The 288,358-nt window shown below is 40.3% G+C and overlaps 3 protein-coding genes across 5 annotated transcripts in view; 2 read left to right on the top strand and 1 right to left on the bottom strand.

The window, feature by feature from the left end:
- igdcc3 (immunoglobulin superfamily, DCC subclass, member 3) overlaps positions 1-49,213 on the bottom strand; it is a 290,154-nt gene extending 240,941 nt beyond the window's left edge. Inside the window, exons 1-2 of the mRNA XM_062030995.1 lie at positions 48,950-49,213; positions 5,103-5,408 (exon numbers count right to left, since the gene is read on the bottom strand). Coding sequence (XP_061886979.1) covers positions 5,103-5,408; positions 48,950-49,016 — 373 coding nt within the window. The 5' untranslated portion in view covers positions 49,017-49,213. The remainder of the gene's footprint in view (positions 1-5,102; positions 5,409-48,949) is intronic.
- Positions 49,214-88,361: 39,148 nt separating this feature from the next.
- On the top strand, positions 88,362-206,204 carry ano5b (anoctamin 5b). Of its 2 annotated transcripts, XM_062030939.1 has the most exons (21): positions 88,362-88,781; positions 126,672-126,716; positions 150,405-150,469; positions 173,190-173,297; positions 177,406-177,474; positions 177,663-177,947; positions 179,641-179,760; positions 186,543-186,658; positions 186,750-186,884; positions 189,440-189,545; positions 189,689-189,749; positions 191,135-191,286; positions 192,838-192,912; positions 192,990-193,215; positions 193,293-193,471; positions 195,394-195,491; positions 198,641-198,771; positions 198,866-199,071; positions 199,171-199,358; positions 203,481-203,586; positions 205,349-206,204. In XM_062030939.1, exons 1-21 carry the CDS (start codon positions 88,706-88,708, stop codon positions 205,571-205,573), a joined length of 2,772 nt encoding a protein of 923 aa, XP_061886923.1. In that variant the 5' UTR covers positions 88,362-88,705; the 3' UTR covers positions 205,574-206,204. The 2 variants fall into 2 exon arrangements, with proteins under 2 accessions (XP_061886923.1, XP_061886930.1); XM_062030946.1 differs by lacking the exon at positions 126,672-126,716 and having other exon boundaries at positions 88,364-88,781.
- A 6,238-nt stretch (positions 206,205-212,442) lies between these two features.
- slc17a6b (solute carrier family 17 member 6b) lies at positions 212,443-244,060 on the top strand. 2 transcript variants are annotated; one of them, XM_062030969.1, is made up of 13 exons: positions 212,443-212,781; positions 212,835-212,928; positions 213,516-213,771; positions 215,107-215,225; positions 217,186-217,300; positions 221,731-221,818; positions 221,914-222,000; positions 226,409-226,551; positions 226,700-226,849; positions 230,806-230,938; positions 231,210-231,320; positions 234,975-235,102; positions 239,160-244,060. In XM_062030969.1, the coding sequence occupies exons 2-13, from the start codon at positions 212,855-212,857 to the stop codon at positions 239,499-239,501; spliced, it is 1,746 nt and encodes a 581-aa protein (XP_061886953.1). In that variant the 5' UTR covers positions 212,443-212,781; positions 212,835-212,854; the 3' UTR covers positions 239,502-244,060. The 2 variants fall into 2 exon arrangements, with proteins under 2 accessions (XP_061886953.1, XP_061886944.1); XM_062030960.1 differs by having other exon boundaries at positions 212,443-212,928.
- The last annotated feature ends 44,298 nt before the right edge of the window (positions 244,061-288,358 follow it).

The raw sequence follows: 288,358 nt of genomic DNA, 5'->3' as shown, positions 1-288,358 counted from the left end.
AAAACGATTCTCTATTCATTCAATACATAGGATTTCAGCAGGATCTACCCCAGTCTGCTGACATGCAAGCAGAGTAGTAGATTTTTGTAAAAAGCTTTTATAATTGTAAAGGACAATGTTTTATCAACTGATTGCAATAATGCAAATTTGTTTTAACTATTAAATTAACCAAAAATATTACTTATTTTATCTTTGTGAAAATATTGGACACAGTGTGCTGTCAAGCTTTATAAATGTCTAATGATAATGTCAATGAGGGATTTTTAATCACTGCTTTGTTAAAATTATAACTAATATTGATACTGTTGTTGATAATATTCATTTTTGTTTCACTACTTTTGGTTTGCTCTGTGTCGTGTTTGTGTCTCCTCTCAATTGCTCTGTTTATTGCAGTTCTGAGTGTTGCTGGGTCGGGTTTGGTTTTGGAATTGGATTGCATTGTTATGGTATTGCTGTGCATTGTTTTTTTGGATTGATAAAAAAGATTAAAAATTAAAATAAAATAAAATAAATCACATTTTTAAAAATGAGAATCCATTCTGAATCGCACAACGTGAGAATCGCGATTCGAATTTGAATCGATTTTTTCCCACACCCCTATTGCACACCAGTTTTGGATGCCCCTGAATGCTGTGTGTACCATGTGACATCACAGTGAGGAGGATGAGGATGTACATATAAGGTCATTCTTGGATATGCTTTATCGGCAAGGTTCCTTCCCTTTTGCTGAGCAAGACCGCTGCAGCTGGAACTTCTGTACATTGTCTCTTGTTTCTTCCACTTCCGCATAATGTTTAAAACACATTTAATTAAAGTAAATTAATTGTCTGTTCATTGGGTTGAAACTTGAAAATGAGGCGTCGTGGGAACGCTTATTAATGATGAAAATTTGTATCTATATGTGATAATCGCTATTAATTTTGAGTTAATGAACAATACGATTAATCGCAATTTCATATTTTAATTGTAATATATACATATATACATTTATATATATATATATATATACACATTTATATATATATATATATACACATTTATATATATATATACACTACCGTTCAAAAGTTTGGGGTCACATTAAAATGTCCTTATTTTTCAATGAAGATAATTTTAAACTAGTCTTAACTTTAAAGAAGTACACTCTATGCATTGCTAATGTGGTAAATGACTATTCTAGCTGCAAATGTCTGGTTTTTGGTGCAATATCTACATAGGTGTTTAGAGGCCCATTTCCAGAAACTATCACTCCAGTGTTCTAATGGTACAATGTGTTTGCTCATTGGCTCAGAAGGCTAATTGATCATTAGAAAACCCTTGTGCAATCATGTTCACACATCTGAAAACAGTTTAGCTCGTTACAGAAGGTACAAAACTGACCTTCCTTTGAGCAGATTGGGTTTCTGGAGCATCACATTTGTGGGGTCAATTAAACGCTCAAAATGGCCAGAAAAAGAGAACTTTCATCTGAAACGCGACCCCAAACTTTTGAACGGTAGTATATATATATATATATGTATATATATATATATATATATATATATATATATATATATATATATATATATATATATATATATATATATATATATATATATATATATATAAAAATTAACACAACCATACGAATTGGGGGTTAAATCACCAAAAATGATTCCCGGGCGCGGCCACTGCTGCTGCTCACTGCTGCTGCTCACTGCTCCCCTCACCTCCCAGGGGGTGATCAAGGGTGATGGGTCAAATGCAGAGAATAATTTCGCCACACCTAGTGTGTGTGTGACAATCATGGGTACTTTAACTTAAATCAATTATATATATATATATATATATATATATATATATATATATATATATATATATATATATATATATATATATATATACACATGTGTGTGTGTGTGTGTGTGTGTGTGTGTGTGTGTGTGTGTGTGTGTGTGTGTGTGTGTGTGTGTGTGTGTGTGTGTGTGTGTGTAAATATGTCAGGTTTTAACCAAAGACTAATTTCCGCCTTTAGTCCCTAGACAGATTGGTGTACACATACATTCAAACAACAATATCATTGCCAATAAAAAAGGGCAGGATTTGACGGTGACTGGAAAAAAATGGTGTTACTCTTCAGTTTACATTTTTAAAAGTTAAATTCTGATATTTTGGGGGGGGTGTTGTCTTGGACTGTTCCAATCATAATGTGGGAACGTCTCCATAAGCAAAGATATTGCATGCAGATTCAAGATACAGCTTATAAATGTGACTGTGGACCAAATTCAAGCAAAACCAAAGCATACCCTATACCAGGGGTCGGCAACCTTTACCACTCAAAGAGCCATTTTGGCAAGTTTCACAAATTAAAGAAAATAATGGGAGCCACAAAAAAAAATTTAAAATGAAAAACACCGCATACAAAGCTTAATGCTTTGTGCTATGTTAACCAGGGGTCTCAGACACACGCACCGGCACGCACTTTAATGTGGAAATTTGATGTAGTGCGGCCCGCGAGTTTTGAATGAATGGCGCTTGATCGCGTCATATTTGCCAATCCTCTCATTTTTTCCGGGAGACTCCCGAATATCAGGGCGTGATGGCACTGATTTTGAGCCCTGTACCTGCTCGACCACATGTAGAATGCAGTTTCAGCTTGCTCGCATAAGTGACAGCAAGGCGTACTAGGTCAGCAGCCACACAGCTTACACTGACGGTATAGCTGTATAAAACAACTTTAACACTGTTATGTTACAAATATGCGCCACACTTTGAACCCACACCAAAAAATAATGACAAACACATTTCTGGAGAACATCTGCACTGTAACACAACATAAACACAACACAACCAATACCCAGAATCCCATGCAGCCGTAACTCTTCCGCTAAACCAACGCGCGGAGGGGGGGGGAGGGGGCTGTTGTGTTGGGGGATTTGGTGGTAGCGGGGGTGTATAATATAGACCGGAAGAGTTAGGGCTGCATGGGATTCTGGGTATTGGTTGTGTTGTGTCTATGTTGTGTTACGGTGGGATGTTCTCCAGAAATGTGTTTTTCATTCTTTTTTGGTGTGGGTTCACAGTGTGGCGCATATTTGTAACGTAACAGTGTTAAAGTTGTTTGATACGGCTACCGTCAGTGTAAGCTGTGTGGCTGATGACTAAGTATGCTTTGCTGTCTCCTATGTGTGCATATAAAATCTACATTCAACATGTGGCCGGGCTGGCACGCTGTTTGCAAATGCTGTAGAGAACAATTACTACAGTGCAATCAGGGCACTCCCTTTATTTAGTAATTAGAGTGAAAATAGGATTATATTATCCCTGGGAGTTATCTAGAAGAGGCACTGAGATCCATAAATCTCCTGGGAAAATCGGGGGGGTCGGTAAGTATACAGCTGAGCCGCATCAGAGTGGTCAAAGAGCCGCATGCGGCTCCGGAGCCGCGGGTTGCCGACCCCTGCCCTATACAAAGTATCTAGACCACAAGGAAGTGTGTTAAATGTAGATCAAAATCATGGTTGGTCCCCTTTCATGACAAACAGCGAAAACTAAATATTGTTCTATAATCTTCACGCTTATAGTTGACAGGTAAAAAAAATAATAATTTAAAAAAAATTTCAATGACAAAAAGTTATATATTGCAAACATCTGGTACATGTTCTAATCAAAACAATAACTGTAAAAACGTTATGAGCCTTTAATTGGTCTCTTTGTCTTAATTAAACTCCTGGAATCAAATTACTTTTTTTTACAATAGTCTAATTGATTGAGATGCGTGAGAAAGAACAGGTTGAAAACAACGACTCGCAAGTGTGAATTGTTTTTCAGTGTTCTTGTTCACAAACATCTTATCTCTACCAGGCAAAAAAAACAACATATCTCAAGCTTATCTTCAGGGGTTGCCGCAGGGAGGGGGAGGAAAACAAGATTCATATTTATTTGCGCTTAAAGGTCATTTGAGGTCCTTATACATGTAGGCATATTGAATTATTTAATTTAAAAGAATACTAAAGACTTCACTTTTACCAGTGATTCTGAACTGGACAGTCTGTCCACTATTTTAGTGTAAAAAATGAGCTGATACATTCCAATGCAAAAAAAAATTACCATGGTTGTTCCACCTTATTCAGTCATTAATTGACAAGTTTAAAACTTGATGTGAATATTGCAAGCTTTTGAGCTGCAGTGTTGCTTCAAGCAGAACATTGAGGCAAACAAAGCAGCATTGAGACACTCAGCATGAGAGCTTGGTAATATAATGCTGAAAGGAAGCAGCAGTACAGTAGGTGAGCATCAACAGATAACCCATTACACCCATATTGAAATATGTAAATTACTTCAGAGCTTGTGCATTTTTATGCACCACGATACCACAAAGCCTGGAATTAGGCTAGAATGTGATCAAAGCAGTATTTGAATGAAAATGTACTCTATGTATAGTATTTGACAGGTACATAGACCTGTAAATCCCACCTAAACTGATGATTGCACTGTGTGTACTTTATGCACTTACACTTATTCATATGGCCCCATTCCTAGATGGGTCTCACGTGAGAGGAAGAGGGGCAGGGACTAACCATTTTGCAATGCAGTCTGCTGAAAATTATGAAAAGTGCCACGCGACAGAGCAACTGACGCCGTGGTCAAAGTCGGAAATGCCACAAAACACATTTGAAGATATTCAACACTACTGCCATCTGGCGGCTAGAGTAGAGAGTGCACTCCCTCCAATTTGTGATGTTTCATGTGTCAGGTAAGCCGCAATAAATGAGGCCTGTACATTAAAATGTGTTCTGTTTAAATGTTCCTCAATAGATATTCAAATGTTATATTTTGGGTCTGTTAGTGCTCGAGTTGATCACTCAATTTCTTTGTCAGAATCTTAAATTAATTATATTGTCAAAATAGTGCTGTTATGAAAAAAACAAAAACATCCACTGTAGAAGACTCTCAAGAGGATATATCACAAAATACAAAAATGTAATTAAGGACACAAAAAATCAGACAATTGAGCAGCCTCTTGGACTAGCTCGTTCAACTTCTCAGAGTTCTATATGTATATGGATAAGGCAAACCAAAACAAACACTTGAGTAATAAGTAATAAGACAAAAAGACTTACTGGCTGCTTGTACCCGCGCCTTTCTGCTCACTACTAACCCAAAAGAATTCTGGGCCACACACTCGTAGTCGCCTTCATCAGACGAGTTGTCAGACTTGGTCTTCAGGAAGTGGCCAATTAGGAGGGAGCCGTTGATGAAGGTGGTGTGATACTGGTCCTGAGTTAAAAGCACGCCGTTGTGCCTCCATTGTGTTGTGATAGGGGGGATGCCGTTCACCTGGCAGTGGAGCATGAGGGGCTGCTGCTGCACCGCAATGATGTCACTGGGCTCCAGGGTGAAGGAGAGCTCCGCATCGGATGACACACCTGCAAGAACACACATGGATCACAATGTAGGCTTTTGAGTAGCCTGACTAAAAGAGACCAACTGCAATAGCTCGAGGTGAAACTTTCTTCTTTTTTTAACAAGCCTAAAATGAATCACTGCAATGTTTCCGATATGTGCATTTACTTGTGGCAGCACGAGTAAAAAAAAGTAAATAATATATATATATATATATATATATATATATATATATATATATATATATATATATATATATATATATATATATATATATATATATATATATATATATATATATATATATATATTTATATATATATATATACATACACACATTTATATATATATATATATATATATATACATACACACACATATATACATACACACACATATATACTGTATACATACAATATATACATATATATACATACATACGTATATACACATATATATAGATATATATTACATACATATATACACAAATATACAGTATATACACATAAACAGTGTTGGGACTAACGCGTTACAAAGTACTGTTACTGTAACGCCGTTAGTTTCGGCGGTAACTAGTAATCTAACGCGTTATTTTTTATATTCAGTAACTCAGTTACCGTTACTACATGATGCGTTACTGCGTTATTTTACATTATTTTTTATGTAGTATCGGCTAGAAACAGAAGATCTGAGTGTGTTTTATTGCAGCGCTGCGGTGTCGTTCTTCTGAATCTCTTGTGTCACACGGAGGAGGCGCGCTGTGTGTGTGTCTGGGTGTCTGGGTGTGGGGAGGGAAGGAGGGGATTTCCTTATCTCTAAACTAAAACTGGGGAAATGTGTAGAGTGTTCTGGGCTTCAGACATGATTTTATTTCAGAATTCCTTGAGAGAAAAAACGCCTGGTTAGGCTTTGGTATGTAAAAATAAAGTTAAAGTACTTATTTGGTTTACAGCTATGTTGTTATTATGCTGTTTGTTACTTATGTATGTTATGTTGCAGCTATTTAAAATAGTTTTGTCAATTTGTTCTGGCCTGAAATAAGTTGGCCCTTTGAAACATATCTTTGTCTTTGTGTGTTGTATGTAGACTTTATTGCTTAGCAGAGTTCAGTGATGCAAATGCATGTCAAGTTGATCAACAGATTGTATTGTTCTCCAGTGCAATAACAGTACTGAAATGAAGGCTAAAAGGGCATTAATGGGAGCTTTAAAAAAAAAAAAGAAAAAAAGAAGCAACTAAATAGTTACTTTTCACAGTAACGCATTACTTTTTGGTGTAAGTAACTGAGTTAGTAACAGAGTTACTTTTGAAATAAAGTAACTAGTAACTGTAACTAGTTACTGGTTTTCAGTAACTAACCCAACACTGCACATAAATATATTCACACATATATATACACATACATACACATATTTTATACATATATATATATATATATATATATATACACAACCGTTCAAAAGTTTGGGGTCACATTGACATGTCCTTATTTGTGAAGGAAAAGCACTGTACTTTTCAATGTAGATAACTTTAAACTAGTCTTAACTTTAAAGAAATACACTCTATACATTGCTAATGTGGTAAATGACTATTCTAGCTGCAAATGTCTAGTTTTTGGTGCAATATCTACATAGGTGTATAGAGGCCCGTTTCCAGCAACTATCACTCCAGTGTTCTAATGGTACAATGTGTTTGCTCATTGGCTCAGAAGGCTAATTGATGATTAGAAAACCCTTGTGCAATCATGTTCACACATCTGAAAACAGTTTAGCTCGTTACAGAAGCTACAAAACTGACCTTCCTTTGAGCAGATTGAGTTTCTGGAGCATCACATTTGTGGGGTCAATTAAACGCTCAAAATGGCCAGAAAAAGAGAACTTTCCTCTGAAACTCGACAGTCTATTCTTGTTCTTAGAAATGAAGGCTATTCCACAAAATTGTTTGGGTGACCCCAAACTTTTGAACGGTAGTGTATACACATACATACATATATATGGGCATATGTATATACACATATATAAATAATGAAATAACTAAGACTTAATTTAGAGTTATTTGGACACTAGGGAAACATATAAGGGTTAGGGTTATGTTTAGGGTTAGGGTTAGGGTTACTAATAAGCAATAATTCTGAGGTTATTGAGGGAACACTCTTAGTTAATGGCTTACTGGTTGTATAATAAGGCCATGCTGATTAAGGTATTAATAAGTACTTAATAATGACTATTTAAGAGCCAAATTGTTACTAATTTGCATGTTAATAAGCAACTAATTAATGGTGAATATGTGTTCCCCATACTAAAGTGTTACCATATATATATATATCAGTGTTTCCCACACATTCATTTATTTGTGGCGGCACGCCACGAAATAATTACGTCCGCCACAAATTTAAAAAAAAAAAAAAAAAAAAAAAAAAAATATTTTTTTTATTATTATTTTTTTTTTGGTCATGTCCAGCTTCTCAGGCAAATCATATAGTTGATGTAGATGCCCATTTAGTCTGTTCAGATTTACTTTACAAAAGAGAAGTGTAGGATACTTCTCTTGTTGCCTTATTTGTATTTGACCACTACTGTTTTCTGTTTATTTGTTACTGACTGCGGCAGGACACCTCTGCCTCTGTTTCACTTTATGTTGCTGGTAAATAATATGGTTGTAGTAGTAGGCTAAAGTTGAATTATTTAGTATGCACTAATTAAAGGGGCAGAGCTTTAAGAGACATTTTAGCTTTTATATTTTATAAGATATATTTTTTGTAAGAACCACAATTAATAAATATATTTCAGTGAATAACTTATTGTTCAAATCTGTATATAAATATGTACATAAAGCGTTATAATTATATTGTAAAATGGATGGATGGATGGATGGATGGACGTTTAAAACAAAACTGTTATTATTAATTAGTAAGTATACATTTTCTGAGCCTTTTTAGAGAAAATCATATCATTGTAGTATATTATGCAGTTTACTCGATGATGTCATGGTGACCACGCCCATAGCCACGCCCCCACCGCCACAGGTATCTTGGCAGTTTATGGGAAACACTGTATATATATATATATATATATATATATATATATATATATATATGACACCGGCATAAACACAAGTATGGCTTCATGTAACAATTGCATATATGTATATATAATATATATAATTCACGATTGACTTCTCTAGAGAGGTTGTCCCTTCTAGAGTGAGATGTCCACTTGTTAAAACAGAATAACAAGATACATTTAGACAGCGTGGACATGCCAGTTAGCGCAGGCTACAATAGGCCTACTGTGTGGCTTTGACTCTAAGCAGCCAGCTAGCCACGGTGCGCCAGAGAGCAGCCGAGTTTTATACGGAAATCTATTAAAAAATGCCACTTTCGGTAGAAAAATAGCGGAATTCTGCTAAATAGCGAACATCTAGGATGCCTGATATATTTGGCAAACTACATTTCAACATTCAGGGAGGATGAAATAATATATTTCAATAAACCAGAAGTGTACAAAGTGCAGCCTGGGTTACATTGTAGTCGTAAAAAAACAAGTAAGAATTGAAAAATGGAGCAGAACGATATAATATAAAACATATATTAAAACTACAGTAACAACCAATAACATATTTGTTCTTAAATATATGTATAATAATTGTTTAACCTTTTTTAAAGAAAATGTATGCATCATCGCCAATTATGCAAATTATATGATGACATTAGATCAACATCACCCGGGTTACACTCCCGCCACCTCTTAGCCACGCCCCTACAGACACATGTAAACAGACACATGTGGCCTCTAACTGACCACAGGTCTAGTAGTTTAGTTATATATACTTTGCCATGAATGTATTTATCTGTGACCCACCAGGAATACATTTGGACCACCACAAATATAATAGGTAATGGCAGGCTTCGTAATTCAGCTAATAAGCAACAGTCTCATTTATAAAGATTGCTGCGCACAAAAAAGTTGCGTCAACAGGGGATAAAAACATAACTTTTACCATTGGTATTCATAGAAACAATTCAAAAGGCTGCGTGTGATCAGAGGCAAACTTAAATAAAGCCCAAACCTGTTACGGGGAGGTCGCATGATAATGCGCGGATCGTTTCCCCAAGATGCAGACAGAAGTCCGGAGGCAGCGTGGAGGTAGGACAATGATTTATTTTCCATAATTCATGCAAATATACAGGAAAGCGTGCCGATAGCGCGGGTAGCTATGGCAAAGCTACGGAGAGCCTTAGCATCGAAGACAAGCACACGAATGCAAAAATCACCAAACGTAAATGTTGCCTGAAGCAAACAAATAGCGAAGCTTAGCTCAGGAACCGGAATCAAAAAGGTATACCAACGTAACTTGTTGCATGGAGCAAACGAAACAGCCAGATCGAGTGTGGCGAAAGGCGGGAATAAATAGCTCTCTGATTAGACTTAGACTTCCTTTTTATTTTCATTCAAATTTGAACTTTACAGCACAGATAAGAACGAAATTTTGTTACATAAGCTCATGGTAGTGCAGGATAAAAAAGCAATATGGTGCATATATAAATAAATAAATATATATAAATAATATATAAATATATATATAAAATAAATAAATATATATAAATATATATATAAATAAATAAATAGATTACTGTACAGATAAATAAATTGCACTTTTTCACATGCGTCCACGTTTATGGATGTATGTTATATTGTCTTTTTTATTCCAGCGAGTTAATCCATTTTGGGGGAGTTGAGGGGATCATTTAATTATGATGCGTTCAAGAGTCTTACGGCCTGAGGGAAGAAGCTGTTACAGAAATTAGTGCCCGAGAGCAGGGGACCGTACCAAACACTAATCAGAGGCAGGTGAAAATAATCAGCACCCATGGCAAACAAGAAAACACAAACTCAGGGGTGCTGAAACAAAACTAAGGGAGTCTTTAAACTAAAACAAAACATGATCCGGACAACGGATCATCACAAAGCTCACATGAAAAAACACATAAAATACATAACAAAACATATATTTCACGACGTAAAAGCATTCCTCTAATTTTGTTTGTACTGTATTTTTTTATTTTTTTTACCTACATATGAAAATATAGAGCTGTGTTAATTTGGTTATATTGTACATGCAGTTATAATGTGGTGGGCCATATTTGTTTATTTTGATAATTTGTAATTTGAATGATAAAAATGTATAAATAGGTTATGTCCAGCAACAGAGTATTTTTTTTAAAAATTGAAGACCACAAAATAAGGACCGTAGCACAATTTTTTGTTGTGTAATGTTATGAATCTATGAAATTATTAAATTATTTTTAAATACCGTTAGACTTTGGGATTTTACACATGGGAGTGCAAATGTTTGGATGTCACACAGCCATGCTGCATAAACACAACCACTATGTAACCTCACTATTACTTTTCCACACAAGTATTTTTTGTTAAGATAAATAATCGTACAAAAACAAATGTTTTGTGCCAATAATTTATGGAAACCATCATGGTTGCGTGCCAAGAGCCCACAACAGCTAAATTTTGCTTGTCATGATGACTACTTGTGTCATGCAACAGAATATCTGTTTTGCATTACTTGACAACTTTAAGAAATATAAATACATTATTTGGGCAACGATTTAGCAAACAGAAGGTTCAAACGTGAACATGTTTTTCTTAATCTCAGTAACATTTCTCAGTCACGGTGGAGCTGACACTCTGATTGATCAAATATTGGCATTCCATTGTTATTTTTAATAGATATGACATTATTTAGCCCTCCAAAAATATTTTAGTTATGATGCTTGACGCAATGAACACCAATCTGAAAGTATAGTCTTCTTCTTTGGAGTCGCTGACTAGGTCTTCCATCATTGACAGTCCAACAGGTTATCCTTTATACTTTAGACCAGAGGTCTTCAACAGGGATTACGCAAACCCCCAGGGGGTCAGCAGAGGTACTTCAGGGGGCTCCTGAAATTTTATGTTGATTCAGACATTTTCCAAAATATATTTTTTGTATTCTCACTGCAATTTTCCCACAAAATGTACAGTAAATGCCTTTAAATACGCATTCAAACGGAGAAGACCCCTGCTTTAGACCATCACCATATTTTTGATCTACAAAACCCTGCGATGAAGTGGCGACTTGTCCAGCGTGTACCCCGCCTTCCGCCCGAATGCAGCTGAGATAGGCTCTATCACCCCCCGCGACCCCGAAAGGGACAAGCGGTAGAAAAATGGATGGATGGATGGAAAACGCAAAACCAATAAAGTTGGCACGTTGTGTAAATCGTAAATAAAAACAGAATACAATGATTTGCAAATCCTTTTCAACGCATATTCAATTGAATAGACTGCAAAGACAAGATATTTAATGTTCGAACTGAGAAACGTCTTTTTTTTTGCAAATAATCATTAACTTAGAATTTAATGGCAGCAACACATTGCAAAATAGTTGGCACAGGGGCATTTTTACCACTGTGTTACTTTCCTTTTAACAACACTCAGTAAACGTTTGGGAACTGAGGAGACCAATTTTTCAAGCTTTTCAGGTGGAATTCTTTCCCATTCTTGCTTGATGTACAGCTTAAGTTATTCAACAGTCCGGGGTCTCCGTTGTGGAATTTTCGGCTTCATATTGCGCCACACATTTTCAATGGGAGACAGGTCTGGACTACAGGCAGGCCAGTCTAGTTCCCGCACTATTTTACTACGAAGCCACGCTGTTGTAGCACGTGCAGAATGGGGCATGGCATTGTCTTGCTGAAATAAGCAGGGGCGTCCATGAAAAAGACGTTGCTTGAATGGCAACATATGTTGCTCCAAAACCTGTATGTACCTTTCAGCATTAATGCTGCCTTCACAGATGTGTAAATTACCCATACCTTGGGCACTAAAACACCCCATACCATCACAGATGCTGGCTTTTGAACTTTGCGCCTATAACAGTCCGGATGGTTCTTTTCCTCTTTAGTCCGGAGGACACGACGTCCACAGTTTTCAAAAACAATTGGACATGTGGACACGTCAGACCAGAGAACACTTTTCCACTTTGCGTCAGTCCATCTTAGATGAGATCGGGCCCACCAAAGCCGGCAGCGTTTCTGGGTGTTGTTGATAAATGGCTTTCGCGTTGCATAGTAGAGTTTTAACTTGCACTTACAGATGTAGCGACAAACTGTAGTTACTGACAGTGGTTTTCTGAAGTGTTCCTGAGCACATTTGGTGATATCCTTTACACACTGATGTCGCTTTTTGATGATATAATATTTTGGCAACTGTAAGATTACACACAGTTTGAACAGTAACACTTTGTCTGAATATTTAATCAAGTGATTCTTTGGTTTACCACTACATGGAGCCCACGTACCACTAGTAGTACACGCACCACAGTTTGAGAATCCCTGGCTTTAGACCACACGTCTTTAACCTGCAACCGCCACAAATAAATGTCAGTTCTTTGTTAAACATCAAGATTGTTGTAAGCTAGCATGTTGGGAAGTGTTTGTAATCCGAAAGATGCGGATGACTTTGGGCAGCTTGCAGGAAAGACAGGTTTTAATATCAATCACAAGGTAAAATACAAAAAAAAAGATGTGCCGCTGGTAAACACACGTGAAACTCAAGGCAAAAAACGTGGCTCGTAGGATAGCATGAAAAGACTTAGAAGTGTAAGCCAACATCGACAGTCGCATGAAGTCAACGATTGGTCAGCGAGGAAAACTGGGTGACGCTCGCATAAAAAGCTCTCTGATTAGCGATCAGAGGCCGGCGGGTCTCGTGATCGCTAATCAGAAGCAGGTGCATACCATCAGGGCTCTTAGCAAACAAACGTAACCAAGGATTCCTGAAAACAGAAGCTAAATCACCAACATAGAACTAAACACTAACCTAAGCCATCAATACGTATCAATTTTTAATATTTACATGATTCCACTTGGCTCTGTCATCAGCCATTTTAGAAATTAAATCCTGGATGGCAGATAACTTTTTACAGCTTAACCTGAAGTTTTAGTCATTGGTCCTGAGTGATATCGAAACTACAATCATTGTCTTTAACTGCATCAGTGAAAAATCTGGACGTTGTTTTCGACTCTGACCTTAGTTTTATACCACATGTAAAAAAATGACGACAACAGGTTTTTATCATCTTAAAGGCCTACTGAAATGACATTTTTTTATTTAAACGGGGATAGCAGATCCATTTTATGTGTCATACTTGATCATTTCGCGATATTGCCATATTTTTGCTGAAAGGATTTAGTAGAGAACAACGACGATAAAGGTCGCAACTTTTGGTCGCTGATAAAAAAAAGCCTTGCCCCTACCGGAAGTAGCGTGACGTCACCGGAGGAAGGACTCCTCACATTTTCCCATTGTTTACAATGCAGCGAGAGAGATTTGGACCGAGAAAGCGACGATTACCCCATTAATTTGAGCGAGGCTGAAAGATTTGTGGATGAGGAAAGTGAGAGTGAAGGACTACAGTGCAGTGCAGGACGTATCTTTTTTTCGCTCTGACCGTAACTTAGGTACAAGGGTTCATTGGATTCCATACTTTCTCCTTTTTCTATTGTGGATCACAGATTTGTATTTTAAACCACCTCGGATACTATATCCTCTTGAAAATGAGAGTCGAGAACGCGAAATGGACATTCACAGTGACTTTTATCTCCACGACAATACATCGGCGAAGCTCTTTAGCTACTGAGCTAACGTGATAGCATCGGGCTCAAATGCAGATAGAAACAAAATGAATCAATCCCTGACTGGAAGGATAGACAGAAGATCAACAATACTATTAAACCATGGACCTGTAAATACACGGTTAATAATTCCCAGCTTGGCGAAGCTTAACAATGCTGTTGCTAACGACGCCATTGAAGCTAACTTAGCAACGGGACCTCACAGAGCTATGATAAAAACATTAGCGCTCCACCTACGCCAGCCAGCCCTCATCTGCTCATCAACACCCGTGCTCACCTGCGTTCCAGCGATCGACGGAAGGACGAAGGACTTCACCCGATCATCCGTGCGGTCGGCGGCTAGCGTCGGATAGCGCGTCTGCTATCCAAGTCTAAGTCCTCCTGGTTGTGTTGCTACAGCCAGCCGCTAATACACCGATCCCACCTACAACTTTCTTCTTTGCAGTCTTCATTGTTCATTTAACAAATTGCAAAAGATTCACCAACACAGATGTCCAGAATACTGTGGAATTTTGAGATGAAAACAGAGCTTTTTTGTATAGGATTCAATGGGGTACCAATACTTCCGTTTCAACGATTGACGTCACGCGCATACGTCATCATATATAGACGTTTTCAACCGGAAGTTTAGCGGGAAATTTAAAATTGCACTTTATAAGTTAACCCGGCCGTATTGGCATGTGTTGCAATGTTAAGATTTCATCATTGATATATAAACTATCAGACTGCGTGGTCGGTAGTAGTGGGTTTCAGTAGGCCTTTAAGAATATAGCCAGAGTTCGCCCAATTCTCTTGTAGGGCAACACAGAGATGCTAATGCATGCTTTTATTACGAGTCGTACAGATTACTGTTACGCCCTGCTTTCCGGTCTTTCTAAAAAGCTTTTTGCACCTTTACAACCACTCCAGAATTCAGCTGGTCGTGTTCTGACGAAGACAAAAAGGCAGGCCCACATTACACCAGTTTTAAAATCTCTGCGCTGGGTCCCGTGTGTTTTTAGGTTTTTCTTATGGTTTATAAATGTTTTATAATATTGGGCGTTCTTATCTTTCCGATTTTCTTCAACCCTAAGAACCCTCGAAGACACTAAGATCCTGCGGCACTCATCTCCTAATCATTCCAAAAGCCAGGACACAAAGTCACGGGATGGCATCTTTCCACTATTATGGCCCCCGTCTATGGAACAGCTTGTCGGGCTGCAGAGAACGTTCATGTTTTAAGAGCAGGCTTAAGACAAACCTTTTTGATTAGGATTTTACCTAATATTTAATAATCGTATCGAAGTCATTTGTACTTTACTTTCTATATTTTTAGTTATGCAATATTTTATTTAGATGTCTTTATTTATATACACTACCGTTCAAAAGTTTGGGGTCACATTGAAATGTCCTTATTTTTGAAGGAAAAGCACTGTACTTTTCAATGAAGATAACTTTAAACTAGTCTTAACTTTAAAGAAATACACTCTATACATTGCTAATGTGGTAAATGACTATTCTAGCTGCAAATGTCTGGTTTTTGGTGCAATATCTACATAGGTGTATAGAGGCCCATTTCCAGCAACTATCACTCCAGTGTTCTAATGGTACAATGTGTTTGCTCATTGGCTCAGAAGGCTAATTGATGATTAGAAAAGCCTTGTGCAATCATGTTCACACATCTGAAAACAGTTTAGCTCGTTACAGAAGCTACAAAACTGACCTTCCTTTGAGCAGATTGAGTTTCTGGAGCATCACATTTGTGGGGTCAATTAAACACTCAAAATGGCCAGAAAAAGAGAACTTTCATCTGAAACTCTACAGTCTATTCTTCTTCTTAGAAATGAAGGCTATTCCACAAAATTGTTTGGGTGACCCCAAACTTTTGAACGGTAGTGTATATTTATTTGTTCATCTTCATATGTTTCATTTTTATTGTATCCTTTATGTCTACTCATGTTTCTTACTATTTTACATGTTTTATTATTTTTACTTTCTAGCGTTCCTCAGAGGAAGCCCTCTGCATCAGGGGTTATCGGCCATTGCTGTGGGGGCGCTTTGTGTCAGCCTCCTGGTGGCCGTGGTCTGGTGATCTCCTGGTGCAGATTGCTCCTGTGATAGTGTTTACTCACCTGTCTCCTCTGTACTCAACCATGCACTCATTTGTTTGTGTGCGTGCGTATGCATGCCTGCGTATAAGGTATGTGTGTGAGTAGAGAAGTCCGATAATGGCTTTTTTGCCGATATCCGATATTCCGATATTGTCCAACTCTTAATTACCGATTCCGATATCAACCTATACAGATTTATACAGTCGTGGAATTAACACATTGTTATGCCTAATTTTGTTGTGATGCCCCGCTGGATGCATTAAACAATGTAAAAAAATGCAAACATGGCACTGCCATATTTGTTATTGAAGTCACAAAGTGCATTATTTTTTTTAACATGCCTCAAAACGGCAGCTTGGAATTTGGGACATGCTCTCCCTGAGAGAGCATGAGGAGGTTGAGGTGGAGGTAATATTGTAGCGTCCCGGAAGACTTAGTGCTGCAAGGGGTTCTGGGTATTTGTTCTGTCATGTTTATGTTGTGTTACGGTGCGGATGTTCTCCCGAAATGTGTTTGTCCTTCTTGTTTGGTGTGGGTTCACAGTGTGGCGCATATTTGTTACAGTGTTAAAGTTGTTTATACGTCAACCGTCAGTGTGACCTGTATGGCTGTTGACCAAGTATGCCTTGCATTCACTTGTGTGTGTGAAAAGCCGTAGATATTATGTGATTGGGCCTGCACGCAAAGGCAGTGCCTTTAAGGTTTATTGGCGCTCTGTACTTCTCCCTACGTCCGTGTACACAGCGGCGTTTTAAAAAGTCATAAATTTTACTTTTTGAAACCGATACCGATAATTTAGAAACCGATACCGATAATTTCCGATATTACATTTTAAAGCATTTATTGGACATCCCTATGTGTGAGAGTGCATGTGTGTGCGAATATGGGAGATGTGGGTCACCGGAGTATTGTCCGATAAATGCAACACTTTGTGTTGCATTATTTTATGTATGAAAAGCTCTTTATAAATACAGTTTGATTACATACAACAAAAACAAGACAGTACATGGCCAGTATTGACAGGCCATGACAGAATTTAATTTAAAATTAAGGGTATATTCTATTGTTCCTATTATCCTAGATCTGGGGTCTTCAACGTTTTCCAGGTAATGGACCCCCAAATTGATGGAGAGATGGAACGGGGACCCCCTACTTAAATATTTTGTAAAAAAAACGTGTGTTTTAAATAAAATGTATCCTATAGGTACTTTGTTATTGTACAATACTAAGATATTCCAAAAATACAGTATAGTGCCGCTATATAATAGAGTGCTAATTGCAAGCTGGCAGCTAGTACCGCCAATCACTAGCTTGCAACTTGAGCGCGAATAGCTAAATATCTTAAATGCTAAAATTATTATAACCATACACTATATTACAGTTTATATATATATACACTATATATATTTATTCATGTTGGCAAGTAGCCATTTTATAAAGCAATGTCAATGCATAGTTAATAAAATGTATTTTTTGAAAAATCCACAACCCTCCTGCAGTATCGCTGCGGATCCCTTGGGGGTCGCGAAATCTCTGGTAAAGACCTTGGTTACAGATTGATTAATTTCAGTCCAGCTTTTGAAATGGATCTACTCGCATGTCTACGAAGGTTCTCATTCATCCAGGTCATTGTAATCTCAGGGCATTTAATCGATCGCAACTTTTGGTGTATACATATTTGGGGGTTTTGCACCAGCTGCTGGACTAGATCTGACCAATATAAGTCTGAGCATGAACTGATGAAGCCTACTCGGATGAGCGGCGAAACGTCTTCCAAGACAAACCAAGCAGTCCAGTTGCGATCGATTGGATCTACTCGCATGTTTCAGTATTTTAACAAAATTGTTCATTTGATCTGAGTCATTCTTGGTTATTAATCAAGTACTGCAGTAGCATGGAGCCTCGGTAATCAAATCCATATTGACCTTTGCATGCAAACAAACAGGAAGTATGTATGTGTGGCATATAACTTATGGCAATGAAACACTTTGTGTGTGTTAGTGTACCTAAGGGCTAAAGTCATTTATAGTTTGAACCCAGCCAATGCATGTGCACTCTTGTACTACACATAGACCCAAACCTACAGATAACCTTGAATATGTGTACTAAAACAGCTGAAAGGTTCAGTCAGGAATATTTTATTTTTCCTAAAAACCATCATATCCCTGGAATATTGTTTGAGGTAAGGATTTCCTTTTCATAACACAGCTAAAATACCTTACTTGTGATATCTCAGTGGCCACAGATGGGCTGGCAACAATAAATAAGGAATGTAAACAGCCTAAACTGACTCGGTTCTATAAAAGAGGAGCTTAACCGTCTTAACGGGCTCTCTGGGTATCATGTTTCAGCTGCTGATGGACTAAGCACTACCAGTCTCTGCCCCCAGGCCCTGGAATCTGGTGGGAGGGGATAGGGCTGGTGGAGGGCAGCATAGGGGGTGGGGTTGGGGACACACGGGTCAAAACAGAGAACCTTTCAATACTTTCAATTTGTTTGAGAGAACAAAACGGACTGAGCAGCGAGCGCGATGATCACATAAAGACTTCAGGATATTATCCTTGCTCCTTTTCTCTACCCTCCTATTTCCCTCTCAAGTACAGTAAGGCGAAGGACCAGAGGATCAGAGACACTTCAGTGCTGCCACTTGTGAAAAACAAGGGGGTGGTAGTAGAAATCGTTAACCCTTAGCTGGCAGGTGCAGATTCTGCTGTGCTCTTTTAAGAAAATGATGCTCCAGACACTAAGGTGTATTTTCCTCTCCCTACTATCACAGTGGAAGCAGCCAGTGGGAACAAAAATCCACTACAGCCTGCATAAATGACACTCTGAAGGAAATCGGTACCTCAGTTTTTGATTGTAATCGTTTTGAAAGGTCGGGTGAAGACAGAATCGTATGAAAACCTAAGCATTTTTTCTCATAAAAAAGAATATACAGTAGTACCTCAACTTACGAAGTTAATTGGTTCTGTGACAGAGCTCTTAACTCAAAACACTTGGATGTAAAATCAACATCTCTCATTGAAATTAATTGAAATCAATTGGTGCAAAACTGCACCATTTTTATGTGTAACAGGCCTTTTAAAAAAGAATAAAAATTATTTTAGATAATAAATACTGTGAAAAAAAACATTACAATAGAATGTACTACTAACAGTACTAACAGTAGTTTTATGAAATCATGTAATATTAAAGTACAGTATTTACCTAGGAGAGTGAAATTCTAAAGCAGGGGCGTCGAACCCGTTTTCACTGAGGGCCACATTGCAGTTATGGCTGCCTTTTTTTTATTTATTTACAGACAGACATAGTTTTGTATTTCATTATTGTTTCTTTTGTTAATATCAGAGTTCGTTCTGCAAAAAGGTCATCCCTAGAAGCACACAGCTTATGGACAAACATGCCATAGGGCAGTGGTTCTCAAATGGGGGTACGCGTACCCCTGGGGGTACTTGAAGGTATGCCAAGGGGTATGTGAGATGTTTTTTAAATGTCTGTCAAAAAGAACTGTGAAAAGAAATGCAACAATGCAATATTCAGTGTTGACAGCTAGATTTTTTGTGGACATGTTCCATAAATATTGATGTTAAAGATTTATTTTTTTGTGAAGAAATGTTTAGAATTAAGTTCATGAATCCAGATGGATCTCTATTACAATCCCCAAAGAGGGCACTTTAAGTTGATGATTACTTCTATGTGTAGAAATCTGTATTCATAATTGAATCACTTGTTTATTTTTCAACAAGTTTTTAGTTATTTTTATATCTTTTTTTCCAAATAGTTCAAGAAAGACCACAACAAATGAACAATATTTTGCACTGTTATACAATTTAATAAATCAGAAACTGATGACATAGTGCTGTATTTTACTTCTTTATCTCTTTTTTTCAACCAAAAATGCTTTGCTCTGATTAGGGGGTACTTGAATTAAAAAAATGTTCACAGGGGGTACATCACTGAAAAAAGGTTGAGAACCACTGCTCTAGGGCCGCTGGTAACATGAACAATTTATCAATATAAAGGTAGAGTGGTTCACCCAATGTTATTATTATACAATTGCCTATACATTTGATTGTTAGGTTTTTTTGGATAAACTGTAAAAAAAAAAACTTACATTTTGCAGCTCAGTCACAATTTTACCGTAACATTTACAGTGTTTTTTAAAACATATTACTGTCAATAGAAACACGGTATTATAGTTTTTTTTACAGTAAAACTCTGGCAACTGAGCTGCCAGGTTTTTTTTTTTACCATAAAATCTATTTTCATTTTTATAGTGTGCAATTTGATGGGTAACATGCTTTGAAATCATAAATATCTATCTATTATCATTATTTCAATTATTTTAACTAAAAAAAGTGTGAAATGTATGATAGTATAATATTTGTTGCATTAATATAAAATATTAAAGTTTAAAAGATATGCAATACATGTATTTTTTCTACCAAAATGGAAAGAATGAATACATTTAGTAACAAAAGAGAAAGTACTTCATTGACGCATATTAATTTAAGGCTTTAGCGGGCCACGTTAAATGATGTGATCTGTGTCCTGAGGAAACTTTTTCTCTGTCTAATGTTTATGTCACGGTTGGGTCACATGTTAATGCACGGATAGTTTCCCCAAGATGCAGACGGACCTCCGGAAGCAGTGTCCAGGTAGGAAAATGATGTATTTTCCATAAATCAGTCAAGAATACAAACAAATAGAACAAGCTTGAAGATAGCACGGGAAGCCATGGGAAAGCTAAAGGAAAAGCTAAAGGAAAAGCTTAGTATAGAAACAAGAATCATCAAACGTAACTGTTGCGTGAAGCAAACAAAACAGCCAGACCAAGTATGGCGACAGGCTGGAATAAATAGTTTTCTGATTAGTGCCCGGGAGCAGGTGAGCATCTTGACCACTAATCAGAGGCAGGGGAAAATAATCAGCACCCGTGGCAACCAAGAAACACAAACCCGGGTACCGAAAAACAGAACTAAGGGAATCCTAAACACATAGAAAACATGATCCAGGCAGGGGATCATTACAGTACCCCCCACCTTAAAGGACAGATTCCAGTGGTCCCAAGAAAAAAAACAGATCCAGTTTAAAAGTCACGGGAGAGTGGCGGGAGGACATTGTGGTGGGTCGCCAGGCCAAGTGTCCCCGAATCCACCGGAGACGAGTCAGGTGGCGGTGGCGAGTCGAACGCCGCTGCAGCTGGCGAGGCGGGCGACCACGGAACAGGGGAGGTGGACGCGACCACTAATCAGAGGCAGGTGAAAATAATCAGCACGCATGGCAAACAAGAAACACAAACCTGGGTGCTGAAAAATAGAACTAAGGGAATCCTAAACATAAAGAAAATATGATCCGGCAGTGGATCATCACAGTTTAGATATTAATTTAACATTCTTGGCTGGCGTTAGGCTCATTATGCTTCAGTGTGGTGCAGCTGAGCAGTGATACAATCGATTTGCTTCGCCAGGTTGGCGACAGGCTCGTCATATTTTTGATGATGTCTGTCTTTAATTTAATGAATATAATTAATTTCTTCTTCTCAGCGCTGTCCTTCGCACTAAGTTCTTCCTTCTTATGGTTGGTATAGTTATGTCGATCTCTGACTATAAGCTAATGCTAACAAGTAAGATCAGATGTTTTGGCCGCAATTTACGGCGTTCACTATGACATTTGCTACGCCAACTAACTGCAGGGATGCTTGCAACTCAAATTTTTGAGGTACCACTGAAAATCGAAGTATTACCCAAAAATATTAACAATAGTTGAATAATTATACTTTCACACGCTGAAAAATGTGAAATACTCTGAACTTACGAGCTCAATTTGTTTTTTTAATTATTAACTCAAAACACCGCCAAAACACCACAATTTGAATTCGTAACATCATGCCTTTATAAGGGGAGCTTGCATAACTAGTGCCGCTCTGATGGCTGGTCGTTTATATTTCGCAGAACGCACTTCTATGGTATGTCCTTTAAACTGCTTCAGGTCAACAGCTTCTCCATATTTTCATGGATTAATGTCCGCCGTTTAGATATTGTTTTAACGTCCTCGCTAGCACAAAAGCTGTCTCTTTCTGTTTCAGCATGGTGCTGAGTCGACGAGCACCACCAAGTCAACCACAAGTTTTTCTGAATATTCCTTTCTTTAATTCAGTGAATATGATTCGCTTCTTCTGAGCATTGTCTTTCACACTCACTTTTTGTGTTGGCTCTTATGAAACAAAGTTATGTCAAGCTCTAGCTATGAGTTAATGCTAGTGAGTAAGACTGGATGTTTAGGGGCGGATCTTACGGTGTTCATTCTGGCAATCACAATGCCCTCTAGCGATGGGGAGGCTTTTAACTCAAATTTATGTTCGCAAATTAAAGCATGACAAAAAGCCGAAAGACAGCTCATATCTCAAAATATCTCAAATGTATCAAAATAAAGTACCAATGATTGTCACACACACACACACACACACACACACACACACTAGGGGTGGTGAGATTATCCTCTGCATTTGACCCATCCCCTTGTTCCACCCCCTGGGAGGTGAGGGGAGCAGTGAGCAGCAGCGGTGGCCGCGCCCGGGAAACATTTTTGGGGATTTAACTCCCAATTCCAACCCTTGATGCTGAGTGCCAAGCAGGGAGGTAAATACTTAACAAGGTGGATGTTTGAACATTTAACATCACTTTTACCTTTGTTGAAGACACTTGTCTTCTTTTTGTAATTCTTTTTTTTTTTTTTTTCAGTCTTTAAGAGTGCTGTCACCCGGAACTTTCTTTGGCCCCATTGGGGGTTATTTTGAAGTCAGTCAAATTACAAAAAAAAACAAAAAAACACAGAGACACAGTTAACAACACGTGGGATTTTTTGTTTGGGTACTGCATTCCGTGGACATTTATAATCATTATTTGAGAAGTTACAGGTGTTGTGCACTAAAGAACCACATATATTTCCCTAATGCTTCATCGTTGCGACATGCACACTTCCTTGTGTTGGACAGCAGAAAGCAACGTTGATGAATCAGTGGCAATGATGACAGAGACTGCTAATACGATGTCTTGTCTGGGAGCAAGTTTGAAAAGGTCAAGGGAACTTATTTCCAACAAAACGCGGAGTCATACAAAAGATGCAATTAGGTTGAGGTCATCAATAAGTAAAGGTCATCTGTGTAGGCAGAGAAGAGGGACAGAAAAGTGATCCAACTGTGCTAGCAGAAGCAAACGTTTAGAGATGGATAAATTATGTTCATATACAGCTGCTTATGTATATATACATATATATTATAAATTATATACATACTGACATCACATGGACAAAGATAAGACCTTCTGGAGGAAAGTTCTGTGGTCAGATGAAACAAAAATTGAGCTGTTTGGCCACAATACCCAGTAATATGTTTGGAGGAGGAAAGGTGGAGCCTTAAATCCCAGGAACACCACTCCTACCGTCATGCATGGTGGTGGTAGTAATATGCTCTGGGCCTGTTTACGCTGCCAATGGAACTGGTGCTTTACAGAGAGTAAATGGGACAATGAAAAAGGAGGATTACCTCCAAATTCTTCAGGACAAACTAAAATCATCAGCCCGGAGGTTGGGTCTTGGGCGCAGTTGGGTGTTCCAACAGGACAATGATCCCAAACAAACGTCAAAAGTGGTAAAGGAATGGCTAAATCAGGCTAGAATTAAGGTTTTAGAATGGCCTTCCCAAAGTCCTGACTTAAACGTGTGGACAATGCTGAAGAAACAAGTCCAAGTCAGAAAACCAACACATTTAGCTGAACTGCACCAATTTTGTCAAGAGGAGTGGTCAAAAACTCAACCAGAAGCTTGTGGATGGCTACCAAAAGTGCCTTATTGCAGTGAAACTTGCCAAGGGACATGTAACCAAATATTAACATTGCTGTATGTATACTTTTGACCCAGCAGATTTGGTCACATTTTCAGTAGACCCATAATAAATTCATAAAAAAGAACTTTGTGAATGTTTTTTGTGACCAACAAATATGTGCTCCAATCACTCTATCACAAAAAAATAAGAGTTGTAGAAATTATTGGAAACTCAAGACAGCCATGACAGTATGTCAGTGGTTCTTAACCTGAGTTTGATCGAACCCTCAGGGGTTCGGTGGAGCCTCCGCCGCGGAGGTCAAGACACACCCGACTCATCTTGTAAATAAAAACTTCTCCCTATCGGCGTACTATGGATACCCCCAAACAATGTTCCCTCTAATTTTCCATCTGATTTGCAGGTGTGTAATTTGTTGTGAGTTTATGCGCTGTGTTGGTTTTGTTCTTTGAACGGTTCATTTTGTGCACCAGTAAAAAAACATATAACTTTGTCTTGAATTAAAAATAAAAAACGTTTCATTTTTCACTAAAGAAGGCTTGGGTGAATGCACATATGAAACTGGTGAGGTTCGGTACCTCAAACAAGGTTAAAAACCACTACATTATGTCCTTTACAAGTGTATGTAAACTTTTGACCACGACTGTATATACACAGACACATACACAGTGTATATATAGTATATATATGTATACAGTCTGCGATGATATGGCCACTTGTCCAGGGTGTACCCGCCTTCCACCTGAATGCAGCTGGGATAGACTTCAGACCCCCGCGACCCAGAGAGGGATAACCTGTAGAAAATTGATGGATGGATATCCATGCAGTTTCAATTTGGTATCAGTTGTTTTTTTAATTATTATTTATTACAACTATCTGTGCTGTTTTAGACACACTTACACAAATACACACATAATGACAGCTTTTTTTTTTGCCACACAGCTGAGTGTTGATTCTGACGTAACAACAATCTTTTGTACCAAAATAACATGTCAGTTTGCATTGATTAAAGCAAACTATAACAGACGGAACAACAACACATTACTTCAACTACTTCAACTTTAACAACCCCCCCATCAGACCCTGATGACAATGCAATACAAAGTATAAACGATAAAACATTGAATATCAAGACTATGTGAAAGTTCGACTCCTAACTTGTTTATTCCCTGACGACCTCATTAAAGTTTTGTAATAAATCGGAAATATCAAGGAGCTAAAATGCGCCAAACATGGGAAAGTGTGGAGAGAGTGTTTTGCATGTCACCCATCATGCACTGTAATAGATGTATATATTTGTCATATCAAATGATATATATTTATACGGGCTTTATTGCGCACTAAGTTCAATAAGCAGGAGGTGTGTTATGTGCAACCGTGTGTTGACTGTGTCTGACGTTAGTTTTTCTGACGATATATACCAAAATAAGACGTCTATTTATAGTTTTATACATACTCCAGCTCATTAACTTGCAATAAATCATGCTATTATTTCGTGAAAGTATAATTTTGCGGCCGTATTTGACGCATTCTGCTGAAACCTTCCTATCCCATGTCAAAAAAAATAACTTATTACCCTCATTTTGGCAATAATCAGGGAGAACTTGTGACTTTTGTATGAAATATGTCAACTGTGGTGTCTCGAAGTGGGAATCTTTGGGCACCTCACGATTTAATTAAAATCGATCATTGAGGCATCGTTAATTTATGTATATAGATGCAGTTTTACATTTATTTTCGTTTAACTGAAAAAGCGTTTATTACTTGCAACTAAAAAAACAAACAATTCATTTGGAATAAGAAACAGTTAAATTAATTCCCACATTATTTTAATAAATGAAAATGTCTGCAAAACTGGACGATAAGTGCCCGATAGTAAAGTAGCTGGTCGGATCTTTCGGTGAGGTGGCATGCTGCAGTCAGCCAAATTTTAGAACTGTCTGCATTACTTTATTTATAATAAATAAATTGATTATCGATTATTGACATTTACTAAGCGATTCTATAATTGTCCATGTATGAATTGCGATGCATCTAAAAGTCTATTATTTCCCCCACCTCGAGTGGTGTCTGCCTCCAATGTATTTGTAATCACTGTATGATTACAAATACATCAACAGGTCTGAAAATAGGTCTGTAAAACAAAATATATGCACATGTTTTTTACCAAAGATCAACCATTACATGTATTGTAGACCACAATGAAGTGTTTTAAATGTAGCAGCAGAGTTTTTTTTACTTGATATAAAATATATAAAATAATACATCACTCATGTATTATTCTAACTGATCTTTTGTTTGTGTGTACTTTTCCCTATATTTCTTTACAATAACTCAGCTATGGTAACACTGTTAGAGGGTATTGAGTGATTTTTGGTTCAGACCATATTTTGCTTTATTCATTATTGACATATTTCTTCCCTGTTCATTTTCGCATCTATTATTACACCCAAAATGTGGTTTCTTTTACTCTTTCAATGTCTGTCTATTTGTATTTGTGTTTGACTTTCTCTTCTACTGAATTGCATTATCTTAGCTCTACTGAGATTCAAAAATAGTTGTTTTTTGTCAAACCATCTCTTAAATATATTCATTTATTCTGTTATTATTTGTATTAGCTTCTGTGTGTTTTCTCCTGAACAAAAAGCAGACATTTTCCTGGCACAAGACACTGATCGGTGGCTCTCCAGTGTAGTTTGCAAACCTTCACTTCCCATAGGTGTCTTCTTTCCGGATTTTTGATAAAGCGATGTAAAAGCTTTCCACAATTTCCAATGGGTGGAGTAGCCCTATGCTGCACAACAGGACCTTTTTACAAGTTGAAAAAGTAATGAGGAAGCGCCACAAACACATTGCATCAGCTCAAAGTTATAGCAGTCATGACGCCCTGTAATCACGTAAGTGCCTTTTGACCAATTATTGAAGAGATGGCCATATTCTCTTTATACACGACTCTGTGCGACCCTATCTTATCCTATCCTATCCTACCCTACCCTGTCCTGTCCTGTCTTATTCAACCCTATCCTAGTCTAGCCTTCCTTATGCAACCCTGGTCGAAAATTGAACCCATGCCCTCTGCTATGAAAGGCACCAGAGATATAGTGAACATTAGTCATTAAATCATCAAAAAAGCTTCCATATTAGTGTATTGACATCATGTTCGGTGCCTTAGGACACACTTGATTTAAAAAAAATACTTAAGGTCAAATCCCTTATAATATCCAATTAACTGATCAATCACGTCATAACTGAGCTTCCAATATTTTGAATGAAACAGAAACATGTCTGCGGTGTAGAGCTTCTTATGAACAAACAGGTTACTGTCAGCCTTAATCTACACCAACAAATGCACCTAAATCAGACTCCTCACTGCCCTTCACGGTGCACAAAATGCATACTAACTTGTTTTCCACCAATCAAACATCACCGTCACACCATGTCACTTCATTAACCTCCGGAAAGACCAACATGAACGACATTACTTAGCCGTAACTGTTACTGCTTACATAACTCAGACCATTACAATCTAATCTAATGCTAATGCTATTGTCAAGAACCAATGTATTTTGCTGATGAGGCATGTTTATAGGGGCCCTATTATGCAAAAACAACTTTTCCAACCTTATGGTACTTGCTTATGTGTATTTGGGATCCTCATAAATCCTGGAAATGTGAAATCAATCCTAGAGGAATTACAGAGATATTAATAAAACAATCTTGCTTTCCTTTCTACTTTCTCCAAACAGTCTGTTTGGAATTTGTCTCTCCTGTAACATTTTTTAGAGCCGTGACGTCAGCGGAAAGCTCTATATATGGTAAAGGCTTACCCAAAGGTCTTTGCGTGAATCCGCCATTTTATTTAATGTTCTAGCATTTGTAGAACGACAACATACCCATGGTAGTGTGAAGTGAAGTGAATTACATTTATATAGCGCTTTTTCTCAAAGCGCTTTACATTGTGAAAGCCAATATCTAAGTTACATTTAAACCAGTGTGGGTGGCACTGGGAGCAGGTGGGTAAAGCGTCTTGCCCAAGGACACAACGGCAGTGACTAGGATGGTGGAAGCGGGGATCGAACCTGCAACCCTCAAGTTGCTGGTACAGCCGCTCTACCAACCGAGCTATACCGCCCCTATGGTATGACAGAAAACCGAAAATGCTCTGTTGTTGTTTGTTTTAACCAGCACAAGTCACTACACAAACTTTCAGGCTAATCTGAAGTAAAAGTGCCTTACTTGTTACTTTTATGATTTGTGGCAATGCACCTACAACTCAGAAGAAGTGTCTCTGGGTGTGCAAAGCACTTCAAAGTGTCCTGCTTCAGAAACCTGCGCCAGTATAAAGACGGATTTTCCAACAAGCTACTTTTAATGGCGGGCTCGGTGACTACTATTTATGGCAATGGAGAAGATAATGAAACGGTAAGTAACAACAGTAAGTTACAAATGTGTTAAATATATTTCTGCAATGTTAGCTCGATTAGTTGTGTAGCAAGCTTAGCCTTATAATGCAAGACAACCGCATCACCGTCCTACGGCAAGATATAGAAAGATTTTCCTAAAAACGTTTTTTTAATTGGATTGGCCTACTGTGTTTGGCAATGGACGAGTAAGTTATATAATCAGTTATTACGTTCGCAGCAGATAGCCCTCAGCCTCTACTGTTTACAACTCGAAGTAGCCGTGCAGCGGAGTTTTATTTTACATGATATAAAGGAGAAAAGCCTTTTACATGTATATGTCCAGGATTTAGCATTAGAATGTTATAGACTCGATATAAGTTTAACTTTAGTCAGCGTGTATAGTTCCAGACCTGTACGTCAGCGTGGCTTTGTTCCTCACATTGTTTCCTACCATGAATTGATTAACGTGGACCCCGACTTAAACAAGTTGAAAAACTTATTTGGGTGTTACCATTTAGTGTTCAATTGTACGGAATATCAATCAATCAATCAATCAATCAATCAGCTTTATTGTCCATTCTTACATGTACAAGACACATAAGAACTGAAATTACATTTTCGGCACAATCCCGCTAAGAGCAGACATACGTTACAGGGAGACAAGACGGGACCGCCAACGGATCAGCCTCACTTAGGCGCTCCTTAAAAAGGTGGGAAAAAGGTGACATTGGGGGGAGGGGGGAAGTAAAAAAAAATATCAGTCTGAGGCTGGACCCTCAGGAATGGTCCAGACTGAGTCCGAGGAAAAAAACCTCACATAGCATGGCACACATAAACAAGGTACATTTAATCACAACAACTCGCAACAGAGTCATCCAACAGGACCTTGGAGGCCAGCAGCTGCTGTTGAGCGCTGCTCAGCCCCCACAACCCCGGAGGAATAAAGCAGTGGTGAAGGCGTTGATTTGGGGAGGGGTATGTGCGTGCATGTATGCCCAATTAAATTGGGTGAGATGTTGGATTGTCTTTATGGGCCGAGGCCGGCCCCAAGAGTTCAAGAGTTCAAGAGTCCGACCCAGGTGCTTTTGAAAAAAAGGGAAAGGTCAAAAGCGTCCATCTTTGAGGAGTCCTCGGGGGAGTGTTTTCAAACAGCCTGTTCCTCAAGGCCATTCGAGGGAGTCAAATCGTAGATTAAGATGATGTTTTTCTTCGAGCAGTCAAAACAATGACATTCCTGCTCTATATGCTGGCTCTGACAATTCCAATTTATTCTTTCTGTAACATCATCAAGATGGAATCTACCTTGCGATTCAAATCAGCAATCGCTCCAGTCTGTGATCCCACAGCACGACCCAATCCTTCCATTGCGTTGAACAGCCTGTTGGCCCCTTGAGTGGCTGCCATCGTCTTCCGAATTTGACGATACACCAGAGCAATGCCCAGCCCAATCAGCAAATGCCCTGCGATCACAGCTCCAAATAGGTAGATGTCTTCCACGTCCTCGATGGAAAGGACTGAGAGGCACATGATTCTCCAAGTGTTCCAGGAATCTCTCACGTACCCCGCAGCAATGGTTCCATCAGGGCAGCCAGGCTCCCCCGAGCCTCTTTTCCTTGTCGAAAAGACTGTGTCAATTGCGTCGAGAGTCCAGTTGATCAAATTCATTTTGATGTTTAGATTTGAGGACAGCTCAAGAAAAGAGGCTTCAAAATAGTTCAGACAAGACAAAAAACAAAGAGAGCAAGCAGGGAAGGAGGGAGCGGAGAAAGATGCGACCGCCCTCACCAGAGGCAAGACAGAAAAAAAATATGTACTGTACTGTGCAATCTACTAATAAAAGTCTCAATCAATCAATCAATCCTTCCTTGTTGCAGACAACCAAACACAGTGAGCCACTGGTCTCACTATATAATAATAATAATAATAATACCTGGGATTTATATAGCGCTTTTCTAAGTACCCAAAGTCGCTTTACATGTTAAAAATATCATCTGTGATGTAGTGTTGTGGGGAAAGTCACTCAAAACAGATGGCTTGTGGCGGTCACCGATGTCCATAGTGCACAAAAAAAGCAATAAAGCTAAAAAATGACAAAAAGTTCATGCCGGGCGGGGGCGAATGCTTACTGAGCGTGAGGGGGCGTGGTGAGGAGAGGTTAATTTACATCTAACAACTCTCAAAACGAACCGTTTTTAAAGGGAGCAAAACAATGGCTTGAAAATAGGTCTGTAAAACAAAACCTATGCATTTTTTTTTTACCAAAGAACAACCATTACATGTAATGTAGACCACAATTAAGTATTTTAAAGGCCTACTGAAACCCACAACTACCGACCACGCAGTCTGATAGTTAATATATCAATTATGAAATCTTAACGTTGCAACACATGCCAATACGGCCGGGTTAGATTACTAAAGTGCAATTTTAAATTTCCCGCGAAATATCCTGCTGAAAACGTCTTGGTTTGATGACGCCTGTGCGTGACGTCACGGATTGTAGAGGACATTTTGGGACAACATTGTGGCCAGCTATTAAGTCGTCTGTTTTCATCGCAAAATTCCACAGTATTCTGGACATCTGTGTTGGTGAATCTTTTGCAATTTGTTCAATGAACAATGGAGACAGCAAAGAAGAAAGCTGTAGGTGGGAAGTGGTGTATTTCGGCCGGCTGCAGCAACACAAACACGTATCCATCCATCCATCCATCCATCTTCAACCGCTTATCCGGAATCGGGTCGCGGGGTCAACAGCTCCAGCAGAGACCCCCAGACTTCCCTCTCCAGAGCAACATTTGCGACTTCCTCCTGGGGAATCCCGAAGCGTTCCCAGGCCAGAGAGGAGATGTAATCCCCCCATCTGGTCCTTGGCCTGCCGCGGGGCGTCCTCCCAGTGGGACGTGCAACGAGGACCTCCCTAGGGAGACGCTCGTGAGGCATCCGCACGAGATGCCTGAACCACCTAAGCTGGCTCCTTTCCAAGCGAAGGAGCAGCGGCTCTACTCCGAGTCTCTCTCGGGTGACTGAACTTCTCACCCTATCTCTAAGGGAGATGCCAGCCACCCTTCTGAGGAAACTCATTTCAGCCGCTTGTATCCGCGATCTTATTCTTTCGGTCATGACCCACACTTCATGACCATAGGTGAGAGTAGGAATGTAGATAGCTCGGTAGACCGAGAGCTTTGCTTTCTGGCTCAGCTCTCGTTTCGTCACAACAGTGCGGCAGAGAGACTGCAATACTGCCCCAGCTGCTCCGATTCTCCGGCTGATTTCCTTCTCCATCTTTCCCTCACTCGTGAACAATACCCCGAGATACTTAAACTCCTCCACCTGGGACAGAGTCCTGTCCCCTACCCGGACTGTACAAACCATCGGTTTCCTGCTGAGAACCATGGCCTCAGATTTGGAGATGCTGATCCTCATTCCAGCCGCTGAACACTCGGCTGCGAACCGATCCAGTGAGAGCTGAAGGTCACGAACCGAAGGTGCCATCAGGACCACATCATCTGCAAACAGCAGTGACGCAACCTTTAGCCCCACGAGACGTATACCCTCTCCGCCATGGCCACGACTCCGCCTAGAAATCCTGTCCATGAAAATCACAAACAGGATAGGTGACAGAGCGCAGCCCTGGTGGAGACCAACCCCCACTGGAAACGGATCCGACTTACATCCAAGCACCCGGACACAACTCTCGCTTTGGTTGTGCAGAGATTGGATGGCCCTCAGCAGGGTTCCCCTCACTCCGTGCTCCCTCAGCACCTCCCACAAGATCTCCCGGGGGACCCGGTCATACGCCTTCTCCAAATCCACAAAACACATGTAGACTGGATAGGCATACTCCCAGGCCCTCTCCAGGATTCCCGCAAGCGTAAAGAGTTGGTCAGTTGTTCCACGACCAGGACAGAATCCACATTGCTCCTCTTGAATCTGAGGTTCGACTATCGGCCGGACCCTCCTTTCCAGTACCTTGGCGTAAACTTTCCCAGGGAGGCTGAGAAGTGTGATACCCCTGTAATTAGCACACACCCTCTGGTCCCCCTTTTTGAAAAGGGGAACCACCACCCCAGTCTGCCACTCCCTCGGCACTGTCCCAGACTTCCACGCAATGTTGAAAAGGCGTATCAACCAAGACAGCCCATCAACACCCAGAGCCTTCAGCATTTCTGGACAGATCTCGTCAACCCCCGGAGCTTTGCCACTGTGGAGTTGTCTAACTACCTCAGTGACTTCACTCCGAGAGATCGACGTCGATCCCCCATCATCCTCAGGCCCTGCTCCTATCAGGGAGGGTGTGTCTGATGTATTTGGGTTCAGGAGTTCCTCAAAGTGCTCTTTCCAACGCCCTACGACTTCCTCACTTGAAGTCAGCAAAGTCCCATCCTTGCCGTACACAGCTTGGATGGTTCCCTGCTTCCCCCTCCTGAGGTGCCGTATGGTCTTCCAGAACAGCTTTGGTTCCGCCCGATAGTCCTTCTCCATGGATTCCCCGAACTGCTCCCACACCCTCTGCTTAGCCTCGTCCACAGCCACGGCCGCTGCCCTTCGGGCGCGTCGGTACCTTGCAACTGCCTCCGGAGTCCCCTGGGATAAAATACCCCGGTGGGACTCCTTCTTCAGTCGGACGGCTTCCCTGACCACCACTGTCCACCAGGGTGTTCGAGGGTTACCGCCCCTTGAGGCACCTAAGACCTTCTGGCCACAGCTCGCAGCTGCAGCTTTAGCAATAGAGGCTTTGAACATTGCCCATTCCTGTTCAATGTCCCCAGCCTCCACAGGGATGGCAGAGAAGTCCCGCCGGAGGTGGGAGTTGAAGTCCTTCCGGACAGAGGACTTCTCCAAACGTTCCCAGTTCACCCGCACTTGGGTTTGCCAGGTCTGTCCAGAGGTTTCCCCCGCCATCTAACCCAACTCACCACCAGATGGTGATCAGTTGACAGTTCAGCCCCTCTCTTCACCCGAGTGTCCAAAACATACGGCCTCAGATCAGCTGATACGATTACAAAATCGATCATTGATCTTTGGCCTAGGGTGCTCTGGTACCAGGTACACCTATGAGCATCCTTATGCTTGAACATGGTGTTTGTTATCGCAAGTCCGTGACTAGCACAGAAGTCCAATAACAATCCACCACTCGGGTTCAGATCAGGGAGACCGTTCCTCCCAATCACGCCAGTCCAAGTATCACTGTCATTGCCCACGTGCGCGTTGAAGTCCCCCAGCAAGACTATGGAATCCCCTGTCGGCGCCCCATACAGGACCCCATGCAAGGTATCCAAGAAGGCCGAATACTCTGAACTCTTGTTTGGTGCGTACGCACAAACAACAGTCAGAGTTTTCCCCCCTCCAACCCTAAGGCGAAGGGAGGCGACCCTCTTGTCCACCGGGGTGAACTCCAACGTACAGGCACTCAGCCGGGGACTCGTGAGTATCCCCACACCCGCCTGTGCCCTCACACCCTGAGCAACTCCAGAAGTGAACAAGGTCCATCCCTTGTCCAGGAGTGTGGTTTCAGAGCCCTTGCTATGCTTAGAGGTAAGCCCCACCAGATCCAACCGGTAGCGCTCCACCTCTCGCACCAGCTCAGGCTCCTTCCCCACCAGCGTAGAGACGTTCCACGTCCCGAAAGTCAGCCTCTGCTGCCCCGAATTGGTCCGTTTGGAGCCTCCACTTTCACTGCCATCCACTTGGCAGCGCACCCGACCCCACTGGGTCCGACCGCGGGTGGTGGGCCCACGTGACGGAGAAGATGGTGTGTCCACGTAGCTTCTTCGGGCTGTGCCCGGCCGGGCTCCGTGGCTAGCCCGGCCACCAGGCGCTCGCTGACGAGCCCTACCTCCGGGCCTAGCTCCGGAGGAGGGCCCCGGGCTTCCTCCGGGCCGGGTAACGCATCCTCTTTTAGTGTAGTTCATGGGGGATATTGTAACCCTGATGGGGGGGCATTCGGGTGCTACACCTTGCCCAAGGGTGACCCGGAACTATGTAAGGCAGGGGCGTTCAACTCCCTGAAGCTTAATACAAGCCCACATACCCATCACAAACACGTAGCCAATGTTTAATTGTTTACATTCCCGAAAGATGACAGTCAAGCTTTACCATTGGCCTGTGGAGAACTGGGACAACAGAGACTCTTACCAGGAGGACTTTGAGTTGGATACGCAGACGCGGTACCGTGAGTATGCATGAGCTGCGGCTTCCAAACATTTGATCGCTTGCCCGTACGTGCGTGCCGCTATGTGCATGTCACATACATAACTTTGGGGACTTTGGGGAAATATATGTGCTGTATGAACTTTGGGGAGGTGAACGGTACTTTGGGCTGTGGGATTGAGTGTGTTGTGCGGGTGTTTGATTTGTATTGGCGGGTTATATGGACGGGAGGGGGGAGGTGTTTGTTATGCGGGATTAATTTGTGGCATATTAAATGTAAGCCTGGTTGTGTTGTGGCTAATAGAGTATATATATCAATCAATCAATGTTTGTTTATATAGCCCTAAATCACAAGTGTCTCAAAGGATATGTCTTGTGTTAGTCATTCCCAGCTGAATATCAGGTCCCACCCGCCTCTCACAGCATCTTCCCTATCTGAATCGCTTCCACTGCCCTCTAGTCCTTCACTCTCACTTTCCTCATCCAAGAATCTTCATCCTCGCTCAAATTAATGGGGAAATCGTCGCTTTCTCGGTCCGAATCGCTCTCGCTGCTGGTGGCCATGAATGTAAACAATGCGCAGATGTGAGGAGCTCCACAACCTGTGACGTCACGCGCATATCGTCTGCTACTTCCGGTACAGGCAAGGCTTTTTTTATCAGCGACCAAAAGTTGCGAACTTTATTGTAAATGTTCTCTACTAAGTCCTTTCAGCAAAAATATGGCCATATTGCGAAATGATCAAGTATGACACATAGAATGGACCTGCTATCCCCGTTTAAATAAGAAAATCGCATTTCAGTAGGCCTTTAAATGTAGAAAAAAAATCATGAGATGACCCCTTTAATAGTGGTCAGCAGCACATGGATGGGAATGCCAACAATGTATTCAGTGCCATAGTGTCAGCTCCTTTTACCTTAATCCAACATGACAGAACAATAAATTTCCTCGCCTCACCTAACACACAATGTGTTTTTTTCAGCAGCGCCATTGAGAAAGCTCTCGGCAAGCCACAAATGTAGCAACATTTTCTGTTCTGTCTTGCTTGTGACTGAAACACAACACAAATAGAAGCGGCAGAAGAAATGTGTATTTCTCAACATGTTTTTTTTTCTCACTTTTTAGCTCTCCTGCAGCATCCGCAAAAAAAGCATCATGGCCAATTATGCAAATAGCATTGTGACATTATTTAGCTCCACCCCGTGCCACAGAGAGATTTTAGTCCTGGGGGAAACACTGATTTGTCCCCTGACCTCACAGATAGTATTATGCATGGGTAGACAAAAACATCCTGCAGATAAACTTAAAAAAGGGTACATTACAGTTCCCCCTCCTAACATCATGCTTCAAATATTAAAGTATCACAACCTCGCAGATTTTTTTGAGCATATTCTACAACATTTTTGGCCTAAATTAAGCATTTTCAGGCATACATATATATAAATAAATGAATTTAACATGACAACACTATAGTAGTAGTGTCCACTCGATGAGACCAAACCAATCAGAGCGAACTTTTCAGTATTGTGGCCAAATATTGGCAGATCGAACAGATTACTAAAAAAAATCACAACACATCCCTTCAAAAAGTACCACACATATTGACTGACATTAGACTCTAAAAATAAATTATGCATGGCCTTTTGTATAGGGTTTGCTGAACATGTAAAGCAAGCTATTGTAAACATTTGATTCATGATTAATTCTGAATAATGAGCTCCAGCAGAGCCGTTCATACAAACCCAAAACCAGTGGAGTTAGCATGTTGTTTAAATCGTAAATAAAAACAGAATACAATGATTTGCTAATCAACCTATGTTCAATTGAATAGACTGCAAAGACAAGATACTTAACGTTCGAACTGGAAAACATTGTTATTTTTTTCAAATATTAGCTCATTTGGAATTTGATGCCTGCAACATGTTTCAAAAAAGCTGGCACAAGTGGGAAAAAAGACAGAGAACGTTGAGGAATGCTCATCAAGCACTTATTTGGAACATCCCACAGGTGAACAGGCTAATTGGGAACAGGTGGGTGCCATGATTGGGTATAAAAGCAGCTTCCATGAAATGCTCAGTCATTCACAAACAAGGATGGGGCGAGGGTCACCACTTTGTGAACACATGCGTGACCAAATTGTCAAACAATTTAAGAACAACAATTCTCAACAAGATATTGCATAGATTTTTAGGGATTTCACCATCTACGGTCCATAATGTCATCAAAATGTTCAGAGAATCTGGAGAGGCTAAGCCCGAGACCTTTGATCCCTCAGGCGGTACTGCATCAAAAAGCGACATCAGTGTGTAAAGGATAAAGTGTAAGGTAAAGTGTGTAAAGGACGTGGTCACACTCTTGATCTTGTCCTTTCATATGGTCTACCTGTGTCTAACTTGGACATTTGTGACAATGTGCTTTCAGACCATATGCCTGTCATATTTGAGGCCAGTTTTAACCGCTTGACAGCTGGAGCGCGCGCTCCTGCGCGTCTCTGTCGAGTTTTTAACCCTTCCACTGCTGGTCAGTTTATTACTGCTTTTAACCAGGTTTTTTTACCCTCTGACTCGGTTTTTTCTAGCACAGAGTCTGTTTTTTCTGACACTGAGAAACTCAATGTATTGTTTGACTCCACCTGTGACACAGTCTTGAACTCAGTGGCTCCTTTAAAAATCAAAAAGGCCAAAACTAAATCAGAACCCTGGTTTAATGAGAGAAGCCGTGCGATCAGACGTGAGTGCCGCAAAGCTGAACGCAGGTGGAAGAAGGACAAGCTTCAGGTGTCACTCCAGATTTTAAAGGACTGTTGGCATCGATATCAGAGCACAGTAAAAGAGGCAAAAAGAGAACATTTGGCAAACATTATTGCCTCAAATAGTCTTGACCCTCGTGTTTTATTCAAAACCATTGACTCTGTTCTTAATGCCCCTCAGCCTACATGTTTGGAACCCTCCTCTGAATTGTGCAATGTCTTTTTAAAGTATTTTATTGATAAGATTGCCACAACGAGGGCTCTCATCTCTGTTCCGACCTCTGACCCTTCTGTCCCGTTTAACTACTCTGCTGTTTTTAATCAGTTTGAGCAAGTGACTCTGCGGCAGTTACAAGAGTTAACTAACCATATGAAGCCCTCAGGTTCCCCCCATGATGCTGTCCCTCCTACATTTTTTAAAGAAGTGTTTTCTTGTATAGGGCAGCCTGTTCTTAACATTTTAAATAGCAGTTTGTTTTCTGGTGTGGTTCCTACCAGTTTTAAACACGCCGTGGTTCAACCACTTTTAAAGAAACCTGGTCTGGACAGTTCAATTTTAGCCCATTTTAGACCCATTTCTAAGCTGCCTTTTCTCTCAAAAATCTTGGAGAAGATTGTTTTTACCCAGTTAAACACTTTTTTAGAGGACTCTGATATTTTAGAAGTCTTTCAGTCTGGGTTTAAACCCCTCCATAGTACCGAGTCAGCATTAGTAAGGGTTTTTAATGACATCTTTCGAGAAACAGACTTAGGTGATCATGTGATTTTAGTTTTACTCGATCTAACAGCAGCATTTGATACGGTGGACCATAATATTTTAATTAGCCGCCTACAACATCAAGTGGGCATCTGTGGTACTGCCCTGAGTTGGCTGAAGTCATATTTGACTAACAGGACCTTCTCTGTAAATGTTGCTGGTTCTGAATCTTCTGTTGCTCCCTTAACATGTGGGGTCCCACAGGGCTCAGTTTTAGGACCACTGCTCTTTTCTATTTATTTACTTCCCCTGGGCTCAATCCTAAGAAAGCATGGTATTTGTTTTCATTGTTACGCTGATGACACACAAATGTATTTTCCGTTAAAGAAAAATCATGCCTCTTCAATACAGCCATTACTTGTTTGTCTTGATGACATCAAGGCCTGGATGGCCCTAAACTTCTTAAACTTCAATGAAAAGAAGACAGAAGTAATAGTGTTTGGACCTAGTGGTACCTGTGAGCTTCCCCCTGTTGACTTTGGCCCCTTGGCTTTGTACGTTAAGCCCATGATCACCAACCTGGGTTTTCGTATTGACAGTGATTTTAAATTGGACCGTCAGATTGGCACAGTGGTGAAAGCCAGCTTTTTTTATTTACGTCAGCTGGCTAAGGTTAAAAACCTTCTTTCTAGGCAACAGTTTGAGACAGTAATCCATGCCTTTATTACATCTCGGCTGGATTACTGTAACGCTTTATATTTTGGAATTAGTCAGTCCTCCCTCTCACGTCTGCAGCTGGTCCAAAATGCAGCTGCCCGACTTTTAACAAACACAAGAAAAAGAGAGCACATTACTCCTGTTTTAGCCTCCCTCCACTGGCTGCCTGGGTCTTTTAGAGTCCATTTTAAAATGATCTTACTTGTTTTTAAATCCTTACATGGTCTTGCCCCACCTCACCTCTCTGAGCTGCTCCACCTCTATGCCCCCACCCGGTCCCTCAGGTCAGCTGATCAGCTGATCCTGGAGGTACCCAAATCCAAGCGTAAGCTCAGGGGGGACAGAGCCTTCTCTGTTGCGGGCCCCAAACTCTGGAATGATCTTCCACTTCATGTGAGACAGGCCCCTTCTTTGGCTATTTTTAAGACCCTTCTTAAAACCCATTTTTATTCACTGGCTTTTAACCCAGCATGAGACTTTAAACTGTTTTTAACTTTTAACTTTTTTAACTGCTTTTTATCTAACAAAATTGTTCTTAGGGTAATTTTGTATTTGCTTTTTAATGTGTATTTTACCTCTGTTTTAAATTTTATTTTTTAGTCTGTCCTTTGCCTTTATTTCTTTGTGGTGTACAGCCCTTTGTCTTTCAACTGTGGTTGTTTTTAAAGGGCTTTATAAATAAAGTTGGTATGGTATGGTATGGTATATCAGGGACTCAGGAACACTTCAGAAAACCACTGTCAGTAACTACAGTTGGTCGCTACATCTGTAAGTGCAAGTTAAAACTCTACTATGCAAAGCGAAAGCCATTTATCAACAACACCCAGAAACACTGCCGGCTTCGCTGGGCCTGAGCTCATCTAAGATGTACTGATGCGAAATGGACAAGTGTTCTGTGGTCTGATGAGTCCACATTTCAAATTGTTTTTGGAAACTGTGGATGTCATGTGCTCCGGAACAAAGAGGAAAATAACCATCTGGATTGTTATAGGCGCAAAGTTCAAAAGCCAGCATGTGATGGTATGGGGTTGTATTAGTGCCCAAGGCATGGGTAACTTACACATCTGTGAAGGCAGCATTAATGCTGAAAGGTACATACAGGTTTTGGAGCAACATATGTTGCCATCCAAGCAACGTTATCATGGACGCCCCTGCTTATTTCACGTGTTACAACAGCGTGGCTTCGTAGTAAAAGAGTGCAGGTACTAGACTGGCCTGCCTGTCTCCCATTGAAAATGTGTGGCGCATTTTGAAGCGTAAAATATGACAACAGAGACCCAGGACTGTTGAACAATTTAAGCTGTACATCAAGCAAGAATGGGAAAGAAAAAAAAGAAAAAAAGAAAATAATGGGAAAGAATTCCACCTGAAAAACTTCAAAAATTGGTCTCCTCAGTTCCCAAACGTTTACTGAGTGTTGCTAAAAGGAAAGGTCATGTAACACAGTGGTAAAAATGCCTGTGCCAACTTTTTTGCAACGTGTTGCTGCCATTAAATTCTAAGTTAATGATTATTTGCCAAAAAAAAATGTGTTTCTCAGTTCGAACATTAAATATCTTGTCTTTGCAGTTTATTCAATTGAATATAAGTTGAAAAGGATTTGCAAATCATTGTATTCTGTTTTTATTTACGAATTACACAACGTGCCAACTTTACTGGTTTTGGGTTTTGTAGATGTGACGCTGACTGTCATCTTTTTGCTTCTTATTCACGCTACTGAAATATATTTAAAGGATTCCTCTCCTAAACCGAATCTCATCTAAAAGGCAAAGCGCTTAATTTCTCAAATTAACAGATTGAATTTGAAACTGGGAGATGAAAAGAGCCTTATTGCTCTGATGTAGCCAAAATCCCCTGACTGAGTGTGGTGTGAACCATCCAGCCGGGTCTTTCTGTGTGGAAAATATTCAATATCCTCCGGTCTTTGAATTTTGTGTGTGTGTGTGTGGTGGGGGGGGGGAAGAAGGGGGGTGCTAAGAAAGTCTGTCAAAATGAACAAAGGACGGCCCAAAAGAGAGAATTTGCCAAAGAAAAAGACAGCCCTGGCATTTACTGTGTAGAAATTATAGATGGTTTATCAACAACTCTCACTCTACTAAAAATGGAAGCATGCATTTATGTCTTTGACAGACAAACAGAACATGAAAGTAAAATGTGGACATCTATGACAGAAAGATTGCATCCACAATTCATATTTAAACACACCTATCAACATTCATGTGCGGTATTATAAGCCAATTAATGACTCGTTAACTTTCTTATCAGCATCATTACATGATGTAATACGTTTGATGATGCTACTCCTTTGAGGGCTCAGGCAATATACTGTATGTGGTTAATCATAATCAGTGGGGGGATACATCCAAGCATCGATACCAAGGGTGGTATCAGTATCAGAGCAACACTGTTGTGGCAGAATTGATATTTTTGTTTGTTTTCACAAAAAACGTTCATGATATTGTGATATTCATAAATTGTTTCTGAACACAGGGAATAGGTTACTGGACATAGGACGTCTCTGGGGCTAAGGACAAAGCCAAAGGTTTTTTTCTATTGTGATAATATTTTGTACTATTGATTTTATTTGTGTCTAACTATAAACTTAATACAAGTAAATATTATGTTGTTGGTTTGCTGCATTGTCTTATCAAGTTAAAAAGTTAAAGTACCAATGATAGTCACACACACACACACACTAGGTGTGGTGAAATTTTCCCCTGCATTTGACCCATCCCCTTGTTCACCCCGTGAGAGGTGAGGGGAGCAGTGAGCAGCAGCGGTGGCCGCGCCCGGGAATCATTTTGGTGATTTAATCCCCAATTCCAACCCTTGATGCTGAGTGCCAAGCAGGGAGGCAATGGGTCCCATTTTTATAGTCTTTGGTATCACTCGGCCGGGGATTGAACTCACGACTTACCGATCTCAGGGCGGACACTCTAACCACAAGGCCAGCACTGAGCAGGCTATACAGTTGTATTTAGATTAGGGCTGTCAAAAATAACAAATTAACTAGGGCTGCAACTAACAACTAATTTGATAATCGATTAATCTGTCGATTATTACTTTGATTAATCGATTAATAATCGGATAAAAGAGACAAACTACATTTCTATCCTTTCCAGTATTTTATTGAAAAAAACCAGCATACTGGCACCATACTTATGTTGATTATTGTTTCTGAGCTGTTTGTAAATGTTGCAGTTTATAAATAAAGGTTTATAAAAAAATAAAAATAAAAATAAAAGTAGCCTCTGCGCATGGATCCAACGAATCGATGACTAAATTAATCACCAACTATTTTTATAATCGATTTTAATCGATCTAATCGATTAGTTGTTGCAGCCCTAGAATTAACTCATGTGATTAATCAGATAAATGATAGCAATAATCATATAATATTATATTAAATTATATCATATTATTATTCATGTCATATAAGCAGATCAATCACACAATTTATTCTGACTGAACATGCTTCTTTGCCTTAACCGCAGTTGATTACCTGAAAGGTGGCACTGGTTATGTCAGTGCAAAAATTTGAGTGAGGGGACTCCAACAGGACTTTAGATAAAACTGTTACCAGGTTTTGAACAAATAAATGACATACATTCAATTAAAACATGTTAAAACATTTCTTGGATGACATTCTGACAATGGGGACAGTTTGAGAATTGTACTTGTGTCCAAATATTTTATCAGGGTCTTATTTTAAGTTGATTTAAATTAGTATTAATCCAAATTCAAAAGTGTGATTGATTTGATTTAAATGATGTATTTTATACCACTAATATAGATAAACTGTTACATTGTTAAACAAAAATGTTTGTTGATATAAAAACTAGGGCTGTCAAAAAACAACGAGTTGACTCGTGTGATTAATCTAGAAAAAATATTGCATTAATCATGTATGCGTGTAGATTAAGCATACGATTTATTCTGACTGTACATCAGGGGTGTCAAACTCATTTTCATTGAGGGCCAAATCGCAGTAATGGCTGCGATTGTTTATATTAATTTACATTATGCATGCGGGTAATAACCTGTGATTAATCATGATTCATCCAAATGCATTTGATTATTTTATGTATAACTTGCTTTAAAATCATAAATAAAGGTGACATTTAACTATTTGTTTTTCTTTCACAAATGTAGTTTTGCAATACAGTATATAATAATATAATTGGCATGATCAGATAGTATTGAAGTTTAAAATATGCATTTTTTTTCTGTCAAAATTGAAAGAACGAATGCATTTAGTAAAAAAAAATAAAAAATAAAAAATAAGTAATCTATTGAAACCCCTTTTTTCCAGGCTTTCGCGGGCCACATAGAATGATGTGGCGGGCCAGTCCACGGGCCTTGAGTTTGACACCTGTGCTGTACATGCTCCTTTACCTTAGCCTCTATACAGGCAGTGATAAGGTTGATGCATAAATCAGTGTAAAGATAAGTGCAGAGACTGCGACTGATGTGCTTGCTGGTAAATGTCATCCAAAAATAAACCCTGATTGGAGCACTCTTGTGAAGTGAATCATAATTATATAGCGATTTTCTCTAGTGACTCAAAGCGCTTTACATTGAGAAACACATCACCTAAGTAACTTTTAAACCAGTTTTGGTGGCACTGGAAGCAGATGGGTAAAGTATCTTGCCCAAGGACACAACGGCCGTGACAAGCGGGGATCGAGCCTGGAACCCTCAAGTTGCTGGCACGGCCGCTCTACCAACCGAGCCACGCCACGCCAAGTTTTTGAGAAAATAAAGTACATACAGTATTTTAATTAAAACATTTTAAAACAATGTTCCCGGATGACATTCTGACAATACAATTAAATTTGGGTCCAAATATTAGGTTTATTTTTAAGTAAATTTAAATTAAGCAAGCCGGTAAGAAGCTGTGATTTGTCATGATAAATAATGATAAATGGGTTATACTTGTATAGCGCTTTTCTACCTTCAAGGTACTCAAAGCGCTTTGACAGTATTTCCACATTCACCCATTCACACACACATTCACACACTGATGGCGGGAGCTGCCATCCAAGGCGCTAACCAGCAGCCATCAGGAGCAAGGGTGAAGTGTCTTGCCCAAGAACACAACAGAAGAAGGTGGGGATTGAACCCCAGTAACCAGCAACTCTCCGACCCTACCAACTTCGCCACGCCGCCCCTGATTAATTCATATTCTAAAGCAGGGATGTCAAACATGCGGCCCGTGGGCCAGATCAGGCCCGTGAACAGGTTCAATCCGGCCCGCCATTCAAACTGTTTGAATGGCTAATCAAGGTTCCAATCCTCACCTGTGACCTGTTTGTTTGTAATTCATGTGTGTGTATAAAAGGTCAGTGAGTTTCTGGGCTTCTGACAGACCATTGCATCTTTCATCCAGTGCTGCACAGATGTTTCTGGATTCTGAGTCATGGGGAAGGCAAAAAAATTGTCAAAGGATCTGCGAGAAAAGGTAATCGAACTGCATAAAACAGGAAAGGGGTATAAAAAGATATCCAAGGAATTGAGAATGCCAATCAGCAGTGTTAAAACGCTGATTAAGAAGTGGAAAATGAGGGATTCAGGTAGACCAGCAAAGATTTCAGCCACATCTGCCAGGAAAATTGTTTGAGATGCAAAGAAAAATCCACAAATAACTTCAGTTGAAATACAGGACTCTCTGAAAAATTGTGGTGTGGCTGTTTCAAGATGCACAATAAGGAGGCCCTTGAAGAAAAATGTGCTGCATGGTCGAGTCGCCAGAAGAAAGCCATTTCTGCGCAAATGTCACAAAGTATCCCGCTTACATTACGCCAAACAGCACAGAGACAAGCCTCAAAACTTCTGGAACAAAGTAATTTGGAGTGATGGCTTTCTTCTGGCGACTCGACCATGCAGCCCATTTTCACTGACCTTTTATACCCACACACTAATTACAAAGAAACATGTCACAGGTGAGGATTGGAACCTTGATTAGCCATTCAAACATGTCTGTGTCAACTTTTGTGCATGTTATCAGATCAAAGTCACTGGGGTATGTAAACTTTTGATCAGGGTCATTTGGGTATTTTCTTTTGTCATTTTGATTTAAAAAGAGTAAACACAGTTGTTTGCCAATAAATAGCTTCACACAACCATTAAGCATGAGTGGAAGAAAGGTTTTTGTGTTATCATTCATATTCTCTGAAGAATGGCCAATAAATCATACATTCTCCCAGGGTATGTAAACTTATGAGCACAACAGTATGCCAAGCAAGAGGTATGCGATAAAACGACTCCTCCCACTCGACCCAATGTAAACCAAAAAGGAGTAAAATAAAAAATTGGTAACCCCACTTAAAATGCTGCATGATACACCGATATAGTTCTGTGAAAATTATTGTCTTCTGTGCAAATTCTAGGAAAGTGATCAGTGTTTTACTGCAATACTGTCTGTCTTTTTATTTTTTATTTTTGGTTTGTTGACATTTTTCACAATTGCATAGCTTTTATTTTTCTATCAATGCACAGTGATGCCTAGAAGGCAGGGAGTAACTCAACCCTCTTGAATTTCTATCTCAGTTTGTATGGTTTGTTGAGTTAGCACATAATTATTATGTGGAAATGACAAATGAGGTAGTTGATACATAAAATAGTTTTTATTTATGCTTTATTTTATGTTTTGTTCAAACCTAGATGGGCTGTGACATAGCGTTTAATGGTTTTGTAGATACACTGAGATTAAGTCTAAGTTCATTGTGTTCTTCATGGTGTTTTTGAAACTGCACCAAATTTTTCCTCAGATTTTTCAAGTAATTTAAAGTGTTTTGTCAAGAGGATTATTTGTGATACGTGCATTTTCAGAATGTGTTTGTTCTATTTTGGGCCAAAGTAAAACAAAGAAAACAATCTGAAGTTGCCGTAGTTGTATTTTTAAGTTATCATGCCATGATTTTACCCACCCAACCCACGTGGGAATAGATTTTCTTCCATGCGGCCCCTGAGCTAAAATGAGTTGGACACCCCTGTCGTAAAGTGTGATTAATCTAACATCAACGATGAATCCCTTGACAGCCCTAATTAAAATATATTGTTAATTAATATAATTGTTGAATAAGTTTATTGATGTTTTGTTTGCCTAAAATCTTTGCGTGTTTACTGGGATTGGATGTGGCAGTGTGGCTCAAATGGTAGTGTCTGGTCAGAAACTCGAAGAAAGAGTAAAAATGCATTTCTTTCAATATGCATCACAACAAAAAGGGTAATATTAAAAAAAATGGATAGATGTTGACAGTCCAACTCATACTGACTGGTTTACACAAGCTATGGAGATGATATCAGTAGAAAAAAATGCATTTAGTTTAGATAATAATGAGTCATATATTTGAATATGGGATCCATTATTTAAATGTGTTTTGCCTATTAAATGAACCTAGAATATGACTTATTTTATCCTTGTGGAAAATCTTGGACACAATGTGTTGTCAAGCTTATGAGATGCGATGCAAGTGTTTTTAAATGTATTTATTTTGTATAAATGGCTGTGATGATAATGTAAATGAGTGATTTCTAATCACTGCTATGTTGGAATTCTTATTAATATTGATACTGATGTTGATACTATTCATTTTTGTTTGACTACTTTTGTTTTGTGTCATGTTTGTGTGTCCTCTCAATTGCTCTGTCGATTGATATTCAGAATGTTGCTCGGCCGGGTTTGGTTTTGGAATTGGAATTGTATTATTATGGTATTATTGTGTATTATTTTGTTGGATTGATTAATAGAACAATAAAAAAATATATAAGGTCCTGGTTTGAATTCAGCTTCCGTTATCCTAGTCACTGTTGTTGTGTCCTTAGGCAAGACACTTTAATGTAGCTTAAAAATGGATTTCACAATTTAAAATGCTTTTGAGTTTCCAGAGAGAACGCTCGATATGATTATAATGAATAAACCAATGAAAGGCAAAATTCACAAAATTAAAAAAATGTACGAAATATCAGAATGAGCAGTAGTGGTCTTGTAGTTATTTGGTATCAGATCTACACTACAATTAGCTGTATCAAGCCCAAAAATGACATCGGAACAGTTTGAGACAATCACACAAAGAGAGCATGCTTTAAAGCAGGGGTGTCAAACGTAAGGTTCGTGGGCCTGATCCGGCCCGCGAACAGGTTTGATCCGGCCCGCGGGATGAGTTTTTTTCTGTTCTAAATGTGTCCACTAGATGTCGCAATAGCAATTATTTGTATCTTTGTAGATTATGCTACATAGCAGTGGTTCTTAACCTGGGTTCAAACGAACCCTAGGGGTTCGGTGAGTCAGCCTCAGGAGTTCGGCGGAGCCTCCGCCGCGGAGGTCAAGACACACCCGACTCATCGTGTAAATAAAAACTTCTCCCTGTCGGCGTATTATGGATATGGCAACAGCAGAAGTCACACTGATTTGCAGGTGGGTAATTTGTTGTGAGTTCATGCACTGTGTTGGTTTTGTTCCTCGAACAAGGTGATGGTCATGCACGGTTCATTTTGTGCACCAGTATCGAGAAGAGCCAGATGAGGTGGTTCGGGCATCTGGTCAGGATGCCACCCGAACGCCTCCCTAGGGAGGTGTTTTGGGCACGTCCGACCGGTAGGAGGCCACGGGGAAGACCCAGGACACGTTGGGAAGACTATCTCTCCCGGCTGGCCTGGGAACGCCTCGTGATCCCCCGGGAGGAGCTGGACGAAGTGGCTGGGGGGAGGGAAGTCTGGGCTTCCATGCTTAGGCTGCTGCCCCCGCGACCCGACCTCGGATAAGCTGAAGAAGATGGATGGATGGATGGAAAAAAAATATATAACTTTGTCTTGAAAGAAGGGTTTGGTGAATGCGCATATGAAACTGGTGGGGTTCGGAACCTCCAACAAGGTTAAGAACCATAGAAGCATTTAAGTCCCATCTTAAAACTCATTTGTATAGCCTTTAAATAGACCCCCTTTTTAGACCAGTTGATCTGCCGTTTCTTTTCTTTTTTCCTCTGCCCCCCTCTCCCTTGTGGCACAGGTCCGGTGGCCATGGATGAAGTGCTGGCTGTCCAGAGTCGGGACCCGGGGTGGACCGCTCGCCTGTGCATCGGTTGGGGACATCTCTGCGCTGCTGACCCGTCTCCGCTCGGGATGGTCTCAGGCTGGCCCCACTATGGACTGGACTCTCACTATTATGTTAGATCCAGTATGGACTGGACTCTCACTATTATGTTAGATCTACTATGGACTGGACTCTCACTATTATGTTAGATCCACTATGGACTGGACTTTCACAATATTACACTAGACCCACTCGACGTCCATTGCATCCGGTCTCCCCTAGAGGAGGTAGGGGGGGTCACCCACATCTGCGGTCCTCTCCAAGGTTTCTCATAGTCATTCACATCGACGTCCCACTGGGTTGTGAGTTTTTCCTTGCCCTTATGTGGGCTCTGAACCGAGGATGTCGTTGGGGCTTGTGCAGCCCTTTGAGACACTTGTGATTTAGGGCTATATAAATAAACATTGATTGATTGATTGAACCACTGCTACATAGGCTGCTGCGCCCGCGACCCGACCTCGGATGAGCGGAAGAAGATGGATAGATGGATGGGTGGATGGATGGATGGATGGATGGATGGATGGATGGATGGATGGATGGATGGATGATGTTAGTGCACCAGTCGAGGAAATATGTGCAAACTACATAAATAACATCCTGTAATTAGATTTGTATATTATTTTTTTTATCTTGATAGATTGAAAATTAACACCAATGAGTTGACTAATGAACATTATCACATCATTTATTCAGAAAGTATAAATAAGGACAAATAAAGGTAGAATACTAATAACCACAACATGTAAATGTAAAAATAAAAATAAAAACATTATGATTTGTGCATTTTCAGAATGTGCTTGTTCTATTTTTAAACAAAGAAAACAATCTGAAGTTGTCTTTATTTTTGAGTTATCATGCCATGATTTTACCAGTCCGGAGTAGATTTTTCTCCATGTGGCCCCCTGATCTAAAATGAGTTTGACACCCCTGCTTTAAAGTGTTCACATCAAAATAAACTTTGTCCACGCTTGCACGTAACTCACACACACACACACACACCGATAAAACTTTCATCATATTGCAAGACAATAAATCATATTCATCCACAACAACCTTGCACTTATCCCGGCTTGCAGCGTGGAGGAAGCCATGCAGACGTCCGTCCCACATCCCACACAATGATGCCACTTACCCACGAAAGCGTTCAGGAGGATCCCCAAAAAGCAAGCAGCCAGGCGACATTGCCTGGCGGAGGCCATTTAAACGCGCGAATAATCCAGCAGGTGCGGGAAACAAGGTGAAGTTAACAGGTGAGCATCCGGGTACATGTTCGGACCTGCAGGACGACTCAACACGCTTTCGCCATTTTAGCCATCTATCAGGAATCTGTCAGCATCCCGCTTCCCCTCTCCTCCTTTTCCTCTTCATCCACCCCACTCTCTCTCCCCTCTCTCTCTCTCTCCCCCCACTCTCTCTCTCTCTCTCTCTCCCTCTCCCTCTCTCCCTCTCTCTCTCTCTTCCTTACTCATGGAACAAAAGAGTCGGGTCGATTTGCAAACCTTGTGTAAAAAAAAAAAATACTGACACAAATTAAGTCATTAAACGCAATTCACGAAAACTCCACTAAATATCACTCCATTACGTCGCCTTATTGTGGCCTTTTCACCGTGACACGTGTTGACATGTGAATGCACACAAAACGCTGGCATGTTTTTGTTGTGTGCAGAAAGCGACGCACGTTTTGGCATGATGATAAATAACATAACTTAAAAATATGTTTTCAATATAAAGTTGGTCTATCCAGGCATAAAAGAGGCGAAACAAATATGTGGAAAATAATGCATTGTGTTTAAGGGTGATGGTTGAGTGAACCTGTTCGGATAAACAAGGAACTCTTCCATGAGAACAAAGCAGCGCCTCTTTAGCTGTACTGTAGCACCCTCTAGTGGGCGTTATGTATATATTTCTGCTATAATCCCTTTGTTTCATGAATGGACATCTCAAGTAGTCCAAGTCCAAGAGTTAAAATTTTTTTTCCCATTTGCTTACCCACAATTTTACTAACTGCCTGTCTTTTTTCAAAAGATATACACACTTTTCCAAACAAAACATTAAATTTTCTTAATTCCTAGATTATTTGCAAAATGACACACTTCTGTCTAAACCAGTGGTTCTTAACCTGGGTTCGATCGAACCCTAGGGGTTCGGTGAGTCGGCCTCAGGGGTTCGGCGAAGCCTCCGCCGCGGAGGTCAAGACACACCCGACTTATCGTGTAAATTATGGATATTTGAGTCCTGGGTATGACATTAAAGGCCTACTGAAATGACATTTTTTTTATTGAAACGGGGATAGCAGATCCATTCTATGTGTCATACTTGATCATTTTGCGATATTGCCATATTTTTGCTGAAAGGATTTAGTAGAGAACATCGACGATAAAGTTTGCAACTTTTGGTCGCTGATAAAAAAAAAGCCTTGCCTGTACCGGAAGTAGCGTGACGTCGCAGGTTGAAGGGCTCCTCACATTTCCCCATTGTTTACACCAGCAGCGAGAGCGATTCGGACCGAGAAAGCGACGATTACCCCATTAATTTGAGCGAGGATGAAAGATTCGTGGATGAGGAACGTGAGAGTGAAGGACTAGAGTGCAGTGCAGGACATATCTTTTTTCGCTCTGACCGTAACTTAGGTAAAAGGGCTCATTGGATTCCACACGTTCTCCTTTTTCTATTGTGGATCACGGATTTGTATTTTAAACCACCTCGGATACTATATCCTCTTGAAAATGAGAGTCGAGAAGGCGAAACGGACATTCACAGTGACTTTTATCTCCACGACAATACATCGGTGAAGCACTTTAACTAAGGAGCTAACGTGATAGCATCGTGCTTAAATGCAGATAGAAACAAAAAAATAAGCCCCTGACTGGAAGGATAGACAGAAGATCAACAATACTACTATCAGGAGACACCGAACCAAACACTGGACCTGTAACCACACGGTTAATGCTGTGCAGCCTGTCAAAGCCTAGCAATGCTGTTGCTAACGACGCCATTGAAGCTAACTTAGCTACGGGACCTCATCAGAGCTATGATAAAAACATTAGCGCTCCACCTACGCCAGCCCTCATCTGCTCATCAACACCCGTGCTCACCTGTGTTCCAGCCATCGACGGTGCGACGAAGGACTTCACCCGATCATCGATGCGGTCGCCGGCTAGCATCGGATAGCGCGTCTGCTATCCGAGTCAAAGTCCTCCTGGTTGTGTTGCTGCAGCCAGCCGCTAATACACCGATCCCACCTACAGCTTTCTTCTTTGCAGTCTCCATTGTTCATTAAACAAATTACAAAAGATTCACCAACACAGATGTCCAGAATACTGTGGAATTTTGCGATGAAAACAGAGCTGTTTGTATTGTGATACAATGTGTCCCAATACTTCCGTTTCAACCATTGACTTCACGCGCAAACGTCATCATACATAGACGTTTTCAACCGGAAGTTCCACTGGAAATTTAAAATTGCACTTTATAAGTTAACCCGGCCGTATTGGCATGTGTTGCAATGTTAAGATTTCATCATTGATATATAAACTATCAGACTGCGTGGTCGGTAGTAGTGGGTTTCAGTAGGCCTTTAAAGTGCATCCGGCAGTGGAGGCTCCTCTATGGGGTCTTGGGGCACTAGGAGGTTAATCCCTTTACTACTGTTACCCCAAGTGGCCCTTGGCAAAGGCCTAGTACCTGACTGCCCCCTAGCCAGGGATACGGTGAAGACCTCAACGGCGGAGCAGGCAGAAGACGGTAGATTTAAGAACTACCACAATGGCTGCGATGGCGAAAGAAGGCTGCAGCAGAAAAGGGTCCCCAGTCGTCTTGGACTCCATGCCACTGGACCCTGACCCGATTCTGTCAAGGATCGTGTGGTGACTGTCTGTGCACCAGTCTCCCCACGTAAAACAAAGTCACGCACAGGCATCCTCCATAAAGGGATACACCCCTACCAGGAGGATCGTCATACTCATTGGAGTGACCGCCGATGATATTATGGATTCCCCCAAAGACTGTTCCCTCTAATTTTCCATCTGATTTGCAGGTGTGTAATTTGTTGTGAGTTCATGCACTGTGTTGGTTTTGTTCTTTGAACAAGGTGCTGTTCATGCATGGTTCATTTTGTGAACCAGTAAAAAAAACTGTCTTGAATTTGAAAAAAAACAACATTTTATTTTTCACTAAAGAGTAGTTCGGTGGATGCACATATGAAACTGGTGGGGTTCGGTACCTCCAACAAGGTTAAGAACCACTGGTCTAAACATATATATATAAAGGTTTATTTGAAATAGGGACAGATACAGAAACATAGACATCTGAAACAGTTATCCAATGTATGCATCATAGTGTTTGAGGCCAAAGCTAATTTACAACACTTGTCCCCAACAACAACAACAACAACAACACAGATCCAACATCATTAAAATAGGAAAATAAAAAGAATAAGGCAAAGATGAGTCGATAATAATGATAATAGTAATAATATAGACAAAGTGCAAACTAGATAAAAGCCAATAATAATAATAACACCGACAAAGTGCAGACTAGATACAAACCAATTAGTAAAAATGAGTAAAAACTAAACATGGTAACACAATTGTTGCTGAACTATAGCCACAATTGTGTTTGTTTTTTGAACATGACAAGTACAGGTATACTTTTCAAAGTGTCAGGTAGAGAGTTCCATAGTTCTGGTCCTTTTATTGAATAGGCAGTCTGGGCAAAAGATGTTCTACGGAATGGAACGCAACAGTTGCCTTGTGACATTGCTCGGGTGGTAGATCTGGTACCACTTTGCAGTCTTGTAATTGCCTTGCAGAGCAATTGGGGAGCAGAGTTCTCCAAGCATTTAAAAACCAGTTTGACTGTGTGTAACAAAATAAAATCGGCAAAACTTAAAATATTGTATTTGGTTCAAATTTGGCAATGATGATATCAATCAATCAATCAATAAAACAATGTTTATTTATACAGCCCTTAATCACAAGTGTCTCAAAGGGCTGCACAAGCCACAACGACATCCGCGGTACAGAACCCACATAAGGGCAAGGAAAACTCACCCCAGTGGGACGTCGATGTGAATGACTATGAGAAACCTTGGAGAGGACCGCATATGTGGGTAACCCCCCCTCTAGGGGAGACCGAAAGCAATGGATGTCGAGTGGGTCTGACATAATATTGTGAATGTCCAGTCCATAGTGGATCTAACATAATAGTGAGAGTCCAGTCCATAGTGGGGCCAGCAGGAAACCATCCCGAGCGGAGACGGGTCAGCAGCGCAGAGATGTCCCCAACCGATGCACAGGCTAGCTATCCACCCCGGGTCCCGACTCTGGACAGCCAGCACTTCATCAATGGCCACCGGACCTATGTGTCTCCCCCCTCCACAAGCGAGAGGGGGGCAGAAGTGAAAAGAAAAGAAACAGCAGATCAACTGGTCTAAAAAGCGATCTATTTAAAGGCTAGAGTATACAAATTAGTCTTAAGATGGGACTTAAATGCTTCTACTGAGGAAGCATCTCTAACTGTTACCGGGAGGGCATTCCATAGTACTGGAGCCCGAATTGAAAACGCTCTATAGCCCGCAGACTTTTTTTGGGCTCTGGGAATCACCAATAAGCTGGAGTTCTTTGAACGCAGATTTCTTGCCGGGACATATGGAACAATACAATCGGCAAAATAGGCTGGAGCTAGACCGTGTAGTATTTTATACGTAAGTAGTAAAACCTTAAAGTCACATCTTAAGTGCACAGGAAGCCAGTGCAGGTGAGCCAGTATAGGCGTAATATGATCAAACTTTCTTGTTCTTGTCAAAAGTCTAGCAGGCGCATTTTGTACCAACTGTAATCTTTTAATGCTAGACATAGGGAGATATATATATATCGTATACTCTTCTTGTCTAGGACTTTAATAAAGACACTTAATGGTCTTGATTGATGACTGGTGTGCCTGGGACCATGTAGTTAAGCCATAAGATATGTGTGAAAGAATCATATGAGCCATTCATCAAAATAAAGCAAGCCTTTGTGAAAATGCAGTTTTATTTTCATCTCATTCACACATATTTCAAATGATAAGACACTATTGGAGTGAGTTACCCGAACAGTGATGAATACAAAACACATTTGTAAAAACTCCTATTTTACTATAAGAAATCACATGTTTGGGGCATTTTGCTCGACCTTTTTAGCATATGTGATAAATGATTACTGTAACTTGACGAAATATATTGGCAAATCCATAGCAATCGTCATTGTTTACTTTGAAGTGGGCCTATACGTAAGGACCTAAAGAGAAAGTAAAAATATCATATAATCTTTTCAAGAACTGCTCAACAATGATGCTGCAAACTGAAAATATGTATTTTTACCACAGTCAGGTAAAGTAACATATCACAGTAGTCAACAATGACATCCAGTAGAAATTGTAATCTGAGACAAATAAAAAGGTTTGAAAAAACATCTAGAGACAAATACAAATGACATCATAGAGTATAGGCTACATGTGCAGACTTAGGCAACAGCAACTCTATGAAAGAAAGTACTCAAAAGCCTCAGTTACTGTAGTATCTCATCCACTTCACATGTGCAAGATGGGAAGGTGTGTGTAAAGCATTGTGTGTAATATTTCGCAAAAACTGTGAAGCAGAGTCTATGCCTAATATTAGGCACATCTGCACAGTGGTTTTGTTTACTGTGTGTATACTTTTGTTAACTGTGAAAATGTAAAGTTTAGTGTGTAAGCAATTGGAAAAAACTGGAACAAATAGGACTCCGTGGAATCAATTATATGAGGAAATCTAACAGCAAAACCATAATTTCATTTTAAAAGAAGTTAAAATATATTTTTCATAGGTACAACAAAGAGGAGGAAACAAACTATTTTAAGGGTGTAACATTTATACAAACTACATTTAATGAAATAAGTGGGTTTATTATTGTGAGTCTAAGTAAATAAAATCAGATATGTATGTTATGTATCCTGTTAATATGTTGACAAATATCTAAGTAACTGATTATAGATTGAGTGCTGATGCAGGACAGTAAAGTTTTGCTTCTTCCTGCTCATTTTTGGACACACCATGTTTCTTTGTATTTTTTCCTTTGCTAACAAATATGTATATATGTATATATACACTACCGTTCAAAAGTTTGGGGTCACCCAAACAATTTTGTGGCATAGCCTTCATTTCTAAGAACAAGAATAGACAGTCGAGTTTCAGATGAAAGGTCTCTTTTTCTGGCCATTTTGAGCGTTTAATTGACCCCACAAATGTGATGCTCTAGAAACTCAATCTGCTCAAAGGAAGGTCAGTTTTGTAGCTTCTGTAACGAGCTAAACCGTTTTCAGATGTGTGAACATGATTGCACAAGGGTTTTCTAATCATCAATTAGCCTTCTGATCCAATGAGCAAACACATTGTACCATTAGAACACTGGAGTGATAGTTTCTGGAAATGGGCCTCTATACACCTATGTAGATATTGCACCAAAAACCAGACATTTGCAGCTAGAATAGTCATTTACCACATTAGCAATGTGTAGAGTGTATTTCTTTAAAGTTAAGACTAGTTTAAAGTTATCTTCATTGAAAAGTACAGTGCTTTTCCTTCAAAAATAAGGACATTTCAATGTGACCCCAAACTTTTGAACGGTAGTGTGTATATATATATATATATATATATATATATATATATATATATATATATATATATATATATATATATATATATATATATATATATATATATATATATATATATACAAACCCCGTTTCCATATGAGTTGGGAAATTGTGCTAGATGTACATATAAACGGAATACAATGATTTGCAAATCATTTTCAACCCATATTCAGTTGAATATGCTACAAAGACAACATATTTGATGTTCAAACTGATAAACGTTTTTTTTTTTGCAAATAATCATTAACTTTAGAATTTGATGCCAGCAACACGTGACAAAGAAGTTGGGAAAGGTGGCAATAAATACTGATAAAGTTGAGGAATGCTCATCAAACACTTATTTGGAACATCCCACAGGTGAACAGGCAAATTGGGAACAGGTGGGTGCCATGGTTGGGTATAAAAGTAGATTCCATGAAATGCTCAGTCATTCACAAACAAGGATGGGGCGAGGGTCACCACTTTGTCAACAAATGCGTGAGCAGATTGTTGAACAGTTTAAGAAAAACCTTTCTCAACCAGCTATTGCAAGGAATTTAGGGATTTCACCATCTACGGTCCGTAATATCATCAAAGGGTTCAGAGAATCTGGAGAAATCACTGCACGTAAGCAGCTAAGCCCGTGACCTTCGATCCCTCAGGCTGTACTGCATCAACAAGTGACATCAGTGTGTAAAGGATATCGCCACATGGGCTCAGGAACACTTCAGAAACCCACTGTCAGTAACTACAGTTGGTCGCTACATCTGTAAGTGCAAGTTAAAATTCTCCTATGCAAGGCGAAAACCATTTATCAACAACACCCAGAAACGCCGTCGGCTTCGCTGGGCCTGAGCTCATCTAAGATGGACTGATACAAAGTTGAAAAGTGTTCTGTGGTCTGACGAGTCCACATTTCAAATTGTTTTTGGAAACTGTGGACGTCGTGTCCTCCGGACCAAAGAGGAAAAGAACCATTCGGATTATTATAGGCGCAAAGTTGAAAAGCCAGCATCTGTGATGGTATGGGGGTGTATTAGTAAATGGTAAATGGTAAATGAGTCACACTTGTATAGCGCTTTTCTACCTTTTTTTAAGGAACTCAAAGCGCTTTGACACTATTTTCCACATTCACCCATTCACACACACACATTCACACACTGATGGAGGGAGCTGCCATGCACGGCGCTAACCAGACCCATCAGGAGCAAGGGTGAAGTGCCTTGCTCAAGGACACAACGGACGTGACTAGGATGGTAGAAGGTGGGAATTGAACCAGTAACCCTCAGATTGCTGGCACGGCCACCCTCCCAACTTCGCCACGCCGACCCCGTTACCCAAGACATGGCTAACTTACACATCTGTGAAGGCTTCATTAATGCTGAAAGGTACATACAGGTTTTGGAGCAACATATGTTGCCATCCAAGCAACGTTACCATGGACGCCCCTGCTTATTTCAGCAAGACAATGCCAAGCCACGTGTTACATCAACGTGGCTTCATAGTAAAAGAGTGCGGGTACTAGACTGGCCTGCCTGTAGTCCAGACCTGTCTCCCATTGAAAATGTGTGGCGCATTATGAAGCCTAAAATACCACAACGGAGACCCCCGGACTGTTGAACAACTTAAGCTGTACATCAAGCAAGAATGGGAAAGAATTCCACCTGAGAAGCTTAAAAAATGTGTCTCCTCAGTTCCCAAAGGTTTACTGAGTATTGTTAAAAGGAAAGGCCATGTAACACAGTGGTGAACATGCACTTTCCCAACTACTTTGGCACGTGTTGCAGCCATGAAATTCTAAGTTAATTATTATTTGCAAAAAAAAAAAAAGTTTATGAGTTTGAACATTAAATATCTTGTCTTTGTAGTGCATTCAATTGAATATGGGTCGAAAAGGTTTTGCAAATCATTGTATTCCGTTTATATTTACATCTAACACAATTTCCCAACTCCTATGGAAACGGGATTTATATATATATATATATATATATATATATATATATATATATATATATATATATATATATATATATATATATATATATATATATATATATATATATATATATATATATACACACACACACACACAGTACAGACCAAAAGTTTGGACACACCTTCTCATTCAATGTGTTTTCTTTATTTTCATGACTATTTACATTGTAGATTGTCCCTGAAGGCATCACAATTATGAATGAACACATGTGGAGTTATGTACTTAACAAAAAAAGGTGAAATAACTGAAAACATGTTTTATATTTCTTCAAAATAGCCACCCTTTGCTCTGATTACTGCTTTTGCACACTCTTGGTAGTCACCTGAAATGGTTTTCACTTCACAGGTATCATAGTTTTGATGCCTTCAATGTAAATAGTCATGAAAATAAAGAAAACACATTGAAAGAGAAGACTGTTTTTATATAGATGTATGTATACATACACAAATACACAGTATTGGAGTATTGGGGATGCTTAATTGTTTGATGGTTTGTTGTGTTGAATATAAATTGGTGTTTAGAAACTGTCATTTTGTTATGTGTCTCTATTTTTTTAATATTTTTAAAAATATTTTTCTAATTTTGAAATATATTATTTTATTTAGCATTGTTTTTATCCACACATGATTATAACGTGATACAGCCATGTACTGTTAACCTCTCTTAGTGATCATACTTGACTGCAGCTGTTTCTCTTTATTTACAAAAGGGATTTGCATGACAGAACAAAGGGAAAGTCTAAGGATCTCGGTAAAGACCTAAAAAGGCGAATTGTAGATTTACAGAAGTATGTGAAAGTCTTTCAGGGACGGGCAGTGATTCTGGGTCGTCCTGTACCCATCCTGTTGATGGTACAAGCCCCACTTCCTTTATTTCAGTCCTTGCTGTTGTACCCTTGGACAAAACACTTCACCCTCATTGCCTCCAAGGTGTTAAGTCCTTTGGGTGTCTGAAAAGGCACTATATACACAGTGGTACCTCGGTTTTCCTTAGCAGTCCGTTTTAAAATGACCTGTCATGATCTCAAATGTTTGGACCTAATTATTAGTTCCCTCTATTTTGCTTTTTTTCCCCAATTCCTGTTTGTCACCACTTCCCCTCTGGTCCAAGAGCTGTTTTCGTCACTCGTTTCCTGATTGGCAATCAGACGACACAGCTGTCCTTGGTTGTCAATCAAGAGGCTTCGTATGCCACATCCTTTTGCTTCGTACTTAAATTTGCTACATAGTTTTCCCTATGCTTCCTGTCCCTTGTTTCTTTGTGTGCACTTCCCTGCTACATTGTGTTTGGGGTGTTTTTCTTTATAAAAGGGAATTTTACCTACTATTTGCATGCTGTCTCTGCATCCAGGGGTCCAGATCAACACGGCCACCGAAGTATTAAACCCCCACCCACAAATAATTAATATTGCAATTTCCAAAAACATTACAACAAAACAGATTTTATCGAGAATTATTATAGTTTGGGATGCAGAAAAACTATGACTAAAATTGATAAATGAGTGTGAACAATGTCATGAAAGTGAAAGTAAGAAGACTCATAAGAATCACTGAACAAAGTCTGGAAACAGACTTCCTGTTCCGGTAGCAACAGACTTCCTGTCCCGGTAGCTGAACCGGCGCTCGCAAATTTTACTCCAAACATTTAAGTTTAATAATGTAAGGAGAAAGTTTGTAATTAATTTAACAAGTGAATGTCTGGAGTAAATAGCCGGTGCGCTGTTACAAAGACGAGATGGCGCCCAAGGCTGATTATAGCGAACTTAAAAAGTCAATCGACACTCTGATCGAGGAAGTTGCGACGATCAAGGAGCAGCAGAAAACCATCATGTCCCTTGTTGTGCAGCTGGATCAGATGAGGGCTGACAATTTGGAGAAAGACAAGAAAATCGCAATTCTGGAGAACAGAGTTGCTGATATTGAGCAGTACACAAGGATCAATGATGTGATCATCACCGGACTTAGCATCAAACCCCGGTCTTACGCACGAGCAGTAGCCCCAGCGAATGGAGGCGGGGAGCCGGCGGAGTTGGATGTTATTTCGATGGAGCGACAGGTAGCGGTCTTCATGCAGTCCAAGGACATACAACTGGACTGTAACAGCATCGAAGCATGTCACCTTTTGCCCAGGAGAGGAACAAACGACAAGCCGAGCGTAGTTCTGAGATTTGTCAACAGAAAGCACAAGATCGCGTTGCTAAAACAGGGAAGAATGTTAGGCTCGACCAGAGCTGTTGAACCAAATGTACCAGGGACCCTCAAGGACAAAGACAACGGAGGCAGTAATAAAGTATAACAGAGTTTAATGAAACTTTACGGAGGAGCGGAGGGATCCCGGGGAGGCGGCGAGGCGTGGGAGACACTGGGTTTGTGGAGGAGGGAGCCTGGAACGAAGCAGAAAGCAGAATCAGCATGGAACAAACGAGCACCAAGTTCTCCTTTAACTAACTCACAGAATACTACTAGATAACTGTAATTCTAAATGCTGTCTATACTGACCACAGGAGTCAACGTTCAAGCGTCGGGCGCCGGCTCTCAGCGGTTTATGTAGGCTGCTCTCTGATGGCTGGGATGTGGAGCAGCTGGGCTGATTGGAACCAGCCACACCTGTGCTGGCTGAAGCAGGCTGAGAGAGACGCCCGGCCCTTGCCCTTAGATGGCGTGCAGGGGAGGGACCAGGAACGTGTGACACAACAGTACCCCCCCCCTTAGGGGAGGCACCGGACGACTGTCCTAGGGCACCTGGATTGTCCCGATAGAAATCGTCCAGCAGGGAGGGGTCAGCCAGGTAGGAACGGGGCACCCAGCTACGGTCTTCAGGGCCGAAGCCCTCCCAGTCCACCAGGTACTGGAATCCTTTCCCACGGCGGCGGACGGCGAGCAGCTTCCGAACCGTCCAAACAGGATCACCACCAGCCAGGACTCGGGGGGGTGGAGGGGCGGAGGTAGGGGGAGACAAGGCACTAGTGGCCACGGCCTTAATCTGGGACACGTGGAACACCGGGTGAACCTTAAGAGCAGGAGGGAGATTCAGACGAACTGCAACGGGGTTGATAACACTGTCCACAGTGTAGGGTCCGACATAACGAGGATTCAACTTGCGGGTTGAAGTCTGGGACGTCTGCAGGGGCAGGTCCCGGGCCAATAGCCAGACCTTCTGACCAGGCTGATAGTCAGGTGCACGCACCCTCCGGCGGTTGGCACCACGCTGGGTACGTGCAGAGGCACGGAGTAACGCAGCGCGGGCAGCCTCCCAGATGCGTCGACACCGGCGGAGGTGGGCTTCGGTGGAGGGAACTGCTACCTCCACTTCCTGTTCGGGAAACAGAGGGGGTTGGTAACCCAGCGAGCATTGAAAGGGTGACATGCCGGTGGCAGAGCTCTCCATGGTGTTGAGGGAATATTCCACCCAGGGTAAGTACTTAGCCCAAGAAGAGGGGTTGCTGGAGGCAACACAGCGAAGAGTCTCCTCAACTGTCTGGTTAGCGCGCTCCGTCTGCCCATTGGATTGTGGATGGTATCCAGAGGAGAGGCTGGCCGTGGCTCCAATACCCTTGCAAAAGGCCTTCCACACCTTGGAGATGAACTGGGGACCACGGTCTGACACGATGTCAGAAGGAATGCCGTGGGGGCGGACAACATGGAGGGTTAGGAGGTCAGCCGTCTCAGCAGCAGACGGGAGTTTGGGGAGAGGGACAAAATGAACTGCTTTAGAGAATCGGTCGACCACCGTCAGAATGGTGTCACAGCCCTGGGACACAGGAAGCCCAGTAACGAAGTCCATACCTATGTGAGACCAAGGCCGACTCGGAATAGGAAGGGGTTGTAGCAGGCCTGCAGGAGGCCTGTGTGAAGCCTTACTACGGGCGCAGACGGTGCAGGCGGCCACAAATTCCCTGACATCCTTCTTGAGGGTTGGCCACCAGAACCTCTGAGCAATGAACGAAGCTGTCCTGCGCTCTCCAGGGTGACAGGCAACACGGCTGGAGTGCCCCCACTCCAATACCGGTGTACGGACGGCATCAGGAACAAACTGTCTGTTCTGAGGGCCGTTGCCAGGGTCGGGCTGGTTCTCTAAGGCCTGCCTCACCACAGCGTCGATGGCCCACGTGACTACACCTACCACCCGGGCAGGGGGCAGGATGGTGTCGGAATCCGATTCCTCCTGGACAGCAGGATCTTCGTTAGAGAACTGACGAGAGAGAGCGTCCGCTCTGACGTTCTTGGAACCTGGGCGGTAGGTGAGGGTGAAATCAAACCGGCTGAAGAATAAGGCCCAGCGGGCCTGCCTGGAGTTAAGCCTCTTCGCCGTCTTCAAGTAGGTCAGATTCTTGTGGTCTGACCACACGATGAACGGCAGCTTCGCTCCCTCCAACCAGTGTCTCCATTCCTTCAGAGCGTCGTGGACCGCCAACAGCTCCTTGTTTCCCACGTCGTAGTTCCTCTCTGCGGGGTCGTAGCTCCTGGAGAAATAGGCGCACGGATGAATCTTCTGATCCTCTTCGGACCTCTGGGAAAGGACGGCTCCGATGCCTGTGTCAGAAGCGTCCACCTCGACAATGAACTGTCTTGTCGAGTCAGGGTGGATTAGCACGGGTGCTGTGGAGAACAGACTCTTGAGCTTGGAAAAGGCTGTCTCGGCTCGAGACGTCCAGGAAAAGGGACGCGAAACGGAGGTTAGAGCATTAAGGGGGGCAGCGATCTGACTGTAACCCTTGATAAACCGGCGTAGAAAACCGGCGAAACCCAGGAATCGTCTGAGCTGAGTCCGGTTAGTAGGACGTGGCCACTCCTCCACGGCTTTGACCTTGGCAGGATCCGCACGCATCTGTCCAGCTTCCACAACGTTGCCAAGGTATGTCACAGAGTCAGAGTGGAAGACACACTTCTTAGCCTTGACGAACAGGCGGTTCTCCAACAACCGCTGGAGAACAAGGCGGACATGCTGGTGGTGTTCCTCCACAGACCTGGAGAAGATAAGGATGTCATCCAAATACACCACCACAAAGATGTTTAGCATATCTCGTAGCACATCATTCACGAGGGCTTGAAACACCGCCGGGGCATTGGAAAGCCCAAAAGGCATCACAAGGTACTCAAAATGGCCAAGGTGGGTGTTGAAGGCCGTCTTCCACTCGTCACCGTCTCTGATCCGAACTAGGTGGTAGGCATTGCGGAGATCAAGCTTAGTGAACACTCGGGCATGAGTGAGTGGCTCAAGAGTGGAACTAATAAGGGGAAGTGGATACTTATTCTTCACGGTGATGTCATTGAGACCATGATAGTCAATGCAAGGTCTCAGACCACCATCCTTCTTGTCTACAAAGAAGAAGCCTGCCCCCAGAGGCGAGGACGACGGCCTGATGATGCCAGAGAGCAGGGACTCCGCAATGTAGTTGTGCATCGACTCCTTCTCTGGTAGGGAGATGTTGTAGAGATGCGACTTAGGATAGGGAGCCCCAGGCAGGAGATCAATGCCAATATCATAGGGCCGGTGCGGAGGAAGTGAGAGTGCTTTATCCTTACTGAATACCAAGGCAAGGTCATGATAAACAGGTGGAACACCAGTGATGTCGGGGGGAGAGGACATGGGTTTGGGTCTGCTTGAAGGGGACAGGGCGGAGCGCAGACAGGTTGCATGGCATGCGGTGCTCCAGCCCAAAATACGACCAGAGGCCCAGGAGATGTGAGGTTCATGCCTCTCCAACCAAGGTCTACCCAACACCAGGGGCGCTGTTGGGGCGTGTAGAACAAAAAAGCGGATGGTTTCAGAGTGATTTCCAGACAGAGTGAGTGTGAGGGGTTCTGTGGAAAAGGATATAGTTCCCATGGAGTGTCCGTCGATCGCTTGGGGAGACAGTGTGCGATCTAAAGGAACTAAAGGAATGCCCGCCTGGTGAGCCAAAGAGATGTCCATGAGGCACTCGTCTGCACCGGAGTCAATGAGGGCACTAACAGACAGTGTCTCTTCATTCCAGGTCAAGGTTGCAGGGAAAAGTCGGTTGGAATGATTCTTGGGCTGGGGAAGAGTTGTTTGGCTCACCAGTATAGCCCCTACCGGCGAGCTGGGTCTTTTGGGCGGATCGGGCAGACCTTGATGAAATGTCCTGGCTCACCACAGTAAAGACACAGCTGGTTGGTGAGCCTTTGTTCCCTCTCAGCTAGTGTCAGCCGGGACCGGCCGATCTCCATGGGCTCGGCAGGCCCGGGTGAAGAGGGAGCAGGGGGGAGCATAAGCTGTCGAGGTTGTGGAGTGGAGCGAGGAGATGGTGAAGTGCGGGTCACTGAAGCAGAGCGACTGGACCCAGGAGGAGGAGAGCTTCGTTGGGCTCGGTCCGCATGGCGCTCCTGAAGTCGTGTTCCCATCTTAAGGGCCAGGGATATGAGCTCATTAAGAGTCTGTGGGCTGTCACGGACCAAAAGATCTTTAATAGAATCACTCAGCCCCTTGCGGTAGACACTAAGAAGGGCGTGGTCGTTCCACTGGCTTTCAGCAGCAAGGATCCGGAACTCCAAAGTATACTGAGCCACAGAACGTGACCCTTGGCGAATAACTAGCAAACGGCTGGAAGCATCTTGTCCGTCAGTAGGGTGGTTAAACACAGCTTGAAACTCACTCTTAAACTGAGAGTAGTTAGTGGCAAAGACAGGGTTGTTCTCTACTGCTGCAATAGCCCAATTAAGAGCGTCGTCGACCAGGAGGGACATGATGAGAGCAATCTTCGAACCATCAGAAGTATATTTGGATGGCTGATGAGTAAAAAGTAACTCACACTGTGCCAGGAAGCCCCTGCAATGACCAAAATCACCATTAAATGGCCTAGGACTGACTAAGCCAGGCTCAGACTGAGGCTGCTGTGTGCTGGGGAGGACGGGGTTAACAGGCTGGTTTGAAGAACTTGAAGCAGAGTTAGATTCAGCTGAAACATGTGCTGTAAGGACCTCCAGGGTCTTCTGTATGCCGAGCAAGACTCCAGAAATGTCATTCACTTGGCCAGACAGAGCAGCCACATTACCAACAGTAGTTTGTGAAGTCTTCTCAAGCACAGCAATTTGGGATTGAACAGTGGGAAAAGCTTTGTTCAATTCTTCATGCAAAGTGGACAGTTGTGTGGCCTGGCCAAACACAAGCTCTCGTAATTCAGGGTTCTTCTGTCCCTCTGTCCCTGAGGACCCGGTTTGGTTCATTTTGGCTTGAACGTTCTGTTAGGCTCGACCAGAGCTGTTGAACCAAATGTACCAGGGACCCTCAAGGACAAAGACAACGGAGGCAGTAATAAAGTATAACAGAGTTTAATGAAACTTTACGGAGGAGCGGAGGGATCCCGGGGAGGCGGCGAGGCGTGGGAGACACTGGGTTTGTGGAGGAGGGAGCCTGGAACGAAGCAGAAAGCAGAATCAGCATGGAACAAACGAGCACCAAGTTCTCCTTTAACTAACTCACAGAATACTACTAGATAACTGTAATTCTAAATGCTGTCTATACTGACCACAGGAGTCAACGTTCAAGCGTCGGGCGCCGGCTCTCAGCGGTTTATGTAGGCTGCTCTCTGATGGCTGGGATGTGGAGCAGCTGGGCTGATTGGAACCAGCCACACCTGTGCTGGCTGCAGCAGGCTGAGAGAGACGCCCGGCCCTTGCCCTTAGATGGCGTGCAGGGGAGGGACCAGGAACGTGTGACACAACAAAGAAAGCTAAAAGGAACAAACGTATACATGAACGACCATTTGACCAAACGAAATGCTGATATAGCCCGAAAAGCACGCCAAATGAGGAGAGAGAAGAAAATTCTACAAACTTGGACTGCGAACTGTAAAGTATTCATCAAATTCAACGGCACTCCGGAGAACGCCAAAGTGCTGCTGATTAGAAACATCGAAGATCTGAACGAATATGACGTATGAACTGGAATGTAAGGTAAAAGCGATTAAACACAACCATGACACACATTGACAATACGCAAGATGACACTAGCCACATAATTCAGTTGGTAAGTGAATATGACAATGTACAGTTGAAAGCATCTCAATACACTGAGCACCACCTACAAGACTTGGAACATGATATAGACCCGGACAATAATTTCCTCCTCAATATCAATGAGAACTGCTGCTACTACACCAATGAACAGTACAACCAGAATATTATTACTAAAGGCAAATTGTCCATTATCCATTTCAATAGTAGAAGCCTAAACAGGAATTTCAAGGACATCAAGGACTATTTACACACCTTTTCACAACCATTTAACATAATTGCAGTATCTGAAACTTGGATTAACAGTGACAAAGTGACAGATTTTGAACTGGATGGTTATGATTTTATTAATATGAATAGACAAAACAAGGGGGGTGGAGGGGTGGCAATCTATGTGGATAACACCTTGAGATTCAAACATCTGGATGATATGACAACTGTGGTTGATAACCTACTTGAATGTCTAACAATTGAAATTTGTATGGAAAAAAGTAGAAATGTCATTATTAGTTGTATATACAGATCGCCAGGTACAAGCACTGAACGTTTTACAGATTGGATGGTTTTCAAAGGAGAGTAACGTTAGTAAAGCTGTCTTCATTTGTGGAGACTTTAATATTGACATGTTAAATCCCAGTAAAACTAAAGATATAGATAATTTCATTGACACAATGTACAGTATGAGTCTATATCCCAAAATCACCAGACCCAGTCGAATTACGTCTCACTCTGCCACTCTAATCGACAACATATTCACTAATGATATTGAGAATAAGACCGTAAGTGGGCTATTGATCAAAGATATCACTGACCACCTCCCAGTTTTTCTGATATTTAATGGAAACTACAGGACAAAAAAACTAGAAAAGCCAACCCAATACAGAAGAACGAGATCAGAGGAATCCATTAGTTCATTTAAACATGATTTACTGGAGCAGAATTGGGATGTAATTTATGAAAATGGTGATGTTAATAGTGCTTACAATATATTCTTGAGAATATTTAGGTCATTATATGATAAAAATTGCCCAATAAAAGAATGCACCAGTAGAAGAAAATATACCAATTGTCCTTGGATCACAAAGGGATTGCAAAATGCTTGCAAAAAGAAAAACACTCTTTACAGGGAATTTATAAGATTGAAAACAAAAGAAGCAGAAAATAAATATAAAAATTATAAAAACAAATTAACTCATATTATAAGGTCAAATAAGAGAGATTATTATAAGAAATGACTAGATGATAATAAAAACAATATCAAAGGAATATGGAATTTATCAAACAGTATTATAAGAAACAGTACCTCTTCAAATAACTATCCAACGTATTTCACAAATGATGGTTAAGAAAATGATAATATTGAAGATGTGGCTAATGCCTTCAATAAATTCTTTGTAAGTATTGGACCTGAACTTGCAGAAAAAATCCTAGATCCACGGACAACTGGTAAAAATATGGAGGGATTGTTGGAGAGAAATCCCAATTCTATGTTTTTAAATGCAGTGGGTGAAGAAGAAGTGTTGGATATTGTAAACAAATGTAAGAACAAAATGTCCACTGACTCCAATGACATTAGTATGGCATTGGCGAAAAAGGTCATTACAGGGATATCAAAACCATTAACATATATCTGTAATTTGTCATTTCGAACCGGCGCATTTCCAAATGAAATGAAAATAGCTAAAGTTATACCTCTGTTTAAAACTGGGAGCAAACACCACTTCACAAACTATAGACCCGTCTCTTTACTTCCACAATTCTCTAAAATATTAGAAAAACTATTCAATAACAGGTTAGATGCATTTATAGAAAAGCATAAATTACTCTCTGACTGTCAATATGGGTTTAGATCAAACAGATCTACATCAATGGCAATAGTTGAAACAATAGAGGAAATCACAAATGCCATAGAAAAGAAACAATATGCAATGGGAATATTTATTGATCTAAAAAAAACATTTGATGTTGTGGTTTACTAGGGGAGGTGACGGCAACAGACACTAGATGGCAGTATGTGCAATTATGTATTATATATATCAATGTCAATCAATCAATCAATGTTTATTTATATAGCCCCAAATCACAAGCGTCTCAAAGGGCTGCACAAGCCACAACGACATCCTTGGTACAGAGCCCACATACGGGCAAGGAAAAACTCACCCCAGTGGGACGTCGGTGAATGACTATGAGAAACCTTGGAGAGGACCGCATATGTGGGTAACCCCTCCCCCCCCCCCCTCTAGGGGAGACCGAAAGCAATGGATGTCGAGTGGGTCTGACATAACATTGTGAAAGTCCAGTCCACAGTGGATCCAACACATCAGCGAGAGTCCAGTCCACAGCGGGGCCAACATATAGTTACATACATATATATATATAAATATATATATATAATAATGATAATTAACAATACTAATAAACTAGAATGGAGTGTGACAAAATCCAAGAGTGTATGAGAGTGACTATGTGTGTAGATTAGCTGAAGTGTGTGTTACCAAGTGTTGCACGAGAGAAGAGGAAGTCCAGGGGCAGGCAGGTGATCCGGGGAGGTAGAGAGGCGTCAGTATCCAGGGACGAGCAAGGAGTCGGGGAACGAAGCAGGCAGTCAGGGAAGCAGGGGGACGACGAGGAATGACGAGACACACAGCAACGTCAAAACACGGGAACGGAGGTCTGCGGTAGGATGACACGACAATGAAACACGGAAGGGAAAACACTGAGAGAGCAAGATACATAAAGCAGGAGATGATCGCTTACTGTACAGTAGACTATATTCCGGCGGCGGCATGCCAGGTTGTCCACGCTTATGAAGGCAGCTACTTCATTAACGGCAGGTGTGCTGATAGAGGATTGCCGCCAGCTGTGGAGGTGCGTGGCCGCGGTCTGCGCGGCGCGTGTGGGGGCGTGTCCTGCGGTGCTTGCAGCGCGCAAGGTTGAGGGCGCATTCCAATGCGCCCCGTCCGTGACAGTATCCCCCTCCTTATGGACAGCTCCCAGATGTCCTCTAGCTGGAACCAACAGAAACACGGGAACAAAAGTCAAGGGAGGGCGGAGGGGCGAATTGGAGGTGGGTCGCCGGCCCAAGTGTCCCCGAATCCACCGGGGACGAGTCTGGTGGCGGCGGCGAGAAGAACGCCGTTGAGGCGGACGACCAAGGAACGGCCACCCTCTTGGCCGTCGGGAAGGCGGACGCAAGTGGTGCCATGATGAGTCTCGCCGGAGACGAGGAGGTGACATCGGAGGCAAAGAGGATGACGTCATCGGCGGCGTGGAGGTGACAGACATCGGCGGCGAGGAAGCGGCAGATGTCATCGGCGACGTGGAAGCGGCAGACGTCATCGGCGACGTGGAAGCGGCAGACGTCATCGGCGACGTGGAAGCGGCAGACGTCATCGGCAATGCAGGCATGGAAGCAGCAGGCGTTGTCGGCGCCGGACACGAGGACGGCTGAGGATCAGGCCGAGGTGCTGAGGTCGACGCTGCAGGCCGAGGGGCAGAGGTCGAGGCCAGCCTGGAAGCTGGCGGAGACGCAGGAGTCAGCCTGGAAGCTGGTGCTAGCTCTGAGGCTAGTTCGGGGACAGGTGCTATCTCGGACGCTAGTTCGGGGACAGGTGCTAGCTCGGACGCTAGTTCGAGGTCAGGTGCTAGCTCGGACGCTAGTTCGGGGTCAGGTGCTAGCTCGGACGCTAGTTCGGGGTCAGGTGCTAGCTCGGACGCTAGCTCGGGGTCAGGTGCTAGCTCGGACGCTAGCTCGGGGTCAGGTGCTATCTCGGGGACAGGTGCTAGCTCGGGGACAGGTGCTAGCTCGGACGCTAGCTCGGGGTCAGGTGCTAGCTCGGACGCTAGCTCGGGGTCAGGTGCTAGCTTGGACGCTAGCTCGGGGACAGGGGCTAGCTCGGTGACTGGTGGCTGCGGCTGAGAAAAGCAGAAGACAGGGGGTATTTGTCTGGCAGGTGGTAGCCTGTCTGGGTGCAGCTGTGCTACCACATCAGCACAGCCACCAGTACTAAAATGGAAGAGACTAGTACTACCCCCCCCCCCCCCTCCGAACGCGGATGCCAGACGCTTCCAGCTGACTGAGGGACAGTCACTAAGGGTGGGAGGTGGGTGGCCAGGCGGCGGGTAAATTCTTCTATCCCTACAGCACTGCTAAACAGTCAAAGATTTTGCTGAGGTGGGCTACAAAAATTGTCCAGGGTGGATTGAAAAGAAAAAGACATAATGAGAGGGGCAAAAAGAAAGGAGGAAGAAAAAAAAAATGTCACTGGGGCGGAGCTAAAGTCACTGGGGGCGGGGCTAAAGTCACTGGGGGCGGGGCTAAGGAAGTGTGCCGTCAGGTCCCTAATCAATTGGCCGGAATATACTGTTATGGTTTACTAGGGGAGGTGACGGCAACAGACACTAGATGGCAGTATGTGCAATTATTTATTATATATATAGTTACATACATATATATATATATAATAATGATAATTAACAATACTAATAAACTAGAATGGAGTGTGACAAAATGACACACAGCAACGTCAAAACACGGGAACGGAGGTCTGCGGTAGGATCACACGACAATGAAACACGGAAGGGAAAACACTGAGAGAGCAAGATACATAAAGCAGGAGATGATCGCTTACTGTACAGTAGACTATATTTCCGCGGCGGCATGCCAGGTTGTCCACGCTTATGAAGGCAGCTACTTCATTAACGGCAGGTATGCTGATAGAGCAGGGGTGGGCAATTAATTTTTACCGGGGGCCGCATGAGCAACCCGGGCACTGCTGGAGGGCCACATCGACGATATTTCAATTAAATTTTGCTCAATATTATTTTTGATATATACCGTAAGATACATAATAATTATAATAATAATAATTAATAATAATAGTAATACTTCAACATAGTGTGTGTAACAGCATTCCATGACTAATATAAATAAATTAACATTAATAATAAATGACAGTAAAATAAGCACACGTATGACTGAGGAGTCATAGTGTAACTTTGTGTGGTGTTTGAGTTGTCCGACTTTTTGTTGGCCATAAACGCACCAGTGGTTTAGTGCTATGCGTGTTGGTGACAGATGACAAGTTGGTTTTGGCCTGGCTTGTACGGCAGAAAATGACTAGTTTTTCGAGATAGAAGTGTTTTACTTATGTTTTTGGTGTGGTTATGTCCGAATATAAACAGTTTTGCTCAATAAAGTGATCGATATAATTCCTGGCCTCGAAGCATCTGGATAGACGTTACAATAATTGAACGGTGTTCAATTGAACGGTGTTGACGAACACCGTTAGGGCCGCTTGTTGTCACTGTCACTCAAAGTTGCATTGCAAAATTACATAGAATAAATATGTTTATTTTGTTTAGAATTCAGATGGGATTTGATTTGGTGCGGGGCATATATTTGCTGCGCGCAGCAGACGCTTGAGCAGTGCGCAATTGCGCAGGCACGCACCTTAGAAGGAACGTTGCATGGCAGTCCATGTCTTGTTGGAAACACGCCATTCTTCATCAACTTTTCTCTTTTTAGCGTCTCGGGTGTAAACCGTGCATCACTTGTCGCTGCATGTGCACCTTCACTCGCAGGTTACACACGGACACACGCCCATAAATAATACTTTTCAAAATAAAAGCAGCACAGTTGTATTGCGCGCACGACATAGATGTTTTTTCAACTTTATTTTGTAATTAATGATTGCAGCTGTTCACATTCACTCACAATCACGCACACGCATACGTCCACACGGAAGTAATACAAATAACGATTTTCAAAACAAAAGCAGCACTGTTGTATTGCACACTTGACATAGATACTTTTTAAAATTTATTTTGTAATTTATAATTGGCCTCACGCGGGCCGGACAGGGACGCACAAAGGGCCGGATGCGGCCCGCGGGCCGCAGAATGCCCAGGTCTGTGATAGAGGATTGCCGCCAGCTGTGGAGGTGCGTGGCCGCGGTCTGCGCGGCGCGTGTGGGGGCGTGTCCTGCGGTGCTTGCAGCGCGCAAGGTTGAGGGCGCATTCCAATGCGCCCCGGCCGTGACATTTGACACAATTAACCATGATATATTAATCAATAAAATGGAAAAATATGGAATCAGGGGAGTTGTATTAGATTGGCTTAAAAGTTACTTAAATAAGAGACAACAGTTTGTGAAGTTGGGGGATTGCTGTTCATTATGTTTGGATATTGCTTGTGGTGTCCCATGGGGTCAGTGTTGGGGCCAAAACTGTTCATCCTGTATATCAATGATATATGTAAAGTGTCTACATTATTGAAATTAGTGTTATTTGCTGATGACACTGATATTTTTTGTTCAGGGGATGACTTAAAACAATTGCAGGAAGTCATTATGGAAGAAATGAGTAAACTAAAAACTTGGTTTGACTATAATAAATTGTCATTAAACCTGACTAAGACTAAGTTAATACTGTTTGGAAAGAGGACACGTGAAACAAGGGTGCAGATACAAATAGATGGGGTGGATATTGAAAGGGTTTTTTAAATAAAATTCCTTGGAGTTACAATTGACGATCAAATTAACTGGAAATCACATATAAAACATGTACAATCTAAGCTGTCAAGAAGCATCTCAGTAATAAATAAAGCAAAGCAGGTTCTGGATCACAAATCACTCCACATTCTTTACTGTTCATTAGTTTTACCATATTTAACCTACTGTGTGGAAGTCTGGGGGAATAATTATAAAAGCTCATTAAATTCAATAACTATACTTCAAAAAAGAGCTGTACGGATCATCAACAAGGTTGGATATCTGGACCATACTCACTATTCTTACAGTCAAAAATATTGAAATTTAATGATATTATTTTCTATCAAACTGCACAAATAATGTATAAAGCCAAAATAAATAAACTCCCAGGAAGCATTCAAAAATTGTTCAGCACACGAGAGGGCGGTTATAGTTTAAGGGGGAATTTAAATTTCAAAATGCTTAGTTATAGAACGACCATTAAAAGTTTTTGTATTTCAATTTGTGGAGTGAAATTATGGAATGGTTTGAATGATGAGTTAAAGCAATGTCCAAACATAAACCAGTTTAAAAAGAAGTATAAGTACATGGTATTTCAGAGGTACAGAGATGAAGAAGGGCTTTGATATTGGGTTGTTTGTGTTACAGAAGAGTGTGGGGCTGCCCATTGAGGCAGTGGTGTTGTTGTGGTGGCATCATACCATTTCCATGATCACTAGTGGTAATGATGTGGCTATGTATGTGTGTGGTGTGCATATGTATGTATATATCTATGATGTATGTACAGTATATACAAGTTCATTAAGTTTGTACATTGAGTGAATAGGTAGTTCTAGCTCAGAGTAATTTATGATTTAAAGAAAAGGGGTGGGATTAAATAAGTGTAAACTTCTTCTCACTCCTTTTGAAATATGTAAAAAAAAAGAAAGAAAAAAAAAGAAAAAGAAAGTCCAATGCTCATTTGTTTTTGTTTTTTATTCTCCATTGTTTTTCATTTTGTTATAATGGCTGTTAAGGCTATAGCACTGTATTGGATCAGGCTTGCTCTTGTTTTTGTGCATATTTGAAATAAAAATATATCAATCAATCAATCAATCAATCAGTGTGGAGGGGGGCGTGGTCTGCGGGCCTGCCGCGTAGCGGGGTGTGGAAGGACCGGCCTCGAAGCACAGCTGGCAGGTGATTGGATTACCCAGCTGGGGCTGATCATCCAATCACCTGCCATGCTTATTAGCGGCAGCCGGGCAGAGACACCAGGATTGGAGTTGGAGCGAGAGAGCAAATCAGAGACACACTAGAGAGCAAGCAGAGACATGCCGGACTGACAAGTCCTAACGATATATTGCTGAAAAGCAAACCATACTGGTGGATGAGAATAAAAGACATGATCCAACCTGAATTACGGGCTCTTGTGCCAGTGTGTGTGGTGGTCAGGAGAACCCACTAGAGGGCAACCTCTGCAATGAGCTTTCAACATCACTTATTGCAGTCCCTTGTTGGCGAATACAGCAGTGAGTAGAGTGTAAGGACGAGAGGGGACAGGCAAGCAGACGGCAACTTCGTATTTTGCTATGACTTCTTTCTTCAATTCAATTGTGTTTCTCACCGTACTTATCAAAGTGATGGCACTTGCAACTTTTTTTCGCAATATATCGCATTATTTGCAGCAGTAGCGCAGAAACTGAGCCACCAATGCGTTGGAATCTTTGTTTGGGCACTCGGTTCTGCGGAATGATACGTTAGCGAAAGGACTTGTTTGTTAAGTTCAACATGTTGGAGCAAAAACCAGGGCAAACTTTTGGTGAAGAATTTTGTCAAAACCCGAATCCTACAAGTAAAGAATTTTGTCAAAACCCGAATCCTACAAGTGGTGGCCCGCAGAAAAACTGAGGTACCACTGTCTGATAGAATCCATTATTATTGATATTACTTTGAAACTATTTCTAAACAACTAAAGTAAAGCCCAAGATCATCACATAAAACAATTGCACTTATTGAAAGTATACAGTTGACTATTAGGATGTGTCAGCACTTTGCAAAGGTCAGGAAGAGAACCCAAACTGTTACCCTTTGATGTAAGGAAATGGGTTGTAAAATGCTCAGTAACAACCTAGGGACCATTAAGGCTCAAGTCTCCCATAAACTACAGGAACAACAGTGTCAGTTTTACATTACCATGGATGACCAAGAACGAGGCCTCACACCAAAACTGTTTGGAACTGATCAAAAAAGAATAATACACAAACCATGACCATTCTGGAATGGCCACCACCTATGACCATGACCATGACCACTGATTGCATTATGGCCAATTATGCAATTAGCATGATGATGTCATTCCCACCCCCTGCCACAGAGAGATTGTAGTCCTGACCTCACAAATCTTCTTATGCATAGATGGGCAAAGATATTCTGCAGATAAATATGAACAGTCATCCCTTGCCACATCACGCTTCAAATATTGCAGCTTCACCATATATACAAAACCCAAAACCAGTGAAGTTGGCACGTTGTGTAAATCGTAAATAAAAACAGAATACAATGATTTGCAAATTTTCAACTTATATTCGATTGAATGCACTGCAAAGACAAGATATTTAATGTATGTACCTTTCAGCATTAATGGTACCTTCACAAATGTGTAAGTTACCCATGTCTTGGGCCCTAATACAGCCACATGCCATCACAGACGCTGGCTTTTGAACTTTGTGTCTTTAACTGTCCGGATGGTTCTTTTCCTCTTTGGTCCAGAGGACACAACATCCACAGTTTCCAAAAAACGATTTGAAATGTGGACTCGTCAGACCACAGAACACTTTTCCACTTTGCATCAGTCCATCTTAGATAAGCTCGGGCCCAGCGAAGCTGGCGGCGTTTCTGGGTGTTGTTGATGAATGACTTTGGCTTTGCATAGTAGAGTTTTAACTTGCACTTACAGATGTAGCGACCAGCTGTAGTTACTGACAGTGGTTTTCTGAAGTGTTCCCGAGCCCATATGGTGATATCCTTTACACACCGATGTCGCTTTTTGATGCAGTACCGCCTGAGAGATCGAAGGTCACGGGCATTCAATGTTGGTTTGCCTTTTACGTGCAGTGATTTCTCCAGATTCTCTGAACCTTTTGATGATATTATGGACCATAGATGGTGAAATCCCTAAATTCCTTGCAATAGCTCGTTGAGAAATGTTGTTGTTTAACTGTTCGACAATTTGCTCACTCATTTGTTCACAAATGAGTGAGCAAACAAAAGTTTGTGAATGAAAGAGCATTTCATGGAAGATGCTTTTATACCCAATCATGGCACCCACCTGTTCCCAATTAGCCTGTTCACCTGTGGGATTTTCCAAATAAGTGTTTGATGAGTATTCCTCAACTTTCTTAGTCTTTATTTGCCACTTGTGCCAGCTTTTTTTAAACATGTTGCAGGCATCAAATTCCAAATGAGCTAATATTTGCAAAAAAAAAAAAAAGTTTACCAGTTCGAACATTAAATATCTTGTCTTTGCAGTCTACTCAATTTAATACAAGTTGAAAAGGATTTAAAAATCATTGTATTCTGTTTTTATTTACACAACGTGCCAACTTCACTGGTTTTGGATTTTGTATACACTTTTTTAGGGATATGAATGTTGTCTGTCTATCTGTGCGACGAGGTGGCTACTTGTCCAGGTTGTTCTCCGCCTTCCGCCCGAATTGCGGCTGAGATAGGCTCCAGCTGGATGGATGGAAGTAACAAATATGACACATTGCACACATTAGATTACACCACGCATGGACAAATAAACAAAAACACCATCTTAACACCCATATACAATGTGGTGGCCCCAGGAGTGTTCCATGCCATCGTCTGCTGGGGTGGAGGCAGCACGATCAGAGACAGGACCTCAATAACGTGACCAAGAGAGCTAACTCTGTCCCAGGCTGCCCAACGTCTGGTCAGTGTGGATTAGTGAGTATTCGTCCATGAACAGGAAAAAAAATACTTTAGTTGGGTAAACTAACTTTTGGAACAACATTGTGGGGAAAAAAAGCACTTACAGTAGAGGGTATGATGTATTGCATGTACAAAGAGCAAAGGACCACATATAATATGTTCCGGAGAGGGGCATTTTTGTCCCAGAGGTACTAATTATGTTGTGCACTCGTATTGCATGCTGCAAATGCTGAATATGATTTTAAAATATGGTTATGGCATAAATATTAATGAAGCCAAAACTATCAAGCATATCACAGGGGTTGATAAAATGTCCCCACAGATTGCATAAAGGTTATTTGAAGGTTATATAATTTTTTTCCATGTCATGACGCGGAGTCGATCCCAGGTTTCCTCTGCAGCTGGAGCTGCAGGCACCTCTGCTAACCCCTCTGCTGGCAGCACGCTCAAACACACCTCTGCTCACACTGAGCACAACACACCCACACAGCAACACGTCTGCAAGCAATCACTGATCAGCACACCTGGACTTGACGAGGGGGAGCGGCATAAAGACCAGCGGACCCGAGGAACCTTTGCCAGAACGTCGCTAACCTTCCAGTAAGCATCACGTCTGGCATTCCTTTTCCCAGTGATTTCCTCGTCCTTGTTTTGCTCTATTTCTCCGTGTTTCCCCCTGGTTCATGCCCTTTTGTATTTCCACAGTGACTCCCCTGACCTCCGTGATCGTACCTTGTCACTTGACACCCATCCGGATTCCTAACTGCCCACCTCGATCCACGATCTCCCTGCTCGGACCCAGACCACGCTGCCCTGCTCTTGCCCACGACCACTTGCCTGTCCACGAACTGCCTCTTCGCCTTTGCCCCTTGGATACGACGAAAGATACAACCAACATTTACAGACAACAACCCTTGGTAACATTTACATTATTAATTTTACACATAGTCAACACTCACTCACTTTGAGTAGCATACACACGCCACGTATTCATCTAAGGTTTCCAATAAACCTTGTAAACCGCAGTCCTGCCCTGGTTGTCGCCTCCTTCCCTTCTCTGATATACAACATGTCGGAACCAGGCGACAGCAGCAAGCCCCAGGCCCAGATAGCCATATCTTCCGACCTAGCTATCCTTAGCTCCGTCGTTAGCGAACACCAGGTTCGGTTTACTGCCCTTGAGGATCATCTTAAAAGAGCTTTTACCAGACTGTATTCCAAGCTGGAAAACATGTGCCCCGGGGCCAGTTCTGGACCAGTGGTACCTCCACGTGCTTCTCCAGTTCCTGGACCCGAACACAGCATTTTGGAACGAGAGCCCAGGATTGCCAGCCCAGGATTGCCAGCCCTAAACCCTTTGAAGGGGACTTTGAACTTTGTAGAGGGTTCTTGGTACAATGTGACCTCATTTTTCGGCACCAGCCCTCCCGTTATTCCTCAGACGGCGCCAAGATTGCATTTATTTTTTCCTTTCTTTCCGGCCCGGCTCTCAAGTGGGCTACAGCTGCAGTTGACAGAACCATTGGGCTCAACTCCGACTATTCTGCGTTCCATGCAGAATTTCGGTCTGTCTTTGATCACCCCAAGGATGGGGGGGACGCGGCCGGACGTCTGCACTCCATCTCGCAGGGTTCACGTTCCGTGGCAGCCTACACCTTAGAGTTCCGGACTTTGGCGGCAGACAGCGGTTGGGATGACCGGGCACTCCAAAGCGCATTCCGTCGCGGCCTTTCCGATTAAATTAAGGACGGTCTACTGAGGGACAGACCCACGTCCTGCAAAGACCTCATTGAACTGGCCCTCCAATTTGACATTCGACTTTGTGAACGAGCAGCAGAGCGAGGTCAGAGAGGTGCCTCTAGGAACCAGACTTGGCCTACCTTCAAGACAGAGGTGGACCCATACCGGCCTACAACTACTACAATGGCAGCCCCGGAACCCATGCAGTTGGGTAGGACACGGTTACCCATTGAGGAAAGGGAGAGGAGGTACAGGCAGCGCCTCTGCCTCTACTGCGGTCTAGCAGGACACGTCCGATATAATTGTCCAGCGAGACCAAAAGATCAGGCTCACCAGCAGAGGGGATCCTGGTGAGCCATACTTTATTTCCCCGTAAAGAGGAAAACCCTGACATTCTGCTACCCGCTACTTTGGCCTGGGACAAGAGGAGCATTCAAGTGAAGGCATTTGTGGACTCGGGAGCTGACGAGAGTTTGTTGGACTACAGGTTCGCCCGGGAGATGGGCATTCCCCTGATATCCTTGGACAAGACGCTGCCTGCACAGGCTCTAGATGGACGACCATTGGGCCCCATCAAGTACCGCACGGAGCCCCTTTCCATGACCATTTCTGGAAATCACAGAGAGACCATTAGTTTATGGGTGCTAGAAGCTCCGGTAGCCCCACTGGTACTTGGAAGATCTTGGCTTCGTCACCACAACCCCCATATATCTTGGTCTTCTGGCAGAATTCTGGCTTGGAGTACACCCTGCATGGCCAACTGTCTTGGGTCAGCATCTCATCTGGTCTACCACTCCACTACCACGACTCCCCAGGCCGATCTATCTCTGGTTCCAGCTTGCTACCATGACTTAGCCGAGGTCTTCAGCAAGGTACGTGCCCTGGGACTACCCCCTCATAGACCTTATGATTGTGCCATCGAGTTACTCCCTAACGCTACCTTGCCGTCTGGTCACCTATACAACTTGTCTCTTCCAGAGAAGGAAGCTATGAGGAACTACATCACAGAGGGCCTTGCCTCGGGCATCATAACACCATCCAAGTCTCCACTGGCGGTGGGATTCTTTTTCGTGGCTAAGAAGGACGGATCCCTTCGTCCCTGCATTGAATACCGTCTCCTTAACAACATCACCATTAAGAATAAGTACCCTCTTCCTCTACTCAACTCATCTTTTGAACCTTTGGCACCTGCTACCATATTTACCAAACTGGATCTCCGTAACGCCTATCACTTGGTCCGGATCAAAGAGGGAGACGAGTGGAAGACTGCTTTCAACACTCATATGGGGCATTATGAGTACCGGGTGATGCCTTTTGGACTCACCAACGCACCTGCAGTTTTCCAAACTCTTGTCAACGACATTCTTCGGGACATGCTGGACCAATTCGTGGTAGTATACTTAGAGGATATTCTCATTTTCTCCCGTAACCTCTCTGATCACCAAAGACATGTTCGACTTGTCCTGCAACGGCTTTTGGAAAACTGTCTATTTGTTAAGGCAGAAAAGTGCTTCTTCCACTCCTCTTCGGTGGAGTTCCTCTGTTTCGTGGTCGAAAGGGGTCACATAAGGCCAGACCCGAAGAAGGTGGAGGCCGTGGTGAAGTGGCCGCAACCTACTACTAGGACGGAACTTCGGAGGTTCCTCTGCTTCGCTGGCTTCTACCGTCGCTTCATTCAAGACTTCAGTAGAGTTGCGGCACCACTACATTCGCTTACGTCTACTAACATTCCTTTTGTGTGGACTCTTTTGGCGAGGAAGGCCTTCGAGGAGTTAAAGGAGCATTTTGTTTCTGCCCCCATTCTAGTCCATCCCGACTTAGAAACTGCTTTTTTGGTGGAGGTTGACGCCTCAGACTCGGGGATTGGGTCTATTCTCTCTCAACGGTCCAAAAATGACAATTTTTGCTTTTTTCTCCAGGCGCCTGACCCCGGCCGAACAGAATTATGATGCTGGGAATAGAGAATTACTGGCAGTCCATGAGGCCCTGGTGGAATGGAGACACTGGTTGGAAGGAGCTAGACACCAGTTTCAGATCCTAACCGACCACAGTAACCTTCTACACATCCGTGCTGCCAAGAGGATCAACAACCGCCAGGCAAGGTGGCAGCAGTTTTTCTCTCGCTTCAATTACATGCTTTCTTTCAGACCTGGGTCCAAGAACACTAAGGCTGACGCACTGTCCCGGTTATTTCTGAAAGAACCTACCGGTCCGGCAGTGGCAGAACCCATCCTTCCTTCCACTCGTATCATTGGGATGGTAACTTGGAAAGTGGAGGACCTAGTTAAGGCTGCACTGCATTCCAATCCAGGACCGGGAGGTGGACCTCCCAACAAACTGTTCGTCCATCGGGAGTTACGACCCAGGGTTCTGGATTGGGGGCACTCCAGCCTGTTCTCATGCCATCCTGGCTTTCAACGAACCCTATCACTGCTGCGAAGACCTTTTTGGTGGCCATCAATGGCCAAGGACACTCGTGAGTTCATCGCTGCTTGTTTAACTTGTGCCCGTAGTAAGATGTCACACAGGCCTCCTGCTGGTCTTCTTCACCCTCTTTCCATTCCTGCCTGTCCTTGGTCACACATCGCCCTGGATTTTGTCACAGGATTTCCAGCCTCCAGAGGTAACACCACTATCCTTACTATTGTAGACCGTTTCTCCAAGGCAGCCCATTTTGTTCCACTGCGAAAGTTACCTTCTGCCTCAGAGACTTCTGACCTCCTCACACTTCACGTCGTCAAACAACATGGTATTCCGATGGATATCGTTTCTGACCGAGGCCCTCAGTTTACATCGCAAGTATGGAGAGCCTTCTGCAAGGGTATCGGGGCCTCGGTCAGCCTCACATCGGGATACCATCCCCAGAGCAACGGGCAGGCTGAAAGAACTAATCAAAGCTTGGAGACCATGCTCCGATGTGTCGCCAGTCATCAACCCACGTCCTGGAGCAAGTTTCTGCCATGGGTGGAGTTTTCTTATAACTCCTTGAAGAGCTCCGCTACCGGTATGTCCCCATTTGAGTGCTCATTAGGTTATCAACCCCCTTTATTTCCCCAACAGGAACTGGAAATCGCTGTTCCCTCTACTAGAGCTCATATTAGACGGTGTCAGAGGGTGTGGAGAGCCACTCGTGCAGCTTTGGAAAGAGCATCTGAGAAAATGTGTCGCAACGCCAACCGTCATCGTATTCCAGCCCCGTCCTATAAACCAGGACAACAAGTGATGCTTCTCACTAAGGACCTCAGTCTCCAGGTACCATCTAGAAAATTGGCTCCCCTTTATGTTGGTCCGTTCTCCATCATTTCTATCATAAACCCGGTATCTGTTAAATTGGCTCTCCCACCCTCGGTCAGGCGGCATCCTGTTGTCCATGTTTCCCAGATTAAACCGGTAGCGGAGAGCGCTGTGTCCCCTCCTGTCCCTGCCCCCCCACCCTCTAGATTTTTGCCTAATGGAGATCAGGTTTGGACGGTCAAGGAGATCCTCAGGGTCCGTCGACAAGGTAGGGGGCTCGTTTATCTGGTCGACTGGGAGGGATATGGACCTGAAGACAGATCATGGGTGCCAGCCTCCTACCTTGCCGATCCCTCACTTCTAGGGGACTTCTACCGTGTTAATCCTGATGCTCCTCGGCGCTCGTCGGGGGCATCGCATAAGGGGGGGGTACTGTCATGACGCGGAGTCGATCCCAGGTTTCCTCTGCAGCTGGAGCTGCAGGCACCTCTGCTAACCCCTCTGCTGGCAGCACGCTCAAACACACCCCTGCTCACACTGAGCACAACACAGCAACAAGTCTGCAAGCAATCACTGATCAGCACACCTGTACTTGACGAGGGGGAGCGGCATAAAGACCAGCGGACCCGAGGAACCTTTGCCAGAACGTCGCTAACCTTCCAGTAAGCATCACGTCTGGCATTCCTTTTCCCAGTGATTTCCTCGTCCTTGTTTTGCTCTATTTTTTTCCGTGTTTCCCCCTGGTTCATGCCCTTTTGTATTTCCACAGTGACTCCCCTGACCTCCGTGATCGTGCCTTGTCACTCGACACCCATCCGGATTCCTAACTGCCCACCTCGATCCACGATCTCCCTGCTCGGACCCAGACCACGCTGCCCTGCTCTTGCCCACGACCACTTGCCTGTCCACGTACTGCCTCTTCGCCTTTGCCCCTTGGATACGACGAAAGATACAACCAACATTTACAGACAACAACCCTTGGTAACATTTACATTATTAATTTTACACATAGTCAACACTCACTCACTTTGAGTAGCATACACACGCCACGTATTCATCTAAGGTTTCCAATAAACCTTGTAAACCGCAGTCCTGCCCTGGTTGTCGCCTCCTTCCCTTCTCTGATATACAACATTCCATACTGTATTTTGATTGGAACAGTTAAGGTGTCATTGCTTCACTGCTTCATTCTAAGAAATAAAATATATATTTGGTATCTGTACATCAGTAGGATTTTAACTGAGGGAATATTCATTAAGTTATGTTCAGTAAGTTGTAGCGAACAAGATCCACTTATTTAATGTTTGGACGTGTGCTAAACAGAAACATCACTTGACAGCTTTTTATCTCTAAGACCTCTTCCTGTCAGAATTGTGTTTAGTTCGGGGAACTAACACTATCCAAAATGTTCTACTTTAGCAACCTATTGGTACATTATGTAACAATGCATCTGGAAAATATGTATACAAATGATCATTAAAGTAACACAATGTTGAGACTAACATCTTCAAATAGTAGACGAGTGGTTATCACATGTTGCCTTATTTATTTATGTTTTTGTTTTACTATCAGCAGTGTAGTTCAATTGCACGATAAGCACTAAATATCAAAACCATTTCTCGGTTTGATGTAATGCAGTTCGTCACCACCGCATACTACAACCATATTATTGAACATGTTGATGTGAACTAACAGTGAACAGTGACAGTTTACAACCTTTACACAGCAGCCTTCCTGCTCTCAGCATGCAAGCGCACCCTAGGTGACAAAAACACCGGCAGAAAAAGGTGAAGAGAACCAGCAGCAACCAAATTACAACATCAGTATAGCTCAGGGGTCGGCAACCTTTACCACTCAAAGAGCCATTTTGGCAAGTTTCACAAATTAAAGAAAGTAATGGGAGCCACAAAAAAAAATTTAAAATTTAAAATGAAAAACACCGCATACAGAGCTTAAATGCTTTGTGCTATGTTACCCAGGGGTCTCCGACACACGCAGCGGCACGCACTTTAATGTGGAAATTTGATGTTAGTGCAGCCCGCGAGTTTTAAATGAATGGCACTTGATAGCGTCATACTTGCCAACCCTCTCATTTTTCCCAGGAGACTCCCGAATATCAGAGCGTGATGACACTGCTTTTGGCGCTCTCTACAGTCTGCCCTATCATTGTACCTGCTCGACCACATGTAGAATGCAGTTTCAGCTTGTTCACGTGGGTGACAGCAAGGCGTACTACCTCAGCAGTCACACATCTTACACTGACGGTACCAATACCCAGAATCCCATGCAGCCCTAACTCTTCCGCTCAACCAACGCACGGAGGGGGGGGGGGGGGGGGGGGTTGATGTGTGGGGGGATTTGGTGGTAGCGGGGGTGTATAATGTAGACCGGAAGAGTTAGGGCTGCATGGGATTCTGGGTAATGGTTGTGTTGTGTTTATGTTGTGTTACGGTGGGATGTTCTCCAGAAATGTGTTTTTCATTCTTTTTTGGTGTGGGTTCACAGTGTGGCGCATATTTGTAACGTAACAATGTTAAAGTTGTTTGATACGGCTACCGTCAGTGTAAGCTGTGTGGCTGATGAGTAAGTATGCTTTGCTGTCTCCTGTGTGTGCAAGTAATAACAACATGTGGCTGGACTGGCATGCTGTATGTAAATGCTATAGAGGACAATTACTGCAGTGCAATTAGGGCATGCCCTTTATTTAGTAACTAGAGTATAAATAGGATTATTTTTTCCCTGGGAGTTATCTAGGAGAGACACTGAGATCCATAAGTCTCCTGGGAAAATCGGGGGGGTCGGCATGTATGTAGCTGAGCCGCATCAGAGTGGTCAAGGAGCCGCATGCGGCTCCGGAGCCGCGGGTTGCCGACCCCTGGTATAGCTAGAAGGAAAAAACTAGGGGTGTCTCAATCCGATATTGACTTCGGATATCGGTCCGATATCAGCAAAAAACACACAAACAAGTAATGGATGATTTCGGCTTGCATCTAAAATCTCCGATATAAGCTCCGATGCAAGCAGTCCTGCAGTGGCACAACTCACAACCCATTGGGGTTGTGAGTTATTCCTTGCCCTTATGCGGGCTCTGTACCGCGGATGTCATTGTGGCTTGTGCAGCCCTTTGAGACACTTGTGATTTAGGGCTATATAAATAAACATTGATTGATTGATTGAGTGCGTTTATTTGTGCAAAGCTGGACAGCCAGTAACATTAAATGTCCTCCAAAAAGCACACAATATTGTTTTTTTTCTTTGTATTATAGTCAAGTCATTTACAAAAGGTAAACATGGTAGGCTATAAGCTACTAGAAGCTCGCAGCTACACAACAGCTAAGATATACATAGTAAAGATCCTTAATTGAACAATAATGCAGGATAAAACAGCACCCCCCGTGACTCCAAAAGGGACAAGCAGTAGAGAATGGATGGATGGAAGTCATACTTTGCAGAAATTAATTTACCATGGTCAGGCCTGGAACCTATTAACAGCAATAAAAAAGGGATTACTGTGTTCAAATAGTTGCATACAAATGTACTTCTGGGCCACAGTACAGTGCTAACATTAGCTGTTTTGCTCGCACAGTTACATTTTGAACACAGCTCTTTCAGAAAATAATATGTTTACTATTTATCATCCAAACAAATACACATCAGTATTTGGCAGTTATCTAGGATCGGATTGAATAGGCTAGACTTTATATATCCTATAATGGGGAAATTTGGTGGTCGCAGCGAAGAATCAAAAAGTCCACAAAAAACTATTAAAAGAAGCACAAAAGTCACAAAAGTGCCACCCCTGGCTGCGCAGTTCCAAAGGCGTTTAAACCAAAAGGTCACATGAAAACAAGCGAGAAAACATTAAAGAACACAAAGGAGGATATAAAAAAGAGCACAGAGCTGCTGCATCCAGCTGCCACTTGAGCGGCGCCATTGTTACATGCAGAAACTGAAAGAAAAATGCAATGAAAAACTACAAATGAGTAATAATTAACAAATATAACTTATTGCAGGCCTACTGAAATGATTTTTTTTTATTTAAACGGGGATAGCAGATCCATTCTATGTGTCATACTTGATCATTTCGCGATATTGCCATATTTTTGCTGAAAGGATTTAGTAGAGAACATTGACGATAAAGTTGCAACTTTTGCTCGCTGATAAAAAAAAGCCTTGCCTGTACCGGAAGTAGCGTGACGTCACCGAAAGGAAGGACTTCTCACAATTCCCCATTGTTTACAATGGAGCGAGAGAGATTCGGACAGAGAAAGCGACGATTACCCCATTAATTTGAGCGAGGATGAAAGATTCGTGGATGAGGAACGTTAGAGTGAAGGACTAGAATGCAGTGCAAGACATATATTTTTTCGCTCTGATCGTAACTTAGGTACAAGCTGGCTCATTGGATTGCACACTTTCTCCTTTTTCTATTGTGGATCACGGATTTGTATTTTAAACCACCTCTGATACTATATCCTCTTGAAAATGAGAGTCGAGAACGCGAAATGGACATTCACAGTGACTTTTATCTCCACGACAATACATCGGCGAAACACTTTAGCTACGAGCTAACATGATAGCATCGTGCTTAACTGCATATAGAAACAAAATAAATAAACCTCTGACTGGAAGGATAGATAGAAAATCAACAATACTATTAAACCATGGACAGGTAACTACACAGCTAATGCTTTCCAGGCTGGCGAAGGTTAACAATGCTGTTGCTAACGACGCCATTGAAGCAAACTTAGCAACCGGACCTCACAGAGCTATGCTAAAAACATTAGCTCTCCACCTATGCCAGCCAGCCCGCATCTGCTCATCAACACCCGTGCTCACCTGCGTTCCGGCGATCGACGGTGCGACGAAGGACTTTACCCGATCACAGATGCGGTTGGCGGCCCGGAGATGGAGGTAGTTAAGGTGAGTTCGCCGGCTAGCGCGTCTGCTATCCATCTTTCAGTCCTCCTGGCTGTGTTGCTGTAGTCCGCCGCTAATACACCGATCCCACCTACAACTTTCTTATTTGCAGTCTCCATTGTTCATTAAACAAATTGCAAAAGATTCACCAACACAGATGTCCAGAATACTGTGGAATTTTGAGATGAAAACAGAGTTTTTTGTATAGGATTCAATGGGTCCGTATACTTCCGTACCAACCCTTGACGTCATGCGCATACGTCAGCATAAAAAAACGTTTTCAACCGGAAGTGTGGTGGGAAATTTAAAATTGCACTTTATAAGTTAACCCGGCCGTATTGGCATGTGTTGCAATGTTAAGATTTCATCATTGATATATAAACTATCAGACTGCGTGGTCGGTAGTAGTGGGTTTCAGTAGGCCTTTATTGCACACATTAGATTACACCATGCATGGACAAATAAACAAAAACACCATCTTAACACCCATATACACTGTGGTGGCCTCAGGAGTGTTCCATGCCATCGTCTGCCGGGGTGGAGGCAGCACGATCAGAGGCAGGACCTGGACATACTCAATAACGTGACCAAGAGAGCTAACTCTGTCCCAGGCTGCCCACTAGCTCTTGGCCAATGTCTGGTCCGTGTGGATGAGTGAGTATCCGTCCAGGGAGATAAACAATAAAACGTCACAACATGGTGACCAATTTTAGCCCAAACAAGGAAAAAATAAACTTAAGTTAGGTAAACTAACTTTTGGAACAATTTTGTGCAAAAAAAAAAAAAGCGCTTACAAAGCGTTTGATGTATTGCATGTGAAAAGAGCAAAGGACCGCATATAATATGTTTCAGAGAGGGGCATTTTTGTCCCAGAGGTACTAATTATGTTGTGCACTCTTATTGCATGCTGCAAATGCTGAGTAGGATTTTAAAATATGATTATGAGATAAATATTAATGAAGCCAAAACTGTCAAGCGTATCACAGGGATAGATAAAATGTCCCCAATTTCCGTCGCATGCAGGCGAGCGATGATGGTCGTGGTTGAGGGAAGAGTTTTTTGATGTTGGATGCTAGGAAATGTCCGATACGTTGCAACAATCAGGCTTAATGCATCGATGCAGCGCCATGATTTTTGTGCATGTCATACAATATAATTTTCAATATAATTAGTAAAAATATATCATGATAGGTTAGACTTGTGTTTATTGTTTTCCTGTGTTTTAGTATTAAGTTCCTTTCCAGCACCATTTTTCTGTTCATCTTTCTGATTGTCTCCACTCTCAGTTGCTTTCATACCTGCCTGAGTGCTGATTTAATTGCTCACCTGTTTCTGATTGCCATTCAGGAGACACACCTGTTCCTGGTTGCTAATCAGGTAGTCATACAGCGACTTACAAACGTTTTCATGTGCTACTGGAGACTTTTGGAGAAACACGTACCATTCTTTAAACCTGGATTATGCACTTGCGTATTCTCTGTTGTTTTCTGTCATGCTGTTTGGATTTTTTTTTTATTATATATTTTTCGGGTAGTGTAGTATGAAGGGTCAAATGGGATGAAATAAAACAAATAATAATCACATCTCCAAATAACTACTTAAATGTCATTAATTGCAATTTTAATTACATACAAAATGTGTTATTTACTGTGTCATGAGTTTAATGTAAACGTACATTTAATTATTTTTTTAATTTGAGTGTGAAATAATTAATCAAATAATGAAATTATTAAATCAATAAGTAAATAAAATAATTGAATGTTAAAATTATTCATCAAAAGATTAAATGTACTTTTACATTAAATACATTGACACATTTACTAACAGTCATGTATTAAATTCCAACAATAATGACACATTTAAGTAATCTTTTAAATAATCATCCACTTTTTGTAATGAATTCTTCATAATTGATCTTTCTGTGTGGAGTGTGCATGTTCTCCCTGGAGGGGATAGGTTGATTGGCAACACTAAATTGGCCCTAGTGTGCGAATGTGAGTGTGAATGTGGTCTGTCTATCTGTGTTGGCCCTGCGATGAGGTGGCGACTTGTCCAGGGTGTACCCCGCATCCCGCCCGAATGCAGCTGAGATAGGCTTCAGCACCCCCCGCGACCCCGAAAGGGACAAGCAGTAGAAAATGAATGGATGGATGGAATACATACATACATGTATTAGCACATGTGCTATTGTTTTTTTATTTAATCAAAAGTACATGTATTTATTTAATCATTTGATTGTGAAATATATAAACGATTAAATAATTAGATCAATAATTATATTCAAGATGAAATAATTATTGGAATATTGAAATATTTAATTAAAACATTAAATTATTATATTTTTCTTTTGCATAAAATACGTATTCATAATTCATTCATGACAGATTTAAGTCATTATTTATTTTTGTTTCTTTTAACCTTTCATCGTGCAGTAAAATGCTTTTTAATTGTAATTCACAAAACCAGAAAATACTATGCTTGATGTGCATTACCGTTATTGACCGTAGGGTGGCAGTGTTGTCGCCATGGCGTTAGCCCTCTTGTGACAGCCTCGTTGTTTAATTTGGTCGTTTTCCTGAGCTACTCTGCATTTCTTTAAAATCATGAATAACATGTGCAGTTACTTTAAATTGTAAACTCTCCCACGGACAGGCGGGGAAGCAAACACACCGATTTAGCCGATGAAAACACCCTTAGCCACTCCCCTTTATGAGTGCCTTCTTTGATCGGGCAACGTCTAGGAGCCGCCAAGGGTTCACCTTCGCTATATCCTTCCAAATGTGTTATTATCTGCTAATATAATCCTTTTTACTGATCATTATTGAGCCTCCTCGGTGAATGGTAATGCCTCGTTCACATGGTGGATGAAGAGTGCCACAGTGGCATCCCCCCAGCCCTCCCCCAGTCACAAGGCTGTCTGACCGAGCACGCTGTCGGCCGCAATGAGGAGAATAACGGGCAAGGCGAAAGATGAAACTTTGATCGAGCTGCAGGGCACCAACGACTCCCTCGCTGGAGGTAAGCCCGTTTGTTTTCATCTTTCATTTTCAATTTATTCAACGTATGAGTCACGACCGTGAAAGATAATGAAACCAATACAAAGTAAACCAATCGAATAATACATTTAAGGTATTTCCGAGGTTCCTTTGGCCAGTGACTGAATGACTCCACTTGTCATTTTAGTGCCAAAAGTGTTGCATTCAAGTGCGCTTCCCGGGCACCAGACACATTCAATGACGTCATGTAAAGTAGGAAAGTTTACCAGACTGGAGCTTGACTTTTTTTTTTGAGAGTATGTGTCATTCAAAGTCAAGCAGCCTGGGAGGTGTTTCCAAAACACACTAAGTAAGATAACGTTCATATTTCAGAGATAGGTTGTGTGTTTTTGTAAACGAAATACATTTTTTTCAAAATACAGAAAACTGCTTGCCAGGTATTCTGCTTGGTCAAAAAAATAAAAATAAAAATAAGGTCACCACCTGGATTTAAATGAGCCTTATTTTGCTAATTTCAGGGGCTTTCAAAAATGATGTTGGATCACAGTGGGGCACCATACTTTATAAATCTCACATTATGTACAGGCATACTTGCCAACCTTGAGACATCCGATTCCGGGGGGTGGGGTGGGGCGTGGTCGGGGTTTGTGGCGGGGGGCGTGGTTAAGAGGGGAGGAGTATATTTACAGCTAGAATACACCAACTCGAGTATTTCATATATATATATATATATATATATATATATATATATATATATATATATATATATATATATATATATATATAATGTATGAAATACTTGACTTTCAGTGAATTCTAGCTATATATATATATATTTATTTTATATATACATATAAATAAAAGAAATACTTGAATTTCAGTGTTTCGGAGGCTATCCAGTAGATGGCAGTATTGTCCTGTTTAAGAGTGTCACAACATTGCTGTTTACGGCAGACGAACTGCTTTACGGTAGACGAAGACGTGACTGCTGTTGTTGTGTGTTGTTACCGCGCTGGGAGGACGTTAATGAAACTGCCTAACAATAAACCCACATAAGAAACCAAGAACTCGCCCTCGATCATTCTACAGTTATAACGTGATTGGGCAGGCACGCTGTTTATATCGTGGGAAAGCGGACGTGAAAACAGACTGTCGCCGCTGTCCCCACTCAGGTCCGAATGGAGCTGGAGGGGGCGTGGCCTCCAGCTCCGGCTTAATTCCGGGAGATTTTCGGGAGAAAATTTCTTCCGGGAGGTTTTCGGGAGAGGCGCTGAATTCCGGGAGTCTCCCGGAAAATCCGGGAGGGTTGGCAAGTATGTGTACAGGGTAAATCTGCATTCTTCTCCTTTTTACCGAAATGCACTAATAACTCAGTCTGATCTCCTGACCACGCCTACTCAGTTGTGATTGGTCAGGGCTCGGCTCCAGCCCATCAACCCCCTAGACATCTATAGAACCCGTGTGTCCGTCCACTGCTTCGCTACGTCAGAGCGACCCCCATCTTATGGCAGTCAAGACCGTGTGTTAGAGATTTGTTTTATGAAGAAACCACTCATTTACATGGATGCCAAGAACACTTAGTATTCATAGATTAATCGTTATCGATGGGCAGCACGGTACAAAGGTCCTGAGTAGTCCTGAGTTCAATCCCGGGCTCGGGATCTTTCTGTGTGGAGTTTGCATGTTCTCCCCGTGACTGCGTGGGTTCCCTCCGGGTACTCCGGCTTCCTCCCACTTCCAAAGACATGCACCTTGGGATAGGTTGATTGGCAACACTAAATTGGCCCTAGTGTGTGAATGTGAGTGTGAATGTTGTCTGTCTATCTGTGCTGGCCCTGTGATGAGGTGGCGACTTGTCTAGGGTGTACACCGCCTTCTGCCCGAATGCAGCTGAAATAGGCTCCAGCACCCCCCGCGACAGTTACATGATGTCAAAATATGAAAAACTATTCATTTACTTAAGCTATACAGCGTACGGTGATACTGTCTTGACGGTTGACGGATCACTGTCGCAAGATGGAGGACAGCTTGATTTATGTCTGCTCAACTCAACCCCTTGCTGCGACTCTGCTGCATTAATGCACACACCCCTCAAACAGTGACATGGTAATGGTTATCAGCAAACAGTAAATATTTGAATGTTGGTTAGAAATGGATGAATATTGAAGAAGCACTCGCCGGTTTCCATTGTCCAAGGACGTTGTCATACATGGACTTCCTGAAGTTGCAGTTAAATCAGATTAATCACACTTTTGAATTGTGATTAATCCGTATTAATCACAGTAATTACTTGTTTGCATAACTTAAATTAACTTGAAAAAATACCCAAATATTTTGACACAATTACTGAAATGTTATTGTCAGAATGTCATACAGACAGTAAGCTTTATTAAAACATTTTTTGTTGTATCTAGAAGGCCCATCAGGGTTTATTTTGAAGCAAATTTTGTCTCTTATCTTTGCACTGGTGTATACATTACCTGATCACTGACCGTATAACAATTCACACCACCTTTCAGGTAACCATCCACGGTTAAGGTAAAGGAGCAAGTGCAATCAACATAAATTACGTGATTAGGGAAATCTGTGTGAATACAGTAGGAAGGGAATTCATATAGCCCAGTTTGTCACAGTTTACCTGACCATAACATGTGACAAATTTGGAGGGCACACTATACACCTTAGCTGCCAGATAAGAATAGATTCTTAAATATCTTAAAATGTGTTTTGTGGTAATTCCAACTTTGACCACAGCGTCAGTTGCGAAGTAGAGTGGCACTTTCCATCATTTTCAGCAGACTGCATTGCAAAATGATTAACCCCCTCTTCCTCTCACACGAGTTCCACTCATGGGGCCAAATGAATCCCTTCCCCACTGTACCTGATTTAGCGATTCATTTTTTAAAGTTGACAGCCCTATTAAAACACACCAACCGTGTGATATTGTGTACTTCCTAGGGATGTCCCTATTAAAGTTGTATGCTGCTGATTCCGATACTGATCATCCATGAGTGAGGTCAGCCGATACCAATCATGTGCATTAACTGTAACTATTTACATATATTTATGATGAGTGCTATTGACAGTTTAACAATATCAAACTTATTCTCTTCCTCTGTGTGCAATATGTTCAGCCTCATCCTCCAGTGATAATAATAAGTACAAATAAATGCAGTTTATTTTCCGTATATGGTGGTGATTATCAATAGATTAAAGGAGCAGCTCCACACTGGTTATGGAGACACATTATTAGCTGTTAGCTGCTTGTCAGTCTGGGTGGACTACAATAAATACAGTGTCAGCTAGAGGGGATCAGTGTTTGTGATCGGCCATAAAATGCAAAAATCGTCTAAAACTGTTTGTTGGCGAGCGATGGGCCACATCCCTAGTACTTCCACATCAAGTCGAATAAGAGTACAACATTTAAAGCAAATCTGAAAAGTGACAAGTTTAGGATAGGGTCCCTTGAAGCATATAAATAGGGTTGTGGTTTCTGCAGTTGGTCAAGTCAAGGTCCAACAATGCATGTGCCTGATAAAAAGGTCAACTGACAACCAGAATATACCGAAGAACCAGGTTTTTATTCAACCTATGGATGTTCTTCCCCTGATGGTAGGGGCATATTCCAAAATGACATGGTCACATTTGTTCCATGCACCACAGAGTCCAGATCTGAACCCCATCATGAATCTTTAGGATGTACTCAAGAAGACTTTAGACGGGAGATCTTCGCTATCTTGGCAAAAAAAAATCATGCAACTCTAGACAGAAATACTGTAAATGTGACAATACAGACACTTGATGCCAACAAAATGATAATGTGACAATTTTTTGGCCAATGAGTGTATATTTTACGTGCATATTAAGCTCTTCTTTAGTGAGGATCAGATGTCAATGAGTCTTAGTTAACAGAAAACCACATTCAGTGTGGTCTGGTCCAATGGCCGCCACAATCCATTAAAGGCCTACTGAAATGAATTTTTTTTATTTAAACGGGGATAGCAGATCTATTCTATGTGTCATACTTGATCATTTCGCGATATTGCCATATTTTTGCTGAAAGGATTTAGTATAGAACAACGACGATAAAGATCGCAACTTTTGGTATCTGATAAAAAAAGGCTTGCCCCTACCGGAAGTAGCGTGACGTAGTCAATTGAACATATACGCAAAGTTCCCTATTGTTTACAATGATGGCCGCATGAAGTGAGAGAGATTCGGACCGAGAAAGCGACGATTTCCCCATTAATTTGAACGAGGATGAAATATTTTTAAATGAGGAAAGTGCAAGTGAAGGACTAGTGGGGAGTGGAAGATGCTGTGAGAGCCGGGGGTGACCTGATATTCAGCTGGAAATGACTACAACAGTAAATAAACACAAGACATATACATACTCTATTAGCCACAACACAACCAGGCTTATATTTAATATGCCACAAATTAATCCCGCATAAAAACACCTAGGTGTTTGTTATGCTAGCTCCTAGCTACTAGCTCGAGCTAGTTATAGCTCGAGCGGGTAATATGGACGGGATCCTGTATATATAACCCGCCAATACAATTCAAACACCTGCACAACACACACACTCACTCAGCCCAAACAACTGTTCACCTAACCCAAGGTTCATAAAGCTTATATATTTAATCAAAGTTACGTACATGACACGCACGTACTGGCAAGCAATCAAATGTTTGGAAGCGCGCGGGTGGGACCTGATATTCAGCTGGGAATGACTACAACAGTAAATAAACACAAGACATATATATACTCTATTAGCCACAACACAACCAGGCTTATATTTAATATGCCACAAATTAATCCCGCATAAAAACACCTAGGTGTTTGTTATGCTAGCTCCTAGCTACTAGCTACTAGCTCGAGCTAGTTATAGCTCAAGCGGGTAATATGGACGGGATCCCGTATATATAACCCGCCAATACAATTCAAACACCTGCATAACACACACACTCACTCAGCCCAAACAACCGTTCACCTAACCCAAGGTTCATAAAGCTTATATATTTAATCAAAGTTACGTACATGACACGCACGTACGGGCAAGCAATCAAATGTTTGGAAGCGCGCGGGTGGGACCTGATATTCAGCTGGGAATGACTACAACAATAAATAAACACAAGACATATATATACTCTATTAGCCACAACACAACCAGGCTTATATTTAATATGCCACAAATTAATCCTAATGCTAGCTCCTAGCTCCTAGCTACTAGCTCGAGCTAGTTATAGCAAGCGATCACATTTTTTGGAAGCGCAGCTGTGTACTCACGTTATCGCAACTGTGTATCCAAATCAAAGTCCTCCTGCTAAGAGTCTCTGTTGTCCGAGTTCTTCCATCTTGACTGCATCTTTCGGGAATGTAAACAAAGAAGCGCCGGCTGTGTACGTGTTGTTGCTGACTTCCCTCGCAAAATAGACACTTCGCACCGACAACTTTCTTTTTTGCTTGCTCAGCTTCTTTCTCCATAATGCAATGAACAAATTGCAACAGATTCACCAACACAGATGTCCAGAATACTGTGAAATGATGAGATGAAAACAGAGCTATTTCGTATTGACTTCAATGGTGTCCGAATACTTCCGTTTCAATGATTGACGTCACGCGCATACGTCAACCCTCAGAGGCGTTTCGAACCAGAAGTTTAGCGGGAAATTTAAATTTGCACTTTATAAGTTAACCCGGCCGTATTGGCATGTGTTGCAATGTTAAGATTTCATCATTGATATATAAACTATCAGACTGCGTGGTCGGTAGTAGTGGCTTTCAGTAGGCCTTTAAGGACATTCCGACCCAGCAAGAGAAGCGCTTTAATGCGTCCTGATGATGGAAATGTAGTGTTTTACCTTTATTTGTTGATGTTCACCATCCATATACAATGACCACGATATAAGCAGGGACATCATTCGGAATGACTGGAAAGCACCTACAGTCGTGGTCTATTTAGAAATGCCTGAATACCCCTACATAATTAACATAAACTAATTATGAATCACCATTTAATCAATTATTTCATCAGGGCCTTTTGTGTGGCTCACTTTGTTAGGTGGTTTGTGGTCCATTATGGTTTATTCATTTCAGACATGCTTACAAGAAGTCAGATTAAGGAAAATCACATGGTTACGTTTACACAATTCAACATGTTCGAAAAGAAGTAGGGAACATTATATTATTTCAAATAATAAAAAATCTATGTCCTGGGAAAGTGTTAAACAACACATGTTTTGTCTGTAGACACCCACTGACCTCAATCATTCAGGTCTTAGTATTAGCCTCCTTGTCACCCTCTGGCTTATCACCCTTGAAATATATTTGTGTATCCCTCTGGCCTATGGATGGCAAGATAACCGTAGAAAAACAATAACAGGGACACTGTTCCATTTAGTGCTATAATTACTGTTTATAAGAACATTGTACTGTCAACATACTACAGAGATGAGAAACAATTACTGACCATTTTGCAGTTTTTAGGTTCTTCACTATCTAATGGCTCTTGTAGAATTATGTCCGATCACATTCTTATCCATAAATAAAACACAATTGATAAATTTAACTGATGCATGAAAACAAAACATCAAGACTTTACAGTAGGAAATGATCATGTTTCACAAACATAGCAATAGGTTATATTTATTTAACACCAAAGACATAATTTAGAAAGCCGGCACCCAAAAACCTGTATAATTAATATACTTTATAATATGTATAATCTTGACAGATTAAATCAGTCTAAATTAAACCTTTCAAAAAGGTGGTTTATGGTATGGCAGATGTCAAGTTCAGAAGTATTTGGAAGATTTGTTTTTATGGTTTTGTCTTTGAATGCCATCATTCATTCATTCAGTCTCTATCACATCTAGGGATAGACTCCTTTCACTTTTGAATCAATACAGTACCAATTCCAAAATCGATACCGGTACTCAACGGTACCAATGTTTTTGTCTTATATATATATATATATATATATATATATATATATATATATATATATATATATATATATATATATATATATATATATATATATATATATATATATATACATATTTCACATTTAACAGTAAGCTGATAATGATAATTGTTAGGGATGTCCGATAATATCGGCCTGCCGATATTATCGGCCGATAAATGCGTTAAAATGTAATATTGGAAATTATCGGTATCGTTTTTTTTTAATTGTCTGTATCGTTTTTTTTGTTTTTTTTATTAAATCAACATAAAAAACACAAGATACACTTACAATTAGTGCACCAACCCAAAAAACCTCCCTCCCCCCATTTCTTTCTGTTATCAATATTCTGGTTCCTACATTATATATCAATATATATCAATACAGTCTGCAAGGGATATAGTCTGTAAGCACACATGATTGTGCGTGCTGCTGGTCCACTAATAGTACTAACCTTTAACAGTTAATTTTACTCATTTTCATTAATTACTAGTTTCTATGTAACTGTTTTTATATTGTTTTACTTTCTTTTTTATTCAAGAAAATGTTTTTAATTTAGTTATCTTATTTTATTATTATTTTTTAAAAGTACCTTATCTTCACCATACATGGTTGTCCAAATTAGGCATAATAATGTGTTAATTCCACGACTGCATATATCGGTTGATATCGGTATCGGTTGATATCGGTATCGGTAATTAAAGAGTTGGACAATATCGGAATATCGGATATCGGCAAAAAGCCATTATCGGACATCCCTAATAATTGTGCTTTCCAGTTGTTATATCTTGTTTTCTTACACTTCTGAGTCTTATTTGCAAGTATTATATAGTAGACTTTGCATGCAGTTGCAATTCCAAGATGTTACATGGGAGTAGTGTATAGATGACACTGTTGCCTTGTCAGGCAGTCTTTTTTTGTGCTTTTAAAAGTGTTAATACTGTAAGTATTGTACTTGGTACACACCAGCTGTTTGATTGCAATGTGCATCATAGTTGTATTTTTCATTACCAAATTTTGGAGGCTTTGAAATTGCCATGCAAAATCGCTAATGCTAATCAGCAGCATGTCTATGGAAAATCCAATGTAAATTAGCATCGTGCTAGCACATTATGAAAAGTGGAGCCTTACTTTACGTTCAGTCAGGCATAATTGCTTTGTTGGCATGGAAAAATGCAAACAAGAGTCTGCTTTGAGTGCTGCGTAAGTGCATGTTTGCCCACCAATGATTTGAGCCGTCCGGGACGTCATGTGCAACAAAGTTATCAAAATATGGCAGCGTTGGATTTTACGTGAATCAATACTCAGTACTATCGCAGAATTCAGTTGGAGCTTTGAAAAAATGTATTCGGTACCCTTCCCCAATCAAACCTCCTGTTCATTGTCCTGAGCTACAGCCTGTTCCAGCTATATAAACAACCATCTACACCTAATTTAGAGTCTCCATTTAACTTTGCTAGCATGATTTTCAACTGTGGGGAGAACCGGGAGAATGTGCTTTATTCCACAAAGAGAACCCAATCACACATTAGTGCAACACTGCCCTATACAACACCATATGTTCAAAATGAAAAACAATTATTGGACTCTATACAAATATTTATGAACGTAGCTTACATTGCAAATAAAAATCAAACGTATTAAACAGCATATTACGAACGGTCGGGTCGTCCGTCGGTGGCATGGTTATTCCACCTCTCTTACCCTACCAAGCCCATGTAATATAATCCTGTGATCGCGTTCAACACACAAGTTATTTTTAGCTGTAGTGGTTCGACCTCATGGTTGAATTTGCCTCATTGTGTTAGCTAAAGTATCTGGAAGTGGAAACAAGGAGCATTCAGACTGAATCAAAATGTGTTGATTGAACCGCAATAAATATCCACCTTAGCTCATTTCCAACACTAAACATTGTTTATTGACGAGTGTGTAATAAAGAGCAGTCTGTTTACCATTGGCCTGTTGCATGCTGATAGACTGTGCAATGGTTTTGTTTAGGCTCTTATCAGCGCCGTCCTTCAGCCACATGTGAGAGGAGATAAATAGGACTGTCCTCACATTTTCTCACTCTCTGCTTTGAAAGAGCAGCTGCCCAAACATGGGTTTATAGCCTTCTAAATGAATAGAGTTAGTTTTATAAACAACGATGCACCGTAGAAGCTCTAAAGTGGAATGCAGTCCATTCTAAGTTGAACTAGGATTGCATTTATTTTTAGAAACAATATTTAACAGTTGGTCAATCTGTCGCCCTAATAACTTTTATTAACTGCATTCATCTTAACTGTCATACAGTTGCAAAAAGCCGTTCATAGTAAAACCTAAAAACAAAAGTATGTATACTTTAATGACGACTGACGGATGTGGTGACCAGCTTGCGGAGAGAGATTACTGCTTATACTTGGAAGGGGATTTATTTCAAGACTGAACACAGCTCACTTTGTAGCTTACATTCTGTTCTTTGTTATTATTGATGTCCACTTACTGCCACTTCAGTCGGACAGTATTGTACTGACCAGCACAGTTCGACCATTACTGCCCGCCACTCATGTCAGTAAAAGAAAAATGCCTTTTATATATAACAGGTCCATCCAAACCATATTCTTATGTCAAACAAACAAAATTGCCTTATTTTCTATTATTTACAAGACCGAATGTAATTTGACCCCTGCCCAAAGCTAAATAAAGGTCTAAGACTTAAAACTAGGGATGTAACGATATGAAAATGTAATATCATTCATTATGACTAAAATTATCACGGTTATCATTATTATCGCAGTATTGTTGAATATGCTCATAACAAATTTATTCACACTGCAATTTTTTTTTTTTTTCCAAATATTTTTATTGAATTTTGCAGACAATACAGCATGATGAATCATGGCAACAGCAAGTTGGAGTATCTGCACATTTTTCAATATGTAACATAATAAACCCCATCCCTTACCATACCCACCCACTTAATTCCCAAGGTAATTGTCGCCTAGTGCCCACAACAAATATAGACACACATGAATATATGCATACTTAGCTTCAATCTAACAAACTATATTGAAGTAAATAAAGAGTAAATAAGGTGAAATAAATAAATAAATAATACCTAAGATATACAATAAAATATAACGTAAAACTAAATAAACACAAGGAATGAGGGGGAGGGGGGGTCTTCAGCGGTCAGTTCTGTCTAAGTTGGGTTACCCGAATCGCTTGGGGTGATGTCAAGCTTGTCCCTAATAAGGTCCAGGAGGGGGCCCCAAGTTTTATGGAAAGATGCCACAGATCCTTTCTGCGAGAACCGAAGCTTCTCTAATTGCAGACACCGCAAGACATCTTGTATCCAATTGTTATGGCTCGGCGGAGACGCAAGCTTCCATTTAAAAAGAATTGTACGCCTAGCCAGCAGAGTCGTTAACGCAATGACATGACGAGCGGTTGCAGGTAAACCGTCCACCTGCGGAACGCCAAAAAGGGCAGTCAGCGGGCTGGGTGTTATTGTTCTATCAAGGGCCTGCCCGACAGTGTCAAAAATAGCCGACCAAAAACTTGAGAGTTTTGGGCACGTCCAGAACATATGCAAATGGTCAGCTGGGGATTGTCTACAGCGGTTACAAGCGTCGCTATGGTTGGGGTATATTTTAGCCAGTCTAGCATTAGTGAAATGTGCTTTATGTAGTATCTTACATTGTATTAGGCCATGCCTAGCGCAAATAGATGATGAATGCACCAGCCTCAAAGCTTCTCTCCACCGCCCGTCAGGTATAGGTGCCCCAAGGTCATGCTCCCAGGATTCTCTGGCAGGTGAAGTGTTGAGTGGATTCAGAAAGCAGATTTCATTATATATTACAGATATCAAACGTCGTTTGTCAGAGTCAAAGGAGAGAAACCGATCAATTTCTGCTTCTGGGGGGCGGTTGGGAAAATGGGGAAATTGTTTTTTTAATAAAATGCCTTATTTGAAGGTATCGGAAGAAATGTGTATTAGGTATATTGTATCTTGTTGACAGAGAAGCGAACGAAGAGAACACTCCATCGTGGTACAGGTCGTTGAGGATTTTAAGGCCGTTAGTCGACCAGGTGCGAAACGCAGAATCAGAGCAGGCAGGGATAAAGGCGGGATTGTTCAAAATCGGAGCACCGCTGGAAGCTTTGTGCAGGCCATGATGTTTCCTAAATTGAGTCCAAATTTTAATAGTATTTTTAACAACTGGGTTTAGGGAGGTCCCCAATGAACATAAGGGTAGCTGTGAGCAAATCACCGCGTGCAGGGAACCATTAGACGATGCTACCTCTATGTGAGCCCAAGGTGGACAGGCGGCTGGGGAGTCGCAGCGGACCCAGTACAGAAGTTTATTGATATTGCAGGCCCAAAAATAATTTCTAAAGTTTGGAAGTGCTAGACCACCCTCCGTCTTAGGGAGCTGTAGAATGGCTTTCCTAAGGCGGGCTGGCCTGTTTTGCCAAATGAAAGCAAGAAGTTGTTGATCAAGGCCAACAAAAAATGATTTGTTGAGACATATAGGGATGTGTTGAAAGAGATATAAAAATTTCGGAAGTAAAATCATTTTTATGAGGTTAGTGCGGCCAACCAGGGAGAGGGGGAGGGCAGCCCACCTGGACAAGTCCGATTTACATTTGTCTAACAGTGCTTGAAAGTTTTTACGAAACAGCTCTGTGGGAGAATTCGAGACAAACACGCCCAGATATTTAAAACCGTCCTCCGAGATCCTAAAGGGGAATTGTGAGCGCGGGAGTGACCTTGCCAAATTATTCACAAAAAATAGTTCGCTTTTCTGAATATTCAGTTTGTACCCTGACAAGCGACCGAACTGATCTAGAATCGATAGTATATGGGGAAGCGAGGACGATGGGTCCGAAACGAACAACAGAAGATCATCTGCATATAGGGAGAGCTTATGAACCCGACCGAAACGAGTGATACCCTTAAATTCCTCCGAATTCTTAAGCCAAATAGCAAGCGGTTCAATGGCTATATTAAACAGCAAGGGTGAAAGCGGACATCCCTGCCGGGTCCCACGCTGGAGAGGGAAGTAAGCTGAACGGATGCCGTTAGTATGTACGGAGGCAAGCGGAGTCTCGTACAGGACTCTAACCCAAGAAATAAATTTAGGATCAAAACCAAATTTCTCCATAATAAAAAATAAATAGCCCCACTCCACCCTATCGAACGCCTTCTCCGCATCCAGCGCCACCACAACCTCCGGAGTATCAGATGGCGGAGTGAGAGCTATGTTCAACAATCTTCTGGTATTGAAGAATGGATGTCTCCCCAGCATGAAGCCTGTCTGATCGGCCGAAATTATTGAGGGCATCACGGTTTGAAGACGCGTAGAGAGAACTTTCGCCAGAATCTTACAGTCCACATTCAAAAGCGAGATCGGTCTGTAGTTACCACAAGAGGTAGCATCCCTGTCTTTCTTAAGAAGTAATGAAATGGAAGCCTCTGACAGAGTCCCTGGTAAGCGGCCGGCGTTGAAGGAATCATTGAACATTCTTGCTAAAATGGGGGATAACAGTAATGAGTAAGCCTTGTAAAATTCAACTGTGAAGCCATCAGGACCGGGCGACTTTCCATTTTGCATAGATCGAATTGCCTCCTGTATCTCTGACGAGGAAATGGGTCTACCCAGCTCCCTGGCAATGTTTACATCAATGCAAGGATATGTTAATGAATCGAGGGGGTTGGGGCAAATCGCGGAGATAGGAGAACATTCAGAAGTGTATAATTTAGTGTAAAATTCAGAAAAACACTTATTAATATCAACTGGATCAGAAGTATAACTACCATCGGGTAGTTTAATTTTGGGAATCGACCGCGATGCGCAAGCAGCCCTGGCCCGTTGAGCTAAAAGTCGGCCGGCCTTGTCTCCATGTTCATAGAAGCATTGTTTGGATTGTCGCAGTTGTCTTTCTACTATGTGCGTCATAAGCAGGTCATGTTCCGAATGTAGCAGAATACGTTTTTTATACAGGGATGGAGATGGACAAACAGCGTATACATTGTCGAGGTCGAGGAGTTCTTTAGCAATTTCCGTCAGCCTAGCCCTCTCAGTCCTCCTCATCCTGGAAATATAAGCGATCACCTGTCCCCGGACAGTAGCCTTAAGTGCTTCCCACAAGATGCTATTTTCAATGTCAGGGGTGTCATTAAACTCAATATAGGTACGAATTTCTGTTTCAACAAAATCTTTGAACTTAATGTCCGAGAGCAAGTGAGAGCTGAACCTCCACATTGTGCGGCCGGTCACACCTTGCGGAAATTTAATGTCGACTGAGATTGGCGCGTGGTCAGAGACGGCTATAGGGTGGTAGTCGCATGCGCTAATACAATGCAAGAGATTGTTATCTATTAAAAAGAAATCAATACGGGAAAACGAATGGTGAACGTGTGAGAAGAATGAAAATGCCTTCCCATGCGGGTTCCTGAATCTCCAGGGATCTGAAAGTCCTACTTGGTTTGCATAAGATGACACAGCCTCTGCTGCTTTGGATAGTGTATTTCGAGTATGGGAGGATCGATCAAGAATCGCATCCTGGACTAAATTAAAATCCCCGCCTACGATTATGCGGTGGCTATCGACGTTGGGGATCCTAGCAAAAAGTCTTGTGAAAAAAGTGTCATCATCCCAGTTAGGTGCATACACAGAGACTAAAATTACGGGTTTGTTCTGTAACGTGCCCGAAACCACAACATAGCGACCTTCATTATCTTCTATAACGTCTGCTGGCTCAAACATAACACGCTTATGGATAATTATGGCCGAACCTCTAGCCCTAGCAGAAAATTTGGAATGGAATAAGTGGCTCATCCAAGACCTCTTAATACGGAGAATTTCTGATGTCTTCAGGTGTGTTTCTTGCAGAAACATAATGTCCCCTTTAAGATGCTGCAGCCGAGTTAAGACTTTACCAATTTTGACAGCGTTGTTCATGCCCTTGGAGTTCCAAGAGATGATACGCACTCCGCCACTCGTCATCCTACCAGCATCCGCCATCTATTAGACTCCAACAGTAAATCTGTGTGACACGCCTTAGACCCCACGGGGAGGGACGGGAGGGAGAGAGGGAAGACATAGCAGCAAAAAAATAAAAATAACAAAATAGTACAAAACACCAAACTAGTAATGACAGAAAGACACATTTCAACAAACCCCAACAGATTAGAATGCAATTACCCTTACTACCCACCCTAAATAAGAACCTTATCTGAGCTCTCTCGCTCTTACTTAGCCTAACTTGACTAATGTTAACTTCCGGAGTCTCCTCCCTTACAGTAGCAGTAATGAACTCCATAAAGCGAAATAAGAATTTAAAGTGAGCCTACTATCATGAGACGCATCCCAACCTGAGTGTATAGTAATATAGGAAATATTAAACCGAAATAAACAAGGCACATACCGAAATGTACAGTGCACTGCACCAGTAGCTGTAGTGATGTTTTTTGGACCAAGGAGTGCCTCATAATGTGCATACGAATAACTAGTTCGGATTAAAACAAATTAGGATACATAATCAAAATGTGTTACAAATAGCTTGGCCCCTCAGGAAAAAGAAGAAAGAACGCCCGGTACGGAGCGGAACAAACAAACAGACCAAAAATAGTTACGACCATCCATGTTGGAAATTATGTGACCACCGTTAGCCAGTGTGTAAATTGCAACACTCAAACATTGCTTCCTATTATGAAGACACGTCTAAAATGGTGGTCAAGGTTTAGAACAGCAAAACAAACAAAGGCCCACAATGTCCACAGTGAATGTAAAGTTATCATAAGTCAGGCCTCTGAAAAACTTGGAACTTACAGTCTTTATTCCAGGAGCTGCACAGTCCTGGTGCAAATTGTTGTCATGTCCAGACGTATTTTAGTGGTAAATAGCAATCCAAGCCCATCAGGTATCTTGCGTGCGGATTGATGTCAAGAAGTCCTCAGCCTCTGTAACCGATCCGAGTCTCTTCTTACCACCATCCTTCGTTACTATGACAAGCCTGGCCGGGAACAGTAATGCTGGTCGTAGGCCCATTTGGTAGAGCTTCGGCATCACATCGCGGTATTTTTGGCGTTGTTCCACCACTTCAGGTGCGTAGTCCTCGAAGATGGCGACGGGGTACCCTCGGTATTGTAGCTTGCCTCTCCTGGCCCTGGCCTCGCGGATAATTATCTCCTTCACCTGGTACTTGTGTAGCCGTATCAGAACGGGCCTTGGTCTCTGGTCTGGCTTCGGCTTGCTAGCGAGTGTTCGATGAGCCCAGTCGCACTCCGGCGGTGATTCAAAGAAATCCTCGTCAAAAATCTCCTTCAGTAGTTCCGCAAAAAAGGTAGTTGGACGTGGTCCCTCCACGGACTCTGGTATACCGACCACTCGGATGTTGTTTCGCCGACTCCGGGATTCGAGGTCGCTAACTTTAGCACGTAGCTTAGCCTCGATGTCCGTTAGCTTAGCACATGTTGCTTCCAGTGCTAGCAGGCGTTCGTCTTGCAAAGTAGCATTTTCTTCGAGTGAGGTAATTTTCTGAGAGTGTTCAGAGACCTTGGTGTGTACCTTATCAATCTTTGTCTCGAGTGTAGAAATTGCTGTCCTGAAGTCCGTGGAGAGGGCCTGGCGGTGTTCTTCCAGAAGCTTAGCTATAGCCGACATACTGACTTCACCGGCACCTCCGTCGGAAGAGCTAGATCCGGCCCCGGTATCTCTGGCGTTCCGCTTCGTCGAGTGAGTTGGCATTTCTTGCCGGTTGCAACTCCGGAGTAATATATTCACCCGCTCGCTGGCTTTGTTTATGGAGTTTTAAAAGAGTGGCAATGTAAAAAGTTGTGGGAGGGAGACTCAACACGTGTCTACTCCATCTTGCCCAGACCGGAAGTCCACACTGCAATTTTTTAACCAAATAAAAATTAAAAAAATAACTTTCTTATATATATACTTTCTTGGCAGAATAAAAATTAAATATTTTTTAGAATTCTTAAAAGCCAATTTAGTTTTTATTACATGGCAATACCATAGTATGAAGTATCATTTTGGAGCAGTTACATGATGTCAAAATATGAAAACTATTCATTTACTTAAGTTATACAACGTACCGTGATACTGTCTTGACGGTTGACGGATCACCGTAGCAAGATGGAGGACAGCTAGATTTATGTCTGCTCAACCCAACCCCTTGCTGCGAATGAGCTGCATTAAAAGCACACACCCCTTAAACAGTGACATGGTAATGGTTATCAGCAAACAGTAAATATTTGGATATTGGTTATAAATGGATGAATATTGAAGAAGCAGTCGCCCGTTTCCATTGTCCAAGGACGTTGTCATACATGGACATGGACATTTTGTGTTGTATCTAAAGTCCCATCAGGATTTATTTTGAAGCGAAATGTGTCTCTTATCTTTGCACTGGTGTATACATTGACCTGATCACTGACCGTATAACAATCCACCTTTCAAATAACCATCCACGGTTAAGGTAAAGGAGCATGTGCAATCAACATAAATTACGTGATTGGTAGGGGTGTAACGGTACACAAAAAATTCGGTTCGGTACGTACCTCGGTTTAGAGGTCATGGTTCGTTTCATTTTCGGTACAGTAAGAAATCAACAAAATATAAATGTTTTGGTTATTTATTTACCAAATTTGTAAACAATGGCATAACATACATATACACACAGGGTCCATTGCCAGGGTTAATGTGGTCAACATATATAAAATAAAAACTAAATAAGGTAAGGCTCAGAATGGTTTCTTAACAAAACCTTTCTACATATAAAGTGCTTTTTTTGATTGATTGATTGAGACTTTTATTAGTAGATTGCACAGTACAGTACATATTCCGTACAATTGACCACTAAATGGTAACACCCCAATAAGTTTTACAACTTGTTTAAGTCGGGGTCCACGTTAATCAACATTAAACTGCCTCAAATTGTTCCTCGGATTAAATAAAATGACAAAACTTTTCTTCTACATATAAAAAGTGCAACATTAAACAGTTTCAAGTCAACTCAGCCTCAGATTAACTTTTCTCCCCCCCCTTCAGCCTGGCTAACTTGGCAGTAAGAGGATATATGGGCTCATTGTTCTTCCACCATATAAGTGGGTCAAAATCTAAATTTTAATGCAATATGGACTTATATCTGCTGCTATAAAAACATTTGTTATTGCTTTAGCCCTGCCTGACTCGCCGAGGAGAGGCTGCTTGAATGCGGTGGTGACGCTTCAAATGGGTTAGCATGTGTTATGAGAGTAGCGTATGTGTGTGTGTGGCTCTTTTAATATGTGACAGCATGTGAGGTGAGTGTGTGGGCGAGCGAGGTGAGGGAGCGGTAGCATGAGTGCTGGGAGTGGCTAGTGTTTTGTTGGATTGGCTGTGTGCAAGACCTCAATAAAGCTACGATTTGCAACTAATCGCCAGACTCGTCATTTACCCTTGAGTCCGGAGCTGTGGAGACCCACTGCCGGGTAGAGTGAAGGGTGTTGCCCCCGAGAATACATCGGCCCTGGAGGAGTGTCTCCCCTGCGCTCGTCGACTACGGTCTGGGAGCCGGAAGCAGGAAAGGTGCAACACATGTTTGACGTGTTGTCAGAAGCAGCTGCTGAACAATGTCTGCAAACCTCCGTCCACCATTGTTGTATCCTGCAGCCAAAGTGTTCCCAAACGAGAGATCTTTACGAGGCAGGAGGGTCTTCCAGCTCTGGCTTTTACATGTTGTCCTAGCCCGGTTGCTGCTAGCATGTGTACTCGTTCGGTACACCTCCGAACCGAACCGAAATCCCCGTACCGAAACGGTTCAATACAAATACACTTACCGTTACACCCCTCGTGATTAGGGAAATCTGTGTGAATACAGTAGGAAGGAAATTCATATTTCCTTGTTTGTCGCGGTTTACCTGACACATAAAACATGACAAATTTAGGGAGCGCGCTATGCACCTTAGCTGCCAGATGGCAGTAGATTCTTGAATATCTTAAAATGTGTTTTGCGGTAATTCCAACTTTGACCACAGCGTCAGTTGCTAAGTAGAGTGCCTCTTTCCATTATTTTCAGCAGACTGCATTGCAAAATGATTAACCCCCCTCTTCCTTTCACACGAGTTCCACCCAGGAATGGGGCCAAATGAATCCATACTAAGTTGAACTAGGATTTAATTGACTTTTAGAAACAATATTCAACAGTTGGTCAATCTGTTGCCGTAATAAAACAGAGATATATCAACTTATTTTTCTATTATTTACATGACAGAAGGTAATTTACTGCCCAAAGCTAAATAAAGGTCTAAGACTTACATCTAGGGATGTAACGATATGAAAATGTAATATCATGCATTATGACTAAAATTATCACAGTTATCATTATTATTGCGGTATTGTTGAAAATGCTCATAAAAAAAAATATTTACACTGCAATCTTTTAACCAAATAAAAAAAACAAAAAACTTTCTTGGCAGAATAAATATTAAATATTTTTTAGAATTCATAAAAGCCCAATTTTTATTTGTTTATTTTTTTCATTTTATTTTGTAAAAGTTTAAAAATCCTTTTTTTTAATTGATAAAGGTAAATTGTTCACTTTATTTCATGACAGGTTTATGTAATGTCACGCGAGTTGAGTTCACTTTCTGTTGTAGACTACTTCGTCTTTCTTAATAGAGTTGTAAAAAAAAACCACCTCCAAGTACAGATCTGTGCTATCTGTGGTAACAGCACAGACAGTAGGTTCAATGTGCACAATTGAATATTTTAGTTGCTCAGCAATGTGTTTATGTAAGATTGGGCTTGTGGTATGTCGTTTCTTTTCGGGAATGTCTCTGGTTTTCATGTTAGCATTTAAGATAGCTAACGGCCTAACGCTAGTTGGTTTGTGAGTTTATGAACGTGCGGTTATCAATCACGGTTTTATGATAAATTTCATTTAAAAGGGTAATACTAACCTTCAGAAGTTTTACTGCGGTTATAATTAATAACGTTCATCGTTACATCCTTACTCCAAAACAAGGGGAAACTCTGGAGATAAGTTCCATTTCCAGTTCAGTGGTCATCGTCACAATAACCAACATTGGTACTTTTATGTAAGGGATACCCAATATACAGTGGTACCTCGGTTTTTGTAAATAATCAGTAAGGTTTCATGCAACTGCCTTATTTTTTTTTTAGCAGTTATTGATACGTTTGTTATAGAACAGAGGTGTCAAAGTCGTTTTCACTGAGGGCCACATCACAGTTATGTTTGGCTCCAGAGGGCTGCTTCTAATAGTGAATACTAAAATTACACAATTTTTGTATGCATTTTATTAGTAGATTTTTTTTTAAACTAAAATGTATAAACCACGTGGTAATTTGCAATAATTTCACCTCAAAATTTAATGTATATTACTGTAAATGGAAAAACAGTACTGCTGCTTTAATGGTAAAAAAAAAGGCAGCTCAGTTGCCAGAATTTTACTGTAAAATGTGCATTAGTTTTTTTTACTGTAAATAAAAAAAACTTAAATTTTACAGTCAAATTTTGGCACCTGAGCTGCCAGTTTGTTTATTTTTACCGCAAATCAACAACTGTAGATTTTTTGGTGTGAATGTCAAAACGACACCACAGTTTATTACAGTAAAAAAAGTACAGTTTTTTTCATTTAGAGAAAAACCATAGTAAATTTCACAATTTTACTATGAAATCTATTGCTACTTTTACATTGCACAATTTGATGGATAACTTGCTTTGAAATCATTACTATTAGTATTTATTTCTATTTAAGAAATGGTTTTAATGTTTGATAATATATTTTTGCATAATTAGACAATATTTAAAAGTTAACATAATTTGCGATTACATGGAGTACATATATTTTTTTTTTCTCCCAAAATAGAAAGAAAGAATACATTTAGTAAGATAAGTTACAGTACTTTATTGAAACATATTATTCCCGCTACCCCAAAAGGGACAAGCGGTAGAAAATGGATGGATGGATGATTTCCAGGCTTTCGAGGGCCAATTAAAATGAAGTGGCGGGCCACATCTGGGCCCGGGGGCCTTGAGTTTGACACCTGTGATATAGAACCTGCCATGCTACTTCTGATGTGTTTGTATGCCAACAATACAGCAGCAAAAGCTATATAAATATAATTCACTTCACTGTGCAAGAAACAGCCACTGTCACTACCCGACCGGTACCGGAAGCCCCAATAAGTCCACGCCTGCGCGAGGCCTACGTCATTTCCGTCAACATGTTTTACGTTATGTTTGTGCCCGCCGTCACAGTTGCCATGGTTTTCTATTTTTGTAATCTTTATTTCAATAATAATGTAATATACACATTACATACAAAACACAACAAACGTAATTTAAAAATACTGTACCGTATTTTCCGCACTATAAGGCGCACCGGATTATAAGGCTCACCTTCAATGAATGGCATATTTTCAAAACGTTGTTCATATATAAGGCGCACCTATGCATCCATTAGATGGAGCTGCCCTAAAGGGAATGTCAACAAAACAGTCAGATAGGTCAGTCAAACTTTATTAATAGATTACAAACCAGCGTTCTGACAACTCTGTTCACTCCCAAAATGAATAAACAGCTGTTTTATTATTTTCCAAGAGGTAAAGTCAGCGACGTGGTGTTTTGTTTATCTTTTAACAACAGCAAGGTATAACCTGGAGTGCAACATTTATATCACATAGTGGAGGGGGACTTTTCCCTGATTCAATAAACACGTAAAAAACAGTGATACTGTTACGGTAAATCAAACGTTATATAGTAACACTCAAAATAGTGCAGAGCAATAACAATATATCAATAACTCAACGTTGCTCAAACATTAATCTCACACAACACAACACACAAAATAAACATGCAATGCTCACTTTATGAAGTTATTCCTCATCCACGAATCCCTCGAATTATTCTTCTTCAGTGTACGAATTAAACAGTTGGGTGAATACGGCATCCAACATGCCCGGCTCCGTCTCGTCGAAGTCTTTATTAATCGAGTCAGTGTCGCTGCTGCTCTATTCCCGTGTTCTACTGCGTGACTGATCGTCTTAAGTTTAAACTCTGCGTCGTAATAGGAGCCATTTTGGGGTCTTTACATAAACAAACAAATGGAAATCAAAACGGCACGCCTCGCTCAGTCATATATCCCAGCATGCACCGCGCGCTTCTTCTTCTTCTACGGGGGCGGCTGCTTACCGTAAAAGAAGAACTTCTTCTATGGGGGAAAATTAAGTTGGCGGCTGCTTACTGTAGAAGAAGAAGCGCTTCTTCTTCTACGGGGGAAAAAGAAGTTGGCGGCTGTTTACCGTAGTTGCGAGACCTAAACTTTATGAAAATGAAGTTTAGGTTTGTTGTGGCTCAATATTGGTCCATATATAAGGCGCACTGTCAGCTTTTGAGAAAATTGGAGGTTTTTACGTGCGCTTTGTAGTGCGGAAAATACGGTATTCATTTTAAAACCATTTGGATCCTTGCAGAAACCTGAACATTGTGTTCAGCAGCCTTAGATGGCAAATTAAAGTGTGGCAAATTCTTTTAAGATGGTCACTTTACACCAGCGATTCTCAAACTGTGTTATGTGTATGCGGGCTCCATCTAGTGGTAGGCCAAAGAATCACTTAATGAAATATTCAAACACAGTGTTACTGTTCAAACTGTTTGTAATGTTACAATGGCCAAAAATATTACAGGCACTTGTTAAATGAAACCTCTGCCTTGTTTTTAGTGAATAATTGGGCCTAGTACACTACTGTATTTAATGTTGGTCATTATAGTAGTACTTGGAGAGCCAAGTTTTTTATGAGGTGGTGGTACTTGATGAAAAAAGTTTGGGAACCACTGCACTACACACATGTTAGCGGAGATGTTCAACCGAAAGTTAACTTAGTGTACGTTTGTATGTGTTGGACACACACACGCAAGCACGCATGCATGCACGCACGCACGCACACACACACACACACAAGTCCACTCTCACTCCATCCGCACCCGGTACATTTTGACATCCTTAAAACTAGAGAGAATAATAGGTAATTTTGCGTACAGATAAAAACAGGGTGATATCATTGTGTTTATCTCTTCAAGCAAAACGAAGGTCAAAGAGAGTAACTTCTAAAGCATTCAATTTTTTCTGAAGGTGGAAAAATATTCCCTCCCTGCACCACTTTTGCACTAGCTATTGGTCCGAGTAAATCACCCTTATCACACAACTAATAGCAGTAATAACAATTTCATAATTTGCACATGCTGTTTAGCACTGGTTTATAGTATGCCGGTTGTATGGTATACCCCCCAAGGTACTATACTGACTTTGAAAAATATCGGTACTTTTTTTTTCATTGACATGATGGTTTGCCATTGTGATATTGCTGGTCATTTAAGCAGAGGTGCATGTGAGTCAACACACACACAGAGCACTTACAAGTGGAAACAATGTGGCGACAGAAGAGAGAGAACGGACATATTTTAACTTCAAAACTAATGATAAAGGTGGAAACAAAAAACATGCTTTAAAACATAGCTAGCTAGCGGCTAATGTCCCTCCACAATGTTTTAGCTGCTTTTGAATTACTAATCCTTGTCTTCATGGCCACAAATAAACTGTGTTTCTTAATTCTCACAAGCATCATCCATGTAGGATTAGGAATAGCTAAACATGCTTTACTACACACCTTTGGAAGATACAATAGCTAACAGACTTAACACCTTTTTCACCAGCATAGCCGCAACTCTTGTCAACAAGCTGTCCCACCACTCTGGTCACTTTGGTGTAGAACACATTAAAGCCTTCTACAGAAAGCTAGGAGTATCCAACAACGATTTCAAATTAGAAATGGTCTCAGTGGATGAGGTGCTTAAAAAATCCAAACAAGGCCACCGGCCCTGACAATATCCCCTCCAGATTTCTCAGGGACTCTGCCGCCATCATTGCCCCAATCATCTCGCACATAATAAACCTCTCAATTTCACAAGGCCAAGTACCAAAAGATTTTAAGATAGCAGGAGTAATTCCCCTCTTTAAAAAAGGAAGCAAATTGGAACCTGGCAACTACCGACCTGTTTCTATTCTCAGTTCCATTTCGAAAGTAATGGAAAAAATAGTTTATGAACAGGTCGATAGTTACCTTGCCACCAATAAACTCATGTACAAATTCCAATCTGGCTTCAGAACTAACCACTCCACTGACACATGCCTTCTCTATCTGACCGACCACATCAAACATGAGGTGGACGCGGGCAAATACTGCGGCATGGTCATGCTGGACCTTCAGAAGGCCTTTGACACCGTTAACCACGCTATACTGTTGGATAAGCTCAGAGCAATCGGATTTGATAAAACCTCATCGAGCTGGATGCAATCTTACTTGAAGGGGAGGGAACAGGTGGTAGAGGTGAACGGCACCGTGTCCCCCCCCCTCTCAGTAAGCTGTGGAGTCCCCCAAGGCAGTATATTAGGGCCTTTACTGTTCCTAATGTACATAAAGGACTTGTCATCAGCATGCAACTGTGAATTGTTCTTGTTTGCGGATGACTCGGCCCTGCTGGTATCAGACAAGGAAAGAGAAAGACAGAAAATCCTCAGTGCTGAACTCTGTAGAACTTGCACCTGGCTCGCTGACAACAAGCTATCCATACACTTGGGTAAAACGGAATCCATCCTGTTTGGGTCCCACATCAACCTTAAGAAAGTCAATGATTTCACTATAAAAGTGGGTGACATTGTTATCACCAGGAAAGATGAGGTCACCTACCTAGGTTCCATTTTAGAGGCTAATCTTGCCTGTGATAAAATGGCAACCAAGGTAATCAAAAAGGTCAACCAACGAACAAGATTTCTCTATAGAATCTCCTCGCTGGTCAACAAAAGCACCATGAGGATTCTAGCGGAAACTCTCGTTCAACCCTTTTTCGATTACACATGCACCTCTTGGTACCCTAGCACTTCCAAGACCCTCAAATCTAAACTCCAAACATCCCAGGACAAGCTAGTCAGGTTACTTCTAGACCTCCACCCCAGATCACACCTCACTCCTACCCACTTCTTTAAAGTGGGCTGGCTCAGGGTGGAGGACAGAGTAAAACAACTTGCACTGAGCCTAGTCTATAAAATCCGCTACACCTCCCTGATACCGAAGTTCATGTCAAACTACTTCCTTAACGTAAATGACCGCCATAACCACAACACCAGGGGGAGCACCACTAACCACGTTAAACCCAGATTCCGATCTAACAAAGGTCTTAACTCATTCCCTTTGTATGCCACATCAATGTGGAATGCGCTCCCAACAGGTGTAAAAGAAAGGGCATCTGTATCCTCCTTCAAAACCGCAATAAAAGTACACCTCCAGGCAACTTCCACCATAAACTAACACCCTCCCTGGATTGTTAATAATCAAATGTAAATAATCAAATGTAGATACTTTTTCTTATGCTTTCTGATCTCTCTCTCTCTATGTCCACTACTTGCTGTACATATCCTACCGACTCAGTCCTACACTGTTTCAATGTCCATTTATCGGATGATGCAATTGTTGATGCTGATTGTTGATGACAGAAGTGTTGATACCAACCAAACCTACCCCCCCCCCCTCCATATCCCACACCCCGGATTGTAAATAATGTAAATAATTCAATGTATATACTCTGATGATTATCTTGTGTGATGACTGTATTATGATGTTAGTATATATTTGATAGTATATATCTGTATCATGAATCAATTTAAGTGGACCCCGACTTTAACAAGTTGAAAAACTTATTCGGGTGTTACCATTTAGTGGTCAATTGTACGGAATATGTACTTCACTGTGCAATCTACTAATAAAAGTTTCAATCAATCAATCAAAACAGCAAGCTAGCACTCCTGAATGTAAACAAATCGGTGGGTCTATGCAAATATTGATTGTAATGATTGTAACGATACCAAGCACAAGAGGCGTATATAGTCAATGCAATGATTACATCGATATTTTTTTTAATCAACACATCTTTTGTCATTTTTGTTTTTGTTTATAAACTCAGGAAATACGTCCCTGGACACAGGAGGACTTTTAATTATGACCAATGAATGACCCTGTAACTACTTGGTATTGGATTGATACCCGAATTTATAATATCACCCAAAACTTATGTAGAGTATCCAAACAACAGAAGAATATGTGCTTCTTACATTTTAACAGAAGTGTAGATGGAACATGTTAAAACAGAAAATAACCAGATATTTACAGTAAATGAACAAGTAGAAAAATTATAGTCCATCCTTATGTTTACTACCGCTTGTCCCTCATAATTTTGACAAAATAATACAATGGGAAATGACACAATATGTTACTGCATATGTCAGCAGCAAAATTAGGAGCCTTTGTTACCCGTTTGCTTACTTACTACTAGAAGAGAAGTTGTCTGGTATGTTATTTAATGCCAAAATTGTTGTTTGTTTGCAGTAAGAAACATGTTTAATGTAGCCTTGCAACTCACCACGGTGTTACCTTTTACTCGGTCAGGTGAAACATGTGGCTATTTTGTTATGGACACTGACATGTTACTGCAATCTGCCATAACAGCAGCTATCACCAGCCCAGAAGATGAAGACAAAACACCCAAATATTTTTACACTTGACAGCTGCGATTATAGGAGATACAGAAGACCTTGGGAAGTGTTGCGTCAAGAGAAAAGTCCCACAGTGACTCTCAGTGTGCTACTAAAGAGCACGATTGAAGTTAAAGGGGAACTGCACTTTTTGGGGAATTTTGCTTATTGTTCACAATCATTATGAGAGACAAGAACACACACGTCTTTTTTTTTTTTTAGGATTTTAAAGATGATAAACGCTTGCAAGGTGCGGCTAATGCAGGGGTCGGCAACCCGCGGCTCCGGAGCCGCATGCGGCTCTTTGACCACTCTGATGCGGCTCAGCTGCATACTTGCCGACTCTCCCGATTCCGGATTTCAGTGCCTAGCCTGGAAATCTCCTGGGGCAAACATTCCTTGATTTTCACCCGAACAACAATATTGATGGCACTGCCTTTAGCGTTGTCGTCGCGTCCGCTTTTTCACCATAATATCAGCGTGCCGGCCAAGTCACATGTTGTATGCGGCCGCTGCTTACACACGTAAGTGACTGCAAGGCATACATGGTCAACAGCCATACAGGTCACATTGAGGGTGTCCGTATAAACAAATTTAAAACTCTTACTAATATGCGCCACATTGTGAGGCCCACACCAAAAAAGAATGACAAACACATTTCGGGAGAACATCCGCACCGTAACACAACATAAACACAACAGAACAAATACCCAGAATCCCATGCATCCCTAACTCTTCCGGGCTACATTATACACTCCCGCTACCACCAAACCCTGTTCCCCCAACCCTGCCCCCCCACACATCAACCCCCCACACATCAACCCCCCCATCCGTGCGTCGGTTGAGGTGGGCGGGGTTGGGGGGGCGGGGTTTGGTGGTAGCGGGGGTGTATAATGTAGCCCGGAAGAGTTAGGGATGCATGGGATTCTGGATATTTGTTGTGTTGTGTTTATGATGTGTTACGGTGCGGATGTTCTCCCGAAATGTGTTTGTCATTCTTGTTTGGTGTGTGTGGCGCATATTAGTAAGAGTGTTAAAGTCGTTTATACGGCCACCCTCAGTGTGACCTTGCAGTCACTCATGTGTGTCTGCAGAAGCCTCTTATAACATGTACCTGGGCTGGCACGTGGTTTGCACAGGTTGTAGAGGGCGCTAAAGGCAGTGCCATCACGGCACGTCCTTATTATTGTTGTTAGGGTGCAAATCAGCAGACATTCGAGAGAATAGTTACCCTGAAATTCGGGAGTCTTCCGGAAAAATCGGGAGGGTTGGCAAGTATGACGCTGTCAAGCGCCATTCATATAAAACTCGCAGGCCGCACTAACATTACATTTTCATATTAAGGTGCGGGCCGCGTGTCTGAGACCCCTGGTTTATACATAGCACAAAGCAAAAAAAAACTTTGTATGGAGTGTTATTTCATTTTAAATTTCAAAAGAGTTTTGTGGCTCCCATTGTTTTCTTTAATTTGTGAAACGAGTCAAATGGCTCTTTGAGTGGTTAAGGTTGCCGACCCCTGGGCTAATGGGAGTCACAGTTGTAGCCTTCAAAGCCCTCTAAAATAACTGCAAAACCCTCCAGCAACGTATTATATACACAGTGCAAGTCTATATATAATGTAGTAACAGACACGTTCATAACAATATGTAATAAGTACATTATTTACCGTATTTTTGTCATTTTATGCACAGCTAGAACTAATTCTTTGGCACATTTATTTCCGTTTCCATAGCAGCGCACTTCCGACTTCCTGCAACTAATGTGTTCCTACTCCCTAAATCAAACGCGAGTGTGTTTTCTAATCATGGCAGACTTGGTAATAGGCTATTTTTGGACAAATGAGGATTCACAAACTTATCTTTTTGAAACTAAATATACAGAGAATGAACTGCTGCTTTTGGAAGCGAGCACAAAGAAGAGGCTGAAACGTTGGAGCAGACATGGTCACGCTGCAAATCTGGAACTTTGAGCCAAACTATGCCGAACTAATGGAATGCTTACCCAAATCAGCTGGAAACATCTCCGGCCAGTTGGACCAAACCGACAATTGTCCCGAGTGAGTCACTATACTATTGATCATATCACCGTACAACTACAGTGCATATGCTGTCGAGCTAGCTGTGTATGAACAAAACATGACATCTGGGCTAATACTTTACAGATACTGTAATGTGATTGTTCATGTTTTTCAGTCAGTACAAATTGGTGTTCTATCAAAGTGTGTTTGTTGTGCATGACAAAATCAGACGCGTTTCGTGTTGACGTAGAAGCGAGCTTATCCATAGTTATCTTTTACAGCTAATACCGTAGAACGCCGATAGGTTAGTACGCTAGAAAATTAGTTCCTCAGTGTTCGCTCTTACAATAACAATGTTGCTGCAGCTTGGTTTTTATACAGGTTTCCATCCATCCATTTTCTACCGCTTGTCCCTTTTGGGTCGCAGGTTTACGGAACGTAAATGAAGTATTGCTGACGGTTTTTGAATGCATTTTTAAAGGGATTTAGAGGTTGAATGGATTGCTCCCATTAGCCACCAATAACGAGCCGATTTTTATGTTAGAATGCGGAAAAAAACAATAACGAGCCGATTTTTATGTTAGAATGCGGAAAAAAAACAAAAAACTTTAATATAATATTGTGAACGATAAGCATTCCCCTTCAAAAGCTCATGCTTTGGTCTTGCATGCAAAGTTATAGAACATTTCAAAATGCAATCTTTTGTGACTCAGTTAGATAAAAGTATGTCTGTCCAGTCATGTACAGTAATTTGTTATTGTAGCTTTCTTAAATGTTAAAAAATTGTATATCTCTCTTGAGCTGAGTGGACCGTCCATCACACCCAATGATTCTTTTACTCCCCTCCTGATACATTTGTATTGGATTCTATGCAGACGTTTTATTGGTGGATTTATGTCAAAATGTCCATCCATCCATCCATCCATCCATCCATCTTCTTCCGCTTATCCGAGGTCGGGTCGCGGGGGCAGCAGCTTAAGCAGGGAAGCCCAGACTTTCCTCTCCCCAGCCACTTCGTCCAGCTCTTCTTGGGGAATTCTGAGGCATTCCCAGGCCAGCCGGGAGAGATAGTCTTCCCAACGTGTCCTGGGTCTTTCCCGTGGCCTCCTACCGGTCGGACGTGCCCTAAACACCTCCCTAGGGAGGCGTTCGGGCGGCATCCTGACCAGATGCCCGAACCACCTCATCTGGCTCCTCTCGATGTGGAGGAGCAGCAGCTTTACTTTGAGCTCCCCCCGGATGGCAGAGTTTCTCACCCTATCTCTAAGGGAGAGCCCCACCACCCGGCGGAGGAAACTAATTTCGGCCGCTTGTACCCCTGATCTTGTCCTTTCGGTCATAACCCAAAGCTCATGACCATAGGTGAGGATGGGAACGTAGATCGACCGATAAATTGAGAGCTTTGCCTTCCGGCTAAGCTCGTTCTTCACCACAACGGATCGATACAGCGTCCGCATTACTGAAGACGCCGCACCGATCCGCCTGTCGATCTGATGATCCATTCTTCCCTCACTCGTGTACAAGACTCCGAGGTACTTGAACTCCTCCACTTGAGGCAGGGTCTCCTCCCCAACCCGGAGATGGCAATCCACCCTTTTCCGGGCGAGAACCATGGACTCTGACTTGGAGGTGCTGATTCTCATCCCAGTTGCTTCACACTCGGCTGAGAACAGATCCAGTGAGAGCTGAAGATCCTGGCCAGATGAAGCCATCAGGACCAGATCATTTGCAAAAAGCAGAAACCTAAACCTGCAGCCACCAAACCAGATCCCCTCAACGCCTTGACTGCACTTAGAAATTCTGTCAATAAAAGTTATGAACAGAATCGGTGACAAAGGGCAGCCTTGGCGGAGTCTAACCCTCACTGGAAACATGTCCGACTTACTGCCGGCAATGCGGACCAAGCTCTGACACTGATCGTCATAAATGTAAATTTTGGTATTATCTTGAAATAAAATGTAAAAGTGGTAATTGGATTATATGGATAAAGCGCTTTTCTACTTTTAAGGTAGTAAAAGTGCTTTGACAATATTTCCACATTCACCAATTCACACACAGGACATTTTGTGACCTGTAAGTTATAATTAATAAACCTTTGACCCATTGAAAAACGTCTCTTTTGTGGACCTTGAAGATTCCCCCTGCTTTAGAGCTAATCTGAGGTCTTTTTATCGATTTGTTAAAAGGAAGTCTTTAATCATGGCATATTAGCAAGCTCTATGAAATACATGCCCTTTCTTCATAGCTTTTTTTGATGTATCCTTCTTCAAAGCTAATCTCACTCTTTCTATCTGCAGCCAGATGAAGTCATCATCTCCCAGTCGGAGTGGAAACAGAGCCGAAGGGTTGCTATGGAAACTGACCCCGTAATTGTATTACCCCTGTGATAGAGGCATTATACTAAATAACACATAGCAAGCCTTTGCTTTCTTCTCACTCTCAGATACTTCACATACTGTACGTACATATGTTTGGTGTGATACAGCAAACCCTTTTTTATCGCTTGCTGTTGATTGGTTCCCCGGCCTGACCCTTGTAAATGAATTTCAGCAAATTTGAAATTATTAAATGCATAAAAAACTGTTTACGGCTTTCAAAATGTGGTTTTCAACATTACGAGAGCTCTGTAGTAGGTTTGTAAGTATACCGGTATTAGTATAGTACCACAATACTAATTAATCATATTCGGTACTCTACCGCCTCTGAAAAGTACCGGTCCACCACCCCACCGACCCCGCGTCGTCGTCACGTCGTGTCATTGCTGGTTTACGAGCAGACGAGCATGTTCGACAACGCTCAATCACGGAGTACTTACAAGCAGACACAGTGTGTAGACAGAAAAGGGAGAACGGACGCATTTTGGCTTACAAACTAAAGATAAAGGTGGAGCTATAACACTGAAACGCCCTCGGGAAGAGGCGCTTTAAGACATAGCTAACATCCATCGGCAGTTTGCAGTGTTGTAGCTACTTCTAAATCACTAATCCTCGCCTCCATGGTGACGAATAAAGTATGTTTCTTACAAGTATCATCCCTGTAGGACGAGGAATAGCTAAACATGCTTCACTGCACACCGTAGCTCACTGCTAATGACGCCGTACCTGAATGTAAACAAATGCCATGGGTGGATCTACACCTGACATCCACTGTAATGATACCAAGTACAAGAGCGCATCTAGTCGATACTACTATGATTACATCAACATTTTTTAGCATCACAAAATCTTTTATAGTTTTTTTTTAATTCATACTAAGTTTATAAACTCAGTAAATATGTTCCATATGACCAATGTATGATCCTGTAACTACTTGGTATCGGATCGATACCCACATTTGTGGTACCATTGAAAACTAATGTAAGGCATCAAACAACAGAAGAATAAGTGATTATTACATTTAAACAGAAGTGTAGATAGAACATGTTAAAAGAGAAAGTAAGCAGATTTTAACAGTAAATGAACAAGTAGAATAATAATTCATTTTTTACCACTTTCCACTGGTAATGTCGAGACAATAATAGAATGGAAAATGGTTGGAATTGGGGGTTAAATCACCAAAAATTATTCCCGGGTGCGGCGCTGCTGCTGCCCACTGCTCCCCTCATCTCCCAGGGGGTGATCAAGGGGATGGGTCAAATGCAGAGGAAACATTTCACCACACCTAGTGTGTGTGACAATCATTGGTACTTTAACTTAACTTTAACTTTACACATACAAACCGTAGCACACAAAAAAGCACATTTAATTAAAAAAAAACATTATTATGGTCTTACCTTTACTTATAAATGAAGTCCATGCGCCGCTCCTTCTGAACAAAAGCATCAATAACTTGTTTATAGAAGTCTTCCTTATCTATCTTCAGTTTTAAAAGTCTCTCTGTCTCGATGGAGATCTTCCTTTAATTATTACCTCCTGCTTCGATTGAAAGTCCAGTTTAAAAAACTGTTTTATTTTAGATATGTAATCCTCCATGTTAAAAATCCAGGCGAGAGGAAAAAATAAACGATCGCTGCTAACTGTTGCTGCTTGTTGTCACTTATTCTGCAGCCGAGTAGTCACAAGAATGATCGCTGGGATCACTAGCGCCCTCTACCACCAGGAGGCGGGATTACTGCGAGCCTCACCCAGTGCGTCTTCGCAGCCGTTTTATGATTGCTCAGCACAAGAAATATGTTACACACATACAGTTGTTGACAAAATACACTGTACCGTATTTTCCGCACCATAAGGCGCCCCGTGTTATTAGCCGCACGTTTAATGAACGGAATATTTCAAAACTTTGTTTACCTATTAGCCGCCCCGTGCTATTAGCCGCACCTACGCTACGCTAAAGGGAATGTCAACAAAACAGTCAGGTAGGTCAGTCAAACTTTAATAATATATTACAAACCAGCGTTCTAACAACTCTGTTCACTCCCAAAATGTAATGTACAAATGTGCAATCACAAAAATAGTAACACTCAAAATAGTGCAGAGCAATAGCAACATCAATAACTCAACGTTGCTCATACGTTAGTGTCACACGACACACAAAACAAACATTTAAAGCTCACTTTCTGAAGTTATTACTCATCCACAAATCCCTCGAATTCTTCTTCTTCGGTGTGCTTCACTTGTTTTTTGACACCATCGATGATGTGGACGCGCATGCAGTCGTAGATCAACAGGGACGGAGCTGCGTGAAAAAAGTCACCCGGTGTCTTCGCGTAAACGTCTATCAACCACTCGCTCATCTTTTCTTCATCCATCCATCCCTTCGAGGTAGCTTTTATGATGACGCCGGCTGGAAAGTTCTCTTTTGGCAAGGTCTTCATTTTGAATATCACCGTGGGTGGAAGTTTCTGGCCGTTAGCATGGCAAGCTAGAACCACAGTAGGACGACTTCTCATTCCCTGTGGTGCGAATATTCACCGTACGTGTTCCCGTTGTATCCACAGTGCGGTTCACATGAATATCAAAAGTCAGTGGAACCTTGTACGCGTGTCTCTTAGTAGGAGACATTTTGTTGTCTTTACAGAAATACACAAATGAAATGAAACGTAGTATCCGCGCGCTTCTTCTTCTACGGGGGCGGGTGCTCACCTTGGCGGTTGCTTACCGTAGAAGAAGAAGCGCTTCCTCTTTTACGGGGAAAAAAGATGGCGGCTGTTTACCGTAGTTGCGAGACCTAAACTTTATGAAAATAAATATGAATATTAATCCATATATAAGTCGCACCGGGTTATTAGCCGCACTGTCTGCTTTTGAGAAAAATTGTGGTTTTTACGTGCGGCTTATGGTGCGGAAAATACGGTACATTATATACCTCAGCTAACTAAACTATGGAAATGTATAATATAATTCATATAGCAATACGGTCTCACTGCACAGCAGGCCAGCAGTTAGCCGAGTCATTGCGCAATCCATGTTGAGGCTCAACTGGCTGCTGACTCACCGCAAGTCTCTTCTCAGTATTTGAACGGCAAATGTGAAAATTCAGGGATTTTGAATAAAAATATTCTAAAACTGGTGAAGTTAAATGGAAAATAACTTTATAGTATAATCACTGGATACATATAACAATTTAATTAATTTTTTTTCTTTTTACATTTTTTTTCTTTCCATGTTGGCACGTGAGGCCCCGCCTCACCTGCCTCCCCTGACTGCACGTAACTGGTTAATACAGGCTGCACATTAAAATACCAAGAAAAAAAAGGGGAGTCCTTCACTTTCATTAAAAACGTTATGATAATGAAATCATGATATGATAAATGGGACCAACAAGTACAATTAATAAAATGTGTAAACTATTTGGAATGTTTCTTACATTTCTGTATTTGTATTTAAAGCAGCACAAGCTATCCTCCATGAAACATGTAAGATGCTTTATTGAACTCATGATGTCTCGCGAGCCAAATTGAAGAGGCTGGTTGGCCGCACTTGGCCCGCGGGCACCACTGATTTAAACTGGAGTGCTCAACATGTCATGCAAGTGCTGCACATCATTACTCCTCTCTTTCTTGCACCCTCTACCTCTGAATAGGAGGAAGTCAAATCTGCTCCAAGTACCAGTATTACTTCCTCAGTTTAACGACTCAGTGCCAAGCTGAGGTTATTCCAGTGTGAGACAACTCCTGTCTAAAAATGAAATGCTTCCCAAGCGAAGTGAACACAAGAGCTGTTATTGGTGCTTAGGTTGTGAAAATTGCGGGCGCCCACATGTCCTCCTTGAGTCATAGAAAACTATTAGTCGTTTTTAGTCTACTTGAAAAATATGAGTACATTGTTGAGATTCTCAGTTACCGTACTGTTGTAATTCCTACGGCGGGGCTGTTTAACTGGCGACCCAGGGGTCCGAGAATGACCAGACCGGCCCGTGAGTTCGGTTAAAAAAAAAACAATCAGTTAAGAGACTAACATTTTTTCATTAGATTCCCTAAAACAATAGAGCACTGTCATACAGTATATATGATTTTTTTGTCATCATCATCATCGGTGGTCACTCGAAGCGAGTATGACGATCCTCCTGGTAGGATGCCTGTGCGTGACTTTGTTTAACGTGGGGAGACTGGTGCACAGACAGTCACCACACGATCCTTGGCAAATCCGGGTCAGGGTCCAGTGGCATGGAGTCCAAGACGACTGGAGACCCTTTTCTGCTGCAGCCTTCATCCGCCATCCCAGCCGTTGTGACGCTCCATAGGGTTAGCAATCATCCTCCGCCTGTTCCATTGTTGAGGTCTTGGGTTGTTATTTCCACATAACTGGGCCCACATGGACGTGGGGGTGCCTTTTTCCGCCATCGCAGCCGTTGTCGTGGTTCTTACATCTACAGTCTTCCGCCTGTTCCGCCGTGGAGGTCTTCGTCGTATCCCTGGCTAGGGGGCAGTCAGGTACTAGGCCTTTGTCAAGGGCCACCTGGGTCAACAGTAGTAAAGGGGTTAACCTCCTAGTGCCCCAAGACCCCATAGAGGAGCCTCCACTGCCGGATGCACTTTAATGTCATGCCCAGGACATTATTTTTAATTTTTTTTTGTATTGGGTGCTTAAAACAGCAGCTAGCTCCTGTTGTATATGAGAGAAATTAGTGTATTTTTATGAAACCAAGCATTTGTTTTGTAACCCCCAAGAAATTTTGCTAACTGAACAAAAAAATATTTGCAAACATTCAACTTAATGTAAAAAAAAGTCAAAACAAAAAAAAGTTTTGATTGCAAAATGCAATTTAAAAAAATTACAACTCAACTTAAATTGTGTGGGGTCGGGGCCTCCTCTGTACAATATGTTATAAGTAGGGCAATTAAAATATTTAATCGCGATAATCGCATTTTGTTCTTAACTACCTCAAAATGAATCGGGATTTTCGCAAATATACAACATTTTTCATCATTAATAAGTGTGCCCTAGACAGATCATTTTCAAGTTTTAACACTATGAACAGAAAATTAATTAGCTTTAATGAAATTAATTTTAAAATGTATGTTTTTATTAAACAGCTCAACACAAAAAGAACAAACATGATTTAATGACAGTAATAGTTAAAAAAAAATGCCTACTGTGTGTTTTGTGTTTTGTATAAATACAGAATTTGTATTTCTGCTTTAGGAGCACTTGAATTCAGAGGAGGAGCTACACTTCCATGTTTAAAGAAAACAGTTTCACGCATAAATAACATAAAATGTGGATTTTTATGATCATGCTTTGATTGTTGATGATGTTTGGTAATATTCATCCATCTATTTCCTACCGCTTGTCCCTTTTGGAGTCGCGGGGGGCTGTAGCCTATCCCAGCTGTAATCTGTGATATCTCTACCTGAATAATTTCTTCTGATATTCTGCACATTAAATGTTGTACAAGTTAATGGTCTTCATATTTCAGCATGGCAATGTTAAAGTTAAAGTTAAAGTTAAAGTACCAATGATTGTCACACACACACTAGGTGTGGTGAAATTTGTCCTCTGCATTTGACCCATCCCCTTGATCACCCCCTGGGAGGTGAGGGGAGCAGTGGGCAGCAGCGTAGCCACGCCCGGGAATCATTTTTGGTGATTTAACCCCCAATTCCAACCCTTGATGCTGAGTGCCAAGCAGGGAGGTAATGGGTCCCATTTGAACCTTCCCTATTAATTGATAAAATATAATATTCATCATGCTAATCATTCTGTAATTCAGGACTCGACCAGAAAATGTTATAAAATAATTTACACATTTTCTTCAACTCATGTCCTAGCATTTCTGTAGATGCAAATATCACAGAACAAAACACCTCTGACAAATAGGGATGGGTACCTCTCACATTTAAATCGATACAGTACTCCTGGTACCTGGGAATCGATACCGGTACGCAATGGTACCAGTTTTTGGTACTTTAGTGTGTGTTCATATGGTAAAAATGTTTTATTTGTGTAACAATGAAATCTTAAAATGTTTAAATGTAACATATTTATTTGTCTTTATCGATTGATCATCAAATATACTAAAACAATATCCAATTATTTGTATAGTAACATGTTTACAATTGTTTTGCAGATGTCTTCAACATAAAAACACTTAAGTACAACAATGCAGTGTTATTTTATTAGTATTGCACAAAATAAAACCCGGCTCCATGTACTGCTTTCTTTTTCCATCTGTAAAATATTTGATGGCGTCCATGTAGGCAAATAAGGCGATTAAGTTAAAAACAAATAAGCAAAAGAGGAAGAAGAAAAATAAAGACCAATTGTTTTTTTTTCAAAAGTATTAAACTACAAATGGAAAGGAAGCAAAAACTTTACATTAACATTACAAAGTAGAGTACAAGGAACCAAACGGAATATGATAACTATTGCAAGTTGAAATGCAAAGCTAACATGTTCTTATACAGCAGGCTTTTTACCTGGAGCAGACGTAGAGGATGTCGCTGTTATCGTCACTGTTCAGCTTTTATGTCATGTTACTTACTAAATCAGTCACAGTGACAATCTAAATGTTATGTTATCATCACTGCACCTTAACCGTAATCTGGACACGGAAGTGAAGCACCACCCACCTCTTTTGATGCGTGCAGCAGGCATTTGCTGCAGGGATGTCTCCTCTTCTCATGTCGAAAAATAGTCATTTCTTGTCGGGAGAACACCTTGCCATGGCTTTGAACCTGAAATTTCCATAAAGTAGCCTTTCATTTGTCCATTTCTGCTTGCTTGTGGCTCATTAGTAGCAAGTAAACTGCAGCCAAGTTAGCCCCGCTACGGCACCGCCCGAGGGTCAGAAAGGACGCGTGTGTGTTAATCGCCCGTAAAAAAAATGAATGGCATTATTGAAATTTATAGTTAACAGGTTATTATCGCGTTAACTTTGACAGCCCTTGTTAGAAGCCTTTTTATTGGTCAATCTCAAAGATGGTGTGGACCATTAGGGCGTGACTGCTGGCTTATTCCCCCCTTCAACAGCATCCATCCGTCCATTTTCTACCGCTTGTCCGTCTCAGGGTCGCGGGGGTGGCTGGAGCCTATCCCAGCTACATTCAGGCGGAAGTCAGGGTACCATGAATTGATTTACGTGGACCCCGACTTAAACAAGTTGAAAAACTTATTCGGGTGTTACCATTTAGTGGTCAATTGTACGGAATATGTACTGTACTGTGCAATCTACTAATAAAAGTTTCAATCAATCAACCCTGGACAGGTCGCGACCTGGGCCAACACAGATAGACAGACAGCATTCATACTCACATTAACACACATTTGGAGAAAAAATACCAAAAACTAGTGGCAGGCGATACAGGCCAATAGAACTACTTCTAACACAGAAGGGACCCAGCCCACTAGATTGAAGTTGAGCCTAACCCAAAACAATGTTTTGTAACCACACAGAAAAAGATTTGCAACTAAAATAAATATTTGCAATTAAACAAAACCAATTAGTTTTTTGTAGTTGCAAATATTTATTTTGTTTTCTTTTTAGAATTATTATTATTTTTTTCTATAAATATATTTCAAATATAGTTTGTAAATATTTTTGGGGGTTGCAAATCCATAATGTAACGCTGACAAAACAAATAGACACACATGTCCATTGCAGAAGATCCTGGTTTTCAGGAATATACAAAATAAAAATTAAAGTGAGGATGAAGTGTGGCCCCCGGCCGTTAGCTGTCTGGAAATGTGGCCACCAAAACAATTGATTTGAATAGCCTCTTTGTTATATAAAACACTTTGCTGTGTATCCAAAGACAGTTTTTCTTTTCTAATTTGTCCAAGCTGACCTTAAGCGATGTTACAATTAACTTTGTCTAGCAGCATTTAAAAAACAAAACAAGCTTGTTTACTTCTCACTGACAGATCGAGACCAGGTGCTAACATTTATATTTGCTCTTTAAAGATGGCCTTGCTGTGCTGACTGCATACAGGATCAACGTGCACACAGGTACGGGCAGATCAGAGGCTTAATGTGACGCCTGTCTGTCCGTCCTTTTATCACTTTTCTCCTGTCTTCTCATTTCATCTACTTGTTCCCATGACACCAAGCTCTGCTCAATCCATAAGCATAACTCCGCTTCTGTTTGGCTGCTAATTCTGCACTGGTATGTGTGCTAATCACACCCAAGAGTGCCTTTGCCTGTTTGCTGTTTCAGCCTCCATATACCCCCCCCCCAACTGCAGGTTGCTTAATGTGTTGTGTTCATGGCTGAAGTGTCTCATATGCACTGATGCATGTTACAGTCAGGCCAACATCAGAAATGAGGCCATTTTTCAAACAATGGATGATTCGTCAAGACAAGTATATTGCCCACATTAGTTGTAAATGTGCATTATCACAACACATCATTAGGTTACATAAATAATAGGGGTGTGGGAAAAAATCGATTCGAATCGCGATTTTCACGTTGTGCGATTCAGAATCGATTCTCATTTTTAAAAAATTGTTTTTTTATTTTTATTTATAAATTTATTTTTATTTTTTTATTTTTTATTTTTATTTTTTTAAATTAATCAATCCAACAAAACAATACACAGCAATACCATAACAATGCAATCCAATTCCAAAACCAAACCCGATACAGCAATACTCAGAACTGCAATAAACAGAGCAATTGAGAGGAGACACAAACACGACACAGAACAAACCAAAAGTAGTGAAACAAAAATTAATATTAACAACAGTATCAATATTAGTTACAATTTCAACATAGCAGTGATTAAAAATCCCTCATTGAAATTATTATTAGACATTTGTAAAAAAAAAGAAAGAACAATAGTGTCACAGTGGCTTACACTTGCATCGCATCTCATAAGCTTGACAACACACTGTGTCCAATATTTTCACAAAGATAAAACAAGTCATATTTTTGGTTCATTTAATAGTTAAAACAAATTTACATTATTGCAATCAGTTGATAAAACATTGTCCTTTACAATTATAAAACCTTTTTACAAAAATCTACTACTCTGCTTGCATGTCAGCAGACTGGGGTAGATCCTGCTGAAATCCTATGTATTGAATGAATAGAGAATCCTTTTGAATCGGGAAAAATTTGTTTTTGAATCGAGAATCGTGTTGAATTGAAAAAAAAAATCGATTTTGAATCGAATCGTGACCCCAAGAATCGATATTGAATCGAATCGTGGGACACCCAAAGATTCACAGCCGTAATAAATAATATGTAATGTTTCTATGTAGGGATGTTCCGATCCAGGTTTTATGCTGCCTATGGCAATACCAGTCATCCATGATAGAGATCGGCCCATACCCATACCAATCATATGTATTAACTGTAGTTCTTTTAATGTATTTATGGAGAGTGATATTGACAGTTATACAATTTGTATATGAGTAAAACAAAGTCAATAGTACACAATAACTCAATGGCGGGCTGTGCGTATCCCACCTAGGCCTTCAGTGATGTCCGACTTCAATGATTACCTCTTAAAATATCATCATTGATGTCACCACATGAACATTGCTGGAGAAATACTATAAAGAAACACATTTACGCACTTCTGGGCATTGTACAAAACGGGTTATTTTCTGGCACATTTAAAAATCATTAAACCATATCTTATGTAATACAGTTAAAATTTAAAATTGCAAAAAACATGTTAAACGTGAAAAAATAAAGAAATAAAATATCTGAACTCACATTTCATCGCCGGGACAGCTGAGCTAGCTTCCGGGGTTGGCCGACATCGTCTCACGAGATGTAGTTACTCATTAAATATCCTTTTTGAAAATGGCCTTGCAAATATATGTGTTGTCTTGTCTAATCATAAAAGATGCAGACGATGCGTGTTGGCTGAGTTCTTAAAGTTTACTCCACTGCGTGCTCATCAAAAACATCCAGCTGCCGGCCTGTGTACATTCAACCTAAACGGGGCTACTGTGCATGCTCTTCACTACTGTGGCATGCTGGGTAATGGAGTTATTATTTTACCTTGCTCATAACATCACAATATATATCTGCCTTGGGCCAGCTAGAAGGCCTTACTGACAACAACTCGTGATCTGATTGGCTATTGCAACTGTCCATCAAATACATATCACAGACGCTAGCATTGTTGATTCTGAAGACCTCGGGCAGATTTCATACAGCATGGCAACATAAGCTAGCTGAATTCTTATTGGATACAAACTCTAATCTAAAAACAACAGCACTGGAAGGAGAATAATATGACATGAAGAGAATATGAATACTTTTGGATATTTGGGAAAGTAAATAAAAAATACTTTTATCTTTAATTATGATCATGATTTCTGGTTATGTTAGGCTAGCAGAGAAGGCCTTGCTGGCCCTGACGACAGGGAATTATTTCCTAAACTTGTAAACATTAACAAACAAGATTTTGAGAACATCAAAATATTGACCTAATCACTGTTGTATCAATCATAAGCTGATACCACACTTGGTATCAACACCACCATTTTATGGATCGATCCGCCCTCCGCTTACATTCACATACAACAGTTTTTCCGCTATCTAGACTCTTATTAATGTATTTGTTAATTAATTACCTTTGCTGCAAAGTGGTTCAATTTAGACTTATTTTTACACTTTACTAAGCACTTATTTATTGTGTTGTTTAAAGCTAGCTTAGCGGTTAGCTTAGCTATTAGCATGCCTGCTCCTGACTTGCTTTCAGTGTGTATCATGTTTAGCTTTGTCCTACAGTGATAATATTACTTGATAAGGATGCTTTAAGATTAGTGTTTGCATATAGTATATTATTGGTACGAATGTTTAACCAAAATGTATGAGTTTACATAGCTATTGGATAATTGTTGGTCTATGTATTTACTGTGTATATATATTTTACAGGTATTTATGCTATGTGTATTTGTAATACCTTGTGTAAATAAAATGTAAAACGTTTTTACATGTCTATGAAGCTCAAGATCAGAGCCTGGTGTCTTATGGTTTTGCTGCATCTTGTATTTGACTTTGTTGATAGGGTTAGACGAAATAAGATTTAACTTTAGCCTAAATTTATCCTTTCGGTCTGTTAAATTGTCAATTTATAAATGTAAAATTGTTCTTGTTTATTTCATTAACCACCGACTGAAGGAATAATAAACTAAACTAAGATACCAAGAAATTCAGTTTATGTGCCGTAATGGGGGTGATTGTTTTTTAGCTTAGGGGAGCGACTCCACACTGTGTATGGACATACATAATTAGCTGCTCGCCGCTTGTCAGCTGGGGAACTAAAAATAAATACAGTGCCAGCCAGAGGGCATCGGCGTTTGTGATCGGCATTAAAAAGCATTAATGGACAATAGCGATCACATACTTTTTCACAAATACAGATCTAGATCGGCAGCCAATCAATTAGCCCATCCCTAATTTGTATTACTCAACCTAGGATTAATCACCCATGTACATCATAAGTAATGTTTTTTTAATGTGTATACTAAACTTTTAAACATTCATTATAAATATATTGTTGTTTTGTAAACATACAAATGCAGCAAAACAAAGTAAAGCAGCGGGGAATTACATTTCCTGCCGAGAGGCAAATGAATGAAACTTTAATTGTTTGGTTCAGACAAAGTGCTTGGAAGAGAGACTTCCCAATCTGTGCAGTTTTTCTATGCCTGCGTGTATTGGTCGAAAAATCATCGGGGACTTAGTCTCAGGCCCTGAAAAATATATGTGACTGTTTATATTTATGAGTTTGCCTGAGGTGTTTTGTTGTTTGTGGGTATTTTCAAGCCTTTAAACAGAGTATGGATCAACTATATTTCAGGAATGCTAACTGCTAATAAATTAGTAGATTTTTTTGCTCCATTGCAAATAATTCAGTTCAGGACAAGGAAACCAAAAAAATCAAAATATCTCTGTTGCAGTTCATATATATGTCCATGCCTGTTCCTTTAATGATATAACAAGCAGTATAGCAGGGATTACGGATTTGGCAATTATTTTAGTCAGCCATCCAACACTGTTTTTTTTAACAGAACATCTATTGTTGGCAGTAATGACAAAGGGGGGGGGGGGGGGGGGGTTGTTGATGTCATTATATACCTATTTTGCATAATTTGCCATGGTGCATGCAATTTTAATTAAGGACACAGCACTGTATTCTAGGCCCCCAAACACAAGACTCCTAAACATCAAAAAATTATATATAAAGTGGCCAAAATATGAATTTAAATAGATAATCACATAGCCTGTCATTATTTGCTTAACAATGATTATACTAATGTCAAGATCCCGTTTCTTAAGAGTGTAAAGTAGAGATTCACTGTTAAACATAGGATTATAATCAGTGGATAATACAAAATAGAATTATCATCATTATTATTAGGAATCTATTATTGTTAGTTCATCTCATGTGAGTTAAGCCTCCCTATATCTTTAAAACCCTGCTATGCCTCTGTTTCTAACTTTATTTCAGGGTCCTTGAATGCGCCACAGTTTTGTGCTATGAAATGCAGAAGTGAAACCTGTACATAACTCTCTCCTATGCTGCCACACATAGAGCTTTACTGTATTATTATATCTCATCCTTGTACACACACACACATATATATATATATATATATATATATATATATATATATATATATATATATATATATATATATATATATATATATATATATATATATATATATATATATATATATATATATACAGGGTATATATATACTACCGTTCAAAAGTTTGGGGTCACCCAAACAATTTTGTGGAATAGCCTTCATTTCTAAGAACAAGAATAGACTGTCGAGTTTCAGATGAAAGTTCTCTTTTTCTGGCCATTTTGAGCGTTTAATTGACCCCACAAATGTGATGCTCCAGAAACGCAATCTGCTCAAAGGAAGGTCAGTTTTGTAGCTTCTGTAACGAGCTAAACTGTTTTCAGATGTGTGAACATGATTGTACAAGGGTTTTCTAATCATCAATTAGCCTTCGGAGCCAATGAGCAAACACATTGTACCATTAGAACACTGGAGTGATAGTTGCTGGAAATGGGCCTCTATACACCTATGTAGATATTGCACCAAAAACCAGACAATTGCAGCTAGAATAGTCATTTACCACATTAGCAATGTATAGAGTGTATTTATTTAAAGTTAAGATTAGTTTAAAGTTATCTTCATTGAAAAGTACAGTGCTTTTCCTTCAAAAATAAGGATATTTCAATGTGACCCCAAACTTTTGAACGGTAGTGTATGTGTATATATATATATATATATATATATATATATATATATATATATATATATATATATATATATATATATATATATATGTATATATATATATATATATATATATATATATATATATATATATATATATATATATATATATATATATATATATATATATATATATATATATATATATATATATATATATATATATATATATATAGGTGGCACGCACAAGAGAAGCCCTACAGTACAGAGACTCCAGGGACTGCAAGGTGTCATCAGCCGGGATTGAAGTGAGGACAGGAAGGAAGTGGAAGGCAGAAAAGGCGGTGGAGGTGGCTGAGTCACGCCTTAGGCAAAAGGCACTGCTTGGGGCCATAGCAACAGGGAGAGCAGGCTTGGGCTACTTCCCAAAGACCCAAGTTGGCCAGGCCCGGGGCAAAGACAGACGACATCTACTCCAGGAGGAGGTCCGAGCAGGCTTGGAGGAAGAGCGAGTGGGCAGGACAGTGGGACTCCGGCAACAGGGGGCATGGACAAGATGGGAGGGCACGTTGCAGCGCAAAGTCACCTGGTCAAACATCATGCAGGCAGACCTCCACCGCGTCCGGTTCCTCGTGGCAGCAGTTTATGATTCCCTCCCTAGCCCAGCAAACCTCCATGTTTGGGGAAAGAGCGAGACACCCTCCTGCTTCCTTTGCTCCGGAAGAGGCTCCTTGGAACATCTCCTCAGCAGTTGCCCAAAGTCTCTGGCTAATGGTCGCTATCGCTGGCGTCATGACCAGGTACTCAAAGCAGTTGCTGAGAGCATAGCCTCAGCCATCAGCACCAGCAAGCAACATCATGCGCCAAATAAGGCAATCTCATTCATCAAAGCTGGAGAGAGACCGTGTGCACGTCCAAAGACAACAACAGGACTCCTTCACACAGCCCCTGATTGGCAGCTACACGTTGACCTGGGAAAACAACTGAGGTTCCCCCAGCACATTGTAAAAACATCTCTACGGCCAGACATGATCATCATCTCAGAGGCTTCAAAACACCTCATCATGCTGGAACTAACAATGCCTTGGGAGGAGCGGATTGAGGAAGCCAACGAAAGGAAACGTGCCAAGTATCAGGAGCTGGTGGAGGACTGCAGGGGCAGGGGCTGGAGGACTTTCTATGAGCCAATAGAGGTTGGCTGCCGTGGCTTTGCAGGACGCTCCCTCTGCAAAGTGCTTGGCCGATTGGGAGTCACAGGGGCGGCCAAAAGCAGGGCCATTCAATCCGCAAGTGAAGCGGCAGAGAAAGCCACGAGGTGGTTGTGGCTGAAAAGGGCAGATCCGTGGGTTGCTACTGGGACACAAGCAGGGACTTGATCACCCCGGCTGGGTCGCCTGGACAAGGGTGTATGATGTTGTGAGACCCGAAACACCCGATGAAACCAGGATACATCACTGATGATGTGTCCCAGTGCATCCAGGAGATGTATCTTTCAAGTATATATATATATATATATATATATATATATATATATATATATATATATATATATATATATATATATATATATATATATATATATATATATGTGTGTGTGTGTGTGTTCCTGGGTGGATCTGATGTGAGAGGAAGGGGGGGTTTAATCATTTTGCAACGGAGTCTGTTGAAAATGATGGAAAGCGCCACTCTACATAACAAATGACGCTGTGGTCAAAGTTGGAATTACCACACATTTCCACAAAACAAATTTTAAGGCATTCAGCAATCTACTGCCGCCTGGTGGTGGATAGTGCAACCCCCAATTTGTCACGTTTCATATCAGGTAAACTGACGAATGAATCCCCTTTCTACTGTAATTCATGTGAGTATCGGTTTTGGTATCGGCCGATCTCACTCACGGATGATCGTATCGGAACAGGCAGCATAAAACCTTGATTGTATTATCCTTACTATTATACATGCATATATACTATTTACTTATATTCAAACATGGTAGCGACAAAAAAACACACATTCTGCTGCTTCTTGATATAATTTTAAACAAAACAGAGCCGCCTGTTAGTGTAAGGTTGTGAGTTATTGTTGACACAGAGTTTGAAGAAAAGTAACACTTTTTATTACCCCTCTACAAATTTATCTCAGGCTCCTTGCAGCCTCTCAAAGACCTGTTTTCACCTTGAGGGAATTCCATTGATTTTTCACATTGTTCTTCATTAAAGACAGTGTTCAGGTTGTGAAAACATTAGCTGGCATTTGGCTGTTGCTGAAAGGAGGTTTACTAAATCTAAAACAATATATATTTGAAGACCAACACGGAGGTAAACAGCCACTCTGTTTAATGTACCCTCTACACAAATGAACAGTAACATAGTACAGTATGTTGGCCTGCCTGTTATTGCACATATACATAATCGAGTTGTAGTTATTACACTTTAAAAGCTGAAATACTCATCCACAAATGTCAGTTATAGTTAATGGAGATGGGGGCCTACTCAACTAGCTTTTTGTCAGTTGGTCAAAAATCATATTTCCGATAATTAAAAAAATGTAATCGCATCACCAACACAGTGCACCACAGGATAAATGTGCCATTATATTCTTATTAATGACGGAGCAGGAAGGGGCTAGGAATATCTTTGTGCTAACATTTTATAAGAAGCGCCGTGTCATACAGTGCAGCGCATGTGTTGCCCATTCAGATAGGGGGCCCTGTTTTGCTACATTGCTGCTTTGTTACAGGATAGTAATTGTAGCGGTTATGGTATTAGTGCATTCCCAACATGCATACAATTACAATAGATACATTACATAATTGCAGTTTCACATTCCAGCATGTCCAAAAAGAAGAAGGTAGAAATATTTAATCATACCCCCTTTTTGTATCATAGCAATTACTAACACATTTGTTACTACTCATCCTATAACACAATCAATACAGAAAGATCCATCCAATTTCTACCGCTTGTCCCTTTCGGGGTCAGGGGGGGGTGCTGGAGCCGATCTCAGCTGCATTCGGGCGGAAGGTGGGGTACACCCTGGACAAGTCGCCACCTCATCGCAGGGCCAACACAGATAGACAGACAACATTCACACTCACATTCACACACTAGGGACCATTTCAGTGTTGCCAATCAACCTATCCCCAGGTGCATGTCTTTGGAGGTGGGAGGAAGCTGTAGTACCCGGAGGGAACCCACACAGTCACGGGGAGAACATGCAAACTTCACACAGAAAGACCCTGAGCCCGGGGATCGAACCCAGGACCTCCATATTGTGAGGCACATGTACTAACCCCAGCTCCACCGTGCTGCCCATAGCAAAAAGATACATCATTAAATAAAAAATAAGACAAAATAATAAGTAAATGATGATTAATTACTTAAATACCAATAAATACAGTTCTCATAAATAAATAGTTAATTTGTGGTTCACAATATGAGATGATTAAGATGTTCTCCTGTTTTAATAAGGTTCCTAGATGTTTTTCAAGATTATTTTTCCTTTTACTTTGTAAACACTTTGAGTTTGTACAGTTTCTTAAAGTGGATCATATTATTACATTGTTTGATTTCTCTGCTTAATCCATTCCATAATTTATTTCCACAAAGTGTTGTACTTGTTTTAAATTGGATTTTTCTCTAAGCTTATATTTCTCCTCTTTTGTTAAGAAGAATCTTGGGTAGCAGGTAATAATTAGATTTCAATTTTTTGGATTCAATAAATATTTTCTTATCTAATTTAAAAACACTGTATCCAACAATTAACGTCACTATTCAGGTATCTCTTAAAATAAAACAAAACATTTAAAAAGATCAGTTTGGTCAGGCAGAGCAGTTAAAATGTGTAGATCAGACCAGTGACGTCCAAACACTCCTCGCCTTCCTATGTTACATACCAATGACTTGTCAGTGGACAAACATCCTCAAAAGCCTCAAGCAAGTCACGTAAAGATGCAAAATAAGTATGATAATACTAAAGGAAGCACTTTCCTTTTTGCTCTAGAACAGGAATGAACTGTGGATACTCATACTTAGATACAAATCTAATCTAGTACAGTTTGTCATAAAACTAGTTTAATTGTTTAGCTCAAAAATATTTTCATCTACTGCAAAACAAAATCACTATCAAATCCATTTTTCATCCTCGGTTTTTGTATGCCCCACTTTTGTAGGATTCAGTTTTTGATTAACATTTTTGCCGTATATAGCCAAGCATTTGTGCAAAACATATACTCAAAACAAAGAATCCCGCAAGTTGGTGACTCAGTCTCTGGTTTTCTTGTATTTTTTTATTGAATACGGCTAAAAAATAATATATCATGAGGCCAAAGAAAGTCGTAATTACCAATACCTTGATAAAGAAGGTGAGAAACACTATTGAACTAAAGAAAGAACTGTTAGCAAAGTACAAAGGTGGTACCTTTGATCGGTTTTCGTTAACACCTCTTAAATAATTACCTTCGCCAGGAGGTTATGTAATCGATCGTTGCTTTTGGTGTGTTGTCAGTTAGTTAGTTGGCAAAATAACCAAAAGTCAAGGGCAGATTTTCATGAAACTGAGATCAGGAAAAACTGATAAGATTTTGGGGCTGATCCGGATCTTTTCAACTACTTTACCTTATGTTATAAGCTTCAATTTCTGTGTGGCCCTGCCTCTAACCACAAAGACAGTAGAGGATTGACAAAAGGCTTCACTCCATTTTTTTTAATTCAGCTATACGTTATGGTCGGATTTTCACCTACATTTCAGGTAATGTCAGAAATGGGATAAGGAACAAGCGATTACATTTTGGGGCTGTTTCGGATCACCTTCTGGATGCAAGATTGTTTTATTTGGATGTAGGGCTTGGTGGAGGTCTGTGCTCTCCGAGTGCTTTTCTAGCTGTTAAATGTATGTTAAATGTTAATTTATCCATTTCATTCATCACGTACAGTATTAGGGCTGGGCGATATGGCCTTTTTTAATATCTCAATATTTTTAGGCCATATCGCGCGCGATACACGATATATATCTCGATATTTTGCCTTAGCCTTGAATGAACACTTGATACATATAATCACAGCAGTATGATGATTCTATGTGTCTACATTAAAACATTCTTGTTCATACTGCATTAATATATGCTCATTTTAAACTTTCATGCAGAGAGGGAAATCACAACTAAGTCAATTGAGCAACACTGTATTTATTAAAAAGTTATTAAGCAGTGGCACAAAGATTCATGTCATTTCCAAAACAGAAAGTGCAAGATTGTCAGAGACATTTTAAAACAAGCTATTAGTGCACTTTTGTGCATGATGTCTCTAAGATGACAAATCAAAACAACACTAAATTAAAGTGCACTTTTTGTACAGAACGGCACTACAATAGTTTAAAACAAATAAAGCGCACTTTTGTGCATGATGTCACACAAGATATTTCAATAAGTGTCAAATAAAAATTTGCTGCTTAATAGGAAATCAAATTGTGTATGTCCTTCGCTATGTGGTAGGTTCCTGCGAACGTTATCTCTTTTTGTTGTTGACTATTTTTTTCATACGGTGTTGATCTGGAAATGTTTGCCTCGGCATTTTGATGGTGTGAGCGTGTGGCACCGAACGGAGATGTTGACATGCGGAGTAAGCACTCTACATTCTGTAGCGGGTGACTTTTCAAATGATGCTACATATTAACAGTAATGCTACTTTTTGTAGCAATGCTTTTTCCCCACACTTGGCAAATTACGGTTGTCTGTTCGACATATTCCCGCTTGAAGCCAAACCACCGCCAGACGATGGACCCCCTGCTGTTTTTCTTGGGAATTAATTCTTCCTTCATTTGTTACCAGATTCGCACCTTCTTTCTCTCGTATTACCGCTAGCATCACAGCTAACTTTAGCCGTGCTGCTACCTCTCTGCTCCGCGAGGGCGTATATGTATGTGACGTATGACGTGACAGTATGTGACGTGTGCAAGAAGGTGCGCTCGCTGTCTGTGAGGACAGACTAGAAAGAGTGGGAAGAGCCTGCAGTGTAATGTCCGCAGCTAAAAGCAACTGCGTGAGAACGTATACTCGAATATCACGATATAGTCATTTTCTATATCGCACAGAGACAAACCCGCGATATATCGCATATATCGATATATCGCCCAGCCCTATACAGTATATGTATTTTCACATTTGTGTGAATATTTTTTGGATGTCTGGAATGGATTAATAATTCTGATTTCTGCTGATTATTAACGAAAACTGACGTGCCACTGTAATCAACACATACACATCCAGAGAAAGCGAGCCTTAGACTTAGACCGCTGCTGTAAACTAGTGTTGTCCCGATACCAATATTTTGGTACCGGTACCAAAATTATTTCGATACTTTTCGTTACTTTGATACTTTTCTAAATTAAGGGGACCACAAAAAATTAAATTTTTGGCTTTATTTTTACAAAAAATCTTACAGTACATTAAACATATGTTCCTTATTGCAAGTTTGTCCTTAAATAAAATAGTGAACACACAAGCCAACTTGTCTTTTATTAGTAAGTAAGCAAACAAAGGCTCCTAATTAGTCTGCTGACATATGCAGTAACATATTGTGTCATTTATATTCTATTATTTTGTCAAAATTGTTAAGAACAAGTGGTAGAAAATGAATAATTAATCTAATTATAATATCTGCTTACTTTCTCTTTTAACATTAACACTTCTGTTGAAATATAATAATCACTTATTATTTTGTTGTTTGGATGCTTTACATTAGTTTTGGATGATACCACAAATTTGGACATCAATCCGATACCAAGTCGTTACAGGATCATATTCAAGATCCTCATGTGTCCAGGGACGTATTTCCTGAGTTTACAAACATAATATACATTTTAAAAAAACAAAAGAAGATGTGATGCCAAAAAATATCAACGTAATCGTAGTAGTATCGACTAGATACGCTCCTGACTTGGTATCATTCCGGTGGGCTTTCCAGTGTTAAAACGTCATCTTTATCGTTAGTTTTTAAGCCAAAATGCGTCCGTTCTCCCTTTTCTGTCTACACACTGTCTGCTTGTAAGTATTCCATGATTGTGCGCTACCGAACAGAACATGCTCGTAAACCAGCAATAACACAACGTGACGATGATGGGGGTGCGGGTGGTGGTGTACCAGTACTTTTCAGAGGCTGTATAGTACCGAATATGATTCATTTGTATTGCGGTACTATACTAATACCGGTATACCGTACAACCCTACTGTAAACACATTGCTATATGAGTTGTATTTCTGGTTAGCATTGTTTATGACAAGTTTGATTTCATTACAGTAGTGTTATTCTCTCTATTATGTCAAAACCGCTTTGCTAGAAGTCCGAAGGTGACATGAGTTATTGTCGCGTTTCTACAGTGGTCAACAAATATGTCCACCACATGCGTGTTTTCATGTAGAACAACATGACTGGATGAATTTGACCACATTAACGACCTACTTTACTTATTTAATAGCGTCCAGGTGACCGAAATTTCACCAACAAGTTCAATAATCAATCAATGTTTATTTATATAGCCCTAAATCACAAGTGTCTCAAAGGGCTGCACAAGCCACAACGTCATCCTCGGTTCAGATCCCACATAAGGGCAAGGAAAAACTCAACCCAGTGGGATGTCAATAAGAATGACAATGAGAAACCTTGGAGAGGACCGCGGATGTGGGTGACCCCTCCCACCCCCCACCCCCCTCTAGGGGAGACCGGATGCAATGGACGTCGAGTGGGTCTAGCATAATATTGTGAAAGTCCAGTCTATAGTGGATCTAACATAATAGTGAGAATCCAGTCCATAGTGGGGCCAGCAGGAGACCATCCCGAGCCAAGACGGGTCAGCAGCGCAGAGATGTCCCCAACCCATCCGGAGTTCTCCGTTATGTTTTTTTTTTGCTCCTGAAAATTAATCTGGCAGTTATTCCTCATAGTGTCAATTCGTTTCTGAGTAACCAGTCGATAAATAATTGTACTTGGAGTGCCCCCTTTCTATTGCCAGACTTGATATGCCGCCCCCATTAATTACATTTTTTTTGTCACTCCGGTCCATGATTACTTCAAAACTGCACAAAATAAATATAAAATAATGGCAATTTCTGGACGTACCTGTTCTTCCTTAGACACCATAACCTGTGTCCCCTCAAGCTATTTTAGCATTTCCATAAGCATTTTTCGGAAAACATCAGAAGAGGACGCAAAATATAATACTACTACTATTACTTTTTTCTTCCTCTGTTTTTCCTAAGGTTTGGACTGAGTCTTTCTCCCCTTGAAGGTGCTCCTGATTTTGGGGATCACATTTGGCTTGAGTCTTTAACATTTTTTCCATCCACACTCTGACCAAAATCCATCCATCCATCCATTTTCTACCGCTTGTCCTGTTCGAGGTCGCGGGGGTGCTGGAGCCTATCTCAGCTGCATTCGGGCGGAAGGCGGGGTACACCCTAGACAAGTCGCCACTTCATCGCAGGGCCAACACAGATAGACAGACACCATTCACACTCACATTCACACACTAGGGCCAATTTAGTGTTGCCAATCAACCTATCCCCAGGTGCATGTCTTTGGAGGTGGGAGGAAGCCGGAGTACCCGGAGGGAACCCTCGCAGTCACGGGGAGAACATGCAAACTCCACACAGACCAAAATCCTTCTTTTTCAAAATCAGAATCATTAAAATGAGTGCTGCAAATTACAATCCTCTCGTATGGTCCGTCCTACTTTGAGCAAGTCAATTTGATTAGAGAATGTCCGTACTTTCCTCACATTCCCATCATTTGGAAGCATATGCAGGCTGGCCCCTTCTTTAGTTGTATTGCTACAACCTTGCAACAATGCATCTGTCAGACATATTTGAGAATTCTTTCAAATTCTGCGTGAAAATAACGTGAGTCGGGATGAAGACACTACAAAAGACAAATACTATGCAATATGAAACTGACTTCAGTTTTTTGTAGGTGACATCAGCAGGCTGATGCAGGCCCGCCCCCATTTTGGAGCTAAAAGTGGGCATTCTAAAGTGTGATGACACACTTTCGAAAACAAAAAATATCACTACCGTGTTTATTTTGGGGGGAATTGTTCCTTTAGATATCATTTTTAGGCCTGAACAATGAAATAAGTGCCAATGTTGCCTTTTAAGTTAGATCCTCCGGACCAGCTTCCTCTGCAGTGGACATTTGTCAATGTACTTTATTTATTCTATTTATGTTGTCAGTTACAAATTAAAGAAAACATAGCTCTGATATGCATATCTGTAAATTTTCACTGCAGAAGACGCTTATTGACAGGAGTGTATTGTACCATTAATAAAAGATCAGGTTGACATTTTTTTGTACAAATTGAACTGTCAGTCTTGCTTCATGTATTTGTCTATGTGGAAGTAGCCTTTGCCTCTGTTTGCTCAACCCAAATAACTGGCTGTGTATAGGTCAAGCAAGCCCGAAAAAGGAAAAGAAAATAAACCCACCACAGGCAAAAATAAACGTCAGCTGCAGAGTTGATGCAACTTCCCAGTGGAAAGATTTCTCAGTTCGTTTACACATTAGTCGCTTTACTGCTCTGGTTCGCTCTCCCCGTGATTTCACACTTTTGCGTGAGGTCCCAGTGTACATGCACTAGCTCTAATTCGATTGTCCAAACTCTGTGTGACTCCAAAAGTCTCAGAGATAATTACTTTCTCAATAATGAAGAGAAATCTAAGTCATAGAAGCTAAATAACTGCCTGCTGCTCAAATGCATAACTTAATTTCTACATTTATTCCGCAGTAACATTTTAATTTGTTAAATGTTTAAATCTGCTATGAGACATAGACCAAATTGTTGACTGCTCCTACAAAAGTTTTTCTACTACTGCACTTTAAACTACGAAATAAGAGCTACAAATGTAAAAGCTGCATGCCTTTATAAAATGGATTAAGGAAACTGACATAGTAAGCTCGTAGTGACTTTTTGAACACAAGCTGAGTATTTTTGATTGCATTCATGGATTACATGTCAATTAAGTATACATTGTTGTAAATGAGAATTCCATTCTTACTTCTCTGAATAAAGTTTGACATACATAAACTTATATATGTTATTTATTATAATTTTTCAGTCCCTCCAGATGTACTACACACGTGTGTGAGGCTTAATTTTTCAATAACATTTCAGCAGCTTGAGTGTTTACCAATTTGTTATCAAATATTTTTGGGTTTATAACATTTTAACAAAGCACATTAGTATTTTTACTTACTAATTCCCGCACACATGCCATGCTTCATTTAGGAATGGTTCCCAAATTCCATTTCAATTCCATAAATTTTGATTTAATTTGAATTTAATTTGTATGCCGAACTCATGCTACAGTAAACGTGGGCGATATGTAGACAGCAGATCACTTAAGCTTTTTAGGAAGCTTCCAAATTATACATTTTCCAAACCTTTAACAAGGAAGTCTTGAACTATTAAAATTCCACAGCCCAGAGTTTTCATCCGATTGAAACCGTTCAGGTATCAAAACGTTCGGCTCGACCGGGAAATCGTGAGCTCCCCAAAGTTTTCCGGGTCATTTTTCCCATTGAAAACCGATGTGAACCGTTCCACCATCCACACACTCCACTACCTTGGACTATCAAACTACCATTACCACTTTTTCCAACCGTTTTTGACCATTACACCTTCAAAACATTGTTCTTAATTGGGACAACAAAAGTACTATTTTTCTTTCGTACAAATTCCCGGTTTTCCTGAAATTCCAGGAATTCCGAAATACCCATTTAAATTCAAACTGTTAGTACGTCAACATTTTTAAACCGTTTTGAAAAATTCCCACACCATCCCATTCATATAATCTAGGACAATTGTTGTAATACCTATATTTTCAAAAAAAAATTGTTTTTCCCGAAATTCCCAAATTTCTAGGAAATTCCCTTTCAAATGAATGGACTTATTCATAGTTATTGTCAAAACGTGGACCTTGGGGTGTTGTGTTTTTCCGGAATGCAAAGGAAAGTTGGCGCGGGCAAGGCGTGAAGGTAATGACATCTTTAGTTTAACATTAACAAAAGGAATAAACAAAAAGTGCGCACAAGGGTGGAAGTACAAAACTTGGCTATAAAAACAAAAACTAGCACAAAGGCAGCACTATGGACAAAAAACAAAAGACACTAACTGTGGCATTAATAAACAAAACTTACCTGCGATGACGTGAACAGGGCAGCATGGACTATGAAACAAGCAGCGTGAACTAAGCATGAAACCGTAAACACGACATGAAGCAGAGTGAGTAAGGATAATGTCACCAGGACGAACAACAGAAAAAGACAGGCTTAAATAACAGTGACATGATTAGTGACAGGTGCGCGAGTGCAAAACGTGAGACAGGTGCGCGACATGAGGACAGGTGAAAACTAATGGGTTGTCATGGAAACAAAACAAACAAGAGTGCACAAAAGGTCCAAAAACCAAACTGAACATAACCAAAACAAAACCTGATCACACAGACATGACAGTTATACAATAATAATAAATAATAATGAATTACATTTGTATCGCACTTTACATTTGTTAAAATCTCAAAGTGCTACAAAGTATATAAAAAAAATAAAAAAAATTAGACTATATAATAGAAAATTAAAATAGAAATGAAAAACACTAGATGAACACTAGATAAAACAGAAACATAGATACAAATATAAATAAAAGCATGAAAACACTGGATAAAACAGATAGGCAAGCAGTGTATTTAAAAACAAGTAGGCAGAGAAATTAGATAAAAGCTGTGCTAAAAAGGTGGGTTCTTAGTCCCTTCTTAAAACGGTCGACCGACTGTGGTGCTCTAAGATGGTCGGGGAGAGCGTTCCAGAGTTCGGGTGCGGTCGAGCAGAAAGCCCGGCGGCCCATTGATTGTAAGTTTGTCTTGATGGGTTTGAGGAGGTTAGTGTTTGAGGAGCAGAGGTTGCGGGTAGGAGGTTGAGGGGAAACTAAGTCCTTGAGGTAGGAGGGGGCGTTGCCGTAGATGCATTGGTGTGTTAGCAGGTTAATCTTGAATTGTGTCCGGGATGCAATAGGAAGCCAGTGGAGTGATTTGAGGATGGGTGTGATATGATCACGCTTGCGCACTCTCATCAGGATCCTCGCTGCGCTGTTTTGGATGTACTGGAGCTTTTTGATGCTCTTTTTGGGGACCCTGACGAGAAGTGCGTTGCAGTAATTAAGCCTGAAGGAGATGAAGGCGTGGACGAGTCTTTCAGTGTCGGCCGGGGTGAGTGAGGGGCGGAGTCTTGAGATGTTGCGGAGGTGAAAGACAGAGGTTTTGCACAGATGGTTGATGTGGGCTTCAAAGTTCAGGTGGGGGTCCATTTTCACTCCCAGCCATCCATTTACTACCGCTTGTCCCTTTCGGGGTCGCGGTAGTCACCTCATCGCAGGGCCAACACAAATAGACAGACAACATTCACCCTCACATTCACACACTAGGGCCAATTTAGTGTTGCCAATCAACCTATCCCCATGTGCATGTCTTTGGAGGTGGTAGGAAGCCGGAGTACCCAGAGGGAACTCACGCAGTCACGGGGAGAACATGCAAAATCCACACAGAAAGACCCTGTGCCCGGGGATCAAACCCAGGACCTTCGTATTGTGAGGCACATGCCCTGTCTCACCTTGCTGCCTTCTGGAAATGTGGCCTTCATAAATTAAGTTAAATATCCCTGCTCCATACTTTTAAAATATTGATTTATTTCAGCTTCTGCAGAACAAATTTGTCTTTTTGCTGGTGTCAACATGCCACCACCCACCCTCCAGTTGCGTTTCATTTCTATCATGAATTTAAAGTTGGCAAATGACTAAGAGCTGTGCCATTTGTCCTCCAGGGAAACTGGCACTCCAATGAATGACCGATGGAAGTGTACAGCAGACATGAAAGAGTGCTCTGGTTTTCAATAGAATAATCTGCACGTGTTAATCTTGATTTTTTTTAAAGATTCATCACAATCTAATTGAGGTGTTTGCATACGTTTCTACCAGGCTATTTGGTCTTTTTAGTTCATGCCAACTGTGTCTACCATAGGGATTCTTCTTCTCTGATATGACTCATTGCCAGCTGCACATGAGCGGAAGGCGGTGTGCACCCTGGAAGGGACAAGTGGTAGAAAATGGATGGATGACACATTGCCATTCCTCTGTTGTGAGTCTCCTCTTAGATCCTTGTGTCCAATCAAAGGCTGTTGTCTGTAGGAAGCATGGGATTGTCCTTTGTGTGCTGCGTTCACGTGGGATTTTTGGCTCTGCAGAGACTGTAAACTCAGCCCCTCCTCCTTGCCGTCTTCATGCACGTTCCAGCCTCCCCCACAGGAAGTTCTACGTTCCCACAATTCAGGAATTAAAAAGAGAGAGAGAGAGAGAGTCGGTGAGCAGCGTCTGCTACGCTGCCCTGCTGGAATGCGGTATTGCGGACAGACGGGAGCATGTGGCACCATTTTCATCTCTCCAAAAACGTCTATTAATGATTCTCTTAATGACCAGGCTTCTGATGTTACCAGGAGAACAGACTTTTACTGAGAGACCTTCCAGGTTGTCATATTAACCAGGTGATTACCCGGAAAGGGAAAACTGATTTAACCTCAGTTGACAGCTGCAGATTTGAATGAATTAAGAAAGGCAGGCAGAGAGCAAAAACCTCTGCAGAAGTTGTTTGCATGCAAATTACAGCTGCAAACAATTTCATTCCTTGAGGAATTATTGCAGTTGTCAGACACTATCCATTCCAAGACAAGTCATTTTCCGATAGGACACAATGAAGACATAATCGAACCGTCCCAGGGGTCAAAACTAAGCAGTGTTGAGCAAATTACTAGTTACTATTTACTTAAAATAGGAATGTAATTAGTAACAGAATTCATACATTTAATTAGGTACCAAGGAAATAACGTTTTCAATGTACATTAGTGCCTCAATTTACGAGCTGAATTGGTTCTGTGACGGGGCTCTTAACTCAAAACACTTGTATCTCAAATCAAGGTTGGGGCACAGGTACGTCGAGGTACCACCGTGTATATATACAGTAAACTATGTACTAGGGTTGTACGGTTGTACCGCGATACTAATGAATCATATTCGGTACTATACCGCCTCTAAAAAGTACTCAAGAAACATGTCCCTGGACACATGAGGACTTTGAATATGACCAATGTATAATCCTGTAATGACTTGGTATTGGATTGATACCCAAATTTGTGGTATCATCCAAAACTAATGTATCAAACAACAGAAGAATAAGTGATTATTACATTTTAACGGAAGTGTAGATGGAACATGTTAAAAGAGAAAGTAAGCAAATATTATCAGTAAATGAACAAGTATATTGATAATTAATTTTTTAACACTTGTCCTTAATAATTTTGACAAAATAATATAATGGAAAATGACACAGTATGTTACTGCATACGTCAGCAGCTAAATTAGGAGCCTTTGTTTGTTGACTTACTACTAAAAGACAAGTTGTCTTGTATGTTCACTTTTATTTAAGGACAAACTTGTAATAAGAAACATATGTTTTTTTTGTTAAAATAAAGCCAATAATGCAATTTTTTGTGGTCCCCTTTATTTAGAAAAGTACCGAAAAGTATTGAAATAATTTTGGTACCGGTACCAAAATATTGGTATATTGGTATGGGGACACAACTACTATGTACCACATCACGCTTTTAAGTTTGCAGCCTGTATCACAATTTTTTTTAAAGTATATTATGTGTATTTTTGGCAGGAATTAGGCTTTTCTAAGCATAAAAATGGCTAAATGATATACAAATATCAATACTACAGTATGGCTACTAAACCAAACCAATCAGAGTGCACTGTTCAGTATCGTGGCCACTAATTGGCTGAGCCTCAGGCAGCATTACTTTATTGGATTCAACCAGAATAAAGGGAACTACGTGCATGTCAAAAACCTTGGTTAGAAGGTCATAACCAGGTAGTCATAGGCTAGCTATAAAAATACTACATTTGGCAGAGGGGTTGGTGCGTCTGCCTCACAATATGAAGGTCCTGGGTTTGATCCTGCGCTCGGGATCTTTCTGTGTGGAGTTTGCATGTTCTTCCCGTGACTGCGTGGGTTCCCTCCGGGTACTCCGGCTTCATCCCACTTCCAAAGACATGCACCTGGGGATAGGTTGATTGGCAACACTAACTTGGCCCTAGTGTGTGAATGTGAGTGTGAATGTTGTCTGTCTATCTGTGTTGGCCCTGCGATGAGGTAGCGACTTGTCCAGGGTGTATCCCGCCTTCCGCCCGATTGTAGCTGAGATAGCAAGGCAGTAAAACGGCTGATCAAACAAATCAGAAGTCATTGTCATGGACCCACTAGCTGTGTAAGATAGCTCTCCAATCACCAATCAGCTAAATAGACTCAATAAGTTCACTGTGATATTTTGGTGAATTTACGAAACTGAAACAATATAAAAATAATGCCATTGGAAGTTAATAATACTAACCAAGACACTCGTAAACGTGTTAACATATTAGTTAATGCTAAAAATGTTAGCTTCATTACATTACAATAGCACGTACAAATATGCATGAAAACACTACTACAGACATCACAGTTGGGACGGTTAAGTAAGTAAACATTGTTTTAATTATACTGTAAAACTTACACATGTTGTTTGGAGTAATAAATGAATAATCCATACGAGTGAAAACGCTATGGTCGGCTAGATGACTGAACCGCAATTGTACTTCCGGTTCATAGCTCAGTCTTAACAGAAAGGCAATGCAGTAAGTGAAGATGGCGTTATAGAACACACAGTAACACACATTCAGTGTGTTTGCTTGGTTTTTTTGTGTGTTTTTTTTATTAGATTAAAGATTAAAGTACCAATGATTGTCACACACACACTAGATGTGGTGAAATTTGTCCTCTGCATTTGACCCATCCCCTTGGGGAGCAGTGGGCAGCAGCGGCGCCGCGCCCGGGAATCATTTTGGTGATTTAACCCCCAACTCCAACCCTTGATCCTGAGTGCCAAGCAGGGAGGGAAACGGGTCCCATTTTTATAGTCTTTGGTATGACTCGGCTGGGATTTGAACTCCAACCTACCGATCTCAGGGCGGACACTCTAACCACTATACTTTACATACTGGCCGGCCTTCAGTGAAGAAACATCCATAAATTAGCTGCACCGTTTTATAAGCCACAGTATACAAAGCATAGAAAAAAAGTAGCGGCTAACAGTCCGGAATTTACGGTGGTCAACTCGATTTACTTTGTTTGAACTATGGTACATTTTTAACACAAGTTCACCATTTAAAAGCTCATACATAGGTCATGCATGCAAAGTTATAAAACACTTCAAAGTGCACTTGCTTGCTTGTTTTGTGACCCAGCCACATTTTTGTCAAAATCTCTTCTCCAGTCATAGTCGTGGCTACTGTCAGGAATTCTAGGCCCAATAAAAAAAAACATTCCAGGCAAAAGCCTTTGGAATTAGACCTCTACCATCATACACGGCGCCCGTGCTCAAAATGAATGTTACATTTCCGTCTTGTTCTTGTGAACCCAATATTGCCTTGTGAGAAGAGTGTATGGTCACACCCTTAATAAAGGATACATAGTTCGAAATAAACTGAAACTGAACTGAACTTGATTGATTGATTGATTGAGACTTTTATTAGTAGGTTGCACAGTGAAGTACATATTCTGTACAATTGACCACTAAATGGTACCACCCGAATAAGTTTTTCAACTTGTTTAAGTCGGGGTCCACTTAAATTGATTCATGATACAGATATATACTATCATATATACTATCATCATAATACAGTCATCACACAAGATAATCACATTGAATTATTTACGTTATTTACAATCGGGGGGGGGGGGGGGGGGTAGGATATGGACAGCAAGTAGTGGATATAGAGAGAGAGAGAGAGAGAGATCAGAAGGCATAAGAAAAAGTATCTGCATTTGATTGTTTACATTTGATTATTAGCATTTGATTATTAGCAATATGGGGAGGGTGTTAGTTAAGGGTTGTAGCTGCCTGGAGGTGAACTTTTATTGTGGTTTGGAAGGAGGATAGAGATGCCCTTTCTTTTATACCTGTTGGGAGCGCATTCCACATTGATGTGACATAGAAAGAGAATGAGTTAAGACCTTTGTTAGTTCGTAATCTGGGTTTAACGTGGTTAGTGGAGCTCCCCCTGGTGTTGTGGTTATGGCGGTCATTTACGTTAAGGAAGTAGTTTGACATGTACTTCGGTATCAGGGAAGTGTAGTGGATTTTATAGACTAGGCTCAGTGCAAGTTGTTTAACCCTGTCCTCCACCTTGAGCCAGCCCACTTTGGAGAAGTGGGTAGGAGTGAGGTGGGATCTGGGGTGGAGGTCTAGAAGTAACCTGACTAGCTTGTTCTGAGATGTTTGGAGTTTAGATTTGAGGGTTTTGGAGGTGCTAGGGTACCAGGAGGTGCATGCGTAATCGAAAAAGGGTTGAACGAGAGTTCCCGCCAGAATCCTCATGGTGCTTTTGTTGACCAGAGAGGAGATTCTGTAGAGAAATCTCATTCGTTGTTTAACCTTTCTGATTACCTTGGTTGCCATTTTATCACAGGAAAGGTTAGCCTCTAGAATGGAACCTAGGTAGGTGACCTCATCTTTCCTGGTGATAACAATGTCACCCACTTTTATAGTGAAGTCATTGACTTTCTTAAGGTTGATGTGGGACTCAAACAGGATGGATTCCGTTTTACCCAAGTGTATGGATAGCTTGTTGTCAGCGAGCCAGGTGCAAGTTCTACAAAGCTCAGCACTGAGGATTTTCTCCACCTGTGACTTGTCCTTGTCGGATACCAGCAAGGCAGAGTCATCCGCAAACAAAAACAATTCACAGTCGCATGCCGATGACATGTCGTTTATGTATATTAGGAACAGTAAAGGTCTCAATATACTGAACTTAACGGGAATTCAGTTGCCACAGTCAGACCCGGAACAAATTTAACAGCAATAAATGAGGATTTAACTGGATTGATCATTTGGATGTTGGATTAGCACTGTAAAATGTGATTTGGTTTGAAGCTTTGACCTTGTTTTCCAAAATGTGCATTTGTTTTGGATTTTGTCAATGTGTTTTCCTTTTTCTTTTTCTATACATTTTGATTATTCTTTTCAGGCACTGTTTTTTGTATATAGTGTGTGCATAAAAATTGTATGATAGAGCAAAAAAACTGCATTTTTCTAAATAGACATGCCTGGATTTACAGACGTGTGTCAATCATGAAGTAAATCATGAAGTATGAAGCCACTGAAACAAGCTGATTTCAAACATGATGTGTAATCAGATGACTTTTATAATAAGTGACATAACACTGATTAAATTAATCAAGTGCAATGTTGTTTAGTTTTGTTGAACACTGTACATTATTTTTTTTTTTTTTAGACTAACACAAAGTTCTCTCTTGCTTTTCTCAAACTGTTTCACCTACAGATGAAAACGGAGGAAATGGTGTTAATTCACTCTCAGAGAGAGAAACGCTGCCAGGGCATACTGAGGTACGTAAGATTGAGAAATGTATTTATTGTTTCTACATGTCAAGTTATTATTTAGTAATTTTTTTTAGTTTAGCCTGCCTGAACTTAAAAACTGTGAGAAGATTGTCGAGGACGCCTTTTATCAACTCCACTCCAAAATATTTTCAAAATAATCAAATTGAAATACAGTGTGACCTCCTAAATAACAGAACCCTTTCATATTTTATCAAAGCCTACCAAGGTCCAGCAAATTTGCTGACCATAAATTTCAGTCTGTGTGTGATCACTCAGTTATGTTGGTTGTTTTGCATAAAAGTAATGTTTTTTTTCTTCCCACTGAGTCCTGAACAGCATCATGTTCTTTTCTGTCCTAGCACTCACCCTTCAACCTAGGAATGGGTACCTTCTCACATTTGAACAGATATGGTACAGATTCCTAGAACACTTTTACTCAACGGTACCAATTTTTGGTACTCTTGTGTGTGATTATAGAAGTTATTGTTTCTAACAAAAAATTTCCTTTTTTTAATATTGCATTTATATTTAGCTGATTATGATTACTGGGATAGTTGGTATATCTATTTTTCTTATTAAATTTCTGAGTCTCATTTGCACTTTGCAGTTGCAATTCCCAAGATGTTAGATAGATGTTTGTAACGTGCATCTTACTTGTAGTTGCCTATACCAAGTTTGGAGTTGTTGAAATGACCACGTAAAATCACTAATGCTAATCAATAGCATGTACAGAATATAGCAAATTGATTTAGCATCAATCTAGTGAATTTCGGAGAAGTTGAGCCTTACTTTATGTTTGGGCGTTTTCTATCAGGCATACTTGCTTTGTTGGCATTGAAAATTGCATCATTACATAGAGGCAGTCCGACTGAGTCCGTTCTAAGTGATGCTTGAGTAATTGTTTCCTCGCCAAGTGTTTGAGCCGGGGTTTATTCTGCAACAGAACCTGACGTCACACGCAACAAAATATGGCACCTTTTGATTTTATAAATACGTGGTTGTACCCATGCAATACTTTACCCAGAATAGGTGTCCCTAAGAGCTTGAGAAATAAGATTTTGCACAGTGCCATACTCTCTGAACTTCCAAATCTCGTCCCAAAGTTTGTTTTTTATGGATTATGATGCCCAAAATGTTCACTACAAGGTAGTGTTAAAGTTAAAAGTTAAAGTACCAATGATTGTCACAAACACTAGGTTTAACAACAAATCTTAGGCTACATTAAAAACATATGTTTCTTATTGCAAGTTTGTCCTTAAATAAAATAGTGAACATACTAGACAACTTGTCTTTTATTAGTAAGTTAACAAACAAAGGCTCCTAATTTAGCTGCTGACGTATGCAGTAACATATTGTGTCATTCTTCATTCTATTAATTCTGTTAATATCTGCTTACTTTCTCTTTTAACATGTTCTATCTACACTTCTGTTAAGATGTAATAATCACTTATTCTTCTGTTGTTTGATACTTTAGATTAGTTTTGGATGATACCACAAAATTGGGTATCAATCCGATACCAAGTAGTTACAGGATCATACATTGGTCATATTCAAGTTCATAAACATAATATACATTTTTTAAAAACGAAAGAAGATGTTGTGATGCCAAAAAATATTGACGTAATCATAGTAGTATCGACTAGATACGCTATTGTGGTTGGTATCATTACAGTGGATGTTAGGTGTAGATCCACCAAGGACCGGTACTTTTCAGAGGCGGTATAGTACCGAATATGATTCATTAGTATGGCGGTACTATACTAATACCGGTATAATGTACAACTCTGCTACAGTGTATGATGTGTTGGAGAAATTGGCTTCCACGCAAAAAGGTCCAGGCAAAATGTGTTTTCCTTGGTTGACCAAGACATGCTGGGGAAGACTATTGTTCCGATATTTTCTACACAAAGTCGACCTACCTTAAAAAAAAGAAGAAGAAAAATGCATTTTTTCAAAAATTTGCGGGTTATGTTTTTTTAGTTACCCTGTGTTACTCAGAGTAAACATTGTTCAATGCTTAGTAAATAATCCGTATTTCTATCTTTCACTAAATATTAGAACCAACAATAGTCTTTACATACCAGTGGTCTTCTGTCGTTACAACCATTTCCACTAAATGCACAATTATACTGCTGCACAGCTGCCTTTTTCATGTCATGCATCTCACGTTAGTAGCAAGGTTATCAGACACATTAGTATCAACATATTAGCATCAGAGTGTTGAAAGACGTGCATCAGTATGAGCTTGGATGACTATTATTATGTAGTCATGTGGTCTTTATATTAAACAGCATAGGGTTTTACAGTATACCGGTATTAGTATAGTACCGCGATACTAATGAATCGTATTCGGTACTATACCACCTCTGAAAAGTACCGGTCTGATATTGCTATGATTACGTCGATATTTTTTGGCACCACAACATCTTCTTTCGTCTTTTTAAAATTAATATTATGTTTATAAACTCAGGAAATATGTCCCTGGACACATGAGGACTTTGAATATGACCAATGTATGATCCTGTAACAACTTGGTATCGGATTGATACCCAAATTTGTGGTATCATTTAAAAATGTATGTAAAGTATCAAACAACAGAATAATAAGTGATTATTACATTTAACAGAAGTGTTGATAGAACATGTTAAAAGAGAAAGTAAGCAGATATTAACAGTAGACAAGTAGATTAATAATTCATTTTCTACCACTTGTCCTTAATAATTTTGACAAAATAAAAAGAATGGAAAATGACACAAAATGTAACTGCATATGTCAGCAGCCAAATTAGGAAACTTTGTTTGCTTACTACTAATAAAAGACAAGTTGTCTTATATGTTCACTATTTCTATTTAAGGACAGACTTGCAATAAGAAACATATGTTTAATGTACCATAAGATTTTTGGTTAAAATAAAGCCAATAATGCAAATTTTTGTGGTCCCCTTTATTTAGAAAAGTACAGAAAAGTACAGAAAAGTACTGAAAAGTATCGAAATAATTTTGGTACCGGTACCAAAATATTGGTATCGGGACAACACTAAAACAGCATATTTATAATATGCCAATTTTCTCTCAACACAAGAAACATCTTATTTGCTTGGCAAACTAATTAGTTAGTTTAGGTCAGGGGTCACCAACCTTTTTGAAACCAAGGGCTACTTCTTGGGTACTGATTAATGCGAAGGGCTACCAGTTAGATACACACTTAAATAAATTGCCGGAAGTAGCCAATTTGCTCAATTTACCTTTAACTCTGTTATTATTAATAATTAATGATATTTATCTTTGTGGAAACACTGATCATCTTAATGATTTCTCACAATAAATATATATAGAAATAGATAAATATCAATATGCAACACTTTATTTTTATATTTTCTCTAAGTGCACATTTTTCAAATTGAACATTTTCAAATGATCACTTCTAAGACAGTCTTGTGAAATCACAATATCCCATTTTAACTAGCTAGCCACTAACATTTTTTAACAAATCATGAATTACTTTGCACCATGTTTGTACAAATAATAACTCATGTAAAATACAAAAGTAAACTCTCAAATTTTTAAATCATGTCACACTTTGAACTGGACACCAAATCTGTTATCTGTTTCTTTGTCAGTTAGTGGGAAGCCTGGCATTGCATGCTGTTACTAGTGTGTTGTACTCTGGTGTGTAACTTGACACTGCAACTCTGAGTGAGTCTTGCAGATGTGCATCAGTGAGGCGTGTTCTGTGTTTGTTGTTGATGAAGTTCATGTCAGAAAAGGCTGATTCACAAAGATAAGATTTTTCCTCATTGTTTGCGGAACCTTCTTAATCTTTTGGACATATTTTCACAGCAATCTGGCCTTAAGCTTAATTATGATAAATGTAAAATGTTAAGGATCGGAAATCTAAAGGGAACGTCCTTTCGAATGGAATGCAAAGTGCCTGTTTTGTGGACAGATGGACCAGTTAACATACTTGGTGTTGTTGTCCCAGAAAATCTGGAAGATCTAGGCTCAGTAAATTATGATAATCGACTAAGAAAGCTGGACAAAATTATGCAATTATGGAAAGGGAAATCCCTAACCTTGTATGGTAAAATGTGTATTGCCAACTCGTTAATTATTCCTCAATTTATTTATTTGTTTTTGTCATTACCAGCTCCATCACAAAACTTTTTTAAGATTTATGAGCAGAGGGTCTTCGATTTTGTCTGGAACGGCAAACCAGAAAAGATTAAAAGAAATGTTTTGTACAAAGAGTATGAATATGGGGGCCTGAAACTTCTCAACCTTGAAGCTATGTGTCTGTCTTTAAAAGCATCAATTGTTCCAAAGATGTATTTAAACATTGAGTGGTACACAAATGTCCTGTTGGACAAAAAACATGTACTGTATCAAAAGAAATTGTATCCTTTTTTACAAGTGATCCCCTCCCAGAGAGTCTGCTGGGAAACATGGCGGGGTTCATAAAGGAAACAATCCACTCATAGTGGTGTTTTCAATTTTATGTGCCAGAAAAAAGAGACGATATTTTGCAGCAGTTAATATGGATGAACTCTAATATTGTAATAGATGGAAAGCCTTTCTTTTGGAAAAATATGTTTGAAAGAGGAATCATTTTTGTCAATGATATTATCAATGAGAATGGTAAAATTATGAAGTATGATGAATTTAGAGCTATGTATGGTGATGCTTGCTCAAGCTTTTCATTTTATCAACTAACTGGAGTAATTGGGAAAAGATGGAAACAAATAATTAATTATGGAACTACTAAATTATTAGTTTGTAAACCTCTAATAAGATATTCTAGTTGGCAAAAAGGAACTAAAATAAATAGAAAAATATATAATTTTTATTTAATAAAGAAATCTTTAAAGGCTGCCTCATACAACACAAATGGAAAATGGGAGGACTTTTTTGACTGCCCGTTGCCATGGGATGCCATATTCAAACTAATCTATAAAACCACTATCGATGTGCAAAATCGTTATTTTCAAATTAAAATTATTTATAACTTCTTACCCACAGGGAAAATGTTAAAATTATGGAATATGACAGAGTCAGATGATTGCCGATTTTGTTGTCAGGAGCCTGAATCCACCCTGCATTTGTTTTGGTATTGTCATATTGTGTCTTTGTTTTGGGTGGAAGTTGAAAAAATGTGTTTAAGGATTGGTTTGTTTATGAAGCTTAATGTGGTTTCTGTTATTTTAGGAGAGTTCATTGACAATCATGATTTAGTCAATTTAATTATAGTACTCGGTAAAATGTTTATTTTTAAGGCCAAAAACAGATATTCACTTAGTATTACTTTCTTTAAAACATGTATTCAGTATTTTCTAATTTTAGAAAGTTACATGGTTGAAAACGATAATGATGCCAAAAAACATTAAAAAAAAAGATGAGAAGTCCTCAAAGGCTTATTTTGAAAGTATAATTATGTTTATAGATTATATGATATCTGTTGTTGTGTTCCCTAATTTGAGTGACCTGGACATAATCTGGACTGTACATAAATGCTTATTTTGAAAATGTAATTGTGTTTATAAATTATATGCAATCTGTTGTGTTCCCTAATTTTTTTCTGTGTACATGAATGAAGGTGTGTGTTGCTGAGTCCGACTTGGACATTATCTGGACTGGGCCTGGTTTAAAAAACCCTTTAAACAAATCTAATTTCATTGACAACCTGGTCTGTTGAAGATAAGGCCCTTTTTTAAAAAAATAAAATAAAATAAGATAAATAAATAAAAAACATTTTCTTGGATAAAAAAGAAAGTAAAACAATATAAAAATAATTACATAAAAAATAGTAATTAATGAAAATGTTAGTGGACCAGCAGCCTATACAATCATGTGTGCTTCAGGGACTGTGTCCCTTGCAGATGTGTTGTCTATGTTGTGGGAACCAGAATATTGGTAGCAGAAAGAAATAACCCCTTTTGTGTGAGTGGGTGTGGATGAGTGTGCATGGGGGAGGTTGTTTGGGTTGATGCACTGATTGAAAGTGTATCTTGTGTTTTTTCTATGTAGATTTAATTTAAAAAAAATAAAAAATACAAATTTAAAAATTTTTTTTTTATTTTATTTTTATGTTTTAGAACAGGCCCGCGGGCGACTCATCTGGTCCTTACGGGCGACCTGGTGCCCGCGGGCACCGCGTTGGTGACCCCTGGTTTAGGTTATTGACACAGAAAAAGCAGAACGACTAATACTCAATCATCATTGCTTTTGTGAGTTTTCTGTTTGTCTTTTGTTGTTGTTTATTTTTTTGTTTTTTCAGACACGCACAGATGATGCATGCATTAACATAAAAACGGTATAAAAGAGTCATTAAGTCAAACTGCCCTTTGAATTTTTCATGTAATTTATGACAGAAATGTTATTGTATATAGCATTTCATTTGTGCTGTGATATTCAGGAAACAATATACTGCCACTCTGAGGGCATGTTTTCTTTTCAGCAGACTGTTAATGTGCTTGTGTGACTTATGCTCGGCTGGCCTTTTACTGACTCGCCGCTCTCATTGCTGAATCACAAGACCTCTGTGACACAAAGAGCTCTTGTCATTTATCTAAAAAGAGGATACTGACACAGATTATGCTCTGTCAGCTGAAATTACACATTTTCTCTGAAAATGCATTATTTTTAAATTTCAGCACACGAATGGAGCACATTGAATCTGTGCTCATGTGTTAACATAGTTTGATGCTGTTATACACACTATTCCACTTGCAGCTTCATTTCTGTCCCACTTGTAGAATACGTGTTGCTTTGGTTAACAAGACGGATGAAACTTTTTGCACTACTGATTTAAAATTGCTCCGAGTGCTCTCCTCCTAAAGTATTATACCGTATTTATTGGACTATTGAACGCACAGGTATATAAGCTGCACCCACTAAATTTTAGATTTTTTTTGTTTCCCATGTATTAGCCTTACCGCAGAAATATATGTTGTGAGGTGAGCTATTTACACAGAAATATTTCCTAAATGTTTATTCACATACCTTAATTGTTTCCAAACGGTGTCTGTAACACAACAGTAAAACGGCTAATCAAACAAAACAGACGTCATCGTTGGGGAACCACTAGCTGTGGAATCTCGCTCTCCAAACAGCTAAACAGACTCACTAACTCCATGGAGACGTCTTGTTGAATTTACTGAGGGATTTGTGAAACTGAAACAATACAAAAAGAATGCCCTTGTAAGGTAATGATACTAACACAGACACTTGTAAACGTGTTAGCATACTAGCTAATGCTAGCGACGCTAGCTTTATTACATTACGATAGCATGTACAAATATGCATGAAAACACTCCTACAGACATCACACATGGGACGTTTTAGTAAGTAAGAATTGTTTAGTAATAGTGTAAAACTTGGAGTGATGAATAAAGAACCCATACGAGTAGAACCATATGAACGATTAGAAGACAAAACGACACTTGTACTTCCGGTTGAAAGCTTTAAAGGCCTTCTGAAACCCACTACTACCGACCACGCAGTCTGATAGTTTATATATCAATGATGAAATCTTAACATTGCAACACATGCCAATACGGCCGGGTTAACTTATAAAGTGCAATTTTAAATTTCCCGCTAAACTTCCGGTTGGAAACGTCTTTGTATGATGATGTATGCGCGTGACGTCACGACGGCAACGGAAGTATTCATACCCAATGTGTCAGCATACAAACTGCTCTGTTTTCATTGAACAATTCCACAGTATTCTGGACATCTGTGTTGGTGAATCTTTTGCAATTTGTTTAATGGACAATGGAGACTGCAAAGAAGAAAGTTGTAGGTGCGATCGGTGTATTAGCGGCTGGCTGTAGCAACACCAAAACCAGGAGGTTGTGTTGTGTTTGAGCTGGATAGCAGACGCACTACCGTGAGTACAGCTTTGGCTTCCAAACATTTGATCGCTTGCCCGTACGTGCGTGTCGCTATGTGCATGTCACGTACGTAACTTTGGGGAAATATATGTTTCTTGCCGACTCTGATGGCGGCCGGGGTGTCGTCGAAAGCTACAACAACGGCCGCCGCCGCCGCTCCATAGTTAGCTTCAATTGTTAAGCTTCGCCAAGCTGGAAATTATTAACCGTGTATTTACATGTTCATGGTTTAATAGTATTGTTGATCTTCTGTCTATCCTTCCAGTCAGGGTTTATTTTAATTTTGTTTCTATCTGCATTTGAGCCCGATGCTATCACGTTAGCTCCGTAGCTGAGATGCGTCAACGATGTATTGTCATGGAGATAAAAGTCACTGTGAATGTCCATTTCGCGTTCTCGACTCTCATTTTCAAGAGGATATAGTATCCGAGGTGTTTTAAAATACAAATCCGTTATCCACAATAGAAAAAGGAGAGTGTGTGGAATCCAATGAGACCTTGTACCTAAGTTACGGTCAGAGCGAAATAAGATACACCCTTCGCTGCCTCTCTAGTCCTTCACTCTAACGTTCCTCATCCACAAATCTTTCATCCTCGCTCAAATTAATGAGGTAATCGTCGCTTTCTCCGTCCGAATCTCTCTCGCTCCATTGTAAACAACGGGGAATTGTGAGGAATCCTTCCTCCTGTGACGTCACGCTACTTCCGGTATAGGCAAGGCTTTTTTTTATCAGCGACCAAAAGTTGCAAACTTTATCGTCGTTCTATACTAAATCCTTTCAGCAAAAATATGGCAATATCGCGAAATGATCAAGTATGACACATAGAATGGATCTGCTATCCCCGTTTAAATTTTAAAAAATCATTTCAGTAGGCCTTTAAACAGCAGGAAACACAGTAGGCATTCACCCAGCAGCGCTTGCACTGAACGAACTTTGTCCAAAAGATGACGCCATAGCACAAACAATAACACACCATTTCATAGTCTTTGCATGTGTTTAATGAAAACTATTCGAATTACGGCTGTCAGCAAAGAAAAATCCATAAACTAGCCGCATCGTTTTATAAGCCGCTGGTTTCAAAGCGGAGGAAAAAAGTAGTGCCTATAGTCTGGAATTTAATGTAATTTTGAATATACATATGGAGCACAGTGTATTTTCTCTTAATGCGTCTATTTAGACTCTTTAACTCTTTTCAGACCCTCCAGGAATAATTGATGTTTAAATTGTGCCATTTCACGCAAATTCAACCATACCCTTCGATTTATGTGCAGCTTCGTAACTTTGTTCAATACTTGCAATTTTATCGCACATTTTGGCCGATCGTCGTAATTTTCCCTGATCGAAATTGTCCCTGAGCAGCGCTCAAACACTAACGCCCAATGTCTTATCAATACAATGCTGTCTCTGCTTCCCTCCCTTAGAGATTCGATAAATTAGCCTCAAACAAGTAACAAGAGGACACAGACACTTTTGGTTTCGGGTGCCCTGTAGACCAGTGGTCCCCAACCACCGGACCGATTGGTACCGGGCCGCGCAAGAAATTAATTAAAAAAAAAAATTTTATTTTATTTTTTTTTTTTTAAATTAAATCAACATAAAAAACACATTATATACATATTGTGTATGTGTATGTCAATATAGATCAATACAGTCTGCAGGGATACAATCCGTAAGCACACAGGATAGTATTTCTTTATGAAAAAAAACAAAAAAATCCCCCCCCCCTCCCCGGTCCGTGGGACAAATTTTCAAGCGTTGACCGGTCCCCAGCTACAAAAAGGTTGGGGACCACTGCTCTAGACCATTAAAACAACTTAATAGAATGATAACGAGGGTGATTGCATCCCAATGACTGTTGTTGTGCTGGCATAGGTCTCACTTCATTGTATCTTAACAACAACAATAAAGCAACACCTTCCTTGTCTGGGCTCATCCCCTCTTGTACAGGATAACTACTCTGGATCTTTTACCATGACCTCAGACCAGAGCTGTTCCATCTAAATATGTGAGCATAAACTGATGAAGGCTGCTCAGATAGAGGCATTACTTAGACTATCTCAATAGTTCAGTTACGATCGATTCATTGATCATGACAAAACTGTCGAATCAAAGATTTTGTTTGTTTATCAATGATAATCTCTGATCGTTTCTCATCTACCAATAAGAATCACAGCTATGAATCCCACTCAACAGTTCCCCAACGTTCTCAATGAAAGTGGGGGCAAATGACGTGCAATGTGTTTAAACCCAAATGAAACGTTCAACAAGCACTTTTTAACTGTAAAACATACACCGATAATGTCTGCAACTTGTTGACAACAGACAATAGAGAAACTTTGGTGGTGTTTGATTTTATAAGACAGTAGTTGGACTGTAAGATTTGAGACCGTGATCAGAGTGGTGTACAAAAACCAACTAAAAAACAGGCGCCATGACTGTTAACAAGGATCTACGTGGCAGTGCACGGATGCCTGTAATTGCTGTCGTTTTATAGTTAGTACCCTTTTTCTGATGAAAAGAAAAAAAGTAATACGTCTTTATATAAACTATATTTATATACAGTACAGGCCAAAAGTTTGGATACGCCTTCTCATTCAATGCATTTTCTTTATTTTCATAACTATGTAGATTGTCACTGAAGGCATCAAAACTATGAATGAACACATGTGAAGTTATATTATTAACAAAAAAAGGTGAAATAACTGAAAACATGTTTTGTATTCTAGTTTCTTCAAAATAGCCACCCTTTGCTCTGATTACTGTTTTGCACACTCTTGAGCTTCAAGCACACCTGTGAAGTGAAAACCATTTCAGGTGACTACCTCTTGAAGTTCATCGAGAGAATGCCAAGAGTGTGCAAAGCAGTAATCAGAGCAAAGGGTGGCTATTTCGAATAAACTTTTTTTTGTTAAGTACATAACTCCACATGTTTTCATTCATAGTTTTGATGCGTTCAGTGACAATCTACAATGTAAATAGTTACGAAAATTTAAAAAACGCATTGAATGAGAAGGTGTGTCCAAACTTTTGTCCTGTACTGTAAACATGCTTTTATTTCTTCAAAGTATAATTTTGTGGCCATATTTGACGCATTCTACCAGAGTTTAGTGACCGCCAGTTACTCTAACGTGCACACAACGGTGTAATAAACAGAACGACCCAAAAAATACCATTACCCTCATTTTGCCCAAATCTTTATTAGCTTTGGACCAACAATCACGGAGAAATTATGACTTGTGTGTGAAGTGGGGCGGTATAGCTCGGTTGGTAGAGTGGCCGTGCCAGCAACTTGAGGGTTACAGGTTCAATCCCCGCTTCCGCCATCCTAGTCACTGCCGCTGTGTCCTTGGGCAAGACACTTTACCCACCTGCTCCCAGTGCCACCCACACTGGTTTAAATGTAACTTAGATATTGGGTTTCACTATGTAAAAGCGCTTTGAGTCACTAGAGAAAAGCGCTATATAAATATAATTCAATTCAAAAAGTATGTCAACTGTGGTGGCTGCCTCCAATGTATTTGTAATCACTGTATGTACAGTGTCACTCATTATGTATTATTCTAACTAATCTTTCTTTTTTTAACATGCTTCATGAATACGAGTACTTTTCTATTTATTTCCCCATTTTTCTCCACAATAACTCAGCTATGGTAACACTGTTAGAGAATATAGAATATAGAAAACCTGCTCAGTGGCCTTGTGGTTAGAGTGTCCGCCCTCAGATCGGTAGGTCGTGAGTTCAAACCCCGGCCAAGTCATACCAAAGACTATAAAACACCATTACCTCCCTGTTTGGCACTCAGCATCAAGGGTTGGAATTGGGGGTTAAATCACAAAAATTATTCTCGAGCGCAGCCACCGCTGTTGCTCACTGCTCTCCTCACCTCCCGTGGGGTGGAACAAGGGGATGGGTCAAATGCAGAAGATAATTTCACCACACCTATTGTGTGTGTGACTATCAGTGGTACTTTAATTTAACTTTAACTTTATATGGCAGCAGTAGAGAATATGGAGTGATTTTTGGTCCAGAACATGTTTTGCTTTATTAATTATTGACGTATTTCTTGCCACTTTGTTGTATTTTTTTTTTTTTTAGATTTCTACCGTAATTTCCGGACTATAAGCCGCACCTGACTATAAGCCGCACCAGCTACATTTAGGGGAACATACAGATTGCTCCATATATAAGCCGCACCCGACTATAAGCCGCAGGGTTTTGATGTGTAATTACCGTAGTATATAGGGGTTCCTGCTACCACGGAGGGGATTGTCGGGACAGAGATGACTGTTTGGGAACGCAAAGCGTCCCATTTATTAACAATAAATCTTTCAATCATTCAATCAAACTTTCACATCTTTGACATGGCGAACAGCATTCGTGCAGAGTACAAATAATACAACGGTGCAAAGTAATACAAAGTGCTCACCTGTACGTTATCAAAATAACCAGCCTACCGGTATATGAAAAGTCAGTCTTTAATCATTGTGTCATCGTCTTCCTCCTGCGTACTAAAACCACCGAAATCCTCTTCGTCGGTGTCGGAGAAGAACAGGCCGTAAATAAGCCGCACCCTTGTATAAGCCGCAGGGACCAGAACGAGGGGAAAAAGTAGCGGCTTATAGTCCGGAAATTACGGTAGTTTATTTTCTCATCTATTATTACACCCAAAATTGTATTTATTTCACTTATTCAATGTCCATCTATTTGTATTTGTGTTTGACTTTCTCTTCTGTTGCTACCGAATTGCCTTATTTTGGTTTTACTGAGATTCAAAGATTGTTTTTATCAAACAGACTGTGTCGTAATTGTACTTGGCAGAAAACGCTGTAATCTGTGGCTCTCCAGTGTTTTTTACTTCCCATACTTGTTTTCTTTATGGGTTGTGGGGAAAGCAATGTACAAACCCCGTTTCCATATGAGTTGGGAAATTGTGTTAGATGTAAATATAAACGGAATACAATGATTTGCAAATGATTTTCAACCCATATTCAGTTGAATATGCTACAAAGACAACATATTTGATGTTCAAACTGATAAACTTTTTTTTTTTGCAAATACTCATTAACTTTAGAATTTGTGGCCAGCAACATGTGACAAAGAAGTTGGGAAAGGTGGCAATAAATACTGATAAAGTTGAGGAATGCTCATCAAACACTTATTTGGAACATCCCACAGGTGAACAAGCAAATTGATAACAGGTGGGTGCCATGATTGGGTATAAAAGTAGATTCCATGAAATGCTCAGTCATTCACAAACAAGGATGGGGCGAGGCTCACCACTTTGTCAACAAATGTGTGAGCAAATTATTGAACAGTTTAAGAAAAATCTTTTTCAACCAGCTATTGCAAGGAATTTAGGGATTTCACCATCTACAGTCCGTAATATCATCAAAGGGTTCAGAGAATCTGGAGAAATCACTGCACGTAAGCAGCTAAGCCCGTGACCTTCGATCCCTCAGGCTGTACTGCATCAACAAGCGACATCAGTGTGTAAAGGATATCACCAATTGGGCTCAGGAACACTTCAGAAACCCACTGTCAGTAACTACAGTTGGTCGCTACATCTGTAAGTGCAAGTTAAAACTCTCCTATGCAAGGCGAAAACCGTTTATCAACAACACCCAGAAACGCCGTCAGCTTTGCTGGGCCTGAGCTCATCTAAGATGGACTGATACAAAGTGGAAAAGTGTTCTGTGGTCTGACGAGTCCACATTTCAAATTGTTTTTGGAAACTGTGGACGTCGTGTCCTCCGGACCAAAGAGGAAAAGAACCATCCGAATTGTTATAGGCGCAAAGTTGAAAAGCCAGCATTTGTGATGGTATGGGGGTGTATTAGTGCCCGAGACATGGGTAACTTACACATCTGTGAAGGCGCCATTAATGCTGAAAGGTACATACAGGTTTTGGAGCAACATATGTTGCCATCCAAGCAACGTTACCATGCTTATTTCAGCAAGACAATGCCAAGCCACGTGTTACATCAACGTGGCTTCATAGTAAAAGAGTGCGGGTACTCGACTGGCCTGCCTGTAGTCCAGACCTGTCTCCCATTGAAAATGTGTGGCGCATTATGAAGCCTAAAATACCGCAACGGAGACCCCCGGACTGTTGAACAACTTAAGCTGTACATCAAGCAAGAATGGGAAATAATTCCACCTGAGAAGCTTAAAAAATGTGTCTCCTCAGTTCCCAAACGTTTACTGAGTGTTGTTAAAAGGAAAGGCCATGTAACACAGTGGTGAACATGCCCTTTCCCAACTACTTTGGCACGTGTTGCAGCCATGAAATTCATAGTTAATTATTATTTGCAAAAAAAAATAAAGTTTATTAGTTTGAACATCAAATATCTTGTCTTTGTAGATATTTGATTATGGGTTGAAAAGGATTTGCAAATCATTGTATTCCGTTTATATTTACATCTTACACAATTTCCCAACTCATATGGAAACTGAGTTTGTACAAGCTTTCCACAATTATGGCGGGTGGAGCAACCCCTTGCAATTTTACACAGCGAAAAAGTAACGAGAAAGCTACGCAAACACATAGCATCAGCTCGAAGTTGCTAGTAGTCATGGCAACCTGTATTTACTTGAGTGCCATTTGATCAATCATTGAGGAGATCGCCTGAAACCGAGTTATTCATACTCCATACACCACTCTGGGAGTGATGTGCTTTTACTGTCTTTTAGTTTCTATTTATAAGTGAGGTTTCGCTACACTGTTGTACTGTAATAGAACAAATAAAACACATTTTATTGTACAGCTACGCTCGCAATTAACAAGCAGAGTGTTAAGGTCTGTATCCAAGGGTGACTGTAATGTTCCAAAAAGAAAGTCTACCTTCTCCTAATCAGCCTTTTCATATCAAGGCATCAGATAATGGAATGGTCTCCCAGACAATCTAAAGAACAACTCTAGTTTTCACGGCTTCTCACAAGCAGTCAAAGACTGGCTTTTAGACCACGAGTCCTGCTCACATTAGCAATACCCGGCAGGCAGTTGACCATCAGATGATACCCTGGCGGGAGTAGTCTAATGGCCACCAGAGTACCATTCCAATCTTGTAACATCGCAAACTTTTTTATGTATGCAATATCAATGGGATATATGGCTATTGAATAATACCCTTATGGGTACCATCTGATGGCTACTGCACTGTATGTGGACTTTGATAAAACCTGCTGCACTTTATATACTTCTGCACTTTAAATGAAGCTGCTAAAATACTGAAACTTGACCGCCCACTGATTTGTAATTCACATACCCTCTATGTATTGTACTTGTATTTTAAATTTTGTATCATTATGTAATTTTAATATTGTGTATTTTCAATCCTGTGTAATTTTATTGTGGATGTTAGATGCACCATAAAAGGACTGCAGATGGAAATTATCATGGTGCTAAATCTGGTGCAACCATCTTCTTAATGTAACTGCACATTGTCCTTCAAATAAACAAATACAAAAATGTGTAGAAATCCTATGCCTTTTGAGGTTGATGAACTCTTAAAACATTTTTAATAAATACATAAAATTACAAGCTGATGCAATGTTATTGAAAACAATTAGCCTTAAACCGCTGCCACAACATTTTAAAGGCACTTTTTATTCAGCAACATTCACCAAAAAAAGTCTGTGTACCGTATTTTTCGGAGTATAAGTCGCTCCAAAGTATAAGTCGCACCGGCCAAAAATGCATAATAAAGAAGGGAAAAAACATTTATAAGTCGCACTGGAGTATAAGTCGCATTTTTTGGGGACATTTATTTGATAAAACACAACACCAAGAATAGACATTTGAAAGGCAATTTAAAATAAATAAAGAATAGTCAACAACAGGCTGAATAAGTGTACGTTATATGACGCATAAATAACCAACTGAGAACGTGCCTGGTATGTTAACGTAACATATTATGGTAAGAGTCATTCAAATAACTAACATATAGAACATGCTATACGTTTACCAAACAATCTGTCACTCCTAATCGCTAAATCGGATGAAATATTATACGTGTAGTCTCTTACGTGAATGAGCTAAATAATATTATTCGATATTTTACGGTAATGTGTTAATAATTTCACACATAAGTCGCTCCTGACTATAAGTCGCACTATGAAAAGAACTGCGACTTATAGTCCGAAAAATACGGTAATCCTGCAAGGACTGTCTTCTGCACAAATATATTTGTGTTACTGTACTGAGCGACCTAAGAGTAGTTCTTTCTTTCTTTTACAAACAGCAGTAGAAACGCTTTGAGGCGGCTCTTTTTTAAATTAAAGAACCTTCCTATCCTTCTCCATCAAATGTTTGGTGTATAATAATATGTTGAGACTGCAGTATATTTAGCACTAACTCTTATGTGGTTTTTGTACAGCATATGTTGAACACTTGAACAAGACATGTAATTTTCCTCCAAAGCGGAGTACAGTAAGGTTGTATCACCAAAACACCACTTTGCTAGATGGTTGTGAAGCCATTACTCTATCAAATTAAAATAACTATAAATTGTTTATTTCGTCATGTCTTTTCTTTTCTGTATTCAGCTTAAAGGCAATAATATTATCTACAGAGATGTTTTATTTTTGGTGTGTAATTTTGGTATACATGCATTGATTCCCAAACTTTTCCGTTGCATACCGCTTTAGGTATTTCCTACTCCTGCAGACTTAAAAACAAACAAGTGTCTGTAAGCACTAGGCCTGGTCCGATAACAAATTTTGCTGGACGATGTATTTTACGACAAATTATTGCCACAAAACAATATTAATGACAGCAATATGTTTAGACCAACTTACTCAACCATGTAATTATATTAAGTAATACTAATAAATCAAGTAACCCCTTAAAATGAAAAAAAAAAACTTGATTTGTCATTATTTTTACCATTGTAAATGGAAGGTAAACAAAAAGTTCATTGTCCTAAACCAGGGGTCGGCAACCCGCGGCTCCGGAGCCGCATGCGGCTCCTTGACCACTCTGATGCGGCTCAGCTACATACATGCTATGGAAATATGGCCATGCAATGATTGTTTTTCCCCCTAATTCTTTTTACCTTGTGGTGCTTCTCAATAGTAGGTAGCGAATAGAGAGGCTCATAGTCCGTGCATCTTGTGTACGTAAGCTAGCGGTCCCGCCTGCATACACCGAGACAAAGGCTGTGGATGATTGACAAGAGGATTCACTCTGGTCATTTAATTCTGCTATTAAATAAACACGCTTTGATGCTGACAGCGATACACAGAGTAAACACTTGTGCACCGTGTTTGAAAACAAGAGACTAATCCCTGATTTCCACAGGATGGAAACGCCATCTTTACGTTTTTATTCAAGTTAATGTGTCAATTTCCAGCGCCTGCGGAACGTCACCACCATGTCGCTAAATCTAGGCAGGGCTTCTTTTTTTGTCGGTCGCCGCGGTTCAATTTAGACCAGGGGTAGGGAGCCTATGGCTCGCGAGCCAGATGTGGCTCTTTTGATGACTGCATCTGGCTCTCAGATAAATCTTAGCTGACATTGCTTAACACAGGGGTCGGCAACCCGCGGCTCTAGAGCCGCATGCGGCTCTTTAGCGCCGCCCTAGTGGCTCTCTGGAGCTTTTCAAAAATGTATTAAAAATGGAAAAAGATGAGGGGAAAAAATATATTTTTTGTTTTAATATGGTTTCTGTAGGAGGAAAAACATCGCACAAACCTCCCTAATTGTTATAAAGCACACTGTTTATATTAAACATGCCTCAATGATTCGAGTATTTGGCGAGCGCCGTTTTGTCCGACTAATTTTGGCGGTCCTTGAACTCACCGCAGTTTGTTTAAATGTATAACTTTCTCCGACTTTCTAGGACGTGTTTTATGCCACTTCTTTTTCTGTCTCATTTTGTCCACCACACTGTTAACGTTGTGCGTGAAGGCACAAAGGTGAGTTTTGTTGATGTTATTGACTTGTGTGGAGTGCTATTCAGACATATTTGGTCACTGCATTAATGCTAGCTAATCGATGCTAACATGCTATTTAGGCTAGCTATTTGTACATATTGCATCATTATGCCTCATTTGTAGCTATATTTGAGGTCATTTGGTTTCCTTCAAGTCATCTTAATTCAATGTATATCTCATGACACACTATCTGTATGTAATATGGCTTTTAATTTTTTGCGGCTCCAGACAGATTTGTTTTTGTATTTTTGGTCCAATATGGCTCTTTCAACATTTTGGGTTGCCGACCCCTGGCTTAACACAATAAGTAATGAATAATTCCGCTGGAAATCACAGTGTTAAAAATAACGTTCAAAATATAAAACATTGTCATGCATTTTAATCCATCCATCCGTTTTCTACCGCACCTGTTCAAGGTTGCCGGTGGCTCAGCCAATCCCAGCTGTCCTTCGGGGTAATGGTAAGAAGTATTTTATTTATTATTGGTTAGCTTCAGAATAACAATGTTATTTAAAATAATAAGATACTTTTTATACTCTAAAAATGTTGGTTTTACTTAAAAATGCACACATTTAGTTGTATTCAGTGTTAAAAAATATTTTTTGGCTCTCACGGAAATACATTTTAAAATATTTTTGGCTTTCCTGGCTCTCTCGGCCAAAAAGGTTCCCGACCCCTGATTTAGACTAACACAAAATTAATGATCCGTATTACTTTCAAATTAAATATTGGCTCGTATTTTACACTTTTAAACCTCCTAATGGACGAGGACGAGCATGAAGTCAACTTGTCAAAGGTTTTCAGATGTGATTTCACCTCGTCTACCCAAATGCTGATTCTGGAGGTCAAAAATTAAAGAATCCTATACAGCAGGGGTCGGGAACCTTTTTGGCCGAGAGAGCCAGGAAAGCCAAATATTTTAAAATGTATTTCCGTGAGAGCCATATAATATTTTTTAACACTGAATACAACTAAATGTGTGCATTTTTAAGTAAAACCAACATTTTTAGAGCATAATAAGTCTCTTATTTTTAATAAAATTGTTATTCTGAAGCTAACCAATAATAAATAAAATACTTCCTACCATTACCCCGAAGGACAGCTGGGATTGGCTGAGCCACCGGCAACCTTGAACAGGTGCGGTAGTAAACGGATGGATGGATTAAAATGCACGACAATGTTTTATATTTTGAACGTTATTTTTAACACTGTGATTTCCAGCGGAATTATTCATTACTTATCGTGTTAAGCAATGTCAGCTAAGATTTATCTGAGAGCCAGATGCAGTCATCAAAAGAGCCACATCTGGCTCGCGAGCCATAGGTTCCCTACCCCTGCTATACAGGCATAACCCAGGTACCTGTATAGCAGTGTCAAATGCCAGCTCATACAGGGGCCAGGGTAGCAGGAGCGTGGTTCATGGGAATTGTGTGTGTCTACAATACTCGCCAAAGATGCTGCTACTGTTGTTGTTGTAAAAAATAAATAAAGTTGTCGCACATTACACCAATTCTTAAATCCTTACATTGGCTCCCTGTACATCAGAGAATTGATTTCAAAATCCTCCTGCTCACATATAAATCACTACATGGTCTAGGGCCCAAGTATATTACTGATATGCTCCCACTATATAAGCCCTCTAGATCACTAAGCTCTTCTGAGACCAATCTGTTAGCGGTTCCCAGAGTAAACTCAAATCAAGGGAGAGCATCATTCAGTCACTCTGCAACAAATAGCTGGATAAACTTCCTGAAGATGTCAGACTTTCCCCAACTCTGACTACTTTTAAAACTAGACTGAAGACTTTTATGTTCACCTTAGCTTTCAGCTAAATCTTTTAATCTTTTAACTTTTAACGTCCGCACTGTTTTTATTTTCATTGTCTGCATTTTAATTTTGCTTTTATTTTCTTTCATTTCACTTTGTTGTCTGTGAAGCACTTTGAGTCTGCCTTGTGTATGAAAAGCGCTATACAAATAAAGTTGCCTTGCCTTGCCTTGCCTTCTGCAAGTCAAAGCTGTCGTCTTTTCCACGAGTCAAATCAAGTTCTAGGACGCGCCCGCCTTGGGGGTACTGATGGACGGCAAAGCTCGAGACGTTCCGCAGTATTTATTTCAGTGTTTACCTCATCACATGATTATGCACGGATTCGCGAGATCCTGTAAAAGTCCGCTTAATTTCGCTGAACAACGGTGCGGTTAAGTTTTGAAAATGGCAATGTTTTCTATTTATTTCAATTGATCGTTCGATTCATTGAACGATCAGGCCCAGTAAGCACACAATATGTAACGACGAGGTCACATGGTTATGCGCGGGTCGTTCTCCCAAGATGCAGCAGGAAACTCCGGAGGCAATGTGCAGGAAATGCAGAAAACCAAAAACAAGCGTGCCGATAGCACGAGAGGCAAAGCTAAGGAAAAGGCTAGTGCGAAAGCTTAGCATACAAACAGGCATAGGAATCCAAAATAGACGTTGTTAAATGTTGCGTAGTGCAAACAAGGAAGCCAAACTGATTGTGGCGAAAAACAGGAATAAGTAGCTCTCTGATTAGTGCCCAGGAGCAGGTAAGCGTCCCGAACACTAATCAGAGGCAGGTGAAACTAATCAGCACCCATAGAAACCAAAACACAAACCCAGGGGTGCTGAAAACAGAACTGAGGTAGTCAAACTAACAGAACAAAACATGATTATAACACAATAAAATATTTTACTGTGAAAACGTTATCACCTGCCAGTACCAGGAGTATTGTAATTATTTAAGAACATGAGTAATTTATTTTCTGTTCTTCGCGTCTGTGCAGGATCAACAAGCACTGTGCCCTGTGCAGTTCACTTGATGAGGCATTCAAGCGTACTGCATAACTATGACGTTCAGACATCAATGTAGTCACGCTATTTTTAATTTTTCTTCACTTACCCCCTGAAGCGGGGCTCAGCAACCTGCGGCTCTTTAGCGCCGCCCAGTGGCTCCCTGGACCTCTTTTGTGCGTGAAAATGGAAAAAGATGAAGAAAAAATATATATTTTTGGTTTTGATATATTTTCTGTAGGAGATTAAACATGACACAAACCTTCGTAATTGTTAGAAATCCCACTGTTTATGTTATCCACGCTTCATTGATGAGAGTATTTGGCAAGCACCGTTTTGTCTTACTAATTTCAGCGATCCTTGAACTCATCGTAGTTTGTTTACATGTACAACTTTCTCCGATGCTGCCACAGAAAGACGTGTTTTATGCCACTCCTTCTTTGTCTCATTTTGTCCACCAAACGTATTATGCTGTGCGTGAATGCACAAAAGTGAGCTTTGTTGATTTTATTGATTTGCTGGAGTGCTTATCAGGCATATTTGGTCAATCCATCACTGCAAGCTTATCGATGCTAACATGCTATTCAGGCTAACTGCATGTACATATTGCATCATTGTGCCTCGTTTGTAGGTATATTTTGAGCTCATTTAATTTCCTTCACTTATGTCCTCTGTGTATTTAATTTATATTTGCATGTCTCATGACACATTATCTGTATGTAATATTGGCTGCATTTCTTATAGTTGTTTGTGTGCCATGTTGTTCCAGACCACAGCAAACGCTACCCAGCTTGCAAAGATTGTAATAAATCCATTAGAAGAAGACAGCCTGCCGTTTCCTTTTTTTTTTTTTTTTTATGTCCTGCCCAGCTTCTCGGGCAAATCATATAGCAGATGTAGATGCCCATATCGGCTGTTCAGATTTACTTTACAAAAGAGAAGTGTAGGATACTTCTCTTGTTGCCTTACTTGTATTTTGACTTTATTAAATGTATTTATATTATCATTTGGTGCAGCCGGGCCGGAGCAGGAGGGGATAGAAAGAGAGAAAAAGGAAGACAGAGGGGGGAATTGTGGGGACAAGAGGGGGATTAGACAGAGAGACAAAAACAACAACAGCAAACACAACAACAACAACAACAACAACAGAGCAACATCAGCAAATACGACATGTACAAATATGATGGTAAAAGTAATAGCAAATAAGCAGTTAGCGAAAATTTAAAAAAAAATACAGAACTGAGCATTATTACACTAAAAATGGAGCAATATGAATACCAATAGAAATAGTGCTATTGATAATAAACAATACCAGTACTTTACCTTTATTATCAACAATACAATTGTTCAAATGCAACAATACATATACGTAATGATAACTTGAGATACGAAAGAATGCAGAAAAATGGAGGGGAAGAAAGAGAAGCAACCTTAACCTTGTAGATTGTTATAGTAACAATAGGTTAAGCTTTGTCAGTGTGCCATGTGTTATACCCAGTTTACCCTAGGGCAACAACGTTAATGTATGTTTGATGAAACGTGATTATGTGCATGAGTGTATGTGTGCATATGTACTTGAATATGTACAGTATGTGTATGTGTGCTTGTACAGTGAATGTATATGTACAGTATGTGTATATGTGTGTACAGCGAATGTATATGTACAGTATATGTATGCCGTTTCCTTAAACTTGGACACACACATCTATGCCTTTGGCCATTCTAAGACAGCCGTTACCAGGAGTTATCTCACCTTCTGAGAAGCCTCCATTTGACTAATGATTTCCAATGTTGCAAAAATGTGTAGAATACAAATTAAAATACAACTTTTCTGTCAACGGAGATTTGCGTCAGCCTTTGATAGTAGGTTAATGTAACTAACATAGACACTTACATTATGTGTTGCCTTCATTATAAGACTTATATAAGACTTTAAATTTTTTGCGGCTCCAGACCGATTTTTTGTTTTTATTTTTGGTCCAATATGGCTCTTTCAACATTTTGGGTTGCCGACCCCTGCCGTAAGGCGTATCCAGTTTTGGGAACGTGTCTAATGGATCTCCTTTGTATGTAACGTTGCTCTCCGTTTGTCTTACAGACTGAGAAGCTCCAACCAAACAAAGACACTGTGTTCTTTCGGGACGGTGTGCGGCGGATCGACTTTGTGTTGTCTTACGTGGACGACAAAGACGGAGAGAAGAAACAGGTAACAGAACTGTCAGTCTTTAGTTGACCGCTCAGCATTGTTGGCGTTGGCAAAGTGACAAAGTGTGCTGCTTTTAGTCTAATTACACAATCTAGAAAAGGAATACAGGATACCACAAAAAGGAAGTGATGACACTAACACATGTTCCCCTGGCATAACCATGAAACAAACAAAAGTACACTTTACTCTCTGTATTGTGTAGATATTTGAACAAAAAAATGGTGAAAACGTCACGTGAGTTACAACTACCGCTGAATACAGAGAGAACTTATTTTGCAAAGTTGCAGCTGAGCTTATTTACACAGTGGAAATGAGAAGACTGCCTATCATGCTCCCAGCAAATAGGTTTGAGTACGACATTTGCAGCAATATTCCCAATTTACCAGGAGCCGTTTCAGAGCCTGTATCCGACAAATGTTTGCACCAGCACCACCCCCAACCTCATAATCAGAGTGCTGTCGTGTGTAGATTACAGAAGTCTGCTCCAGCACTTGAGGGTGCTAAAAACTTTGAGGGCTGAAAGAGCTGTACATTAAAATAATGAATCATTGTATTTATTTATACAATGAACATTTTGTAGCTGCTTGGTGTTTGGCCCCTTGTTGAGTCTTGCAGTGGCTTTAAGAGCATTAAGACTGAGGAGCTTAGCTGTTTGCTTACCATAAAGCTTGGTGGAAATGGAGAGGCAGCATTGGTAATGGTATAGTTGATCTCAAACATACAGTATTGCACACACAGTATGATGACCGACTACAAGATATATATTCCTGACCTCTGTGCATTGAGATACAATCCATATCTGCTTCTATCAAATATAAATACATTAATGTATAAGCTTTATTTAAAGGTATATTTTTCAGGATTTGTTTTAAATATTCTTCCAAAGAAATGCACCTGGGGATAGGTTGATTGGCAACACTAAATTGGCCCTCGTGTGTGAATGTGAGTGTGAATGTTGTCTGTCTATCTGTGTTGGCGACTTGTCCAGGGTGTACTCCGCCTTCCGCCCGTATGCAGCTGAGATAGGCTCCAGCAACCCTCGCCACCCCGAAAGGGACAAGCGGTACAAAATGGATGGATGGATGTTAATTTAAACCTAAAACAGCATGGACTGTTCAAATCATTGATAAAGGGGAACTGCACTTTTATTTTTTTTTCACAATTGTACCTATCATCCACATTCCCTATGTGAGACAGGAACACACAGGTCTTTCTCTTTTCTGAGAGTTCTAAATAGTAAAACAACTGCTAGTAAGAAGGTGCTAACAATGCAGGCAATTTGGATAAGTTCTATTCTGCCTATTAAGCATTTTAAAAACATTAAAAAACCACTGCATCATTGCTGGGAAAAAAATAGTTTTATTTGAGGAGTGAGACTTACTTTGTAAGTCTCTGTTTTGATTGATTGATTGAGACTTTTATTAGTAGGTTGCACAGTGAAGTACATATTCCGTACAATTGACCACTAAATGGTAACACCCGAATAAGTTTTTCAACTTGTTTAAGTCGGGGTCCACTTAAATTGATTCATGATACAGACATATACTATCAGATATATACTATCATCATAATACAGTCATCACACAAGATAATGACATTGAATTATTTACATTATTTACAATCCGGGGTGTGGGGGGGGGGGGGTTAGGTTAGAACAGAGAAATGGGCAGAGAGAGAGAGAGAGAGAGAGAGAGAGAGAGAGAGAGAGAGAGAGAGAGAGAGAGATCAGAAGGCATAAGAAAAAGTATCTGCATTTGATTGTTTACATTTGATTATTAACAATCCAGGGAGGGTGTTAGTTTAGGGTTGTAGCTGCCTGGAGGTGAACTTTTATTGCGGTTTTGAAGGAGGATAGAGATGCCCTTTCTTTTACACCTGTTGGGAGTGCATTCCACATTGATGTGGCATAGAAAGAGAATGAGTTAAGACCTTTGTTAGTTCAGAATCTGGGTTTAACGTGGTTAGTGGAGCTCCCCCTGGAGTTGTGGTTATGGCGGTCATTTACGTTAAGGAAGTAGTTTGACATGTACTTCGGTATCAGGGAGGTGTAGCGGATTTGTGTGAAATTAATGTGCCTCTGAAAGAAGTAACAGCGATGCTTAAAATGAGAAAAAATACTGAAAACATTACATGTTATCATGAATGTGCATGTTACTACATTACACACTTACAGTATGTATAAAATATTATTAAGGGTTTTTGGATGTTTTTAGAGGGCTTTATTGTCGGAGGAGATCGTATCCCCATTACCTGTATTGTTAGCTCCCTCTTACGAGCAGTTTCTTTTTTTTACCATAATACATACAAAAAGCAAATACGTGTGTTCTTGTCTCACATATGGATTGTGGATGCTGGGCAAAATTCCTAAAAGTGCAGTCCCCCCTCAAAGGGGTCAAATATTTATTTTCCCCACTGCATAAGAATGGTTTTGAGATATCCTTAATAACTTCTTTTCATAACTGGTGGCCTAGAGGGTTCTAATCTCCCTTGTATCTATATCAACATGCAGTTGGCATGCTTCCTCGCACATTCCAAAACCGTACACTCAAAATTGTCCATCCATGTGAATGGTTGTTTGTCTAAATGAATCCTGCGATTGACTGGCAACCACTCCAGGGTGTACCCTGCCTCTCACCCGAAGTCAGCTGAGATTCACCCGTGACCCTAATGAGCACAAGCGGTATAGAAAATTATTCAATTTATAATTTCCTTATCAATTACATAAACGTCTCTAGGTGTTTTTGATCATCATCGTTCCAATCCTCAAATGAAAAGGCTTTCTTTGTCTTTGTTTTTTCTTAACTACTGAACATATTTGATACATGCTGCCAGTTTGAATTAAACAAAACAAAAAGAAAAGGGTGTCATTTTTAGTTTACAATTCCAAATTCTCTTGTTCATCCAGCTTTTGTATTGTAGTGTTGTTCTTCAGTGTTGATACATGAGTTCCATGAGACAGTATCTATATATTCTACATGTGTGTTATGTCTTTCATGCTTCTTTCAGTCCAGGTAATCCCTGGCTTGAATCCGCCTGGTAGACAAAAGGGAAACCCCAAATGAATAATGATGTTGCCAAGTAACAACTAAGCAATTTGCAGGTTTGCATAGTCATCAGTGTTTGTCATCAGTCTTGCTGCCCCCTAGTGGAGGAAATATTAATCTTTGCTGTTTTAAGTGGTGTGACCAGGGTGCCAATCACAATTAGAATACTGTATATTTTGTTGTTGCTCATTGGCCATTTTAAATGTGGTGATTATTGCACATGTTATGACATACTATACTTACATAAAAGTATTTGGTTTTACATTGCTATGATTGCAGAAAACTCAAAACCACTTACAAGAATTTGTAAATGTTAACTTTCGTCATGTTTAACTGTATTTTTTTCAGAAGCAACCATGGTATGCTACACTTATCCCCATCATTGAAACACTTGTTTTGTTTTTGTTTTTTTATATGTCCTATCCCAGCCACTCATTTATTTCATTGTTGATGTAGATGCCCGTATCTTCTGTACAGACCAGAGCAGGAGGGGATAGAAAAAATGTAAAAAGGAACACATAAAGGGAAAATTGCGGGGACAAGAGGGTGATAAGACAGAGTGAGACAACAACAACAAAAAACAAAAACAACAGTACTCCATCAGCAAATACGATTATATACAAATATGGTACCAAAAATGATAAAGAAGAACGTGTTAATGAAGTAGATAGTAATAATACAGAAATAACAAGGGTTATTGCACTATAAATGCAGCAATAAAATACCAATACAAATAACAACATTGATAATGAATAATAATAATTACCTCTAGTATCAACATTGCTATTGCTTCAAATGCGACAATACATGAATGTACTCAAATTACAATAGAAAGTGGCCGTGGGTGAGGGCAGACTATAATAACCTTTTACATTGTTATGGTATAAAAAAAGTAGCTTACATCCGATAAAAAGTGACTGTATGTCAAATTTGGCCCGACTTTGCGGAGTTGCACATGCCAAGATGGATGACAAAGGAGAAAAAAGGGGAAACATGGTCAGCCTGTTAAGAGCCTGTTCTGCTCTCATTCTTGTGGTTTTCTCTCTCTGTGTGTTTGTCCTTAGGAGAGGAGGAGGGAGTTCGAGGCCAACCTTGAGAAAGCAGGACTGGAGCTGGAGACAGAAGACAAATCTGTAAGGGAATCAAACACAGTGCACTTGCACCACCTAGAGGAAGATAAACAATAACACAATATATTAGTGGGGAAAGTCTTAAAGGGGAGGCTGGAAATGAAAACATGAAACTGCCAATCTGACTGCTAATTGATTTGTTAAGAATGCATTAGAGTTCTTATCTCGTCTCTCATCTACACTGCCATTAGGACTCCAAAGACCAAAAGACATACTTCTTGAAGATCCATGCTCCATGGGATGTTCTGGCCACTTATGCAGATGTGCTGAAGATTAAGGTTCCTTTCAAAGCTAGTGATATCCCTCATGGCAAGGATGTTCCTCTGGAGTGGCTCTCGCATCCTTTCCGCTTGCCGGAGCACATCATGTACCCCCAGCCAGATTATTTCACCTTTCCCTTTGACAAACGCAAGACTGACTTCTTCCTCATTAATGACAAGGAAACCTTCTTCCCACCTTCCACAAGGAACAGAATTGTGAGTGTGTCTAATTTTTAAGTTGATTTATCTTGCTTGTATCCTGTTTAGGCTGTAGATTTATATTCATCCTCGAGTAACTCCTCCTACCGTACGTATGGTTGGGAGCAGGGGTGTAGTGCCAAATTCTGGGCCACAATGCACAAGACCCCTAAAGGGCCCCGCTTCCCACCCTAAACCAAAAAATGTCGCCCCATACACACTTGGCATGTTAACATGCACTAAAAAACTGTTACATGGATTTGGTTGATTCCCCAGATTGTTAAAACCCTACTCAGTGGTCTCGTGGTTAGAGTGTCCGCCCTGAGATCGGTAGGTTGTGAGTTCAAACCCCGGCCGAGTCATGCCAACGACTATAAAAATGGGACCCATTACCTCCCTGCTTGGCACTCAGCATCAAAGGTTGGAATTGGGGGTTAAATCACCAAAAATGATTTGCAGCCGCGGCCACAGCTGCTGCCCACTGCTCCCCTCATCTCCCAGGGGGTGAACAAGGGGATGGGTCAAATGCAGAGGACAAATTTCACCACACCTAGTGTGTGTGTGACAATCATTGGTACTTTAATTGAACTTTAACATGTAAAAACCTAACTTTTGAAAGATGAGATTATCATATGTAAAATGTATCTGGATACACCCCCTAAATAATTTGTTTTTTTTTAAAAAGGAAAAAAAAAGAAAACATTTTGTGAACAAATTCAAATAAAATGGCCAGAATATGAATTTAAATAATCATATAACCTGCCATTACTGACTTAAATATGATTATACATCTGTCAGGTTTTCCTTTACTTCAGTAGTAGAGATTTTCTGATACACCAGCCTACCGCCCGAATGCAGCTGAGATAGGCTCCAGCGACCCCCCGCCACTCCAAAAATGGACAAGCGGTTGAAAATGGATGGATGGACGTACGGTTATCATCAATACCTCCAAAGACATGTACCTCGGGATAGGTTGATTGGCAACACTAAATTGGCCCTAGTGTGTGAATGTGAGTGTGAATGTTGTCTGTCTATCTGTGTTGGCCCTGTGATGAGGTGGCAACTTGTCCAGGGTGTACCCCGCCTTTTGCCCGAGATAGGCTCCAGCACCCCCCACGTCCCTGAAAGGGACAAGCGGTAGAAAATGGATGGATACAACGAATCATAATAATACATGCATATATTATTATTAGTGAATATTTTGAGAGTTAAGGATCCCCCTGTCTGAAAACTTAGTGACGCTGTTTATAACTTTAATCAAGGGTCTTTGAACGCAACATGGTTATGTTATGTGCAATGCGTTCTCTAGTGCTGCCACAGATAGACGTATTATATTGTTTACCTTTCTTCTATCATCTCTTTTTGTTCCAAAATGTTCGTGTTGTGTGTGAATGCTTTTTTAAAGGTGAGCTTTGATGACTGTATGACGTCCGCATTAAGTAAAGTGTTCAAAGCTGGGTTTGCAGCTATACACGTGGACTGAACAATGTCATATTTTTCATAAGAGGATATAGGCAATTTTGAACTTTCATGGCTATATTATAAATTAATAGTAACATACTTACATTATTAAATGTGAGAAAGCGAATTTTCAAACTTTACAAAAGCCCAGGGTCCAACATACTCACTTACACCCCTACTTCGACACCCCTTGTTGGGAAGATAAAAGTGTCTTGGGTTGAAATTTTGATGTCATTTTTTTTTCTTCCAGGTGTACTACATCTTGGCTCGATGTCCGTATTACAAGGATGGACGACAAGATAGGGACAAGACTGGGATCAAGCGATTACTCAGCAATGGGACGTATACAGCAGCGTTCCCACTTCATGATGTAAGTCACGTTAGAGGAAAGAACATGCGTATGAGGGGAAATGCGAGAATTTTTCACTAATTGCCCATTATTAGATCTCTTCTAGGAAACTGTTGCACAAATGGGGTTAGATTGCACGCGCTAAACAGCATATGCAATCTATAACATAGCGTGTACGGTATTTAATAGTGGGTACGTTGCTTGAGATCTACTAAAAGTGCATGTGCAATCGAAAAGTGCCCCGCCTTATTTAAATGTGGATTTTGCGTGTCCTATGCTTGGCATCACCACAGAGACACTCAATCATTTTGTTACAATGCTCCTACTTGTGGCATTTTGCTCTGTTTTCAAACAAGCAGGAGACTTTTTACCATTTTTTGTAAGCACTTTAGAAGCAGTCGTTCAGTGCATCGACATTGACACCACTTTTTCCTTTCCTTTTTTTTTTTTTTTTTACCGCTGAAGGTGCATGAGAGGGAGGCTTCACTACTGCTCAAGATGCAAAAAATGCAAACTTCAATACATTTTTATCATATGAGATATACAGTACAGGCCAAAAGTTTGGACACACCTTCTCATTTCAATGCGTTTTCTTTATTTTCATGACTTTTTACATTGTAGATTGTCACTGAAGGCATCAAAACTATGAATGAACACATGTGGAGTTATGTACTTCACAAAAAAAGGTAAAATAACTGAAAACATGTTTTATATTCTATCCATCCATCCATCCATCCATCCATCCATCTTCTTCCGCTTATCCGAGGTCGGGTCGCGGGGGCAGCAGCTTAAGCAGGGAAGCCCAGACTTCCCTCTCCCCAGCCACTTCGTCCAGCTCCTCCCGGGGGATCCCGAGGCGTTCCCAGGCCAGCCGGGAGACATAGTCTTCCCAACGTGTCCTGGGTCTTCCTCGTGGCCTCCTACCGGTCGGACGTGCCCTAAACACCTCCCTAGGGAGGCGTTCGGGTGGCATCCTGACCAGATGCCCGAACCACCTCATCTGGCTCCTCTCGATGTGGAGGAGCAGCGGCTTTACTTTGAGCTCCCCCCGGATGGCAGAGCTTCTCACCCTATCTCTAAGGGAGAGCCCAGCCACCCGGCGGAGGAAACTCATTTCGGCCGCTTGATCTTGTCCTTTCGGTCATAACCCAAAGCTCATGACCATAGGTGAGGATGGGAACGTAGATCGACCGGTAAATTGAGAGCCAAAAGAACCCGATAGGACTCCTTCTTCAGCTTGACGGCATCCCTCACCGCCGGTGTCCACCAACGGGTTCTAGGATTACCGCCACGACAGGCACCAACTACCTTGCAGCCACAGCTCCAATCAGCCGCCTCGACAATAGAGGTGCGGAACATGGTCCATTCGGACTCAATGTCCAGCACCTCCCTCGTGACATGTTCAAAGTTCTTCCGGAGGTGGGAATTGAAACTCTCTCTGACAGGAGACTCTGCCAGACGTTCCCAGCAAACCCTCACAATGCGTTTGGGCCTGCCAGGTCTGTCCGGCATCCTCCCCCACCATCGCAGCCAACTCACCACCAGTTGGTGATCGGTAGAAAGCTCCGCCCCTCTCTTCACCCGAGTGTCCAAAACATGAGGCCGCAAATCCGACGACACAACTACAAAGTCGATCATGGAACTGCGGCCTAGGGTGTCCTGGTGCCAAGTGCACATATGGACACCCTTATGTTTGAACATGGTGTTCGTTATTGACAATCTGTGACGGGCACAAAAGTCCAATAACAAAACACCGCTCGGGTTCAGATCCGGGCAACCATTTTTCCCAATCACGCCTCTCCAGGTTTCACTGTCGCTGCCAACATGAGCGTTGAAGTCCCCCAGTAGAATGAGGGAATCACCCGGGGGAGTACTCTCAAGTACTCCCTCGAGTGAATCCAAAAAGGGTGGGTACTCTGAGCTGCGGTTTGGCGCATAAGCGCAAACCACAGTCAGAACCCGTTCCCCCACCCGAAGGCGGAGGGAAGCTACCCTCTCGTCCACCGGGTTGAACTCCAACATGCAGGCTCTGAGCCGGGGTGCAACAAGAGTTGCCACCCCAGCCCGTCGCCTCTCACTGCCGGCAACGCCAGAGTAGAAGAGAGTCCAGCCCCTCTCGAGAGAACTGGTTCCAGAGCCCTTGCTGTGCGTCGAAGTGAGTCCGACTATGTCTAGTCGGAACTTCTCCACCTCGCGCACTAGCTCAGGCTCCTTCCCCCCCCAGCGAGGTGACGTTCCACGTCCCAAGAGCTAGCTTCTGTAGCCGAGGATCGGACCGCCAAGTGCCCTGCCTTCGGCTGCCGCCCAGCTCACATCGCACCCGACCTCTATGACCCCTGCTATGGGTGGTGAGCCCATTGGAGGGGGAACCCACGTTGCCTCTTCGGGCTGTGCCCATGGGGACAGGCCCGGCCACCAGGCGCTCGCCATCGTGCCCCACCTCCGGGCCTGGCTCCAGAAGGGGGCCCCGGTGACCCGCGCCTGGGCGAGGGAAATCTGGGTCCATAGGTTTTATTTTTCATTGAGGTCTTCGAGCTGCTCTTTGTCTGATCCCTCACCTAGGACCAGTTTGTCTTGGGAGACCCTACCAGGGGGCATAAAGCCCCCGGACAACATAGCTCCTAGGATCATTGGGACACGCAAACTCCTCTACCACGGTAAGGTGGCAGCTCAGAGAGGAGGTTTTATATTCTAGTTTCTTCAAAATAGCCACCCTTTGCTCTGATTACTGTTTTGCACACTCTTGGCATTCTCTCGATGAGCTTCAAGAGGTAGTCACCGGAAATGGTTGTCACTTCACAGGTATCATAGTTTTGATGCCTTCAGTGACAATCTACAATGTAAATAGTCATGAAAATAAAGAAAACGCATTGAAATGAGAAGGTGTGTCCAAACTTGTGGCCTGTACTGTATGTTAGTAATATATACTCTATGTAAAACATCATTAAAAAATATATAAAATGATACCAAAACGCAGCAAATGAATTTGTTTTAATCAGCCCCTTAAGTCATCCAACCGCTATGAAATATAAAAGGATGTTGCTGAATAGATGATATGTCTAATAATTTTTATTACTCACAGTCCAAATATGTTGACACGTATACACTACCGTTCAAAAGTTTGGGGTCACCCAAACAATTTTGTGGAATAGCCTTCATTTCTAAGAACAAGAATAGACTGTCGAGTTTCAGATGAAAGTTCTCTTTTTCTGGCCATTTTGAGCGTTTAATTGACCCCACAAATGTGATGCTCCAGAAACTCAATCTGCTCAAAGGAAGGTCAGTATTGTAGCCTCTGTAACGAGCTAAACTGTTTTCAGATGTGTGAACATGATTGCACAAGGGTTTTCTAATCATCAATTAGCCTTCTGAGCCAATGAGCAAACACATTGTACCATTAGAACACTGGAGTGATAGTTGCTGGAAATGGGCCTCTATACACCTATGTAGATATTGCACCAAAAAACAGACATTTGCAGCTAGAATAGTCATTTACCACATTAGCAATGTATAGAGTGTATTTCTTTAAAGTTAACACTAGTTTAAAGTTATCTTCATTGAAAAGTACAGTGCTTTTCCTTCAAAAATAAGGACATTTCAATGTGACCCCAAACTTTTGAACGGTAGTGTACATAGGACGCAGGATTCTCTGTCCATCGTGCGTCTTTGCAGCGCCGTGTGTGAAACTGTTGTCAGTTCGCGTGTCCTTTTCAAACGTGCTAAATAAAACGCAAAATAGTCCTCACAAAACTACAATGTGTGTTGATAAATCACATTGCGCTCCTCCCAGTAATGTGGGCCTTTTGATGATCAGCGTATATTTTGCATATTTTAAGACAGAAACGCAAAATGGATTGCGCTCCATATTCTGCTCACTTAAGAGACACAATGCACACGTTTATTAGGTCTGCTTTGCGTGTGATATCAAGTTTGCACATGCTTTAGTACACGTACACCTTCAGTAAATCAGGCCTATAGTATTTAGAATAGGAATGCAACTAACATCATGGACTAGTTTAACAATTAGTTGACAAATCGGATTATAAAGCTTACACCTTTTTAGTGGCTATCGGCTTTTAAATTCAGCTTTGGATACTTTTAGGCATTCGCTAGCTAACAGTAAAGATGACTACTTCATTTAGAATTATTGATTTTTACTGTAACTGTGCTGCTGATTAGGTATGCCGTTACAAAAAATAATAACTTAGACTTAGACTTAAACAAACTTTAATGATCCACAAGGGAAATTGTTCCACACAGTAGCTCAGTTACAATGATGGAAAGTCTAAGGATGGAAAGGACTATGCAGGTATAAATAGACTAAATATAGCGATATAAAATATAACATATATACCTAATATTTACATAGTATATGTACAGTATATTATATATACTGATGTATTATATTATGTCTATATCATATAATAAAAACAATATATAACAATTACCATGTACAATATTACAGTATATGTGACAGCTGCAGCATAAAATAGAGAGTAAATCCAGCAGCAAATAGAAAATAGACATTAAAAACAAAGAGAAGTAGCTAACATAGAAAGTGTCAGGTAATAGACAGATATCATCTATTGCTGTATGGCGAGTGATTTTACAGCTGGATGGAGTGCGGAATGAAGGAGTTCTTGAATCGAACACTGTGGGAACAAAGCTGAAGGAGCCTGTTGGAGTATGAACTCCGCTGTCCCTCAATTGTCTGGTGGAGCGGGTGGGCAGGATTGTCCATGATGGCCAGCAGTTTGTCCAGTGTCCTATCCCTCACTGACACAAACGCCTCCAACTGCGTGCCAATAGTTTGGCCGGCAGTTACCCTAACTATAACTTTTATCCATTTTAAAGCAAGGAAATACAAAATATTGATTTGTTTGTAAATAAATGACAGAGTAATTGCAGCAATAAAAACAAACAAAACAACACCAAAGCTATCTACTTTCTTCTTAAAAATACACTACCGTTCAAAAGTTTGGGGTCACCCAAACAATTTTGTGGAATAGCCTTCATTTCTAAGAACAAGAATAGACTGTCGAGTTTCAGATGAAAGTTCTCTTTTTCTGGCCATTTTGAGCGTTTAATTGACCACACAAATATGATGCTCCAGAAACTCAATCTGCTCAAAAGAAGGTCAGTATAGTAGCCTCTGTAACGAGCTAAACTGTTTTCAGATGTGTGAACATGATTGCACAAGGGTTTTCTAATCATCAATTAGCCTTCTGAGCCAATGAGCAAACACATTGTACCATTAGAACACTGGAGTGATAGTTGCTGGAAATGGGCCTCTATACACCTACAGTATGTAGATATTGCACCAAAAACCAGACATTTGCAGCTAGAATAGTCATTTACCACATTAGCAATGTATAGAGTGTATTTCTTTAAAGTTAAGCCTAGTTTAAAGTTATCTTCATTGAAAAGTACAGTGCTTTTCCTTCAAAAATAAGGACATTTCATTGTGACCCCAAACTTTTGAACGGTAGTGTATATATATTTTATAGTTGCACAGAGGCATAACGACAAAGTTTATCTCGCGGACTTTGGCTAAAATGTTGGTTAAATGTATTTTTTACACATTTAACAAGCTAACTATCTTACCGAGAATGATCGGAGACTGCATTCTCCAGATGGGATCTTTTTTTAATTATGCAAGCAAGTAGTTAAATATGTTGTTTGCAACTTCCTCACAGTTACATTTTTCAAAGCAAAAAATGTAACAAGAACACCGCTGGCTGGCTCGTGTTACCATTCGTTGTTCAACACAACACATTTGTTCGACATTTGTCCACATTTTTCGCAATTAAAAAATGTATGTAATTACATTTTTTACCAGACCAAATAAAATGATTGATGTTTACGGCTATCCCTCACCCGGTCTCGTCAACACGTGTGCAAACATGCAAAAGAAGTCCAGGAGAAGCAAAGAAACATTTGCAGTCATGTTGTTGTTATGAAAGACTATTAATTCAATGACCGCTAACACTAACTATCCACATTGCTATTATTAGCCAACAACACCTCACCTAAAGCTAATCCACGTGCACATGTTACGTACATACGTAGTTCGTACGAGAAGCCAGAAAAGGGCGGGATATACCGTGTAAAATACATTGGAAAAAATGGCGCCCTATAGGCATCTGTGTAAATGTTGCAAACAGCCCCTTTAGCCGCAATTAATCAATATTAAGACATGTGATTATCATTATTCTGATTTAAAAAATGAACCGTTTGACAGCACTAATGTGTTTGTTTACATATAAATCCATTTAAAACAGGGCTATTCAGCTACAGTACATTGTTTATTAAGGACAGGCTAGTCAGACATTTCCCTTTGCCATTATTCTTGCTTTGTTTTTGTCATTTATTTTCGTCTTTTTACCTCAGCAAGTTGCAAATACAGTCATGAATAGAGTCATACAGACTGAACAGTCATAAAGAAGTGAACGATATTTCCATATCTTCAGGCCTGTAGTAGTTTAAGGACCTAGTGCAAAAACACGTGTCAAAGATCCTTTATATTAGGAGTTATCAAACGTTTTGGGACCACCAACCCCTTACAAGAAAATGATTTTGTTTTTTTCTAAGGACCCCTTTTTGTCCTAATGCTGATTATGATAAATAATGATAATTCAGCCATTTGTACTAAATGCCATAACAATTATTTTTATTTCCAATACTTTATGTAACAGGATTCCTGCAGCAAAAATGTCACTTCCACTAGTTGAACACTTCTGATACTGTATCTGTCTTTCCAAACATTAACAAACTCTATTTCTTAATCAAATGTCCTTTTTCAGTGTCGATACTGGAAGAGGGCAAGAGATGCTGAATGTGAGAGCGAGCGCTTCAACTTGTACACGCACTGGGCCAGGTTTCTCTGCTTTTACAAAGAACAGCCGCTTAACCTCATCAGGTATGACGCCGCTATTTGTCTGTTTCCAGAATGTCTTTAATTTAAGGAGAAGCATTCAGACGAGCTGTTAAAGAGTCAACTGTGCTCCCAGGAAATACTACGGTGAAAAGATCGGCATCTACTTTGCGTGGCTGGGCTTCTACACTGAGATGTTGTTCTTTGCAGCCGTCATGGGTTTTATATGTTTCACCTACGGGGTGCTTAGCTATGACGACAACATATCAAGGTTGGTATGAGAAGAATACATTCATTATTATTGCAGTTCTGTGTGTTAAAACTCTTATTGTATGTAGTGATCCGTAGAAATGATATCTGCCTGCCCAAAATTTGTTTACCTAAATACAAATGTAAAACCAGTGCTAACTCGGTTTTCGTATGCACCACTTCTCGTTGAATTCTATTTTTGATAAAAAACGTTTTGCCCTGGGTTTTGTACACCGTCTTGTTTATCTTGCCAAATATGGCGCCTGTCATTTCACGAAAACGCGTGCCTAAACAAAGAATCCCATGCGATGATGACTCAAGTTTCTGTACTTTTTAAAAATTAGCACAACTGCAAAATAAGCCACCACGGGGCCAAAGCACTGTGATAAAGAAGGTGAGAAGCACTATTAAATTCATGAAAGAACTCTTAGCAAAGTACCAAGATGTCGTTCGGGTCACTCTCTCCCCTCCCCTTTCCGCTGACAAAAGTCTTCAATAAAATAAATAAAAGTCTTCAATAAAGGTAAAAGTTGTATTACATTTGTATCCATTCATTTCATTCGTCATTCATATGTATTTTGCTTTGTTGTTGTAGTGATGAGTAAATAACTCAACGAATGTAGAGCACACTCACTACCTATATTGACATTGCACTGATAATGTTAATGTTTTATAACGGTCATCCTGAATTAAAAAAGTAATCACATTTGACCTGCAAATAAAATTGATAGTAAGCAAATGTTATTGTTTTTTTTGTTGTTGTTTTTTTTAACAAATAGCTGCGCAAAAAGGAATATGAAACATGCAACATTTTTACCTTATTTGGGGCTATACGAATAAATGATCCCACACTTCGAATATTTCATTTTTTCTTAGTTCCATCTTGATCGATGATGGAGAAGAAAACCGATGTCGTAGGCGGCGACTTCATTCAGTACGAGCAGTCACCCGCAAACCGAAAGAAGTGCTTGCTTTCAGTTTGGCGTGTCACATTCAAATGAACCAGCAGCTGTATTGGTCACAATAGCTGCATTTCCAGTACCCCTAGAAATGTGCAAACTTAAATGTTGCAACAAGAAGCTGGCAATGGAAACACCCATATTTCGAAAAACCTCTCAAATATCGGTAAAACATTTGTGGCCTCTCATGAGGTGGTTTTTGAGATGTTTCAATATTGAAGTGTTTCGCAAAACCATGAGGAAAACACTTTTCAGAGGTGCACCTAAAAACCGAACCTGCGCACTGGGCCGTCTCGCGGCTCCTTCCCGGAAATAGAGGCCGCAGGCTCGGAGAAGACTGACATGCCCAAACAATGTCAAGGGGGCTTTTATATAGTCCTTATTCAAAAGTGTCTCAAAGGGCTGCACAAGCCACAACGACATCCTCGGCTCAGATCCCACATCAGGGCAAGAAAAAACTCAATGATAAACCTTGGAGGGGACCGCAGATGTGTGGACCCCCGCCCCCGGGCGACGGTGCAGTGGATGTCGAGTGGATGTAGTTAATAGTGTGAGAGTCCAGTCCATAGTGGGGCCAGCAGGAGATCATCTTGAGTGGAGACAGGTCAGCAGTGCAGAGACGTCCCCAACTGATGCACAGAGGAGTGGTCCACCCCGGGTCCTGTCTTTGAACAGCTAGCATTTCATCTGTAGTCACCTGATAACCTCTCCACGCAGGAGAGGGGGGCAGAGCAGTGAAGAGACGGCAGATCAACTGGTCTAAAATGGGGGTCTATTTAAAGGCGAGAGTATACAAATGAGTTTTAAGATGAGACTTAAATGCTTCTACTGAGGTAGCATCTCTAACTGTTACCGGGCATTCCATAGTACTGGAGCCCGAATAGAAAACGCTCTATAGCCCGCAGACTTTTTTTGGGCTCTGGGAATCACTAATAAGCTGGAGTTCTTAGAACGCAGATTTCTTGCCGGGACATATGGTACAATACAATCAGCAAGATAGGATGGAGCTAGACCGTGTAGTATTTTATACGTAAGTAGTAAAACCTTAAAGTCACATCTTAAGTGCACAGGAAGCCAGTGCAGGTGAGCCAGTATAGGAGTAATATGATCAAACGTTCTTGTTCTTGTCAAAAGTCTAGCAGCCGCATTTTGTACCAACTCTAATCTTTTAATGCTAGACATAGGGAGACCCGAAAAAAACGTACCCTTTATTGGAAACACAGACAAGTCGCAAATGTACTTTGTCAAGATTTTAGAAATATCGCTTTTATTTTGCGAAAAACTGCCAACGGAAGCGCATTTACTGAGGCATTGAGTATCACTCCTTGAGTTCTATAAGACATCGATGCTTCAGTATAATTTCACCCATTATAGTTGTCTGCATCTAAAACTAAAATTATTCTTTATAATGTTTCGTTAATATTTTTGGTTGTCCGAAACAGATTAATTGAAATTATATTATTTCCTAAGGGAAACTTGCTATAAGTTTCGTACGATTAGGACCTATTGAAACACAATCCTAAATAAAACCGAGATACCGCTGCAACTATGCCTGTTATTGAAAGCTGCATGCTTGATTGTTGCATGTCCTTGACTTTCTCTTGCTCTGTCCTTTCAGCAAAGAGATTTGTGACGCCAGTATTGGAGGCAGTATCGTGATGTGCCCACTATGTGACAAAAAGTGCTCTTTCTGGAAACTCAACTCTACGTGTCTTTCATCCTGGGTAACATACAGTAATTATTTTTGAGGAGTACCGTGTTTACATTTCAGGACAATTTACTGTCTGCGATAAAGTCAATGAAACCTGCTGAGTCAGCACCTCCTCGTCTGTGATAATTTGACCCCATGTGATGTTCTCCCTTCCAGCAATCCCATCTGTTTGACAATGAGGGGACTGTGTTCTTTGCCATATTCATGGGGATCTGGGGTGAGTGACTAACTCTAATTTCTCGCACTGTGTAGAAACCTCAGTGTGACCCATGTGTCCACTCGGGTAGAGGACAGATTTTCACAGTTAAGTGTTTCACACTCGAGCAATGTATTGCACTGGTGCTGCTTAAAAGCCAGATCAACGTGCCAGTGTAATTATGCCCAAGTCAGGTTTCCTGGCGAGCTATGTACAAAACCCCAAACCAGAGAAGTTGGCACGTTGTGTAAATCGTAAATAAAAACAGAATACAATGATTTGCAAATCCTTTTCAACCTATATTCAATTGAATAGACTGCAAATACAAGATACTTAACGTTTGAACTGAGAAACATTGTTATTTTTTGCAAATATTACCTCATTTGGAATTCGATGCCTGCAACATCTTTCAAAAAAGCTGGCACAAGTGGCAAAAAAGACTGTGAAAGTTGAGGAATGTTCATCAAACACTTATTTGGAACATGCCACAGGTGAACAGGCTAATTGGGAACAGGTGGGTGCCATGATTGGGTATAAAAGCAGCTTCCATGAAATGCTCAGTCATTCACAAACAAGGATGGGGCGAGGGTCACCACTTTGTGAACAAATGCGTGAGCCAATTGTCAAACAGTTTAAGAACAACATTTCTCAACCAGCTATTGCAAGGAATTTAGGGATTTCATCATCTACGGTCTGTAATATCATCAAAAGGTTCAGAGAATCTGGAGAAATCATTGCACATAAGCGGCATGCCCGTGACCTTTGATCCCTCAGGCGGTACTCCATCAAAAAGCGACATCACTGTGTAAAGGATATCACCACATGGGCTCAGGAACACTTCAGAAAACCACTGTCAGTAACTACAGTTTGTCGCTACATCTGTAAGTGCAAGTTAAAACTCTGCTATGCAAAGCGAAAGCCATTTATCAACAACACCCAGAAACGCCACCGGCTTCGCTGAGCCTGAGTTCATTTAAGATGGACTGATGCAAAGTGGAAAAGTGTTCTGTGTTCTGATGAGTCCACGTTTCAAATTGTTTTTGGAAACTGTGGACCAAACAGGAAAAGAACCATCCGGACTGTTATAGGCGCAAAGTTCAAAAGCCAGCATCTGTGATGGTATGGGGGTGTATTGACTTTCACATCTGTGAATACCAATCATTGTATTCTGTTTTTATTTAAAATTTAGTACACAACGTGCCAACTTCACTGGTTTTGGGTTTTGTACTTCTTCACACTGCAGGCATTGGGTATTCTCATAGGTATAGTTGGCAAAGTGCCTCCTTGGAGCGTAACACCTTTGGTGAATGCAGTATGCATTTCTGACAAACAAAAACCACAAGAACCTGCTTTAATGAGGAAAATGAAATTATATTCACTTCTTTGCTTCCAACTCTGATTAACAGTAACGCTCTTCTTGGAGTTCTGGAAGCGGCGTCAAGCCCGGTTGGAGTACGAGTGGGACCTGGTTGACTTTGAAGAAGAACAGCAACAGCTGCAAATCCGTCCCGAGTTTGAAATCAGATGTACTAACAGGAGACTCAACAAGATCACTCAGGTGCACCAGGGTTACATAATTTGGGGGAAAAAATAGCTGTTTTGCAAAACACAAATGCCCTCTACAGAGGACACTGGTTCTCAGGAGGTCATACAATATACTGTTTGTGATATTATTTTATTTTTTTTGTAATGCAAAACATGATCCTTGGCTCAATAAAGGTTCACTGGAAAACATTATTTTTGCTTGTAATGAGCAAAACAATCTGCCAAGATTTCGAGATTTCTTGAATTAAGACATTATATTTAAGCTTTGAAAACTTAAAAGTGATCTTAAAAATAGCATTTAATATTTATTATTAGCTATACTTACGAGTATTGTGAAGTTTTGTGTTTTATGCTCAAAACTACTATTTATTAAGATCCATCCATCCATCCATTTTCTACCACTTATTCCCTTCGGGGTCTATGGCCTAAAAACAAGTTCTTATGTCTCAATAAAAATACTATAAGGAATTGTGACTTGTCTTAAATTTGTTAAGATATTTTGACTACAAATTAGAAATATATACTTGGTGTGATTGTGAGTTTTTCCAGTGTTGGTACACTGCAAATGCTTTACCACTTGCCTAGATTTAACATTTTATTTCTAAAAATGTCCCTAGTTTTAAAAGCAATTTACTCTTTTTTTAGTCATTGACTTTACATCCTTGTCTTAATTTTAGCATAATTATATTTTGTCTATTCTAGTTTAAACATGTTAAAATTAAGAAAATACCTATTCAAACACATTAATGTTGAAAGATTATTGATGCTTAATGTATGAATTGCAAGTTCAATAATGTTTTCAGAATACAATAGCTGTAGCTTAAAAGTCCTGCCAATTTCTAGATATACAAATCCTAATTTAGGATCTCTTATCAAGTAAAATTAACTAGCAGCATGGACAGATAATTGTATTAGTTTTTAGTATTTTTTCCCCCCTATAATCTAGTATGCAAACTAAATTATGTCAATTGTTTAGTCTTTTTATTTTGTGTGTTTTTATCTCATACTATGTTGCTTAGTATTTCCAATGAGTTCTGCCGCCAGATAGTGTTAAAGCACCAATTTGTGCCAGTGAATGGAATTGGAATCAGGATTAATACATTAGACTTAGACTTAGATTTAGACTTCCCTTTTATTGTGATTCAAATTTGAACTTTACAGTACAGATAAGAACAAAATGTTGCATTAGCTCATGGTAGTGCAGGATAAAAAAGCAATAAGGTGCAGATATAAATAAATAGATTACTGTACAGATAAATATATTGCACTTTTGCATATGCATCCACGTTTATGGATGTATGTTGTATTGACTTTATATTCCAGCCAGTTAATCCATTTTTGGGAGGGGAATTGAGGAGATTATTTTAATGCGTTCATGAGTCTTACGGCCTGAGGGAAGAAGCTGTTACAGAACCTGGAGGTCCTGCTACGGAGGCTGCGGAACCTCTTTCTAGAGTCCAGCAGTGAAAACAATCCTTGGTGGGGGTGGGAGGAGTCTCTGCATGAGTTTGACAGCCCTAAAAAAGTCAATATATGAATGCAATAACAATAATTCACCTTGCAGGAAATGGAACCATATCTTCCCACCACCAGCAAGTGCGCTCGCTTCTGCCTCTCTGCTACCACGGTCATCTTCTGGGTATGTGGATGATTGAGCAGTTTCACAATGGACCATGCTGGGCCATACACTTCTAATACGGTTTGTTCTCCTCACAGATCTCTCTGATCCTGGCATGTATTATTGGGGTCATAGCTTACAGGCTGGCTGTGTATGCTGCCTTTGCAAGTATCATCAAAAACCCCATGAGGAAGATCCAGGTGGTGGGCAGGTTCATCACTCCACAACTGGCCACCTCTGTGACAGCTTCCTGCATTAACTTTGTCATCATCATGATCCTCAACTTTTTCTATGAGAGGGTGGCTGTCTGGATCACTGATATGGGTACACTGATCCTTTCAAGTGTCCAAACATTATGACTGTTATTCAGCATCTCATCTCTCACTGTGTGCTTCGTGCAGAGATTCCAAAGACCCATTTGGAGTACGAGAACCGGCTCACCATGAAGATGTTCCTCTTTCAGTTTGTCAACTATTACTCCTCTTGCTTCTACGTTGCTTTCTTCAAAGGAAAATTTGTGGGCTTCCCAGGTGAATATTCGTACATGTTCGGAAAGTGGAGCAAGCTGAGAAATGAAGAGGTGGGTATCTCTGATCCCTCAACACATTTGAACACATACAAAAGTACCAAAAATTGATACTGTTGAGTACCGGTAGCGATTCGCAAGTACTGGGAATTTGGATTCAACTGTGAAAGGTACCAATCCCTAGCCTTGGACCTTGTTTTCTAATCTACAAAACCCAAAACCAGTGAAGTTGGCACGTTGTGTAAATGGTAAATAAAAACAGAATACAATGATTTGCAAATCCTTTTCAACTTATATTCAATTGAATAGACTGCAAAGACAAGATATTTAATGTTTGACTTTGAACTGCGAAACTTATTTTTTTTGAAAATAATCATTAACTTAGAATTTAATAGCAGCAACACATTGCAAAAAAGTTGGTACAGGGGCACTTTTACCACTGTGTTACATGGCCTTTCCTTTTAACATCACTCCGTAAACGTTTGGGAACTGAGGAGACCAATTTTTGAAGCTTTTCAGGTGGAATTATTTGCCATTCTTGCTTGATGTACAGCTTAAGTTGATCAACATTCCGGGGTCTCCATTGTCGTATTTTACGCTTCATAATGCAGCACACATTTTCAATGGGAGACAGGTCTGGACTACAGGCAAGCCAGTCTAGTACCTGCACTCTTTTACTACAAAGCCACACTGTTGTGACACGTGCAGAATGTGGCTTGGCATTGTCTTGCTGAAATAAGCAGGGGCGTCCATGATAATGTTGCTTGGATGGCAACATATGTTGCTCCAAAACCTGTATGTACCTTTCAGCATTAATGGTGCCTTCACAGATGTGTAAGTTACACATGCCTTGGGCACTAATACACCCCCATACCATCACAGATGTTGGCTTTTGAACTTTGCGCCTATAACAATCCGGATGGTTCTTTTCCTCTTTGTTCCGGAGGACACACCGTCCACAGTTTCCAAAAACACTTTGAAATGTGGACTCGTCAGACCACAGAACACTTTTCCACTTTGCATCAGTCCATCTTAGATGAGCTTGGGCCCAGCGAAGCCGGCGGCGCTTCTGGGTGTTGTTGATAAACGGCTTTTGCTTTGCATAGTAGAGTTTTAACTTGCACTTACAGATGTAGCAACCAGCTGTAGTTACTGACAGTGGTTTTCTGAAGTGTTCCTGAGCCCATGTGGCGATATCCTTTACACACTGATGTCGCTTTTTGATGCAGTACCGCCTGAGGGATCGAAAGTTACGGGCATGCTGCTTACATTTGGTGATTTCTCCAGATTCTCTGCACCTTTTGATGATATTACGGACCGTAGATGGTGAAATCCCTAAATTCCTTACAATAGCTCGTTGAGAAATGTTGTTCTTAAACTGTCGGACAATTTGCTCCCGCATTTGTTCACAAAGTGGTGACCGCCCCATCCTTGTTTGTGAATGACTGAGCATTTCATGGAAGCTGCTTTTATACCCAGTTATGGCACCCACCTGTTCCCAATTAGCCTGTTCACATGTGGGATGTTCCAAATAAGTGTTTTGATGAGCAGTCCTGAACTTTATCAGTCTTTTTTGCCAATTGTGCCAGCTTTTTTAAATATGTTGCAGGCATCAAATTCCAAATGAGCAAATATTTGCAAAAAAAAATTCCGTTTCTCAGTTCCAACATTAAATATATTGTCTCTGCAGTCTATTAAATCGAATATAGGTTGAAAAGGATTTGCAAATCATTGTATTCTGTTTTTATTTACAATTTACACAACGTGACAACTTCACTGGTTTTGGGTTTTGCAATAGAAATGGAATAAGTTTGACCGCAGACCATCCATTTCAATGTTCTCTTCAATTTAACACAGCAGGAGAATGATGCCAGAGATTCTGCCATATTTCTTCGAGTGCCCCAGTGTGCAATTTGGCAGCAGTCAGTAGTAAATCAAATCACAATATACTGTATTTCAACTTTTTACCATCCTAGTGTGACCCTGGAGGCTGTCTGATTGAGCTGACCACTCAGTTGGTGATCGTCATGGCAGGAAAACAACTGTGGGGAAACATCCAGGAAGCTCTGCTACCGTAAGTCCATCAAATCATCACACTCTTACTTACAAATATACAGGTGATCCTTGTTTTTTTCCTGGTAATTATTAGAAAGCATGTATCATATCAGGGGTTTTCAAAGTACAGCACATGCAATAATATGAACAAAAAATATTTTGTAGATGTTTTGTTTGCTCTCATCGTATAGAACAGGGGTGTCAAACTCGTTTTAATTGAGGGCCATATCGCAGTTACGTTTGCCCTTAGAGGGCCAATTCTAACAGTGAATTATATTATTACACAATTTCCTATGCATTTGATGATTTGTTTTTTTATGTACAATGTAAAAACTATTTGTAGATTTTACAATAAAAAATTGACAGGTCAGTGGCAAAAATGTTACCGTAAAATGTTGTGTTTTTTTCCTGCATTTTACTGTAAATGGAATACACAGTACCACTATTTTTCATGGTACAAAACTGTCAGCTCAGTTGATAGAATGTTACTGTAAAATGTACAGTGTTTTTTTTTACTGTAAATATAAATCTGCTATTTTACAGTAAAATTCTGGTAACTTAACTGCCGGATTTTACCGTAAAAACGACAACTGTAGATTGTACCGTGTACTATTGTGAATAGCAAATCAGTACCACCGTTTTTTACAGTAAAAAACTGGCAGCTCAGTTGCCAGCATTTTATGGTCAAAAAACAGTGGAAAATGCTGTAAATCCACAGTCAATTTCATAAAGTCGCTGTAAAATCTATTTATAAAACTTGACAATTTGATAAATTACTTGCTCGGAAATTATAAGTGAAGCAGATAAAAAGTATGTATTTATAGTTTAACAAAAACATTGTTTGAATTTATGATCATATATTTGTTATATTATAATATTTATGTTTAAAAAATGATGCGATTGCATTGAGTACGTGTATTTTTTCTGTCAAAATGGAAAAACCTAATACATTTAGTAAGAAAATATAAAGTCTTTTAATGAAGCATATTATTTCCAAGCTTTCGAGGGCCAAATTAAATGATGTGGCGGGCCAGATCTGGCCCTCGGGCCTTGAGTTTGACACCTGTAGTATAGAAGGAACTAAAAATGTTGCATCTCACGTCACATACGTTTGCTTAGCAGGTTTGAAACAGATGCTTTTCTGTATTTTCTCAAGTCTTTTGAAGCCTCTAAGGGGAGGCCCGCTTCATTCCTTACACAAACCTTGTATTACATTATACAGAGCTACATAATGTTGTGGCCATTAGTGTGCATTCTTAATAGTACCATGGTACCTTCGTTTTTGGACTCATATGAAAACCTAAGCAATTGCTCACAAAAGAAATAATGTAAATCCAAATAATCCCTTCTAGAGACACAAAACACATTTTATAGAGAATAATTATAGACTAAATGCAGAAAACAATGTGAAGTACATATACTGTACATGGTACACAAAATGGAATGTTACCTCTATTGAAAGCTATTGGTAAAGACTTTGCTAGGAGTTATTTCTTGAATTTAACAGTGTTTTTCACATGATTTATCAAAATGCCAGCACACACAATTTTGTGGTGGTCATACTATGTTTGATTTTTGTGCTGTTATTTTGTTACATCTGTTTCCTGTTTTTGTGTTGACTGAATGTATTCCCTTTACTCCTGTCAGAGGAGATTGTAATGTGCAGCTCTTTGTTATCCTACCCTGAGGGTTCTTACTGTAAGCACATGCCGCTTCATTCACTGTATGTTAGATGTATGTATTCCATTACATTTTGTGTTGCCTTTTTCCCCTTTTCCTTGTCTTATGTCTGTACTTTGTGTTTCACGTGTCTGTCCACTAACGAAAGGGATTTTTTGTTTGGGCACCTGATCCCACAAAGACAGACCAGTTGTTTGGCCATATGATAACCAAAACGATTTATGGAAAGCCATGGAAAAAATATGAAAAGTGGGGCTTACAAAAACTGATGTACCATCGTAATAATATACTGTATATAATATAGATCATAATATGTTCTATATGGTTTATCCCATGCCTAGGCTATGGTTTTAGTTGGGGTATTCTGGAGACTGTTTTGCAATGTTACATATTGTTTTCAGGTTAATTTGCTGATAGGGCTTCAACTACTGATTAAGGCACGTAAAATGGCTTTTTGAGGTGCTGCAGTGTCATCTGACCAAACACTTTCCTTCGGCCTAAACCAGTGGTGTCCAAAGTGTGAACCGGGGGCCATTTGCAGCCCGCAGCTACTAAAATACTATTAAGAAAGAAAACATTAAAATGTTAAATGAAATCGCAAACAGATGTAACGTAACGTGAACATGTTGCAATGTTTATTCTTAACACAAAGATGCCATGCAGGATGTTTCTTTTTTCTTTATAGCGGTCATTGCTCAGAAAATTATATTGAATCAAAATCAATGTTATTGTGAATTATTGACCCGTTCAAGGCTGCATTTTGAATAATTTTTTGGGGGGAAATATTGCATATTGTGTGCGTTTGCCGTATAAAAAACTATGTTTTCTTTGACAAAAAGGGCAAAAAACAAACAAACAAAAACATGAAAAAAAAAATAAAATAGATCTCAAGTTAATCTAGAGGTAAAAAAAATGTATGATATATTTAAACACTTTAATGAGTGGGGGCCCCTTTGTATCCCCAATAAGTTTAGTGGGATTTAAAAAATAAAATAAAACTCAAAAAATAATAACGAATCAAAATCAATGTTGTTATAAATGATTGACCTATTAAGGCCCTAATTACTTCACATCAAATATTCCGCTCATATTTTTGTGTTTTTGTCCTAAAAAGCAGGGTTTTAACAAGATGGGTATGAAACATAAAAATTTAGTTGAAAAAAAATGTAATAAAGAATGAATAAATACATAAAATCTTGATATCGACAGATAGATACAAAGTTGATCTAGAGATTTAAGTGTTGAATAATTATGATTATCGTACATGACTTCTTTTTTTCACATTTTTGGACTGAGACCCTTCTGGTTCCCCGGGACCAAACTTGAGGTGAACCCTAAAGGTTGAAAAAAATCTGTATATTGTACTAGTTTTGAAAATGAAAACTATCAAAATGGTCCCCACATTCTTTGAATTTTTTGGTGTGCGCCCTTCAGTGAAAAAAGTTTGGACACCTCAGGCCTAAACGATACCTTTATGGCCTTTATCAGGTTGATGCGTAACTGGTGGAGCAGCAGAAGAGGACGGCACCATCCTGAGAATCATTGCAGCCGCTGGGAGCAGGACAACGTCCTGCAGAACTTCGGCCAGCTAGGATTGTTCTATGAGTACCTGGAGATGGGTATGATGGATAATGTTTTGTACGCTATGTTAATTCTATTTTAACTTTTACTGAATTAATCGTTTTTTTTTTGTCTCTTTATGCACCCTCTCAGTTGTCCAGTTTGGTTTCATCACTCTGTTTGTAGCCTCGTTTCCTTTGGCTCCCCTACTGGCTCTCTTTAACAACATTCTGGAAATTAGAGTGGATGCTTGGAAGTTCACCACCCAGTTCAGACGACCTGTGGCGTCCAAGGCCAGAAACATCGGAGCGTGGCAGGAGATACTCAATGCAGTTGCCATATTGTCCGTTGTTACAAATGTGCGTTTCCTTATCTATTTTGCTGCTCACACAATGGGGGGAATGGATTTATTGTCCATTTACTGCATTATGCTTCTTTGTCGTTCTCGTTGATTTCAGGCATTCATCATGGCATTCACCTCAGACATGATTCCTCGTATGGTCTACCTGTATGCGTACAGTAAAGAGGGCTCCATGTGGGGTTACGTGAACAACAGCTTGTCAGTATACAACATTTCACAGATCCCTGACCCCAACATGCCAGAAGAACAAGCCTACTGGTTTGATAATTCAACAGCCAACTGCAGGTATTAAGCATATTTTTTACAATGTAATGGTTTCTGCTGCTGTTGTATGTCAGAGCTATAAAATAGAGTTTTGTGTACTGACACAAGCCCACTGTGTTTTTATAAAAAATATTTGAAAGTAATTTATTATTATTTTTATTTATTTATTTATTTTATTATTATTTTTTGTCCTGTCCAGCTTCTCAGGCAAATCATATAGTAGATGTAGATGCCCATATCGGCTGTTCAGATTTACTTTACAAAAGAGAAGTGTAGGATACTTCTCTTGTGAATTAGTGAAGTGAATTATATTTATATAGCGCTTTTCTCTAGTGACTCAAAGCGCTTTACATAGTGACACCCAATATCTAAGTTACATTTAAACCAGTGTGGGTGGCACTGGGAGCTCTCAACTCTTGTTGCCTTATTTGTATTTGACTTTATTAAATGTATTTATATTATCATTAGGTGCAGCCGGGCCGGAGCAGGAGGGGATAGAAAGAGAAAAAAAGGAAGACAGAGGGGGGAATTGTGGGGACAAGAGGGGGATTAGACAGAGAGACAAAAACAACAACAGCAAACACAACAACAACAACAACAACAACAACAATAAAGCAACATCAGCAAATACGACATGTACAAATATGATGGTAAAAGTAATAGCAAATAAGCAGTTAGCGAAAATAAAAAATAATACAGAAATGACTGAGCATTATTACACTACAAATGGAGCAATACAAATACCAATAAAAATAGCGCTATTGCTAATGAACAATACCAATACTTGACCTTTATTATCAACAATACAGTTGTTCAAATGCAACAATACATATACGTAATGATAACTTGAGATACGAAAGAATGCAGAAAAATGGAGGGGAAGAAAGAAGCAACCTACTTTAACTTTGTAGATTGTTATAGTAACAATAGGTTAAGCTTTGTCAGTGTGCCATGTGTTATACCCAGTTTACCCTAGGGCAACAACATTAATATATGTTTGATGAAACGTGATTATGTGCATGAGTGTATGAAAGTAATTTAGTTTTAATGGCCACATATGAATAACAGACCCATATTATTTTGAGATCCATCGTCCTCTGCAGTGGACATTTGATTATTGTCTATTTTTCTTGTCTTTAGTCATTGGTACCAATCCAATCCAATCCAATCCACTTTATTTATATAGCACATTTACACAACAAGAATGTTTCCAAAGTGCTGCACAGCCATGTTAAAAACAATATTAAAAACAATATTAAAAACTATATTAAAAACAATATTAAAAACAATATTATGCTACACCAATGACTGAATAAAAACAAAGAATAAATGAATAGAAAACCAATACAGAGACAATATAAAAAATAAATATGATTAAAAACGATTTTAAAGGGTGAAACCAATTAAAACAGTAAAATAGACATCAAAATTTATAACCCTAACCCTAACCACACAGGACAACAGAGGACAGAAGACCACACAACTCACGTAGTGTTAAAAGCCAAAGAATAAAAGTGGGTCTTTAGACGAGACTTAAAACACTCCACTGTGGGAGCAGTTTGAACATGGAGGGGCAGAGTGTTCCAGAGTTTAGGGCCGACCACAGAGAAGGCCCTGTCTCCCCTGGTTTTAAGTCTCGTCCTGGGCACCACGAGCTGGAGCTGGCTCTCGGACCTCAGAGCGCGCGCAGGAGTGTAAATTTGGATGAGGTCCGAGATATACTGAGGTGCCAGTCCATGTAAAGCTTTAAAAACAAACAGCAAGGATTTAAAATCAATTCTAAAATGAACAGGGAGCCAGTGCAAACTCCGAAGAATTGGGGTTATATGCTCACGTTTCCTGGCCCCTGTTAAAAGTCGTGCTGCCGCGTTCTGGACTAACTGCAACCGGGAGAAATTATACACTTTATAGATACTCTATACACAGGTATAGATTTACATAAAATCAAATGGTTCCATATTTCCATACCTATATTGCATGTGACGTCACGTCCGGTTGCAGACTTGGCACCCAGGCGGACTGCCCTAAGGTAATGTTGCAATTTTCCACGCCAACAAAGCAAGAAGAAGGCGCTCAAAAGTTCAGTAAGGCTGTACTTTTCAAAATGGGCTAGCTCGAGGCTAATTTAGATTGGTTTTGTCGTAGACATTCCACTACATGGTGATTTCAACACCTCCAAATTTAGTAATCGAAACCACAACTAGGATGCAAGTTACATTCAAACAGCTGGTGTGTAATAAATACAAAACTTACTGTATAAAGAACAAAAGAAAATACTGGCACATTCAACTTAATGGCAAAGACTACTTCCTGGCTAAGGCAACACTACTGCCATCTATTTTTTTGTTTGTATACAAAGTCTGCTATATGACATAGTGCAGTACTTGCAAATGAGACACCAAAGTGTAAGAATACAAGAACAAAGGCACAGCTCAGTGTTTTTTAGCAATTTATTAACACGATTGAACACACAAAGTACAGAAAATTGGTACCTGTATTGATTCCCAGGTATCCGGAATTTGTAGGATTTGATTCAAATTTGAGAGGTACCCATGCCTACTTGTATCCATCCCTAGACTTACATATTTCAAGAAAAAATAGTCCTGTTATGTAAAACACATGCATGTTCAATGTAGAGGAACTGGTAAATTTAAGGCTAATTTTTAATAGCTCACTTGAAGGCCATGTTATGAGTTGTGCAGTGAAAGGTTGTACAAATACATTCAAGTTAAAATCCTCATTTACTGCTCACATGTCTCGGAAACACAGGCATTTTGCAGATATTAGTATTGGTGACAGGGCAGCGTGGTGGACCAGTGGTTAGTGCTTGTACTACACGGTGAGAAATTCCTGGATTCAATTCCGGTGTTTTTCTGTCTGGCGTTTCCCTGTTCTCCCTATGATTGCCTGGGTTCTCTCCGGGTACTCCGGCTTCCTCCCACCTCTAAAGACAAGCACCTGGGGATAGGCTGTTTGGCAACACTAAAATTGGCCCTAATTTATTTTACGGTGAATTCCTTGCAACCACAGCTGCCAGTATTTTACCGTAAATTTTATAATTTTTTTGTAAAGAGGTTAACAATATATCAGTATTTTTCATAGTAATTTACCCTAAGCAAAAACAGTTTTCAACTGTAAAATTAATGGATTCAACATTAACATCCCGTAATGTCCTATACATCGTGATTGTATTTTTTTACGGTGAATTCCAGTCAACCACAGCTGCTGGTATTAATTTGACAGATTTTTTTTTACAGTGTACATGATTCTCAAGAGTATTTTTAAAAGACCATAAGTGAAAAAACTTGAAAGCTGTGAAACTAGAGACTTGCGGTTTCCAGAGATTTCAGATTTTAATACGGTAATCAATGTCTATTATAAGTGCCTGATATAGTTACAATCTGCAAAAAATGTATTTCAAGCTTTATGTTTTTTCAGGCCCTTTACCAGTGGCCTAGTGGTTAGAGTGTCCGCCTTGAGATCGGTAGGTTGTGAGTTCAAACCCCGGCCGAGTCATACCAAAGACTATTAAAATGGGACCCATTAACTCCTTGCTTGGCACTCAGCATCAAGGGTTGGAATTGGGGGTTGAATCACCAAAAATGATTCCCGGGCGCGGCCACTGCTGCTGCTCACTGCTCCCCTCACCTCCCAGGGGGTGAACAAGGGGATGGGTCAAATGCAGAGGACAAATTTCACCACACCTAGTGTGTGTGACAATAATTGGTACTTTAACTTAACTGATATAACACCTATTGCATGAGGTAAAGCAAAACGATTGCCAGAATTTGAAAAAAGGGGCACAACAAGCACAAACTCGCCACATATTTGATGACACATTTACAGCTGGAATAGCAAATTATTTCTAGGCGGACTGTCTAGATGATGGTAGTAATTTACATTTAAAACACTTCCTTGTAGTCTAAACAATATGTGTTGGCTATGCTTTGGTGTAAATTGTGTGTACATTTTTTTCCACAGTCACTTTTATAACCCGTTTTGTGAGTGTCGGCAAAATGTTTGTTTCTTGGGACGTTGTGTGTAATCTATATTTCTGGTTAGCAGAATTGTTATTTTGAATACCATTGCAGGTTTATTGTGTTTTTTTTCAATTCATGCTACCTTCCTTGTTGGATTTTACAGATACAGAGATTATCGCTATCCTCCAGGCCATCATAGGGAGTATACTCACACCATGCAGTTCTGGCACATACTGGCCGCCAAGATGGCCTTCATTATCACCATGGAGGTATGATACATGATTACATTTTATATCATATGAATTAGGAATGCTTAAAGGGGAACTCCGCCTTTTTTTTTTTTGCCCATCGTTCACAATCATTGTGAGAGACAAGAAGACAAAAGGTTTGGTTTTTTTGCATTCTGACATATAAAAGTCGTCTCGTTGTTGCTGGCTAGCAATGCAGCCAATGGGAGCAATTGATTCTACCTCTTAATCACTTAAAAAATGCATTCAAAAACCTTCAACAATATTTAATTCAAGTTCCGTAACCTGTATAATAACCATGCCGTAACAACATGGTTATTGTAAGAGCGAACACTGAGGAACTGTTTTTCTAGCGTAGTAACACATCGGCATGCTAAGACATTAGCTGTAAAAGACAGCATATGCGCTGTAGTCGTACTAACACACATGACGTGCTGTGTGTATCACGTACAATATTAAAGTGTGACTCACTCGATGGACAGATTTTTCCAGTGTATTTGGGTAAGCACTCAATTTATGTAGGAATAGCTCGGCTCCAACTTCCACATTTTCCAGCTTCTTGTCACGCCGCCCTCACTCTCTCGGCTTCCGTCTGCTCCAACGTCTCACCCTTCCTTCATGCTTGCTTCTATAAGCAGTAGTTTATCCTCTGTATATTCAGCTTCAAAAAGCTCAGGTTGTGAATCCTCATTTGTCCAAAAATAATCATCTTCATTGTCTGTCACCAAGCCTGCCGTGACTAGAAAACACACTCGCGTTTGTTTCCGGGAGTAGGAAGTCAGAAGTGCGCTGCTATGGAAACGGAAAATTAACATTATAATGATTAAAATGACCAAAATATGCTAAGTATTGTACATATTACATATTGTTATGAACGTGTCTGTTACTACGTTATGTATATACTTGCAGTGTGTATATAAAACTTTGATGGAGGGTTTTGAAGTTGTTTTAGAGGGCGTTGAAGGCTACAACGGTAATTCCCATTAGCCGCATCTTCCAAGCATGCTTTGCCATCCTCTCTATATTCAGCTTCAAAAAGCTAAGGTTGTGAATCTTCATTTGTCCAAACACACTCGCGTTTGTTTTCAGGAGTAGGAAGTCAGAAGTGCGCTGCTATGGAAACGGAAGTCAATGCGCGAAAGAAATCATTTCCGGCAATGATTAAAATGACCAAAATATGGTAAATATTAAACATATTACATATTGTTATGAACGTGTCTGTTATTACATTATATATATACTTTCAATGTGTATGTAAAAACGTTGCTGGAGGGTTTTAAAGTTGTTTTAGAGGGTTTGAAGGCTACAACGGTAACTCCCATTTGCCGCATCTTCAAAGCTTTTTTTTTTTACCATCCTCTGTATATTCAGCTTCAAAAAGCTAAGGTTGTGAATCCTCATTTGTCCAAAAATAATCATCTTCATTGTCTGTCACCAAGTCTGCCATGACTAGAAAACACACTCGCGCTTGTTTCCGGGAGTAGGAAGTCAGAAGTGCGCTGCTATGGAAACAGAAATTTAACATTATAATGATTAAAATTACCAAAATACGCTAAATATTGAACATATTACATATTGTTATGAACGTGTATGTTACTACATTATATATATACATGCAGTGTGTATATAAAACGTTGATGGAGGGTTTTGAAGTTGTTTTTTACCATCTTAAAAATCCTAAAAAAAACCATGTGTGTTCTTGTAATAATGATGATTGTGAACGATGGACAAAATTCCCCAAAAAGTGTGGTTCCCCTTTAAGTTGGAGCTTCTCCTTTCGCAGCACGTGGTCTTTGTGGTGAAGTTCTTTGTGGCCTGGATGATCCCGGATGTACCTTCGGACGTGAAGGCCCGGATCAAACGGGAACGCTACCTGATCCAAGAGTACCTGCATAACTATGAGGTGGAGAGGCTCAAACTTCAGCTGAGCGCCAGCTTCGTCACCGAGGCCTTCACAGAGATGTCCACTGAGCTGGACAAGCATGAAGTGCTGTCCGAGTGCCTGTAGCCAAGAATGGACATTTGAGAGTTGTGGGTTCAACTGCTGATGGCATCCAAATGCTGACCTTGCTTCTTTTTTTTAATAGGCTATAATATATTCCTATATTAGGATCCGAGCAAGAAAAAAAATACAAATCTGCTTCTTAAATGCATGTACTATATTTGTGCCGTCAAAAACTGGAAGGTGTTGATGTCAAAATGAGCAACAATGAGCATAATGATTATATTGTGCGACTCCTCACGCAATGCCTTCCTTCGTTCCAAGCTACATGTGTTTATGTTTGTTTTATTGTTGAGCTAATGACATTTTAATTACCCTTCTTAACTAACAGATTTTCTTATCTCCCCGCATGTGACAACGTGTGCAAAGTGAAGGACTGAACTTGTCGGAAAAAGCTAATAATGTGTTGGTGGTGAAAAAGATCCTCATTGTTGCTGGTTTGTTACTGTGGTCGTGAATAAACAGTGGAAAATAATCACACGGATCATAAATATGTGAGTATGATCTTTAGCTGGGCTATAAGATGGCCATCTGTATTGCTTGAGTGTTTTATGTTTATGTGAAAAAGAAAGCTTCTACTGTAACAATCCAATGTATTTATTGTCCAACCTGAATTAAAATTTGCAACAATGATTCACATCATAGTCACTTCTACATGATTATTGTCCACTTTATGGATGGAAGTTTCTTTATTTCTCTTTTTTATGCTGGCCTTTTTTTGTTGTTGCAGCTGTTACATATACTGTAATATTGTACATGGTAATTGGGATTTGTTATATATTGTATATATTATATAAAATTAATAATATAATATATCAGTATATATTATATATTTTATATATAATATATAAATATTACATATGTTATATTTTATATTGCTACCATGGTAAATTTTTTGTCTACTTAATACCTGCATTATCCTGTCCATCCTTACCCTTTCTATCCTTTGTAACTGAGCTACTGTGTGGAACAATTTCCCTTGTGGATCAATAAAGTTTTTCTAGGTCTAAGATGGTGTTAAACCTCAGCTTTAGTTAATAATCCAATCCAAAAAGGTCAGACCAAAACCGAATTGAATAGAAACTAAAACAAATTTTTCCACAATAAATTGTGTAAATCAAATGAATCAGTTTGAGACACTGGCAATAATGAACCTAAAATACATGTTATAGTATATAGCATATAATAATGTAAAGTAGTATAAAAAAACTCAAATTATGAATAAAATAGATCAGGGATTTTAAAACTGTGGTTCCATCTAGTGGTACACCAAAAAATATATTAAATATATTTATGTTCCTATATTCAAACACAGTGGTACTGTTCAAACTGTGTGTAATGTTACAGTGGCTCAAATATTATATATACTTGTTAAATAAAACCTTTGCCTCGTTTTTTAATTATTCTTAGACCTACTAAGCTACTGCATTTTAGTTTTGGTTATTATGGTGGTACTTGGAAAGCCAAGTGTTAATTGTGAGATGGTACTTTTTGACAACAAAGTTTCAGAACCACTGTACTATTCAAATGGACATTTAACGTCACTTTTTTCTTAATTGAAGACTAGTTGATTGCAATGAACACAGGGGCATGGTTAGCTGTATGACTGCAAAAAAAGCCACCATGGGGCCAAAGAAAGTTCTAAACAAAATTATTTTAAAAGTACATAAATAAGGTGAGAAACACTATTGAATTTAAGAGAGGACTTTTACAATAGTACAAAAGGGGCCTCAAGAAGGCACCGAGGGGTTCTTTAGCCATATATGGATATAGTTTGCCAACTAACAGAAGCATATTCTTTTTGAGATCCATCGTCCTCTACAGTGGACATTTGATTATGGTCTATTTTTCTTGTCAATAGGCATGGGTACCAAATTATACACTTTATATACATTTTATACACAGGTATCAATTCACATCAAATCAAACGGTTCCATATATCCATACCTTGTTGCGTGTGACTCCACGTCCGGTTGCAGGCTCAAGCACTCCGTCGGACTGCCCTTGGGTAATGTTACAATTTTCCATGTCAACAAAGCAAGGGGAAGGCGCTCAAAAGTTCAGTAAAGCTTTACTTTTCAAAATGTGCTAGCTCGATGCTAATTTAGATTGTATTTGCCATAGACATCTCATCGATTACCATTAGCGATTTTACATGGCGATTTCAATGCCTCCAAATATAGTAATGAAAACTACAACTAAGATGCAATTTACAATCAAACAGCTGGTGTTTAATAAGTACAATACTTACTGTATAAAAGACAAAAAAAAAATACCGTATTTTCCGGACCATAGGGCGCACCGGATTATAAGGCCCATTAAAGGAGTCATATTATTATAATTTTTTTCTAAGTGGAAAACACTTCCTTGTGGTCTACATAACATGTAACGGTGGTTCTTTGGTCAAAATGTTGCATAGATTATGTTTTACAGATCATCTTCAATCCGCTTTCTGACAATCGCTTCCGGATGCGCCGTTTTGTGGGAGGTCTTATTTACGTGGCTCACCTTCGGCGGCGTCTTCTCCCCGTCATCTTTGTTGTAGCGGTGTAGCGTGCAAGGACGGGAGTGGAAGAAGTGTCAAAAGATGGAGCTAACTGTTTTAATGACATTCAGATTTTACATAAATCAATAATGGAGCAGCATCTCCTCATCCGAAAAACAACAACACCGGAAATGTGTCACATGAAAAACCGTCCGACCAGAACTCTAATAACTAAAGTTCCTTGGGCGAATAATATAACTCACTACACCGGTATGTTTTAGCGCTTTTATGGCGAGTTTACTGACAGATATAAGTAAGTACTTTACACTACTTTATATTAGGAATGGCAACAGCAGAGGATGAATGTCACACAACAAGAAGATAGGGAAACAAATAAGCTAATGGACTACAGTGTTGGCACGGACTACAAATGCGGAAGTGCGCAATTTTTCAGGATTTATGCAGATCCCAAATAGAGATCAGCAGGTACCAGAAGGTAAGAAAAGTTGCTTTTGCATAATATTGTGAAACAAAACGCCAGATAATACACACACACCTTATACACACACCATAATAATACTTGTATGTTTAATGCGCCAACAATCCTTCAAGCGGTGCGGCTTCATAGTTTACCAAAGTCATACTAAAACATTTTGATAGATTTTTGAGCGCCGTGTGTAATGTTCTATATTTTCAATGGAACATTTTAAATGTTGCCGTTGTTTACTTGAGACATATTGCCATCGTAGTGCAGCCTACACTTATCTCTTATGTTTGACTGCCATCTACTGGTCATACTTATCATTACACCGTGTACCAAATAAAATAGTTTCGAGGTGGGTAAGCTCAACCAAACATATTCCTTACATTAGGCGCACCGGGTTATAAGGCGAACTGCCTTATAGTCCGAAAAATACGGTACTGGCACAGTCAACTTAAGGGGAATGACTACTGCCAGGTTAAGGCAACACACAGTAGTCTGTTTCTTCCAATTGAGTAAGTTGAACAACCAAAAATTGTACTCAATTAAGGGTACTTTAGTCATCCAAAAAGTTACTTGAGTAAGACAAAGAAAAACAAAGAACTCGAGTACTGGGTAACTTGTGAGTAACTTCTGATTTATTTAGGAGCAATTTTGTATAGGCACTTGCACTACAACCAATGTTGGTGTTTGTGTGAAAGCAAGAGACAACTACAGCATGTACTACAACATATGCACAGTTTACAGTCAGCGCATGATACAAATGCTATTTTTCCTAGTTTGTACGTAAACATTGATTAAGGAGGTGTGATGCCTTGTCTGACTGCAGGTCGTTTATTCATTATATGTCCCTTTTTTACAACATGGGGCCGCCAATAGTTTGATCATGTGACTGCCAGGCTCCGTTAGATTGGTGAAACAGAGTCATGTGACATGTGACCCTAACAACCGCTGGAAGAAGTGTCTCAGACTGACAGGCCAAAACAATATCCGTATTTTCAAGCAGTAATCAATAGAGTAAAATAAAGATAGGTTGCTGCTATCCCCGTTTAAATAAGAACATTTCATTTCAGTAGGCCTTTAAACAAGATTGCAGTCTTAAACAGCACAATTGTCAATATAAACAAATAATTAGTTACATTTTATTTACACAAAGTATCCACGTATTAGAAAGTATCCAGTAACAAACGTGTCCGCATCATTCAATTTATTGTGTCGTGACCTTAACTTAATTAGTTATTATGACCACTAGGTGTCGCCAAAAAACAAATTATCACTCCACTTCAAAAGCATAAGGTTAGTGTTTTTCATACTTACCATTGTTCTCTGAGTAATCGCACTTCTTCAAACCTTTTCCAACATTTCAACAATAATATCAGATTAATATCGGTATCGGTCAGTACTCAAGGCTGCAATATAGATTTATATGAAAACATGAACGTGGCTATAGGCTATCTTGGGATTTTTCAATCTGCAGTAAAAAAAAACGCTTGGACACCGTTAAAGCATAGAGTCAATTTTAGTTTTGTTGTTGTAAAAATCTGTAAAATACATCCTCACTTTCCATCCGATATCATCATACATAAAGCTCACAAAAACAAAAATACTTGTCAAAATACTATTTGTTTTATAAATCACACATTGGTACTGATCAAATATATAATTAGTTAATGATTTAGCTGATTATTAACTATTTTATACTATACTATTTTTTTTTTTAACAAAACTTTACCTGTCATAATTAAGGCATGGCTCGTGTTGGTCGGTGACAGCAACTTGAGGGTTCCTGGTTCGACCCCCAGCTTCTGCCATCCTAGTCATGTCCGGGCATGGTGTCCAAGAGCAAGACACTTCACCCTTGCTCCTGATGGGTCGTGGTTAGGGCCTTGCTTGGCAGCTCCCGCATCAGTGTGTGAATGTGTGTGTGAATGGGTGAATGTGGAAATAGTGTCAAAGTACCTTGAAGGTAGAAAAGCGCTACAGGCATCATCCATTTACCATGTATATGCACTATTATGTGCATCCCAAACCAATGGAGGTTATGATGAAGTACAGACATTTGCTTTCATTCACTTTGTGACCACCAGGTGGTGGTGCATGCCCACAAATAAAACCAAAGATAATTTGCTTTTGCATGTCATATGTAGCTCCTATTTCCCCAAAGCTAATATTATTATTTAAATTATAATCAATAATTTTAGTATCTTCCATCCATCCATCCATTTTTTTTATTGTTGTTTTTTGTTCCATTGCAATATAATTGTGGACAGACAATATAATGCCTAAATACTATATATATATATATATATATATATATATATATATATATATATATATATATTTATGGGACAAACGGTAGAAAATGGACGATGGATGTATATATATATATATATATATATATATATATATATATATATATATATATATATATATATATATATATATATATATATATATATACATATATATATATATATATATATATATATATATATATATATATATATATATATATATATATATATATATATATATATATATATATACATATATATTTACATATACATACATGTACATCTATATCCACACATATATATATATATATATATATATATATATATATATATATATATATATATATATATATATATATATATATATATATATATGTATGTATGTGTGTGTTACCTAGGAGGTGTTTCCTAGGTAACACATGAGTCAATCACCACGCCCCTACGCCTGCCTGTACCCACCCGCTCTGTGCCATATATAAACCATGGTATGTGAATGCTCCCATTAAAATCTCCTGAGGATTGAGGAAACCCCTCATGAAACAGGCCTGTAGAGATGAAATAGTCTTGTGATTTTTCCCCACACATACATATTACGCTCTACCACGGTATCGAGCACTATTTTTTGGATAATCTAATTAAGACATATATACTGTATGTATATATATATATATATATATATATATATATATATATATATATATATATATATATATATATATATATATATATATATATATATATATATATATATATATATATATAAATGATATATATATGGGACAAACGGTAGAAAATGGATGGATGGATGGATATATATATATATGTGGTGTGTATGTATATATATATATATATATACATATATATATATACACACACACACACACATATATATATATATATATATATATATATATATATATATATATATATATATATATATATATATATATATATATATATATATATATATATATATATATATATACATATATACAGTATATACATATACTCACACACATTACACACATATCTAAACGCACGCTTACTTACACACGTTTTATTCTTTATTATTATTGATTTTAATCCCCAAAATATGTGCATGTTTGTGTATGAAGCTGTGGTTGCCTGGGAGATGGAAATATGGAACAACGCATACATTATTGATGGATTCCGAGGTGGAGGAGCGCACGCTTGTTGGAGGGAAAATCCACTCCCGCTCATTTGGTTTCCATAGCACCGCCCCTGGGGGGGCTGCAGCTTCTACGTAGGGCTTTTCTATCCTCCTATTTGTATGGGGCTATTTTTTATTTTATAGGGGGAAATAGTCAATAAAATCGCACCATTTTTCACACATCTTTTAAATCTGACAATTAAACTATAATCCATCCGAACATTTATACTTAAGTGTGCGTGATGACATACAATTAAATACAAAACAAAAGGAGAGGTATAGTGCTGAATTATAATGCTGTGCGAAATAGGGAGTTTGGCCTGGTCGTGTGCGGCACATGTGTCCAGATGTTGCGTGGCTGTGGCTGACCTGCAGAACACGACGTCAGACCAACGTGCGCTCAGCAGCGCAGGAGACACCAGAGCTTCACTCCCTCCTCTGTTTCCTACACGCAACTCCAAGCCGCCTCCATCCACCACCTCCAACTTTCTCCTTGTCTCCTTTCCCCCAATCTTGGTCTTCAAGGCGTCATCAACTCATGTTGTGCTTTTGATTTATTCGTTGTTTTTTTTGTTTTTTTTTTTTATTTATTTTTTTTTACCGCCTCCTTGATTCATTATCCAGGAGCGCGGACTCGGTGGAGGATCAATGGAGGCGCGCACGTCGTCTCATCATCACCTTCTCTAAGGTGTTTTCTTTATTCCTTTTTTTCTGTTTTCTTTATTTTTGCTCCTTTTGGCGCATCAATCACCTGGATCGTCGTCGGCTTGAGGATGATGACAAGTAGGTAGTAATTTTTTTTTTAAAAATACAGACTACAATAACACCAGCAGCAGCAGGCCCATAGAGACTGGATATGGAGTCCATGAAGACCAAGGCCACGGCGGGGATGAAGGACCTGGCGGGAAAGACATTGGGTCACTTGCACAGGTAAGGAGCCCCACATCACACCTGCGTGCTTTTTTTTTTCCCGGTCCCCCCCCCCCCCACACTGCTGCAGTCTCGGCACGTGAGATTACGGCAATCAGCGTGTGCGCGCGTGGGATGGCATCAATCTATTAGTCAGAAATTTTAAAAAAAATGCGAATTTAGGATATATATATATATTTTTTTAATATTCAGTAAAACGCAAAGAAAAGGAGGACATAATGTTGTTGTTTTTTGTTGTTGTAACGAAAAAAGCAAAAAAAAAAACGTTATTGTGATGAAGCCGTTCTTAGGGTTGTAATAATTCCAAGAAAACTGTGGGTGTGTTAAAAAAAAAAAAAAAAGAAAAAAAAAAAAAAAAAGAAAAAAAAAGGGGATGCCCACTGATGTGCCTGCTGGGCTGAATGCTAATGAGGGTAAAAGTGATGCTGCAATGCGGTACTTACTGTATATTTAAAAAAATTGCCATTTTCCCCTTCAAGCTTAAATATAAAGTCAATGCACATCCACCAATTCATATTATAAAAAAATAATAATTTATTATGATTATTATTGGATTGCCGTGACTATATGAAAGGACTACATTTCAGGGTGATGGACAAGAGGCAGAAGGGCGGGGAAGTCATCGAGCTGACGGAGGACGGGCGTCCCCGGGAGGCCGCGGAGAGGAAGCCGCCGCTGTGCGACTGCAAGTGCTTCGGCCTGCCGCGCCGCTACATCATCGCCATCATGAGCGGCCTGGGCTTCTGCATCTCCTTCGGCATCAGGTGTAACCTGGGCGTGGCCATCGTGGGCATGGTCAACAACAGCACCGTCCACCAGAACGGAAAGATCATCATCAAGGAGGTGTGGCCAACACCTGACACGTCAGCACCACACCTGTATGGTTTTATATATATATATATATATATATATATATATATATATATATATATATATATATATATATATATATATATATATATATATATACACATACAGTGGGGCAAAAAAGTATTTAGTCAGTCACCCATTGATTGTCAATGGGTGGCTGACTAAATACTTTTTTGCCCCACTGTATATATATATATACAAAATTATTCAATGCAATTTTGCAGCCATATTGCAGGGCCTGATTTATTGGTTTAGTTTTGTTCATTAATTATTATTTCTAACCTGCTTATTAAATAATTGAATGCATTGTTTCATCCCATGCAGGAAGGCCCCTCCTTATTTTAAGTGACAGTGTTTTGAATTAAGAAACGCGTGTAAAAATGTTAATTAATAAATGACGGGGTGGTTCCTATGGATTATTTTTTTTTTAACAGCAAATGTATTTCCTAGCCCTTTCATGTTCAGTCACTGGAAATTATACTATGGCACATTTCCCTACATCCCCAAACCCCTTCCCCCACCCCTCCCCACCCCAAGGCACGCAGTGTATAGTGCTGGTCTTGGGCTTTCTATAATCGACATGTATGTGTTTATTATAAAGTTAAATTCGTTATTTTTGCATTATTCGTTTTAGTACAAAACATGCATCAAAATACATTAAAGGTTGACTAAGAATCGTTTTACATAAAGAAACAATATTGTCATTCAAATTAAATTCTGCTTAGGGCCAACATTTAGCCCGTTTCAGATAGGCCCTGATTTATTGGTTGGATTATTTAAAAAAAATTAAACTATTATTTTGTTGTGTATGCAACATAATTCACAATAATGCATCACATCCAAAAATGTTCCTTATGAAAATGACATGTATGTATTCCTTTTTATTGTTATCAAATACACTAAAACACTAAAACCACTAAAACGGTGTAAGAAAAACATGCTAAATATATATTAATCAATATTTTTGGTAATTAGGATTCAAGACCCTTTATTGTCATATCAGCTCACATGAGACATATGAGAGGGCCAATGCAAGAGCGATATAATTAGATAGAATATTATTCGTTATAAATAACATTACTCAATAATGTATTATTTCCCTCTTTAAAATAATGATGTAGTCACCAGTGAAAATCAAACTGCAGACCGCCAATCGCTCCGGAGCCACAAGTTGGACACCCCTATCAAGCCATTCATCGCACACATTGGCATTAATAAATAATGGCTTTACATTTTAATCATCCTATTTTACTCAACATTGAAAAAAATATATATTTTTTTTAAATATTGCTTAATGGATTTTTCCAGAAAGCCAAGTTCAACTGGGATCCAGAGACTGTGGGGATGATTCATGGCTCCTTTTTCTGGGGTTACATTGTGACTCAAATCCCAGGAGGATACATCTCCTCCAGGCTGGCTGCAAACAGGTAGGAACACCTTTGTACACTTTCAGGGAAATATGTATTATTTCAAAATCATGAAAGCAAAAAGAGACATAAATATATTGATGGAACGTGGGTGTTTAAAAAAAAAATATATAAATATATATTTTGTTGATATGTATATATATATATATATATATATATATATATATATATATATATATATATATATATATATATATATATATATATAACAGGTGGAACCATGCCCGTATGTAGCGGAAGCAACACTGCCACACCTTCATTCACACAGCATATATATATGTATATATATATATATATATATATATATATATATATATATATATATATATATATATATATATATATATATATATATATATATATATATATATGTATATATATACATATATATGTATATATATGTTACATATATATATATATATATATACAGTGGGGCAAAAAAGTATTTAGTCAGCCACCCATTGATTGTCAATGGGTGGCTGACTAAATACTTTTTTGCCCCACTGTATATATATATATATATATATATATATATATATATATATATATATATATATATATATATATATATATATATATATATATATATATATATATATATATATACATATATATATATATATATACATATATATATATATATATATATATATATATATATATATATATATATATATATATATATATATATATATATATATATATATATATATATATATATATATATATATATATATATATATATATACATATATATATATATATATATATATATATATATATATATATATATATATATATATATATATATATATATATATATATATATATATATATATATGCTGTGTGAATGAAGGTGTGGCAGTGTTGCTTCCGCTACATACGGGTCCTTGGAGGCTGGGGGCGGGCATGGTACCACCTGTTATTGATCTACTTGGGTGGGGGGGAGCACGGGGTTCTAAGCAGTCTTCCTCTGGGGACATACAAGGGCCTTTATTGACATAAACGTTGACATTTTACTACCATTCGCCTATTTGATAGCAAGTGTTTGCTGTATTTTTAGATTTTAATTTGTTTTATTTTTTCTAAAACATATGTATTTTAATTAATATAAACTACTACGGCAACATAATCCTGAATGTAAAAAAGGCCGAATTTGTGTTATTTTTGTATTAATTGACAAACACACACATACACACATATATACGTTTTTTAATTAATTGGTCCCGTGCCTGACCGAGCAGTCGACCAGTTTAGGCCCCGCCCCCACATGCTACACGTGACAGGAATGAGCAATAGCATGTTACCCAGCTACCATAAATTATTTCTTATTCAATCTCCACATTTTAAATCTGTGTTCGGTATTGCTTTTTAACATATGAATTATAAAAACATGTTGCGGCCCCCGAAAGGGACAAGCGGTAGAAAAAATGGATGGATGGATGTTTCTGAGTCTTCGGGGAAAAAAGGTTTTTCTTTTTCATGGGAGCTGTTCCCCCTCCAAGGTTGCTAAGCGACACAAGTGATGAGGCGTTTTCCTGCGTTAACTATTGATCTTGATGATGTCTGCTCTGTGCTGTGTTTATGGAATTATTAATGGAGCAGCTATAATTATAGGAGCATGTTTTATTAATTATCCGATTCCTTCAAAACGTAAGAGAGAACGATGGATGATTTAAGTGCACAAAACGAACACATTTTAGGGGGAATTTTATAAGTAGACACATATCCAAAATGCGGCACGTGGGCCATTTGCGGTCGGAATATTGGATTATAATCCTGCGTGGTAACAATCTATTTCTACAGAAATTGATACATTCTATGGAAATAGATTTGAATTATAAAACATTTAAACAAGAAATGTTAGAAAACAATTATCATTATTGATGTGTATTTAACGGTTCAGCCTGTTTTAGCAGTTTTAGTGTTTAATAATGTTCCATGTAATCTTTTTTCAAAGGGTGTTTGGTGCAGCCATCGTCCTAACGTCAACACTCAACATGTTCATTCCCTCGGCTGCCCGAGTCCATTATGGCTGCGTGATTTTCGTTAGGATATTACAAGGGCTGGTGGAGGTAAGGAGCCTCTTTTTTTCTTTTCATTAATAGAAATACTGCACGGTGCGTCTGGCTATGAATAGACAAGGGCTATGCAGACCTAGTCTTGCTTGTGTTTTACACAATGGAAAAGCAAAAGGACAGAGTGTAAAGTGCACTTGGTATTCAGCCTGGGGAAATCTGAGATGTGCAGTATTGATCCAGTCTACGCTTTGTGGGCCTCCGCTTTCACTACAATATAAATCCCTATGCAAATGGATGTAGAAAGGTAAATGCTCATACAGTAAATGCATTGCTTCATGGCCACACACACAATTTGACATCTTTATTTCGAAGTCTGTGTTGAAATTTCGAAAAAGCAGTTGAAGAAGGAAAAAAAAGGCCACTACGTCACCATACAAATGACATAATCTATGTCCTACATATTGCAAATTAGGTTTGCCCAGGTTGTTCAAATGAGTGACGTGATGAACATTTAATAGCTGCACTACTAGACATTTTTGTAATTTGTTCAGCCTATAATTAATGGAACATATTCATCTTTGCTGAATATTGTCTCGATTTAATATTATTGTGTTCCATGGAAAATTATGCAATACATGCATAAACATGGGAATGATGTTTTTTTAATCGGTCTAAAATGTATAAATGTATTTACAGTCGTACCTAGGTTTTCGTACGCCCCACTTTTCATATGATTCAGTTATCGTATACGTCCAAACAACGCGCCCAACAAAGTATCTTGCATGTCGTTCCATGGAATCACGTGTACATACAAAGAATCCCACGTGTTGTGACTCAGTCGCTGATTTTCGACCCGATTGTTTTCCAAAATGCCTAACCGCCCGTAACAATATAGTCCGTTTGCCTATGTATCATTTTGTGGACTCAGGTGCCCAAACATAGAATCCCATATGTAAATGACTGTCTTTATCTTATTGAGCAAAGCTGCAAAAGAAGCCACCATGGGACCAAATAAATAGAAAGGTGTGAAAGACTATTACATTCAAGTAAGAACTGGTAGCAAAGTACAAAGGTGTCGTCCGTGTGGTCCCTTTGCAGTTTTCAAAAAAACCTCAAAGTGAAGTTAAATGTTCATGTATCCATCTCATTCGCCATTTATTTATATTCCAGATTATTTACTGCATTTAAAACAAACTGGTATTGTTGTAAAATGTGTTTTGTGTTGATATTGTTTTGGGGTACCTGGAACAGATTAATTGCATTGTTTCCTACGGTAAAAGTTGCTTCCGTTTTGGAATAATTTGGCTATTACCTGGCATTTTTGGAACGTATTAATAATGAAAACCTAAAGTCATACTGAAGTAAATTCAACCACACATAGCAAAAAGGTTCTAAAATATTGTTTAACTTGACTAGGGGCAGCCCTATTAATTATCATGACTGATCTACAATCATTTGTTGGACAGCCCTTATTGCAAACTTAAGGCCCAGGGGCCACATCAGGTCTGCTACATTATCTTATGTTGCCTGCAAAGACCTGGAAATGGGTGTCAATAATGCATTTCGGCATTTTTGCTGAACATGTTTCAATTTTCAGGGGAAAAAAAATGTACCACATGTATCTGCAGTTCTTAACTTAATGTTGTTTGATGCAAAGAGCTATTTCAAGCATATATTCTGTCTTTGAAAACCTTTGTTAAGTTATTTCTACAATAGTTGAACTTTAATATCTGTCACCTTGACTTCCGATTGCCAAGCACTTTTTCCATCGGTTTGTTGGCATACGATATGATAATAATTAAATTAAAGGGGAAATTGTGTAATAATATCATATGGCGACTATACATTTACGTAGTCTTGCAGTTACAAGTACCCTGTTGAGAGCAGCCGTGACTGAGATGTGTCCGATGATAAAAATGAGTTTTACACCCCTGTCTTATTGGATCAACTAATGTTTAGAACATTTAGTACGTCCAAAAACTATAGTAGGAAAATAGTAGATCTACACACGTTTTGGAGCCATGGCTAAACAACTCCAAGCTCATCAGATGAAACTATTGCATGTACGTACAAGTTATTTAGATTTGTCCCTATTGGTTAGGATGGTCAGAAACAACCCAGGAACCACCAAGGCTTCAGCCTGCAATGAACTAAAAACTGCTATACACCAGTGTCACTGTCCACTTTGAAATATGTTAATAAATTACGTCATAATGGCTCATAGACTGAGATGATACTTCAAGTATGGTTGAAATTTGACGAGCCAAATATTTTATAATCAGAAGAGATAAAGATTGAGCTATGTCCTCACAATAAACACGCATGAATACTGGTTTTGGAATGGATGAATCTGACTAAATTAAGAATAAAATGCTCTGACCTGGACCCTGTTAGACTATGCATGAAAAACAATCATTTCAATGAACTCTACCAATTCTGCCAAGAAGATAGATCAAATAGTCAGCCAGGATTTTGACCAAAGCTTGTTGATGGAAACAAATAGCATCTGGTCGAGAATAAACTTTTATCAAATATTAGAGGCGGTGTACGTATATTTTATAATTCATATTAACTGAAGATGAAGTACTTCATTATAGTCAATACATCAGGGGAAGAAGATGTTTGTTTTATCATTCGACTCTGGAGAAAGAACACTTCAAATAAACCATTGAGTGGCCCAAATAGACACAATAAGTTTCCCATGATAAGTGTGCATAAACTTCTGAAAATTGTAAATATTACGTATCATAAACAATGATGTACATGTCCTGGTCGTGGAACTGTGGACCAACTCTATACTATCCTTGAGGATGCAAGGGAGTTTGCCGATCAGTCTACAGGTGCTTTGTGGACTTGGAGAACGCATCTGTATCCCTCGGGAAGTCCTGCGGAAAGTGCTCAGAGAGTATGGGGTATCGTACCACCTCAGTGTGGCGGTCTGCTCCCTGTATGATCAGCATCGGAGCTCGGTCCGCATTGCCGGCAGTAAGTCGGACCCATTTCCAGTGAGGGTTGGACTCTGCCATGGCTGCCCTTTGTCACCGATTCTGTTTACAACTTTTATAGACAGAATTTCTAGGCGCAGTGAGGGCGTTGAGGGGATCCGGTTTGGTGGCTGCAGGATTAGGTCTCTGATTTTTGCGGATGGTGTGGTCCTGCCGGCTTCATCTGGCCAGGATCTTCAGCTCTTACTGGATCGGTTCGCAGCTAAGTGTGAAGCGACTGGGATGAAAGTCAGCACCTCCAAGTCCGAGTCCATGGTTCTTGCTCGGAAAAGAGTGGAGTACCATATCCGTGTTGGGGAGAAGATCCTGCCACAAGTGGGGGAGTTCAAGTATTTCAGGGTCCTGTTCACGAGTGAGGAAAGTGCGGATTGTGAGATCGACAGGCAGATCGATGCAGCGTCTGCAGTGATGCGGACCCTGCATCGGTCCGTCGTGGTGAAAAAGGAGCTAAGCCAGAATGAAAAGCTCTCAATTTACCGGCCGATCTACGTCCCCGTCCTCACCTATGGTCATGAGCTTTGGGTTATGACCGAAAGGACAAGATCACGATGGGTACTAGTGGCTAAAATGTGTTTCCTCTGTTGGGAGGCGGGGCTCTCCCTTAGAGATAGGGTGAGAAGCTCTGTCATCCGGGAGGAACTCAGAGTAAAGCCCTGCTCCCCCACATCGAGAGAAGCCAGATGAGGTGGTTCGGGCATCTGGTCAGAAAGACCCCCAAATGCCTCCCTGGGAAGGTGTTTAGGGCACGTCCGACCGGTAGGGGACCACGGGGAAGAACCAGAACACGGTGAAGAGACTATATCCCCCAGCTGGCCTGGGAATGCCTTGGGCTTCTCTGCTTAGGCTGCTGCCCCCGTGACCCGACTTCTGATAAGCGGAAGAAGATGGATGGATGGAAACAATGAGGACCCTTAACAGTCTTTGGGAACTGTTTTGCTGACCTTGGATTTTGTCAAACTAAGATTGGATTGTACAAAAACCAAAGCAATTTTTCCCAATAGAAATTATGTAAATCCAATTAATCTGTTTCAGACACCAACAAATATGAACAAAAAACATTTCATAGAGAATAATTATAGTTTTACTCTCAAAAAATATGATATACATATAAATTATGACTGAAATGGATAAATTAACATTACTTGTATATTTATTCAAGACTTTTGTCAGCCATGCGTACGTAATTTTTGCACTTAACTATGAGTTATTTCTTGAATTCAATAGTGTTTCTCATTTTTTTGTATCTAAGTGCTGGCACTTGCAACTCATGGGGGCGTATTTTGAGGTCGTACTCAATAAAAAAGACAGTCATAAACATATGGGATTCTTTGTTTGGGGACTAGTTTGTTACATCCATACTGTACATATATTTTGGAGAAAATTCTGTTCCAAAACGAAACCAAACATTATGTGAAAATTGGGGAGTACGTGCATTTGCAAAACACCAAATACATACAAATTATTATCATTTTTATTTAGGGAGTCACCTACCCAGCCTGTCATGGCATCTGGAGTAAATGGGCTCCTCCACTTGAAAGGAGTCGTCTGGCCACCATCTCCTTCTGTGGTAAATATGAAAAATATTGTCTTAGATGGTTTTCATATTCATGACATATTCCTGTTGGGAATTCTTCTTGTCCGCCAACAACTTCTATTTTTCAGGCTCTTATGCTGGTGCTGTGATTGCAATGCCTATGACTGGGATCCTGGTTCAGTATACAGGCTGGTCTTCAGTGTTTTACGTCTATGGTACGGTTCATTACTGTACAATACTTGTTCTATTATGTAAAGGGAATATAGTATGCACGAGCTCGGGTCAAATCAAAATAGATTGACCATCATTGCATTCACTGAAAGTCAAATGGATTTATCCAGGCAGACCATGTATTGATTTCCTTCCAAAATGCTTTGCTCTGTCAATAACTTACCCCCCTTGTTTCTGTCTGTACTGGAAACAGCTTCTGGGTTTTATTCTCTGAGTCTGCCAAACAATGTGTGTAAACACGACTTACAGTGCATCCGGAATGTATTCACATCGCTTCACTTTTTCCACATTTTGTTGTTGCAGCCATAGTCCAAAATGCAATACATTCATTTTAGTCCTCAAAATACCCCATAATGACAATAGAGGTCGGGCGCAATGTGAGCTTAGCGGCACCCGTAGAAAGACCATGGCAGTCCGATCCTCGACTACAAAAGCTAGCTCTTAGGATGTGTAACGTTACCTCGCTGGGGAGGAAGGAGCCTGAGCTGGTGCACGAAGTGTAGAAGTTCCGGCTGGATCTAATTGTACTCACTTCTACGCACAACAAAGGCTGTGGAACCAGTCCTCTCGAGAAGGGCTGGAGTCTCTTCTAATCTGGGGGGTGGAAATAGTTGTTGCCCCGCGGCTCAGAGCCTGTTCGTTGGAGTTTAACCCAGTAGACGAGAGAGTAGCTTGCCTCTGCCTCCTGGTGGGGGGTCGGGTCCTGACTATTGTTTGTGCTTATGCACCAAACAGCAATTCAGAGTACCCGCCCTTTTTAGATTCACAAGAGGAAGTACTGGAGAGTGCTGCCACAGGTGATTCCCTTGTTCTGCTGGAGGACTTCAACAGAGGCTATGATTGGGAGAACCGGCTGCCTGATTTAAACCCGAGTGGGGTTTTCTTGTTGGACTTTCGCGTTCATCACATATTATCTATAACGAAGACCACGTTCAAACATAAAGGTGTCCATATGTACACTTGGCACTAGGACACCCCAGGCCGAAGTTCAATGATTGACTTTGTGGGTGTGTTATCAGATTTACGGTCTCATGTTTTGGACACTCGGGTGAAGAGGGAGGCAGAGCTTTCCACCGGTCACCACTTGGTGGTGAGTTGGCTCCGATTGTGAGGGAGAATGCAGATCAGACCTGGCAGGCCCAAACGCATTGTGAGGGTCTGCTGAGGACTTCTAACAGAGTCCAGGACCATGTTCCGGGCCTCTATTGTCGGGGTGGTCGATCGGAGCTGCGGCCGCAAAGTGGTTGGTGCCTGTTGTGGTGGTAATACTAGAATCCACTGGCGGACACCAGGGGTGACGGATGCTGTCCGGAGGCAGCAGACAGGTACCGACAGGCCAAGCGGTGTGCGGCTTCGGTGGTCGCGCAGGCAAAAACACAGACATGGGAGGAGTTTGGGGAACCCCCGTGGAAAATGACTTCCGAATGGTTTCGAAGAAAGTCTGGACTGCCATCCGCCGCCTTAGGAGGGGGAAGTAGTGCACCGTGTATGGTGGGGGATGGTGTGCTGCTGACCTTGACTTGGGATGTTGTAGATCGGTGGAGGGAATACTTCCAAGACCTCCTCAATCCCACCTACTCGTCCTATTTCTGTGGCTGGGGTTACTGAGGTAGTTTAAAATATCCTCGGTGGCAGGTCTTGGTTGACAATACTCTGCAACATTGCATGGACATCAGGGGTGGTGCCTCTGTATTGGCAGACCCGCTGTGGTGGTTCCTCTCTTTAAGAAGGGGAACCGAAGGGTGTGCTCCAACTATGCTGGGATCACACTCCTTAGCCTTCCTGATAAGGTCTATTCAGGTGTATTTGAGAGGAGACTACGCCGGATGGTCGAACCTCTATTCAGAAAGAGCAGTGTGGTTTTCATCTTGGTCGTGGAACTGTGGACCAGCTCTATTCTCTCACAGGATCCTCGAGGGTGCATGGGACTTTGCCTTGTCAGTCTACATGTGTTTTGTGGACTTAGAGAAGGCATTAGACCGTGTCTCTCTGGAAGTCCTGTGGTGAGTGCTCCGGTCCATTCCTGAGGCCTTGGTCCGCATTGCCGGTAGTAAGTCTGACCCATTTCCAGGGAGGGTTGGGCTCTGCCAGGGCTGCTCTTTGACACTGGTACTGTTCATAACTTTTATGGACAAAATTTTTAGGCACAATCAGTGTGGTGAGGGGATCCGGTTTCATTTCTGCCAGATTAGCAGTTAATATGGTCCTTCTAGTTTCATCTGGCCAGGATCTTCCGCTCTCACTGGCTCGGTTGGCAGCGAAGTGTGAAGCGACTGGGATGAGAATCAGCACCTCCAAGTCCTAGTCTATGGTTCTCCACTGCAAAAAAGGTTGGAGTGCCATATACGGGTTGTGGAGGAGATCATGCCCCAAGTGGAGGAGTTCCAGTACCTGGGAGTCTTGTTAGCGAGTGGGGGAAGAATGGATCGGGAGATTGACAGGCGGATCCGTGCAGAGTCTGCAGTGATGTGTACCCTGTATCAATCCGTCATGGTGAAGGAGCTGAGCCGGAAGGCAAAGCTCTCAATTTACAGGTTTCTTATCCTCACCTATGTTCATGAGCTGTGGGTTGTGACCGTAAGGACAATATCACAAATACAAGCGGCCAAAGCTCTGTCATTCGGGAGGAGCTCAGAGTAAAGTCGCTTCTCCTCCACATAGACAGGAGCCAGATGAGGTGGTTTGACCATCTGGTCAGAATGCCCCCCGAACGTCTTCATGAGGGGGTGTTTAGGGCACGTTCGATCGTTAGGAGGCCACGGGGAAAATCCAGGACACGTCGGGGGGACTATGTCTCCCAGCTGGCCTGGGAACACCTTGGGATCCCTCGGCAAGAGCTGGATGAAGTGGCTGGGGAGAGGGAAATCTGGGCTTCTCTGCTTAGGCTGCTGCCCCGTTGACTCGACCTCGGATAAGCGGAAGACGATTGATGGATGGATGGATGGATGGATAAAAAACTAAGAAATCCCATGTACACAGCGTAAGTATTTACAGCTTTTGTCATGAAGCTAAAAAGTGAGCTCAGTGGCATCCTGTTTCAGCTTTTAGTACTTCAGATGTTCCTACAGCTTAATTGGAGTCCACCTGTGGTCAAGTCAGTTGGTTGGACATGATTTGGAAAGGCACACACCTGTCTATATACAGTATAAGGTCACACACTTGACAGTGCATGGCACAGCACCAACCAAGAACGAAGTCGAAGGAATTGTCTGTAGACCTCAGAGAAAGGATTGTCTCGAGGCACACATCTGGGGAAGGGTACAAAAATATGAGCACGATGCCCTCCATCATCCGTAAATAAAAGAAGTTTGGAACTCAGAGCTGGTGGGCCATCAAAACCGAGTGATCGGGGGAGAACAGCCCTAGTCAGGGAGGTGACCAAGAACCTCATGGTCACTGTGTGAGAGCGTCAGCATTCCTTTGTGGAGTGAGGAGTACCTTACAGAAGGACAACCATCTCTGCAGCAATCCACCAATCCGGCCTGTTTGGTAGAGTGGCCAGATGGAAGCCATTCTTTCGCAAAGGTTTGCCAAAATGCCCTTAAAAGACTCTCAGACCATGAGAAACAATATTCTCGGGTCTAATGACACAAAGCTTAAAGTCTTTGGCGTGAATGCTATGTGTCATGTTCAGGAGGAAATCAGACACCCCTTTTATCAGGCCAAAACCATTCTTACAGTGAAGCATGGTGGTGGCAGCATCATGCAGTGGGGATATTGTTCAGTGGCAGGAACTGGGAGACTAGTCAGGATAGAAAGAACGATGCCTGCAGCGATGTACAAAGACATCCTGGATGAAAACCTGCTCCAGAGTGCTCTTGAACTTAAACAGGGGCGATGGTTTATCTTGAAGCAGGACAGGGACCCTAAGCACACAGTCAAGATGTTAAAGGAATGGCTTTAGAACAACTCTGTAAATGTCCTTGAGTGGCCCAGTCAGAGCCCAGACTTGATTGAACATCACTGGAGAGATCTTAAAATGGCTGTGCACCGACACTCCCCATCCAACCTGGTGGAGCATGAGAGATGTTGCAAAGAGGAATGGGCGAAACTGCCCAAAGATAGGTATGCCAAGCTTGTGGCATCATATTAAAAATACTTGAGGCTGTAATTGCTGCCAAAGGTGCATGAACAAAAGTATTGAGCGAAGGCTGTGAATACTTATGTGCGTGCGATGTATTACTTTTTTATGTTCAAAATATTTTTTTAGAATTCCTAAAAAAACAAAAACGTTTTCCCATTGTCATTATAGTGTTTATTCCATTTTGGAGTAAGGCTGTAACATAACAAATTGTGGTAAAAGTGAAGCGCTGTGAATAAATTCCGGATGAACTTTTAGAACAACAATGGGAACAATAACCTGTTTGTAATTATCTTGCTTGTGATGCATAGGATGTGTCGGCATCTTTTGGTACATGTTCTGGATATTGGTGTCCTATGAGAGCCCTGCTGAACACCCTACCATCACTGATGAGGAGCGCTGCTACATTGAGGAAAGCATTGGAGAGAGTGCCAATCTAATGGGTCCTGCTGAGGTGAGGAGTTTGATAAGCCAACGAAAGTATCAGTGAACAGTAATTACAGTATCACTGAGAACCATTTGATGTAGTTTCTGGTCACAGGGCAAGTTCTAGTTGACACAACAAGCAGTTAATTAAACTGCGTTTAACCGATCTTTTACAGAAATACAAGACACCCTGGAGAAAGTTCTTCACTTCGATGCCCGTCTATGCAATAATCGTGGCCAACTTCTGCAGGAGCTGGACATTTTACCTGCTACTCATCAGCCAGCCTGCCTACTTTGAAGAAGTGTTTGGCTTTGAGATCAGCAAGGTGAACCTTTATTGAAATATATGGCCGGCAGGGGTAATTCTGCAGCGATGCCCAAACACTCCGGACACAAAAATGATCCATAACCAAAAATCTACACAAACACCACAAAACGCATGCAAGGGAGATATATTGCATATTAAAAACTGGCAATCAGGAACATACAGTAGATATAACTCGATACAACACTCCCCTTTGAGCTGCGAGCATATGGTAAACCTGAGCTAGTGGTGGCAAAGTGTCTGACATTCCATTGTTGTAGATGGCAGGGAATCGAAGACTACAAGAACTGTTGTAAAATATGCTGTACGGTTGACACAAAGACACAAGGAAGTTAGCCAGGCTATTAACAAGTTAACCATGCTACCCGGAAGTTAACCAGACTATTAAGAAGTTAAGCCATGCTACCCGGAAGTTAACCAGACTATTAAGAGGTGAAACCATGCTACCCGGAAGTTAACCAGACTATTAAGAGGTTAACCAGGCTATTAGGAAGTTAGCCAGGCTATTAAGAAATTAGTCAGGCTAACACGGGTTTAGCCAGGCTTTTAAGAAGTTAGCCAGGCTATTAGGAAGTTAGCCTGGCCACCAGGAAGTTAGCAAGGCTATTAAGAAGTTAGTCAGGCTACCCGGAAGTTAGCCAAGATTTGAGAAGTTAACCAGGCCGTAAAAAGTTAGCCAGACTACCAGGAACTTAGCTCGGCTATTAAAAAGTTAGCCAGGCTACTAAGAAGTAAGCCAGGCTACCAAAAAAACAACCTGGAAGTGAGGGAAATCCAACATGAGCGGCATACCCAGAAGAAATAGTAAAAATAGTAAAAGTATATATATTTTAGTAAAAGTATATATATATTTTTTTAATTTGTATTTATTGATGTTTTTCTTATTTTTCACAAATTATTATTAAAAGTCTTAAAAGACAGATACCCCTCAGTTTAGGCACTCATTAGCCTGGCTAACTTCCAAATAACATGACTAATAGTGCATTCTGTTTTACCTCAGAATTTGGAAGTCGTAGCAAGGAATGATGTCACAGCTGAGCTATGAGCGTTGTAGTTACGAAGTTTGTAAATGAAAAAAGCTATTATTACGCTTTCCTTATCTGAATATTAACAACTTATGGACAAATATGCGCTCCTTCATAAATGTATATATATACATATATATATATATATACATATCCAACAATACATCGTATACGGCTGATTTAGTGCGACAAAAACTTGCGAGAAGTACTTTTACAGATTTACAGAAATGTATATTATTGTTTAGACTCAGAGCAGCCATCATTAATAGTGGTAAGGACTTTCCGAGTAGAACATCCGACATCGGGGAGCGTTCCAGTTGAAACTTCCAGCTAGGAACTCAGAAATTTCGACTTCAGTACAAATGGAACGCACCATGGTAAATTTTGCTCTGGGAATAAATAGCTCAATTGATGACACATTCACTCATGCACTGTGCATATAATATAACAAGGCCAAAGCATTTCACAAATGATAGAAATAATATGATTGGAAAGTCTGTAATTATGGATTAAACAAATGTATTATTTCGGTACAAATGAAGCAAATCACACATTTGAATGAGAAATATAAAGTAGATCGATGGCTATTACTATAGGCACACTTGAAACAAAGACTTAATAGAAACGGTAAAAATAAGTAATAGGGGTGCTCAAAACCCCCTGTTCACATCCAATTCTTATTTGTTCCGATTCTAAATTGATTCATAATTTTTGAGGATCAATAAAAAAATAAATAAAATAAAATAAAATATATACCATATTTTTCGGATTATAAATCGCTCCGGAGTATAAATTGCACCGGCCGAAAATGCATATTAAAGAAGGAAAAAACATATAAGTCGCACTCGAGTATAAGTCGCATTTTTGGGGAAATTTATTTGATAAAATCCAACACCAAGAATAGACATTTGAAAGGCAATTTAAAATAAATAAAGAATAGTGAACAACAGGCTGAATAAGTGTACGTTATATGACGCATAAATAGCGAACTGAGAACGTGCCTGGTATGTTTATGTAACATATTATGGTAAGAGTCATTCAAATAACTATAACATATAGAACATGCTATACGTTTACCAAACAATCTGTCACTCCTAATCGCTAAATCCGATGAAATCTTCTTCCTCTGTGTCGCTTCTAAACAACTCTGCCAACTCCAAAGGCCGACAATGCACCGCTTCCTCTTCTATCGGTACGTCGCTTACGTCAGAGTCATCGTCAGTGGCAGTTCCAATTATTCCAGCCTTTCTGAATCCGGACAGGGTGGTTTCGGTTGTCACTGAAGCCCATGCTTTGTCGATCTATCCAATGACATCCAGAAAAGTTGCATGGCGCATTCTCCCGGTTGCCGTGAAGCTGTGCTCTCCATCCATCATCCACTGCTCCCACAGGTTGCGCAGGACTGCCTTAAAGGCCTACGGAAATGAAATGTTCTTATTTAAACGGGGATAGCAGATCCATTCTGTGTTATACTTGATAATTTCACGATATTGCCATATTTTGTCTGAAGGGATTTAGTAGAGAACATCGACAATAAAGTTCGCAACTTTTGGTCGCTGATAAAAAAGCCTTGCCTGTACCGGAAGTAGCGTGACGTCACAGGTTGTGGAGCGCCTCACATCTGCACATTGTTTACAATCATGGCCACCAGCAGCGAGAGCGATTCGGACCGAGAAGGCGACCATTTCCTCATTCATTTGAGATTTGTGGATGAGGAAAGTGAGAGTAAAGGATTAGAGGGCAGTGGAAGCAATTCAGATAGGGAAGATGCTGTGAGAGGCGGGTGGGACCTGATATTCAGCTGGGAATGACTAAAACAGTAAATAAACACAAGACATATATATACTCTATTGGCCACAACACAACCAGGCTTATATTTAATATGCCACAAATTAATCCACATAACAAACACCTCCCCCTCCCGTCCATATAACCCACCAATACAACTCAAACACCCGCACAACACACTCAATCCCACAGCCCAAAGTACCGTTCACCTCCGTAAAGTTCATACATCACATATATTTCCCCAAAGTCACGTACGTGACATGCACATAGCGGCACGCACGTATGGGCAAGCGATCAAATGTTTGGAAGCCAAAGCTGCATACTCACGGTAGCGTGTCTGCTATCCAACTCAAAGTCCTCCTGGTTGTGTTGCTGCAGCCAGCCGCTAATACACCGCTTCCCACCTACAGCTTTCTTCTTTGCTGTCTTCATTGTTCATTAAACAAACTGCAAAAGATTCACCAACACAGATGTCCAGAATACTGTGGAATTTTGCGATGAAAACAGACGACTTAATAGCTGACCACAATGGTGTCCCAGTATGTCCGCACAATCCGTGACATCACGTGCAAATGTCATCATACCGAGACGTTTTCAGCAGAATATTTCGCGGGAAATTTAAAATTGCACTTTACTAATCGAACCCGGCCGTATTGGCATGTGTTGCAATGTTAAGATTTCATCATTGATATATAAACTATCAGACTGCGTGGTCGGTAGTAGTGGGTTTCAGTAGGCCTTTAAAGCCCTTCTCAGTTTTTATAAGTTACCACCAATGTTGAAATGATCAATTTTCATAGGTACGGAAGTAGTAGCAGGTAGCATCTTTTTTTTCACAATGCACTTCTGCCATGACCCGCCCCCGCCAAATTTTTATTGGTTGACGTGTGTGTGTGTGACGATTGCTGATATACGCCTAGTCTCTTACGTGAATGAGATAAATAACATTATTTGATATTTTACGGTAATGTGTTAATAATTTCACACATAAATCGCTCCAGAGTATAAATCGCACCCCCGGCCAAACTATGAAAAAAACTGCGACTTATAATCCAAAAAATACGGTATATATATATATTTTTTACATGCCTGTATTTAGCATCATTCACTCCTAATGTGGCTGATGGGGTTCCTGTGATTGTAGGTTGGCATTGTGTCTGCACTGCCCCATCTGGTGATGACCATCATCGTGCCCTTTGGCGGCCAGCTGGCGGACTACCTGCGCAGCAATAACATCCTGTCAACAACTACAGTCAGAAAAATCATGAACTGTGGAGGTGAGGAAGACACGAGTGTCAATTTTCACACTTCTCTCTGCACATTTAAAGGGTGTTACTGTCACAGTGTTTCATGGCTACTGCTCCCTTTTTGCCTGGTAGTGTAGTTTTGTAAAATACAATACTGATTGTCATTGCACATTGATTTGGTATCTGTCACTGGTGTAATTGAGAGCGGACCATGGAGCTTAATTCAATCGGCACTGTGGCGGCCAATAGCCTGTGGACTTTTGTGTGCTTGTGTGTCCGACCTGCCGTCCCTCTTTGCTAGGATTTGGCATGGAGGCGACGCTGCTGCTGGTGGTAGGATACTCCCACAGCAAAGGGGTGGCCATATCCTTTCTGGTGCTGGCAGTGGGCTTCAGTGGATTTGCTATATCAGGTTAGTAGACAACCAACTTGGTACGAATAAAACATTTTATAAAAAATAAATAAAAATAATCTTAGTTAGACACAAGAAAATACTAATGCTTTCATCTCGTTTGAAGTGCCCTCTCGACTGCAGTCACGTGTTCACTGCAAACAACACTTTTAAACACGTGTTTTACAGTGAAAATGGAAGGATGTATAAACTATACATGTACAGCGCTTTTCTACCTTTAAGGTACTCAAAGCACTTTGACACTATTTCCACATGTTGTACATTAAAGATACTAAAACCAGTACAATTTACTTTAGGTCAGTGATTCTTAAACGTGTATCACCAAGTGCCACCTCAGAAAACACTTGGCTATCCAAGTACCACCATAATGACCAACATTAAAATACAGTAGCGCAATAGGCCTGAGTATTTATTCAAAACAAGGCATATGTTTATTTACAAGTATATACAGTACATATTTATATATCTTTGGCAGCTATAACATTACACACACTGCACAAACGTCATCAACAATGATACTCCATTTCCATCCATCCATCCATCCGTCCATCCATCCATCCATCCATCCATTCATCCATTTTCTACTGCCTGTCCCTCTCGGAGCTGCGGGCGGGCAGGCTGGAGCCTACCACAGCTGAACTCGGGAGGAAGGCAGGGTACACCCTGGACAAGTCGCCACCTCATTGCAGGGCCACCACAGATAGACAGACAACATTAGCACACAGTACATATTTACAGACTTCTTTGGCGTACCACTACAGTACATGGTGGTACGCGTACCACAGTTTGAGAATCCCTAGTTAAATCTATATTTGCTGAATTATCTGAACAAAACACCTGTGTTATAGTAATAAAGCAAATGAGTGTATTATGCAATGTAGTAATAAAGCAGATTATTGTAATATCCAATCTCCCCAAGTGAGATATTTAATTTCTTAATATTAATATTTATTATAATTAGCTGTTTTTCACCGATTAAAACCTTTTTAAGGGCTTTAAGCACACTTGGACATTGTACACATGTTCATCATGACATGACACAGAAATCATCAACGACCATATACAGTAAGAATTTGTTTTCTTTGTTTCTTTTGTGTGATGCTTCAACTCTGGACAGGATTATTTTGTCTTCAGAATGCGTTGTAGGCCAATTATTACTACTTGAGACACCCCTGGTATAGTGGAAAAAAGCCAAGCTCTTCCAAAAGTCATGCGATTTGTAGTGGGCTTGTGTTTAGAGTGCCCGCCCTGAGATCGGTAGGTCGTGAGTTTAAACCCCGGCCGAGTCATACCAAAGACTATAAAATGGGACCCATTACCTCCCTGCTTGGCACTCAGCATCAAGGGTTGGAATTGGGGGTTAAATCACCAAAATGATTCCCGGGCGCGGCCACCGCTGCTGCTCACTGCACCCCTCACCTCCCAGGGGGTGAACAAGGGGATGGGTCAAATGCAGAGGACAAATTTCACCACACATAGTGTGTGTGTGACAATCATTGGTACTTTAACTTTAAATTAAAATGAAGCCTTGGCATTCAAACCACCACAATGCACGTTATTATTGGAGATTTTTGTGTGTGAAATTTTGTGAGATGTCATGTTAGTGAACATCTAAATGATTGATTCCACCTAAGAAAGGTGTTAGCAACCATAAAAACAGGGCAGTTGCTCGGAATTCTGAGTCTCCTGAAATAATATCGGTGTGGGCCCCTCTACCCCATTCATTGCCTGTGTGTGTGTGGCCCCCAGCAGGCTGTGGGCCTGTTAGAATTGTCAATGCCTTCCCCCCTATATGATGACATTGTATAAAACCAAAGGGTTCCCAGTAGCTGAACAGTAAACAATGAGCAATACATTTAATTGACTATCAAAGCCTTACTGGTCTGTAATTTAGTGTAGAGTGTAGACCAGGGGTGTCAGAAGTGCGGCCCGAGGGCCATTTGCGGCCCGCAGGTAATTTTTTAACGGCCCCGCGGCACATTCTAAAAATACGATTAAAAAAAATAAAAAACATAAAAAGTGGTATAAAAGAGCAAACAGGTGAAATGTAACAAGAACATGTTACAATGTTTACTCTAATAACACAAAGCTGCCATGCAGGCTGTTTCTTTCTTTAAAAAATAATAATGAATCAAAATCAATGTCATTATGAATTATTGACCTATTCAAAGCTCCAATTACATCACATTAAATATTCCACTTTGGAATATTTTTTGGGGAAAATATTTTGTGTCTGCCATATAAAAAACTAAGCTGTTTTGTTTAAAGCAGGGCCTAAAACGAACAAACAAAAAACATAAACAACAACAAAAGTTATAATTGACGGATAGATCTGAAGTTGATCTTGAGACTATTGTGTTAAAAGTTTAAAAAAAAGTATGATTTATTTTTTATATTTTACTGAGCAGGACCCTTTTGGATCCCCAATAATTTCAGTGGGACTTTTTTTTTTAAGTGTCTATTTAAGTTGCTCAAAGATAATAATTAATTAATGTTGTTATGAGTTATGCTATGAACTCCAATTATTATATAATCTCAAATATTCCACTTTAAAATGTTATTGGGGGAAAATATTGCATATTTTGTGTTTTTTCCACAAAAAAACTGGGTTTTCTTTGACAAAAAGAGCATACAACTTAAATCTTGAAAAAACACTTTATATTGACAGATAGACCTAATGTTGATTTGGGATTTAGACCTTGAATAATAATAATAATACTAAATAATGACACATTTTTTATATATTTTTTTACCTAAACCCTTTGGGGTCCCCAGGATCAAACCTGAGTGGAGGCCTAAATGTATATTTTTTTTATAAATATATTGTATTGTTTTTTTAAAATAAAAAATATCAAAATGGCCCTGGCTTGCTTTGATATTTCAGTGTGCGGCCCTCAATGGAAAAAGTTTGGACACCCCTGGTGTAGACAGTACTGTGTCAAAATCATGGTAAAAAATAAACAATATACAGGGATATTTATAATCTTAGGTTCCAGGGTGTAACTGAATTCCTAATTTGTTTCTTCAGCTGAAGGATTTGGAAACGTGCAATTTGATGTGGTGGATGGTATAATTTTCTGATTTATCAATCAACTGTATTTATTGCAGTCCGATTATTTATTTTCAGTTAGTATATGTCATTCATAGAAAAACAAATTAGGGTCGTCCATATGGTTTGTTTTGATTATTATAAAAGCACTATGATAATATTTATATTTCAGAGTACTTCTACAACACTGTTTTGGGGACATACATTAAGATATTTTTAACTAGCCATCAGCCATCAGAGGCATTTTCCAGATGAACCTAAAAACCACCATATCCTCTCAGTTGGAAAGCATGCTGAGGTTTTTTGTGACTGTGTGCGAAATGTTACTGCCTGTTGTTCCCCAGCTTTCTCCTGGAGTAGTGTTAAATAATTCAGAGCCCATAGTCTCAAGAGATTTGTCAGGCAGACGGAACGCAGCGAGCAGTCAGTCAGAGTGTGGGGGAGAGATGGTGGAGGCACTGCCTATTTCTTCTGCAAGATGGTCACTTTTTATCCACCAATCAGATTGTTTTTTTTATTACATGGTGTCCCAAATGTGGTATAAAAAATCAAACCTATATACAATGACAAATAAATAAATAGTCAATCTTGTTTCATATTTCCAGGCTTTAATGTCAACCATCTGGATATCGCCCCACGCTATGCCAGTATCCTCATGGGCATTTCCAATGGAGTGGGTACCCTCTCTGGCATGGTGTGTCCTCTGATTGTTGGTGCTATGACGAAAAACAAGGTAAATGCTTTTTTTCCGAATCGTCACGTTGGCATGATTTTTGTTTCATTTACATGACTGATTTGTTTAGCAATGCATCAAGGAAGGCAATGCTATTGTCAGTAGCAGTTTTAGATGTGGGCTGTGATGGGCAGTAACAAGCTACATGTACCTAAGCTTAACGACATTTCCCAATAGCTTGGCGGTAGCTTAGCTACTTTTTTAACGAGTAGCTGTTCCTGTCGCTTTGCTGTTTTTAGACCCATGTAGCAAGGTACACTATATTGCCAAAAGTATTTGGCCACCTGCCTTGACTCACATATGAACTTGAAGTGCCATCCCATTCCTAACCCATAGGGTTCAATATGATGTCGGTCCACCCTTTGCAGCTATTACAGCTTCAACTATTCTGGGAGGGCTGTCCACAAGGTTGTGGAATGTGTTTATAGGAATTTTCCACCATTCTTCCAAAAGCGCATTGGTGAGGTCACACACTGATGTTGGTCGAGAAGGCCTGGCTCTCAGTCGCCGTTCTAATTCATCCCAAAGGTGTTCTATCGGGTTCAGGTCAGGACTCTGTGCAGGCCAGTCAAGTTCATCCACACCAGACTCTGTCATCCATGTCTTTATGGACCTTGTTTGGTGCATTGGTGCACAGTCATGTTGGAAGAGGAAGGGGCCCGCTCCAAACTTTTCCCACAAGATTGGGTGCATGGAATTGTCCAAAATGTTTTGGTATCCTGGCAGATTCAAAGTTCCTTTCACTGGAACCAAGGGGCCGAGTGATTAGGACACCTGGTTCTGATCATTTGGATGGGTGGCCAAATACTTTTGGCAATATAGTGTATCTTATGTAAAAGCTACAAGCTACAAAGAGAGAAAATGGACTGCAAATCCAGGCCAAAAAAAAAAACAGAGTAAATTCAATTACCTGAGTTAGTGAAGGAATGAATGAGAACATCCATACATACAACGAAAATCCATGATTGGTTGGAGTTCGTATGGTGAGTCACAATTGGCTAATATAAGGTTAGGCCGAAACATTACGGACTGGAGAATCAGAGAGGCAAGATATGGCGGATCATCGAAACTAACAAGCAAAGTCAAAACAGTCACGCACTCATGTCACGTGATGACCAGGGAATCAGAGACAGAGGGACGCTTCAAGCTGACGACTCCAAAAAAAAAAAGAAACATAGCTGAAATTGGCAGAGGGATTCTCTCCCGCAGATTAGATTTTTCCTCGAGTGATGAAGATGATGTGCAGGAAACCCACAATAATGTGTGTCCTTGGCCATATTTAGACAAATGTGTGCATCTAGAGAAAACAAAGTCCCAAGCCTTAGTTTTTAGTTGTTTACTCTGTAAACCAAAATCATCGCTGCTCTCTTCATCTAAGACATCCAACACAAATTTAGGAACACACATTAAGGTGAGTTGGGTTCATGAAAAGTTTTACTGGACAATACAACCCTGGCAAGGTGAACCTAAAAAGACTTAATAAGAAATATAAAAACACGTGCTCTGGCATAAAACTAAACAAAAAGTGAAGGTGTACACAAAGTGCTTTACAGAAAATTACAAGAAGACAAACATAAGAATATAAAATAAATATTGAAATAAATAATAATTAAAATTAAAATCAGAAAATAAGATCATCATAAAAACAATCATAATTCAAATTAAGATAAACTAGTGTAGGTAAAATACTTTCAGTTGTCATATGCCAGTCAAATAAAAGTGCTTTTAGCCTGGGTTTGAACATTGTCAACGTTGAGGCCTGTCTCACATCTTCTGGAAGACTTTTCCAGATTTTAGGAGCATAAAACTGAAACAGAGCGTCACCATATTTGGTCCTGACTCCAGGCACCAGCAGGAGACCATACCCTAACATTTCAGAGATTGACTTTGGCACAAGGCCATGAAAAGACTTGTACACAATCAGAGCCGTTTTAAAGTAAATTTAAAGTATATTTTCTGAGCAACAGGAAGTCAGTGCAGTGACCTTAATACAGGCCTATAATGGTTGTATTTCCCCGTTCTAGTCGGGACTCGAGCAGCAGCATTTTGGATGTACTGCATCTGCTTTACAGCTTGTTTAGAGAGCCCAGTCAGAAGGCCATTACTGTAGTCTAACCTGCTGGAGACAAAGGCATGGACTAGTCTTTCTAAGTCTGACTCAGACATTATTCCTCTGATTTTGGCAACGCTTTCCAGGTGATAAAAAGCTGCTGATGGTATTAACTTAATGTGGCTGTTAAAGTTCAAATTCAGGGAAGTATAACAAAGGGAAGAGCAATGATACAGAAGACAGGGATACAACTAACAAAATACAAACTGACATAAGTAATCATGACAGATGGAAGCACATGAAAACGACGGATAATACATTTCTGGCAAAAATCCAACATTTGTGTAAGTATATTGACAATTAGGACACTTATCATCTTTACCTAAAGAAAAGCAGGCAGTTGAAAACACATCCTCATACTTTCTGTGAGATCCATTAAGAAATTAATCTTGAAAAATGTTTCAAATATAGGTGCTATGAAAGCGCCTGGAATTGTGTTTTTATTTTCATTTATGCAAAACAACAGTTTTCTCACTAGGAAGCCTTATATGCTCAGCTCAGTGGCCTTGTGGTTAGAGTGTCCGCCCTGAGACTGGGAGGTCGTGAGTTCAAACCCTGTACTCAATGAAAAAATGGGACCCATTGTCTCCTGCTTGGCACTCAGCATCAAGGGTTGAAATTGGGGGTTAAATCACCAAATGAACATGCGGATGGGTCAAATGCGGAGGACAAACTTGTGTATGACAATCATTGGGACTTTAACTTTAACTTTATATCATATAGTTTATATCATTTTATTCTATGATATCAGGCACGCTAACTGCCTAGCTCTTGTCACAGTGGACAGCAAAGTGGTTATTGCCAATATTGTGATTCAAGTAACAGGAGTTTTATCTATTTATTCATTTATTTATTTTTTGTTGATTTATTGGCGATTTTTGAGGAAAATGAAAATTCCTTTATTTTCACCCATTTGCCTGGGAAATTCTCCCATATTTTGAAATGCTGGCATGAGCATTGGAGCTATTGGTGTTTTGGGATTAGAATGGAGCTCAGAACGAGCAAAAGAGAATGAGTGCCTCTGTCGGGAAGCAACGATATTTATTGTATATTTTGGACATTATTATCTTTTAATGGGACATATTCATGGTTAGCTTACTGCAGGGGTCGCATTCTCAAAAAGGCTAGACTTGTTCAAATTCAAGGCCTCACAGACAGTCAGAAATTATAGAGCTGTTTTCAAAAATGGGGGCCACAACAGTGCTGTACTTTGGTTATAGAGTATGTTATGCCTTGTTTTAGTAGTTATTTTGAATGAATTAATGTATTTATTCCGGCAGACATATATACCAACACTTCATCACTCTTTGTAATTTGACAGACATGCAACGGCACCCACCGAAATGGGATACGGGAAAAAAGCAAGACTGCTTATCCCCGCCCCTAATTTACAATCAACTTATATGTTGGTTGTATAGCCCAAGTTTCAACAACAGATTTGATGGATACATGACAATTTCAAAACAAGAATGACATATGCTGGAAAACACTTTGTCAACAGCATTGAGCGACCATAAGATTAGCTCCATCTTGCCTGGGTATCTTTCGTCTTCTGAAGCCTTATCTGGTGTGTTATGTCCCTTATTCCACAGCGAGTTATTTTGCACCTGTGTCCCACAGTTGAGGTAGTCCAAACAACTCGTCATGTTTTTGATAGTTTCCCAACAACACATTTTTTTACCGCGAGGTTGAACACTCTTAGGCTAGAAGACAGTTTAATTTCTACGGTTTCACCCACGCTATAGATAACGTTTGAGCCTTGAATGCGGAATTCACCACGTTATGTTTGAATTTCAGGACACCCCTGAGATTTTGAGTTGGACTATGTTAAAGTCTGCTTATCTCTCAAGATATGCCTTATTTATGCAATAAAGGCTGTTTCTACTGCTATCTGCATGTTTGAGGAACTCATCTTATCCGTATTCTCTCCTTCTTCGGCCCCTTCAGACACGAGAAGAGTGGCAGTACGTGTTCCTAATAGCCTCCATGGTGCACTACGGGGGTGTGATATTCTACGGCATCTTCGCATCGGGGGAGAAACAGCCGTGGGCCGACCCCGAGCTGACCAGCGAAGAGAAGTGTGGCTTCATCGACGAGGACGAGCTGGCAGAGGAGACGGGCGACATCACGCAGAGTTACGTCGCTCAGGGAGGGCCCGCCAAGTCGTACGGCGCCACCACGCAGGTCAACGGAGGCTGGGCCGCCAGCTGGGAAAAGACGGAGGAGTACGTGCAGGAGGAGTCCCAGGGAGGAGGCTACGGATACAGGCAGGAGGAGGGATACTCGTAGACCAAACACACACACCGATACATGTGTAAACTTCTTGAGCGTGCGTCGATATAGTCCAATATAATATCATCGAAATAGAAATATTTAGAAAAAATAAAAATCACAATCTATTGTTGTAATTGCACAAGAAGTATAATGTATAAAAAAAACTAAAATAGCCTATTTGATTAAAAAGATGTGAGGCACATCAAATTGGCAGTAAATGTATTATTACGCATATGGATAATAGATATAATTATTTGGAGTGAAACTGTCTTTTAATGTGAAAATCCTCATCAGCAAAGGCTTCCCAAAGAACGAGTGAAGCCTGTGTAGGGTCCCCATCGTTAGTCACATGACCTGCTACTGGTTAGAGTACATAAAGCTGCCACTCAGACATCAGCGTCTATAAACGTACCACTGCACAGCATCGTAAACCGTTGACCGATTGTACCGTATCGCTCCTAAAAGCACACTTTTTTTTGGTTCCTCACTGGTCATCTTGAATTAAGGTGTCTCTTTCTGATGTTTGCTGTGTGCGCTCCATGTCAGATCTCAGCGCTGTAGTGCAAGAGTTGTTTTTGTTACCGCAAAAATGGTTGACTTTAAATAATGAGCACATCTGGAATTATGAAACGAATGAGATAATCATGTGTTTACAGCATTTTATTGTCCAAAATAATTGGTGTGAAAAAAAAAAAAAAAAAAAAAAGAACATTTAAGGGTGTGTGTGCAATTCAGAGACAAAATTAGCCAAATCGTATAACAGTATCAATATATTAGCGCAGCACAATTATATGGAAATAGAGAATGCACATAACTTAAAGCACATTTGTTAATATAAATATGTTACTATATTACCAGAGGATGTAGCGAATGGATAATATATACAGTGGTACCTTGGTTTTTCATTAGTAATCAGTTCCAAAAGGTATAACAAAAAGTGGAAAATGGTTTTTGTCATAAGGAATAATGTCAATCTAATTACTACGTTCCATACACCCAACAATATTGACATAAAACTAATCTTATAGCGAATAATTATCATTTTTACAAACAGAAATCAATGCGAAATATGTATAAATGATGGCTGAAATGGATAAATAAACATTTAATATCACTTTTACCTTTAATTATAAACTCTTGTAGGCAAAGATGGCGTAAACCAGGGGTGTCAAACTCATTTTAGATCGGGGGCCACATGTAGAAAAATCTACTCAAGTGGGCAGGGGTGGTAAAATCACAGCATGATAACTTAAAAATAAAGACTACTTGAGATTGTTTTCTTTGCTTAAAAATAGAACAAGCACATTCTGAAATTGTACAAATCATTTTTTTTTTTTTATAATTACCTGTTGCAGTTAATAGTATATATACTTTATTTGTCGTTATTTATATTTTCTGAATAAGTTATGTGATAATGTTCATCAGTCAACTCATTGGTGTTCATTTTCAATCTCTCAAGATAAAAAAATTATACCAAAATCAAATTACAAGATGATATTTATGTAGTTTGATCATTTTCCTCGACTGGTGCACTAACATCATATGGTTTATTTTGTTCATATGTAGCATCATCTACAAAGATACAAAGACTTGCAATTGCGACATCCAGTGGCCACATTTAGAACAGCTGTTTCTTTCATTCAAAAATTTCAGGTTAATTTTTATACCTAGCAAACTCATCCCGCGGGCCGGATAAAACCTGTTCACTGGCCTGATCCGGCCCTCGGACCGTATGTTTGACACTCCTGGCATAAACAGTACTTGGGAACCTCAATTTACAAATGTAATTGGCTTCTTAAACAGAGTTCGTAATTAGAAAAACATTGTATATTGAAGCAAATGCTCCACATGAAACAATGTAAAAATGAATAATAGGTTCCAGCTTTGACAAAAGTCCATATTTTTGTCAAAGTTTGTACCCTTTGAACAGAATATAAAGTGTTATACAGTACTGTATAGCAAACAAACATAACAAGGGAGTGATGGATCAGCCTTCGATTTAATAACAAAGTCAAAACAACTCAATGGATGTTGTCATTCATCCAGGTCATTGTATTCTCAGGGCATTTAATCGATCGCAACTCGACTCTTCAGTTTGTCTCAGAAGACATTTCGTCTTAAGACCATGGACTAATGAAGCCTATGGATGAGAAGCGAAACGTCTCCTAAGACAAACTGAACAATCCAGCTGCAACCGAATGAACATCCCGAGAAAGTCAAAACAGCAACAATGAGTTGAGCTGTCCTCCACAAAATAGCTTGTTTGTACAATGAGGGGTTCATAAATCGAGGTTCCACTGTAGTAAGGGAGGGGTTAAGCCATGTGGATGCTACAAGTTCTTACATTTAATAGTGTTTCTCACCTTTTTATCAAAGTGCTGGCACTCACAACTTTTTTTGGCCCTATGGTGGATTATTTAGCCGTTGTACTCAATTTAAAAAAAAAAAAACTGTTTCTGTCACCAACACGTGGGCCAACACATTTGTTTCTGTAGACTAGTTTGTGGCAGTATGATGATTCCTCCTAAGAACCAACGTTTGTTGCAGTGGACATTTGTTTTTGGTAGATTCATTTTGTCAGAGTTAAACATTTCAGGAAAAAAAAAATACCCTACTGTACAAAACAAAAACATCCACTGCAGAGGACGCTGAATGGTCCTCAGGGGGTTATGAAAACCAGAGCAAAATGTCAGCAAAAAATGTTGAAAATCATATCATACAAAAATGAAGGTACCACTGTATGTTGTTGCTATGTCAATAAAACATAAAGCAAATTGATGTTTTTATACAAAATAGATAATTATTCAGTAAAATACTTGAAGATGTTCCATCTGGGCAAATAGTGATAATAGAGTTATTAGGTGTAACTATTGGCCTAATGTTTGCAACAATCAGAGTATTCTTGATTTCAACGATTGAGACGATGCACCCCACCTTAGAATCACTAGAGGGGGCCACATCTGTCGTATGAAGACCATTCATTCATCAGCACTTCACGATATAAACGTGTGCGAATGCGTACCAATGCATGGAACTTTGTGGTGCAGCCTCTTTCTTTCGAGTCGGCGTGTCTTTGTCTCAGAAACTGTTACTGATGTTTCCATTTCTTTGCACAATTAACCAAAGGTGAAAAGCAAACACGGCTTTGAGCGGAAAGTTCCATTTTCTAAGAGAGCACACGCAGACCATCGGCCACAAGGTTGCAGTCTGGACCAAACTTCTCTCTGTACTGTACAAAGCAATAAATCCATAGTAACAGTTTTGGTCCAACCCAACATTTTCATCATGTAACAGTTTTTTATGCATTTGTTCCAACTTAGTGTTTTTGTGATAATAATGTATGAAATGATGCTATAATAATCTATAATATATCATACAATATTTAGTCCAATGCAAACATCTTAAGAGTTTGTGATGGGGCTGCTCACCAGATGAGAATGATAAGCGGGGCTCTGTGAACAACGGGCGCTCCTCTTCCTGTTTTTATTAACTTGTCCCTTCTCTCTACCAGTTTTTTGTTGCATTTGATCAATGTTGTTCATCAATTTCCTGGACTCGTTACCGTTCTGAACCACATGTACCTCCTCTGTCCCCTTTTCCCTCGTGTACCTCCTGATTGCATTGTCTGAACAGTCAGTGCCGTTTAAAGACGATAACTGTTGCACCGAGAAAAAAAAGAAAAAGAAAAAGAAAAAGACAAACGTGCAACTTAAAGTAGTTCAACTTTCCTGTTTTTGTGCCTCTGAAGTTAAAGTGTTATTATATGCCTTCTGTTGCTCTGTAAACTGAGAGGTTTGTTGGTGTCAAAAAGAAAATACATCCTTTTTAAAAAAAAAAACTAATCAAATAGGTCCTTGTGTCCTATTCATGCGTGTATTTTGTCAGCCTTGATATGATTCAAAATAATTTGTGTTCATCCTTTGAGTTGAAACAATAATGTGCAATGTTTGAAGGGCCTGAGTAAGGAAGAAGGAAGGAAGTGTACTTTATTGTTATTGCACATTGTACAGAGTGACGGACCAGGAACGCTGATGGGTTGCTATTTAAGGTGCCCCGTAAAAAAATTTAAATTACTACACGTAGGCTTCTATGTGGGGAGGACTCAGTCTGGGGCCAGGAAAAAAAAACTTGATAGCCACGATAAGCACATATACACATGTTACGACACAGAAACCACAAGGGGGGGCTTCCGATGACGAAGCTGCATCCCTTTTGGCGCTGCTCCAGCCTTCCATCACACCTAAGGAGTTATGTGGTGGCAAAGGCATGGGGTGGAGGTATGTGTGCATATGTGCAGTCCATGGTCCATGGTATGTGTGTTGTTACGTCGATAGGCTCTGCATGCCCATCGAAGAGTGTTCAACTCCTCAGGAGTTGAACCTACTAATGTGTTGACAACAAACCTTCATAGATCATAATGAATAAATTAATAACTTGCACCACACATTGAAATCAATGTTTTTTTACAGTATGTGTGTGTATGGTTTGCAGATAACGGGTTCTGGACCATGATGAGTTTGCATGTTAAGGTAGGTTCATCTGAGACTGCCAAATAGGGATGTTATCACGGAAAAACAAAATGCCTTATTTCAGTTCAAATTAATACTTACTTTAGTGGTCTTAGGGCATTGAATTGAACGCAACTAGACTGGTTTAAACAAGAAAGCTAGCTAGCTTAGCTATTATGCAAAATTTACTTACAAACTTTTCTTACCTATTGGTACCTGCTTGTGCGTATTTGGGATCTGCATTAATCCCCCCAAAATTGAAATCAAAACATTGCTGAGATATTTATAAAGCAATCTTAACCCCCTTCATACTTACCCTCCTTCATAATTCCTCCAAACGGTACGGATCATCCGCATATGGGAGAAATTTACCCAAACATTGTTGCACGAGTCAGCCATTTTTAATTTATGTAGGATTGGGTGTACCACAATGAAACCCAATGAAGGAAATTGCTGTTCTTGGTTGCTTTAACCAGCAGAAGTCGCTCTCATCTTAAGTGAAAAAATGCCTTACTTTTAACTTGTATAAATTGTGGCAATTTGCCATCATCAGTGAAGAAGTCAATTCGGGTGTGTACAAAGAAGAGTCCTGATTCACCCACAAACCTTAGATTTTCAGAGAAACTACTTTTAATGGTGGGCTTGTAGCCTACTATTTGTGGAAATGGGGGAAACAATGAAACGGTAAGCAATAGGAGTAGTTTAGAAATGTGTGAACGATATGTTAACAATGTTAGCTGTATGTTTAACGTTGTGTAGCTAGCTTAGCCTTTCAATGTAAGACAATAGCGTCACCGTCCCCGGCAAAATAAAAAACTATTTTCCTAAAAAACACTTGTAATTGGATCAGTGGCTACTGTGTTTGGTAATGGACCAGCTGGTAATATAATCCATTGTTACAGTCGCGATGTAGCTTACTGTACACCACTTGATCATGATCGATGGCTGGTGGGGATCTATTGCTGGCATCTGTTTGTCTCGAGAGACAATAGAGTTTTGCGCTCAAATGTCAATTCCTGTGCAACGCCTGTTGTGACTATATAAGCCAATTCTTGACCGACATGCTTTGTTGCAGTTCCTGCACACATATTGTATTGTTGGTTGATTCAGTGGGGGTGTGACTGTTTGCTTTCTACGTTCACGCTTCTCCTCCCATTGTCTTACTCTTCTTAAGTCACTCTGATGTACGCCCTCCTCCACTAACTTCCTCCATTTCCAACGTTCATTTGAAGAAGCTTCCCAGTTTAATTGGTTGATGTCACTGGCCTTCATATCACGCTTACACACATCTTTAAATCGAAGGACAGGTCTTCCCACAGCCCTTGTTCCAGAGGCCAGTTCTCCGTACAGCATGTCTTTTGGAATGCGAGAGTCATCCATTCGACTTACATGGCCAAGCCATCTCAGACGTCGTTGTGTAAGGAGAGCGAAGATTGTCTTCATTCCTGTTTTCTCGAGGATATCCTTATTCGGAATGCGATCCTGCCATTTAATTCCCAGAATCCGCCTTAGGCACCGAAGATGGAAGGAGTTCAAACGGCGCTCTTGGCGTGCATACGAGGTCCATGACTCACTGCCATAAAGTAGAGTGCTAAGAACACAGGCTTGATAGATCTTATTTTTCGTGTTGATGGTTAGCAGTCTGTTCTCCCAAGCACGCTTGGAGAGTCTAGCCATCGTTGTAGATGCTTTGCCGATGCGGATGTTGATCTCGGCATCGAGAGAGAGATTGCTGGATATGGTTGAGCCAAGATAGGTGACGTTCTCAACAACTTGCAGGGTGTGGTTTCCAATGGAGATCCTTGGAATGTTGCGCATATCTTGTCCCATAATGTTTGTCTTCTTGAGGCTTATAGTTAAGCCAAAGTCTTTGCATGCATCAGAAAAGCTGTTGATCAGCCTCTGTAGTGCTTCCTCTGATGGTGAGGCCAGAGCATCATCATCTGCGAAGAGCATCTCTCTGATGAGGACTCTACGCACTCTAGTCTTTGCCCGGAGACGTGCGAGGTTGAACAGTTTCCCGTCGCTCCTTGTGTGCAGGTAAACACCATCGTCAGATGATTTGAATGCTTCTGACAGTAGCAACGAGAAGAAGATTCCGAAGAGCGTGGGAGCAAGCACGCATCCTTGCTTCACTCCATTCTCAATTGGGAATGGGGCTGATGCGGAGCCGTCATACTGGATAGTTCCTTGCGTATCTTCATGGAATGATGTTATCAGCTTTAGCAGCTTTGCTGGGCAGCCTATCTTGTGCAAAAGCTTGAAGAGAGCCTTCCTGCTAACTAAATCGAAGGCCTTTGTAAGGTCGATGAAGGCGATATACAATGGTTGTCTCTGCTCACGGCATTTCTCTTGTAATTGTCTGATAGAAAATATCATGTCGATGGTCGATCTCCCCGACCTGAATCCACATTGCGATTCTGGATATACACGGGCCGCAAGCAATTGCAGTCTGTTGAGTAACACTCTAGCGAAGGTCTTCCCGACAGTGCTTGGGAGGGATATTCCACGGTAATTGTTGCAGTCGCTGCGATCTCCTTTATTTTTGTACAGTGCGATGATGTTTGAGTCACGCATATCCTGAGGAATTGTTCCTTCATCCCAGCATTGACATAGAAGCTCATGAAGATGGTCTAGAAGAACAGTGTCCTTACTGTTCTTGATGATCTCAGTGGGAATGCCATCGTTCCCCGGAGCTTTGCCACAGGTAAGGGAGTTGACTGCCTTCTTGAGCTCCGCTAAGGTTGGGAGCTTGTCGAGATCATCCATGACAGGTAGGTTCTCGATGCTTTCAATTGTAATGTCATTGACTGCAATATCCCGGGAGTAGAGTTCCTGATAGTGCTCGACCCATCTTTCCATCTGGAGCCCACAGTCTGTGATGGCTTCTCCAGTGGAGGATTTCAGTGGCACTACCTTCTTGGTAGTTGGTCCGAAAGCTCTCTTCATACCTTCATACATGCCACGAGAATCACCGTTATCTGCAGCCAGTTGGATACTCTCGCAGAGGCCGAGCCAGTAGCTGTTAGCACATTTCCTTGCAATGCGTTTGGCATTATTTCTTGTCTTCCTGAGAGCTTCAAGTGTCTTTGCAGATGGATCGTTCTTATAACTCATTTGGGCTGTTCTCTTGGCTTCGATGATGGGCTCCATCTCTGCAAGCCCAGCGACAAACCAGTCTGGGTTCTTCTTTTCTCTCTTACCATAGATGGCCATGGCTGTGCTGTGAACAGCATCGCGGATGTAGTTCCATCGTTCTTCAGCATTACCAGCAGGACAGTCCTGGAGTGCATTTTCGATGGACTCGGCGAAGCATTCACGTAGGTCGGGGGCATGCATTTTGGCAGTATCTAGGCGTGGGCGACCTTTCTGCTTTGTACGGTGAATCCGTCTGGGCTGAAGACGCACCCTGCTGCCAATCAGTGAATGGTCCGTGTCACAGTCAGCGCTGTGATAGCTGCGGGTGATTTGAACGCAGTTCATTGACGATTTTCTTGTGATGATTAGATCTAGTTGATGCCAACTTTTTGATCTGGGATGCCTCCAGGAAATCCTGTGATGTGGCTTTGTCGAGAAGAATGTGTTGGTAATACAAAGGTGGTGGTAAGAACAAAGTTCTAGTAGTCTCTGTCCATTCTCGTTTAGTTTTCCTATGCCAAAGTGTCCTATGCATTTGGGCCAGGAGTCATGGTCTGATCCCACTCGAGCATTGAAGTCTCCTAGTAAGAACAGGTGCTCAGTGGCAGGAATGTCAGTGATGATAGAGTCCAGATGATTGTAGAACTGATCCTTTGCCTCTGCAGAGCTGCAAAGAGTAGGAGCATAAATGCTCAGGATGTTTACTGGACCTGAAGCACTTGACAGGCGAAGAGAAAGTATGCGTTCTGTGCCTCCATTTGGTGGTTCAGTTGAGGAGAGTAAGGAGTTCCTCACTGCAAGTCCGACGCCATGCAGACGTTGTTCCTGAGGCTCTCTTCCCTGCCAAAATATGGTGTAGTCTTCTTCTCTGATATAGCCGTCTGAGGGGAGTCTTGTCTCCTGCAGGGCAGCAATATCGATGTTGAGCCTCTTGAGCTCGCGGTTGATGATGGCCGTCTTCCGATTGTCATCAACCGTGGGTAGATCTTCCGAGAAGCCAGGACTCATTGTCCTGACGTTCCAGCTTGCTAAACGCAAGACTGGCAGTTTTTTCTGTTTTCGTTGTTTGCCTGGTGCAGTATTTACAGTCCGCTTGTCAAGTCAGTCCTTTAAGCTCCAAGCACCCGATGAAGCAGGCGGCCTGTGGCGGGTCAGTACCTTATTAACCGGGGGCTGCCCAGCTTAAGGTGGGCGGTAACTGACCAGTAGGACGCAATGGTCCCTCCCACCGACGGAGATAACCCGTAGCGCCGATATCCTATGCCAATCGAAAACGGCTTATAACTCGTAACTGCTATCTCCCGTGTTGTTTCTGCTACTTTTGACAGTGGCACTGAAGTAGCCTCTCCAGTTTTTTGGCGCAAGCCTGGGCTAGAGGTGTGGAGATCCTGGGTAGCCCATTCGTCAGAATCCCCCTCTCGGCCTTACTAACGTAGTCCAAAGGAAAGCATAGCAATACGTTTGGCATCAGTTTGGCTGCAGGAGCTGCCGGAAAAGTGTCGTATCGAACACCAGACCGCCTGCGGGGCTCCACTCCGTTATACCGGGTACTGTCAGCCGGAGCCAGCTGAGCCCGGGACTCGTGTCAGGCAGGGTCGTCACGCCCTGAAGTAGTTGCCAAGTCCACTTGGCCACTACCCACTACCTATATGTATGGGATCACTGGTGTCCATATTACATATGATCTTAGCAAAGCAAAACAAAAAACAAATACTACTAGACAAGGCTGCTGGGGAAAAGACAAAATGCTAGGAGGAGGGGGCGTGCTAAGGAGGGCTTCATTTGCATCTAACAACTCCTCCCTTCAAAACCGTTTTTTGAAGGAAGCCAAAAATTGTCTTTTCAGAAAAATCTATGCAACATTTTGACCAAAGAACCATCATTACATGTTATGTAGACCAAAATAAAGTATTTTAAAAATAGAAGAAAATATATAATATGACTCTTTAATGACTAGTCTTACTCCATTGTATCTTAAAGGAGATCTATGATGATTTTCATCTTTTCCGACCTGTAAGTGTTGTTACGATGTTGTATATTTGTGTTACACATTGTCAAAGCATTACATCTTGAGGTGGACATACTTATTTGCCCATTAAGTAAAGCTGTCAGTCAGAGGGAGAGGAGCTCTGTATAAGACCAGTTGATTTTGAGGAAAGACAAGGAACAGTAGGATAAATGATTATTTTCACATAATCTTGGCAGGCACACAACAACACCGATGTGCGCCATGTAGTGACAAAAAAACAGCTTCTTTTTATAGAACCTTTATTTAACCAGATAAGAAAACCCATTGAGATCAAGATCTCTTTCACAAGGGTGACCTGGCCAAGAGGTCAACAGCACATGTCACAGAGCAGTTTCAAAAATAATACATTAAGACATACATTTTAAAATACATAAGAGAACTGTAAAACAACAGAGATTTACATCTTTAAAAACACAGGCACTGTGCAAACGTCTCTCGCTGTTTGTCCCTCAGGACAGAACGGAAGGCTCCAAATGGAAGTAGTTCTGTAAGTTTCAGTTTAGTCTGCAATGCATTCCATGCCATAGGGGCAGCAATGCCAAAAGCTCTTTTGCCAAATTCAGTCCGTACATGAGGAACAGTTAAAACATACAAATTGTTAGAACGTAATGCGTAAGAGCTGCTTTTTCTTTGTAACAGAGTACACAAGTATGGAGGTATTAAACCTAAAAGAGCCTTATAAATGATAGTCAGCCAATGTGTGTATCTGCGTGCACTCAATGAAGATAAGTCTGACTTCATATACAGTTGACAATGGTGGGTGAGACTACGACAGCCAGTAACAAATCTTAGTGCTGAATGAAAAACAGTGTCCAAGGACTGGAGGCATTTAGATGAAGCACTAAAATAAAGCACGTCTCCATAATCAATTACAGGCAAGATAGTTGCTGTCACCAATTTCTTTCTGACTTTAAGAGAGAAGCAGTTTTTATTTCTAAAAAAGAAACCAAGCTTTACCCTAAGCTTAGAGACCAAGTTGTTAATATGGGCTTTAAATGAAAGCTCCTGATCAAGTGTAAAACCCAAGTACTTGTAATTTAAGACCTGCTCTATAGGGTTTCCATTTGATGTTACAATATTTGGAATATTTTCCAGTAGCACCCTTGAATGAGAGAAAACCATTACCTTGCTTTTATCTGTATTTAAAACCAATTTAAGATCAAATAAGCGAGCCTGGATGACATCAAAAGCAGCTTGTAAAAACTCAAAAGCCTGAGTGATGGAGGTTGAACAGCAATAAATAATGGTGTCGTCTGCATAAAAATGGTACATTGCATTTGACAAATTATTACAAAGATTATTTATGTAGATAGAAAATAAAATGGGCCCCAGCACTGAGCCTTGTGGAACGCCTTTGGTAATGTCCAGTAATGAAGAGGTGGTCCCAGCCACCTGTACACGTTGTGTTCTGCTGGAGAGATAGTCTGTGAACCAAGCAGCTGCATTTTTAGATAATCCAACGTGATGAAGGGCTTGAATTAACAGACTGTGGTCTTCTGTGTCAAATGCTTTTGACAAATCAATAAATAGGGCGACACAATATTTCTTGCCGTCTACAGCCTCGATTAAATCATTGAGGACCTTAAGAGCAGCTGTAATAGTGCTATGCTGTTTTCTAAAACCAGATTGAAATGGAGATATAATATTGTTTGATTCTAAAAAATCCTCTAGCTGGTTACTGATGATCTTCTCAAACAATTTTGCTAAAATGCATAATTTAGAAATTGGTCTGTAATTATTTATATTTGTGGGTTCACCCCCTTTTAGCAGGGGAAGAACAAAGGCCGATTTCCAGATTTTTGGAATGCTTTTACTTGTTAGACTTAGGTTAAAAATATGCGAGAGAGGCTCAGCAACAAAATCAGCAGCCAATTTTAAGAAAAAGGGTTCAATTTGGTCAGGTCCTGCTGCTTTAGTTGTGTCCAGGCTCTTTAGTGCACTGTTTACCTCGGATATTGATACAGGTGTGAACTCAAAAGTGCAGGTGCTGCGTCTATTTACAGCCTGTGGTGTATTTGGTATATTAACATTAGTTAAACCAACATTTGACAATTGGGGATTCAACGACTCAAACAAGGATCCGGCAGAAACAAAATACTCATTAAAACAATTTGATATAGTTGTCTTATCAGACAAAGTACCAGATTGAGTAATTAAAGGACTTGGAAAGTCATTTGTTGTCACATGATTTAAAGAAGCTTTTATGGTTTGCCAAAACTTTTTGGGATCATTTATATGTTTTTTGCATTCATGCAGGTAAAAATCAGACTTGGCCCTCTTAACAAGCGAAGTACATTTATTTCTAAGATGGCGAAAGCTAAGCCAGTCAGCCCCTGTCTTTGTTTTTCGAGCCCTGGCCCAAGCAAAGTCTCTCTCTTTGAGAAGGTTTCCAATTGCAAAGGAAAACCAAGTATTATTTCGACCTTTAACTCTAAGTTTTCGAAAGGGAGCATGTTTATTGACTATACGTTGAAATTCATTATAAAAGTATTTCAACGCTATCTCAATATCATCAATTAAAGCAACTCTGTTCCACTGAAAGGCAGCTAAATCGTATATAAAAGCTGGGAGGCAAAAGTTTTTAATATTTATTTTGCATGTAATAGTGGGTTTTGATTTTGGTAGCTTGCAGTTTCTTACCGCTGCAATTGTACAATGGTCACTCAAGTCATTGGCAAACACCCCAGTGCCAGTGTACTTATGGGGAGCGTTGGTTAGAATTAGATCAAGTAAAGATGATTTTGAGGAGTTTTTAGTATTGGGTCGAGTTGGGGAAGTGATTAATTGAGTTAAGTTTAGTGAGTTGCATACAGCTTTAAGGTTATCAGAAGAGGAAGTCAACCAGTCAAAATTTAAATCACCAACCAAGAGAAGTTCACTAGCATTTAAATGAATGAATGATTGATGATAAATTGAACTGGAAATCTCACGTAAAAAATATACAACGAAAAGTTGCAAGAAACACGTCAATAATGAATAAAGCAAAACATGTTCTAGACCAAAAATCCCTTCATATTCTCTACTGCTCACTAGTGTTACCATATCTGAGCTACTGTGTAGAAATATGGGGAAATAATTACAAAAGTACACTTCATTCATTAACGGTGTTACAAAAAAGATCAGTTAGAATAATACATAATGTTGGATATAGAGAACATACAAACCCTTTATTTATTGAATCAAAAATACTGAAATTCCACGACATAGTGAATTTGCAAACAGCTAAAATTATGCACAAAGCAAACTATAACCTGCTACCCAAGAATATACAACAATTCTTCTCAAAAAAAGAGGAGAAATATAATCTTAGAGAAAAACGTAATTTAAAACATTTGTTTGCACGTACAACACTTAAGACCTTCAGTATATCAATATGTGGAATTAAATTATGGAATGGATTAAGCAAAGCAATCAAACAATATACTAATATGATCCACTTCAAGAAACTCTTCAAACTTAAAGTGTTTACAATGAAGAAGAACCATGACAAACATTCTCAATTTATTTCATCCATCCATTCATTCATTCTTAAAGTAATCTTACTTATCTCATCATATGAAATATGACTTACTTCACCAATTATTATTATTAAATTCTTACTATTATTTATTTATTTATTTTTATTGTAATTACTTATGGAGTTTATTGTGAAAAAATTGTGAACAGGAAGTGAACAAAAAGATTTGCAACTGTTATGTAAAGAAAAGGGGTAGGATTAAATAAGCTCTGCTTCTTCCTACTCCTTTTCGAACATGTTGAAAAGAAACTGGAAATTGTGATGTATCATGTTGTATGCTTGCGTGTTCGAAATAAACTCAAACTCAAACTCAAACTCAAACCCACTCATAAAGGATTCAAGCGAGGCAAGGGCTTCAGTGGAGGCAGAGGGAGGTCTATAACAGCCTACAATTGCGAGAGGTTGGCCATGTGAGAATTCAAGCTGCAGGGCAAGGAGTTCAAATTGTTTAGTGATTGACAGTGATGATAATAAGGTAACATTAAATTTGTTTTTGATATACATAGCCACTCCTCCACCTTTTCGAGGACGATCGCATCGGAAGACATTATATCCATTTATAGCAATGTCCTTGTCAGGTTTATGCAGCTCTGTATTAAATTGAGTGTGTAGGTGTCCCTAATGTTGTGACCGGGTGAATGTACTGTATATATTCTTTATCAAGTTCCTTTTTGACTCTGTCTGGAGAAAACATTTATTTTCAAAACATATATTTGAAGAGTGTACATTTTCAGAAATTAAATCATGATACTTTTATGAATAAATAAATGATAAATGGGTTATACTTGTAAAGCGCTTTTCTACCTTCAAGGTACTCAAAGCGCTTTGACAGTATTTCCACATTTACCCATTCACACACACATTCACACACTGATGGCGGGAGCTGCCATGCAAGGCGCTAACCAGCAGCCATCAGAGGCAAAGGGTGAAGTGTCTTACCCAAGGACACAACGGACGTGACTAGGAAGGTAGAAAGTGGGGATTGAACCCCAGTAACCAGCAACACTCCGATTGCTGGCACAGCCACTCTACCAACTTCGCCACGCCGTCCCCCTTTTGGAGAGTTTGTGGCAGGATTTCATATGCACAAATGAACATCTCGCAGACAAAAACAAAAAACAAAAAAACGCGTTATAAATGTGACTGTGGAGCAATATTTACACCAAAGCACATCCAATACATATTATTTCGAGCACTGATTCTCAAACTGTGGTATGTGTACCATTAGTGTTACACCGGCTTCATCTAGTGGTACGCCAAAGAATCAGGCGTGTGCCCCGTTTTGATTAATATTTAGGCCTACTTTGCTACTGTAATCGAATGTTGGTCATTATGGTGGTACTTGGAGAGACAAATGTTTTCTTAGGTTTAAGCGGCCGTGAGGGTTCCAGGTTCGATCCGAGTTCCCGCCATCCTAGTCACGTCCGTTGTGTCCTTGTTCAAGACACTTCACCCTTGCTCCTGATCAGTGTGTGAATGTTAGTGTACCTTGAAGGTAGACACGCGCTATACAAGTACAACCCATTTACCATTTACTTGGTGAAAAAAATTTTGACAACCACTGACGAGAGCAGACCATAAGAAATGTAGATTAAAATCATCATAAGTGGTCCTCTTTAACAACTGTTGTTTTGCACCACAATTGCATGAATTGACGAATGTACAAAACCCAAAACCAGTGAAGTTGGCACAATATTTAATGTTCGAACTGGAAAACTTTGTTATTTTTTGCAAATATTAGCTCATTTGGAATTTGATGCCTGCAACATGTTTCCAAAAAGCTGGCACAAGTGGCAAAAAAGTCTGAGAAAGTTGAGGAATGCTCATCAAACACTTATTTGGAACATCACACAGGTGAACAGGCTAATTGGGAACAGGTGGGTGCCATGATTGGGTATAAAAGCAGCTTCCATGAAATGCTCAGTCATTCACAAACAAGGATGGGGCGAGGGTCACCACTTTGTGAACAAATGCATGAGCAAATTGTCGAACAGTTTAAGAGCAACATTTCTCAACGAGCTATGGCAAGGAATTTAGGGATTTCTCCATCTACGGTCCGTAATATCATCAAAATGTTCAGAGAATCTGGAGAAATCACTGCACGTAAGCAGTGATATTACGGACCTTCGATCCCTCAGCCGGTACTGCATCAAAAAGCGACCCCGGTGTGTAAAGGGCTCAAGAACACTTCAGAAAACCACTCTCAGTGACTACCTGTATAGTTTGTCGCTACATCTGTAAGTGCAAGTTAAAACTCTACTATGCAAAGCGAAAGTCATTTATCAACAACACCCAGAAACGCTGCCGGCTTCGCTGGGCCTGAGCTCATCTAAGATGGACTGATGCAAAGTTTTGTGGTCTGACGAGTCCACATTTCAAATTGTTTTTGGAAACTGTGGACGTCGTGTCATCCATAACAAAGAGGATAAGAACGCAAGGTGCAAAGTTCAAAAGCCAACATCTGTGATGGTATGGGGGTGTATTAGTGCCCAAGACATGGGTAACTTACACATCTGTGAAGGCACCATTAATGCTGAAAGGTACATACAGGTTTTGGAGCAACATATGTTGCCATCCAAGCAATGGTATCATGGACACCCCTGCTTATTTAAGCAAAACAATGCCAAGCCACGTGTTACAACAGCGTGGCTTTATAGTGAAAGAGTGCTGGTACTAGACTGGCCTGCCTGTAGTCCAGACCTGTCTCCCATTGAAAATGGTGCAATATGAAGCGTAAAATACCACAATGGAGACCCCGGAGTGTTGAACAACTTAAGCTGTACATCAAGCAAGAATGGGAAAGAATTCCACCTGAAAAGCTTCAAAAATTGGTCTCCTCAGTTCCCAAACATTTACTGAGTGTTGTTAAAAGGAAAGGCCATGTACCAACTTTTTTGCAACGTGTTGCTGTCATTAAATTCTAAGTTCATGATTATTTCCCCAAAATAATTAAGTTTCTCAGTTCTAACAATAAATATCTTGTCTTTGCAGTCTATTCAATTGAATATAAGTTGAAAAGGATTTGCAAATCATCGTATTCTGTTTTTATTTATGAATTACACAACGTGCCAACTTCACTAGTTTTGGGTTTTGTAAAATAAAAATTATTAAGTGACATGGCGCTTTATATGACATTTTTAACACAAACATATTCCTAGCTTTTGCCTGTGCTATTAGTGATAAGAATGTACGCGTCCATAGTGTTATTGGTAGCCTGGTAAACAGTCATTCTGGGCTCAAAGCCCAGTTCTCACCCTCAGTCACAATATAATGTCAAAGGTAAATGTTTCTCAGTGAGAAAACGCATAAACAACTTTATTCATGCTCCAGAAAGTTGTTTAGATTGTTTGGCCCTGCCGATGCATCAAAGCAACGGACAAGGGGCTTTAAGCAGGGAGCCCACACTACACCTACCAGGCCACAGGAAGTGCTCGGCTAATGGCCGCCCTTCTTGCATGCTGGTGAAATCAATAGTGTCATACTCCAGTGGTCAGCAAGACCTATTGACAGCTCTAACCTCTTAATGGAGATGAGAGGGAGGAGGAGTGCTTATTGAGCTATTTGGCAGTGTTGTTTCGATTTAGGAGACAAGCCCTACCTCCTCCAACAAAGCTCTCACTCACCTCAACAGAACGACATAATTATATGTGTGGGAATAAATGGCATCCGTTCATCATACAACAAAACTCAAGTCTGAATAACATTGTTTAATATCACAAACACTTAAAATATACTGAAATATGCAGCTTTGTGCTTGTCTCGATCTCAAAGTGACATTTTTGGGTGGGATCCCAGGATATCATCCACAATGGCAGTATGTCCGCTAATTTCTCAAAGTTGTTTTTTCCATTAAAGTTCATTTTAAAACTATTTAACGGTGCAAATGTTTGAATATGGTCCCAAATATTAGAATGAAATAATCAGACTCATATATTTAATGAACTAATTTCCATTTCATTTCATGTACAGTATTTATTCATACGGAAATATACAATTACATTATGCATAAAGCACAGATGTTGTTTAGTAGCTCATTTCCATCTGTAGTCCTAAAGTGGAGGGGTGAAAGTGCATGATGTATACAATGCAAGTTAAAACCAGTTATGAAAATGTCACTGGACTATCTGGCTTTTACTCTTAAAATTGCTATGGAAAGCAGTGAAGTGCATTCAGGGGAGGCAGGTGAGGCGGGGCCTCACGTGCCATCATGGAAAGAAAAAAAATGTAAAAAGAAAAAAAATATATTAAATTGTTATATGTATCCAGTGATTATACTATAAAGTTATTTTCCATTTAACTTCACCCGTTTTAGATTATTTTTAGAGATGTCGATATATGCGTTAAAATGTAATATCGGAAATTATCGGTATCGTTTTTTTTTTTTGTTTTTTTTTTTTTTTAAATTAAATCAACATAAAAAACACAAGATACACTTACAATTAGTGCACCAACCCAAAAAACCTCCCTCCCCCATTTACACTCATTCACACAAAAAGGTTGTTTCTTTCTGTTATTAATATTCTGGTTCCTACATTATATATCAATATATATCAATACAGTCCGCAAGGGATACAGTCTGTAAGCACACATGATTGTGCGTGCTGCTGGTCCACTAATAGTACTAACCTTTAACAGTTAATTTTACTCATTTTCATTCATTAATAGTTTCTATGTAACTGTTTTTATATTGTTGTACTTTCTTTTTTATTCAAGAAAATGTTTTTAATTTATTTATCTTATTTTACTAATTTTTTAAAAAAGTACCTTATCTTCACCATACCTGGTTGTCCAAATTAGGCATAATAATGTGTTAATTCCACGACTGCATATATCGGTTGATATCGGTATCGGTTGATATCGTAATCGGTAATTAAAGAGTTGGACAATATCGGAATATCGGATATCGGCAAAAAGCCATTATCGGACATCCCTAATTATTTTTATTCAAAATCGCTGAATTTTCACATTTGCCGTTCAAATACTGAGAAGAGACGGTGCGGTGATCAGCAGCCAGTTGAGGCACGTCACTGCGGTGTGCCTCAACATGGATTGCGGACTCGGCTAACTGCTGGCCTGCTGTGCAGTGAGACCGTATTGCTATATGAACTATATCATACATTTCCATAGTTTAGTTAGCTGAGGTATATAATGTACAGTGTATTTTGTCAACAACTGTATGTGTGTAACGTATTTCTTGTGCTGTGCAATCATAAAACGGCTGCGAAGACGCACTGGCTGAGGCTCGCAGTAATCTCGCCTCCTGGTGGTAGAGAATGCACTCCCGCCGTAGAATGCACCCCCTGATGGGAGTGTTATATCAACTAAAGCCCACACTTAAAATGTCCACGTGCAAGATTGAATCTATTTAAAAAAGTTATTTAATAAGAAGTCAAAAAGTGCAAAAACAATAATGTTCATGTTGGAGGAGTTGTGAATGACTGCTGGGCCACAACATTAGGTACACCTGCAGACTACAGCCCGGATTTCATATTTCATTCATTCATAACTCCTCCAACACGAACATTCTTGTTTTTACACTTTTTGGCTTCTTATTAAATAACTTTTTTAAATAGATTAAATCTTGTACGTGGAAAGTTTAAGTGTGAGCTTTAGTTGATACAACACTCCCGTCAAGGGGTGCATTCTACGGCAGGGGTGCATTAATCCAGCACAACAGCGGCGCATGGACTTAATTTATAAGTAAAGGTAAGACCATAATAAGGTTTTTTTTATTAAATGTGCTTTTTTATGTGCTACAGTTTGTATGTGTAAAGTTAAAGTTAAGTTAAAGTACCAATGATTGTCACACACACACTAGATGTAATGAAATTTGTCCTCTGCATTTGACCCATCCCCTTGATCACCCCCTGGGAGGTGAGGGGAGCAGTGGGCAGCAGCGGCGCCGCGCCTGGGAATACTTTTTGGTGATTTAACCCCCAATTCCAACCCTTGATGCTGAGTGCCAAGCAGGGAAGAATGCTGGTATGAGCTTTTAAACATAACCCGTTAACTGCTGCCAATCAAATGGTGAATAAGATACTCTTTAGGGTTCATATGTTTGTAAATCTGACTGTGATGAAGTCAGTGCCTCACCAGCCATGAACCTCACCGCACGTCACTGATGGAAAGCCTGATTGTCACAATGCTAGTGCTAATAAGATACTAAATATATTTCAATTACTATATATTTTGTTAGATTTGAAATACATTATATTGCCAAAAGTATTTGGCCACCTGCCTTGACTCACATATGAACTTGAAGTGCCATCCCATTCCTAACCCATAGGGTTCAATATGATGTCGGTCCACCTTTTGCAGCAATTACAGCTTCAACTCTTCTGGGAAGGCTGTCCACAAGGTTGCGGAGTGTGTTTATAGGAATTTTCGACCATTTTTCCAAAAGCGCATTGGTGAGATCACACACTGATGTTGGTCGAGAAGGCCTGGCTCTCAGTCTCCGTTCTAATTCATCCCAAAGGTGTTCTATCGGGTTCAGGTCAGGACTCTGTGCAGGCCAGTCAAGTTCATCCACACCAGACTCTGTCATCCATGTCTTTATGGACCTTGCTTTGCGCACTGGTGCACAGTCATGTTGGAAGAGGAAGGGGCCCGCTCCAAACTGTTCCCACAAGGTTGGGAGCATGGAATGTTTTGGTATCCTGGAGCATTCAAAGTTCCTTTCACTGGAACTAAGGGGCCTAGCCCAACTCCTGAAAAACAACCCCACACCATAATTCCTCCACCACCAAATTTCACACTCAATCAATCAATCAATCAATCAATGTTTATTTATATAGCCCTAAATCACAAGTGTCTCAAAGGGCTGTACAAGCCACAACGACATCCTCGGTACAGAGCCCACATACGGGCAAGGAAAAACTCACCCCAGTGGGACGTCGGTGAATGACTATGAGAAACCTTGGAGAGGACCGCATATGTGGGTAACCCCCCCCCTCTAGGGGAGACCGAAAGCAACGGATGTCGAGTGGGTCTGACATAACATTGTGAAAGTCCAGTCCACAGTGGATCCAACACATCAGCGGGAGTCCAGTCCACAGCGGGGCCAACAGGAAACCATCCCGAGCGGAGACGGGTCAGCAGCGCAGAGATGTCCCCAACCGATGCACAGGCTAGTGGTCCACCCGGGGTCCCGGCTCTGGACAGCCAGCACTTCATCCATGGCCACCGGACCTATGCAACTCCCCCTCGCAAGGGACAGGGGAGAAGAGGAGAGAAGAAAAGAAACGGCAGATCAACTCGTCTAAAAAAGGGGGGGTCTATTTAAAGGCTAGATTATACAAATGAGTTTTAAGATGGGACTTAAATGCTTCTACTGAGGTAGCATCTCTAACTGTTACCGGGAGGGCATTCCAGAGTACTGGAGCCCGAATAGAAAACGCTCTATAGCCCGCAGACTTTTTTTTGGCTCTGGGAATCACTAATAAGCCGGAGTTCTTTGAACGCAGATTTCTTGTCGGGACATATGGTACAATACAATCGGCGAGATAGGCTGGAGCTAAACCGTGTAATATTTTATACGTAAGTAGTAAAACTTTAAAGTCGCATCTTAAGTGCACAGGAAGCCAGTGCAAGTGAGCCAGTATAGGCGTAATATGATCAAACTTTCTTGTTTTTGTCAAAAGTCTAGCAGCCGCATTTTGTACCAACTGTAATCTTTTAATGCTAGACATAGGGAGGCCCGAAAATAATACGTTACAGTAATCGAGACGAGACGTAACGAACGCATGAATAATGATCTCAGCGTCGCTAGTGGACAAGATGGAACGAATTTTAGCGATATTACGGAGATGAAAGAAGGCCGTTTTAGTAACACTCTTAATGTGTGACTCAAACGAGAGAGTTGGGTCGAAGATAATACCCAGATTCTTTACCGAGTCTCCTTGTTTAATTGTTTGGTTGTCAAATGTTAAGGTGGTATTATTAAATAGATGTTGGTGTCTAGCAGGACCGATAATCAGCATTTCCGTTTTCTTAGCGTTGAGTTGCAAAAAGTTAGCGGACATCCATTGTTTAATTTCATTAAGACACGCCTCCAGCTGACTACAGTCCGGCGTGTTGGTCAGCTTTAGGGGCATGTAGAGTTGAGTGTCATCAGCATAACAGTGAAAGCTAACACCGTACTTGCGTATGATGTCACCCAGCGGCAGCATGTAAATACTAAAGAGTGCAGGGCCAAGAACCGAACCCTGGGGAACTCCGCACGTTACCTTAACATAGTCCGAGGTCACATTGTTATGGGAGACGCACTGCATCCTGTCAGTAAGATAAGAGTTAAACCAAGACAAGGCTAAGTCTGACATACCAATACGTGTTTTGATACGCTCTAATAAAATATTATGATCGACGGTATCGAAAGCGGCGCTAAGATCAAGAAGCAGCAACATAGATGACGCATCAGAATCCATCGTTAGCAATAGATCATTAGTCATTTTTGCAAGGGCTGTCTCCGTAGAGTGATTTGCCCTGAAACCGGATTGAAAAGGTTCACAGAGATTGTTAGTCACTAAGTGTTCATTTAGCTGCTGTGCAACAGTTTTTTCGAGAATTTTGGAAATAAACGGAAGGTGGGAGACCGGTCGGTAGTTTACCATGAGGTCAGGATCGAGGTTAGGTCTTTTGAGCAGAGGATGAATAACCGCTTTTTTGAATGCTAGGGGAACAGTGCCGGAGGAAAGTGATAAGTTTATAATATTTAACACTGATGGACCTAATAATACAAACAGTTCCTTGATAAGTTTCCCAGGAAGTGGGTCAAGTAAACATGTTGTTTGTTTTATCCCACTTACACGCTGTAATAATTCCTCTAATGTTATTTCATCAAAAATAGAGAGACTATTTTGGAGGGCAGTGTCCGTCGTATATACAGTCGTATTTGTGTTAATAGAGCCCAGTTGTAGCTGGGATGCGTTGTCTTTAATCTCCTTTCTAATGAGTTCAATTTTCTTATTAAAGAAATTCATAAAATCATCTGCCGAGTGGGTGGAGCTACTGGGAGGAGTCCCTTGTTGGGTTAGCGATGCTACTGTACTAAACAGAAATTTAGGATCGTTTTTGTTGAGGCGGATGAGATTTGAGTAGTATTTAGCTTTAGCTAAGGTAAGCATGCGTTTATAAGTTATTAAACTATCACTCCATGCTTGATGGAAAACCTCAAGTTTAGTCGCGCGCCATTTGCGTTCCAGTTTTCTACATGATAATTTATGAGCTCTAATTTCTTCTGTAAACCATGGGGTGCGCCTTTTAGGGGCCCTTTTTTGCTTTAGCGGTGCTATACTATCAATAATTTCGCGCAAGGCATCGTCAAAGTTGTTAGTGAGTTTATCAATAGAGCCGACATAATTTGGGAATGGTGCTATTACCGAAGGCAGTAGGTCAGCAAGAGTCATCGTTGTGGCAGCATTAATGTTGCGGCCGCTATAGCAGTTATTATTATTATTAGCTTGTTGACAAAGAGTCAAAACTTCAAATTTTATAAGGTAATGATCGGACATTACTTTAGTATATGGAAGTATCATAACTTTAGAGGTGGTGACACCCCTGACAAGCACTAGATCTATTGTATTACCGTTGCGATGCGTGGGTTCATGTATTATTTGTGTAAGACCACAGCTATCAATTATGGTTTGGAGCGCCACGCACTGAGGGTCCGATGGGGTATTCATATGGATATTAAAGTCCCCCATTATGATTATATTGTCGGCACAATCCAGTCTGAAATGTAGCGTTCTCCTGGCAACCTCCAAACCCAGACTCGTCCATCAAATTGCCAGATGGAAAAGCGTGATTCATCACTCCAGAGAAGGTGTCTCCACTGCTCTAGAGTCCAGTGGCGACGTGCTTTACACCACTGCATCCGACGCTTTGCATTGGACTTGGTGATGTATGGCTTAGATGCAGCTGCTCGGCCATGAAAACCTTTTCCATGAAGCTCTCTGTGTACTGTACTTGGGCTAATTGGAAGGTCACATGAAGTTTGGAGCTCTGTAGCAACTGACTGCAAAAAGTCGGGGACCTCTTTGCACTATGCGCTTCAGCATCCGCTGACCCCTCTCTGTCAGTTTATGTGGCCTACCACTTTGTGGCTGAGTTGCTGTTGTTCCCAAACTCTTCCATTTTCTTATAATAAAGCCGACAGTTGACTTTGGAATATTCAGGAGCGAGGAAATTTCGCGACTGGATTTGTTGCACAGGTGGCATCCTATCACAGTTCCACGCTGGAAATCACTGAGCTCCTGAGAGTGGCCCATTCTTTCACAAATGTTTGTAGAAACAGTCTCCATGCCTAAGGGCTTGATTTTATACACCTGTGGCCAGGCCAAGTGATTAGGACACCCAATTCAGATCATTTGGATGGGTGGCCAAATACTTTTGGCAATATAGTGTATGTGTGTCGTATTAATCACAAAAAGTGTCAAGCTGAGTTATGTTCAAATAATGAATACATTTGGACCCTCCAACTGAATCAGTGACATTTGTTAGCTGCAGGGTTGTACGGTATATCGGTACTGGTATAGTATCGCAGTACTAATGAATCAAAAACGGTACTATACTCTGTTTGAAAACTACCGGTTCCTGGGCATGACGCCGTGTCGTCACGTCATGACATTGCTGGTTTTACGAGCAGAGGAGCATATTCGGCAGCGCACAATCACAGAGTACTTACACACAGACACAGTGTGTAGACAGAAAAGGGAAAATGGACGCATTTTGGCTTAAAAACTAAAGATAAAGGTGAAGTTATAACACTGAAACGCCCTCAGGAAGAGGTGCTTTAAGACATGGCAAGCTAGCTAGCGGCAAACATCCATCCGCAGTCGAGAGTGTTTTAGCTACTTCTAAATCACTAATCCTCGCATCCATGGCGACGAATAAAGTAAGTTTCTTACAAGTATCATCCCTGCAGGATCCCTTCACTATCGCTAACCGCTAACAGCAAGCTAGCGCCCCTGAATGTAAACAAATGCCATGGGAGGATCTACACCTGAAATCCACTGTAATGATACCAAGTACAATAGCGTATCTAGTCGATACTACTATGATTACATCAATATTTTTTATCGTCAAAAAATCTTTTTTTCTTTAAAAAAAAATCATATTATGTTTATAAATTCAGTAAATATGTCCCTGGACACATGACGACTTTGAATATGACCAATGTATGATCCTGTAACTACTTGGTATCGGATCGATACGTAAATTTGTGGTATCATCCAAAACTAATGTAAAGTATCAAACAACAGAAGAATAAGTGATTATTACATTTTAACAGAAGTGTAGATAGAACATGTTGAAACGGAAAATAAACAGATATTAACAGTAAATAAACAAGTAAATTAATAATCAATTTTTTCAGCTTGTCTCTCATAATTTTGATAAAATAGAATGAGATATGACACAATAAGTTATTACATACATCAGCAGACTAATTAGGAGCCTTTGTTTGCTTACTTAATAAAAGACAAGTTGTCTAGTATGTTCACTATTTTATTTAAGGACAAAATTGTTCTTTGATTGCAATAATAAACATATGTTTAATGTACCCTAAGATTTTTTGTTAAAATAAAGCCAATAACTTATTTAGAAAAGTACAGAAAAGTATCAAAAGGTATCATAATACATTTTGGTACCGGTACCGGTACTAAACAACCATATTTTGCTGTAATTCTCTTATAATAAAGGTTTCAAAACCTTAAACTTTTTTAAACTCTAAATCTGATATCCACATATTGAACCTACTCAGTGGCCTAGTGGTTCGAGTGTCTGCCCTGAGATCGGTAGGTTGTGAGTATAAACCCTGGCCGAGTCATACCAGAGACTATAAAAATGGGACCCATTACCTCCCTGCTTGGAACTCAGCAGGGTTGGAATTGGGGGTTAAATCACCAAAATGATTCCCGGGCGCGGCCACCGCTGCTGCTCACTGCTCCTCTCACCTCCCAGGGGGTGATCAAGGGTGATGGGTCAAATGCAGAGGACAAATTTCACCACACCTAGTGTGTGTGTGACAATCATTGGCACTTTAACTTTTTAACTTAACTATTCAAAATATGTATTGGTCCATCTCAGCCAGCTTTGTTAAATCTTTGTACAAGGTTCCTGAGCCAGAGATGACACATTTGAGTAACATAACTCAAAGCAACAAGAGTATTTAGCTTAACCACTCCCAAGTTGACTTTAAAGGTGGCTGCTCTGACTGTAAACAATACCAGAAGCTCCTGTACTATCTGATATCACCACTTCTGACTATTTTGGTCCCTCTAAATCAGCTGCGTATGTTTTATTGTTGATAGGGATGGGAATTGCAAACTGGGGTTTCAATTCCTCTGAATCATTCGACAGTTTTGTCAACGATTCCCTTATTGATAGCTGTGGCCACGCATTACGTCACCACAGCACAGACGTTGGAATTATTTATGAGAAAAGAAGACAACCGGGCAATGTGCAATACTTGCAAAGTGCATATTGCATCAAATCGAGAAAATATGTGCAGAAACATTAGCAGACACTGCGTGTGATAACATTAAACCGGGGGTCAGCAACCCGCGACTCTAGAGCCGCATGTGGCTCTTTAGCGCCGTCCTAGTGGCTCATTGGAGCAATTTTAAAAAAGGATTGACGATTTTTTTTTTTAGTACAGTATGTTTTTTGTTTGAGGTCAAACATGACACAAACCTTCCCAATTGTTAGACAGCCTGCTGTTTAATATGAGTATTTGGTGAACATAGCTTTGTCCTACTAATTTCGGCGGTTCTTGAACTCCCCATAGTGTGGACTGTGACGCAACAGTTTGTTTACATGTAAAATCTTTCCACTCCTTCTTTGTCTCATTTTATCCACCAAACGTTTCATACTGTGTGTGAATGCACAACGGTGAGCTTTGTTGATGTTATTGACTTGTTGGAGTGCTAATCAGGCATATTTGGTCACTGCATGACTGCAAGCTAATCAATGCTAACATGCTATTTAGGCTAGCTGTATGTACATATTGCATCATTATGCCTCATTTGTAGGTATATTTGAGCTAATTTAATATCCTTAATTGTATCCTCTTTGTATATAATGTATATTTGCATGTCTCATAACACATTATCTGTATGTAACATTGGCTGCATTTCAGATAGTTGTTTGTGTGCCATGTTGTTCCAGACCACAGCAAACGTTACCTAGCTTGCCAAAGATTGTAATAAATCTATTAAAAGAAGACAGCCTGCCGTTTCCTTTAACTTGGACACACACATCTATACCTTTGGCCATTAAAAGCCAGTCATTTCCAGGAGTTATCTCACCTTCTGAGTAGCCTCTAATTTACTAATGGTTTCTAATATTGTAAAAATGTGTAGAATAAATGTTAAATTTCAACATTTCTGTCAACGAATATTTGCTTCAGCCTACAACACATAGTCCTTTTGATAGTAGGCTAATATAGCTAATACAGAAACTTAAATCATGTGTTGTCTTCATTATAAGACTTATTTACGGCTTTTAATTTATTGTGGCTCCAGACAGATCAGTTTTTTGTATTTTTGGTCCAACATGGCTCTTTCAACCTTTTGGGTTGCCGACACGTGTGAATTAACACCAGCAGCGGCGGCAAAGTCAGCAAGTCGCCTGCTGTTAATACTGCAGATAACTAACAAACTGACACTGTCTAGCATGTTAAAACATGTTATTATTATTAACTGTCAACGTGAAATGAATGTTTGTCATGCATCACATGACGAGGGGGCGTCTGACCGGCGGTCTGCACGCATCTTTCTAAGAGGTATTCTCCACAGATGGAGACACCGTGATTAGTCATAAAATATCGCATGTTCTTCCTAAAAAAGTCAAAATGCGTAATTTTCTGCAAAATAATGGTTACCATACATTTTTCCGGACTATAAACTGTGTCGCCGCACCCTAAATTTTAGATTTTTTTTTTTATATATATGAATGGGTTATACTTGTAAAGCGCTTTTCTACCTTCAAGGTACTCAAAGCGCTTTGACAGTATTTCCACATTCACCCATTCACACACACATTCACACACTGATGGCGGGAGCTGCCATGCAAGGCGCTAACCAGCACCCATCAGGAGCAAGGGTGAAGTGTCTTGCCCAAGGACACAACGGACGTAACTAGGATGGTAGAAGGTGGGGATTGAACCCCAGTAACCAGCAACCCTCCGATTGCTGACACGGCCACTCTACCAACTTCGCCACGCCGCCCCTTTACATAGAAAGATTTTGTAAATGCATATTTACATAACATAATTGCTTCCAAATGGTGCCTGTAACATGGCAGTAAAACGGCTGATCAAACAAAACAGAAATGTCAGTGATGTCTTTATAAATTCTTTATTAGATGAATAAAATGTTCTCCTAATAATAATAAATATTATTATTATTTTATTTTAATTAATAATTTAATAATAATTATAACCTGCTCAGTGGCCTTGTGGTTAGAGTGACCACCCTGAGATCGGTAGGTCTTGAGTTCAAACCCCGGCCGAGTCATACCAAAGACTATAAAAATGGGACCCATTACCTCCCTGCTTGGCACTCAGCATCAAGGGTTGGAATTGGGGGTTAAATCACAAAAATTATTCCCGAGCTCGGCCACCGCTGCTGCTCACTGCTCCCCTCACCTCCCAGGGGGTGGAAGAAGGGGATGGGTTAAAGGCAGAGGGTAATTTCACACACCTAGTGTGTGTGTGTGACTATCAGTGGTACTTTAGATTCAAGATGTTCATCAGGATTCATCTTCCTTGTACTCTGTAAACAATTTGAGTTTGAACAGTTTCTTAAACTGGAACATTTTACTACATTGTTGGATTTATTTGCTTAATCCATTCCATAATTTAGCTGTTAGCCAAAAATAATTCATAGTTTAGCGGCACGTTTGTACAAGCTGCAGGGTTCAAAGCTTGGTGAATGGTGAATGCTAAATGGTCTGTATTTATATAGCGCTTTACTCTACCTGGAATAATACCCAAAATGTTGCATTTTCAAGTCTCAGGTAATGTTTCTGCTTTCCTGTATATGTTTTCTTACGTTCTCTCTCCCCGCACTGTGGCGCACAGCTGGCTCAGTAGCTCACCTGGAACCAATTAGCACGCCCCCTATTTAAGTTATCTGGTCCAGCTGGTTGCTGCCGGAGCTTTGTATTCAGTTGCCACAGCCACATCTTCCATGGTCCCGCAGGACAGAGTCCTTGTCTTTTACATGGCCCAGTTTCCCAGGTCTGCCCAGTACTGTATTTTTCAGACTATAAGGCGCACTTAAAATAATTTAATTTTCTCAAAACTCGACGGTGCGCCTTATAACCCGGTGCGCCTAATGTACGGAATAATTCTGGTTGTGCTTACTGACCTCGAAGCTATTTGATTTGGTACATGGTGAAATAATAAGTGTGACAAGTAGATGGCAGTCACACATAAGAGACAAGTGTATGCGGCAATATGTCTCAAGTAAACAACACCAACATTTTAAATGCTCGATTGAAAATATAGTACATTACACACGGCACTCAAAAATCTATCAAAATGTTTTAGTACGACTTTGGTAAGCTATGAAGCCGCACCGCTTGATGGATTGTACTGTGCTTCAACATACGAGTATTATTATGATGTGTGTATAGACTTAGACTTAGACTTAGACAAACTTTATCGATCCACAAGGGAAATTGTTCCATACAGTAGCTCAGTTTCAAAGGATGGAAAGGGTGAGGATGGAAAGGATAATGCAGGTATTAAGTAGACAAAAAATGTACCATAGTAGCAATATAAAATATAACATATGTAATACATATATATTACCGTATTTTCCGCACCATAAGCCGCACCTAAAAACCACAAATTTTCTCAAAAGCTGACAGTGCGGCTAATAACCTTATATATGGATTAATATTAATATTTATTTTCATAAAGTTTAGGTCTCGCAACTACGGTAAACAGCCGCCATCTTTTTTCCCCGTAGAAGAGGAAGCGCTTCTTCTTCTACGGTAAGCAACCGCCCCCATAGAAGAGGAAGCGCTTCTTCTTCTACTGCAAGCAACCGCCAAGGTGAGCACCCGCCCCCGTAGAAGAGGAAGCGCTTCTTCTTCTACTGTAAGCAACCGCCAAGGTAAGCCCCCGCCCCCGTAGAAGAAAAAGCGCGCGGATATTACGTTTCATTTCATTTGTGTGTTTCTGTAAAGACCACAAAATGGCTCCTACTAAGAGACACGCGTACAAGGTTCCACTGACTTTTGATATTCCTGTGAACCGCACTGTGGATACAACGGGAACACGTACGGTGAATATTCGCACCACAGGGAATGAGAAGTCGTCCTTCACTGTGGTTCTAGCTTGCCATGCTAACGGCCAGAAACTTCCACCCATGGTGATATTCAAAAGGAAGACCTTGCCAAAAGAGAACTTTCCAGCAGGCGTCCTCATAAAAGCTAAATTGAAGGGATGGATGGATGAAGAAAAGATGAGCGAGTGGTTGATAGACGTTTACGCGAAGACACCGGGTGACTTTTTTCACGCAGCGCCGTTCCTGTTGATCTACGACTGCACGTGCGTCCACATCACAGATGGTGTCAAAAAACAAGTGAAGCACACCGAAGAAGAATAATTCGAGGGATTTGTGGATGAGTAATAACTTCAGAAAGTGAGCTTTAAATGTTTATTTTGTGTGTCGTGTGACACTAACGTTCGAGCAACGTTGAGTTATTGATGTTGCTATTGCTCTGCACTATTTTGAGTGTTACTATTTTTGTGATTGCACTTTTGCACATTACATTTTGGGAGTGAACAGAGTTGTTAGAACGCTGGTTTGTAATATATTATTAAAGTTTGACTGACCTATCTGACTGTTTTTTTGACATTCCCTTTAGCGTAGCGTAGGTGCGGCTAATAACACGGGCGGCTAATAGGTAAACAAAGTTTTTAAATATGCCATTCATTGAAGGTGCGGCTTATAACACGGGGCGGCTTATGGTGCGGAAAATACGGTATATATACAGTATATAATATATACTGATATATTATACTATTATATTATATTATATATATATATATATATATATATATATATATATATATATATATATATATATATATATATATATATATATATGGGATCTGCATAAGTCCTGAAGATTTGCGCACGTCCGCCTGTGTAGTCCGTACCGACACCAAAGTTGATAAGCTTCTTCTTTTTTCTATCTTCTTGTTATGGGACATTCATCCTCCAATGTTGCCATTTCTAATATAAAGTACTGTAAAGTTATTACTTGTATCTGTCAGTAGACGCTGCCGAAGGTGAGCCACGTAAATAAGACCGCCCACAAAACGGAGCATCCTGAAGCGAATGTCAGAAAGCGGCTTGAAGATGATCTGTAATACATATTTAATGCAACATTTTGACCAGAGAACCACCGTTACATGTTATGTAGACCAGTGTTCCCCAACCACCGGGCTGCGGCCCGGTACTGGTCCGTCGACCGATTGGTACCGCACAAGAAATGAATAAAAAATAAAATACACCTTTTTTTTTTTTTTTTTTTTATTAAATCAACATCGAAAACACAATATATACATTATATATTGTGGAGCATCACAATACCTCCGAACAGGTGAGACTGGGCAGAGGGCCAGCCATCACAGTGAAAGCATGCACCAGGTGGTCAAACTACGTCACTCTTTAGGTGTGGTCATTGAAGGCAAGTACATCCCTGATTTTATCCTCAATCAGGCTGATGTGTGGCCACCTGCCCCAAGGCAGCTGTGTCAGGTTGGCAATCACTGTGTTTGAGTTAAATAGCACCTCGGTGTTTGACTCATTGTGTGGCTGGCTCCCTACTGAGAAAGGTCTGCTTCCATCGGGCGGTAAGTGTGTTGCTCCACTGAAATATAGTTTGCAAATTAGTCTGCTAAATGTGTAAGATGTTTGATTCATGGAATGCTGGGATTTATTGAACTTTGCACTGATCAGTTTCTTTGCTATATGTTCCAGGCAATTTAGGAGACATGATCAAGACTTGGAAAAAGTGACAATTTGTTTGTTTCAATGGAAGCCCCAATCGGGAAGAACTTTAAGTTAACCTTTATTCAGAAAAACTGACTGAATAAAACAACGCTGCGGCGTTTGAACTTTAAACAGAACTGTCTCTGGGAGGTTGGTTTGTGACCGCACATCACAAATTGGTGGAGAATGCGGGCATAGAAGACCCTCCCCAACCACATTATGGAGCAAGCAATAAGGGCACTCCTGCAAAGCCAGGCGGAGTTGCAGAATGCGATGAAGGAACTGCTCAAGAAGGTCGACAAAGACGAAGCAGTGGTTCGAGCCCCGGGGGGTGTCCTCACCAAACAAAGCCCCGATGACGACATTGAAGCCTATTTGGAGCTCTTTGAGCGCACTGCTACCAGGGAGCGATGGCCACCCGGTGAGTGGGCAGGAATAATTGCCCCGTTCCTCATTGGGGAGGCCCAGCACGCCTGCCGCGACCTGCCAGCAGAGGACGCACGAGACTACCCCAAGCTCAAAGCCGCCATATTAGCAAGCCATGGGTACAGCCTACCAGCTAGAGCTCAGCCATACCACGCCTGGGCCTACTGTGCCAGCCATCCGCCCAGGGCCCAGCTCGCAGAGCTGCTACGCCTTACCCAGGGATGGCTGACGAGTAGCGGGGAGACACCCTGGATCCAAAGATTGGTGATTGATCGGTGTATTCGAGCTTTTCCGCCCGATGCCAGAAAGTATGCTGCGCAGGTGAGCCCCGCCTCCCTGGATTCTCTGGTAGCTCTGTTGGAGAACTACCAAGTTAGCAACGAGATGCTCCGAACCACCAGAGCTGAGCCAAGCCGCCCCACCCCTGCTGAAAGGATGGGCCGTGAGCGCCGGCGATCTTCTCCCCGTACTCCTCCACGTAATGCCCCAAGGGATAGTAACCCACAGGAAAGGTTGGCCCGGCCCCCCAGAAGGTGCTATGTCTGCGGGCGAGAAGGCCACATCTCCTGGGCCTGTCCGGAGCGGGACCGAGACGTCTCAATGCCCTCTGCCGCCAGCTCGGGTGCCCACCGACCTTGCTTGCACACCGGGGACACCGGCCGACCCCATGCATCCCTGCCGGTGCGGGTGGGAGGTACCGACGCCCATGCCCTGATTGATTCTGGCAGCGTCGTCACCTTGGTGAGGGCTGGCTACGCTGGTCCTGTCGGCTCAGACACCGTCCCGGTCACCTGCGTCCATGGTGATGTCCACCATTATCCGGTCAGCCATATCCAGGTCCAGACCCCCCGTGGAGACGCCGTTGTGGCTGCTGGGGTGGTCCCCAACCTACCTGTCCCTCTGCTGATAGGCACGGATTGTGTCCTCTTCCAGCGGTATTGGAACCCAGGCCGCCGCCGCCGCCCACATCCTCCCCGACAAACAAGACGCCGGGACCGGCGCCCCGCAGCCTCGATCCCGCGGACCGCATTCCCCACCTTCCGAGCACCTAGAGGAACCTCACCAGGAAGTGGAGCATCTGAGAGAGACGCCAGTGGGGGAGAGACCCGTCCAGCCAGTGAAGACCCCTTCTCTGAGTTCCCGCTCATGCCGGTCGAGGGGAATCCACCTCAAGGCGAGTACGCCACAGCCCAATGGGCTGACCCGAACCTGGAAATGGCCCGCCAAAGCATCGCCACCATAGACGGTCAACTGGTCGCTGGGGTAAGTGGGGTGTCTTATCCTCATTTTTTGGTAAAAGCGGGTCTGTTGTACCGAAGTGAAAAACTAAGGGGGGGGGAAGTTGTCGAACAACTATTAGTGCCGAAAAGTTACGTCACCCGGGTGTTGTACCTCGCTCACTCCCACCAATTAGGGGCTCATCTGGGAGCCCAGAAGACTTACGACCGAGTGGTCGCACGTTTTTATTGGCCTGGCGTGAAACTCGCCGTCGAGGACTTTTGCCGCACATGTCCGGAATGTCAAAAAGCGGCACCGCGGCCCTTTCTCCGGAATCCCCTCATACCCCTTCCTATTATTGAGACGCCATTTTCACGGATAGCTATGGACATTGTGGGGCCGTTGCCAAAATCGTCTCGTGGACACCGCTATATACTTGTCATTGTCGATATTGCAACCCGATACCCCGAGGCCATTCCCTTGCGTGTTGCTACCGCCAAGAATGTTGCCCATGAACTACTCATGCTTTTTAGCCGGGTTGGAATAGCAGAGGAGGTTTTGACAGACCAGGGTACCTGTTTTATGGCCCGTGTAATGACCGCGTTGTATAAATGGCTTAAGATAAAACAGATCAGAACCTCCGTCTATCACCCACAAACTAACGGACTAGTGGAACGCTTTAATTCAACCTTGAAGACAATGTTAAGGAAACTGGTTGAAGTTGACGGGAAAGACTGGGACCAATTAATTCCTTATGTACTGTTTGCTTTCGTGAAGTGCCACAAGCCTCTACAGGTTTTTCCCCTTTTGAGCTGCTCTACGGGCGGAATCCACGGGGTCTGCTGGACCTCGCCAAGCAAGCCTGGGAAAGTCAGCCCTCCCCCCACCGGAACGTTATAGACCACGTGGAACACCTACAGGAGAGAGCCAGAAGGGTATGGCCACTGGTCCGGAACCATATGGAGAAGGCTCAAGCTGCCCAGGCACAAACATACAACAAGGGCGCCCGTCTCCGTGAGTTTAAGGTGGGTGACCTTGTCTTAGTATTGGTCCCGACGGCAGAGTGCAAATTCTTGGCTAAATGGCACGGCCCGTACGAGATCGCTGAGCAAGTGGGGGCCGTCAACTACCGTGTGCAGCAACCCGGCCGGAGGAAAGGTTTGCAGCTGTACCATGTAAATGTATTGAAAAGATGGCACACTGCTGCACCTTTGCCTAGCCCTGCCCTTCTAACGGACCTCTCTTCCCAGAAACCCGCCGACAATGTAGGCGTAGACCTTGGCCCAACACAAGTCCAAGATGTCCAAGAGCTCTTGGGCCGCTACCGGGACATTTTTGCAGAGATGCCCGGGCGCACCCATGTCATAGAACATGACATAGAGACCCCGCCTGGGAAGGTGGTCAGGCAACGACCATACAGGGTCCCAGAAGCGCGGAGGGAAGCGATAAAAGAAGAGGTAAAAAAGATGCTTGACCAAGGCGTCATTGAAGAGTCCTACAGCCCTTGGTCCAGTCCAATTGTCATCGTCCCTAAACCAGATGGCTCCTTGAGGTTTTGCAACGACTTCCGAAAACTAAACGAAATATCCACCTTCGATGCATATCCCATGCCTAGAGCCGATGAGCTGATTGACAGCCTTGGACCTGCCCGCTTTGTCATCACCATGGACTTGAAAAAAGGTTATTGGCAGGTACCCCTGACCCAGAGAGCCAAACCCAAGACGGCCTTCTCAACTCCAGATGGCTTGTTCCAGTACACTGTCCTCCCCTTCGGCATCCACGGGGCCCCTGCGACCTTCCAGCGCATGATGGACCGAATCCTCCGTCCTCACCAAGCCTATGCCGCCGCCTACCTTGATGACATCGTGGTCCACAGCGCCACCCGGGCCCACCACCTGGAACACCTGGAGGCTGTCCTCAGGGCCCTTCGTCAGGCTGGTCTAACAGCGAACGCCAAGAAGTGCCGGGTAGGATGGACCGAAACCGACTACCTCGGGTATACGATAGGCCGTGGGTGTGTGCGACCCCAAGCCCAGAAGGTGGAGAAGATACGGAATTGGCCCCGCCCCATCACTAAAAGACAGGTGCAGTCCTTCTTAGGTCTGATCGGCTACTACCAGAAGTTTATCAAAGACTTTGCCACAATAGCGGCCCCCCTCAACGACCTCACTCGACAACGGTCAACCCACCGAGTATTTTGGACCACCGAAACAGAAGGGGCCTTCGAGAAGTTAAAGCAGGCTCTGTGTGAGGAACTCATCCTTGTTGCACCTGACTTCACGAAGCCATTCGTCCTCCACACAGATGCCTCTGGCACTGGGATCGGGGCAGTCCTAGCCCAATTGGTTGGCGCCGATGAACACCCCGTAACCTTCGTTAGCCGAAAACTGCTAAAGCACGAGAAAAACTACTCTACCGTGGAGAAGGAGTGTCTTGCTGTGAAGTGGGCCATCCACCATCTCAGGTATTACCTATGGGGAAGACGCTTCACTCTGGTGACTGACCACGCCCCCCTCAAATGGATGGCCACCAATAAGGACAGCAACGCTCAGGTGACACGCTGGTTCCTGGAACTGCAAAATTATAAATTCACTGTCGAGCACCGCCCTGGAAAGAATATCCGCCACGCCGACGTGATGTCCCGCTGCTACCAAGATGAGGAACCGGAAGCTCCTCGTACCAACAAGGAGCTTAGGGGGGGATATGTGGAGCATCACAATACCTCCGAACAGGTGAGACTGGGCAGAGGGCCAGCCATCACAGTGAAAGCATGCACCAGGAGGTCAAACTACGCCACTCTTTAGGTGTGGTCATTGAAGGCAAGTACATCCCTGATTTCATCCTCAATCAGGCTGATGTGTGGCCACTTGCCCCAAGGCAGCTGTGTCAGGTTGGCAATCACTGTGTTTGAGTTAAATAGCACCTCTGTGTTTGACTCATTGTGTGGCTGGCTCCCTACTGGGAAAGGTCTGCTTCCATCGGGTGGTAAGTGTGTTGCTCCACTGAAATATAGTTTGTAAATTAGTCTGCTAAATGTGTAAGATGTTTGATTCATGGAATGCTGGGATTTATTGAACTTTGCACTGATCAGTTTCTTTGCTATATGTTCCAGGCAATTTAGGAGACATGATCAAGACTTGGAAAAAGTGACAATTTGTTTGTTTCAATGGAAGCCCCAAACGGGAAGAACTTTAAGTTAACCTTTATTCAGGAAAAACTGACTGAATAAAACAACGCTGCAGCGTTTGAACTTTAAACAGAACTGTCTCTGGGAGGTTGGTTTGTGACCGCACATCACAATATCAATATAGATCAATACAGTCTGCAGGGATACAGTCCGTAAGCACACATGATTGTATTTCTTTATGAAAAAAAACAAAAATTGTAATTGCGTTGACTAGCTACAGCTACGCAGCTACAAAAAGGTTGGGGACCACTGATGTAGACCACAAGGAAATGTTTTACATTTAGAAAAAAAATCTAATATTTTTGAGCCCTTTAATGCGCCCTATAATCCGGTGTGCTCTATGGTCCCGAAAATACCTAGCCTTGCCTAGCGTCCTGATTTTTGGACTTTGGTTTTCTTTGTAGTTTTTTTCATGGTGTGCTAGTTTTTGCCGCCATCGCCTTTTGTTTGCTGTGTTTACCTCACAATAAAGAGGAAGACTTTTTTGCGAAAACTCTAACCGTCTCTGCATTATGGGACCCGCACCACACCGGACCTAACACAAAGTGCTTTATGTTATACATCACATTCACCCATTCACACTGAACACTTGACTTATAGTCCGAAAAATACAGTAACATTTTTAGTTGATGGTTGAAGATTTGCACAAAGTACCACTAACTTGACTTGCTTGTATTTGTCATTGACTGACGTAGTTATACTTAGCATACATACTGTCTATACATTTTTGAAAAATAATACTTTTCATTTCTAGTTAATAATCGTTAAACATGTTACTTAACATTTTTTGTGTAATTGTGATTGATCACAAAATAATTAATGTTGTGTTTTCTTTATTACTACAGTAGAATATTTATTATTACATCACGGTTATATTATAAGCAAAACATTTATTTTCTAGCAACCATCAAGGCTGTGGGTCTGTTTGTATACTCATACTTTTCTAAACTAAACAAAGTTGATGCTAATCATTAGGGGTGTGGGAAAAAATCGATTCAAATTCGAATCGCTATTCTCACGTTGTGCGATTCAGAATCGATTCTCATTTTTAAAAAATCGATTTTTTAAATTGTATTTATTTATAAAAAATGTATTTTCTTTCTTTTTTATTTTTTTTAAATTAATCAATCCAACAAAACAATACACAGCAATACCATAACAATGCAATCAAATTCCAAAACCAAACCCGACCCAGCAACACTCAGAACTGCAATAAACAGAGCAATTGAGAGGAGACACAAACACGACACAGAACAAACCAAAAGTAGTGAAACAAAAATGAATATTATCAACAACAGTATCAATATTAGTTACAATTTCAACATAGCAGTGATTAAAAATCCCTCATTGACATTATCATTAGACATTTATAAAAAAAAAAAAAAAAGAACAATAGTGTCACAGTGGCTTACACTTCAATCAATCAATCAATCAATGTTTATTTATATAGCCCTAAATCACAACACTTGCATCGCATCTCATAAGCTTGACAACACACTGTGTCCAATATTTTCTCAAAGATAAAATAAGTCATATTTTTGGTTCATTTAATAGTTAAAACAAATTTACATTATTGCAATCAGTTGATAAAACATTGTCCTTTACAATTATAAAAGCTTTTTACAAAAATCTACTACTCTGCTTGCATGTCAGCAGACTGGGGTAGATCCTGCTGAAATCCTATGTATTGAATGAATAGAGAATCCTTTTGAATCGGAAAAAAAATCGTTTTTGAATCGAGAATCGTGTTGAATTGTAAAAAAAAAAAATCGATTTTGAATCGAATCGTGACCCCAAGAATCGATATTGAATCGAATTGTGGGACACCCAAAGATTCACAGACCTACTAATCAACATGTTTTCTATCCTTTTGTCCAAATGAGAATCCATAAAGAACCAAACCGTTAAGCAGAATAGAAAGTAGATGTGGAATTGTAAAAATCTTATCAATTCCCATCCCTAATTGTTGGACGTTTACATACGTCGTAATGTTACTGTAATGTAAATTATTATTTATTTATATTATATTAGTTATTTATATTCAGATAAGGCAAGCGAATGAATAGCTTTCGTGGATGTTGCCATCTTGATTTGCGACCTCGTAACTTGAACCTTCACAACTCAGCTGTGTCGTCATTCCCAGTTTCCACTTCCAACTTCCAAGATTAATGGAATGCACCACTACTCCACTAGTTGACTAGTGGTGCATTCCGGCATTTACAAGTTAGCCGGACTTGTAAATATTAGCATGCTATTAATAGCATGTTAGATTTTTTTGGCAAATTTTGCAGGTATACACTTCAGAGTCAACTACTTTATTATTGCTAAAATTAACACACCAACTTTTTTTTAAATCTCATTTTGCCGATTTCACATGTTCTGCTGAGCTAGCTTTTTCTAGTTATATAAACTGTAACATCACACATCTTTGACATGAGTTAGTAGTATTTTAGAAAAAGAAAACAATTATACAGTAGGGAAGGGATTTAGTGCATATGGCCCTATTCCTGGGTAGATCTCGTGTGAGGAGAATGTAGGGGGGTCAATTATTTGCAATGCAGTCTGCTGAAAATGATGGAAAGCGCCACTCTACATAGCAACTGACGCTGTGGTCAAAGTTGGAATTTCCCAGTTCGTCACGTTTCATGCGTCAGGTAAACCGTGACGAATGGGGCCTTATGAATCCTCTTCCTAATGTATGTGTTCAACTTATATTTCCTTTGTACAGAATTGAGCCTACATCAGGGGTGTCCAAAGTGCGGCCCGGGGGCCATTTGCGGCCCGCAGCTAATTGTATACCGGCCCGCCACACATTCTGGAAATACTATTGTAAAAATAAAAAAGAACATTAAAAAAAGTGGAATGAGGTGAAATCTAACGAGAAAAAGTTGCAATGTTGACACAAAAGCTGCCATGCAGACTGTTTTTTTTTCTTTTGTCTTTTTTCATTTCTCTTTTTTTGCCATTGCTCAAAAAAAAAAATAATGACAAAAAATCCATGTTATAATGAATTATTTTCAGGGCTCCAATTACTTCAAATATTTCACTTTAATATGTTTTATGTGGTAAATATTGCATATATTGTGTGGTTGCCATATAAAAACATCAACGTGTTCTTTGACAAAAGCGCATAAAACAAACAAAATAATAGTTCCAGCATAAAATCGACAGATATATCTGAAGTTGATCTCGTAACTTAAGTGTTGAAAGTAAAGGAAAAACCTAATAAAAATGTATCACTTTATGAGTGGGGCACCTTTTGCATCCCAAATATATTTAGTGATTTTTTATTTATCTTTTCAATGTGATTACTCAAAAATATGAAAGAATTAAAATCAATGGTGTCCTGCATTATTGATCTTTTAGGGCTCTAATTACTAAATACTGCATATTTCAGTTTTACTATAAAAAAACTAAGTTGGTTTTGACAGAAAAGCCATAAATCATTTTTTTTAATTTGTATTACTTTATATCAACTTGAAGTTGATATAGAGATTTACTGTAAGCGTTAAATAATTAAAAAATAATAATAATCTGACTTATTTTTAACATTTTAATGACTGAGACCCTTTATGGTACCCGGGACCCCTAAAGGTAAAATAAATAAAAAATGCATATATTTCATTATGGTTTGAAAATGAAAAATATCAAAATGGCCCCCACATGCTTTAATTTTTCCGTGTGCGGCCCTCAGTGGAAAAAGTTTGGACACCCCTGGTCTACATGGTTCTTACATATATGTTGATAAGACTGTATGTCCGTTAAAATCTAAACTAAAAAAACTCACTGTCAAATGGCCTAAATGTACTAACCAACGGTACAATCATGTCACCTCTCTCAACATTTAAGGCGCCAATTATAAATACCATTTGTATCATAAGTGTGAGAATAGAGTGCAGCTTGTAAAATATGATAAAGCAACACAGACATTACTTATGTGCAACCTTTGAATAAGAGGCCATAAAGAATTATGTGTGTGTGTTTCATGGCTTCAATTTATTGGTTTTGTTAATTTGCCAAGCTCCATAGACGCGTCAAAATGCTATTTTCTCAGAGTCAACCAGCCAGAACCGTCATCCTGTCCCAGTGCAAGTGAGGGAGGTGACCCATAACCTCCCGTGACCATCAATCCACTTATTACACAAAACATGCCACTCCCCACTGCCCCGCTGACCACGCCCACACTCTGAGATTGATGGAGGCGACAACACGGATGCGCGTGTGGGTGCTCAAAGACGTCACCAGGTCGGTTAAAGACGTCCCCGGTTTTCTTTAACTGTTCGCTTGACATTTAAATGTTTTCATTTGCGTTGTGCACGGGAAATATAACGTGTGGGCGTGTGCAGAAGTGAAGGCTGGCACATATGCTCGCCATCTCAAATGGCTGTACGGATGTGGGTGGAGGCAGGTGTTGCTACTGCCCCAGGGGACCTTAAATGTGTGTGTGTGTGTGTGTGTGTGTGTGTGTGTGTTCTTGTATTTCTACCCTTTTTGAGACACCAACAAGGAAAAGTATTTGCACCCCTGGTGGTGAAATCTATCAAAATTAGGTTGGTCCCAATAAGGAAGGTTTTTTCAAATAGACTGTGAGTCGGTTTTAAAAGTGCTCCCCCTTTGGTCAACACATGAAATAACAAGTGTGTGTAAAAATTTGAAGTGCTCCCCTTCTGGCCAACATATGCAATAACAAGTGTGTGTAATACATTGAAATGCGCTCCCTTTGGCCAAAATTAATTAAAAAAACAAAATAAATATGGATATAGAGATATACTGTAATAACTTGAAGTAAATAATGAAGATTAAAAACCAATTACAAACAAAATATTCAAAAAGTAAACAAAATAAACTAAAAGCAGTCTTTTTCTCACAATGTGTCGACTTTTTTCTTATGAAATTGGTAACAATTTCTCAAATTCTTTCTGTATCTGTAATATTGCAATATTTTCTCGTAAAAAATATTACTTTTTAATGCAAAATAGTGACATTTGTCATAAAATTCTGACTTTTATAACAATATTGCCATTTTTTTCTATTGTTCTTGTAAAATAGTGACATTTTTCGAGTAAAATTATGACTTTGGTCATCATTTTGCCAAGTAAAATTCCGATTATTATTATAATTTTGCCAACTTTTTAAAGTTTTCTTATGAAATCGTGACTTTTGTCGTGTAAAATTACAACTCTTTTGCAAAAATGTTAATCTTTTCTTGTAAAATTGCATCCGTTATTGAGTAAAATTCCAACTTTTATCACAATATTGCTCAAATGTTCAGTTTTTCTTGTAAAAAATTGACTTGCGTTGAGCAAAATTACGACTTTTATTATAATACCGCCAAAATCTAAGTTATTTCTGTGAAATGGTGACCTTTTTCTTGTGAAATTCCAACTCATTTTTCACAAGATTTTTTATATTTGCATAGCATGTATATATTATTAGTGTTGCAAACACAAACCTTTATGGTCCTGAAGAGGGAGGCATTTTTTGGAGGTCTCAAGAAGGTAACTTATGCAAGAATGTGTGTGTGTGTGTGTTCTTGTATTTCTACCCTTCTTGAGACACCAACAAGGAAAAGTACCTTCCATAAGAGGACCGGTGAACAAGTTAGGATCTAAATCATGGTCCCAATTACAGAAAATCATTGCATCTAATAGATAATGTCTCATTTGCACCCCTGGTGGTGAAATCTATCAAAATTAGGGTGGTCCCAATAAAGAAGGTTTTTTCAAATTGACTGTGAGTCGGTTTTAAAAGTGCTCCCCCTCTGGTCAACATATGAAATAACAAGTGTGTGTAAAAATTTGAAGTGCTCCCCTTCTGGCCAACTTATGCAATAACAAGTGTGTGTAATATATTGAAATGCGCTCCATTTGGCCAAAATTAATTAAAAAAAACTAAATAAATATGGATATAGAGACATACTGTAATAACTTGGAGTAAATAATGAAGATTAAAAACCAATTACAAACAAATAATTCACAAAATAAATAAATAAACTAAAAGCAGTCTTTTTCTCACAATGTGTCGACTTTTTTTTAATGAAATTGGTAACAATTTCTCAAATTATTTCTGTATCTGTAATATTGCAATATTTTTTCATAAAAAATATTACTTTTTAATGCAAAATGGTGACATTTGTCATAAAATTCTGACTTTTATAACAATATTGCCATTTTTTTCTGTTGTTCTTGTAAAATAGTGACATTTTTTGAGTAAAATAATGACTTTGGTCATCATTTTGCCAAGTAAAATTCCAATTATTATTATAATTTTGCCAACTTTTTGAAGTTTTCTTATAAAATCGTGACTTTTGTCGAGTAAAATTACGACTCTTTTGCCAAAATGTTAACCTTTACTTGTAAAATTGCGACCATTATTGAGTAAAGTTCCCACTTTTATCACAATATTGCACAAATGTTCAGTTTTTCTTGTAAAAATTCGACTTGCGTTGAGCAAAATTACGACTTTTATTGTTATACCGCCAAAATCTAAATTGTGACCCTTTTCTTGTAAAATTCCAACTCATTTTTCACAACAAGATTTTTTATATTTGCATAGCATGTATACATTATTAATGTTGTAAATACAAACCTTTATATATCTAGAAAGGATGGTCCTGAAGAGGGAGGCATTTTTCGGAGGTCTCCAAAAGGTAACAAATACAAGAGTGTGTATGTGTGTGTGTGTGTGTGTGGGTGTGTGTGTGTCTAAATAGATGCCAAAATCACTCTTTAATGACTTCGGGGGCTGTGCTCATGTCGTGTGAAGGCCCCTGAGAGGTTATGTCGCTCATAAATAAGCTCCTGATTTGCATAGTGTGTCTACACCACCAATTAACTAGACAATAAATTAAAAAAAGTCCGGCTTTACATGCAACACAAGTAAAATAATGTTTTTAATAAAACCAACCCCAAACTTTGTTTTCCAATGATTAAACAGGATCCATTCCTCCCACATGAGCTGTCCTTGGTGCTCTTCTCTTCACCGCCACTCCTCACATAAAATATTGTATTTCTATTTCTATACGCTTGTGTGTTAATGCTGAGAACAACAGGGCGTGGGTCATCGCCGGTTGGCTCCCACGCGGTCCTCCTCCTGCACTAGTCAGGATGCGTGATTGGATGCACGTGCCGGCTTTCAGCAGCAACACCAGAGCTGATATACTTAGGTTGACTAACCCCCCCCCCCTCATACGCAGCTTCCTACCACCACCTTGCCAGGAAGTGCGTCATAGGCTCGTCAGCAGGGAGCCTCTGGGGCGAGGCACTCTAAAATTAGGAAGTCAGAAACTGTCCTTCATCAGACCCTGGCTATACAAACACACAAACACAACACACAAGATTTTGTGGCGTGCACCTGAGTGTCTTGCAGAAAGCACGCTGGCCTTCTGTGTGCGTTTGTCTTCTGTCTCTGAGGTGTCGGACTTGTTTGCTTTAAAAAAATTAAAAAAAAGAGGACTCATGCGTTCTTGGTTGCTCTGAAACACCTCAAAGATACGTTTATGCGCAGCAACAACTCCTTGCCTTTTTGTGTTACCTCTACCAAAGACATCCTCCACTATGGACTTGTGTTGTCCCGATACCAATATTTTGGTACTGGTACCAAAATTATTTTGATTCTTTTCAGTACTTTTCAATACTTTTCTAAATAAAGGGCACCACAAAAAATTTCATAAATGGCTTTATTTTAACAAAATCTTAGGGTACATTAAACATATGTTTCTTATTGCAAGTTTGTCCTTAAATAAAATAGTGAACATACAAGACAACTTGTCTTTTAGTAGTAAGTAAACAAACAAAGGCTCCTAATTTAGTCTACTGACATATGCAGTAACATATCGTATCATTTATCGTTCAATTATTTTGTCAAAATTATTAAGGACAAGTGGTAGAAAATTAATTATTAATCTACTTGTTCATTTACTGTTAATATCTGCTTATTTTGTCTTTAACACTTATTTACACTTCTGTTAAAATGTAATCATCACTTATTCTTCTGCTGTTTGGATGCTTTACATTAGTTTTGGGTGATACCACAAATGTGGGTATCAATCCGATACCAGGTAGTTACAGGATCGTACATTGGTCATATTCAAAGTCCTCATGTGTCCAGGGACATATATCCTGAGTTTATAAACATAATATACATTTAGAAAAACCAGAAGATGTTGTGATGTCAAAAAATATCAACGTAATCATAGTAGTAACGACTAGATACGCTCCTGTACTTGGTATCATTACAGTGGATGCTAGGTGTAGTGAAACATGTTAAGCTATTCCTCGTCCTTCAAGGACGATACTTTATTTGTCGCCATGGAGGCGAGAATTAGTGATTTAGAAGTAATCAAATCGAATCAAATCAACTTTATTCATAAAGCACATTTAAAATGTACCACATTGGTAGCCAAAGTACTGTACAATGGGCAGGTTAAAAGATAATACGAGTACCGAGCAAACACAACACAACACAAACAGAACACGATAAAAAATACATAAATAAAATAAAATAAATAAAACATAAAAACATAAAAACAGGTTCACAGCAGGTGTATTATGGGACGCCATTGCAGGATGGATATCACTCAGTATTAAAAGCCATGGAATAAAAGTATGTTTTTAAGAGAGATTTAAAAACAGGAAGAGAGGAGGCTTGTCTAACACTCAGAGGTAGGTCGTTCCAGAGCTTGGGAGCAGCAGCGGCGAAAGCTCTGTCACCTCTAAGCTTCAGCCTTGTGTCAGGGACCGTCAGTAGCAGCTGATCGGCTGATCTTAGGGATCGGGTGGGGCAGTAAGGCTGAAGGAGGTCGGAGAGATATGTTGGCGCGAGGTTGTTTCGACATTTAAAAACAAATAAAAGGAGTTTAAAGTTGATTCGGTAACGCACAGGGAGCCAGTGAAGGGAAGCTAATATAGGGGTGATGTGCTCACGTCTGCGGGTCTGTGTTAGCAGACGAGCAGCAGAGTTCTGCATGAGCTGCAGGCGGGCGAGGGAGGCCTGGCTAATGCCTACATACAGGGCATTGCAGTAGTCAAGACGAGTCGAGATAAAGGTGTGGATTCATTTCTCGAGATCATGTCCTGATAGAAGCGGTTTCACTTTCGCTATTTGGCGTAATTGATAAAAGCTTTTTTGACCGACGCTACTGATTTGTTTTTCGAATTTAAAATCTGAGTCGAACTGAGGATCTGAAGACGATACTTTATTTGTCGCCATGGAGGCGAGGATTAGTGATTTAGAAGTAGCTGAAACACTGCCGAGTGCGGCTGGACTTTAGCCGCGAGCTAGCTAGCCATGTCTTAAAGCACCTCTTCCTGAGGGCGTTTCAGTGTGATAGCTTCATCTTTATCTTTAGCAAAATGCGTCCGCTTGTAAGTACTCTGTAATTGTGCGCTGCCGAACATGCCCCTCTGCTCGTAAACCAGCAATGACACAATGTGACGACGACGGGTGGAGCGGGGGGTGGTGGACCGGTACTTTTCAGAGGCGGTATAGTACCGAATATGATTCATTAGTATCCCGGTACTATACTAATATCGGTATACTGTACAACCCTACTATGGACTAATTGATTAGATTCATATAGCGCTTTTCTAAACACTCAAAGGGCTACACAGAGAACTGAGAACCCCTCCTTCGTTCACTCTTCATGTACATGGTGGTAAGCTACATTTAGGGTAGACTGACAGAAGGGTGGCTGCCAATTTGCGCCTGCGTCCCCTCCGATCACGACCAAGGTGGGTGCAGTGTCTTGCCCAAGGACACAACGGCCATGACTACGATGGCGGAAGCTGGGATTGAAACCTGGAACCCTCAAGTCGCTGGCACGTCCATTCTACCGTCTGAGCCATCCATATAGTTATTCTTAGATTACATTTTGGGTATAAGAACAAGGACATGGGTGCCAAGTTATGAAGAAGAAATGCCCCACTTAATGCAAATGTTCATCCCTAATTAGTTTGGATCCAAGAGTGTGGACCCAGTATTGCACATTATAAGGGAACTGTACCAAATGACTTTATATACAAATTTCTGGTGATACCAGCAAAAAGCAGTGACAAAGGTTATCATTGTTATTGTTAAGTTCGAGCATTGCCGCAGTAGTTGTGACCTCAAGATGCAGGAAACAGGTGGTGACATGCAGGTATGAGTCTTTTAATAATCAAAAAAACAACTTATGCAGTGGGGAATGCACAAAGCGATGCCAGTTAGCAAAGCGACATAACATTAGCAAGGTTATCTTCCAGCCCTGTCTGCAGGGCAGGTCGGCTTACAAAGAAGCCTGATTGGCAACCAGGAACAGGTGAGGGAAGCAACGCTCAGGCCAGAGTGATGAAACTAGACAGGAAGTGAACAGAAACAAGAGCGCTGGACAGAAAACCAATACAGAAAATAAGGAAAGACAAGAACATGTCAGACCTGACAGGTCGTGACAGTTTTGTCCCAAATTACATTCTGTAGGAATTAAGTGATGAACAAGAAATGCCCAACTTCATGCGAAACCTTTTGACCTTGATAATGTAGCAATTTGGACACAGTATTGCACGATATTGGGGAACTGTATCAGACGACTTCATATGCGAGCTAGTAGTCATATTAACAGCAAGCAAGAAGTGCCAAATGTGTTATTTCAAAGCTCACTTTTTATAAACACAGGGAGGGGCATAGCATCTAATCTGGGCCCTCATACAAAGACTCATAAAGGGTCGCCCATCCCACCCTAAACCCAGCGTTGCCACCCCATACACACACACACACACTTTGTATGTCTACATGCACTATAATTCTAATTATTGCATTGATTTGGTTGTAACCAGTATTTCTAAATTCATGTAAAAACCTTTAAATTTCAGATATTTTAAATATGGGATTAACATATCTTGAACATAAACCCTCCAAAAATATAGATTTTTTTTCTCTTAAGTTTTTTTTTTTTTTTTTAGAAAAAAGTGCTAACTGTTTCACTATAAAGTCGCCATAATAGGAATTGTAATACTCATATAACCTGCCATTATTTACTTTAATATGATTATAAAACTGTCTACTTCAGAGTGTAAAGTAAAAATAAGTGGGATTATCATGATAATAATAATATGAATCATGACATTACAATATTATTATTATGATTATATTATTACTAGGTACTGTCAACGTTAAGGCGTTAATGCATGTGATTTTTTTGTTTTTATTATTGCGGTATAATGTATGAGTTAAGATTAATTACAGTATATCCGGGTTAAAAGCATTAGTAATATTAAAATACAGGACCAGGAAGAAGCAAAGCCCAAAATGCCCTACCCTCATTCTGTATACAACCACCTGTATATCAAAATAGATTAACACAATAAGATGAGATAACATCTGCAACAACTTAAAACAATTTCCAAGTTAAAGTTTATTATTTCAATGTTTAACATTTGTAAACAGGCAACCTGATGGTTAGTTTGAAAAGCATGTTCCTTTTTTAAAAATGTGAGCTGTGGTATCAGCAGTGCTCCAAAGGATTTTGCAGATCTATTATGAATTAATAAAGGGGGACGTTAATTAAGCCCACACCAAGACGTGTGTTTTTTTGTTTTTTTGTGTGTTTTCATTGAAGGCTACTTCGCCTCTTAATGCCATGTCAGCAGATGGGAGCATGTGTGTGTTGTGTGTGCTCAAGGTTTTTTTTTGCGAGGGGGTGGGGGGTGTTCACCAAAAAAATCCAAGCATTGAGGCTCCTTTTGTTCTCTTGCTTGTCACTGATGGGCTCACAGTGGCTGACACACACACACACACACACACACACACACACACACACACACACACACACACACACACACACACACACACACACACACACACACACACACACACACACACACACACACACACACACACACACACACACACACACACACACACACACACACACACACACACACACTCACACACCATAAATCTAATTTTAAAAATGTATTTAGAAATGAAGATACGCTTTCATATCTAATGAAAGTGTAGGGACAACAATACTACTAGTACTTAACATCAAGTAATATCCAATTAGATTTAATATAGTAAATGTACTTCCTTTGTGTTATTTAAAAAAAAAAATAAAACCAAACAGATGCCAATGTTTATCATTCTACAAAATGTAAACATACATTAAATCAATTCCAAAACATTTATTTCATATAAAGTGATTCAAAGTGGACACTCCCACTAATCACAATAAATCTATTTTTTATGAATCAGGGGTGTCAAACGTATGGCCCGAACAGGTTTTATCCGACCCGCGGGATGAGTTTGCTAAGTATAAAAATGAGCCGAAATTTTTGAACGGAAGAAACTGCTGTTCTAAATGTGTCCACTAGATGTCACAACAGCAATTCTTTGTATCTCTGTAGATCAGGGGTCCCCAAACTATGGCCCGCGGGCCGGATCCGGCCCCCCAGCATCCAAAATTCGGCCCACGGGAAGTCCCAAGTTAAAAAAAAAAAAAAAAAGTTTATTTATTTTTTATTTTATTTTTTTATCTTTTATCTTTCCTTTCTAATCCATTTTATACCGCTTGTTACTCTCGGTGTCTCCTAGCCGCTCAGGCAAATCATATTGTCTAAAAATGAATTTTCCCATCGATAACGTGACAATGTTAAATGTTGATGAACATCAATGTTAATTGATGTTAAATGACAAAGCGGATTAACTCGCTGGAATATAAAGACAATGTATATATGTATGTATATATATATATATATATATATATATATATATATATATATATATATATATATATATATATATATATATATATATATATATATATATATATATATATCTATATATATATATACATATATAT

This window comes from Entelurus aequoreus, linkage group LG02 (assembly GCF_033978785.1).
Source record: "Entelurus aequoreus isolate RoL-2023_Sb linkage group LG02, RoL_Eaeq_v1.1, whole genome shotgun sequence".
NCBI lineage: Eukaryota > Metazoa > Chordata > Actinopteri > Syngnathiformes > Syngnathidae > Entelurus > Entelurus aequoreus.
Note: the sequence above shows the minus strand (reverse complement) of the source record. Positions and strands in the feature narration are given on the sequence as shown.

What these genes read in the sequence shown, in the direction of transcription:
- slc17a6b (XM_062030969.1), top strand. Translation starts at nt 212,855, where the DNA reads ATGGAGTCCATGAAGACCAAGGCCACGGCGGGGATGAAGGACCTGGCG. An exon ending in ACATTGGGTCACTTGCACAG is followed by an intron (nt 212,929 to 213,515) that starts GTAAGGAGCCCC and finishes ACTACATTTCAG; the next exon opens with GGTGATGGACAAGAGGCAGA. An exon ending in TCCAGGCTGGCTGCAAACAG is followed by an intron (nt 215,226 to 217,185) that starts GTAGGAACACCT and finishes CTTTTTTCAAAG; the next exon opens with GGTGTTTGGTGCAGCCATCG.
- ano5b (XM_062030939.1), top strand. Translation starts at nt 88,706, where the DNA reads ATGAGGAGAATAACGGGCAAGGCGAAAGATGAAACTTTGATCGAGCTG. An exon ending in CAGCGTTCCCACTTCATGAT is followed by an intron (nt 179,761 to 186,542) that starts GTAAGTCACGTT and finishes GTCCTTTTTCAG; the next exon opens with TGTCGATACTGGAAGAGGGC. An exon ending in CTACGTGTCTTTCATCCTGG is followed by an intron (nt 189,546 to 189,688) that starts GTAACATACAGT and finishes TCTCCCTTCCAG; the next exon opens with CAATCCCATCTGTTTGACAA.